This window comes from Ambystoma mexicanum, chromosome 5p (assembly GCF_040938575.1).
Source record: "Ambystoma mexicanum isolate Mex_15411 chromosome 5p, UKY_AmexF1_1, whole genome shotgun sequence".
In the NCBI taxonomy this organism is placed as follows: Eukaryota; Metazoa; Chordata; class Amphibia; order Caudata; family Ambystomatidae; genus Ambystoma; species Ambystoma mexicanum.
In genome coordinates, this window is record NC_090930.1 from 962,481,278 (window position 1) to 962,769,635 (window position 288,358).

Genomic DNA, 288,358 nt, shown 5'->3' on the forward strand with positions numbered 1-288,358 from the left:
GTATTTAAGACCAATTCTGAAAGATGCTGCCATTCGCTCAATTATCTCTGCAGCACTTTTTTTGATATATTGTCCATTTCACCATGCTGTATTTGCAATATACTGTCTGGTATAATTGTGCAGATGTGCAGAAGTGATCATAATTAGCTAAGAGGGTGACCTGCAGCTAGAGGGTGACAGTATCTATGTCTATTTTGGTACCCACTTTTGTATCAAAAAACCCTGAGGGTTATAGAGGAGGCCTTACTGCAGAGATACATAATCCTACATAAACATGTCAACTCAGAATTGTATCTCTGTGTAATGCTCCAAGGCAGGAGAGAGAAGTTCATGTAATACTTCCCTCTTTTGGGCTATTAATGAGTCATGAGATAAAGTCTCTGTAGTTAGAGATCATTGAGTGGGCTCTAGGGGTATCCGTCACTTCAGACAATTCAGGAACAATTCAAGAAATGAAATACATAGAGAGAACAATTACATTCATCAATTAATGTGTATTATTTCATACAACATGGTTTAAATTGAAGAAGACTTAAATAATGATCACAGTTACATAAATAGTTATTACACCGTGATAAAGCTCTGATTTAGGTAACTTCTTGAAGAGTTTACTTCAGTTCTTAAGTTACAAGTTACAAGTTCTAGATATCAGGTATAAGACATATTCACCGGCACCCATCACCCAGGAAGGGAGGGACCAAATCCTGACATAGAACACTCACCACAGAATTCTCCCACTCATACATCAACATTCCACATGCACTCACATGACATCACCAATCACATGACAAGCCACATCAAAATCAAAGAAGTACTTCACAACACATCTCCCTCCTTACCGAACACACTCACAAACAAGTACTTCACAACACATCTCCCTCTTTACCGAACACACACACAAGTACTTCACACAGCAGGTAATAACAAACACCTACACGCATCACACCAAGTCCAAACTACCGTGCATGTTCTACAAGAAAATTCCACAGCTATGCAATTTCAAAACTACCCCTCAACCTCTCCACACACAATCATTAAAAACACAAATCTCCTTCCATCTGCCCCTGCCACGGACAAACTGTAGACTCCCACTCTAGACACATACCAGCCCAGATCCAAGGCTATACCTGCCCACCAATCCAATGACCAACAAAAAAACATTTATCCTTCCGCCCGCCCCTGCCACGGGCAAGCCTTCAGGCTGCCACCCTGAAGAACCAACTTGCCATCCTGAGGCAATACTAGTCATCCAGGAAGACAACAGAATCAGCATAACCAGACAGAAACATCCGTAAAACACTACAAGCGCCACTAGAAAATACCCATCAATATACAGAAATACAGAAATGGACTACGCCAATCGAGCAAAACCCAACCACGCCATGGTATACAGATCATCCAACAATTGGAAAATGCTGGCCAGTCATCTTCAAGACCACCTACAAAACATATGGTTTACCCAATCACTCATCTCAATGGCAGAACTATCCAGTCCCATAATCGAACCCTGGCCAGAAGACCAATAGCCAGGATTAACAGATAACATATAAAGATAAACAAATCACCATGCAACTCTTCATCTTGAACAGCATCTTTAACTTTCACCATTGTATTTACCAGAGGGCATCCCTTACCAGCAACACACTTCATTTAATTGAACAACTGTCCATAAGGATAAGAGTCAACTTCTCCTGACAGTGCACTACTACCACTCCTAAATTCACCAGTCATACAACTCCCATTCTCCTTAGTGCACAGCTCAAATACCACTCACTAGTAGACCTGACAGGGGTGCTACCCCTAGCACTTACCTCACTCACCACTATAACCATAAAAGAGGTGCTAACTACAATGGTTAACTCATACAGAGGCGCTACCACCATAACTTAAGTGGAGCATGTCACACTTACCAACAACTACTATAGGAGGCTACCATCCATCAACATTTATCCAGCATAACGGAGGCACTACCTCTAGTTAGTTTTAACAGAGGCGCTACCACCTTACCAGCAGTGGTGCCTATCACCCACTGTAACCAGACAACCCCCCCCCAAAAAAACTGCAATTCAAAACGTTCCCTCACAACTCTAATACCACGGAGGCGCTACCTCCCTAACAGCAGTGGTACCTATCATCCATTGCAACCAGACAATACTAACACTTCAAACTTAACCAGAGTACCTACTCCCTTCACAGGCAAACCTAACTTCAACATGAACTCACTTCCACACGTGACGACATAACAGTTCAAAGCGTCTCTCATACGTGTCAAACATGTTGTGCGTCAGATTCATTCCTATGCTTCTTAAACTAATTAAATACATGAGACGTTACACCAGAATTCAAAATTTGTCAGTGTTGCCACATCCATAGTACGTCCATTTGCCTGTGCATTTACGATTTGTGATCTCAATGCTTAAAATGAGATCAAAATGCCTAAAAGTTCATGTTGTTATTCAACAACCTAACACCTGAAAATCCTCAAATGGTTACGTTTTTTTTCTTTTTACATGCATGACTCCTTAAATAATCTTTTTACATGCATGGCTCCTTAAATAACTGTATGCCTTGCTCATGCTTATGCATGCACAAGTTTGCCGCGCACACACACATCTCACTACCCAAACTCACGCATACCACTTCCCATTTTCTTTTTTTACATTTCGACTTCAATACTCATCTGAAGTCCTATGTGCATCGCATTCTGTATCATAATAACCACTGTTAATTAACATCAATACCACTTAACACTTAGCAATGAAAGCATCATTAAAGTCTCCTTTCCATAAACCTGCAATTATGTGTACACGTATGACTTGCACCAACAAGACGTAAAGGTTCTAAACTAATATGCTCCTAAAATTGAAAAATTACCAACACCATACTTTTCCATTTTCTTGGCACAAGCGTTTAAACAAAAAAGATACACTAATATGCTTTTCTTCTTGTTTTTCATGGCTTTCCACCATCTCGCCCACCTGCGAAAAGCACTTTAAGACCTCTGTATCAACGTCCGCGATGGGCATCTTTTACCCCGCGATATTTTGACACATAACTATGAATCACACAAACTTCCATGCTGACAGTACCCAGGACCCCCTTTTTTTATGGAAATCTGTAATTGCAAACGGACAGACCAAACAAACGCCTCTCTCATCCTGGCAGTGCTGAATCAGCGTGATGACACTGACGTGCTGACGACACGACTGTTATATAATATACTCACGACAAGCTCATGGAGCCCTGCATTCCACGAGCCCAGTGTTCCACTCCTGATCCCTTAACCCAACATTCCAGATTCCCTGTTCTTTTCCGTTGACACTGGTCCGACCTCTGGGCGCCGCACAATAAAGCTCCTGAACCTCACCTTGTGCCTCGCCTTATTTACTTCAATTGGCGACGAGGAGGTGAACCGGCCCCCGGAGCGCATCGGACTGCTTCAGCGGCCAGCCTCATCTCACGGCAACGAGTGAACATCATCCCCGCCTGCCGCCGCTGTATACATGCTGCCGCACCCCTCCCTTATTCCGGGTAAGAAGCACAGCGCGGCTGCAGCGTAGGTGCCCCGTGCAGTGCGACTGGCCCCAGTAAACCGAGGTACTATTTTGAATTATTTGGGGTTTCGGGCACCTTCGCCACGCGCCATCACGCCCACGCGCAGCCCATACCAAGCAACGGCGATAGAAAAAAAGGACCTTCAAACGTGCCATTGCGTGCGGCCATCTTTGTTTTCTATCTCTTTTGCCATGGTAACGACGCTATCGGGCACTTCCTGATCCTCTAGAGCCGTGAAACAAATCCATTGCCTGGATTAAGGGCCCTGTCACGTTGTCGCTGATTCCATCTGCTCTAAATGAGCACCAAGACACTTAAACCAAACGCTTTCTCTACACAAGGACAGTGACCCATGAAGTAATGTAACACATTTTCATACTCTGTGACTTCCGCATTCCAGAGACACTAACAAAAAAAAAAATATTGTGGCCTGCCTCATAACGCATCAAATTTTCAGCACAATTTCATCCACAGTCTCCACTCTTCTGTCGACCATCCCAAGACCGCCCCACATCTTCCACCATGCAAAACATCCCCCATCCGGCCAAATTTCTCCCTTGCCCTGGGACACCAGCCTCTCCCTGGGAACAATGGATTGATGGGTTCCACATCTACCTGAGGGCCATCGGGGGCAACAAATTCAATGATGACCTCAAAGAAGCAACCCTCTGGAATTGCATTGGAGCCAAAGCCCTAAGACTGTTTAAGGCATTGCCAGAACCGGATGATGTTGGGGGTGATGGCAACAACAACCACAAATTTGACACGGCTTTAACTAAGCTCACCAAGCATTTTGGTAACAAGACAAACATTGTGCTGGAGAGGTACAAGTTCTTTACCAGGAAGCAGCAAAAGGGTGAGTCGATCGACTCTTACATCGCATCTTTGAGAGTACTAATGTCAACGTGCGAATTCACTGGGGTCAGCGATGAGTACCTGAGGGACCAGCTTGTCCTCAATGTGGCTGACCCTCGTGTTCAGCAGAAACTGTGGCAGATTAGGAATCCTTCCCTTGACTAAGCCATTGAGACAGCAAGGAGCCTGGAGTTTGGTGACCACTGTCTGAAGGAGAGACTCGCTCAAAGGGATTGTGTTGAGGTGACATCTGTTGAGACCAATTCAGAAGCCGACAACATTGAGGGTTTGCTCGCCTTAGTCAGGAGGGCTCCAGCCTTCCGGGGCTCAAGATTTAATTCCCGGAGAGGCAAGGGTTCAACCAATGACTACAGGGACCCTGCCCATTGCTAGTGATGTAGATGGTTTAAACACGAAGATCCCGAGAAGACGTGTCCCGCAAATAATGCTGAGTGTTATAAGTGTGGCCGCCGTGGACACTTCGCCAAGGTTTGCAACAGTACTAGGGGTAGAACAACCAGACCCCCCGGATACAACAGAGGTTCGTCCATCCGATCCGGCTCTGTAAGATCTATAGAGAATGATTACAGTTACGACAACATGCTGCTCATCGACCGAGCCTCCCCTCCGATACAGATACTCACCATCACCTCCTCACACGACACCAAGGGCCCGTGGGTCAACATGTACATAGATGGGACGCTTCTTCAAGTAATGGTAGATACGGGTTCCCCTTATACAATGGTGGATGTCCAAACATTCTTGGGAACTCTCTCCAGGAATATACAAGATCTACGCTGCATGCCGATAAAGGCCACAGGCTATGGTAAGACTCCTATCGAAATAATTGGTTACACCTGGGTAAACTCAAATTTTGCGAGAGAGAGACATATTGTAAACTCTTCGTGGCCAAAAATGGCTCTTCAGTTGTTGGTTGGGAGGAACAAGCTGCCTTACAAATAAAGATCCACCCTGGAGAAGAAATTCCTGTCTTGAGTGTGCTGAGTGACACCGATGTCACTGATGGTATGGAGCCCACCAACATAAAGTCTACTTTGGCCAAGTTGTTTCCCAAGGTATTCAACAACAAAGTGGGACTCCTCCGAGGTTCAACATAAGATAGTCTTGAAGAAAGAAACTGTTTCTGTAGCCCATCGTGTTCGAGGAATTCCCTTTGGCACCAAAGACGCTTTAAGGAAAGTGCTCATCCGCCTTTGTGAGGAAAACATCATCCAACCCATTGAGAGTTCTGAGTGGCTCGTTCCCATTGTCCTTGTGGGCAAACCTGACAATTCGATAAGAATGTGTGTTGATCTACGTGACTTGAATAAGAACATATGGGTGGACAGACACCCTCTCCCCAACATATCAGAACTTCTTTCAACCATGAAACCGGCCAAATACTTCAGCACTCTTGACCTCTCGTCGGCGTATCATCAGATCGCGTTGGAGGAGACCTCAAAGAACCTCACTTCCTTTGTAACACCTCTGGAGGCGTTCATGTTTAACAGGATGCCTTTTGGCCTCGCATCGGCCGCAGCTGTATTTCAGAGGTTAATGACACACCTGTTTGCAGGTCTCGATGGTGTGCACTGTTTTCAGGATGACATACTCATATCTGCTGAAACCGAAAGTGAACATGATGCCAAACTCATGAGTGTCCTCCAAGAGATCCAGAAAAGTGGACTCACCCTCAAATTGGAAAAATGCAACATAAAATGTAGTCAAGTATCCTATCTTGGCCACTCCATCGACGCCAAGGGAATCAGCCCCAAGAAAAAATTCATGGACGTCATATTAAACATCGCCGAACCTGAAAACAAGGACCAGCTCAGGAGTTTTCTCAGCATGACCGAGTATTATTCAAAGTTTATAAACAATTATGCCAACAAGACGAAACACATGAGGAACCTCATGAAGAAAACCACCAAATTTGTATGGTCCTCGGAGTGTAAGAAGGGGTTTGAGGAGGTCAAGTTCGACATTAATAAGGCTCCTGCTATAGCAATGTTCGACTGTAAGGCAAAGACCATCATCTCTTTTGATGCTAGCAAATATGGACTTGGCGGTGTCCTGGAACAACAACAAAAATGGGGCATTGTGACCATCGCCTTTGCCTCAAGGGTCTTGCGAGGTGCAGAACTAAATTATTCAACCATTGAGCGAGAAGCCTTGGGGGTGAAGTGGATTTTACAACATTTTAGGAATTTAATATGGGGCTTACCTATAGTACTCAAATCCGATCACAAACCTTTAGTAAACATCCTTCAATCAAAAATACCACACCTCATTTCACCAAGAATTAGGCATTGGTTTCTTGATATCATGCAGTACAATCTTCAAGTTTGCTACACTCCCGGTCTCTCAAACGGAGTAGCCGATTGTCTCTCCAGGCTTTCCACCAACCAGGAAGATGAGATTGATCAACCCCATGAAGACATTATAGCTACTATCAATCCTGCTGTTTCTAAAGACGATTGGCTCAACATCACCAACAACGACACTGAGCAACAAGAAATGAGAAAAGCTATAATCAATGACTGGATCGAACCAAATCGTATCTTAGCAGATTTCATACCGTTCAAGGATGAAATAACTATGAACGAAAAACACATATTCAGAGGCGATAAACTAATTCTGCCCGTATTACTCAGAGAGAAACTCCTTGAGCTAGCTCATGATGGCCATTTGGGGAGAAGCCTGACGAAGAATAGACTGAGGAGGAATTACTGGTGGCTGCACATGTGGAGAGAAGCAGAAGAGACTGTAAAAAACTGTGTCGCCTGTGCCTCGAGCGATAAATCCAAAATCGTAAGGAAGACCCCTCTCCAGACCATAGAACCACCCAAAGATGTGTGGTCAAAATTTGCTATAGACATTATGGGTCCCTTCGAGAAAATTGAAGTTAAAAAAATATACATACTAGTCCTTGTAGATTATACCTCGAAATAGACTGAATGGGGAATAGCTGAAACAAACATCACCACCAAGAAAGTCATAGAATTCCTGAAAGAAATATTCAACAGGGAAGGAGATCCCAAGGAACTGGTCTCAGACAATGGATTCCAGTTTATATCATCTGAGTTCCAGGAATTCCTCAAGCACAGATACATCAAACACATGACCATGTCCCTATACCACCCAATATCCAACGGATTGGTAGAAAGGATGAATAGGCTCGTAAAAAGCATAATACAGCTGGCTATTGCCAACACTCTTCCATGGAGAGATACCCTCAAAGAGGCCTTGTGTACGTACAGAACAACACCACACACCACCACCAACATCGAGCCATTTACCCTGATGCGAGGTAGAGCTGCAACCAATCGTCTAAGACCAGCTTGGATATTCATGAATGGTGGAGAAGCTAAGCTTAACATGGAACAAATCCGGAAGAGAATATCTGAAAAACAGGCAAAATACAAAACATACTACGACTCAAAAAACGCAGTAAAAGAAATGTGAGTGCAAGAAGGAGACTGGGTCTGCGTCAAAGAACCAAAAAAGACACTCAAGGGCGAAACCAAGTTCAGACCCCCACAAAAAGTCATCCAATGTCATGGTAAATCAGTCACACTCTATGACGGAAAGAAGTGGTCAGTAGATGACCTAGTAAAGATAACAACAGACGTTCACAGACCTAGCACATCCAAGCACGCACCACATGAGACTCCGTCAGAGTCAATTCCTCCTTCCACGGGAGCACCTCAACACAGTCAATGTGAAGATAATGGCTCCCACAGGGACACTGAGAAAACCTTCAACAGTAGACTGTCGAGGAGGAATCGGAAGATCATCCAAAACTTCAAGCAAGATTTCTTATATTATTGACAGTTCTAATATGTAATGGTTACTAACCCCACCCTCATGTTTCCTTCACCCCCTACTCCTTTCCCCTGTTTTTCTCCCCCCCCCCTTCCTCCAGTTTTTCCTAGTAGCGGAGATGTTATATAATATACTCACGACGAGCTCATGGAGCCCTGCATTCCACGAGCCCAGTGTTCCACCCCTGATCCCTTAACCCAACATTCCAGATTCCCTGTTCTTTTTCGTTGACACTGGTCCGACCTCTGGGGGCCGCACAATAAAGCTCCTGAACCTCACCTTGTGCCTCGCCTTATTTACTTCAACGCCCCCATTCTTTTGGGTCCGTTTCTTGCATTCTCATGCTCTACGTCAGTCACCTTCCCGGAACACTGTTGTCATAGCGCTCCATTACCTTGCCGACTCCCTCAGTACCTGAACTGACGTCATTATTATCAACATGAAGCGCAGGGCAGACACACTCTCCTGCTCTGACCAATGGACCAACGGTCAGCTCACGGCCACTTCAGCTCCAACAGGCCACTCATTAGCATAATCCATGTCACGGCCGCAAACATTTCCATCATTCGTGGTGCGTAGCCTTGAGCCAGCTTATACTTCAACACAGGGTACAACCCCTCATGTTCCTTAAGAGAAACAACACTTATTGTCCTCGTTTCCTTGTTTTTGAAGTAAAATCAGGTTTTCTTCATAAGACTCACACACCCAGTTCCGCTGCTCACAGGTTTCTTGAACCTTAATGCCCACTCTTTTCATAAGTCTTACGGCTCAGTTCCAGAGTCATGGGACACATCCACCTTACGGCCCAGCTAAACTCCTGAGCCTCCCTGATGCCCCCCACGGACCAGCACTCCCAAGGAGTGGGCTGCTGATCCACTCTGATGTGGGGCTCTCAGCTTCCTCCCTAATCCACCCTGGGTGATGGGTATGCTTACATGGGGGCGGTGTTGTCTTTTTCTTCTCACCTGCACCTGATATGTACTGCACCCCCCCGCAGCAGTCCTCTAAGTCTCTAGTTCTCTCCTCTTTTTCACCTTCCTCTGCAGCAGGGCTCTAGTCTCTCGAGATCCTCGTCGCCAATGTAATAAAGCTCTGTCCACTCTGCTTTAGGTTACTTCTTGAAGAGTTTACTTCAGTTCTTAAGTTACAAGTTACAAGTTCTAGATATCAGGTATAAGACATATTTACCGGCACCCATCACCCAGGAAGGGAGGGACCAACTCCTGACATAGAACACTCACCACAGCATTTTCCCACTCATACATCAACATTCCACAGGCACTGTCATGCATGCTGGACGTGGTCCTACCTCCTACGCCCGTAGAACAGCTAGACCGTTCTATTCCAAATGGCGGTTATTCGACACGTTGCCGGGAAAACGACGTTTGCTCTTTTCACGTCGCTAACTCACGTGTATTCTGCTTTGTCACGTGAACTACGGCATTGCGTATTTAAGCAGCGTGGAAACTTCACTCGCTGCTTCTGATCGAATCATTTGGCGTTGTGTAGCTGAACCTCCGGTCTGCATCCTTGCTGATTACTACAGCTACCTTTTGGCCTTCTATAGCGTGTTTTCCGCCACACGCTGATTCCCGGAGCTGTTTGGTTGCGTGTAAATCCACACGTTGTCTTCAAAACGCGGCCGGCCGGGCTGCGTGAATCCTGTTCGCGTGTAAATCCACACGCGCACGCTATCTTCAAACGCGGCTGGCCTGGGCTGCGTGAATCCTGTTCGCGTGTAATTCCGCACGCGCACGCTATCTTCAAACGCGGCTGGCCTGGGCTGCGTGAATCCTGTTCGCGTGTAAATCCACACGCGCACGCTATCTTCAAGTACTGCTGGCCTGGACTGCGTGAATCCTGCTCGCGTGTAAATCCACACGCGCACGCTATCTTCAAGCGCTGCTGGCCTGGACTGCGTGAATCCTGCTCGCGTGTAAATCCGCACGCGCACGCTATCTTCAAGCGCTGCTGGCCTGGACTGCGTGAATCCTGCTCGCGTGTAAATCCACACGCGCACGCTATCTTCAAGCGCTGCTGGCCTGGACTGCGTGAATCCTGCTCGCGTGTAATTCCGCACGCGCACGCTATCTTCAAGTACGACTGGCCTGGACTGCGTGAATCCTGCTCGCGTGTAAATCCACACGCGTATGCTATCTTCAAGCGCTGCTGGCCTGGACTGCGTGGATCCTGCTCGCGTGTAACTCCACACGCAAATGTTGTCTTCAAGCGCTGCTGGCCTGGACTGCCTGAATCCTAATCGCGTGTGAATCCACACGCACACGCTCCTTTCGTCGCGGCTGTCCAGAACCGCGTGTACTTTGTTTATACCCTAAAAGGAGTGCTATTTCCAACTCCTGCACCTGTGTTATTAACAGGGGGATTGATTCACTTCTATACTTTACACTACGTGGGAAGGAAACTTTCAAGGATAAGTGGAAGGTGACAGTGAACAGTACTTTGGACGCTATCCTGTGGTGCATCAACCCGGTATCTAGCGTGAGCCTCGTTCCGTTCGGGATAAGTCTCCCTTACTAACCTTCCCTTCCTTGTCGTTTGTTCTACCTTGGATTCCGCAAGAGACTCTGCTGGATTCATCTGCCCTAGACTCAAGGTCAGTGTGTGCATCCATAACATTTCCTATTCCATCATACCCAGGTTGGGACAGTTATTCATGATACTTTATTTTGTTCTAGGCTGACTTCTTATACCTTACCCACGCCCTTTCCAGTGATCCATCGCTCTGCCTGTTTTACCAGTCAGAGAGTTGTATCATTTGGAAGGTCTTAACTTGACTTCACAACTATCAAAACGAGTGAACAGGGATCCGGAAGACCCTACCACCTGTATCCTTTTAAGTACCGTATCCTTTTCAGTTAATACTTTGGTGCTTTCTGACAGAATCAGAAGCCATGGAGGGTACGGATCCTTTAGCTGTTTTGACTCAGTTGATCAGCGATTTGAGAAATGAAATGGTTACGGCACAGGACATGTTACGGCACCGTATGGACGTTATGCAAGACGCCATGCACGGTACTCCTCAGGGAGCACAGGTTCCAATGGCCACTGCATCTGGATCTGGGACCATGACACCCCCACAGGAAACTATTAATGTGGTTATGCCCACTCAGGTTCCCTTGGCCCCTCCGGAACGGTTCACTGGTGATCCCAAAACCTATAGAACCTTTGTTAACCAGTGCCGACTCCATTTTCTTTGCCGTCCTACATCTTTTCCTGACCTAACCACAAAAGCAGCATTCGTGCTTTCCCATTTAGGGGGCACAGCTGCTGCTTGGGCTAACCCTTTGTTGGAAACAAATAGCCCTTTGTTGTACGACTGTGACGATCTCTTGGCTGCTATGAGTAAAGTTTTTGACATGCGTTATGCTACTCAAGCCATGGATCTGGAGTTGCTTAATCTACAACAAGGCAATCAACCTCTTTTGCCTTACATTGCCCGGTTCAATCAACTAACGGCCGAAACTCAATGGCCTGACGGCAAGAAAACGGCTGTTTTCTACAAGGGTCTTTCAGAAGAACTGAAAGATGCCTTATCTACAGTTCCGGTGGTTCCTATGGGATTCACAGAGCTGCTCGATTTAGTTTTACAAATCGATGCCCGAAGGAATGCTCGGAAAGGAGAGAAAAAGCCCTTCATGCAAGCCTCGGGGCGTTCAGAGACATCGGCAGTCCTCTCGAACGACCCCGAACCCATGCAGATTGGCGTCGTGAGAGGCCGTTTGTCCAATGCAGAACGAGAGAACCGAAGAAAGAACCATTTATGTATGTATTGCGGTTCATCCGAGCATTTATTGGCGACATGTCCTAAAAAACCCATCAAGCGTTCGGGAAACGCCAAAACTCGACAATAGCAGGAGTCCCTATGTCCAGTGTTTCATCGGACTCCAGTACCATTCCTAAACACGCACCCGTAATTGTTGAGGTGACGTTACGTTGTGGGGAACGAGAATTGGTTTCCAAGGCCATGGTTGATTCCGGAGCCACCAACAATTACATAGACATCACATATGCCAAGAACTGTTCCATACCCCTTGTAAACAAAAACAAACCTGAAACGGTTAATACCGTGGACGGATCTGTTTTGACTTCGGGTATGGTAACCCAGGAGACGGTATCTGTTCAGATGACATTATCGAAAAACCATTCGGAAGAAATCATCTTCGATGTCATAGCTGCTCCGCAGTACGAGATCATACTTGGTCTTGCATGGTTAACCCTTCATAATCCCGCCGTTGACTGGGTTTCGGGATTGCTCCAGTATCCTTCGAATCATTGCAATGAACATTGCTTCACCAGTCAAGAGGTGTCAATCAAGCAACACATATTGGCCTCTCTGGTGGGAGCTTCAACTATCAGCGTGGTACATCAAAGCGACGCTACCATACCATGCGAATACGCTGAGTATGCTGATGTCTTTGACAAGGGCCAGGCAGAACAATTGCCTCCCCATCGACAGTACGACTGTCCTATTGAACTAATTCCTGGTGCCAAAATCCCTACAGGTCGTTTATATTCACTGACCCCAAAAGAAGACGTTGTGTTGAAAGAATACATTGACAAAGCTTTAGCGATGGGTTTCATACGGCCATCACATTCACCTGCTGCGTCTCCTCTATTCTTTGTTCCGAAGAAAGAGGGTGATCTAAGGCCTTGTATTGACTACAGGGCACTTAACGACATTACCATAAAAAACCAATATCCTTTACCACTGATAAACGTTCTATTGGATCAATTAGGTACCTCCAGTTACTTCACCAAATTGGACTTGCGAGGAGCATACAATTTAGTTCGCATTCGTGAAGGCGACGAATGGAAGACCGCTTTCAAGACGCGGTATGGTCTTTACGAGTATTTAGTGATGCCTTTTGGTCTGTGCAACGCTCCCGCCACTTTTCAATTCTTCATGAATGATATATTCAGGGACATAATGGACCAGTTTGTGGTGATTTATCTGGATGACATCCTGATCTATTCATCATCTTTTTCGGAACACGTCAAACACGTTTCTACAGTCCTACAAAGACTCAGGGAGAACCATCTTTATGTGAAAGCCGAGAAATGCGTCTTTCATTCACAGGAAGTGGAATTCCTGGGCTATGACATTACCAATCTAGGTGCTCGAATGAGCCGTTCCAAGGTGAAGGCCATATTGAATTGGCCGGTTCCGCACAATGTCAAGTCATTACAATCTTTCTTAGGCTTTGCGAATTTTTATCGCAGATTTATTCATTCCTTCTCCAAAACAGTAGCCCCTTTGACGGCCTTAACTAGTTCTAAAGTTCCTTTCTGTTGGAACCCAAATGCCCAAACATCATTCGAAAAGTTGAAAGAGGCATTTACCACTGCACCCGTGCTTCAACATCCAGATCCAGATCGCCAGTTTATCGTTGAAGCGGATGCATCCAGTGTCGCTACTGGAGCGGTACTCTCACAAGTTTGCACAGAAACCAAGGAGGAGCACCCAGTGGCTTTCTTCTCTCGCAAACTTACCCCATATGAACGGAACTACACCGTCACTGAGCGGGAACTGCTGGCTATCAAGGATGCCTTCCGAGAATGGCGTCACCATCTTCTTGGGGCCAAACATCAGGTGTTAGTGTACTCTGACCATAGAAATCTTCAAGCATTTAAATCCATGAAATGCCTTACGGCCCGACAGGCCAGATGGCATGTCTTTTTTGCCCCATACGATTTCCAGGTCACATATCGTCCTGCCCGAGAACACGTTAAGTCGGACGCATTGTCCCGTATGAGTGAAGAGGCGAAGGAAGAAGCACAAGTACAGAATCAGTTGTTGGCAGATCATGTAATATGTAGTTGTTCTGTTCAACCATCCTTAAAAACCGAAGTACAAGAGTGGGTGAAAAGTCATCCACAAGTTATCCAGGATATGAATCTGGACGTACATAACGGTTTACCATTCACACAAGGAGTGCTCTACCTACCGACGTCTTCAACACGGAATAAAGCCCTCAAGTGGAATCATGATTCCTTGATCGCAGCCCATCCTGGACGGAAGAAGACACTAGAACTACTCAAAAGATGGTGCTGGTGGCCATCCATGTCAAAAGATGTCATAGATCATGTATCTACTTGTTCTGTATGCATCCAATGTAAAAGCACTCCTGGTAAACCAGTGGGTTTACTCCAGTCCCTACCTGTCCCTAACAAACCATGGGACATGATATCTATGGACTTTGTGGTAGAACTCCCACCAAACCTGGAGTTCGATACCATATGGGTTGTAGTGGATTATTTCACTAAATTGGCTCTTTTTGTTCCCTGTAATGGTTTACCAACCGCTGCTGTTCTGGCTGACCTATTCATCCACCATATATTTCGTTTCTTTGGTCTACCGTCAGTAATCATTACAGACAGGGGCTCACAGTTTGCGTCACGCTTTTGGAGAGCACTAACCTCTGCATTACTGATTGATGATAGGATGTCCAGTGCTTATCACCCTCAAACTGATGGACAGACCGAAAGAGTCAACTGCACTATGGAACAATATCTGCGGTGTCTGTGTCTGCAGTACCAATCGGATTGGCTCACGGTCCTGCCGGCAGCTGAATTCGCCTATAACAACTCCTATCATAGTGCCATAGGCACTTCACCGTTCTATGTGCTTTATGGACAGCACCCTCGATCAATACCTTTGTATTCCAGCTTGTCTTTGGATACTCCTGCTGCAGGCCGTACCTTTCATGATCTGAAGAAATTACAGAGGAAGGTGAAGCAGCAATTGGAGCAGGCTAAAAGACGCGACAAGTTCTATGCCGATGCTCATAGAATACCCGCACCCGTCTACAAGGCTGGTATGAAAGTATGGCTGTCCTCTAAGCACTTGAGAATTCCGGGCAAAAAGAAATTATTGCCTAAATACATTGGTCCGTATATAGTGCTCCAAGTAATTAATCCGGCTGCTGTCCGTCTGGCTTTACCACAACGATGGCGAGTGCATCCCGTATTCCACGTGTCACTCATTAAACCATGTTCTGAAGCTACTAGATTGCCTGTGCGGCCTGTTGCTATTTCTGTGCGGGGTTCGGATGAATACGAGGTACAGGACATACTGGATATGAGACTACGTTCTGGTAGGCCGTTTTATCTGGTGGACTGGAAGGGCTATGGTCCCGAAGATAGATCCTGGGAACCTCTTTCTAATATTCATGCTCCTGCTTTATTGAAGCGTTTTCACACGAGAAGGGGAGAGGTTGCCCCTTTGGGGGATGGCACTGTCATGCATGCTGGACGTGGTCCTACCTCCTACGCCCGTAGAACAGCTAGACCGTTCTATTCCAAATGGCGGTTGTTCGACACGTTGCCGGGAAAACGACGTTTGCACTTTTCACGTCGCTAACTCACGTGTATTCTGCTTTGTCACGTGAACTACGGCATTGCGTATTTAAGCAGCGTGGAAACTTCACTCGCTGCTTCTGATCGAATCATTTGGCGTTGTGTAGCTGAACCTCCGGTCTGCATCCTTGCTGATTACTACAGCTACCTTTTGGCCTTCTATAGCGTGTTTTCCGCCACACGCTGATTCCTGGAGCTGTTTGGTTGCGTGTAAATCCACACGTTGTCTTCAAAACGCGGCCGGCCTGGGCTGCGTGAATCCTGTTCGCGTGTAAATCCACACGCGCACGCTATCTTCAAACGCGGCTGGCCTGGGCTGCGTGAATCCTGTTCGCGTGTAATTCCGCACGCGCAGGCTATCTTCAAACGCGGCTGGCCTGGGCTGCGTGAATCCTGTTCGCGTGTAAATCCACACGCGCACGCTATCTTCAAGTACTGCTGGCCTGGACTGCGTGAATCCTGCTCGCGTGTAAATCCACACGCGCACGCTATCTTCAAGCGCTGCTGGCCTGGACTGCGTGAATCCTGCTCGCGTGTAAATCCGCACGCGCACGCTATCTTCAAGCGCTGCTGGCCTGGACTGCGTGAATCCTGCTCGCGTGTAAATCCACACACGCACGCTATCTTCAAGCGCTGCTGGCCTGGACTGCGTGAATCCTGCTCGCGTGTAATTCCGCACGCGCACGCTATCTTCAAGTACGACTGGCCTGGACTGCGTGAATCCTGCTCGCGTGTAAATCCACACGCGTATGCTATCTTCAAGCGCTGCTGGCCTGGACTGCGTGGATCCTGCTCGCGTGTAACTCCACACGCATATGTTGTCTTCAAGCGCTGCTGGCCTGGACTGCCTGAATCCTAATCGCGTGTGAATCCACACGCACACGCTCCTTTCGTCGCGGCTGTCCAGAACCGCATGTACTTTGTTTATACCCTAAAAGGAGCGCTATTTCCAACTCCTGCACCTGTGTTATTAACAGGGGGATTGATTCACTTCTATACTTTACACTACGTGGGAAGGAAACTTTCAAGGATAAGTGGAAGGTGACAGTGAACAGTACTTTGGACGCTATCCTGTGGTGCATCAACCCGGTATCTAGCGTGAGCCTCGTTCCATTCGGGATAAGTCTCCCTTACTAACCTTCCCTTCCTTGTCGTTTGTTCTACCTTGGATTCCGCAAGAGACTCTGCTGGATTCATCTGCCCTAGACTCAAGGTCAGTGTGTGCATCCATAACATTTCCTATTCCATCATACCCAGGTTGGGACAGTTATTCATGATACTTTATTTTGTTCTAGGCTGACTTCTTATACCTTACCCACGCCCTTTCCAGTGATCCATCGCTCTGCCTGTTTTACCAGTCAGAGAGTTGTATCATTTGGAAGGTCTTAACTTGACTTCACAACTATCAAAACGAGTGAACAGGGATCCGGAAGACCCTACCACCTGTATCCTTTTAAGTACCGTATCCTTTTCAGTTAATACTTTGGTGCTTTCTGACAGGCACTCACATGGCATCACCAATCACATGACAAGCCACTTCATACTCAAACAAGTACTTCACAACACACACTAACATGGAAAATAACAATACTAAGTGAGGAACAGTCAAACATCTTATTCAATATACAGGAAACATAGTTACAAATATGGTGCTCCGTGACGGCTCCTATGGCCACGAAGAAAGTAGTATTCTAACTATGAACCAATTTCTTTTACAAAGACAGTGTGGAGATAGGTAAGTTGAGAAAAAAACACATTTTTATGAATACCTATTGATAAATGGGGTCTAAGATTTCATCATCATTTTCGGCCATGAAATATCGAGTACACATACTCTAAAGCATTAAGGAATTAAACAATAAAGATAATTGAAGGAAAGTTTAAAGAGCAATTAATTAAATTCTGTTGTAATCGACCTAATTATTTTTGTGTCCCATGTTCCTTGTTAACATTGGGAAAGTACGGGTCTTACTAGTACCCGTTAGAACTTTAATGTTATGTCAGGGTCTGTTTTCGGTCCAAGCCAACGTGGAAGGATCTAGTTAGACTAGATCTCAAAAGCGGGAATTAATAAGGTTTTGATAGTTCCCTTTGGACTTCACGTTTCGGCGGTCTCGGGTTACTCAATTGCTGCCTTCATCAAGGCTCCATCACGGACCCTCCCAGTGCTCAATCCCAATTTCTGAGTGCCAGAACACCTAAGGAGCAACACATCTGGTACTGGTGGTCCCGTTATGAACTTGGTAGGGGGGTATTTATTTTGGTTGGTCTAGTAGTTTATTCCTATCAGGACCTGTACTTCATCATCGGTTGCATATTATAATGTTGCTGTTGCACTATGGCTAGCGTTCACTTAGTTCTGTCTGTAGGTCAATTACTCCATCCTTAGTTGTATGGCTCTGGGTGTAAATGCGTTCGGCGTTCTAACTGTTGGGCAAATGCGTAAATGATGTTGCGGGTAATGGCGGGGCATGTATATGCCTGGTTGTCAGGGAAGCAACATCTGTAGTGTAGTTCGCCTGTTGTGTATTGTAACCATGGTCAGTTGCCATGGTTACAACACATAACAGGTCCCAGCAAACATGCGCAAACTTCTCAGGTCAAGGTTGCTGTTACATCACAGGGAAAGAGAAGTCGAGAAGAGAGTTGGGTCCTATATCACTATGACAGCAGATTTGTCAGTATATCCTGAATGCAATGATGGTCCTATAGGTAGGCCTTTGTGCTACTTTAGGTAAATCCATCCTAATATCCATAATACTAATTTTGAGTTATCCAGAAATGTTTCCAAAAGTCAGGGAATTACATTAAAGGGAGGACCCTATCCTGCTACAAGATTCTCACAAATGTTGAATTATCCTTCGTGACAATTTGTGGTATTGTTTTTCCACTTGTGTTTTAGTTGAAACCCTGGTTGCTATAGGCGTTCGTCTACATCCACCCTGTTATGTGTGAATATAGGTGTTGAACAATACATTTCTGACTCTTTTGTTCCGTTCATCCTGCATCATATTTGGCAAAACAAGAAGGATGGTTAAAATAAGAATAATTCAACACAGTAGTTACATTAGAAAAATGAACACGATTTCTCATTTAATGCAAAACTTTGAAAAGGTGACAAATATTTGTAGATTTCACATGGGCTGTATTTCAGAAAATAAAGAAAAACAAAACAGGTCATCTGAAGAGAGCAGTAACACATTTTTGTACAGAGCAATTTAAGAGAATTGAATGAAAATGTAGATTGGCGTAAGTTTACCCCAAGAGGAAAATAAGTTGGAAAAGGCTCCTTTCATGCCGAGTTGTTCCTAGTTGGGCTTTAATGACAATCATTCCAAGTCTAAAACTTTAAGTGTGAATAGAGTTTTATCTTAACACTATAACATCAACATTGAATTTGTGCTACACTATCAAGTACATTCAATTGTATTCACATACACTGTCTTAACAAAATAACATACAAGGTGTTTGCATTTTCCAATTTGCCATCAATGTTGATGAGTTCCTCTATTTTCGAAGAGGGATTACACATTTATTTGGGTGCATGAAGAATCTTGAAGAAAATATGAAGTATCAAGTACGTTTAAGCTACCATGATAATGTTAACATTTGAATTCACATTTTTGGCAACCCAGTGTATAAAAAGTTGAGTGAACAATTGTTGTGGTGCAGATTTATGCTACATGTATCAGATTATATCTTTTAATTGGTAAGTGGATGTGCTCAAACTGAATGGTGACAAGACCGAGGTGTTGGTGTTGGGCCCCTCTTTGGCAACGGCTCTGTGGACGCCTCTCTTTTGGCCTTGTTTTTTGGGTACTTTTCCCACTCCGGTATTGGTTGTAAACGACCTCAGGGATTACGATTTCTGCTTCTCTTTCTGTCGAAACTCAAATCTCTGCTGTGTGTCAGAGAGGCTACTTCCAGTTAAAAATCTTGCAGATGGTTCTTCAATTATTGACCAGTTTAGGATCCCGGTGGTTGCCTCCCTAGTTTTGTCCCATCTGCAATATTGTAGCTCCTTCTATTTGTGCTCATTTGATTCAGTGGCCCTCATTAGGACCCTGGCGCTAAGGGGTTTGCGCCAGCGTTAGCTGCGCCGACCCCTTACCGCCAACTACGAGTTCCCATAGCGCCATGGTCATTTTTCCACCCGCTTTTTGCGGGCGTAAAAATCCATGGCGCTATGGGACCTCGGTGTTAATTACGCCACCGTAGTGTACGGTGGCGTAATTAACACCTTCCCCACTCCCATTGAGCCCTATGGGGCCGAAATGGGAATGGGGAAGGGTAAATGGGTCAATGGGGACTTACCGCCCCGCCGACCTCGGAATGGGGCGGTAAGTCCGCCATCCGCCATGGCGTAAAGGGACTTTGCGCCATGGCGGAAAAGTCCGCCGATGGCGGAAAAAATCCGCCAGGGTCGTAATGAGGGCCAGTGTCTTTAGATCTATGGCCAGAGTTGCCATGGTGACACATAGGCATGCCCATATCGCTCCCATACTGCATAATGTTTCTGGCTTGGAATGCTGGAGAGGGTGTAAAGGGAGAGGGGATTGGAGGCACGTTTGGTGGGACTTCCCAATCTTGTGTCCATTTTGGGGGGAGATCACAGGTCAAATGCAGAAGATGATGGGTGGGCCCCCTCCTAATCCCCCAGGGAGCGGATGCGTGGTCTCTTCAACCCGGAATTCCAACTGCCTCTGAAGTCCCAGCAGAAAGTATTCATTATTCTAGTAATAGCAGTATGGCTAGTTTTAGCGACAAACTGGAAGCAGAAAACACCACCCTCAAACATAGAATGGCTTCACAAAATATGGATTATGGTAGCAATGAGGTGGGTGACTTATGGGATACAAGGAGAAATTGAAGATACTAGATATAATGTAGAGGGCGGAACATCCCTTGCATGACAGACTAAAGATCTCACAACTGGAATTGATCTCAAGGGGATTGACAGTGGCGGGAAGGGGTGGGGAAAGGGGCAAAGAGGGGTAGTGCAGTGCAATTTTGTTGTTGTGTTGTATTCACCAGAAATGCCAGTCAAAATAAGTTAAATAAAATAAAAATAAGTAGGTATAGGTATATTGAAAACAAGGGCACATTTTTATTGTCCACCAACACACAGTATTCAACGGTCTAGTGTGTCATGTCAAATGCAAAACTGCTTAGGGATTGTCATTGGTTTTGCCATAGAAGTACATACTCAGTTATGCTCCCATGAGACAGATTAAGCAAATATTTATGCTCTAAGCATCATGTTGCAAGAAACACTGTGAGGTGGTTCAAATGCAGAACTCCATATACAGCGCTGTCACTGAAAGTAATGTCATGTGTGTTGTCTTGTATAGCGCCTGTCTGTCACTATTGTTGGCCTCTCTGTGCTTGGCTCTGTAATAGAAAAGTGGGGTGTTCATCAATGGGACAGTGGGAAAGGCAAATGCAGGAGGCTGTGGTGTTAATGGCTGCAGGCCACACGTACCCGGTTCCTCAGTGCCAATCTTCTTTAAATTGGCTTAGTGGAAGAAACTTGGGACTAAGTTATCCATAGAGAGGAGCCCAAGATCTGATAGACCACACCGTTTTGGGTATGTTTAGCTGCTGATCCGGGAGTGTGTGACAAGGCTAAAGAAGAGGGTTTAGTTGTTGCTCGATTAGTGTTACTGTGCTAAAGTCTAAGCAGTGGCGTTGCTGGTGGGGGCTGGGTTAGAAGCTCAAGGACTACTACCAAAAGGCTAGCTAGCCCTGAGGGCCGACAGTGGCGACATTAGTGTAGCCTCAAAGCTTTTGCAAAACTATCAGCACCCCTGCAGCTAAGTCTGTCATGGCCCTCTGTGGGGGGGGGGTTTGTGCGTGTAGTGAAAGGCGGCAGGAGATCTTTGAGGGGAGTTGGGAAGTCAGGATATGGCGGGAGTAGGCCTTACAAGGCAAAACAACCTGTTACCCAGACCGCCTATCCCTGACATTTGCAGACAGGCACCATGTCTCTTGCTCCCAATGCCACCTCTCTCTCTCTCTCTCTCTCTCTCTCTCTCTCTCGCTCTCTCTCTGTGTCTCCCTCTTTGTCATATAGAAGCACAAAATTGCTGTTTTTGGCCTACTTCCCATTAATTTTCCCATAGTGGAAAAAAACAACTTAAATCAAGCCAAAGCGCAAAAACTGTAGGACCGAATTGGACCAAATAAGAAACAACTTGGGCACAAAGCGTTGACTTCATTTCTGGGACAGGTTTGAGGTTATTCAGTGCAGTAGTTTTGAAAGTACTTGACTGGGAATGCAGTGCCCCCATGCTCTCAAAATTACAGCTATATCTCCCATGGTGATTTGCAGCTGAGAGGGTTTTCAGAAATGAAACAGTCACGCTTTTTCTGTTCAATGCGAGTGATAACTGCAGTTATACTGGGATTATGCAAAAATAAAAAGTGCAACAAAATATTTTAGAGGAAGAAAATGCTAGAGGTGGGGAGGGGAAAAGAGGATACCATGTGAAATTGGGGATTTGGGGGGGTCTAGTAACCGAGTTACAGTTCAAATCTACAATGATCACATCTATTAGGAAGGGTCCTCTGTGCCACTGCCGGAGGCTAGAAACCTATTGGTGCAACATATCCAGTGGGTACGGCAGAAGGCAATCTATTGCTGCGACATGTATTGTCCACTGCCGAATGCCAGCGCCAATGGCCATGACCATGAATAGCAGCCAGCTTTAAGAAATCTATTGGTTCAGCATAGCCACTGCTGAAAGTTTAAAGAAACAAGGGCAGACTACAATGTTCTGTGTAATTATGAAATATGCACACATATGGTAGTCAAGTATGAGGGTCTTAGTGATGACATCAGTGATCTCATCAGTGATGTCATGTATGATGTTATTAGTGATGTCACCAGTGATGTAATCTTGATGCCATCATTATGGCAATACGCTGCACAACAGGGGATGCATAGTTCTTGTGGACTTCCTCAAAATGTGATTGCTGAATTTTAGGGGGTTTGTTGCATTAAATCTGATCACATTAACTGTCCCTTAACTAAAGTTTGTTCTGTGACTATATACATAGGCACCCCCATATGTTTATTTTCTTCATGTGTCAGTGATCACCTAAAAGACCTAAAAGTGCCAATGCCATGTGCCCTCGGGTATAGCATGCATGGGCAGATAGACATCATAGCCCCCCCCCACACCAGTGCAAACCATCCATTCATCTGACCCTGTGCCTCTCCTCCTGCCCCCAACATTGCAATCGTGGTTGCTCTCCTGTCCACCCTGCAGCTTCTTCCCCTTGACTTGGCCACCCCTTTGTGAGTCTAGGCCGTTCATCCAGGCAGGGGTGTTGCTAGGTCTGGAAAAGATCTGGGGCTGCTCTAATGTCAGGACAATCAGCACTCTGGGCTAGCCAGTCTTTTGGATGTAGCCCCTAGCTTCTATCTGGGGCTACAACCAAAGGTCCCGGGGTTACAGCCCCCTCAGACGCCCCTTAGCAACGCCTCTGCATCCAGGCATGAGGTAGGCAGGAAAGAAAAGGCGCTGCATGAATCCAGGGCCACAGTGGTCTCTAGCCACTTGCAACTTTGCTGCTGAAGAACGTGTCGCACATAGTTTCCTGTGTGCCATTAATTGCATCGAAACTTCCCCTCAAGTTGGCTATGAAAATCTTCATTAGTATGTCATACTTGTAATGCTTGATTACATTTTGCGCTGCATTTTATAGAACTGCCTGAGTCATGGCATATGATTTGTAGTACATTAGGAGCCTTATGTAAATAACTGGAAATTGAAAATTAATGAGGCCATTGCGACACTAATTGAATAGAATTTCTTTTTCGGCACGGCATGGCCTTCTTTCACTTAACTGTTATGACAGGAGGAATCTGACGTGGCTAGCTATCTCCCAGCTGCCATCAGGGAAGTAAAGCTTTTATGCAACGCGGTCACATTGAGCCAAGCTTTGGCAATTTTCTTGTCATGTAACTTTATTCAAATCCCTTCATCCTGCTTAACATGTCACCGCCATTCTTCTTTAATCTTTACCTTTCCAGCTTGCGCCGTTAGATCCAATTTTTCGGGCATGTGGAATCGCTTCCGCATGCTATTAGCGTTCAGCAAATATCAATATTCACTCATTTGAAGAATAACCAGCAAAATGGACTCTGAAAAATAAGCTCTTCGCATTTTTTAATCACATTAAAGAAATATGTTGAACACATCAGGATTTCTCTGTCGCTTGCGAGATGGTACGGTTCTGTGTGCATTCCGTAAATCGGAGCTGCTTAATATTTCAAGATGTCCAATTTGTGAAAAAAGAAAATATCGAGGCCATAAAAAAGCATTGGCTCTTTCAAATGCAGCTCAGTTAATCTGCAGACATTCATTGGCGGAGAGGGCTGCTATTATGAAGCAATCACAGTACTCGATAGTGCTATGTGACCTTCTTTCGTCGTCTGTGCACGCACACAGCAGCCACAACCCACGTGTCATGAATCAGAAAAAGAGTGAACACACACTGCCCAGACTTCAGGTTAACTCATTAGCAGATGTCTGAATTTCCAAAGAAACTGATTGCATGCCCCTTACTAAGAGCACTTGACCATGGCAAGCCAATCAGGTTTTTAGAATCTGTACAATCTACCAAAACAAGAAAGAACACGGTGTAGCCCTGTGTACCGAGCAAAACAGTATGACCGAGGCAGGAACGTTGCATACCTGGCATAGGGCAATGCTCTAATGGCATAGCACCTACAAAACACCAGAAACACATTTTTGAGTCAAGAAAAAAAAAATATGGTCAGTTGCCATACATTATCATGTTAATACAAATTTGAAATCGTTATCCCAGGCGGGAATGTGACAGTAGCAGGCGCAATAGTCTTTTCTTTGCGGAGCTGTGTCCATGGTGGGTCATACAATATGCTACCTTACATCTAGGGTGACCAGATTTAAAAAGTAAAACAACTGGGACGGGCAACTAACATAAAAGAAGGACTAACTCTTGGAAATGGATGTCAAGGCACTACACTTCAGTAGTGTTTGGAGGAGAAGGGGGTGTATAAGTGTTACTGTACAAAGAAGCACATATTACAATTCATTTAGCACGAACTAACAGTATCTTAACATGTAAAAGACAGCATTTCTTCTGTGCGAGATTGTGCATTTCTGCCTGCCAGCTATAAAGACCTACTACAAAAAACCGGGACCACTGCAGTTTCCAATGGGAACATGATCTTGAGAAAGGGGGACAGAGCACCGAATAGCGGGACAGCCCCTGGAAAACCGGGACGTCTGGTCACCCTAAAGTCACATCATTCAGGTCTCCCAAAAGACCAGCTGCGGGCCGCTCACAGCAGCTAAGAGATGTCTGCTCTCCTCCAGTGTAAGGGAAAAAGATGCAGGCATCGCTTCGCATTGCTTGTAAGCTCTCCACCCAGAAATAACGAATGCATTGACTTTCCACTGACAGCTTTTTATAGAGTTTGTGGATGTAGTGGCCCGTGTTTTCAAAGTAGGAATGGCTCACTGTGCATTTCCCCATGTACACATAGTAAATGAACTGCCTCTAGTAGTATGTGGTGCTCAGACAGTCAATGCCGGTGTACCATGCATTTTGGAGCATGTCATGTAATGTGGTCTAGTACAACGCCCTTCTGCTACTACTGGGGGCCTTCCTGCACCTGGCTCTGGAGATAAAAAAAGGTGGGTGTGGAGGAATAATCGATGGTGTTCTTTGAACGCTCCTGGGGCAGACCTTCACTCAGTGTCAGAAAGGCGCACCCCTTCAAGAATACAGAAAATAACAAAAGTAAGCGATCAATCAGTTGTTCGCGTTCTAATACAAGTTCCTGACTCACAGGTACTGTCAGAACAGGTAGGGAGTCAGTGGGTAGAAACAACATATCTCTGTTATTAAACTTTGTACAGGATTCCAGTTACTCTTGAGTTACCTTGAAGGAAGGAGGGCACTCAGACATACCAGGGCAGGTCCCATTGAACACTTTCAGAGCAATCAGAAATCATCATCCACCCAAGCGTCACTGAGCTGTCATTCACTCACAGTCTTCAATATTCTAACATGATGTAGTAATGACCGCCAACTGGACACATGCACAGCACACACAGCAGAATTCAGCAAATCTCCTTTCCATTATCTCGGAGAAAGGCTAACACCAAAGTCAACCTGAACACAAAGTCTAAACTTTGTCGGGTACATGTAGAACTAAGGCAGGGCTCAAGTCGAGGGTACACGTGGGGGGACGGAGTCCACCCACTTTTTTCAGAGGGTGGGCTCAGTCCCCCCCAGCTTAAATGATAAACAGTAAATGTCCTCTTTGAATTTATGCATTAAAGACGACCACGGGGATCGAACCACAGTGGTCAGGTTTGTAGGCCAGACACTTCACAACTGCATTATATAACCTGATGAAAATAACAAACAACTAAAGGTAAAATGTCTCATTTCGGTACTGCAATTCCCAGGGAAAACACTTGTATTGGTTCTTGGAGTTTAAAACATGCACATCTTTTAACGTTTTCAAAAACACTGTTGTTTTTTATGAAAGGCAAATGATATTCGTCCTGTGCAATTTGGGAGGTTATGCAAAGCAAATGTAATGAAATGTGCATATTTCACCTTGATATGCCAATTTCTGGTGACGTCACATCCCATTGCATTTGTTATTTATTTATTTATTTATTTATTTATTTATTCGGATTTATTTAAAGCGCACGTCAGCCCGGGGGCATCGTGGCGCTGTTACATGAGGACATACATAATCTGGTTACCGTGGAAGGAAGATGGTTACAAAGCAGTTTTCATTACAAGGCACATTTCGTATCAGACACATTTCGTAACAGACGTATGCGAGCTGGTGTGGGTGAAGGAAGGATGGAGTTAGTTGAATAGAGTGGTTTTGAGAGATTTGCGAAAGGAATACAGAGAAGGTTCTGCTCTGAGTGAGTTAGGGAGGGCATTCCAGAGCTTAGGAGCTATGTGTGGGAAGCCAATGCCGCCGGCTTTGGCTCTTTTTACAGTGGGTACTCGGAGTTGGTTGGCGTGATGGCTTCTTCTGGGACGGATGGAAGAGTTCTTAGTTATAGTTTCAGATAGGTAGGGGGGTGCTGTGTGATTGATGCACTTGTGTGTGAGAGTGAGGATTTTAAAGTTGATTCTTTCCTTGACTGGGAGCCAGTGGACAAGTCTTCTGGCCTGTGAAATATGGTCAGTTTTGGGGATGTGTAGTGCAGCGCGGAGGGTAATGTTTTGCACTATTTGCAGTCTGCTTAGGTTTTTTGACGATGTACCTGCCAGGGGGGCGTTGCAGTAGTCCAATCTGGCTCCTACAGTAGCTCTGGCTATGGAGAGGCAGTTAGGCGTGGTGAGGTAGGGTTTTATGGCGTAAATGAGTTTGGTGGTCAGAGCAGAAGCTGAGGCGATGGCGCTGGTTTGTCTAGTCATTGAGAGTGTGGCGTCAATGTAGACTCCTAAGGTCTTGACGGCAGAGGAGACAGGTATGCTAATACTGTCGATGATCATGTGAGAATAGTTGGGAAAATGTTCATGTGAGAAATGTTGACGTGTCCCCCCACTTTAATTTTTAGGACTTGACCCCTGACTAAAGGTGCACCCTACACCCACATTCGGGGATGACCAAGCCCAAATGGAGAGATCTGTAACTACATCTCCCATAGGTGAGATGCCCCTGGAACAATCCCAGGGACTAAAAGCACATGGAAGAAGAGCAAAAGCCAAAGGATGGAAAAACACAGTGTATGCAACCATTGATATATTGCCTTGGAGGCAGTGGCAATTCTCTGGTTCCAAGTAGCCAAGGGAAGCCCATAATGGAGAACTGATGGTTACCTGGATAGGCAGCAATAATGAACACTTGCATGAGGTGCAGACAGGAGGACGCACTGGAGTACCAGCCGCCCAAATAGCTAAGAAACCCACCTTTGAGTACTTGATTCTTTTCACGAAATACCCTTGATATAGCAGCAATTAGAGATGTCAGTATGGCAGGTGGAGCTACCATGGAGGGGGTACCAGTGGATTCTGGTGTCAAAATAGCAATGGGAGTCCTGCCAGTTCCCCATAAGCAAGGGAAACCGGATTTGGAGTATTGGCAGTTTCCTCTAAAAACAGCATCAACAAGCACCTCCAAGAGGATTAGGCCGGAAGTCACCTTGGAGGAATAGTACCCCCACCAAAATCAATAAACATAACAGATTCTGCACAAGTTTCACCAGGGAATTCAAGGATGACATCCACAAACAAGAGATTGCCTGCCCATAGGAAGACCAAAATACAGCACAAAGCAGATAAATGCAGACAGTAAAGCTCTCTCACAAAAGCTTCCGGCATTTTAAAGCAATGTATGGGTGCAATGCATATGAACAGCACAGGATTGAGGCTTGGGATGGGAATGCCCAGGAATCTTTGACAGTTCCTGTTGACATGTACATTAAACATTGGACCAAGAAGAAAATGGTTAAGAGCACATTTTTTAAAGAATAACGTCGGAAACTGTGCAGAAGCTATGTTTTTAATAATGCACTCGATAGATGAGAATGTTATGTTTGATATTGTATCGTATGTGAAAGAAAATTTAGAGGGGCAAATGTGAACTTTTTGTTTCTTTGAATCGTATTTATAATTGCATGTTGATAGTATGTTTTTATTCATTTTATGCAGGATGTTAATGGTGTACACCAAATAAACATTGATTGACTGACAAGACTTTCAATTTAAAGCATGTGTAGCTTTTTTTTTTTTTAATTAATATGTTTAGTGGAAGGCAAACATAATGAGATATTATACACATTGCTTCCATTGTGATGAACCGGAAACAAATAGGTCATAATGCATACTCAGGCCACCAATGGGTACAGCGGCCCAGACAAGTGCAGGGCATACCCTCCATGACTTAATCATCACCTGCCAGATCGAGGAAGCACCATGAGAATGAGACAGGGCCTCCACATCGCAAGCACACTCTCTCAAAGGCAGCAGAGGCTCCTCAGCACCGAACGGAGAGCCTAGCCTATCCCACTATGAACACGAGTCATTGGGAGCACGAGAAGCTGCAATGTAGGAGTGTACTATTAACCAGCATGTACTAGTTTTAAACATAGCATTCAACAGGTCTTAAGAACAGGTGTTTGTGCCAGTGCCGTCCCCAAAACGGACCAGTACATCTATGCAGCCAAGGATCCAAAACCTTTTAAATATTGCACATTCACCCATGAAGAAGACTGTATTCTGAAGACACAGGGCCTCATCACGACTTTGGCGGTAACCCTTAAATCCGGCAGTAGCGCTATTACCGCCGGATTTAAGGGTTCGCCAAATCAGGACTTCGGTGGATTTCCCCCCCAGCCCTTAGCTGGGGGGAAATCCGCCGAAGATTCGCGCTATTACCGCCGGCGGGAAATCCGCTGGCGGTAAGAGCGCGAATTTTCCCCATTGAGCCCAATGGGGAATGGGGCATTCCCGAATGGGCTCAATGAGGAATGGGGACTCCCAAGTCCGCCAAAGTCGTGATCCCGCGCTATTAGCGCCTGGGGCTATGGCGGTCGCGCTAATAGCCCCCGCGCTAATAGCGTTACCGTTACCGCCCAAGTCGTGATGAGGCCCACAGTCTGGATAATGTTCACATAGCCACAGCACTCGGTATACAGTCTTTTATAACGAAAAACGAATAACGAATGAATATAAAACGAAAATTATATAACAAAAAAATGAACGAAAATGGGGTGGGGTAAAGGGTTAAATCTTGTGCGGAAATGGTTGGGTGGGTTTTTAACTGGCGGGAATGGAGGTTTGGGGGACCTCCCTTCCCCCCCCAAAAAGAAAACAAAAGTTTATGTTTTGTCGTAATAATTCGTTATAAAGACATGTCACCACAGAACTCATCACCTCCTGTTGTCCCAAGGTTCTGGGGCCAGTAAAACATGACAGCTTCCATAATACTTCATTCTGCCCGAGAAAAGCACTAGGGTGAAAATATATCCTGAGCATGTACTTCCATGTCATGGGCGGTCTCTTCTTTGCATGCTGTTGGTCTGATAAGGGCTATTTTCCGCCGCACCTAGGCCCTGACGTGGGTCATGTGGGTGGGGGATGGTGCCACACATTCTCCCATATCATCATTAAGACTGCTGTCACAGTAGGGAATGGTGCCCTGTAGCTGGACGTAAGCAGGCAAGACCAGCTTCAGCAGCTTGAGACCCTGGGAGTGCACTTCTGCTTCGCACAGCAGCTCACCTCATTTATTTATTTATTTATTTATTTATTTATTTATTTGCGTAGGCACTTGCAAAACGCCTTAAGCCCTTAGGTGAGCGGGCACTGATAATAAATACACCAACACTAAGATACACAAAAAAAGCAAATCAAACACACAATAAAAGTGAAGGCAAGCGTCCCCAAACAGCACGATCCTCCCCACAATGAGAGACAATGAAGGACGCTCCCAAAATGGGAATAAGGCCAAGACAGAGTGCGGGTGAGCGTAAATGGGAGTTTATCAATCAGAATAGGGCATGCAAAGGACTCTGCAAACTCCGAGAGCGCTCTGTCTGACAATAGCAAAGACAGGCGTATATATTTACAAAAAACATCATAAGAACCTACACACTATAGGGGGCAGAAGTTCATGGGGATTGGGTGGCGACGACTAACTATAGGTGCTGCTGTGATGTGGTTGGCTTTGGCTGGAAGACGTCACTGGGCAGCCTCGTGGGTTGGGCTGGGCCTGGCAGGGTGGCAGAGTTCATCCAGGCGGTGTTGTGGGGCCATCGCGGCCAGTGGCAGAGATGAATGTCTTCTCCTGACTTATTAGCCCTAGGCCATGCACACCGCAGTCATTCAGGCATTTTGGTATTATCTTCTTTAGTAAATCTTTCAATAGGTTATACAACAGGTTAATGCAACACAGGAGGAATGCACCTTGTGAGGGGACTGGTGGTAATACGTCAGGGCATGGTTACCAGTGTCCTGTTGACCGGGGCCATAGGTCGAGGGGCTAAGCTTCAGGGCCTGGGACGGGCGGTACATGTCTTTCTGCCTTGTTAGAAGTTGTTATGGATGTTCCGCTGTGTGTTGTCAAAGTGTTGGGTGTCTTGATTGCACAGGGCCATAAGTCTGAGATGGTCCGGTGGGTTGTGAGGTTTACGAGGGGGCGCGTGTGTTCAGGCAGAGGTTTACTGCTGTGCTGTAAATAATGCATGTGGCAGGTGGTGGCCTTGGGTGCTACAGAGGGGGTTACAAATCTTTGAAGCGACTCCAGTCTGGTTGGGGGAGGTAACGCAGCGTGGCGCGGTCTCTGCTCTCATGCCTTGGCAGCCTTCGTAGGGTGGGAGGGGGAATGGCCTTGCACGTATTTCACAAAGGTATCTCCCTCGTGTGTTGCCGATTTAGGTAAAGACATCACAAACATTTGAACACTCTATAATACTTATTCAAGACATTACAAAACATGCATTTAAACTTTGCTGGATGTGTCTTGATTATACCCAGTCTGAGTACCTTATTCATACATTATGTTTTAACAAGTACAGTATTTAGTTATATGCATATATATTTGCAGTAAGTGAGGTAGAGTTAGGATTGGTGGAGAACATAGAAAGTAACCCGCCACTTGTTCGTGACGGTGGTGGCGCATGTGGGGCCTAGACATGCACACATGACATGCGCCTTCTCGTGCATTCTTCACATGGGCCCTTTGTATGGTTACATTCGTTTTCTTGTGTCCTCTAGCAGCATTAGTTCAGTTATGGCGCGAGCCCATGGGGTGTAAGTTTTCCAGTCATACACGTAACAAACAGATTCCTGGTGCGTTCCGTTATTATTAGTACCCAACTGCAATGGTATATGCTCACCATCGCTTATATCATGGGAGCATGATCTCTTGTAATTATACATCTTACAGGCTTTTGTAATATAAGGGATTTTATGGAAGAAAAGCATCCCTTGCAAGTAGTCTCAACATTAATATACAAAGATTGTCTGTCATCTAACGATCATTTTACTGTTCTTTTCATTTGCCTAGGCCTGTTGGCCGGGTCATGCTGGGAGCGATGATACTGCGGGAGGTGAACTGTTACAATGTTAGTGTATTACACTAGCTCATGTCCGTCTTGTTCGTGGGAACGTGCTCGCAGCGGATCTGCCAGGGTGCTGCGGCAACAAGGACGACTGAAACCCTCCAAGGGTGGGGGCTGCGCTACAGTGCGCTGAGCTCACACCATCTTTTCCAGACAAAATGGTTTCTGGGCCTAGCTAAATTTTAATACATGTGGGCAATTAATACGTGCGGGCAATGTCTCCAGTGGGTGAACCCTCCACCACCTGGGCCCGGGTGGCATGAGGGGACGCCCAAAAGAGCCCTAGTCCTCACCTGGGGAGAAAGCGTAGGCGAGGGGGGGTTCGTCTTGGACCAGTCCTCCCCTACATTTCCCCCCTTTCGTTACTAAAGTAACGAATTCTTTAAATCTTCTATCCTCCTGCATTCTGCCTCGTCCATCACCGCCTCATCCCATGCAGGAGTTCCTTTGATGGGCATCCATGCTCTGCACACCCCCCTTAAGCTCTCACCTCTCCGGGCGTATTCATCTGGGGTACACATTAGATATATGCACCCACCATCTCCTTCCAAATCTACCCAAACTTCCTCATACCATTCTAGTATACGGGGTTCTTTGATGGTGGTGTACCACAACTTATCTACAATGTCTTTATCGTGGTATATAGGCACCAGTTGATACCTGGGCGAGTTATCTATCCCTCTTTGCACTTGTGCTTCTTGCATCGTTTTTATTGTACCATGTGAGTTGCCCATTGTCACCATCATCATTGCACCATTTGGTACTGCGTTAGCACAAACTCGAAGACCCACCTGGCACAGGCAAAAAAGTAGAAGGAGGAACACAACAGCTGGTATTAAAAATTTCACAGTTGTTCCAAGCCATGAGGGAACCCAGGAGAAGATGTTGTCGAACCATGTACTCGCTTCTGCTCCACCTTCCATTTTCATTTTTTCTCCTAGGTTGTGGACTGCTTCGATCACATGGGACAGGGAGCCATTCTCTGCGTCTTCAGAAGGTACGAAAGTGCAGCAGGCACTTCCTATTTTTCGGCAAACACCACCGTCCATCGCCGTCAACAGGTCCAGGACATACCTGTTTTGCATGGTCATTAGTCGTAAAGCTCTTAGTTCCACTTTGATTATATTGAATCCTTCTTCAGTGTCGTTTGCCAGCTGAATCAATTCCCAGCGTGTTATCTGGAGCCATTTTGCGTTTGCCCTTGCTTGGACACTTGAGACGAGTGAGGCAAAAAATGTTTCTGCTGAGCTGAATAATCGATACTTGTCTGGGATCTGAGCCAATAGTTCTGATGATGCCTTTGATATGTAATTTGATGCTCGTCTGTTACGGGTCAGCACTTCTCCCTTGCTTCCAGAAGACAGGACATATATTTGTGTCTCTGCAGTTGGTTGAGCCACACTCTGCATGCGTTCCTGTGTCCCATCGACGTGGCTTTCTGGTATCACCATTAGGGCTGAGTGCAGAGTGGCCATTGAGCAGCTGCCACTCCATGACTGGGGGAGGTGTAGGTATGCCTGTTTGCCGCACACCCAGTACGTGTCCATCAGGGCCGCTGTCCCTTTCCTTAGGTCTGGGATGGTGAGGGTCTTGTTGCAGTTCTTGTTTGTTCCCATGGGGGTTCTCCCTTCTCCTTTAAAGCACAGTTTATAGTCCATTTCGCTCTGCAGTTTGAACGGCTTTTCAATGGCAGTTACCCAAGTTAGTTTTGAAATGTATTCTCTCCATACTGGTGTACATGTTTCCTCTATCCACTGCAATTTATCCGGTGCCACACCTCTTAGTGCTTCCGCTTTGCACAGTACTTCTTCATCCTTCCGCTTGTTGTCAGAAAAAAGTGTCCCTTCTATCACAAAAAATGGTTCTTTCAAACATACCACTCCTGCCGTTTTTGGGTAACACGTTTTCTCGTTCTGCAGCATTTGAAAAGTCACATCGTGTGCCTGGAAGGTGTTCTTAATCCTGCACAGCGTGAGATGAAGGAGACATTGGGCATCCACAATAGGCAACTCTTTGGGTAACAACACTTTGGGTGTACCTGATGCATGGGGGATGAGGGAACAGACATAACAGCTCTCGTTTGTTGTCTGTTTAGCTGTGGCACTCATGTCTGCATACCACTTATTTGTTTGATGGGGGTGTCGTGGGTCTTCCATCTTATCTAGACCTAGCCCATAGTATTCATCATACTTCCTCCTCCCTGCTTCTCTCTTTCGTCTGTTGTTCTTGTTACTCATGTACTTCCCAACCCCCTGGGCAGTGGACAAACTAGACCCCCCTTTCTCATTCCCGCCCCCCTTGGCCCATTCATCATATAATATTTCGTGCATTGCTAGTAGCTTTTCGTCTTCTTTCCTGACGTTATCTGGCAGATTGTTTTTTGGGATGGGGGCAAGCTGGCTGGTGGGGGTGTTATACAACCATGATATGGCAGACGGGTTTCGGTCATTGAGACTGTGGGCATTGTAATTGGATACCCCTGGTGGAGACGCTGTGTTGCTCTGCATTTCACCTTGTGGCTTTTCTCTTTGTGAGGCCACAACACTGGATGGTGTGGTATGATACCCCCACACAAGTTTAGTTCCGTCCCATATTAAAAAATCACCTTCCCTGGTATTGACACCTGCAGTTGCATTGGGCCCGGTGGTACTGTTAATTGGTCCAGTAGTGTTGTTACTCCCTCCCCCCTCGTACATCTCGATAGAGATGAACGCTATAAACCAATATGTAACCAAGCCAAACATTATCATAAAAAACAATGTGATGCATACTGATAATCCACACTCATACGAATATCTACATCTCTCATATACTAATTCTCTCATTCTACTAATTCTATCCGTTGCAGGCTGCCCGTTAGATGCCATGGAAGCTCCTGTTTGAGATATAAAAGTGCATTAAGTGCATGCATGTAAACGTTTTGCTGGCACCATCTGTGCCAATACATTTGACGGGGAATGGAAGCGGGTGGGGATGCGGGGGAGGGGTATTCACAGACAAGGGTATATACAAGCTATAATATTATTATTTCATTAATTACATACCACTCAACAAGATAAAAAAAGAAAGCACACACACACATTTTTTTTTTTTTTTTTTTGGAATATCCTTGTCAGTCATTATTCCATTCAAGTCCAGTGCTGACACACACACACACACGCAAGTTGATATTTAGACATCCTACTCATTTGCATTGTTTGCTGTTGTCTGTGCCTCCTCATCTATCTCCTCTTGTACATTGCTGTATGCTTTTCGTACGTCGGTCAAATGCACCCAGTACCTCAAGCCCTTCACCTTCACTGCCGTGGGTGTGCAGAATATTACTTCGTATGGGCCATGGAATCGTGGTGCATTCCACCGACGCACAAAGCTTCTAACATAAATTGAGTCACCTGGCATCAGCTGTAGCTGTTGCTCTGGCTCCGTGACAGATCCTGTTACGTTTCCCTCTTCTCTAGTGAAGGGTGGGGAGAGTTGTTTTGATATGGCGCGCGCTGCTCTTGTCAATTTTCGTAAATAGTCTGTAAACTCCTCTCCCAATATTGCGGCACTTCTGTGAGCATCTGAGTGTTTGTGCAGTGGAGAGTGTGCTGTATTCATTCTCCTTCCAGTCACGATTTCGTGCGGGGACAAATGGTGGTCTTTGCTTGGCTGATTTCTTAATTCAAATAGCGCCAGGGGTAGACAGTAAATCCAATTTTTCTTCAATGAGAAGCATAGTTTTGATAACCTGCCCTTTAACAGGCCGTTCATCTTTTCCACTACGCCATTACTTTGGGGATGATAAATCGAACACAATTTATGTTTTATACCCAGTAATGTGGTCACTTCCTTGAAAAGTTCATTCACAAAGTGAGAGCCGTTGTCTGAACGAATCACGTCACAAATTCCCCAGCGCGGGAACACTTCCCTTACTAGGAACTTGGCGGCGCTTTTGGCATCAGGTCGCGCACATGGTCCCGCTTCCACCCACCTTGAAAATGGGCACACAACCACGATCATATACCGCGCGCCATTACACCTTTCCCCCATGTCTGCATAATCTATATGCAGTTCTTTGAAGGGGCCAATGGGTTTTGGAATTGTTCCCCGGAGTGTGCGTAATGTCATTCCTGAGTTGTATATTTGGCATGTTGTACATTCCAGTGCTAATCGAGACACATGCTCCTGGAGACAGGGCACAAACCATTCTTCCTGTATTTCTGCTGCGATGTGTTGTTTGGTATTATGTGCAGGGAAGTGTAGCTGTTGAAATGCTACTTCTAGTAACTGTAGTGGCATTACCACTTTCCCTGAGTTATTTTGCCGCCATAATAGGTCTGTTCCTGATTGGCTGCATCCCCGTTTTGTCCACGTTAGTTTTTCTTCTGCACTAGCTCCTTCCTGCAATTCTAGTATTTGTGATAAGGACATCATGTTGTACCCTTCTCACAGTTCTTCGGTTGTTGTGTTCTTGATCATGAACTCACCTGTGTCGTATTTCTGAAAATAGGAAGCCTCTTTGGCGGCAGCGTCCGCTGCCGCGTTCCCTAAAGACACAACGTCTGTGTTGGATGTATGGGCCTGGCACTTCACTATTGCTATAGCAGTAGGGATTTGTAGGGCCTCAATTAATTCTTTTAACAATTCTGCATGCTGCACTGGTGTTCCATCTGCCCTTCTGAATCCCCTACGGCCCCATCTTGCTAGACCTCCATGTACTGTCGTCGTCATGTAAGCTGAGTCTGTGTATATTGTTACTGCACAGCCCTTTGCTGCGTGTAGTGCTTCTATGAGCGCAATCAGTTCTGCTGCCTGTGCAGAGTAATGCGACGGGAGGCGGTACTGTACTAGTGTTTCAAACTCACCTTCCTCTAATCTCACTACCGCCATGCCAACGTGTTTTTCTCCCGTGTCCATATCAATTGATGCGGACCCATCCACAAAGTACACTTCCCCCTCGCTGAGAGCGTTTTCACACACCACTGTGTCCTCCCCTCCTTCTCCTGTGTGGGTTGCGCAGTCGTGATTTTGCATATCCTCTAATGTGCACGCTTCTGTAATGAATGTGGCGGGGTTCACTGTTTTACATCTCACTATATGGATGTTGGCGCTGGACAATATAATCTCGTATGCTGTTGCCCGCTGTGTGGTCAGTGTGCTTTTTGATCTTTCAAGTATTGCAAATAATGAGTGTTCCACAAACAATGTCACAGGGCACCCCATTACTATTGTGGCACTTTTCTCAATCGCGAATGCGGCTGCTGCGAGCGATTGTTCGCACGCGAAATGACCCTGCATCACGGCATCCAAAGTACCACTATAGTAAGCCAGGGGCTTGTGTCCTAAGGATGTTTTTTGTGTCAGTACCGCTGTCATAAGTGTTCCTTTGCAATGGGAAAATAGGTAAAATTCGCGTCCATAATCAGGGTTTGCTAGTACTGGAGCGCTTGAAATTAGCTCTTTCAGTGATTGAAACGATATGCTCATTTCTTCTGACCATTTTATTTTTTCATTCTCCTGTTGTGCTTCTTTGAGTGCTTGTAGGAGGGGCCTGGTGTATGCTGCATAGTCTAGTATCCATGCTCGGCAATAATTGCACATCCCCAAAAATGTCTGCATATCTTTCACTGTCGCGGGCTCTCCTACTGACCTTATTGCCTCCACCCTGTCAGGAATTATTCTCTTTCCGTCTTTTGATATGAGCTGTCCCAGGTATAGGACCTCAGTCAGGCAATACTGTAGCTTCTCCTTGTCTACCTTGTATCCTTTGTTGGCTAGTAAAGTCAGGAGCGTTGTTGAATCTTTTCTACATGTTGCTTCGTCTTGTGCACACACCAATAAATCATCCACGTACTGAATAATCGTACTCTCTACTGATAGGTTTCCCAAGTCTTCATGCAATATGCGGTTGAATATGCTCGGGCTCTCACAGTATCCCTGTGGCAGTCTGCAGTGTTCATATCTTTTTCCCCCCAGTGTGAACGCTGTAAGGTATCTACTCTCTTCAGCCAGGGTTATTGAGAAAAATGCGTTTTTCAAGTCCACTACTGTAAAATGTGATGCTGCTTTTGGGATACTGCATAGTATTGATGCAGGGTTCGGGACTAGAGGGAACTCTTTCTGGATTACATCATTGAGGGGGCGTAAGTCCTGTATCATCCTCCAAGATCCCCCTTTCGCTTTTTTGATTGGATAAATACATGTGTTACATGGGGAGTTTGAAGGCACTATTATCCCTTGTACTAGTAGTGCATTTATCGTTTCTTTTATCCCTTCTTCAGCCTCACGGGACAATGGATACTGTTTGACTCGGGGTAAGATAGCTCCTTGTTTTAGTTTTATTATCACAGGTTGTACTCCATGCAACAGCCCTACATCATGGGGGCCTGTTGTCCATAAATTGTTTGGTACTAGCCTCATGTCGTCATCAAAAAATGACGGTGGTGTTCCTACCACTGCCATCAATTGGACGGGGATCTCTCTGGCTTGGATCAAAATGTCACAGGGCATCGCTATTTCCATTACTATCTCACCATCTGCTTCTGTGTCTGAAAAGAGATCCTCATCTGTTACCTCGCGTAGGGCGAGGTTGGCGTTTGTACACAGCACTGTGCGCCACTCACATCCTTCTCTGTCCATTCCAATCACAGCGATCCGTTTCGTTGATACCTGCACAGCGTGCAAATCCAACGACACCACTGATCCTGGTGCTGCATTTGGACACACTATGGGGCGGAAGAGGAACTCTGCTGGAATCCTCAAATCCATGCTTTTTAGCTCTGGAACTATAAGGGCCAAAGTCTTTAGCCCTTCAATAAACATCTCTTCATTTTGTGGCAGCCCTCGTATTTCCTGTGTGGTTGTGTAGGCTTGCACTACCAACATTGCACGCAAGGGGCATATCCCGGGTGTAGAACACACTATTCCTCCTTCGGTAAATGATATGGTCATGTTAAGTTTACTCATAAGGTCCCTCCCCAGCAAATTTATCGGGGACTGTTCATAATACAGTAAGGGTGCCTTTACAGTCTTGCCCCCTACGGTTACATCCAAAACTTCTGTGTAAGGAACTTCAATTACAGCCCCAGAGAACCCCTGCGTCTCTAACTTCCTGTTAGATAACGGGAACCGGCCCTCCCTGACACATGATTTCTCCGCTCCCGAATCAACCATGAATACAAACTGCCTGTCTCCTATCTGCGCCCCTACCAATGGTTCCTCTGCTGCACTGTGGGTGGTAGATAGAACTGGACACGCAAGTGTTCTCTGTGGGCTGTCCTATGCGGGGTGTCTCATCGCCCCTCCTTCATTGAATACGTTACCTGAGACCACTGACATGCCGTTGTAAGGTGCTGGTGTGGGGGCCCCGTTTGCTGCTGTCGCGAAAGGGTTGCCTGGTGTATATTGCATACTGTCTTTGTTTTGCATGTTTTGTGGGTGGTTCTGTGTTCTATACTGGGGTCCCCGTTGCTGGCCGGCATTACCTTGGCTTGGGTTTCTTAGTTGTTGTTGTCCCATTGGGAGGCCATATGGGCTTCCCGGGTGGGGATGGCCATATTGTTCTACCTCTTGGAACCCGTTATTGGGTCTGCTTCTGCACTCTCTAGAATAGTGCCCCCATCGCCCGCAGTTCCAGCAACTTCCTTGTGCACCTCTAGGGCCCTGCCATCCATTTCCTCCCATTCCCCCATACCCCGTTCCGCCTCCTCTTCGGCCCCTGTACCCACCTCGTCCCCCTCGAGGGGTCCACTCTTGCCACTGCGGACCTCCACCTTGCTCTTGCTCATTCCACTGCCGCTGTCCTGCTCCCGCCCAATTAGCTGCCATCCTTCCTTGTATTGCTATCAGCCCCTCCTCCTCATCGTCTCCCTCCCTGCTGTGTGGGAGTGCGGCTACTGCCGCTGCGACCTTCACCAATTTTGTCTGTACTAACTTTGCTTCGTCTGCCAATCTTTTCTGAGCTACCTCCCTCTCCCTTTCCTTTATTCGTTTACAATGGTGTACTATTATGCTCTGAATTTCTGGCCATCCCTTTGCTTCAATACCTGCTATCTTGTCGAGCGCTTTCTGCACTTCCTTTGGGAGCCCTCTTTTTATAATGAAGTAAAATAAAGAGGTCGATTGATACCAAGGTGTGCCCGTTTCCGCTCTCCACATCTCTTGGACCCGAAAAATGTAATCCATAGCCTCCTCCCCGTCATTCATTGTACACTGCATCACGGACTGTAAGTCAGGTGTATCTGGAAATGTTTCGCGTAAGGCGTCCCACACCCTAGCCCGCACTGTGTTAAAGGAGGCCCCATCATGGCGGTCACAATCTAACGTAACTCCTGGGAAACCGGCTTTAACCCATACTCTTTCAGCCTGATCGCCCACCGCTGATACAAGCAGACTTTTCACATCTCCTACAGCTAGGGGTACCCCAGCAGTATGTTTTTCAAAGGCGTATATCCACTTACTTGCCCCTCCTGATAACGGGGGCAATAGCTTTAATAAGTTGGCTTTGTCCATTTGTGCCCATGGGATATAGTTAGGTCTCCCTCCTCCTCTGTGTATCAACGGGAGCTGTAGCTTTCCTTTCGTTATGGCACCCGGACCCGATGTGGGTGCTGATGTCTCTAGTGATGCCATTTTCCCCACTCTGTTCCTTAGTCGTCCCGACCACTCATCGTCCAGTGTTCTCACTGAACATGTGCCATCCCCCCCTTCGCTTCCCCCTCCCATAGCCATGCTCAACCTGTCACTTTCTTCTAACTCGTCCCTTATATCGCATAGTAATTCCTCTCTATCCCCCATAGGCCTTTCATCATTGTCAGGATCTCCCTCACGTGTCTCTATTTCAATTATTCGGGTTGGTTCTTCCTCAATTCTGAACAGTACCTCACCTTTCTTCCACCCCTCTTCAGGTCTTCTTGTCTCGCCTGGCGCTCTAGACGTGCGCCCTGATCTAGTCGCATTAAGTGCTATTTGTCCGCACATGTCTTTTATCCTTGAGAGCTCATCTTTTGCTATTGAGAGTCTTGACTGTAAATCATCTGTGAGTTTCTCTATGTCCACCCTTTGTGTACTCGCCTGGCCTCGCTCCCTTGTACTTTCATATGGTGGGGGTGCAGTGGGCCGGTGGGGTGTAGTAGTTGTTGGGGGAGGTACATACGTTGGATCACTGTATCCTTCTGCGGGTACAGGCTTTTTTAATATCGGGTACAAACTTATTACCTCTATTGGTGGCGCTACACTTGACAATTCTTTGATATCTTTCTGTATCATCAGTGGATTGTCTGTAGTGGATGGGAGATCAGGATTTAATGCTGGTGCTTTAGGCGGTGGTATCTCTTCAAACAAACTCCAGAGATCTATTATTTCCCTCCTATTTTGCAACTGTTTTCCTTTATACTTCAAGAAAATGCATGTGACCACCATATCCAGAACGCTTTTATCAAATGACCCTCCCTCTGGCCATATCTGGGGCAGCCCCTCTCCCTTCAACTCAGTTACCCATTGGTCGTGATATTTCTTAATCCGTTCCGCGTACCCTGGAAGACTTTTACAAATATGTGATAAGGGTGTTTCAGCCCCCATCTCTGTGCCCTCCTAGTGCTTATGTGTCTCTGTGTGTCTGCAACTACAATGTGAATGTAGTATCAATATTATTTTTCGTATTCTACTTCACATTCAATGTTATGCTCGGTTGGGCTCTCCCTCCCTTGACTGCACAATACAAAACTGACTGTACACAATTTCTACTTTGTTCTCTTTGGGGGACACATACAAGAGCAACCCATCATTTATTTTGACAATATCAACCCGGAAATGAAAAGGCACCCACTCACGTCACTGTATCAACGTTGCCTTCAAAAGTTTTATCCGGTCACACTTACCATGACCATTTAACAATTATACATTTATAGCCGTTTTACACATTCGCAACATCAAAGTCGTCCTCTGACAAATACGAGGTGCACACACCTCTTGGTAGCATTCAATTCACCATTCGAGCTGCCCTCCCTTTCCTCCCTAGCCGGCTGTCCCTGTCTGTCTTACTTAGATAAATGGATGCGCATATACATATATTTGTGGTTTTTTAACCTACTCTCCCCCTTCTAGTAGGACCCTTTTTCCCTTACTTTTCTCCCAAGTCCGTGCTAATTCCGTTTTTTTTTTTTTTTTTTATTCTCCCCCTACCCCTAAAGAAAAAGAAAAGAAAGAAGTAATAGTGATCACTAATATATTCTCAGTGCCCCCTTTTGCTGAACACTTTTATCTTGTATTTCACTTTGTCATATATTCCCAGTACTAGTCAATATAGCACTATGCGGCGCCGCCTTCCTCCCCCTTTCGGAGCTAGGTTCCCGTCATTTCTATCTCTTATTCACCTCGTAATCCTAATGGCCATATGCAAAGAAAAAGAAAGGAAATTTTAGAATAATCTTTAGTATATCTTCATACCCCCTTTTCGTTCCCTGTCCTACACTTCTCTCCCCGCTCCCTTTACAATCGCTCACACTCAGTACTCACGTGCCCGTCTTGAACCGATAGTCTCCGAAACTGGGTCCGTCCAGGCAGTGTCGCCGTCAGCTCAACAGTCAGCCCCGACTCCGGCGAGCGGTACTCAAAGGGGATTTTTCAACCGGGATCCCGTACCCTTTCTCTATTGAGTGCGCACTTCTTAGTGTACCGGTCGCCGTTGGCGGGCAGCCTCCCGGAGCCGGCTCACCGTGCGTATCCCTTTTCGACCGGAGATTCTCGTGCCAAAAGGGGACGGTTATAACGAGTTTAGGAAGAAATAATATCACGCTATCGGGGTCACCACTGAAGGCAAGCGTCCCCAAACAGCACGATCCTCCCCGCAATGAGAGACAATGAAGGACTCTCCCAAAATGGGAATAAGGCCAAGACAGAGTGCGGGTGAGCGTAAATGGGAGTTTATCAATCAGAATAGGGCATGCAAAGGACTCTGCAAACTCCGAGAGCGCTCTGTCTGACAATAGCAAAGACAGGCGTATATATTTACAAAAAACGTCATAAGAACCTACACACTATAGGGGGCACAAGTTCATGGGGATTGGGTGGCGACGACTAACTATAGGTGCTGCTGTGATGTGGTTGGCTTTGGCTGGAAGACGTCACTGGGCAGCCTCGTGGGTTGGGCTGGGCCTGGCAGGGTGGCAGAGTTCATCCAGGCGGTGTTGTGGGGCCATCGCGGCCAGTGGCAGAGATGAATGTCTTCTCCTGACTTATTAGCCCTAGGCCATGCACACCGCAGTCATTCAGGCATTTTGGTATTATCCTCTTTAGTAAATCTTTCAATAGGTTATACAACAGGTTAATGCAACACAGGAGGAATGCACCTTGTGAGGGGACTGGAGGTAATACGTCAGGGCATGGTTACCAGTGTCCTGTTGACCGGGGCCATAGGTCGAGGGGCTAAGCTTCAGGGCCTGGGACGGGCGGTACATGTCTTTCTGCCTTGTTAGAAGTTGTTATGGATGTTCCGCTGTGTGTTGTCAAAGTGTTGGGTGTCTTGATTGCACAGGGCCATAAGTCTGAGATGGTCCGGTGGGTTGTGAGGTTTACGAGGGGGCGCGTGTGTTCAGGCAGAGGTTTACTGCTGTGCTGTAAATAATGCATGTGGCAGGTGGTGGCCTTGGGTGCTACAGAGGGGGTTACAAATCTTTGAAGCGACTCCAGTCTGGTTGGGGGAGGTAACGCAGCGCGGCGCGGTCTCTGCTCTCATGCCTTGGCAGCCTTCGTAGGGTGGGAGGGGGAATGGCCTTGCACGTATTTCACAAAGGTATCTCCCTCGTGTGTTGCCGATTTAGGTAAAGACATCACAAACATTTGAACACTCTATAATACTTATTCAAGACATTACAAAACATGCATTTAAACTTTGCTGGATGTGTCTTGATTATACCCAGTCTGAGTACCTTATTCATACATTATGTTTTAACAAGTACAGTATTTAGTTATATGCATATATATTTGCAGTAAGTGAGGTAGAGTTAGGATTGGTGGAGAACATAGAAAGTAACCCGCCACTTGTTCGTGACGGTGGTGGCGCATGTGGGGCCTAGACATGCACACATGACATGCGCCTTCTCGTGCATTCTTCACATGGGCCCTTTGTATGGTTACATTCGTTTTCTTGTGTCCTCTAGCAGCATTAGTTCAGTTATGGCGCGAGCCCATGGGGTGTAAGTTTTCCAGTCATACACGTAACAAACAGATTCCTGGTGCGTTCCGTTATTATTAGTACCCAACTGCAATGGTATATGCTCACCATCGCTTATATCATGGGAGCATGATCTCTTGTAATTATACATCTTACAGGCTTTTGTAATATAAGGGATTTTATGGAAGAAAAGCATCCCTTGCAAGTAGTCTCAACATTAATATACAAAGATTGTCTGTCATCTAACGATCATTTTACTGTTCTTTTCATTTGCCTAGGCCTGTTGGCCGGGTCATGCTGGGAGCGATGATACTGCGGGAGGTGAACTGTTACAATGTTAGTGTATTACACTAGCTCATGTCCGTCTTGTTCGTGGGAACGTGCTTGCAGCGGATCTGCCAGGGTGCTGCGGCAACAAGGACGACTGAAACCCTCCAAGGGTGGGGGCCGCGCTACAGTGCGCTGAGCTCACACCATCTTTTCCAGACAAAATGGTTTCTGGGCCTAGCTAAATTTTAATACATGTGGGCAATTAATACGTGCGGGCAATGTCTCCAGTGGGTGAACCCTCCACCACCTGGGCCCGGGTGGCATGAGGGGACGCCGAAAAGAGCCCTAGTCCTCACCTGGGGAGAAAGCGTAGGCGAGGGGGGGGTCGTCTTGGACCAGTCCTCCCCTACAAAAGACAGATTCATAGTTTGAGAGGGAAGGCTACAGTCACTCTGATCGCTTTGGATTTACATGCTACTTAACAGACTGTATCATTTATTTCGCGTTTGATAGTTGCTACTAAGTATTTCTGGCCTTCTTCTGTGTACTTCAATCACTTCTCAAGCGTAAAGCAATTAGAGAGCCAGGCAGTTGGGAAGGGTTTCCTTACACACCATTTAGGCAACCATTTGTCGTCACTTATGCGGATGGGGCACATCATTACATTGGCCACATCCAACTCAGCAAGTCATTTTAAATCTCACTTGAGGATGGATGGAAGATGTTTGGTGGGAAGTGGGTGTACTTTATTAACTGTGTTTCCCTTCACAGCATGCTTAGAGTTTGTTTCCGGATCAGATCATCACCAGTGATGTAATGCAAGTTGAGGACTCACAAGTCAGTTACAGCAGGAACAGGCAGGGAGCCAGTAGATGGAAAAGACATATCTTTATTCGTATACGTTGGTAAAGGATTCCACTTACATTCACGACAGGAGTACGCTTACTGGCCATCCTCAGGCATACTATCTCAGGTCCCAACTGACTTACTCAAAACACTCAGGAATCATCACCTAGCCAACATTGACTAAGAAGTCATTCACTCACAGTCTCCAACATTCTATTATTATCCAGAGATGAGGAACAGGGCATCTCCACAGGACCACATGACAAATACACTGCAGAAACAACAGGATACAATACTGTGTCATGTAATGGGGCGTCGTTCGTTCTGCGTTCCAGTGTATATATTGATCATGTTTTGTTCTTCATGTCTATATGATGCAGGTAATATTCTTCATGTATAAATGCATATTTGACCTAGTGTCCATGTTTCTTCATGGTGAGTGCATATCTGCTTCATGTCTTTTGTATCTTTGTATGTCAGTTTGGCAGTGAGGTCACTTGCACTCATCATCTTCAGTTACAACATGTTAATTTCTTCTTGAGCTTGAAGGGTCATATGTGCTATATCATATCATGAATATTTAATGAATATAGCTTAAGTCTTGTAAAGGTAAACCAACTCCTTTAATCATCACAACATAACTGACTTACTAAGATTCTAACTCGTCTTTTACCTTCTACATTCTACTATTGACATCTAATCATTCCATGTTCTAATAGCCATTTACAATACAACAATCCCCCCTTACTTAACATTTATATACATGTAGTATTATTTATTCTGTTCTTACAGTTTGTTGTTGGCTTGACTAACCACCTACATTTGCTCAATAAGTCTATCTGGCTTACGCACTATTCAACAAGGACGACTCCTTCCTTTTTCCATACAAACATCAGGATCCAGAGTTTCAGGTCCAATTTCCTCACTATTACCCCTAACATTTCCAACAACAGAGCTCAACCCACTATGATCCTGAACACCTCCTGCACCTTCAGTCGCATCCTCACTACCCTGAAGATCTCCTGAGTTCACAGAAAATCCATCCCACGTCGAATTGTCAATCATTTTGTCATTACCACTCCTTGCTTTGCTTGACTCATCATCAACCTGATCCTCTTGAAATAATCTCCTGAAAAACGACATATTTCGTGTGATCTCATGACTGTCCTCATCAACTGCAGTGATCATAGGTCCTTTTACCTCCTTCACTTTCCAAATCATAGGCTTATATCTCAAATCTAGCTTAGAACGTACTCTCTGTCGAACAAGTACCTTTTCCCCTACCTCAATGTTGTTATTCTTGGCCCTTCTTTTGTTATCAGACCATTCTTTGATTTTTGTTTCTCTTTATGTCATCCCGTCTCCTTATTTCATCATCCTCTTCCGGAGTATAATAATTTATCTGTGGGATACGTGTTTGAGGTTTATACCGAATCATTAAATAAGACAGCCGTCAAATGAGAAATTATATTGTAAATCCTATTGCAACAAATATATGTACATTGGCTCACGCCAAGCTGCTTGTAAGCCACTTACGAAGAAATCTCTGTTGCAAGGTCCTGACCTTAGAATCAATGTAAGCCGCTATTTTAGGTCAATCTGCCATTTTAGGTTCTCTCTGTAAAGTCACCCTGTGAGTTAAAATGGTGGACGATGTCATTCCGAAATACAACATGGCCGTCTTGACCTCTGTGTGTAATTAATATGTAACTTGCCTGCAGGCCACTTGTTGGGGTTGTGAACTGAGACTGTGTCCTTCGCTCACCTGTGTGTAAAGGATTACTCGCGCCAATGAAACTAATCCGTGAGTAAATATTAAGAACAATGTATTCAAATACTGAACTGAGAACACTTGTTTAACTACATTGTATTAATGTTTGAGAAGACCTGTATGAGAAATCCCAAAATACACAGTTGCCGTGTAGGCTTGTTGACGTATGTATTAAAGGCAAACTAGTTGCATGTGGATATGCGAACTCAGCATGAACCCTAGATCAGTAATGTATTAGAGGAATATTAACCCGAAGTAGGGTTGGACATCATGTTTGCAGATGGTATAAAAGAGCGACAAATTGTAATGTACAGCGTCTCTCACTGAACACACTGAACCACGCTGGAGTTTGTTGTGTTGTACTGAAGGCCGATAGCTATCTGTTACTTTTCTTGGAAAACTGTTCAGTATAAAATAAAGTTCTTTGTATGTTCCTTTGTAACCCGTGTTCGGTGTATTTCCTTTTGGGGTACTCAGCCTCGATATTTTGATTTTTGTTTTCACACGGCGAGCACCCTGTTATTTCAATTGGAGTATATCGAGAACATTGAGAATGATCGAGAATATATCGATAGCTCCTAAGCATTTGTGATACTGCCTGAGTCATTGCCATATTGTCCTCCATTGCCTTCTGCCTTGTCTTTTTCAGATTAAGCATGAACTTCTCAACCATACCGTTGGCTTGTGGCCACAGTGGCAGATTCTTCTGATGTTTAAACCCTAGGTGTGCTGCACATTTCTCATATTGATGTCCTTGAAATGGAGAGCCATTGTCTGTCTTAACTATTTTGGGAATTCCCCACTCACTGAAAACGTCATCTAGAACTCCCACAACATGATGAAAAGCTGTTGAAGCTACATGTTTCACCAATGGAAACCGTGAATATTCATCTATTATAACCAGTAAATATCCCTCTTCTTTCAACAGCCCATAGAAATCCATAGCTATTCGACTCCAAGGCGCTTCAGGCAAAGGAACAATATGAAGTGGACAGGCATTGTTATCTGATGCAGTTACTTGACATGCAAAACACTTCTCCACAAAGTCTTCAACCATTGTATCCATCCATGCAAACCATACATGATTTCTCAACATTTTCTTTGTGTTTGTTATTCTTCTATGCCCTTCATGTGCTAGCATTAACAGTACCTTCCTTAAACCCTTAGGCGCCACCAGTTTGTTACCCCTGCACAGCATGCCATCATTTGTTGATGTTAATTCTCCACTGATCTTTGACATCTTATGTAATTCTTTTATATCCACCTCCTTATCAAACTCTTGTTTTGTTGACACTTTTTTCCACTGATCAGTTCTTGTTAACATTATTGCTGTTTGAAGTGTTGGGTCACTTTTGCTCTTCTCAACAAACATTGCTCTTGATATTGTTGGTGGCAAAGCATTAGTGGATAAATACGACACATAATTTTCTGCATCAACTTGCATTTTGTCCTCCTTTCCTGCTGTCGGATGTCACGATAAGTAATCAGCTGGGTTTGCTTCTTTACCTGGTTTGTGCACAATAATGTAATCATATTCTTGTAGTTGTATCCCCCACCTTTCAATTCTTGGAGGCATCTTTGTTCTTGGATTTCCAAATAAAGATATCAAGGCTTGGTGATCCGTAATAAGTACAAAAGGTCTTCCTACTATGAAGTGATGAAACATCTCACAAGCCCATACAGCAGCCAAGCTTTCCTTTTCTGCCTGTGAGTACCTCTGCTCAATTTCGTTCAATGCTCGACTAGCATACATTATAATATGTCTTTCTGGGTTTTGCGGTTCAACTTGTGCCAGTACTGCTCCCAACCCTACGGGGCTTGCATCCACTGTTTCCTCTGTTTCCCAATCTGGGTTGTAGTAAGCCAGCTGCCAGCCATCAACAAGCTATTTCTTTATTAATTCAAAACTATTCTTACACCTTTCATCCCACACAAATACTGCTTCCTTTTTTAACAGTTGTCGTAGCAGATTTGTTATCATTGTAAAATTAGGCACATAACAGGCACAATATCCTGTCATTCCCAAAAATGACCTCACTTCAGTTACATTACTTGGTGGCTTTAGATCAAGAATGGTGCTGACTTTGCTTAAATCTGCTCTTATCCCTTTTGAAGAGAACACATGTCCAAAAAACCATAGACTCTTCTTATTTACATCACATTTAGATTCATTTAGATTGAGTCCACTATTTTGCAATGCCATGCATACTCCTTCCAATGCTTCATCATGTTCCTTTTGAGAAGTACCATTTACTAATATATCATCACTGTAGTTGAATGTATTTTTCACAGGAGCAATGACTTTTCTACGATTTAATCTTATAATCATATCCTCAATGCTAGGTCATGGGTGTCTTTCTCTCTGTATTGCCACATTGGGAATCCTCATTTCTACACATAAGCGGATACGTCCATCAGCTTTTGGAACCACTACCAGCGGCGACACCCATGGTGTGGGACCACTTTCTACCTTTTCAATTATATTGTCGTCAATTAATTGTCTTAGTTCCCTAAACACTCTTTCTTGGAGATGAAACCCTATTTTCCTTGGGTGTTGTGGCATTGGTTGAACTCGTGAGTCAATATGGAGATGGATTGCATCTCCTTTTAACTTTCCTACTCCTTCAAACAATTTAGGAAATGTCTTCTTCATCCTCTCTATGTCTGTTTCATCTTCTACTATATTCTGTATGTCTTGTTTCTGAGGTGGAATACCCTATATCATCTCACTTTTGCTATAGTTTACATTACTGATTTTTAGACATGTTGCAGTCTTGCAACTGATGAGGCATCTTCCTTCCAAGGGGCTTTCAATGACAAATATTTCAGTGGGCATGTGATTATCCTTGTGTATTAAGTCACACATGAACTTCCCTTTCACAGTTAAAAGTCGTGTAGCTCCCCACTGAAATATGTTAGCTCTTGATGTCTGTAATGGATACAATTGCGCTATTCCTTCATATATTCTGTTGCTCATCACGTTCACCGTGGCTCCAGTGTCCACTAGGGAAGTTATGTTTTGATTTCCCAGGTTTATAGTTACTTTTATGGCTCTACTTTCAGCAGATGTTCTGTATATTAATTTTACATATTCTTTGCCATACATGTCATAATCTACATATTCCTTATTTGTCTCAAGATCCACGTTCCTTCTATTCTCTATCAGAGGATCTTCATAAGGATCATTGTATCTTTCATTGATACAACTTTGACTTTTCTTAATTTGTGATAACAGCATTTATTCTGACTCTGTTTGTCCCATTTGCTCGGTCTCGCCAATTTCCAGAGCATCCATGGTTCTCACAAATCCTGGCCGAATATTTGTTTGATTTGTTCGGATATTTAGTTGACCTAATCTTGATTTTACTTCTTCCCCTCCTTATGTATTTGTTCTCACATTGAATTGTCTCTGATTTTCATATCTTCGGTTCTGGATTATTTGACCATTTGATTTTTGTTTAGGTGTCCATGGCATTCGCTCTCTGCACATATTATGAAAATGATTTTCCTGACCACAACGCAGGCACGAGTGACCTAGAGCTGGAAATTGACCTTTGTGTGGAAATTCGAATCCACATATGTAACATTGCCTTTCTCCATAGCTTTTACGATTGTTATACCAATGAGGTTCACTTAAGTTTCTCCTCTGCCACTGTGTGTTTTGCCTCTGACCCATGACAGCAACTGTGTCTATTCCTTTAGGATTTTCTGTTAGCTGCCTGTGTATCCACCCTTTCATATATCCGTGCTAGTTCAAGTACCTCTTTCAATGGAAGTGTTTTCTTTAGTAATTGCTTTCTGAATTGTGAAGACAAACAACCCTCAATTATTCTCAATCTAATTGCCCCATCATCATTAAAATGTGAAAAGTCACAATATATGGCCTTTCTTTGTAGACGTAAGGCAAATTGTGCAATCATCTCACTTGGGCTTTGAGTACATTGATTAAAGATTTACCGTTCATAATCTCTGTTGGGTGGGACAATGACCCTTGCATTTATTGCTGTTATTAATAATTGATATGTTGATTTATCTTCTGGAGGTATTGTTTTAATAATATTTTTCATTTCCCTCCCTACTAGGTTCGTGAATATGTCCAATTTGTTGACAGCATTTTGATTCCCTACTGCTCTCAAGAACTCTTCAAAATCCTTAATCCACTCTTGCCATCTCTGTCCCTGATTTTCTTGAGGTTCCAGATTAAAGGGATAAGGTTTCCTTAAGAAATTTGTCAGATCTGTTGATATAATTGATGGCCCTGAAGTAATTTGCGATACAGCACTTGTAGATGCATTGTTCACATCTCCATCTGCATTTTCAGAAGACATTTTTATGTCACTGTGCTTCTGTTTTCCTTTTCACAAGTTATTTGTTAATTATATTATTTTCCTCGTTTTCTCATTTGTTGAAACAGTCTGTGTCTTAATTTTATTGTTGGCTGGATACACTCTATACAATGTCGTCTCTTTGGTATTGTTCATTTATTTGTTTGCACTTCAACTGTGGCTCTATTTTCCTTTTCTGCATATTCATAACATTTTTTCTTTCGATTTCCCTGTTCCATGTACTCATTATAAGGAAATCTCTTTGTAAAGCTCGTGAAATCTGTTCGTTTCCAGCTAATGCGTGTGTATGTATGCTCCGTATCTTGGTTGCCAGGGTTACTTATTCGTATCTATCAATGCCCCCCAAAATGGCTGCCACATTGCAGCACGCTATTAGGTGCTTTTCTCTAATCACTTCAACAGTTGATCATTCGTAGGACGTTAAAAGTCGTGTAGCTCCCCACTGAAATATGTTAGCTCTTGATGTCTGTAATGGATACAATTGTGCTATTCCTTCATATATTCTGTTGCTCATCACGTTCACCGTGGCTCCAGTGTCCACTAGGGAAGGTATGTTTTGATTTCCCAGGTTTATAGTTACTTTTATGGCTCTACTTTCACCAGATGTTCTGTATATTAATTTTACATATTCTTTGCCATACATGTCATAATCTACATATTCCTTATTTGTCTCAAGATCCACGTTCCTTCTATTCTCTATCAGAGGATCTTCATAAGGATCATTGTATCTTTCATTGATACAACTTTGACTTTTCTTAATTTGTGATAACAGCATTTATTCTGACTCTGTTTGTCCCATTTGCTCGGTCTCGCCAATTTCCAGAGCATCCATGGTTTTCACAAATCCTGGCCGAATATTTGTTCGATTTGTTCGGATATTTAGTTGACCTAATCTTGATTTTACTTCTTCCCCTCCTTATGTATTTGTTCTCACGTTTGAATTGTCTCTGATTTTCATATCTTCGGTTCTGGATTATTTGACCATTTGATTTTTGTTTAGGTGTCCATGGCATTCTCTCTCTGCACATATTATGAAAATGATTTTCCTGACCACAACGCAGGCACGAGTGACCTAGAGCTGGAAATTGACCTTTGTGTGGAAATTCGAATCCACATCTGTAACATTGCCTTTCTCCATAGCTTTTACGATTGTTATACCAATGAGGTTCACTTAAGTTTCTCCTCTGCCACTGTGTGTTTTGCCTCTGACCCATGACAGCAACTGTGTCTATTCCTTTAGGATTTTCTGTTAGCTGCCTGTGTATCCACCCTTTCATATATCCGTGCTAGTTCAAGTACCTCTTTCAATGGAAGTGTTTTCTTTAGTAATTGCTTTCTGAATTGTGAAGACAAACAACCCTCAATTATTCTCAATCTAATTGCCCCATCGTCATTAAAATGTGAAAAGTCACAATATATGGCCTTTCTTTGTAGACGTAAGGCAAATTGTGCAATCATCTCACTTGGGCTTTGAGTACATTGATTAAAGATTTACCGTTCATAATCTCTGTTGGGTGGGACAATGACCCTTGCATTTATTAAAGGGATAAGGTTTCCTTAAGAAATTTGTCAGATCTGTTGATATAATTGATGGCCCTGAAGTAATTTGCGATACAGCACTTGTAGATGCATTGTTCACATCTCCATCTGCATTTTCAGAAGACATGTGTCTTAATTTTATTGTTGGCTGGATACACTCTATACAATGTCGTCTCTTTGGTATTGTTCATTTATTTGTTTGCACTTCAAGTGTGGCTCTATTTTCCTTTTCTGTATATTCATAACATTTTTTCTTTCGATTTCCCTGTTCCATGTACTCATTATAAGGAAATCTCTTTGTAAAGCTCGTGAAATCTGTTCGTTTCCAGCTAATGCGTGTGTATGTATGCTCCGTATCTTGGTTGCCAGGGTTACTTATTCGTATCTATCAATGCCCCCCCAAAATGGCTGCCACATTGCAGCACGCTATTAGGTGCTTTCCTCTAATCACTTCAACAGTTGATCCTTCGTAGGACGCCACGGGCTCGCGCCATTAGAATCTGCACTGTTATGTGGATTTCTGCTCATTTATCTTCATTTTCCGTTTATGTAAAAAGTCTACACTGGAGCACCACTCGACAGGCACACAAGACAGCCTCGATAGTCTCCTCCACCCCCCACGCAGTCAGATCACAATGCTGGACACTCTCCGGGTGCTTAATCCATACAGGTATGCAGCCCATTTCAATGTTATCACGTTGAACCTAACGCTGTCTTGAATTCACTTATGTGGGGTAGCAATTTGCTTATGTGCAGCAGTAAATCGTCCTACCGTTCTTGTTTCTTCTCTTGTGCTCCTTTTAATGGAATTAATGCAGGCCTTTTTGCCGCCTCAATTTCTGCATTATTAGTTCTCCATCTGGTTCATCCTCATCCTCAAATGTTATATTGTATCATGAATATTTAATTAAGATAGCTTAAGTCTTGTAAAGGTAAACCAACTCCTTTAATCATCACAACATAACTGACTTACTAAGATTCTAATTCTTCTTTTACCTTCTACATTCTACTATTGACATCTAATCATTCCATGTTCTAAGGTCCATTTACAATACAACAATATGTCTTCTATTGTTCTAGGATAAGGTCGGTAGGATTGCCTTAGTGCATAGCATTTCTCATATTTGCGTTATAGAGGTGGGGGGGCCATAGACGCCATGAATGACGTTCTCTACTAATTTTTACAATATAGAAGTGGGGGAAGAGCTGGCACTGTGAATGATGTATTCATATGCCTCTTGACAGTACCCCCTCTTGTCGAGTCCTCATCACATCTCTTTTAGGGCACTCCCCCAGTAAGGTACCTTGGGGGTTCATATCTAGGTCACCCCCTTCAGGTCATCTGAATTCTTGAACTCTTTATCCCCTCCAGGACATATAGCAGCACTCTACATCTGGTCTGCAGAATACCCAAAGTCCAACGTAATTACTAGGGTCTCTGGGATTACAACATTTTGATCCTGAAGGGACAATAGGACTTTGTTTTATGTTAGTATGAGGTAAATCATCAGTTTGTGTGCATTCATGGATTTTAGTGTCCAAGTGTATTTCTGTTTGCATTCCTACTGCTTTTTAGCAGTCTTTTTACATTGGCTTTTGGCTATTCTCAGGATCCATAATCCCAATGGCACGAATACTAGTATGGCTATTAGTATTTTGAATGTGGTTAGCCAGCCAGGAGGGAGGATAGTAGATATGAAAGGCAGTCATAATTTAGAATTTCTTCCACCTCCTCTTTCATTTTAGTTTGTAGATCTGTTAACAAGGTTATGGCCCCTGTGAGGTTCCCATTTTTCTCATCGTGGGCAGGCATGTATGTGGAGGAAGATGGACCAATTTTTGCACACACGCCACCATAAATGGCCATTATCAGATCAAGGACATAGCTGTCTTGGACGGACATGAGTCGTATTGCTTTTATCTCATGCCTTTTGGTTTTAACACCCTTCACTTTTGTGTTAATCATTTGTAACAGCTACCATCTCGCAATTTGGAGCCATCTCACGTTTGCAGCAGTCTGTATTGCTGGGATGAAAATAACAGAGAAAATCAGCACTATTTTGCTAAACAATTCATGCTCATCTGGTATGTCCTAGCAAGTATTCTCTGAATTTGCTGAGAAATAATACTCCCTTTTCTGGCAGGTAGGGTGATGTACCTGTGTAAATCGTTTTGGGGTAAAACCAGAGTGGGTATTTTTTTAGCACTATGGAACATAACCCTACTCCATTTGGGGACACCTTGATGTATGCTTTGGACCAACAATCCCAATAGTGGTCCTCTGGAGTGCATACACAGCCCCAGAGTGACAGAGATTGAGAGGCCATTCAAGGCCCCATTGTGATAATGAAACTGGCTGATGGGGATACCCATTGGAATATGCATGCCAGTCCAAAACACTTCTCTTTTCCAACATGAGGCCTAGTGAATGATCAAAAATGGGCCTCCCTCAGCTTTGTTAAAATGGAAAGGCACTCAGCTGAAGGGGAGTGTGCCTCAGAACTGTAATATTGCTAACTGTGTCCAATGGATTCCAAAATGCCATGTGGTGCTGCAGATGCTGACTTCATGCAAACTGGGAAAAAGGCACATTTTGACAGATTCAAAACTGCAGCAGTGAACATGGAAAAGATACATTGAAATGCTGTGCATTTAAAAAGGCGGAATTGTGCCTTACATTTAAAAAGTGAATCCAACTGACATATTTCATGTGACAAAGGAGAAAAACACTTACTTTCCACAAATAAAATTACATTTAAATTCAAAGGACTACTTTGTTAAAAAAATAGCCTATGTGTTGCTAAGTCAAGAGGAACACTCATATCTTTTCAACCATCAGATTAAAGAAATATATTAACACATGGACAGAAGCCCCATGGGCAGTGTAAAATGCTACATGTAAACACATCTTTTCAATTTAAAATGCCATCTTTCTCAGAATTATTTATGTAACTGGCTGCTGCTGCTTCCCCAACTGAACTGCTGTGTATCTGGAACTGTGACCTCCAGACCTTTGGCTGAGGCCCACTAGGAGGACAGGCCTGGTTTTCAGTTCAAAATATAAAGAAATATAAAGAATTAGATCATAATTGTGGAGGTTGCAGACAATTGGCCAACAGAGACCTTTTAGGGCTTACATGACCCCAGTAAATGGCATCTCAGAGCCTTAATGAATCTTCAAACACTATGTAGTAACAGGCATCTACAGGTAAACAGATGTACCGGTCACAGATGAAACTCATGAGGGACTTTGTTGGGAATAAGAAACCACAACTTTTTCATATGAATGGATGGCCATTTCATTAACATGGGACTCATTTTTCCTTAATAACAGGAGAACCATGCATTCCGGTGGGCTCATCCATGACTCATATTAAAGGGTATAACAAGCCCATTAGTTCTATGTAATTTTATGTGATGTATAGCATTTCAGTTAGGAAGAAAACCATGATCCTGTCCTACCCATAATTCTGAGGAACTGGAAAGTTGCTAAAAGTTATTGTGAAATTAATGTTTGGATTGTGAAGTGGCATGTTTTTCACTGTTTCGCCTTAGGATGAAAATGTGAAAAACAATAGCTCCTCCCAGGAAGGTGGTGTCAAAATAAAAGTAGTATTCCCGGAATCACTATAAAATGTAGAATTCAAGAATATATATGTTTAAGCAGTCATCTGAAAAGAGAAGGTTTTTAGGAAAACACAAAATAAAAAACATGTCATTTGAAATGATGCACATTCCTTCTCCCCTATTATCCATAATACAGACCTCTAAACTCCTTGCCCTATCAGCTGGCAGTGGACGGAATAATGGGGAGGACAGATGTCCAATCCATAGCGTGGGAATATTCATAATATGTAAGTGTCATCAGCACTATATAATATCAGTTTTCAATCTAAAGCTAATGGGAGGCAAAAAAAGAAGAGAGCAGACTGACAACAACAGAGAGCTGCCAAAAGGAAGGCTGACACACAGGAGAGCAGATAGACAGGAAACCCTGGGACACTTGCTGGAGACTCTTGCCTGGAAGCTGGGAGCCCTAAATAAGAGAGAGAGAGAGAGGCCTAACATTTGCTTGAAGGGACCTTGCTGTGAATAGCGAACAGAGGTGTGCATTGCCTACCTATTCCTGAAAGAGGGTTTACATTCTGGCTGGCCTTCTGAGCTAAGAACAGCAATCTTTAAAGTAGCTATATCTCAAAGCTATCAATTGTGTGGGGAGCTACCTTCCTTCATCCGTTTTCATTAGTGGGTGGGGGGGGGCAAAATTGTGTGGACCCTGACCATATTTGACTAAAAATATCTCTTAATAAATTACCTTAGAGAAAAATACCACATCCATTTTAACCGGAAGTGTGAGGGGAACCTGTCTGTTTTAACCCATTCTTTTTCATTAGTGGGTGCACTGGGTAAAGGCATTATACCCTCAGCTTATTTAACTAAAAATATAATGTAATTAATTCCCATAGGGTCAGCTAACATGGGGTGATTTTGTTTAATCAAAATTCGAAATTGACAAAGATTATCCGAGTGCACAGTAAATGACTCTAGTCTTTGATGTAATTGGTTAACCCACCTGTTCATTTGAATTTGCTAGTGTCCCCAAAATGAAAATCCCAACACCCTGCATTCCCTGTGCGGGGAGCCCCACATTACGGAGCAACATTCACCCGCTTCAGATTGGCTATCCAGCCCACCAGTACGGAGCAACATTCGCCCGCTTCAGATTGGCTATCCAGCCCACCACCCAGGAAATTTGGGAGGCAACCACCAGGAGATGCAATCCTATACAGGACCAGCTATCATTGTTCTGCCTTGATAAAGACTATGGTCGAAACGCGTGTTGGCTTCCCTCTCACCTGTACCTACCCTATTGCTAGGTTGTTGATTTCATGTGTATTACAACATTAAAACCTTCACTGTTGACAACAAGTCAGGACTTTTGCTCCATAATTTCAACATCTAAGATCTAAACAACGCATGGCTACAATAATTGATTAAAAACCACCCGCCAGTGCCATTAACTAACAAGGTTTGTCAAATCATCTGACTCTCTCAATACTAATCGTCCTGAAAAAATTGACCTAGTATCCATAACAATATGTAGAATGTATAACAATTCAATTTATTCATTCATTCATCACATAAATTCATTGGAAACCTATAGAATCACAAAGCGAGTTGTCACTTGATACAAACACACTTCAACAAGATACAATTGTATCAAAATTGAAACAATACAATAGACACAATGACAATAATATAAACTACAGCACTCATAACGTGTCTCTACACTAGATTCCCAACATGTTTCTGTTCTTTAATACCACACTGGTCGAACATTCATCATAGGATGTTCATTGTATTTCAATTTCTTCAACACTTTGTGCATAGGGTAGTATGCATCACTCATGCAATACAAATTAAAACCTGAAAGAGAGAGACAAAGACAACCTCCATCATCCACTTGAGCTCAAAGCACAGAATCCACATAATATCCCTCCACCTTTGTTTGTACAGATAGAGGAAATGTAGAGCGTGTGACTAAAGCATGACCTCTTGCATTCTATAAAAAAGTACCTGCAAATGACACTTTTTTCACAGCGTCAACCAAATACGTTTCTTCGCCCAGTTCCAAATTAATAGGGACTGTTCACTCAATAAGTTGCTCTATCATAGCACGTAAACTCTTTAAACACTATAATGACATTAGAACATGCATGAAAAAACCATCAAACTCATGGTATCATTGGTACCATCGCACTATTCATAATGAATTAGTCTTGCTCACACCAACTCAAGAGAAAGTACAGCCACAACATACCTTGCATGGCCTTCTCAGAGGACATAAGTGTCTTAAACTTAATTAAAAAATGCAGCACTAAGCAGATGATGATAACCATCTGTAGGGGAACAAATGTAATGAGGGCTCAAACCTATATCTGTACTCCTGATGTTCACTGTAGCCCACAATTCAAAAGTGATTCAAACACTTGCTTTACCTTAATTGCTCTAAAAACGCCCATCAGGTTCACTCAGTGTATCAAATAACAGAGTCTGTGCCACAAATCATATTTCTTAGTTTCTACTGTCCTCCGGAGCCAGCCTAATCCACAAAGGTAAAAAAACACACGCTCCCATTAGCCCATCAAAATGTAGCCAATTCAGAGGTCTATGAGCGCGCAGAATTGCAAAGAACTTATAGTTCACTACACATCTAAAGCAACACATTCCTGGCATAATAGTCGTGCACTAACCTTCAATGATTTAAGAAATACCATCCGTATTGTCACCCTATATTTCAGCATAAACCGAGGGCTCCATGGAGATTCACCGACCTTAAACAAAAGCAATGCGCCTCCCCATTCCTCAAAAACGGAGTCTCTCCTTACCTATGCAGTGCCACTGAGTGGCGAACCAAACTCCAGAATCTTCCAAAGAGGGAAGTGTACAACGTTCACGTAATGTTATGTGGTTAAGTTAGACACATACAACGGATTACTGTGTCTCATAGCATCATACTCTTAAGCACATAAAACTGACTAAAGCCGTCAGGTTTTAGACGTGGCACCATGATGGGAAATATTCTATGAACATGTCATGAATGTACAGCGATCAATGAAATGAAACAAGATATCTGCAAACGTAGCCATTCAACATACTGGGAAAAAAAGCTGAAACATTAAAGCCATGAAGACTCAATTGATAGAATGCCAAATAACTGAACCTGACACCACAAACCTCCACCACAAGTGCACCACAGGTGCCAGTATAATACAGAATGGCAATATTAAAACGATGGAATCAATTGACACCGGTTCGGAAACAATGCAGAAAATAGCAAAATTAGTAGAGATTCAAAGTGTTGAGGAAACCACTATTTTTAAGTGTCCAAACTTGATTACAAACATTATTATGAACATCTTGATGTAACACCATTAACAGTACTATAGAAAGTAATGCATCTCAGCACATCTCATGGGGACATGAATGACACTTTTTCTTGTATTAGACAGACAGGTAATTTCAAAATATACCATTCTCAAATCATGCATCAAAATGTGAACAATTTAAACATGTCTCTCAACCAGTTGATAAGTACACAGCGCAGCTATATATAACACATAGGCCCTCATTACGACCCTGGCGGAAAGTGACTGACCGGACCGCCACAGCGTAAATAGCGTTTCCGCCATTGCACGAAGGAGCAAAGTGCGGCCCATTCCGACCCATCGGGCACGAGCACCACGGCATGGCGGAAGTGCAAAGTCCGCGATGGCGGAAATGACCCCAAAACGGCCCACACCGCCGCCGTACGGCGCCCTAGGTGCAATACCGCCACCCATCACAGCGGACACCGCAGTGTGCGCCTACCGGAAAGTACGGTGACCGGAAATATACGGAAACGGAAGTTAAAACATGGGCCCGGAACGGGAAACATCCCGCCGTACACCTATAAAACCACTAAAACCACACAACCACTAAAATCACTACCCTGAGACACACCCCAACCCGTCATCCACCCTAGCGAAACCAAGAAAAATGGGAAAAGTAGCGAAGAAAGCGTGCGACCGCAAGCGGCAGGTCCACTTCTCCCGTGAGGAACTCACCGTGCTAACAGAGACCCTCCAGGAGAATGCTGCCGTCGTCTTCTGCACGCAAATGACCAGGACGGCACTTGCAAACAAGAAGGCCATATGGGCTCTGGTGGCACAGCGGGTAAGTGCGGTGGGGACCGCACCCCGCACCCCACAGCAATGCCGTAAGCGATGGGACGACCTGCGGATACGCGTCCGCAGCATACTCTCTGCCAACCGCAACATTGCCACAGCCACCGGGGGAGGTCCTGAATCACCCATCAAGTTGACCCCCTGGGAAGAAATCTGTGCCTCCACCATCGGAATGGAGAGCATAGAGGGAGTCGGAGGGATGGAGAAAGGAGTGCAGACATCCGAAGATTCAGGTAGGTGGCCCAAATAAAACAATGCCAAATCCACAAAGTCCATCCATGTGAAGTACCATGCGTCCACATAGTGCAACAGAAACACATGTCCAGGAGAACGGCCACACACATCGGCCTGATAGCGCACGTTAAAACCCACAATAAATACATAAATAATTAAAAACCCCTAAAACACGCACTACACGTGCAGCAGGCACACCCTAACTGCAGGCTGCCAAACAACTGCACCCTCACTCCACACACAAATGAAAGCACCTCCAAGGCCCCGACCCAAATCACCCGAAGGTACCACCCCAATGCATGTGATACAATGCCATTCCAATTCCCACAGACCCATCAATAACCCTCGCCCTCCTTTACTCCACCACAGGGTCCGATCCAAACGACGAGCTTCAGGACACCCCTACCAGCACACCTGCAAAGAGGGCCAAGACCAACGGCCAAAGACCCTCCACCTCAGCTGCACGCATCAAGACACGGCAGCAGCACAAATCAGGTGGCAGCACAGAGGAGGGAACATCAACAGGCACCCCAGCAGCCAGCATGCCCACAACACCACCACCACAGGTCCCCCCAACGGATGCCACAGAAGGCACTGCCTCCGGTGGCAGCAGCACCATAGGTGACACCCCATTGATGGCAGCATGCTCCGACACAGAAGACGGGGATGTCGAAGTCAGATCCATCCATGACCTGTCCCAATCCCCCTGTCTGTCCCATCCCGTACAACATGAGGATACCACGCAGGGGCACCCACAAGACGACGACTGGCCATCCCCCACAAGCCCTGTGGCAAGGCAACATGAGGACAACAGCCCCTCTGTGACACCCCCGCAAATGGCCATGGCCCAGCAGAGGCAACAGTCCCTCGACCAGTTAATCGTGCAACAGCAGCAACTGGCCACGCTCCTCAAGGACCATGCCGATGAATGTGGGGGCACTAAGGCAGACATAGAAACATCAACTGAGACACTTAGGGCAGAAATGGAGAGGAGTACAGAGACACTAAGGGCACAAATGGAGAGTAGCACCGAGAGCTTGAGAGTCCAAATGGAGAGAAGCACCGAGAGCCTGAGGGGGGAACTGCATGCGACATCCAAGGACGTATGTGCCGAACTTGCCGCAGTGCGCCGTGTGCTCACTGAGCTCTCACAAACCCTTAGGGACATGCATGGACGTGAGCAGGCAGAGACATCATCCGTTGCAAGTTCCGTCCAGGGCAGCCCCCAACGTAGATCTGGGAGGAACCTGCGCTCCACAGGCAGGGGTGCCCCTGATACCCGCAGAGGGGGCTTGCAATAGCGACTGCCCACTGACAATGAGCATCTTTGGACACTGGTGTTCGGGGGGGAGGTAGGAGGGTGGAGGGGGTGTGTTGGGCTCACTTGGGTGGCGGGTCGATAGGGTGTACAACATGATATCACATATGCCATAAAAAGTGCACGATCAACCAATGAGATGTGTGGACATTGATCTTTGTGTACTAGGCCATCATAGGCGTACAGTCCATATTGTGCATGTCCCAGACACACACAGTGCCACGAGTCCCGTGTCCATGTATCAGCCACCAGGCGTGAGTGCTAGAAGCATACATCAATGAGATGCTGACGAATGTCACGGCCCTCCGGTGCCTCGCAGACTCCTTGAGGTGCTGCCACATCCCCACCCTCATCATGACCATCATCAGGTGCTTGCAGTTCTGCGTCAGGGGGCATGGGCACATTTCTACGTACGCACATGTTGTGGAGCATGACACATGCCATCACCATCTTTGCAACCTTCTCATGGCGGTACAGGAGTGCCCCGCCAGACCTGCTGAGGCAGCGGAAACGACCCTTCAGTAGGCCGAATGCCTGTTCAATGACTACACGGGTACGTGAGTGGGCATGGTTGTAGTCCTCCTCATGCTGGTCCCGTGGGTTCCGGACTGGTGTGAGGAGCCATCTCTTCAGTGGATATCCAGCATCACCTGTATGTGGACGAGAAACGTATGATGTGGAATGCCATTGCTACGTACGCACACCCCCCCCCCCTTCCTGCCAGGTCATTGCCGAATCACATACCCCACATTATCATGCATGTAATGAGACTCACCGAGTAGCCAGGATCTGTTCCCTGCGTGTCGCTCCATGTAGCGTGGTATTGTAGAGTTCCTCAAGACCATTGAATCATGGGTTGATCCAGGGAATCGGGCACAACAATGTGTAATGATCCTGTTGGAGTCACACACCATTGGTACATTCAGAGAATGAAATTGTTTTCGGTTGCGGTACTGGGCCTCCATGGCATGTGGGACGACCAATTCCACATGGGTGCAGTCGATGGCACCAATGCAACCAGGTATGCCGGCAAGTGCATGGAATCCCACTTTTGTGTTGGTAATTTCCTGCTCCGAGCGTGGTAGGGAGATGTAGTCGTCTGCGTGCTGCAGGAGGGCATCGAGCACTTGCAATAGTGTCCGTGAGAACAGTGGCTGAGAAATGCCATGCAACTGTCCGACTGTGTGCTGGTAGGTGCCTGTGGCCAGGAAGTGGAGTACAGACACCACCTTCAGTAGGGGTGGGATGGCGGTTGGGCTGTCTATCATGCTGACAAGGTCAGCCTGTGTCATGTCCACAATGGCGGCTATGGTGTCCCGGTCCAGACGGTAGAGGGTGTGGATCTGCTCATCAGTGAGGTTGAACGGATGTGCTCGGAGGCGTGGGATTGCGGGCTGCCTGCGTGGTGGTAGTGGCTGTGCTGGCGGCCCTTGCTGGCCCTGCCTTGGCCTCCTCCTCCTCCTGCGTCTCCTCCGTGCGGCCGGTTGTAGTTGGTGTTCGTCTTCTTCTTGGAGTTGGAGTACTTGCAGTGCTATCAGGTCCCCCAGGGCCAACATCGCGAGTCCTGCCGGTAGCATTTCGGTGTGGTTGTGGGAGGAGACTGGCTGTGCAATTTATGTGTTTTCAGGCTGAATGGCCTCCACCTGTGGTGATTCATTCCACCTGTGCAAACTGCTCTCCCCTTTGGCCGAGCACGTCCCGCGCACAACGCTGCAATTCGTGGAATGGCATCTTGCTATTGCAATCATGTATTTGTACCCGATGGCCGTGTAACATTGGTTGATATGTTCATTCTGCTGTGGTCCCATTGTTTCACATACTATCTGTGCAGTCGCGAACAGAGTTGTGAAGGGTCAGTGGAACGTAGTAATCGAGTAACGGTGGACCCTCATGCATCACTGTACCGAGGTTCACCGACGGGCGGGGCGTGCCATTTGTGAGTGAAGGCAGTTGCCATTTTCACACACAGCCGCACTAGATGGATTAATTTGTGATTTCAAGCGGCCACAGATGCCTTTTCGACGTGATGTTGCAAATGAGGAATTCGGAGGGCGGCGCTTTCGGTTTTCAGCTAGCGGCGAGGAAATGCCCACAGGTCTGACTGCAAATATAACGTACTATTGTACAATGTCCTTGAGACAGGGGCCATGGCGAGAATGCAATGATTGATATGAATGGTTTGGGATGCGCAATAGCGACGTGGCCGATGAGGCCGGACGTTCCCAAATACATGTTACTTCACTACACTGGAATTACGGGCTGGGGCACTGTGGATTTTGCAGGCTGCATAACGCACAGACTCAATGGATATTTCTAATGTTATGTGAGTAAATATTCAGGCATTTTTATACCGGGATGAGGGAATGATGAATGGATGCATGGGCAGATGATTTGATACAGAGTTTGCCATGTACAGGGCTTCTTGGAATCTGTCCGCCTCCCCTGCGCTATGTGATGCAGGGCTGCCATAGTGGGACCATCGTCTATCTGGCCTTGTTGAGCCCTCCCTGTCTCGACGCGCCTTCAGACACTTGTGTCCATGCACGTTAACAATCCCATCAGATGGATTCTGTATTCACAGACGCATGCACAGGTACACTCGTTTGTGATGGTGTTTACACCTCGATATAGATAGTTATGAGTCGCAAGTGGTTTTGGGGTGGTGATGATCCTTTGGAGTGGGCTAGCATGCATATGGCTGTGGATTTAGTGTGATCATTGCAGTGAGTTGTTGGAATGTAGTACTGATGGCCATTCTGTTCTTTTTCTTTTCTTTTGGTTGACAGGTATCTCCTCCCCTTTTGCCACTGCCATCTGTATGCCACTCCTGCAGATGGGTTTTACTCCCGACACCTGCTGCTTCGTGTTAATCAGTGGAGCAGCATTCCGATCTTATGGGACGATCGCCAATGGGCCACATGCCCTTACGCAGTACTAGTGGCTCGGAGCAACATTTCGGCCTTTCAGCTGGACTAGTGCCTCCCCATTGGGACGACCCTGCGGTTCTGTGCGCTTCCATGTTGCCTTTTCGTACGTGAATGTGGCTCTGTGTACCATGAGGGAACAGGGCGTCACACAAGTAGTGGCTGGTCATTTCTTGCGGATGCAGCCCACAATGGTGAAATGTGTTTTGGAGTTCATGGCCTGATGGCTGTATGGGCTTGGTGATTTTGATGTGCATTAAATTTCTATTCTGATTTGGCCCGTGTAGCGTTCTTCTTTGCAAGTGATGTGGCATATGCCTATTTGGGGGGCGATGTATTGTGAGGAGATCTGCACTGGGTTCCAGCTTCGGAGTTTAGTTGCGTGGTACTGTACTGGGCGCGTTTGCCTACGAAGCCCGTGAGGTCAGGGATGGGGGCTGCCAATATGACAGTTTGAATGTTGTCATGCTCAGGGGCGGGGGATTGGGTTTTGTGTAACAGATGCCGGTCAGCCAGGTGGACTGGTGGAATGATGTGATTTTCGGAATATTGCTGGTCACAGGTGCCTGTGTTTGCGTGCGTTTCTTGGTGGGGGACTGTGGTCATGTCCATTGGGATGGCTTCTGTATTCGTGCCATCTGTGCCCTGCAGCTCCCATTGGCCCCTGTTGTGTTTCTTTTGTTCGTTGGCATGCATGGGTGACTTGTACATTTCAATGGTTGCATTGTGACTTCATTGCACCTACGGGGAGTTGTACTTTGTGGGCAGGGAGCGGTGTACGGGCACTCAGTGGGGCCGTTTACGGTTGATTCGCGATGCCGTACTTCTCACCATGGCGGAATGGTGCATTCCGCCATGCTTGATGGCGTTAGGTACATGTCCGCTAGGGTCGGAATTGGCGTACCCTTGCGCCATGGTGGTGTTTACGGTTTGGCATGGCGCGCGCGCGCGTGCTTGGTGCAGTTGGCGTTGGCGTTCACTACGGTGTCGCTAATGGCATCGTACTTTGCGGTGACGGGTCATAGTCGCACCGAGCGCTATTCGATGGCGGTATTGCATTTCCGCCATCGTTTTCCGGATTCCGCCAGGGTCGTAATGAGGGCCATAGTGTGGGAGACAAATTAATTTAAGGATACCAACTGCCTATCGATCCATTCATTAAATCCTGTCAGATGACTTTGCAATGTAAAAATCATCTTTTGTTCAGTGCCTTACACATTTTTTTTAGATTCTTGTTAACTGGATACAGGACATTTTTGTTTAGTGAAGTCTGCAAAACAACTTGTTTGCTGTCTTCCTCATTCTTCTTTGACCTCCCTTGCCGGGCTCGAAGCTGTTGAGACATAAAAGCAACACTCACTGCCATGGCAGCCAAATAATCATGTATTTCAGAACCAAGTACATCAGCAGCATTATGGGCATCAGTTCATGCTCGAGTGGGTGGAGCAAGAGGTATATGCATATGATGTCCCATCACCAGCTTGTGGCAAGTCAGGTGATGGTCTGAGCTGAGCAGACTGCATAATGCAAATAGGGCTAAGGGTAGGCAATGGTGCAATCCTTTTTCATGGTTACTTTTAACTTAGCAATCCATCCTTTGAGAAGGCCATATAGGTGCTCACAAATTCTGTTTGCCTGCAGGTGAAAAGCAGAAGACAGTGGGGGTCATTACGACCCTGGCAGTAGCCGTGCCGGTAAACAACAGCACAGCTACCACCAGAGTCATGAATTTATCAGCACTCGGAAATGGGCAACCACCAGGGCATTACAGCCCCGGCAGACCCGGTAATTGCCGATTCCTGGGTGCCAGTAAATATTACTCCCCATTCTCATTTGAGTCCCATTGGACTCAATGGGAATGGGGAGGACAGATGCACCGGCACCATTCATGAATGCTGCTGGTGCATCCGTCAAGGTCTGCAAGTGGGTGCCAGTCCGCCTGTCAGGTCAGACCTGGCGGGAAGAAAGGCACCCACTCGCAGACCTCATGGCGTGCCGGTCAGGTAACAACAGTGCCAGTAGCTTACTGGCACCATTGTTACCGGACCGGCAAACTTGTAATGAGGCCCAATTTATACCTAATGCCCAATAGGATTGTGATGTGCTCAAAGACTTAATTTACAAAATGCGGTCCATTATCAGAGTGAAGCACTTCACACATTCCTCTCCTTGGCAAGACCTTGCGTATGAGGAACTTCACAGCATATGATGCATGAGAATGTGTGCATTGACCGGTTTTGATCCAATGAGAGAAAGGACACACAACTACTATCATATATCTAGCTGTTACAAACTTGGAGCATTTCAACATAATCTCTATGCAAATGCTGGAAGGGTCCAGTAGGATGGGTTATTGCTCCTCACACTGTTCACTGTATGTGCCCTGCAGTGAAGTTCTGTCAAATTAGGCACTTTGTGACGCAAGCAGTAACATGCTGTCAGGTTAGGCAAAAACTACTCTTCCGATATCAGGACTGCAAGACTCTCTCTTGTTGTGTGCACTGGGTAGTGCAGTTGGTCTAATGATACATTAAGTAACCCAAGTGGCATGAATGGTTTCCCGGTGCTGTCCTGCCACCACAGTGCATCTATGGGAGACAATGAACACCACCTACACTTCCATAAATCATGCTCTTCTGGTGGATTGTGTCCCTGTGATTCAATTATCTGTGCTATGGCCAATGTATTAAATCCTCCTTTCATTAACATGATGCGTGTATGTATGTATTTAGTAGGTGCTTTGCCAAATTCAGATACTTTGGGAAAATATGCAGCTTTTTTGGTCTCTATGTTGGTGGTTTCGTTACCACAGGAAATTCAATCTGCCCCTTTAGTGTGGGCTGTGTACTTCACCACAGCGATGTAGTGCGTTTTTGAGCCTGTCCAATAATGGTCATGTTGCACTGGTGTGCCGTCTGTGCATAGGAAGCCAGCCTCTTCCATCGTGACAGTCCTGCGCACAATGTTGGCATCACATAGGCAGAGTCTGAATACCCTGTTATTTCCTCATCATCATGTGTTTCAAGTACCTCAATAAGCATTACTAATTCTACTGCTTGTGCTGAAAAATGTAAAGGCGATGTCAAAGTTGCCATTCAGCTTTAATTTGACCACTGTGGTCCGTGTGTGTCTTTATCCTGAGTACTCATCGATCATCAAAGAACCATCAATAAAGAGGACATCCTGCCCTCCTAGGGCATTTTCATGGCATGGGGTATATCGTCATAGTATTCAGTATACTTGTTGCAGTCATGCACGTAATCTCCTTCCTCCAGTGGCTCTTCTATGAATGTTTCTGGATTCACTTCTCTGCATCTGACAATTTTGATTGCCGGGTTTGAGTTGAGCACCTCGTAACCAGATGCTCTCTGTGTGGTCAATGTGCTTTTGGGTTTCTCAAGAATGGCGAGCATGGCATGCTCTGCGTATAACGTTACTGAACAGCCCATCGTACTACTAGTAGATTTCTCAATTGCTGCCACCAATGATTGTTTACAGGAATTACCTTTCATCATTGGATCTAGAATCCCACAGTAGTATTCTAGTGGTTTGTGTCCTAGGTGGTCTTCTGTGTGAGAACTGCTGTCATTACCACTCCATTTGAATGGGTGAATAGAAAGAATACTGCACTGTAATCAGGAACCCCTAGAACGGGTGCTGCGCATCTTGCCTTTTTTAACTCATCAAAGGCTTCTGTCATTTCCCCTGTCCAAGCTATGCCACTGTCATCTTTCCAAGCTTCCTTGAGTCCAGGGGTCTGACATATGTACTGCAATCAAAGACCCATGAGAAGCAATATTTGCAAAGTGTTAAAGACTCCAATCAAGCATTCCCACTAGGTCAGTGCCTTGTCTGGGATTGCTCAAGGGAAGCCCTTATTTATATATTTTTATGACAAGTTATAATCTGGATGATGAACCCTTGTATCACGCCCATCTCTGAGAATCCCCCTGACCCCACTGAGCCAAGAAGTAGGTTTGTTTTGCAAATTGAAAAGGTTTATTTGAAAAATTAAACAATATATATATATATATCACACTTTTATAATAAATTAATATTTGATACCACACTTAGACATATGACAGTGATCAACAATGGATGATGTTATACTAGCACACTGGTTTAATCCTTAGGAGTAGTATAGAGGATAAGGTAGCTGAGAATGCTTTATATGGTACAAGGAAATGCAAGGAGGAAAAGAAGCAACACAGGAATAAACTTGATATGATTTCAGCAAAAGGTAATAGAATCACTTTTCCCCTTTTGGCAACTCACCCCCCCCCCCCTTATGCAATAGAAGATGGAAGGAAGAGCACACAATTCTCAGGAATACAATCACAGTACAATACGAATTCAGTTCCCCCCTAGCAAGCTTAGAGAAACAGGGATGATTTTAAACACAGGCAAAGTACTTTAAAGGTGGTATGCAAAGAAGGGAAACATACGCTAAAATGATTTAAATTCCCTCTAGAGGTTCAGGGTGAGTGATAGCTACTTTAAATTAGTTCAGGGTCACTTTATCAATGCTCTATGAATGATTGTCAGATTGCAAACGAATTTCAGCAAAGGAAAGAAATGACCAATATTTTTACCCGTGGCTGAAATGAAGCAAAATGTCAAATTGCGGCTATTTAGTCGCGTGCGTCGAGCGCAATTACGGAGGAAGTATAAGGAGTAGGTTTAGAGCTTGTTGGAAAGCTTAGAATCTCAGCTTTAAAATAAAAGTTAAATCTTGCTTCTATCACAAACGGTTCAAGAGATATGGACAATTTTGTGGAGGTAGATTTTCATAAATGAAATGTTTAAAGTTTCAGAATGACAGATGACAGTTTTGCAGCTTTAAAGTCACAGAAGGACACACAATGCTATGGTGTAGTTCTAGATAGGTTAAAATAGTTTGAATTAGATTATTTTAAACTAAGAGATTGGTTTTGCACAGTTCTGGCTGAGTACTCACACTATATTTTGGACCGGAATGCGACTTCGTCACGGATCGGGTCAGGATTGGCTGCGGTTCTCTCGCCACTGGGTACTGGTTCTGCGCACAGCGATTTGGGTCAGCTCTCAGCAATCTGGTCTGGGTCTGGTCTCTCTGGATCTCTGGTCTGCCTTCTGGGTCAGCTACCGGTTCTGGCAAAAGTTCTTGGCAAAATTCAAACAGCTTGCCCGGCTGTTGAATAGTTTGCAAATAATTTGGAGGCCTGCTGGAAAATGATTCAGCTTGTGGATTCAGGCCTCTCTGCTACAAGTTCTGGAGTTAAGTTCTGGTCTCTGGAGATTGATGGATTTGAAGTCTGGAGTCTCCCGGCAAAGCGTCCCACAAGACAGTGGAAAGTGAATGTCCCGGCCTGGCTTCCAGTGGCTCTTTTTATGTGTTTAGAAAGTGGGTGGGTTGGCTCATTCTGCATGCCCAACCCTCTCAACTTATCATTGGCCCAGTTCTCCTCTCTCCCTTGATTGGGGGAACTGAGTTGTGAGTCAGAGTGATGAGGTAGGTTTATGGTCAGAGGATCCTCCCCTTGTCAAATTGCACACAAATCTATTTCTGATCCAAATACATATTTCCCAGATACACAAGTGGTTGACATTACATGTACATATTACAGATTACTTATGGTACATTCTTTTTCAACTCTGATGTTTCTAAGAGCTTGCATTAAAAAATGACAACTTATTTTCGTTTTTAGTTGGTTTACCAATATCGGACGTTTACCAAAAATGGCACACATATACACCGCCTTTCTACACATATTCCAGTAACTTTTCATTTTTCTAGCGTGAACCCTGTGTCTGCAATCTCCATAATTCATGGGGTTTTGCCTCAGAACATGGTACAGAGTTCTAACACCTCTTAAAATGTGCACAGAAAAATCACAAGAATGATGATGTTATTTATATAATTTTTACAAGTCCGCACTATGAATCATCCATCCGAGGGGTGTAGTTTTCCAAAGCACATGGTGGAATTTCTGGTTTGTCCACTTCCCCTAAGCTCACCTTACTCACAGATGCAGTGTCGCTTCTTGAAACACTTGTGTATAGGCACGTTACAAATGCCATATCATATCATATCAGTGCCTCTCCCCGTTTCCTTCCAAGAGGAAAGCCATTTACGACCCCCCTAATTTAACATTTGCCTGGGCCAAGGACAGTGCTTTGTTTAGTTTCCTGCAGTCCCCAGGTGCCACTCCCCTAATTCAATTAGAGAGGTGTCATCTCCTTTTGGCAGGGGCAGCAGAATGCAGCCAGGCCTGGGAACACAGCTGCTGATCAAGTTTCAACTCCTGTCGGGGGTAGTTGTCAGGCAGAATTCAATCTCTTTCAGCCGAGCTTGAGCTAAATGTCACTTTGGTTCCCAGTTTTCTACATTCAAACCAAACATGCAATTTTTACACATGCAGCTACAACTCTGATTCTAAGTTCAAAACTATGACATTTAACAGTTGCAAACTATGTGACACTCCACAGTAGGTCACTCATTTATTTTAAACATTTATATTTTAGCGTCTTTCAGTCCAATTTAACTTAGGCTGCTGACATCCACAGCTCAGCCAGTTCCATTATGAACATTATTTTAGGATCTTTCTCTTTCCAGATTTTGTATGCACACAAGTCTACCTTCTGCCAAATGTCTGCTGGTGTTCAGTGAGATTTTTGAATATCTTGCAATGTTTAAAATAGGCATTTTTAGCTTGCATTTAAGAGAAACAAAGGTGATTTCAAAGCGCTTTCTGAGCTAACAGGCACTGCTGTTTTTCCTTTGGCACTACATTTCACTGGTGGGTGGCAGGTCAGGCGACCATTTTGGTGTGTGCAAAACTGCGCGGTTTTCCTGGATTATGGCGCAATTGTGGGCTTTTCTGCCCTCTTGGATTTCCTACGCCCACAGCACCAAGTGTTGCAGCATAATATTCCAAACGTGGGTCATGACACCCAGCAAAAGGCTCAGAAATTGTTGAATCTCCCTCACTGTCTTTGGTGGAGGGGTTTTAATGATTGTGTCTGCCCTCTCTAGGGTCACTTTTCTTCTTCATCAACTGTATTCAGTCTTTTATGCACCGCTCTTCTATCTCACTGCACACAAGAATGTTATCTACGTACTGGACCACTGTAAGGGGAAGGTTTACAATCCTGAGGTCCAACTGCAGCACTTGATTGAATATTGAAGGAGACTCACAGTACCCTTGAGGTAAACAAGTATGTTTCCACTTTTGATTTCTATACAAAAACAAAGTGAAGTCTCTTAACTCCTCATGAAGGGAAATCGAAAAGAAGGATTTTTTTAAATCGATCATTTTAAAATATTTGGACAGAATATTGCACAATATTGTGGCTGGATTCGGAACCAATGGAAATTCTGCTTCAGCGATATTGTTTAGGTAACGTACGTCCTGAATAAATCTTCATGACCCGCCTGTTGATTTCTTCACTGGGTACACCGCTGTTTTACATGGGGATTCTGATGGCACTAGTATTCTCTCATGCACTAAAGTTGAAATGGTGTGATAAATGCCCTTATCTGCTTCTTTTGACATTCACTCACTCAAGGCAAAATTGCTGCTGGGTTTAGTTTGATTTTAACTGCACCTACTCCATTCAATAGGTGAATGTCATTTGGACTGCTGGTCCACAGTATGCTCAGCACTTGTGCCAAATCTTCTTAAATAAAACAATGTTGTCTTTTTTATCAATGCCATCTCTGTTGCACTTCTCTGCTCTAAACGTTCACCCAATAAGTGAGGCGTATGAAGAACACTTCCTCATCATCTGAATTCTCATCTCTAAACAGATGCTCATCTGTCAAATCAGTCAGTCTGTGTCCTTCGTCAAGAGATATCACTTCTGTCCATGCATTTCCCCAGTCATCAGTTCTGTAAATAATCACTCTCTCCTCTCTCACTTTTACTGCTTCTAACGCTATAGGAATTACCCGTCCTTCCTCCTCATCCATAGGTACTTCTGTTCTAAACATACATTCTGCAGGTAGTCGCAATATGTTGCCCTTATTCCAGGAAGCTAACAAGATGTGTATTCCATAAAGAAATACTTCTGGGTCTGGTGGTATGCCCCGCTGAGCTTTCTGGCCAAAAAAACCTCATATGAATTCTCGTGCATTTATATAGTTAATCCTTGGAGTGGAGCATACTATTTGTTGGTAAGTGAAGTATATGGTCATGTTCAGCTTACTCATTAAGTCCCTTCCCAATATGTTAACTGGTGTGTTGTGGGAGTACAGTAGTTGCATAGAATGGTCATGTTCTCCTATAGTGATAGGTAAGTCATCCGTAAATGGAACCAAACTTGTAGCCCCATAAAATCCCTGTGCATTCATGGCAATGCCTGACATTGGGTACTTTCCCTCCCTAAAACAGAACCTAGTCACCCCTATAAGAAAGAACATGTCGTGTCACCTATGGACACCCCAACCTGGGGGTCCTCTTGTGGGTTTAGTGTAACAGATAGGATTGAACACATAAAGTCACTCTCTGGGCTGTCCTATTGTGGGTATAGGTTAATTCCTGTGCAAGTAAAACAGTTTCCTCCCACCACAGTCACACTCCCTATCCTGGGTGTAGGTGACTGTGAGCCTGCATTTGCGTTCCATGTTGCCATGGTGTACTGTTGTAAAGGTGATTGTAGTTGCATCTGTGTCTGCTGTGTCTAAATGGGGTCCTGCTGTGTTCGTATTGGTGCCTGTTGTGCTTGCATTGGTGCCTGCTGTACAGGTTGTATTTGCAGCACTTATGACTGACACTGGGTTCGATCTTGGGCATAATATTCAGGTGCTGTGCACTGTATGGTGGAGGATATGCTCTCCCCCCTCTTGGATGCTTCCAATTTTATTGCATCCTTCCCTTGCTTCTACATGCTCAGGGAAAGTCCAGCACTGTTGAGGCTGTCCTCCAAATTTGGGCTGTCCCCATTAAACCCTGCTCCTTGTCAATCTTGAAATTCAACCCCTCTTCCTCTGGGTGCACCCCCTCTTCCGAGTGGCCAGTAATTGTATTCTCCCCTTCCTGCAAAATTCCCTCCAGCCATTGGCTGTGCCTGTGTGTCTTGTGTAACCACTCCACCTCCACTCGTCAACACGGCTCCTTCCGCTGAAAACTTTGATGGCTTTTTGTGAACTAATTTTGCTTCCTCCAATGTTCTTTCCTTTAGTTTATTTCTGTCTTTCTCCTGCATTAATCCACAGTAGTGAACTAAAGTTAATTGAATCGCTGGCCATGGTTTCCCCACTATTTTTTTCAATTGTCTCTGCACTAGCTCAGGTAACTTTGACACAATATGTGATAAAGAAAATAGCTATGATTTGGTCCCACGATTCCCTCATCTGAAGATTCCATGTCTCTTGACACTCTTGAATGTAAGCAACTGGGTCTTCATCATCATGCATTTTTTGTGTCATGATTGCACTCATATCTGATGAATCAGAATATTGTGCTCAGAGTGCTCTCCACACATCTGCCCTACAATTGTGAAACGGTGCACCATTATGAGTCATATTCTGAGCTGTCACCCCAGGATACCCTGCTCATTTCCAAATGTCATCAGCTCTCTCCCCAATAGTGGCTGCAAGCAAGCTTATCATGTCTCCCACTGTTAACATCATCCCTGCCATCATTCTTTCTAATTCATAAATCCACTTACCCCCTCCCGGTGTCAGCATTGGCAACTTACACCTTAAATTGTCGTTATCCATTTGTGGCCATTGTATATATTGGGGCCGTCCTCCCCCCATTTTCTAACAATGGAAATTGAGTAGCATGTTCCCTCTCAGGTGGCCCCTGTTGCTTAGGTATGGCACCTATGGCATCAGCTTTCATCCGTCCCAGTACATTTCTCAACTGATTCACACAAGGCATATTGATTGCATTTTCAGAGCCCAGAAGCCTTTAGTGCACTCGGGCATCCAGTGTTCTCCTTCAACCCTAACCACGTTCTCTCTTCCCCTGTTATTAAGCCTGTTAAAGGGGCTTGTGTGCCTTCATCCTCTTCCTCATTTGAACCTTCATTTCTTTCCTCACCTGAACGCATTGAGCCACAATTTCCATCGCTTACTTTGTCTTCTCTGGCTTCAAACTCGAATTTGATCAAGGGGAGTATTCTATCCAGTCTGCTTATTCCTCCCTCCAATACCCTCCCTTTTCCCCTTTGTGGAGACCCTGTTACACTCCTCTTTACAAGGTGAGCACCACTGTCTATCCTGCTAGTGTACAAATTACCAATCCTCCTTTGCATGGCCTCGCCCCTATCTTCATCTGGAAGGGAACAGTTTCTAAGCATGTCCTCCACTTCCTTATTGCGTCTCCCGTTCCTGATCTCTCTTTTCCTCTTGGAGCATGCCCCTTGGAGGATCTCATCAATTCCTTTTTATTGCCTTTCCCTTCTTAATCTCATCTCTCTTTCTATTTCCTTGTCTCTTTCTTCCTCAATTTTCGTTTGTCATTCTCTCTTCTCTTAGTTTTCTCATTCTTTCCCTTTCTCTGTTTTACTTCCTCACTATTTTCCTTTCTTCTCTCTCTCACTCTCTTTGTCCTTCCTCTCGCTCCCTTCTCTTCTTGTCCTCTCCTTTTCTCTATCTGCTTCACGTTTCCTTTCCCGTTCCTCCTTTTCCTCAATTATTCTATCCTATACTCTTTCTTCCTTTTCTTGCTCTCTTCTCTGTCATACCCTTTCTTCTTGTTTTCTTTCCTCTTACTCTTCTTTGTCTTGTATTTCTTTAACTTCATTTTCACTCTCTTTAGAATCATCCATATTTCTTCCATCTAATTTGAGCAATATTTGTCCTCACTTACACTCATTTGGAGTGTTTGCTGTTTCTTCCTCATTACCCTTCTTCCTTTTCTGTCTCTGGCACTCACCCCCAGACTCTATCAGCCTCGCCTGGAGCTCGCAGTGCTCGTTATACTCATTGTGCATGGTCACTAGCTATTGTCTATTTAACTAAGCTCCATTTATAGCATCTTCAATACTGTAAGCTGGGGGCACGTTTACAGGGTTAGTGTACCCTGCTGCGTCTTTCAATTCTTTCAATGGGTAATATAGCACCCTTCATCTGCCAGATCAATTTCATGGGGAGTGTTAAGGGGAGCTGAGGGAGATGTGTCCTCCCCTTCATGCTGATTAAGCATCCACTCCCTCGGTTTATAGTGACTATTTCGAATTACATAGTTTCGAATGCCAAAATGTTGAAAAAATTATACCTAAAAAAAAAATTAGAATGTCTTTTTAAACATTTTTTTGTTTGAAATGGGGGGTTCCCCCCCAAATACCCTTTTTGTTTGTTTTTAAAAATGATTTAATCCTTTTTTTACTCGTGAAACAACAAAAAACATGTAAATTAAAAAATAAAACATTAAAAAAAAAATGTTGGTATTATTTTTTTGACATTTTTGTCATTCGAAAGAATTTTTTTTACATATTAACTGGATACCCACTCCCTCACGGGTGGATCCTCTGGCTCTTCCCCATACATCTTTCACAATTCTAGGATGGCTAATAATTTTTGCAATTTCTTCCCTTTATATGCAGAGTGTAAATATGTTGTCATGTGTTGCAACACTGGTTTTGAAAGGGTCTCCTCTTGGGGCCAAGGCATAAACATTTTGCCTGATGTCCCTTTAACTCATTCGGAATGGCATTTATGTATTTGTTGCTTATATCTAAGCACTGATTTCAATAAGTGCATAAGGGTAGTGTCTCCCATGATGGCACGTCTCACTCTTGACTGCCAATACTTACCAGATCTTAATAAAGCTTCAAACTTATTATCTCTTATCTCCTCCTTCACAATACTATTTTTAACTATTTTGCCCTCTATTTCCACCACTTCTACATCGCTTCCCAACCCTCCTGGCTACAACAACTCTTCAGGCAAGCACAGGAAATGCTGCCCATGCTCAGGACCCCATCCTTTGGGACCAAACCTCAGCTCCACAGGCTCTATAATGCAAACCAATATACACTAAACCTTACTTTTCACAATTCAAGCCACTTCTCATCCTCTCACTGCTGGTGCCAGCAATCACTACACATATAGGTGCACCTTCAATATGACAAAACAAAAACTCAAACCTCCATGGCCGTTTTACTGCCCTCTTGACAAGGTATTCTCATCTCTTAATGTTTACCCTAGAAGTGGGTGTGTGATGCCTCTTTATCCTGAACATTTATACCACGAGGTTTAGTGTGTCACTATCCATAACCCTTGTTACAGATATCCTCTAATAAACCTATCCTTTATCATCTCACAATTCTGCAAAATACACAGACAAATCCCTCCCTCCTTGTTTGCCAAGTTGATGCTCTAGATTTACATGCGTAGATCGGCTCAGGCCTTCGGTATTGATCCTCTCTCAATCAGCCACTCCACCCTCACTCTGCGGGGTGCCCGTAGGGACCGAGCAGGATTTTCACCAAGGGGGCTCCTATCGACAGTCTTGGTGCATGCGTGATTCACTGTTCTCCCCAGGTTACTCCGCAGTCCTCAGGCTTGTAGTGGGGAATTCGAGAGCTCTGGACTGAACCAACCGAACCACTACCATATGTAATGGGGTGCCCAAGAGACTCTAGTGCAAGCGTAACAGACAGGCCAGGAAATGTTGCACTCAATAACTTAAATAGTCAAAGTAAATGGCAAAGTCTGCTTTATTAACAAATATACACACAAAATTGGATCATAGCTATGAGTTTCGAAAGAGGCTTCCTTACACAATTCTCACAAAAATATAGTTATATTAAAATATAGGAGACGCCCGAGATCAGTGAACATTCAGTATGAGATGGAAGCTACGACTATGAAGCGGGATAGTTGACAACACGTGAGTCCAAGGAGACTGGTATCCCACGTGCAATAGTTGCAACAAAGAAGTTCTATGCAACTACAGGCTTTGAGCTACTACGGCAGTATGAATTGAAAGTGCTGTGCGGCATCGGCTACAGGCAGTTTTACTCTGAAGACTGCAAGCCCTGTTGAGAACGAGTTTTATCATTGGAGCACGTTGGATTGGTTCCCTTTTCTGCACTAACCCCATGAGTGATATTGGAGATGTCATCTTCCACTCCATATTTCTAAGGGTGAGGCATTATTTGAGCCCCACTATCGTCCTGAAGAAGGTTGGGCAATTAAGGGCAACATCAGAAGCCCGAAAAAACCACTGAAAAACGTGTCGACAAGTTGACAAGCTGCATTTTCTGTTTAACAAATAGACACATTTGTAATCAAGAAGGAATAGTTGGATAGACTTTTTTGGTTTGAAGGTTATATAGACTTTGTAACCTAGGCAACATATGGGTGTTATGTGAAAGTAAGAGAATATGTATGTATGGTGGAGTGAAATAAGTGGTATTGTATTTGTGCTCCAATAGAAATGTGCATTGGTTTGTTTTTATGATAATGCAGTACCATTAATATGAACATTATATGTTGTAATAAAAGTATATTTTTGTGAGAATTGAGTAAGTAAACCTCTATCCAACCTCAGAGCTATGGTCCAATGTTGTGTGTTTATTTGATTCTTACCTGGAGGACCAGTAGCATTACAGGTACCCTTATTTTATATAATTCTTTATTAACAAACCATATAAAGCAGGGACAGCAATAATCACACAAGTACGCAAGTCTCAAAGCTCTCTGTCAATCCAATACATAACATCAAGTTTTAACTGAAAGAAATGTTATAATTGACATAACATTACAGACTTAGTTGCAAAAACATACAGGTTTGAGGGATTGGTTAAGGGAATTGTCTACATATAGCTTGTATACAGTTTAGTCTTTTGATTTTCTTTGATGGCCCCACCTTGGACCGGCCCAAAATTGATAAAGGTAAGAAAAAAAGAATCTTAGCAACAGGTAATTGGTTACTGCAACAGTTACAGTGCAGCATAATTTGAGAGCAGTGATTGGTTGGCAACTTGGAATTGGTCTTACCAACCTTGAACACTTGGCAGGTCATCAGCACATGAGCAAAACATTGTGATGAGGGGAGTGACATCAATGAACTGCTTCTTCCAATTAAATGAGACACCATCCCTTATTTCCTAGGCCACAGGCCAGGGCACCTCGCTATGAACTTGGCCTTGTCCGGCACCTCTGTTCTGAGAAATTGTGGGGAGTGAAGGCAGGTGTCTGTATATGGAGTATAGGTCATATGTAAGGAGACCACATTTTGAATGATTCTACTCAGATTTTACTAGGGTTTTAGCGCATATCAATACAGGTGTTATACTCTTTTTGGCCACTGCATACTTGGTTGATCCATTCCTCATGCAGTATTAAGCTTTTAATTAGCTGACACCTGACTTTCAAAGGTTGTTTGCTCCCTACTTAATCTAAGAAAAATATGTCTTACGGTTGGGAATTCTTATGTTCTCTTAGAAGCCATGCAAACCTCCCTTTTCCACAGTGACTTTGGAAGGGGGCCACACAGCAACTATGGAGCCTGCGCATATCTGCATTTCAGCCAATTCAGCAGGTCAAATCTCCCGGCAGCTTCAAGGCTTCCCATTTACTCTGATGCGGCTTCTTGATTTAATTCAAGATGGCCCTTTATTACTGTTGTGTTTCGACACTTGGCAAGCTATATATGTATGTTGTTCATGTTGCATTCCACCGTATAAATGATGTTATGTTATGTTCTTCATGTCTGTATGGGGCAGCTTATATTATACATGCATGTATGACCTAGTGTCCGTGTTTCTTCATGGTGAATGCATATCTGCTTCATGTCTATTGAATCTTTGTATGTCAGTTTGGCAGTGAGGTCACTTGCTCTCGTCATCGTCAATTAGAGCATGTTCATTTTGTCTTGAGCTAGCAGGTTCATTTCTTCTTGTATTGTTCAAGGTTGGTAGGGTTGCTTTAGCACATAAGGTTTCTCATATTTGTGGTATAGAGGCGGTGAGGGGCGGACTCCAAAAATGACATTCTGTTTACGTGTTTACTATATAGAGGCAGGTAGTGTCTGACTCTGTGAATTAGATATACATCTGCCTCACGGAAAACAGATAAAGGCTGCAATTCTCAGCATAAACCTAGTAACACACTGTAGTCGACTTCTCAAGGTGGTCCGTTAAAGTTTGAAAAGTCCATTGGTCATTTGCTTTGTAAATGTTATCATCAATAGTATGTTTCATTTGTAGCCAGTTTTGAGAATGTGTGGGCAGAAATTAGCCATCTTGCAAAATAATAATTAAAGTCATCCAGACACAAACCACTGCGTTTGTTGTAAAAAGAATTTGCTACATTTTCAACAGGTCCTTCAAGAATTTTGAGCTGTTGGACTTACTCTGGATGTAGAAATGCCCTCAGTGCAGTGTTGCTTCTGAATCTAGTGTGTTGAACGAACGGTTTGCATATTTATTTATTTATTTAGTCATTTGTAGAGCGTGCTACATTTTTATTTATTTTATTTTATTGTTATTTGGTTAAAATGATAACCTTTATTAATTTTTTACTTGGAAAAACACTTTAAAATGGAACATTAAATCACATACATTCAGGATCAAGAGGAATCAAGAAAAGAAAAGAAGAACATAAAATAAAAGAAATTAGCATAATAAATCACATTAAGTTTAATATACTTCAAAATCCTTTTGTGTGCGTGTCATATGCATGCTTAATCAAAATCATAATCTCAAACATACCTTAATAATAGCTCCAACACTATATCTCCCAACATATCAACATTCCTCAAATCACTACTAGGAGTTAACATATCCGCTAAATACATTCATCAGTTATAATTATTTCAATACAATTACTGATTTAAAGTGCACTGTGCATCAAGGGGTGCATCCAATCTAAGTGAATTCCGAAAGCCTGCCACTACCATTTCAGGGGTATGACCTGACAGGCAACATTGCCACGCAGTCTGTTTTCCACCGATTAAAAGTAAATCCAAATATTTTCTCAAAAATTGTTCCACCTTTTCCCGCAGTACAGTTCGTAATCAGATATTTTAGTGTTTCCTTATGCTGTTTATCTGTACAGAATTGACAATCTCCCCGAACATGCCCCAACAGCCCATATCTTATCAATACATCCTTTGTTAAACTAAGATTCCAACAATATCCTTATGCCTCAAGCGCTGGTAACACAGAAAAAAGGTACAACATAGGAACACGAAAATGCTTAAAATGAGCTTCTTTCAGGAGAAATGATCAGACATTAGGTGAAAGTCTTACTGGAGGTTATCTCTAGTGTCGCGATCTTGTGAGAATAGACATCTGTTAAGTTGCTTGCCGAAGGTACAGTAGGAGTGTTCTCATCTTAGTGATGGTGGGAGGGCATTAGAATTCTTGGCCGCAATCACTGGGAAGCTAAGGCCATCTGATCTTTGAATTTTGAATCTTGGAGTGGTGAGGAGGTGCATGTAGGTAAAACAGTTGGGTCTGGTAGATTGAATTTTGTATGTTTCAATACCCAATTTCAAATGTCTTCCATTTGACAGTTATTTTTCAAAGCTATTCCAAACATGACATGTTGTAGATGCCAGTGTGATATTGTGCCACTTTACAACAGTCTAAAGGTGATTTTTAGAGTGACTTGTTTCATGGCACAAATAGCAATTGTGATCATTGGATCCACATTTATCAATGTAATCATGCTGGAATGATTAATGGAATTTCACAGCTATTAATAGACAGGTTTTAGATGGCACCAATGTAAAGACACACCCATTAACTTTTAACAAAGGCCCAAAGCAAGTCATAAGACTTTCCCTGTGGCAGTGGGGAGGACATCACTACACTGTGCATTGTAATCAAGCTCTAGAATCCTAGGGACTGGGCTGCCATTGCAAGATTCAACTCTAGTCAAGCCCCAGATGAAGCAATAGGTTATGGCAAGGCCAAGGTAAAAGGCAAAGCAGTACCTGAGGCAAATCATGATTGGATTTGAATGCTTGCATGCCTGCACACGTCCTGCAAGGTACAACATGCCAATGCAATTGTATGTATTAAATTAATCATTTTTAGTGCTGTTCCCAGGTGAGCAGAGATTGGCCACTGCCAAGGGTGATTAGGAGATCTGTGGTGGAGCTTGCAACCGTCTTTGCATCGTTTCAATCCTCACCAAACGTTCTGTGCCAGAATGTGATTCACTGTGAATGTATTGTACTATGAACTATGCCCAGCATTGCGTTTGTGGGAAGAGCTTGGTGCTTCCTCGCGGTGACCAGGCCTCCATCGATGGAGCCTGAAACCCTCCTGGAATACCGCTGCATACCGTACTCAGATTCAAAACCACGTTTAGCCCTTTTAATTAAGCTCCTGTGCCTGTATACATACAAAGCTGCAATTAAAATTTGGACTAAGTACTAACTCAAACTTCTAAATATAAATGTAACACACGTAATAACTGTGAGTTATGATTTTGTTGCAATTTTGGCCTTTTTGTATTTTGTGTCTTTTCAGGTTGTTTGTTGGACTTAGGATCTGCTCAAGAAAGCCGTAAAAGTATGGAGGCTTTCACCAGATTTGTTTGTAAGAAACAATACCTGCGTGAAGGGAGAGCACTAGATTTTCCAAGCCAGCTGACAGATGGGACATTGTCAAGATGTGGGCATCTATAGATGTATGCTTGGGCAGATCATGGGGTAAGTTGGAAGGAGAAGAGGAGAGAAGAGATGGTGGACTCATGCCGAGTAATATTATGTTATGTAAGCTATGAGCTAGGTATAATTCACAGTAAATTATTAAAATAACACTCATTACAAAATATCGCAAGTGGCCAGCTAGCCACGTTAGGAAGACAATTACAATCCCAATCAGAACCTTTATCACCTTTTACAGGATGAACTCCAACACACACTAGATGCCCCAGATCACCAGCATCCATATGAGACAGGAAGCAACCACAGGGTGAGCTGCCTTCTCATTTATGCTCATCCCATGTCCAAATGACAACAACATCTAATAACTACTCCTTTAGGGCAACACATGTTTGCTCTTTGTTTTACCCAATTAATTTAGTCAACCTGACCAGCAAGAAGAGAGGCAGCATCACCCTCATAAACACATAAACAAGATAACCTTGACAATGACATACCCAAGAAAACCCAGATGGCAAAGCCCTTCTACTTTCTAAGTAGGCCCTCGAAAACATATGGAAGAGATTGTATGACAGAAATGTAAATTCTCAATGTGTGATACTCCATCCCTGATTGTATTTTTGGTTTGCTCATTTATGTCATGGTTACCAAACAAATATTATGCTTGACCAATATCTCGGCTCGTGCATCTGGGCAAAGTGCTTAAGGACACACATTCTCTCTTTGGCTCAGCAGTGGTTCAGGCCTTTGAGCATTCTACTGTGTCACGGTATCACAGAAGGTAGAGACTTTCTACGTACCTCCCTATGGGCCCAGCAACATTTGGAGGGGTCTGTATGTCAAAAATGCTAATTTGTCATATTTCTAAATCCAACCCGGAAAAGTGAGCAAAACAATTTTGTGTAAGTCATGGTCACCACACGGATATTACGGGTTTTGCAAGCTCTAATCTTCTAATACAGATTAAGCAAAATATTTCGCCATTACCAATATGACTGATTATTTCCCAAAGGAAGCTCTGGTCATAATGGGCCTGGTTATTAATTGATGAAGCACAATGTGCACATTTGAAGAACAGACCAAAATAAGATTCCCTCAGGTAAGCAAAATGCACCCAGGTTCAGACCAATTAGAAGTACCCGATTCAGTGCCTCTGTAATTCCACCGCCTTGTAAAGGATGGGTCCCTAGGCTCGCTTTGAGAAACAGAGGCTGTGGATCAGTCGGGTGTTCAGAAAATCAACATAGTAGTCAAATGAATTGCAAGTTATTTAAGTAGCCCGCTGACTATGACAGGCAGAGTGCGCTGTCTGCTGTAGATAACAATGACCTTGTGTCCATAAAACAAAGAGTAAATACATATATCGCCTGAGCAGTATATTGTGATGTGATAGTAAACAATCTAGAGGCGGCAGCAGAAGACAGGACATGGCATGCTACTACATTGTAGGATTGGCAGAACGTTAATGGGAAGCTCAGATCCAAGAGGCTTACAAATTGGCTGTGGTGTTAGATCAATTGAAGGTCTATATTTAGGGAACCTCAATCAAGGAAAGATCTTGCTGAGCGTCAGCAACGTGAGAATAACACAGGTGGAGGCACTGATACTAATGGTGCAGCTCCTATGTTAGAAAGGAACCCCAGTTACTCTACCTTAATCTACCTTAATCACAGCAGTGAACATTGTCACTAAATTACAAACATCGAGTTCAGAACCTACCCCACAGGCCTAGTAGCAATAGCATTAGTAACACTACTCCTATTTAAGGCTGACCCCATAGCCAGGGTACTCTTGCTTCTGGGTCAGTGGAGCACAAACAAGGCCTGTAGTTATTGAGCCGAGTGTCCCGGTCCGGGACTACTCCAGTCAGCCTTAGCTCTGAATTTGAAGGGAATTTCCCCTCCTCCCAGTTTGACAGAGTAAATTGTAGCGCTCGAGAATGACACAGTGAAGCTAACAGACAGTGAATTATAATCCCAGGGAACATCTTCCCTCGCTTTGGTTCAGTACTGAATGTGCTCTCGCTACGATTTATATTTACGATTTATATTTATGTTCATGTAACCCTCCCAACGTCATTAGTTACTTGTTGAAGCACTGGTCAGATAGCAAACCTTTTCATCTGTAACAGTGTTAAGCTAACTTCCAACCTACCAACCAACCTACCTGTTTACATATGAGCTTTTGAACTCTGCACACCCATTTATAAAGCTGTGCCTAACGTAACGCATACAACCGATGGATAGATAATATGATGTGATAAGTCATTTATAACGCACCTGTACACAAGTGTTTCTAGGCGCGACAAGATAAGGGAGGGAAGACAGAGGGAGGACAAGACAGACAATCTAACGAGGCCTTGTTTCATTCAGATCATGCAAGTGCGAGAATGAGAAGTGCAAGGGGAAAGGGAGGGGGAAGTGCAAGGGAGAGGGGATGGGAACACAGGGCAGCAACGCTCTGAGTAAGTGCAGTCAGGGCAGTGTGGCTTTGGGTAGTGCAAGGGACTGTAGGGTTACAGTTACAGCCCTTAGTTGCATGGTAGGCCCAGAGGCAGTGCAAGGTGGACTGATCAAGAAAGAGCCTGGTACCCAGTGATACTATACCATGTGGGGAGGGAAGAAAGCATTGGATGTATTGTCAGCTCCTGCCCCAGGATGCCTTGTGGACAATGCAAAGGGTCTTGAACTTGATCCTTGCAGTAACCGGGAGCCAGTGGAGAGATTTCAGGGCTGGAGAGATACGGTCCCTGGGCTTGAGGTAAAGGATAAGTCTTGCAGTCCTGTTCTGGATTAGTTGCAGAGGGTGGAGAGTAGAGGAAGGCAGATTGAGAAAGAGGCAATTGCAGGAGTCCAGCCTAGAAATAACCAGGGCTCTGGAGACAGTGAGCTTCTGGGGGAAAGTCAATAAGGGAAGAGTCCCTTTGAGGAGGTGCAGCTGGTAGTGGGACTTCTTAGCAATGCTCGATATGTGAGGAGACAAAGAGAGAGTGGAGTCGAAGATGACACCAGGTTTTTTTTTTGCCTCACAGGAAGGTGAAGGAAGAGAGCACAAGGTGGGCGGTGTAAGGATATTTGGCGTGTTACAGCACAGAGTACAGCACTACTGCACAGGTAGCAATTTTCTTTTTTTGTAGCAATTTTCTTTTTTGATGCAGCACCACCACATGGGTGTGGTGCATTGCTATATGTGTTGCCAGATTAACATGGACATATAAGTAAAGACAGGCTATTCAGTCAAAAACGATTTTAACATATAAGATGCAAATCTATTTTTACAGTTAAAAGCACATTCACCTGAAATGCCTATGGTGCAAGAGACACATTTGAAAATTAATAACTAACCTTATTAATAACTAACCTGACTAATAAAACTGCATTTAACATAACCCACTAATAAAAATGTGTCTCCACTGCAGAATTAGGCCTACTCTGAAAGTGAACTTTTAAACGCACATTCATTTTTTTTCTTTTTCTCTGCTGCTCTGTCCACATAACTACAGGAGGCAAAGGACTCGAAGGAACAGGAAATCAGTTGGTTACAAATGGTTACTGTAGAAATGAGCCATTGTGTAGTGAGGGAGGAAATGGCATGATTGATTCTGTTTGGAGCAGCATCATAGCAAGTATCATGCTAGAGGCAGTGATTAGAGTTTTGCTGGGGGAGCTTGAGGAGAGGGGGAGGACAATCGAGATTTGGCAGAGCTGGGAGAAGGACCTGTTTCCTGGCTGAAGATTTCCTGCTGCAAAAGCTGAGAATTCCAGGCAATAACCCCGGTTTGAGAACGAAAGACGCTTGTTTTCACTGGGGTTTATCTTCAAGGGAGCCAAATTCAGAAAGAGAACAGCTGGAGAAAACTCATGCTGAACAGATAAGGTAATTACAGAAGTGTGGGGGCTGAGTGTGTATGAGAATATTCAGTCAGTGTAGGAAAAGAGATTCCTGTGCTTTACTCACATGTTTAATGTTGCAAATTGAGTTCTTGTCTCCGCCACTCTCTTTTCAGTGTATCACAGACAATGCTGTTACTGTGCTATTTTATTTATTTCTGTAAAGAGTGAGATCGTGTTTAAATGCAACTTTTATAATACACAAAAATATTTGAAAGCAGACGGGTGGTGTGTTTTATATTTACCAATACAGTGCTGATGATGTGGGGAGATGTTTAGACAGTGCAATTGTCATTTTCAAGGTAGCTAAACATCAAATTTGGTTGCAGCCGTGTGCACAATGTAATTCAGTATGAGCAATTATAACTAACTGTGTGTGTTGTAGTTTGTCGGAGGTCTATGAGTCGGCAAAAAGGGAGGCCCCGGACTTATACTATATAAGATAGTGAAAATACCACATGATAGCTTGCTGCCGTAGATAAGACAGAGAGAAATTGCCCATGGTGGCACATTAAAATTGAAAATGTGGTGTTCTTGAAATGCAAGCCTGAGGTCTCTCTGGTGATTGCACGAAAAATCTAAACAAAAATAAGGGGTTACCCTTAATTATGCTCACCAAAATACCACCAACCACGCATACCAACCACGCATACCAAATACGCATGTCTGTGTGCTGAAATAATGCATGTCCACTGTATTATTGTTGTACATGGCCCAATCTGAATACAAGGAGTGATTGTTGCTAAGTTATTTTTCGGCGGTAAGAAAATACCGTCAGGCCCCAAATCTCCACAAAATACCCTACATATTTATGGTGCGTTGCAGGCCGGGAAAGTGATCATAGAGTACCTACTGGCCGTGGCAAGCGTGTCTCACACTGCCATTCGCACATTAAAGGGAACCCATTTTTTATATAGCAGTGTGCCACTAAAAACGAATTTCAGAATGTCACAAAGGGAAACCACATTCTCAGACCTAGTGCAATATTTAGAGGCAAAGTTGTTTGCACATGGGACTTGGTCGTCGAACAGCACGTTTGAATGGCGTGAACGCATTCAGGGTGAGGTGCAGAAAGAAAAACTAGACAATATTTTTGCGGAAGGCAGCATAACTCAGGTCTGCCTTACAAGATTATTGAATGCAGCCGATAAAAGTGCAGAGAAAGACTGTTTAATACGGCTATGCGGCAAAATATGGTTTATTTTGAATAAGTGCCTGCGAATGCAGGAGAATGATACTCAGCTAATTAACAGGTTAAAGACTGAATTAGATGGGGCAGTAAAAATCAGGAAATGTTAAGAGCAGAATTGGATGTATGCCAAAAAGACATGCAATTAAAATGCAGAGACATTGATGCTCAGTTATCCAAAAGCAAGAAACAATTTGAGGATAGTGAGCAAGAATTGGTACACTTAAAAGCCTTAGTGGACCACATTAGACAAGATAAAGATGAGGTTGTTTCAGAAATGCAGATTTTACAAAAAGAACATTGTGAAAAAGAATGTGATCTCCAGAGTGCAGAACAAGAAATTATTAAAATGATTCAAGAAAGAGACAAGAGAAATAAAGAGATCAATGAATGCCAAATGCAAATGTGCGACATGCAGGAGGTGATTAATAAGATGGGTGATGAAAACAACTATTTGCAAAATGAAGCAAACAGACTCCTTAAAAAGTGTAAGGACTTAGAACAGCAAATGTGCATTCCCAGGTCCCAGGAGAGGCGGCAGGGTACCACATTCAATGTAGAGCATGTGAATTCTAGCTCTGCCCAAAGAGCTAGTGCTCCAGTGACTGGGCTGGTGACTGAACTTGGTTGCAGCGCCCTTGGGGGATTTGATACTCCCATTGGGGGCAGCCACCAATCTCATACACCTGAAAACAGGATTGAATCACAAAATAGTGCAATTCCATGCATTGCAACAAGTAGCCCCATAAAAATAATGAAATCCATTAAAGCCCTGATCAAACCATTTAAAAAGGGAGGTGAATGCTGCATTGAGGATCACTTAGAAGCGGTGCATGACATTTTTAAAGCACTCCATATACCTAAGGAACAGTTCAGACAATATTTTCATTTAACTTTAGATGCCCCGACGGCCAGCATCATAAGGGGATTAAATGAACAGCAGAATATGACCTGGTTGGAGTTTGAAAAAGAAATTAGGCATCATTTTTCTCCTTTTCAGTCATTGCAGGAGGCAAAGAAAGTCGCTTACACAATTACTGCTGGACCTAATACATCCCCTCGCCAATTTTTACAAGACTTAAAAAGAGCATTTTCTCGCTTTGATGTATCTTTTGACTCAAATTCCAATGAGTTTAAAACTGCATACTTCTATGGGCTACAGAAAGACATCATATCCCAATTGGTCCGTGAATTTGACCGTGACAAGTCCCTTGAATGGATTGTACATCAAAGCACAAAACTATATGAGGTACTCTATTGTCAGGGTAGAGAAAGTGATAAAATGAAAGATACTAGACCTAATTCTAAAGAACCCTCAGCCACAGTAATGGAAATCAGGTCAGCCAAAATGTCCCTTGAGTCTGCTCAAAGCCAAGGTAAAAATAATGTGACACCTGAACAAAGGGGTAATCAGCAAAGATCGCCATTTCCTGTACCAATGTTCCAATCACATGATCCTAGTAATAGAGAGAGCTACATCAGCCCTAGGTATTTAGGGGACAGACCCCGGGTAGGATATCGGCCTGATATGGCAGGTATGAACAATAACCAGAGACAAAATCAAGATCAAAGAAATGATGGTCCCTACCATTCATTGGGGACACAGAGCAGATTTGATCCCAACACCATGATATATGGTAATCAGGATAGGCCTCGATATGTGGATCGATTTACTGATAATGGAAATCAACCTAAGGGCCAGTACCCACAATCTGAGAGACAGGACATGAGGCAAAACGTGAACTACAATCCACGTCAATACAATGATTCCCCACAAGGGGACTATTATCAAAGGATGGGTGCAACCCGCTCCCCTCCACAAATGAATCAAGAGTTCAGAAACCATCCCAACCGACATCAATCACCTGAGAGGTATCAGAATAGATCCAATCAGGGGGAAAACAACCAATATCGACCCAGGCCACAGAAAGAGGATCCTAGAGAGAAGGAAAGGTTACAGTGCCTTGAGGCCCAAGTGAAAATGTTAGCTGAGCAAATAGGAAAGCTCTGTACAGCGCAAAAACAACCTTCCAAAGAGGGGGCTGATGGCCATAGCAATGACCGGGGGGCTTCCGAAAAGTGACTAAGTACTCATGATAACTGCAGTGCCAAAATGACAGATTGCTCTGATATAATTTTGCATAACGACTCTGAGATGCCTAATGGATTAAATGTGAAAGTGCCAGTAAATGAACTTGTGACAGAAAGTGCAAATACTTCTAAAAAAGAGGTACGGTTTAACCTAGAGCTAAATAAAACAGTAAAGATTTGTACAAATGAAAAAGAAACATTAGGAATTCCAAAAGAACAAAGGGACAGATTTAAGAAAAATGACTCATGCATGGGAATACCAGTGAACAGGGAGTAAGTGGGGATACTATAGTTCCTTCCCTGGGCAAGCAAAACAATGACCAAACACAGACAGAAAAAGGAAATACTCAAAAGGAGGGTACAAGTCAATCACCTGAAGAATTCTTTGAGCCACATATTTTTGAAGAGGCTGAAAGGGCTGGTATCACACTAAATGATCACAAATGCACAGAATTAAAAAATGACAAATTGCTGAATGATGTTGTTACACATGTTCAGTTGGAAGGTTGTAATGTGGTCTCTGATGTTACCCAGATGGATGGGCGAACAGTGGCCACACTCCAAAAAACCTCTGATCATGGAGAAATAAATAAAGTCTCTCGCGCAGAAATGGGTAAAAAGGAGGGAAAAATGTCTTTCCATTTACCAATGTGTTTAGCCAAAAGTGAAAAAGACCTGAGAAAGGTGAGCCCTGAAATCAGTAAGAATTCACATTTCTTATGTGTATTAGAGGAAGTTGAGGACAGATATTATGCACCCATCACTGTAGAAGAAAAATGCCACACCTTTGCTATGATTGACACTGGCGCACAGGCCACAATTATGTCCAAGGAGCTGGTAAAGAGTATCAATGAAGGGAGACCCCCACAGAGTCAGATCACAGTGAAGGAAAATCAAGGTCCAGTGCATAACTTTAATAGGGAGGAGGTGCCCATCATAGGTGTAACTGAGGTTGACATAAAAATAGGAAAGCACAGAATGAAACAAGAGGTATTGATCACATCTATTTGTGAAATTCCATTTCTGATGGGGACAGATTGCCTGAAAAGATTGTCTCCTCTCATAGATGGGGTGAATGGAGTGCTGTGGTCCTTAACCAAAAAACCATTGAGGCCTAAGAAACTAAAATCACAAAACAGCAATATAAATGAATGTCACACCGTTGCCAAAACAAATGATGCTGTGGAGGTATATCTCCAGAATAGCTGCATACCTAGTGTCACTTTTATATTAATGTGTCAAGACAAAATGCAGAGCGACAATGAAAAACTACCTGTACAAATATACTTGGACCCAAGGAAAAATTGGCAGACTGCCATAGATGAGCACACAATACGTTTTTATTTAAAAGAGAAAACATGCAAACAGAATATTGCTCCTAAAACAGATTCAGAAAAACACATTACCACTCTGGCAGAAATACACATGGAAGATGAGCAACCATGGGTTCATGTTGGTATAAATGACTATTTTAAAACAATAAAAGCCACTTTAGCGCTTGGACATGAAAGGAGTTTCATTAATGAGAAATTGTTGCAAAAAATAATGGAGAGGGAAGAAATCCCGAGATTTAGGATTAAAAACCAATATGTTTCTGGGTTGGACAGTCCAGACTTTGAAAACCGAATTGCAGGCAGATGCATGCTTAAAATTAGCATTGGGCAGAAAACAATTTACCATAATGTATGGATAGTGAGTGGAGCACAAAATGAATTTTACATGGGCAATGACATCATGCACAGAATGTGTATGGTGTTAGATTTCCTTAATCAAAAAATATGGTCACGCCTGGGTGGTCCAGCACCTGAATTTGAAGACAAAAGAAGGGCTTATCATTGTGCACAACTGGTTCCTTATGCAATCGAATTACAAATGAGGAAAGATACTATTATTCCTGCATTTACAAAACAGTTTGCAATAACACTGAAATGCAAAAATGGACAGCAGATGAAAGGCTCTGATGCATTTGTATGCCTGAATGAATCCATAAAACAGCAAGGCCTGGATTATGAATACATTCCATTGGTAGATATTGGTGAAGGATCTGTAAAAATTATGGTAAATAATAAAGGTTGTCAGGATATTCATTTAGAGGAAAACTCCCCATTAGGAATGGCCATACAAAAATCACATTATACGGCAGATTTAAATAACATGGTGATTGGAAATATTCCTGAAAAGTATGTAGATGCCAAGGGTGAGTTGCCAGAACACCTGGACTCTCAGCCCAAAGGAATATTTAAAATTCATTCTGTGTATCCTTATGATTCAAATGAGACAGTGTGCTGCCATCAAGAGGATTGCATAATATTTTATTTAAATGAAAATGAAACAGAAAATCAGCCCATTGAAGTGGAAGCTGATATGCCAAAATATTTAAAAGTGGCAGCTTTACAAAAAGACACAGCCACACAGTTAGAGGAAAGCGCCAAGATTCCCTTACCAGAAGATTTTCCAGAATTTTCCAAAATGGTAGAAGAGCAGATCTCCTTAGCGGATGCGTGTGAAAGCAATGAGGATAGGGACAATCTGAGGGAGATATTTATGGAGTTTAAGGATGTATTTGCAAAAGATGCTTATGATTGTGGTTTAACTGATTTACATGTGGCCACACTACCAGAAGGGTGTAGCAGAAATCCAGTGTTTGTACGCCAGTATAGACTACCGCTGGCATGTTTAGAATCATTGGCAGAGATTATTAAAAATTTGGAATCACAGGGAATCATCAGGCCCATTCATAGCACATCCAATACACCTATTTTAGGTGTGTTACAGCCAAATGGTCAATGGCGGCTGTGTGCAGACTTGAGAGAGTTAAATAAAAGAGTACCAGTATCTAGATGGCCACTGCCATTCATTGATCAGGGCCTAGCTCAGGTACATGGTTCAAATGTATTTACCACATTAGATCTCACCTCTGGATATTGGTGCGTGCCATTGGCAGAGGAGATACAACATTTATTTTCCTTTACATTTGACAGGACTCAATATGCCTGGCTTAGAGCTCCGTTCGGGTACATCAATAGTGGGAGTGAATTTGGCATATTTTTGAGAAAGGCCATGCCGGATGCAGCGGAAAGAGGAACAATAGTTTATGTGGACGATGTCCTGATAAAAAATGAAAGCCTGAAAAGCCATTTTGATGAAATAAGACATGTACTTGGCCAATTGCAGAAAGCAGGCGCCAAAGTATCTTTGCAAAAAGCACAATGGTGCAAGAAAAAAGTGAACTTTCTAGGGCATGAAGTGACTGAACATGGGCTAAATCCACAAAAGAAGAAAATAGAGGCCATACAAAGATTAAAAGATCCTAAAAATGTGAAAAGGAGTAAAAAGTTTATTAGGGATGACAGGCTATAACAGAAAGTTCATTGAAAATTATGCAGAAATCACTCAACCATTGACTAAACTGCTTAAACTGAATACTCCCTGGAAATGGGAAAAAGAGCAGTCTGATGCAGTGGCTAAATTAAAGGAATGTCTTGTAAAGGCACCATGTTTAGCATACCCCATAAAGGACAGGGATTTCTTTATAGAAATAGGTTTTTCTGAACATTGTATGTCAGCAGTGTTATCACAAAAACACGATTTGAATCACAAAACCATTGCCTATGCAAGTAAGGCATTTTCCCAAGTTGAAATGAAATTTAATGAATGTGAAAAGGCCCTATTAACCACTGTGTGGGCGCTACAACATTTCAGCCCCATTGTTCAGGGAGAAAAGGTGATTATTGAAACAAATCATCAACCTTTGCAATTTTTAGAGAGTAAAAGAATTAGATCAGGTAATCTAGCGCAATCCAGAATCACTTCATGGACGCTGGCATTACAAGGTTTTCCCGTAGAAGTGAGATATGGACAAAATAAAAAGAACCCAATTGCTCAAGGGTTATCTGACTTACATGACTGTGCAGCTGAACAAATACCAAATGAAATGGAAGTGGAAACTAGTTTGCAGGAATTTGAACAATCACCACACAAAGCTTTTGATGAAAAAACATGCAAGGATTTGCCAACAGTATATGTGGATGGTTGTGCTTTTCACATTGAAAATGACAGTAATAAACAATTAGTGGCAGGAATAGGAAATGTCTGGTTGAAATGTGAAGGCGTCCCCAGTATAGGGATGAGGATTGGAGATAGGAGCAGTCAGGTGGCGGAATTGGCAGCCATTTATAAATCAATTGCTACTGCAGTTGATAAAAAGTTCAGTGAAATTGTCCTGGTGACTGATTCTGACTATGCACGGAATAGCTTTGTGGAGTATTTGCCTGGTTGGAAAGCAAGAGGCATGGTTACATACAACAAAAAGCCACTTAAACATGGAAAAATGATACAAGCCATAGACAAATTGGTGTCAGAGAATAATTTAACAATATACTGGAGAAAAATTTGTGGGCATTTAAAAACACCAGGAGAGGATAAGGAGGGAAATGATAAGGCAGACCACCTGGCTAAGATTGGGGCTGTGATGGGAGAATTGCTACCTATTGATTATTTAATGGGTGAAATACAAATTGATGCAGTGACACGTTCTAAAGCACCAAAGGAGGTAGATCAACCGGTGGTGCAGTGGAGTCATGACACGCCAGACCAAGATTTGATTGAGGCACAAAAGAATGATCGAATTTTGGGAATCTATTATAATCATTTGATAGATCCTGAACAAAATTCTTTAACAGAAAATGATTGTATGGGAAAAGAAGAGTTGAGGGTGCTATTAAAGAACAAACCACGAATTAGATTACAGGATGGACTCATGATTAGAGAGTCCATAACAGGACAAATACAGTGGGTAGTACCCCTTTCATTCAGAGGACTAATGCTACACCATGCACATGATGCCATAACTGCAGGCCATAGAGGTTCACAAAAAACATTAGAAATACTAAAAGATTATGCTTACTGGCCACATATGTCCCAAGATGTGGAATTATATACTAGAGGATGTCTAGTATGCGCCCAATTTAAACCTGCTTCACCAATGCATAGAGCACCATTGATGAAAAGAGGCCTAACTCTCCCATGGTCAGATTTGCAAATAGACTATGTAGGTCCTTTAAAAAGGTCGAGCAGGGGAAACCGTTATATTTTGAGTGTGGTATGTTTGATGTCGAAGTGGATTGAATGCATTCCTGCACCAGATTGTAGTGCGCAAACAGCAGCCACATTGCTGGTGAACCATGTGTTCTCAAGGTTTGGGTTGCCACAAAGAATTGAGTCAGACAGAGGAAGTCATTTCACAAGTACTCAAATGAGTAAGGTATGGCAAATACTAGGTGTGAAAAGGAAACTACATATTGCATATCGGGCAGCGTCTTCAGGTACAGTTGAAAGAAGCAATAGGTCTGTTGTGGAGATTTTAAAGAAATTTGTAGCAGAAGCAGGTTCCAGCTGGGATTTACATTTACCATTGGTTTTGATGGCAATCAGATCAACTCCTGCCAAAGCAACAGGTGTTAGCCCCCATTAGGTCTTGACAGGTAGGAAAATGGTGTTACCACAACACCTACTATACAGAACACATGAGCAGACACTTGTGAGTGCATCCACAGTTCATGAATATATTGATGAACTGAGGAGGCATTTGCAACATGCATTTGCTTTTGTGCAGAGAAATCTGGAAAGAGCTGCTGACAGTGCAAAGTCTTATTATGACAAAAAGACATCAGTAAAGGAATACAGTGTAGGGGATCAGGTGTACAAGTTTCATTTTGGAAAAAGTAAACAGAAAAATTCTAGATTTCTAGCAGCCTGCAGGGGCCATTTCGAATTATAGATAAGGTCTCTCCTGTAGTTTATAAAATTTTGAAAAATGAAGGTGAAACGGCAATAGAGCAGTTTGACCATGTAAATCAAATCAAACATGCCATCCCAGACATGAGATCAGGCAGCTTGAGCATGTAAAAACAGATAAAGTCCCTTGAACACAAAAAGAGAAAATAAATGGGTACAATCAGGAGGCAGTGACAAAGAAGTTAAAAAGTTGATTGTTATAATGGCACATAAACACTGTAATATATAAAAATATATGATATAAAATAAATAAATAAATATATATAATGGAAGCTCATGGTTGGTGTGCAGAGAGAAAATGTATTAAATATTGAATGCTTCTTTTATATGTGCTTGTTTTTTTTAACTTGTGTTTAATTTCAGGAAAAAAAAAAAAAAAAAAAAAACGAAATATTTTTACCAAGCATGTTTTATTTTTGGCAAAAGGGTGAAGTTAGTATTGTGCTATGTACTTAATTTGTTTATTTTCTATTTGATTTAGAAAATTAACATTATTTGGTCAGAGGTTCCGGGATCAGAGCCCACGGGAGACGATGGAGTCCTGGAGCCCACGTGGACGGATTCCGGGAAAGCCCCAAAGAGGGGTGAAGACCAAGGCTGCAAAGCGATCAGCATTGAAGATGATACCGATGATATGGTTAATGATGATGATATTTGGAGGGATCTTCAAGAATTCAAAAGCACAGGTTGTCATTGAACCTGGACCAGCATTTGGTATCGCGGTGGAAGAGGCACCAGGATTCATCATGAGTGATAGAAGGATGATTTTCCAAAATATATACATACCATTGAATCCTGAGATTTTTGGTTGAAAAACACTTGAACAATACCGGAATTAAGATTGAACAGACTAAAGAGTGGCTGGAAATAAGAAAAGAGGACACTAAACAGTCAATAAGAGATATATTAATGCAATTGGAAAAAACATTTGTGAATTCAGCAGACATTAAGAAGAGGAGAGGAAGAGAGGTGCGGTGATGCTCGCGATATCATTGGTTATGTCTATAGTTGGAGTCATAATAGGTACCACAATATCAACAGCCAATTCTATTTCGGTAGGAACACTGAGTACTAAAGCGCAACAACTGAGTATTGACCTAGAAATAATGCAAAAAACATTAGATGGAATTAGAGGGGGACTGGATGAACAAGTAAGATTCATAAATGAAACTGCAATCATTCTAAATGAACAAGCGGATGTAATGCAACGGGCGACTAAAATAATACTTAATCATGACAGAACTTTAAATGAAATATTGAACATAATGAGTCATGTTGATAGACTATTAACGAATTATATGAGAGAAGTTCAAACTGCAGTTTCACAATTGATTCAAGGACATATCCCCTTGTATTTTGTTTCGCAGGATATTATTCGTCAAATGATAGAAAGATTGACCAGAAGGGAAATTGATATAATACAGGTAAAAATTGCATTCGAAATGGGTAATGCAATGCCGTTATATGTGGACTTGGAAAGACTAGAGATCGGATTTTTGCTATGCATCCCATATGTAGCCCCTGAACTTATTTATCAAACGAAGTGGGTACACAACGTGGGATTTTGGCAAGAGGACACATTTATTAAGATTAAGACTCCAGAAGTGGTGGCATTTCAGTCATGGGAACCTGAAGTTTATTTAATACCAAACCTGGAAACATGTGTAAAATTTAAAGAACAAAATTATATGTGTCCAGGTAAACCGTTTGTCCCTGATGCCACAAATGCTATCTGTGGTTTGAAATCTGACCCAAGTATATCAGAAGGATGTGAAGTGATTATTAGCAATATGGGGAGTGAAAAAATGGCACAGGCTAAGATGGTCAGAGGTAAATGGTTGGTCTGCACCTGTTTAAAGAACATGACGGTAGTACATTTAAACCATGGAACATACGTGGTTAAACAGGTGAAATATAATGTTTTTTATTTACAGGTTCCAAAGGATACAATTGTGTCAATTGGGGGGGTTAACATTGTTTCATGTAACAAATGATGTTTGGGAAAGCCAAGTGGAAAATATCGATTTTTTTCAAAGGGATACTTTTCCAATAGATCCGGATGTGGAATATTTATTGAATCACAAAGAAAGACATGTTATAAAAATGAATTTGAGAAAAAACTATATTACAATTAGTAATCTGGGGATAATAGAAGTGGAAAGATTTAATTGGGGAACCTGGGGGGAACGCTCAATAGTGGGTGTGGCTGTCCTGGTGCTAATCATGGGTGGATGGTTGATTGTGCTATCAGTAAAAATGAAAATGTTACTGATTTTACTAGCTACGTCAGGAAGAGAAAGATATCCCAATACACATGCATTTTAAAAGAAAAAAAAGAACAAGTTGTTTTTAGGAATTGGCTTGGATCGTAGCCAAGTTCAAAAAACAAAAGGAGGATATGTAAGGATATTTGGCGTGTTACAGCACAGAGTACAGCACTACTGCACAGGTAGCAATTTTTTTTTTGATGCAGCACCACCACATGGGTGTGGTGCATTGCTATATGTGTTGCCAGATTAACATGGACATATAAGTAAAGACAGGCTATTCAGTCAAAAACGATTTTAACATATAAGATGCAAATCTATTTTTACAGTTAAAAGCACACGTGCACATTCAAAAATGCACACTATTTTTCACCTGAAATGCCTATGGTGCAAGAGACACATTTGAAAATTAATAACTAACCTTATTAATAACTAACCTGACTAATAAAACTGCATTTAACATAACCCACTAATAAAAATGTGTCTCCACTGCAGAATTAGGCCTACTCTGAAAGTGAACTTTAAACGCACATTCATTTTTTTTCTTTTTCTCTGCTGCTCTGTCCACATAATTACAGGAGGCAAAGGACTCGAAGGAACAGGAAATCAGTTGGTTACAAATGGTTACTGTAGAAATGAGCCATTGTGTAGTGAGGGAGGAAATGGCATGATTGATTCTGATTGGAGCAGCGTCATAGCAAGTATCATGCTAGAGGCAGTGATTAGAGTTTTGCTGGGGGAGCTTGAGGAGAGGGGGAGGACAATCGAGATTTGGCAGAGCTGGGAGAAGGACCTGTTTCCTGGCTGAAGATTTCCTGCTGCAAAAGCTGAGAATTCCAGGCAATAACCTCGGTTTGAGAACGAAAGACGCTTGTTTTCACTGGGGTTAATCTTCAAGGGAGCCAAATTCAGAAAGAGAACAGCTGGAGAAAACTCATGCTGAACAGATAAGGTAATTACAGAAGTGTGGGGGCTGAGTGTGTATGAGAATATTCAGTCAGTGTAGGAAAAGAGATTCCTGTGCTTTACTCACATGTTTAATGTTGCAAATTGAGTTCTTGTCTCCACCACTCTCTTTTCAGTGTATCACAGACAATGCTGTTACTGTGCTATTTTATTTATTTCTGTAAAGAGTGAGATCGTGTTTAAATGCAACTTTTATAATACACAAAAATATTTGAAAGCAGACAGGTGGTGTGTTTTATATTTACCAATACAGTGCTGATGATGTGGGGAGATGTTTAGACAGTGCAATTGTCATTTTCAAGGTAGCTAAACATCAAATTTGGTTGCAGCCATGTGCACAATGTAATTCAGTATGAGCAATTATAACTAACTGTGTGTGTTGTAGTTTGTCGGAGGTCTATGAGTCGGCAAAAAGGGAGGCCCGGGACATAGTTCACTACCATATATAAGATAGTGAAAATACCACATGATAGCTCGCTGCCGTAGATAAGACAGAGAGAAATTGCCCATGGTGGCACACTAAAAATGAAAATGTGGTGTTCTTGAAATGCAAGCCTGAGGTCTCTCGGGTGATTACACGAAAAATCTAAACAAAAATAAGGGGTTCTGGATATTGGGGCCACAAATAAAACAAGGGAATTATGCTCACCAAAATACCACCAACCACGCATACCAACCACACATACCAAATACGCATGTCTGTGTGCTGAAATAATGCATGTCCACTGTATTATTGTTGTACATGGCCCAATCTGAATACAAGGAGTGATTGTTGCTAAGTTATTTTTCGGCGGTAAGAAAATACCGTCAGGCCCCAAATCTCCACAAAATACCCTACAGCGGCAAGAGTGAGAGGGGGAAAGCAGTGGCAGGGGTCCTAATGAGAAGGATCTCTGTCTTGATGGCATTAAGGCAGAGATCGTTGGAGGTGCACCAATCCTGAATCACTGATAGATAGTCAGAAATGAGCAAGAGATGAGAGGAGTCTGTGGGGAGCCTGAAGGAAAGCTGAGTGTCATCTGGCTAAAACTGAAATTTTGAGGAGAATGTAGAGATCAGGTGGGACAAAAGGGCCAAGTAGAGATTGAAAAACCAGGGTGAGAGGCTAGAGCCCTGGGGAATGCCACAGCTAGAGAGAGAGGTGGTGGAGAGAAAGGGACCAAGTATGGACCTGCGAGGGGAGGTCCAAGAGGAAAGAGGTCAGCCACTACAGGGCCTGATGCGTGATGCCCAGGTTCTCACAGAGTCGATTGATCAGGATGGCATGGTTGATCATGTCGAAAGCAGAGGAAATATCAAGGAGGATGAGGACAGAAGGAATGCTGGAATCAAGGTTAGAGAGCAGATCTTCACGGGGGTTCAGGAGAGAAGTTTCCATACCTCTGACAGCTCTGAAGCCAGACTGATGGTCATGAAGACAACCAACAGATTAATTGTGTGGAGTAAAGAAAGAGTGATTACAGAGATTAGACAAGGCTGGAGTGAGGGTGTCAATATGGAGAGAGAAAAATGTAGACAAGCATAATCTCCATCACATAATTCTTGATGGTTATTTTGTCATTTTATCAATATACTGGAGTCACAAAACACCACGTTATAAAAAAGAAAAAAGTATTGTTTACATATCCATTACTCCAAAGTTCTCTCTATTTGCACATAAATTCAATAACATTTGGTTAAGGATGAAAAGTCACATAACTATATTTGAATCAATCCACAGTGTGCCAAACATGGGTGTCAAACCATATGAGCATTACAACACAAAGAGTGCAGTGTAGCCCCATCATGGGCTCAATGACACAAAATCCCTTTTATCCAGTCCAAAGACCCTGCTCACTTTAAATCACAATTCACAGTAATACTGTGAAAAACATTTCCAAGTCTTCTCTGTGGTTACCCAACTAAACCTAAAGTTTATATCCATACAGTAATTAACATACGTCAATATATATATAATTGGTTATTTAAGCACATGATATATACCTTCATCAGATATAATGCAAGCACATTTATACTGCATTAAAATAAAAGAAGACAACACCCCCTGTAATTAGGCCTCAGGTCCCCATAATCTCTGGATACAGCAAGTCCCCCAGCCGGCCTCCATATTTGGGTTTCAGGCGTATAGGGTAAAAGTAGAAAGTCTATAAGTAGAAAACCTACTTGTCACTTGATTGACAGTCTCCCTGGATCTAATGCAAATCTAAGTAGCAGGGACGTTAACCCGCCCTAAAATGTGAGGTTTATCAATAATCTAATTAGTACACCCCTTCAGCTGGCTTAAACAATTGTCAATGTTCCATGATTCATCTGTCACACGCAAAATGCTTGCATTGTCTGTCTGTGTCTGGTTAACAATCCACAGCATAAAGTGTCAGAAGTGTCTAAGACCACGTTTATCTGTGTCCAGTATAAAGTTGCTGGGGCAGGGAGCTCCAAAGCAATTTTGCTGTATCAGTCCACAACTTTATACTTCTGGCGACTAGTGTCGTAGTCCTGGTATCATAGCACTAGATGTGGGAATGTACAAAGTGCAAGGTCATTTGCACAGTGCATCCACAGAGGACAGCTGTTCTAATCTTTTTTGTGTGGAATTAAAATTGCATGGCTTGCTGGTTCAGTGTGTAAGCCTATATAGACTATGCAGAATTGAATATGTACATATGGCTGCGTGCGTCTATGTATATCTTAACTACCAAGCATTGTACTAAAATGAATGGATTGTACGCAGATTGGCTTCATCTACAAAATGTGTCTTGTATAGGCCACTTCAGGCCTATAGCGCATTGAGTGCTTCTTGCTGAATTAAGCACTATATTGCTATGCAGCATACATTTGCCATTTTTCTAGATGCTATATTCTAACTATATCATTTTGTGTTGCCCCTACTCACATAGCACGTTGCTTGTTTACTTGCTTTAAGGCCCTATATGAGGGGAATTCTGACATGAAATGGTATCTCCTGTGCTATTTCACCCCCTGCGGGGCAGAATGGGTCCTACCACATGGCATCTCCCGCAGATGCCACGAAATGGAAAGATTATCCAAATCATATCTCTAAATCTACATCTATTAGAGTTTTCAGACGTCACTGTCTTGTCATTCTCTCCTTGCATTGTCTAACCTCCTTTTTATGCGGTTTGAGATCCAAAAAGAAACATCTCTTTGGGGTATTCAGCAATTCTCACACTGGTCACTAATTCGTGCTTAGACTCCTATTAAGCGTTAGACAGCCCATCTAGTGCATATTTCTTACTTCTAAAAGCATTACTTGTCTCTGCCTGACATATTTATTGCAGACATGTTTTAACCATTACCCATCAGATATGTACAGGACAAGGATATTTTCCAGGACCCAGGGTACACCCACACCATTATTATCTGTACATCTGGATACACCTTAGGTGTCCACAATCGCATTTAAAGTATTAACATTGTTAGATGTATCAGCTTCAGTATCTTCTGTGTCAGGAAACATGCAATTTTTTACTTTGAGATAGTGTAATTTTCTCCTGCATCTATTACTTTACTTAATTTCATTTTATTTCTTTTTATCACACGTTGAAAACCTGACACACATCAGGGCTTGGGGACACGAAACACACAAAAAACATACGGACAGACAAAAACCTGGCTCAACGGGGTCCGCTATGGAAGGAGATGGATGTACCTACTCAAATAGATACGTTGTCAGACCTTTTCGGAAGGAAACACGTTTCTTTTCAAGTGCATATTGGGGGAGGGGCGTTCCATGCAACAGATGCTATGTAAGGAACACATTTTCCATTCGCTTTTACTCGTTTAGGGCATGGGCAGCTTAGTAGCATAGAGTTACTTGAACTAAGCGTTCTAGCTGGTTGACATATATTTAATCTTTTCTTTAGGTAATCTGGGGCTGTGCCATAGGCTTCCTTATGAACAGCGGTGGACATTTTAAATTGAATGCTGGCTGAGGGACTTGTTGTCGCGTCTAGTAATATGCTCGCCTCATGGAATGTGTTTTATGATCCAAAACACATTATTTTGCACAACTTGCAATGTATGCATATTCTTTTCAGAAGCACCCCCCAACAGAGCATTGCAATAATCCATTCTTGATAGGACAGTAGCCCTAGCCAAAGTTTCACAATTCTTCTACTTGTATTTGATGTTCAAGTCCACTATGTCTATTCTGACTCAGTTCATTATCAGCAGACTGGCGATTAGCTGGTTCACCAGCCGCTTCCCTTGGTTCTTCTGCTTCCTCTCGTTCGAGGACCTTTAGGGTAATAAGGAAGCCCTGACAACAATGGTTGTTTGTAGGGCACAAATCGCAAAGCACTATGTCTCCAAGACGCCTTTTTCTTCCATGCAGTAGTGCCATTGTGTAATGTTGTTTGATGCTCTTGATCAAACCGCCACCCAGTTCAGCAGGAAATCTGTTACAAGCCACAGTTTTAACGGCTGCCGTGGAAGGATTCGGCGCAGCAGCTCTACGCATATTTGAAGCTGTGGTGCATGAAAGGAGAAAGAGGATGAGGCATTGTTACTCTCTTGGTGTACACACAGAGTAGGCCCCAAAGCATGCAGAGTGTCCTTGGTGATGTGCAACAATGCAGAGGCCTCTGCGGTAGGCCTCGGATCACATTAATGTTCTTTTTCATGTGCTTACACCAAGCCTAGACTGGTATCATATGATATGATATGGCATTTGTAACGTGCCTATACACAAGTGTTTCAAGGCGTGACGAGGCAAGGGGCGGGGACACATGGAAGACAGAGACAACGATCTTACTAGGCCAGGTGCCATTGGACCGGAGGATGGGTGCACCGAGTCAGGAATGCTGTTTTCTGCTTCAGCAGAAATGCTGAAAACGCTAGGGTTCCTCTGGCAGTTTATAGCAAGGTAGATGTCAAAGTGTACATAGCCCTATTCTTTTTGTGTGAAACGAAGGACAGTTCAGTTGCATTTTGCTTGGCACGAATCTATGATGCTCTCCAGCTGCCAGTGCAAGGACGAAGCCTTCCCACCTATAGGCAGGTTTCACACTGTACTGGTCCAAGGCTGCTGTGAAGAAGGATGCTCTCCCCTTCACCGATGCTCATTCTTGCAGTGGTGGCAAAGCATGGCACACAATGGCTTCAAGATGAAAGCAGGTGCCGGCGCTGAGTAGCTGCAGCCAATGGCAATTCTTTCCTTCCCACAATGCCTTCGGTTTCTTTCCGCTGTGCTCAGTCTGAAGCAGCAGACGCGTTTCTTTTCATCACTTGTCTGGTCTGGGGACATTCAGGCAGGGTTTCCTCTGACGATACTGCAAGGCCCTGTTTCTTCCCTGCCAGTGGTATGGGCATGAATGAGAAGCGTGCATGCAGCTGTTGCGTTTCTGGAATCGATGCAGAACACAAAAACATACGTTATCTACTCTTGCCGGTAATTCTCTAAATAATATCTCTGTTATTTTAAAACGGTACTGTTTCATGCATTTCTGAACATGAAATGGTCTTGCTCCAAGATCACACGTGGTGTTAGTAGATTCATCTAAACTACGAGCTTTGCTGTAAGAGATTGTCTGCACAATGTTTATCTGCCACTATAATGGTGAACATTGTACTTTTTAGTGAATCCTGTTCAGTGTGTGTGTGGATAGGTTTGACACGTTTTCATCGTGCTGTTCCTGCGAACATACCTATTCAATAGTCCACTTTTCATATGGGGACTGTTATTTGTAATGTTGATTGCATTCATTTTACAATCCAGAAATATTAATTGTGCCAGGTGGGTCTGTCTTACCTCCTCTGTAGTTGAGCTGTCCAATACTTACAGAAAGTACTTTTGGAAAGTATGTATTTCAGCTCGGATCTGCATTGCAGATGTCTCTGTCTATCTCCCCTTGCTCTGGCAAGTCATAAAGATTGGAATATAATATGCCCATGTTACATGCATCTTAAGACCATTGCTTTAATAGCACTTTACCATGGATTCTCTTGAGTGAATCACACAATTGCAAAGTAAAAAACAGGGGAGCTAAGATACGTCAGACACTTTGCACAATACATACTTTGCACAGTATACTTTGTATTTCTCCCACAAAGGACTGTGTACTATGCATGTTTCAGCATTCTCATGAAATGCACAATTTAGCATGGAATTATGAACTTGTAGTATGACACTTACAGTGACATCAGCGTCGTGTGACGGGGAAGTTGCGCCGTGGAGGTGTGCTCGAGGTTTGAGACGGGGCACGAGCGAGTTGCGGCAGTTGGAGTTGGCGAGTGAAGGGGGACACCAGCAGGGCTCTATATAGATATATTATACTTAATTCAACTTATGAAATAAATGCCTAATTATTCTCCACAACGTCTCTGCGTGTACCTCGTAGCCACCCCGCTACAATGACGATGCAGATGGAATGGGCCTGAAGGTCGAGCCCTGCGACCGCCCACCTCCAGTTCACCTGATACCGCAGCCGAAGCAACAACGGTAAGCAGACCGCAGAGTTACGTTTCTCTCCGGCTGCGGAGTTACTATCCCAGAACACGCCTTGGACAGCTCCCAGGCTTCAAGCTTTTGCAGCCCCAGCAAGCGCCTTCACAGAAATCCCTACATGCTCCACAACAAGACCAGCCCCGCCAGTGCCACCATACTGTATGATAAGGTATAGGACCCCCACGCACGCAAGCATTTCCTGCTGTACCGTATAACACGGTATGCAATAGCAACATATTCAGCCCCAAAAGAATGTGTGCAAGATTGTTTTCATTTTTACAGTGTAACAAGGTACACAACGGCAGTTATCATCCACTTGCAAAGAAAGAATGTAAATGTACATGACGGCATGACAAAACAACTGCAAAACATTTTTATTTTTTAAAAAGAACAAGGGTTGAAGAGGAAAGGAGAGTATATTCGCTTTTAAGAGTGCTGATATGCTTGGCCACACCCAAGCGTTCACCCAAACTTATCCAAAACAACAATTCACCTTTACGATTGCTGACTAGCCAGGCCACACTCAATCTTTCACTCAAATTCATCCAAAACAACTCCATACAACACAAGAAAAATAATCAATTCATACACCTGAACCCTGACAATGGCATTTAGCAGTGTACCCCCACCAGTCTTCTTCCTACCTGATGTAGGAAAACCCACAGTCCCCTGGAAGAGGTGGATAAAGTCTTTTGAACACTATGCCAGTGTAATTTGTGGAACCAATTACAGCGTTGAGAGGAGGAGGTCTCTCCTGTTATATTGCCTAGGCCCTGCCGGTCTAGAAAAAATGTGAAGATCTACCATATCTCCCAGAAAATGAAGACGAAGACCTAAATGTATATGGAAAATCTGTAAATAAAATCAGTAAAAATGTATGAACAAAAGTTGAGCACAATACTAGAGCGCTATAAATTTGGAAAGAGAGTGCAAGAAGAGGGCAAAAGTGTGGAGCAGTATGCCACAAGCCAGAGAAAATTGGTCAGAACGTGCAACTTCAACAATAAACTAGATGAATGTTTAAGAGATTCATTTATGTTAGAGTGCAATAGTGCAAAAGTCAGAGAAAAATGAAGTCCAGAAGAAGACCCTCCATTGGATATTGTTCTAAGAGTAGCTACAGAAGTAGAGCACACAGAGAAATGTGTCATAATATTAGAAAACAGAATGAAGGACACAAACTTAAAGACAGAAGTCACACCACAACCAATGAACATTCCCAAGGTGAATGATGCCATATCAACCGTCAATGATGATTCTGTTAAAAGGAACACCGTAGAGAGAATACAGAAATGCACACGGAGAGATAACAGGAGAAGCAGAATGTCTTTTCGCACAAGGAGAAGCAGCCAGAGGAGGAGAAGCCCTGGGAGATGTTTCAGGTGCAATTGCATGAATCATTGGGCGGACAACTCAGAATGCCCAGCCTTAGAAATCATCTGTCGAAAATGCAAAGGCAAGGGCCACCTCTCAAGATGCTTCATGGCCAAGAAGCATACACTAATTGGATCGGAAGAGACCACAGCGAATAAGAGGGGGAAGAATGCATATCCATGGTAGTCTACAAAGATGAAGAAGAAATAGACAGCCCCAAGGCACCAGTATTTGAAGACAACACAGTAATGTCCATGATGATTGATTTGGTTGTCAAGTACACACTATTATCGAAGATCCTTTAACCTCCTCGAGAATATCGGGGATGAGAGGCATTGGATATTTGTCCTGTACCGTAATCTTGTTTAAACATCTGAAGTCGATACATGGCCTGAGTTCGGAAGTATTCTTCTTTGGTATAAAAAACAAGGAGGCGGCTGCCGGTGAGGTAGATTCAGACATCAAGCCAATCTTCAGATGGGTGTGTAGAACTCAATTAATGTGTAGTTCCAGAGAGGCACCCACTACCCAACATACAGGAACTCACTCATAACAACAATAGTCCCAGCTAAATACTTCTCAACTCTGGACCTCACATACGCTTATCATTAAGTTACAGAATGAATGCAAGTGCCTGACAGCATTTATCACACCTAAAGGACTGTTTCAATGCAGGTGAATGCCTTTCGGCCTAGTATCCACTGCCTCAGTATTCCAAAAGTCATGCACAAATTATTCAGCGGAGATGAGGGAATACTCTGCTTTCAAGATGACATCTTAGTTTATGGAGACAGTTTGAAACCTCACCATGAAAGATCAGAGAGTGTCTTTAAGAAATTATATGCTGCAGGAATTACCTTAATTCAGAGACGATTGAAAACATGCCTAGACCAGTTTCTCGCAAAGAAGTTCAAACATTTCTGGGTATGGCGGAGTACTACTCCAAATTGATTTGATACTTTGTGAAACGCAGGACATCCATGTGTGAACTTACCAAGGGGAAGACAGTATTTAGCTGGAGCAGTATGTGTGATGAAGAATTAGAATTCATCAAAGAGGCCCTGGCGAGAGCTCCCGCATTACAGAACTTCAGGAGCAACAGGAAGACAACCATAACAACTGATGCCAGCAACGTTGCTCTAGGCACGGTAGTAACACAGGAAGAAACGGTAAAGAATTTCTCATAGCGTTTGCCTAGCGTTTGCCTCTAGACTGCTGAAGGGAGCAGAGAAGTCGTATGACACTACCGAAAAAGAAGCATTGGCAATCAAATGGGCTTCAGACAAAGACACTTGCTAGTACCTGAGTCACTTGGAGCTGGTCTTGATGGTCAGCACGGGTAAGGAGGAACAAGCCTCTGAGGTTGTAAATGGTTCCTGCTAAGGTGGGGAAGCCAGGACCATTGACATACCCCGGTTTGCCTGCCTGATAGATATGTGGGTTGGACAGACATGTCTTGAAGGCACGATGTTGTGAAAAGACTTTGTGGATATGTTTTGTTAGAGATGATGAGAGGAAGTCAAGGAAGGATGCCAGGCTAGTGAAATAAAAGAAAGTAATTATGGTAAGGGGGATGTCACATAGGGCAGAATCAATATGGAAAACAAGGTATGGTTTTACCATGAGTGAGGCAGACTGGGGCAGTGAAGATCAAGGCAACAACATTAGAATGGTAGTGTGGAGTATTGTAAGGATTCAAAAATACTACACTATCCTGTGGGGCGAGAAGATGGAAAAGCACTTCTCCTTGTAGGCAAGCAAAAGTAATCAGTCTGAAGTACTGATATTCTGCTTAAGACTGTGAATGAACACCTAACTCTGAAGACCTAAAATCATCCTAAATTGTCCTAAACTATTAATAACTTACTTGTTACTGGTAGCAGTAGTCTCTGGAAGTCTAAGCGCACCTCCTGGTGTGATCGCCCTTGCAAAGATGGGTGTCTTTTGTGTTTTTATTGCCGCAAACTGGAAGTAGTCCCAATACTTCTGGTTCGCCTTGAAGTGCTTGCCTGATTTCAAATGCATCTCAATGCTGTTAAATAACAGTAACAGCAGATTGCTTTTGCTTTCTTCTTGGAAAAAATGCAATTTTAAGCAGGGGAAGTTTGGGGAGGCAGTGCAAATTACACAGTAAATATTGAACCTGTATGCATAGTGGAAATTGCACAGTAAATATTGAACCTATATGCAGTTTCAGATTGCTCCTTTCAAAGGCTGAACATCTAAACATTCTAGGTTTTACACGCAGTTACGAAAATGCATGGTGGGTTACACCTGCATGGCTCTGGAGCTCTTTACAAAGGTTCACTGTCCTGCTTCACATGTGTCTGTGTGGAATAATCATGACTAATTACACATGTAATTATGTTCTCTACTCATCAGAGAACCCTGCTTATATGCCCTTATTTGTGTATTTGTAACAATTGTTTTGTTAACGGCCCTTCATTGAAGGAGATGAATCCCTTTGTTCCTGGAAAGTGAATTCAATCAAATTGACAAACATTTATATAGCGCCCACCAACAATGAGTGGTTGTCTAGCAATTAGCATCCAAGAGCTGTGTAATTGTCATGATTGTTTCTCTCTGTCCACATATACAATGTCCAGTGTGGCTGGTGGTTGTCTATTTACTTAGTCATCCATTAGTATTGATCAGAAAAATTGCTAATTCAAAATGACAATTACAAAAACGGTTTTTCAGAATGAGTTTTGTTGTGTCAATTGTTCTGTATATGTGACAGCTACTTGCTCACGTGAATAAAAATGTTCTCTGGCCTGTGTCCCTACAAACACAAAGGAGCATTTACAAACAAGTTTATCTAATCAACGTCTTAACACTGAGCTACCCACAAACTTCAAATGGATTAGGATTCATTTGAGCCATTCTTGCTGAATCAGCTACATGCAAATGCACGCATCCCAGCGAGGCGTGGCCTGTTGCCTATACAATCATATTGAAATTAGTCCCACAATGCAAAGCTACTTCCCACCATCTGATCGTAGATGGGTCACTTATTGAACCACCAATCCTATATTCCCTTTCTAGGTATCCAAATGTCCAAGCACATCAATGCAATTCACTTGCTTCACTATTACCAGTGTGTAATTCTTCACTAGGATTTACAAATTGTCACGCCTTCTTGGCAACACATTCACCTAGGAGCTTCTAGGAGTTATATCCTCCATATGTAAGAGCTATGCTCTTCACATAACACATGACCCTTCCATTGCCATCTCACATGGGATATCAACTGTGTGCAAAGAATGTCCTGCCCCATCTCCTCTCTGGATCCATGCCTAGCGAATGCTTTGTCTGGGGAAGTGTGCTTTCACCGTGGCTGTCACTGGAGGCCTCTCTGGAATGTATCACTCTCAGCGCCAAAGACGTGATCATGCTAACAATGGCTGAATCTCTGTGTTTGCAGGAACACATGCGCTTAAAATAATTAAATCCCGCTCGTTATGCATTGTAACTCTGTTTGGAAGCACGCGTTCTCTCTAGCAAGCCTCGCTGTTTAAATCTGAGTGTTGACCCTGCCACGTGCTTTTCATGGTTGACTCGCATTTCTAGCCCCCGTTTAAGCACCATTTTAAAAGTGCTACATGTGTTAAAGAACGCACCCAGGGCCTGATTCTCATGGAGACGCAGTGAGCATGCTAAATAGCCTGTTTCACGGTGCCTTTGCCTAACTCCTAGGCCCTGCGCTTATGGGCATCAGCGCAGTGCACGGCAGCGCACTGTCTGCAATCCGCCTTTTTTCAGAGAAAAGGGGCAGATTGCAAGTCTTGGCAGAAAAATCGTAATTTAACGAAAGTGCAGCTGAGAACACCTGCTGGCATCACTTAGCTCTCTCCTTCGTAACTGGAAATCACCAGACCACTGTGAGAATGCCTGTCCCCCTACCCTTCCTATCACTCCCCTGGAATCAAGTACCAAACCCACATCTGCATTTCAATTGCCTGAAAATGAATAGAAGTGCTAACAATGAAATGCCTTACGTCACCAGGCACACGTTACTTGCACATGAAGCAGCACATATCCCTACTTTCTTCTGCACTAGTTCAGTGCCATTTGTCGTCCACAGCACTACATTTTCAAGAGTGCCGTCCCGTTCTGGTAGCACTCCCCGACAATAGCGAAACTGCAGAAAGCGGACAGCCACCAAGGAGGTACCGTATTTCTACAATAATTCTACAGTGTCGCTAATGTGGAGGAGTGACGCCAGAATAACCATGCTAAATTGCAGTCTCCCAAGTTGCTGATTGGCAGGCTGGTTTCCAGCCAGTCCCAGCAACTGGCGCACAGGATCCAAAAGTGCCGCGTTCGGAAAAATCCAACAACATGAGAATAGGTGTTAAATTACAGAAAGTGTAGTTAAGCCTCAAAATGACTTTTTAGGTAATTAACACCTGGTTCAGAATCAGGCCCTAAGATGCCATTGTATTTCGGAAGCTAAGCTTCTTGTTTCAAAAGGTAGTGTTTACAAACTTGCCAGTGAGGTTTGTGTGGTGGCTGTCTGCCTATTGCTTAATACAGCGTTATACTGTTTACCGCGGTTAAAATGGCTTTCTAGAACATCATTTAATGAACTTGGAATGTACATGTCACAGGTTTTTGTTATCGGTTTGGTTTGATATCTGCCATGCATTTTTGAAGTTCTCTTACAAGCGAACAACGTTGCAGTTCTTCCCTGTTTTATTCGTATTATTAAACAAGCCTATGTTTTCAGCACATATCTGCAGTTTCTTAAAATGTGCTGTGCTCATTAATAGAGAAGTCTGGAATACCATTTCTTTTGCCATGTTGGAAGCTAAGCTCCAACTTTTAAAGGTGGTGTTTGTAGACTTTGGCGGTCATTACGAGTTAGGAGGTAACCATGCTGCAATTAGCGGCATGGTTACCCCCTTACCGGGTACCGGGTCTGGGTTCCTTGAATGAGGAATTAACGGGTCATTCCGACCTTTGAGGACCCGGTAATTCCTCATTCAAGGAAGCCATCCCCATTCCCATTTGAGCCCCCATAAGGCTCAGTGGGAATCGGGAGGGTGATAACAACAGGCCCATTAGTAAAGGGCACGTTGTTAGCACCCTGGACTGCTCGCGGGACCCGCTAAGGGCACCTGGTAAAACCAGGCATCCTTAGTGGGTTCCCGCAAGCAGACTCGTAATGCGGTGGTAAAATGTTGACGGCTCTGGCACCTTTACCGGCGCCATTAACCCCTTGCCACCACACTCGTAATGACCCCCTTTCTCTTCTGTGATATGGAAAGCCCCCATATCCATTGCAATATTCATCCTACTAAGGCCTAACTGTCTAAACCTGGAATGGTATTACTGCAAGTATCACCTTCTGTTGCACTGAAGGCACTGACGATACTTCATTATTGTATTGTATTGTATTTGGTTATTTAGAGAGCGCTCTTTCCCCATTTGTATGGCCTCAATGCGCTTTTTCCTGGGCGGAACGCCCTCAGTGACCGTAGTCATTGTGTCAAAGAAAGTTCTAGAAGTTTTTAGTTTTAGGAGATGCGTTTGTGCATTTTTGCCAGTCTAGGGCTTGGGTGGCTGGCTAGGCTCGACTGAGCAGCCAGGCACATGGGAGGGTGCTGTTGGAAGTTGTGATAGAGAGCTATTGTTGAGAGATTCGATGTGTGGCCGGCTATACCAAATTACTTTTCATTGGTAGTCGCTGTATGCTAGTGGCAGAGGTGTTGAGGTACGTCTGGTGTTTCAGTGTGGACGGTTATGTGTGCTGCTAGACTGGAAAGCATAGCCGTAGCTGCATTCTACGGTGCATGCGTGCTTGGTCGTGCCTGCGACCTGTGTCATCAGATGCAGTGTAGGTATGCGTACCAGAGGTCTTCAGAGATTATATGTACCGTGGTCTTTGGAGTTGTTTGGCTGGTGCGATCTCCGTTCCAAGCTGATGGGCTGGCCTGATCATTCATGGTCTCTCTTGTAAAAAGGGGCCTAGTATGCACCTGGCATGGGTGGGCATATTGCGTTGTGCCTTAGTGATGGGTGTGAGCTACCCATCTCATTATTCGTGGTCTCTCTTCTGGACAGGTCTGGTGGGCAGGGGGTGCGGTGAGAATGTTTCAGGTGTGCCAAAAAAGGCTGCTGGCATACCTGGAGTATTAGTCTGGTGGGAGTGTTGTTGTGCATGTGGTGTGGTGTGTCAGGAGAAACCGCTGCGAGTGCTGCAGCCCCTGTGTTGTGATCGATTCAGGGAGTTTGTTCAGTGGTGTATTCTTGGGGTGCCATGCATCAGGTGAGTATTGGGAAAAGCCAGGTTTTAAAGTGGTTTTCAGTGTTGCGGATGTGCAGCGGTAGGGAATTCCAGCTGATTGGTGCTTGGACGGAGCAGGAGGAGCCGCCAAGCGTTGTGGAGCTGCGGGTTGGGATCACTAGGTGAAATGCTGTGCGAGATCTAAGGTTCCAGGAGTGTTGATAGGGGACATCCACTATTTTGATTTGCACTTCAGCCCTTAGGTTGTTAGCCTTCACCATCCCTGTCGGCGCAGAACCACACTATTGCCGACCTGCCAGAAACCGGTATCAGGGATGTCCACCACAACCGAGATGGTATTGTCGAATGTGGCCTATCCTTGTGGAAGAAATTTAAACTCCTACTCTTGCTTGTCGTCTGGCAAGAAATCCAGAATATGACCCATCTTGAACCAGTTTCCCATTAAGACAAGACTGGGGGTCATGGGGAACACCACAAATACCTTTTGGACTTGAAAGAATAGAATGCGTAGTGACAGTCGACTTGAGAATCAACAGAGAGGTGATGTGGTCCTGCAGTGGTCCTGCCGCAGTGAGCAAATCAGATTGTGTTAAGAATAGGCAGGTGATCTCAAAGGGGTTAAGTTGGTTCAACTGGGTCCAACTGGGTCCAACAACGTGATGCAGCTCTTCAGTGGCAATCAGCTTGAAAATGACAGGTTTGTAGGCAGGTGATAGTTGAATCGGATCAAGACGTAGCTCTCAGTGTTTGAAAGCAGATTGAAGCTGGAAAACAGTGCTCAGAGCCGTTTAACTTCTGGTTGCTTCGGAGGCGGGTGGTGGAGCCAGACCAGGATCTTCAGAGGACAAGGTGGGTCCTTGGTCTGCACTTGCCAGCCAGAAAGATTGCCATGGAGCACTTCCAGTGATTAGTATCCTGGGTGCCAGTTATCTCAGCTACATGAAGGCTTTGTCAAGCCAGCAGGTCTCCCAAAATGTTCCTGTTGGATGAGCGAGGTATGGGTCAATATCTCTTCTTGGAGTATTTATCTTCACATCTATGGCAGAGAACTTTAGGAAGAATACACCCAGATAGAGGTCCAGGCAAATGCCTTCTTCTGAAGTCCAAAGATGATTGAGCAAAAAGGGTAAGGGGAGGTTTCACCCCTTTCTAAAGTCAATCTCTTTCAGCAGATTAGCCCATTTTAAGACTGATGATAAGAGTGCAATCATGGCTGGTGTTATCAGAGTCTTTGCCTACTGATGTCCGTCCCAGAGTGCTTTCTCAGCAGGAAGAGGGGAGAGGGAACAGGATGTTTGTAACACTCAAGACATTCCAGGCTATTTGTACCCTTCTCTGGCCTGTGACTCCTCGTCTGGCTACTCCAAGAGCCCCGTAACCCCCCAGTCTGTCCTGCACCAAAGAGTCTCCAGTTGTTACCATCCTGGTGAGACCTCCCTGTTGTCCTCCCTGGTTTTTCCTTGTCCTACTTAAAGGCTGATGCCAAATGGTGTTTTCTGGATAAAACTATGTCCCACACGGCTAATACACAAAAGGCCCTGTCAGTGGAATAGATCACAAGAAACTAGGCTGACAATACCATAACTGAATATTCCAACAAGCCACCATCCCAAACTTGATATAGCTTATATTGATAATCAACTGCAACCAGGCCCTGGGGTTACACAATACAGAATTAAAATCAGTTAAAAAGGGCCATCCTTGGTTGTTGGAAATTAGGGGGTTCCAACTGGCTGTTTTGTAGGACTGCACATGTAACTGACTGCCACGTTGTCACGCTACAAGGCAACTGCTGTGGCTGTCAGACAGTCTCTGCAGTGTTATATGTTTGCATTATGCTTTTCAGCACAGACCATTATGACCAGGGATTGTCTGGACATTTACACCGTTTGAAATGGTCCCTGCAGATCTGGAGGGCACGAGCAGCTGCCCCATGTTGGCAGTCTTACGAAACAGAAACGTATTCCTTTTATTCAGGACATTAAACGTATGAATCATGCATGTTGCAGGGTGGATTTCGCTAGAGCCCCCAGGCCATCACCTCCCTTTTATCAACTAATTGATTTCCCCCGCCCTGCCCCTCCTGACATCGGCATCCTGCTGTCAAAGAGCAATGAATAGCTTTTCAGCAGACATTTAGTGTTTCAGCTCCCTGTTGGCTCCCTTGATAATCTGTAGTTCTTCTTTGGAGTTAACTCTAACGTAAGCACTCCACGAATGCACTTTGCTGTTTTGGCCCAATTCAAATGGGCTCCAACCAGCCCTGACATCTTCAGCCAGCTCAGATTAGGACAGTGAGGTCCGATTTGCAAATCTCACTTTCAGACATGGAATCGCCAACATCACTTATACTCACACTGCATTTTTAGTTAGCAAGGAAATGTATTGTTGGAACTGCAATGCTACACAGTGTTTTAAAATGGGTCAGGTCTAGCCAGCCCTCATACCTGCACTTCTCATTTTTCGCAACATTGGGGACCAGAAGTTCTCCAACATTAAGGAGAGTAAAGGTCCTTCATAAGGTGAAGAGGTGGAAATCTTTGCAGGGAAGTTATGCCTGTTCCCTTTTGTCTCTCTCCCCCACTTGCAGAGTCCAAAGGTCTGGTCTCCTTCCCGCCCCTCCCAGCCTATTGAACCTGAGGCACTCGGAATTACTTTAACCATTTTTTGTCTGCAGGGCCTTTTCTAATGCAGAACAGTTTTAAGTGATAGGAACTGTACTATGGCATTTCACACGGAAAGCCCAGATACAAAGTCCCAGTTAATAGAATGCTGCCTTCTTTGAAGACAATGCAAGTGAGCATACAATAAAATAAAAACCTCCTTTTAAACTTCGTTTATGGCCATGATGTGGGCCAGTTGTATATACAAAAAAGAAAGGGTATGTCTTTATGTTAATGTCTACCTTTGCAAAATATCATGCATTATGCCAACATTATCCATTCAGGAGAACTAGTCCAATCCTGGTTTTAACTTAGCATTCTGGAGCATGCAGTCCTGGATTTCACCATTATAAACCCAGGACTACTAGGAATGGGGATTTGCCTCCCAAATGGAATGGATAATATTGTCATGTATAATCCTTAACAACCGACTAGAAATTTGTATCAAACAAGTACTTTTGGCAGGTGCCCTTAGCACACAACTTCTTTTATTGAGTGTCGTTAAGAACTAAACATATAACTAACATTTTTCAGGTTATTTTGCATTTTGGGAATGTAAGTCTTCCATTAGGATATGGAAAATAAAGCTATAATGGTACTCGTTTGCCTTCACATGTTTCTGTAAAGAGGCATATATTGTCAGATTTCTCTACAATGTAATTTGTGTACTTTGCAAGTGATCTCTAAAAGTGTAGCTCTTGTGAGCCAACACCTAAACATTTATACCAACTAGAGCTTGGAAGCTAAATTGCACGGTGGGTTTAAATACTGTCTTGACCCTGGCCAAATAATTTAATCTCACTGTTTTATCTGCAAAAATTGCGAGTCCAGAGAAGAAAAAACAAAAGCCTCCCTAACAATGGGGCAGGTATAGAGGGCAATTCTCCATTCTCGCCTAGACGACGTGTACAAAGATTAATGCTTGTTATTTTAACCCTATTACTCACTCCAGGGGATATATCCATGTATGACAGGCTTGGGAGGGGGCGCAAAACATCATTTTCATTCCCGCCACCACCATTCACTCCACTTTTAGGCAGCTATGCCTTGGATTCTTATGGAATCCTCCAGCTTTTATCAACTGGTAAAAGCTTGGCAGATTCCATAAGAAAACATAGAAATATCTCCGGACCTACACTTACATGGCAGGAGACATTGCCAATTGCATTATGGAGTGCAAAGGAACATGGATCCTCACTAATGTCCATGCATTGCTTGCACTTTGTAGTGCAAACATTCAAAATTACAGGGAGGAATGCTAACACGCAAATGTTAAGTTAAGCAGTCCTCTCCATGGAATAAGCAGAGGAAAGAGAATGCCCCCTTCCCATCAAAGCATAGCCATGTAATGTTGACCTCGGTAAAAACTGCTGAGCAACGCAGTAGGATGATCAGGTTTGAAGTCAAGTTATGCCCCTACATGCTCACGGTTTCCATCACTGTTACACTGTGATCCTCTGCAGGTTTCAACAGGGATTGTAAACGTTTATGGGTGGCTTTTCCTTTCAGCACCTTTGCTTGCCCACAGATCATAGTAATTAATGTAATTTTCCCTGCAGAGGTCAGGGGACCTACAAGAAGCATCCAGGATCGATCTAGGACTGCTCACGTGACCTCTTGACTCCATAACCGCCATCTTTGAAATGTCTTTCCACCTGAAAAAGGGGATTCCACTGGGCTGAGAACAACAAGGAGCTTTTCACAGCAGCACCAGATGCACTCAGTCCATCTTCCTCAGGCTGCCTGCAGAGGTGACCTGGCTCCCGCTGCTAATCTGATCGCTGCCATCTCACTCCCCTCAGCCACCTGCACCACCATCAAGCGAAAACAGGGTCCCCAGGCCAGGACTCCAGTTCCCGGACTGCCCTGCAGCTGCAGACTGGTGGTCCAGCCTCCCCTTTCCGCCACTGAATGCTCTTCACCACTTCCAGTACTTGACTCCTTGACGTGTGGAGAAATAGCTAAGGGCACAGCGTGAAGGGCCAACCTCTAGTCTCTTTGCCTTCGAGCTATTGCTTTTCTCTGTCCTGCTACTTGCTTGCCACTTTCAATTATGTCTTTGCTTCACCCAACCCTCACCATGCACTGCTCTTACCATCTTTTCTGCTTCTTTCTTTATTCTGATCTGCTCAAAACCATTCTCTTCCTATCATCTTTTCCTCTATTCCACCCCTCTTTTCACTCACCTTCTCTCTCTATTTGCAAAACCTCAAACCCTAACTTCATCACACTTCCTCTTCTCGCATCTACCCCCAGCGCCTGTACTTCGCAGGCTCAACATCAGTATGCTTCTACAGCTCACTCTCTTTGTAATGCACTGTCTGGAAGAAGACTTGCTTTACCTCAGACTTCCTTCTTTCCCATTCTCCCTCTTGACCTCACTACCCTTAAAGACACCTGGATTCCTCCTTCAGACTGTGACCCTTCCTGCCTTTCACATCCCTGCCTCCACCTTCACCCACTCTCCTCGCCCAACTTTTAGGGGTGATGGTGTAGGACTGTTCGCATGTTGCAAACTTCCCATCTCTCCGCTCCCACCATTTCTCCCCTTTCAAATACAACATCTCAACAATCACTGCTCCCTGTGGCAATCATCTCTCTTCCTCTCTAGTGGCCACCTAGTCCCACTGGTCAATTTACTGACCACCTCTTCCAACTGATTGACTTCCTTCTTCCCCATCATCATCTCATGGTCACTGGTGACTTTAACCTTCCCTCTCTCTCCACCCCTCTATCCACTGACTTTAGCTCTTCTCATACAACACTCGCTCTCTTCTGTCCACTATCTCTGCCCGTCCTCCTCCCTCTCATCATTCCATCGTCTTTGTCTCAATTGCACTTGTACCCCCTCTCGCTTCATCTACTAATCCTTTTACCAAGTGCAAGTCTCCCTTCTCCAGATTCCCCACCTATCTCTGACCTACACCAGCCGTCTCCTCCAATGCAAAATTCATCATTTCATCCACTGAAAACCGTCACTAACTTAACACTGGTCCCAATGCCGCCTTCTCACTTCCCTCTACATTCACTCCTAAAACCTCCCTGGCCTTGAATTACACCTACAGTCCTCATCCTAAAAGAAATACTAGGGGAAAAAACGTTGCACTTCAGAAGGGGCTAGACACTCCTCGGATCGTCATCTCTACCCAAATGCTCTTCAAAACTATTCCTCTGCTCTAGATTCTGCCAAACAGGACTTTTATCTCACTCTCATTTCCTCTTAAACCGCTCAACCTAGGAGTCTCCAGAAATATCTCCCTTCTCTCACCTTCTAAACCCTCCTCCATCTCTTCTATCTTTCTGCTAATGAAGTAGCCCTCTACTTTGATCCAGAAATTTCCAACATTCAAAATACCTTCTAACCCCACCACCTGCTCACTTTTCGTCTTCCTCTGCCAACATTAACCCAGATGAGATTATTGACCATCTCATCAGGGCTAACCTTTAATGTGCCCACATCGACCCTCTAGCCCCACACATAGTGAAACTCATAGCTCCCAGTGTGGCTCCATTGCTTACTTCCCCCTCTCAAAAAGCAGGTGTTAAAGTGTGAATCGGCGTTAAGGGTTTAACGGCGCCGCAGCCTTTTACGGCACCGTTAACCCCTTAACGCCAGGGTTGTTATGAGGCCCTATGTCTTCCGCCTGTCATGCTACTATTCACCTATTCTTTTCAACCTCTCTGCTGCCTTTAATACAGACAACCATTCTAGCCTTCTCTCAATACAATCTATCATGGACATCAGGGTTGGCTTGCTTCTTTTCTCGTACCCAGAAACTTCCAGGTGTTCTGGAACTGCCTTGCATTCCCACTCACCCCCCGTAAATATTGGGTGTTCACTTCTCCTCACCCTCTATAACTCTGCTCTCTGATCTCCTCCCATGGCCTCCCCATCAACTCTTCGCTGATGACACACAGATCTTCTCCTTTCACTTATCTGACAAGCTACACAATGTCTAACTGACTCTCTGCCATCAAAAACTAGATGGCATCTCACTTGTTCATGTTCAACTAAGAGTTAAGTTCTCTACTTCTCAAACAAACAGGCCATCTCTTACTCTCCCCTCTTCTATTCTTCTCTCCTGACTACTTTCCCTACTCTGCATCTGCTCGCAACCTTGGTTTCATCTTCGGCCCATCTCAACTTCTCACTCTTCATCTCCAAATCTGCCAGTGCAGCCAGACTTGATCTCCTCAACATCAGAAAAATAAGACATCTTCCCTTCAATACTGCTAAGCACCTAATAATCTCTTTATTACTCTCTCATTCTCACTACTGTGACATTCTACTCTATGGCCTAAGCCGCTATGCGCTTTCAATGCTCGACAAAGTTCTGAACTTTGCTGTCCATTTAATATTGAACCTTCCTCACTTCACCTCCACCTCCCCAGCCCGCCATCAGTTATGCTGGTTATCTATGAGGGCAAAGTGTAAACTCATTCTCATCTTCAAAACTATGCACAGACTTGCCCGGCCAAACCCATGAGCCCACCTCTCTACAATCCCTACTCTCCGCCTTGCTCCCTCCAATCCTCTTTGGCTCACCTCCTGTGTCCCTTGTGCTCCCTCTCAGTTCTGCTCTTTTCCTCTCTTCATTCCCTTACTCTGCAATTCCCCTACTTGCGGCACTGCTCCCTCTCTATCTCTATTTAAATCCAACATCCTAGCCCTCTTCCTTTCGGAAGAACAACTTGCATAGCATTCTACTCCACCATATCTTTCTGCTCTCCTCCCCTCCTCTATGAAAACCCCACAGCGTTTATCCCTGTTAGGAAAGATTCCATAATTGTATGTAATTTTCCCTCCATGTGTCAACCCCCAAACTTTTTGCTGCTGTTTAGACACCACTGACTTTGCCAGGGAAGCAAAGCTTTCAGCTGCACTCCTCTGGGCATTCGCTCACTTTTTATGGGGAAACTGACAAGCCCTTAAGACAGTCAGTACTGGGAGACTTTGTTTCCCTTAGTCCTTTCCTCATGTTGCAACTTTTGTGCAACATGTAACAAGTGTGCAATGTATCTTACCATACAGCACACTTGGGTCTATAGTCATTTCCAAAGGCACTAGATACTCTCGCTGGACTTTTTATGAACTGAGCAGATGTGTCATGGACAGGACTGGTGACAGCTATCGTTTCGCATTATTTTTAACCCTTTCCTGCTATGTTAATCGCGTTAACCGTGTTTGGCACGAATAGGTGGCCTGGCTCCAAAATGGCCATGCCACGAGGTTCTTTGTCCTGTCCTTTGGCCATCTTGCCCCTTCACCTTCCCCATGTTGAGTTGACCCAGGCCAGTCCTTATTTGGTCATGCACTTTCCCGCGAATCCAAATGTTTTCGCGGGCTTCTGCATGCCTTGTGTGTGTGCCTCCAGGATGTGGGCTGGGATGTCTGGTCCCAATAAACATCCTGGGTGCCAGAGAGTCTGGAGTGTCCTGAAAGCCTGAGACCACTGTGGTTTGTGATTGGTCCACGTATGGAGTGTGTGTTTGTGAGCAGATCTCCCATTGGGTCCTCTCCATTTTGGCGCAAAGGGAACTTTGGATAAGAGGAGGCTGAAAACACCACTACCATGTCGGTCTCCTGAGTTCTCACTGAACAAAGGATAGGATCCAAGTATCCTGCAACTACGAAGTTGAGTCGAGGAACCGCTGGTGACCCGTTTGGCACCCTGAGCCCACTGTCGTCCCGTGGGACCCCTCTGTATCTGGTCGTCGTAGAAGGTCTGCGAAGACGCTTCGACCCATTGGAATAGTGGGACTAACTACTCTCGGCACCTTCACCAAAACCTGCAAGTAAACCTTCTCGGAAGTGTCCCTGGGCCAACCAGTGGGCTGACCAGCTTACGCAGGACCTTTGCTCTGTCTCCGCCGACGTTTCAAGGAGGCCCTCGAAACTTGGTATACTGCTAGCTCTGTGTCCACGGCACCCTCACACTGAATTTCGTACACTTGGCATTCCCAGGTCTGAAGTGAGACGGGTGCGCCCGGACCGGAGTAAACGTGGTTACTGTGTTGCCCTGCTGTGGCAACGTCCTTTGCAAGTCTGCTGCATTTGTGACCCTCTTACCCCTGAAGCCTGCTGGTGAAGCTGGGACGATTCATCCACCCACAGCGGAGAAATCACCACTGTCCCGTTTGGGAATCCTCGCTGGATCTCAGGAACTAAAAGGTGGCAAGACGTCCTTTTTGCCGCATTCGAACCTGCAACCGAATTGGACTAACCTACCAAAGTTTCGGTCTCCTTGCATCAGGGACCGGTGAGTAATCAATAACCCAACCAGTGGCCCCCAGCGCAAGAACCCATTTTTATGCACAAGTGGCCTCTGGGGGCCCCTCTACTGTCCACTGCTATTGTGAAATAGCGACTCCATCCCGAACTCTCAAACTGCCTCTGCCTTCAAGTGGAGGTCCTTCTAGAATAGTGAGAACTTATTCTTCACCGCCTTATCCACCTTCCCGAGCTGCTAGAGACCCCTGAAGAGACCCTGTTTTGCCCATTGGAACAACCGCGTGCGCTTGCACTACATGTACTATTGAGCACAATGCTCCTCTCTTCTTAGGGCTTGGACTGCCTCTTAGTTAGGTGAATAACTAATGTTGAACTGGGTCTAAAGATTAACTGCACTGCCTGTTTCCTTCCCATCTAGGTTGTCGACATATTTCGTGCAGCCACCCTTTTAGACCCCCCTGGTCTTGTATATATATTGTATTGAGCGTGATGTATTGGTTTACCTAGTGTTACTGTGATTCTTTGCTATGGTCTATGTTACAAAGGCCTTGTAATAAATGTGTCTATTTTTAATATAACACCTGTCTGGAGTAATTTGCAAGTGTCCTTGCTCAGTGTGCTCATTGAGGTCCTTCAGTCACCTTCACCCCTCCTGAGACTTAGTCTTGACCGCCTGCCATAGCTACCCTGATTGGTCTGGCTTGTCCAGAGGGTACCCTGTTCCATGAAACTAGGCTGGCCTTCTGAACCTCTGCCCCTCCAGGTCAGAGTTCAGAAATCCTTCTTATCAATCCCTCACCCCATCCTTCTAAAATGTAGCACTGCCCCCACTATCCTATTCCTATATCCTACTCTACCATCTTGTCACTGGTTCATGTTTCTACCCCCCTAGCGTCATCTGATCTTTTGTCCACATTCTCTCACCCATTGTGGTCCCCCGCTCTGTATATCAAGGTTAAAAACCTTTCGCACCAAAAATGCATTGTTTTCCCTGTAATGTTCATTACATAAATCAAATTAATTCGTCTTTCATCCTCTTTTCTCTCCTTCTCCCAACATTTGTACCTCACAATAGCACCAACAGGACAAAATCAGTTTGTGATTGATGGTCGTCTTTGAGAGATAGATTAAATATGATACTGGACTTTTGGTTGGAATCTCATGTTTCAGCCTGCCATGCCCCATGTTAGGAAAAAAGAGACTTCTATTTAGACTGAAACAAAAAAGATAATTGGTGGTCAGAGGGGTATGTGGGTTGGGTAGTAAAAGCTGACAAACAGAGTGGGACATGAAGAACGGACACGTCGAAAATGAGAGAGAGATCTATGCAAATGGAGGGGGGGACACAAAGTAAGAGTAACACAGCTTTTTGAGTTTTGCCCTGTGTGTTGAGCAGACATCAGTAGAAACTCTAGTTTATCGAGTGAACAGAAACATATACTTAAGAACTGACCTACAAATAGCGAACAGTACAAATGGTCAATCCAACCATCTGAAAACAGACATAAGACAATTCGCGTGGAGCAAGTAGCACTGTATGAACGCGCTGTGTGAGCTGATCTGCAGTGATGGTGCTGCTGAGGAAAAGGGAATCACTTGCAGTGCAACAGACCATGTCAAGTTCACACATGACGAGGGAGGAATATTCCCGAGCGTGCAGCACATGCTTTAATATCCATTGGTTGCCCAACACTTGGGGTTCATGAAGGAGGCAGGAAAGGCAGGTACACGAAGACAAACTGTACAGTCACAGACTCTGGATCCCCCACCCCCACGCAGCCAGCCCCCATTCAGTAATCTGACAACGGTCACTCTCGGAACCCAGAAGGACTCACATTCCACACATTTCCCAGAAGCCCCATCATCCAGAACCTGCACACAGAATCTCATTACTACACTTCTCCCTCCGTTAAAAAATACACACACACACACACACAACAGGAACGGAATGTAAGCAATGACCAGCACAACTAGACACCTCGTTTCTTGAACACCATACACACCCCAGAGGTTTCCCCACCAGGCGGTCAACATGGCAGGAAAGTACACCGAAGCCAATAGGAGAGAACACAAATAGGCAACATAACCAACTCCGAACCACTAAAAAAATGCCAGGACCCAACACCCCATAACAAAGGGTGCACCCATCATTGGTCGCAATAAATCTAATGCTGTCAACAAAATCCCAGACCAGAACCAACACCCCACTCCCCTCCTTACACACGCAGAACTGGACGAAATGCCCACTGAAGTAGAAAACTGCACTCCGCCCGCCCTGAACCTCAAGCCTGCCACACCGAGCACAAACCATGCTCAGGAAGAGCACATTAACTACCCTACCAACCTGCCCCTCAAAAAAATTAAAAAAATTAAAAATAAAATAAATAAATAAAAAACAACTCCTTCCACTCCGGGCTGCCCCCCAGAGCCACAGGGCTGACACACCTGAGCACCGGCTAAGCTTGCATAATACGAACAAACATCATAACAATCAAATCCCGTCGGACATTCAACCATACCATAACTCCACACGATTGACTAAAAACCTGCATTGCCAGCATTAATACAATACTGACCCCAACAGTCACTGGCACTTTGCAACTGTCAAACACAACTGGGACAAGCTAAATATATCCCACAAGACACCCTAGATGAGATCCTCTCAGCGTCCATCACTAACATGTACACAACAGGCACGGACAGAACCCGCCTGTCAATTCTGTCACGCCACAAACCCAACACAACGCTTGTGCCACATATCTATGCCCTAGAAAACTCCTCAACACCACCTACATGCTCTAACTGTAAATTAAACATCGTCATGCCAATGCTACAGAACCCGGCCGGTATTCTGTAGCAGATCATACGAAACGCGGTAAAGACGCTCGACTGTAACCAACAGCTGCAAAAACTACAAACCACACACCCTGTATGCCATAGCTGAACACAACTGCAACCAGCACTAATGATACTGAATTATCCCCAAAAGCGGTACTCAGGTTATCAGCCACCAATGGTGAACACGCTGAGCTGCCCTGACAATTGCAAAACCGCTGCCACAGTTTGCTTAAAGTTGTGGAGCAAATCTCAATGCACCGTCTTTGCGCAAGCATGAAGATGCATGCTGTAAATGAATGGCATTTATTTTGCACGGATTCACATTAAAAGGATGATACCTTTATTTCGTATGTACACATAGTATTTGCCTAATATAGGGGAGTCTTATATGTGGTTACTGCCTCTTGCTTGGGAGCTTGAGCCAAAAGCACACTACACTATAATGCTCTGTACTTATTTGCAGTTGCTCTGCTAGGCTATGCACACTGTAATTACACCTTAGCGGATTTAACTCTTGGCTTAAAGGATTAGCCCTGTGCAAAGCTAACCTATCACTTCCTACAAGAACGTTTTTTTCTCACTGGAACCGTATTAGATTAATCATTTTCCTGCTTTAACTGACCCCTCTGCTTTTGAGTGGCTTGCCTGTGTCTACTTTTCTTTTTACATTTTGTTTAATTTAAATGCCTACGGCTTGAACATGCAAGCCTTGTGCACTAGTACAAAATTCAAAATCATGACAAGAGAATGTGATCCATTATAAGATGCACAATTACAGTGTGAATATCAAAATAGTGCACTGCGTTCAGTTCAGAATGGTACATACACACATGTTGCAACATACTCTTACGTTTACCATTGAACAGAACATTAGCTGATACTAATAGAAGTCACTGGCAAGGAACTATACGTTTAATTGCTTAGAGACCCGTTCCCACACATGGTCCCCAGTGGCGGTAAATTACCAGGGGTTCTGCGCAATAGATGGTGGCCCAAAACTGGTCAGAGGCAAGGCAACAGGGAGAGCCCAAAATTGGCCCATAAGCCTTCATGTAATGATCAGCCAGCAGTGGGCAATTAGTAAGTATATGTCTGGATATCTCAATACTACTCCCACAAATACGACCCAATGTACCAGCCGAAGGAGTACCTTTCCAGGCACCTGTGTATTCCAATACCGGGAGAATGTTACGATGCAAGTAAAGAATGACGCGTATCAAAGCTGGGTTATGTGTTTTGATGAGATAACCAAGGGAAGATTCGAAGAAAAGCCCTACGTGACGTTTTGAGCATATCTCCTCTTTACAAGCAATTTAGATGAAGACTGGGAACGATCCCTTTGTCTTTCAATTTAGTTAGAAAGGTACATGTACGCCATTCTCAATGGGCAAGGCCAAGCTTAAGGCTCCAAGGTGCTCCTTCAAAGTGGTTATCAAAGCCCCATAAGCATGGCTTCCATGCCTAAGGCAGTCATGCACAGCATAGAGATTGTGCAGTCCCAGCAGACCAGGCAATTGTAGTGAGCAGTTTACATCTCACCATTTTCCATATCGACAAAAGAGAAGGTAGCCCAAGCTCCAGCCTCAGTGCTTCCACTGGGACCGCTGTAGGTAAACTCAGCAGGGAGCGCAACAGTTCCCCTCCACTTGGTAGAGCCAGCTTATATGGCAAGCAGGAAGTACCTCTAAATCATACAGAATACCAGGAATGACACGTTTTTTGGAGACCTCAAGCAGTCCCTCGATGGAATGGCCCCCTCTCTTACACACAAAGCTCTTGTTAACCTTCCACTTCCGGATTGTCTTGGGTGGTAACACCTCCATATAAAAAGCAAGAGAGAGAGTTTCTCGTTGCTACCCCGAAATAGGTGTAAGTTTTAACAATCTCAAGAGATTCTCTGCCCATATTCCAAAAGAATTAGTTTTTAGCACCTGCTCTCTTACGAATAACCATGATTTTAGTTTTCCTCAGGTTTATTCTAAACGCATTAGCTGCCGCATATAGATAAAGAGCTTCCAAGGTTCGCTGGAGGCCGATAAGGGTTTGATCGAGCAACACTGTATCGTCAGCATATGATAGCCATGGTACTCTCTCATTGCCAAGCTTGGGTGGAAAGTTACGGCCGGTCTGCAGCGTGTCATCCATGTTGGCAACGTATAAGTTAAATAGGAGAGACACCAGCAGCGGCGTAGCCAGGATTGTCTAATAAGTGAGGCCTGAAGCTCATGTAGTTGGGCCCACTGCAGTGACATGAACATCTGTAAATGCCCACACGGTGCAGGTGAGTGGGAATTTACAGATTTTGGTGGGTATTGCCCGCTCAGACCCTACCCTGTCTACGCCTGTCTATGCGTCTGACACCAGTACGCATCCTTTTTTAAGTCCGACTTTACTGCCAAATGATTTGGATGTGTGGCCCTCCTGAGTCAACCTAATATTAACGCTGTTGTCGGTGTAAAGTAGCTTAATCAAAATGTAATAAGAGGGAATCCATCCCCCAGTGCTCCAACTTGCCCCAGAGTCTCGACCGGGACACACTGTTAAACGCTGCTTTATATACCACAAAATAGAGATAGAAATGTCAGTCTGCGTCTGACATCAAGAGCTGCAAGGCCCATATACTTTGAATTGTGCTGCAGCCTTTTCTGAAGCCAGTCTGCTGGCGTTTGATTAAGTTAGCTGACTCCGCCCACTGATTCAGTTGATTCAGTAATATGGTGGCAAATATCTTCCCTGTTAGCATAGCATAGCAGATTAAAATTATTTGGATCAGAGGGCCATCCCTTTTTGTCCAAAGGGACAAGTATGTATTCATGCCAACTCCTGGGGGTTTCGCTGATTTTAATAACTTGATCCAACAGCCCATAAAGGAGATGGGCCCAAAAGCAGGGGGTTCTTTTAATCACAGTGTTGGTGATGCTGCGTGGGCCTGGAGCTCTAGAGGTCTTGATCTTACTAATAATGAGGAAAGTAACTTCTTAAGGCGCACACCAAAGGAACACCAGCCTCGGGCATAGAAGATGCAGAGGGTTCCATAGTTACCAATTGCTCATCCCAATACATGGTCTTAATATGGGAGGCCCGCATCTGCTCTGATATGCTACATACCTCTTTGGGAGCCTCATCAGCCAAAAATGTGCTGAATAGGTAACACAATGTCCTGGTAGTCAATAGCCCATATATTATGTTCGAATTAGAACTGTTAAGGCTGTGCTTGTGCCCAGATACCCAATTTTTGCAGCGAGTGCACACAGCAGAAATACGTTACTTTGAACATTAAGTCAGTAATGGTCTTATATTTGTTCAGCTTCTATAGGGCTGAGTGCAAGAGTTTTTTCTCCCTATGTATAACAAAATCAAATAAGGACAAATTAGTCTTACAGGGTTGAAAACAACCAAATCCCGGCAACTGACGGGGCCAGAAGTTGTTCAGCATCGTCTTTAAATCCCACTGATTCAGATACATCAAGTCATCAGGAGAGGTCCCACAGGTAGCCAGTGATTGATTAACTCGCGTAATATGGGCTTCGGTCCAAATGATCACCATGCGCATTTATGGACATGTTCAAAGAGGGATCACTTTCTACAGTTTAGTTTATTTGGCTGGAGGGCCAGGAAAAGCATGGCATCACCACTCAGCGCTATACAAGTGCTTGTAAATTCTAAGAAGGTCTTGCCATTGCTCCAAGGGGCCGAAGATTGAATCGAGGTTACCTTATACTAATGGGTGTCCAATCAAATTCAGTTGGGATTGCTAGCCACAGGTGACCTTAAGTAGGTGTGCACCTGCACGCTCATCATTGTAGGTTAAGGCATATCCATGGGGGCCACACATACTTACATTATCTTTTCAGTCCTCACAATGATATGATATGGCATGTATAACGTGCATAGGCATGTGTATAGAGTCACGTGTTTCAAGGCGCGACGAGGCAAGGGAGGGGGAACAGAGGGACAATGATCTTACTAGTTCAGGTGAAATTGAGATTGTGTCACAATGGACATTAAAATCACCATTCACAATAATTCCACCACTAGGCGATTGCAATCTCCATTCATACAGACTCTCGCCAACTGCTCAGTGAATGCACCATCAGGGGGTTCATATATGGTAATTACCAGGCCATCAGACCCAGTTACCGGAAAATCTTCCACCACCACACAAAGATAGTAAGAGTGCGTGCCTCCATCGTGGAACTCTCTTAAATTAAGGTGGGACATGACATTCTAATTCGAAACTGCCATGCAGGAAATGACAGTATAGCCATCTAAGGCAAATTCACTCAATAACCAGGTCTCTTATTAAGAACAAATCAGCTGTACTCAGGGCCTTAAGGCAAACAGAGTTACTCAGAAAAGAGCAGAAGCCACGTGTGTTCCAAGAAAGAATGAGAGTAGAATCAACAGTACCCCCTTGTCAAGGCTGGGGTGTGGTTCCATACATGGGAACTCAAGCCCCCCGCATATTCCAAGGTGTTTTGCACTACTAATAGATTTTAAGGGTGTGGGTTTCCGATAAACAGAAGGAATATCAGAGTACCTGTGGGGCTCAGCATTGTCTCTTTTACCATTTAAGATATACAAAGGCAAGAAAGTGGATGCAGGCCGCTGAAAGGAGCTGCCAGCATAAGCGTCAGAACCCAAATTATACAAGGAAAGAGAATAGAAGCTAATCCTTTCAAGAATGACCAGGGACACAAACGTAGGAATCCCCCAATTAGTATTACTATGCAGATCAGGAAGTTCGATACTTTCAATGTCCCTTGAGGTAAGCATTCTTAGAGCAGGTATTTGGTGCATCAGTTCCAATATTTGGGAGCGATTGAGAAATGGGCTCTCGTCCGTTGGTAGCCGCCCTACTAGTGTAAGCATCATGCCTATGGGCTGACTTGGCTTCCCTTGTAACATGTTGAAAAAGAAACTGCTTGTGGGCCAGGGCGCGAGCTTAGCTCAGGTGCCACAAGAGAACCACTTGTAGGTAGACCAGAAGGGAAGGAACTCGTCCCTTGAAGACAAGAGAGGGTGTCCCATTGTGTGCCTACACAGAGTAAGGCAGTCTTCTGACTGCCATCAAGCCCATTTACAGCAAGTTGAATGTCATTACAAAGATCAGGGGATTGTGGAGCTGGAGGTTGACTGTCCTTCTGGCTTCTCTATGGGATTTGCAGCCATGTATCCAGCAATCCTCTGTCTGAGCATTGTAAACCTCTTTTCCTCCTCCTTCCCTTCTTCTCTCCTCTTCTAATCGCACAGTTGCTGAATAGTTGTCCTTGGCTCTTATGCATCCTCGGTGCCCTGGCCTCCCACACCAATTCTTCCCAGCTCCTGTCTCTCCACAGCACTTTGCATCTGCATACCATCCGCGCTGAAGGTTCGCACTTACACCTCCTGTGGCTCAGTCTGTGTAACACTCAACATAACTAGCAATTCATCTGTGGCTCGCCCAAGAGCTCGGGCTCCCTAGCACTTACCGCCTCTCCCATCTTCCTTTCTGCACTTGCACGTTCTGAACACTCACAAGGCATAGTAGGTTTGTCCCTCTCCCTCGTCCCCCTTCACTCTTAACCCTCTCCCTCGTCCCCCTTCACTCTTAAATATTGTGTTTTAATGTATTTCCCACCATTGCTCTGTGGGCACTTTGAAACAGTATTTTCTTAATGTATAAGTGCTGAACAAGCAAACAATAAATGAATAAATACATAAATAAACCTGTGAGAGGCTGATTCCCCATAAAAAATATTCCTGGCTGATACAAATAATGTCTGTGGCACCAGTGTCCACTAAGGCCACACAGTTCATCTTGATTGTAGGCTTAGACGGAGGCATGACAGGCAGCAGAGGCTTCTTTTTCTTGGTGCCTTTGTGGCACTTGGGCTTTCCCACACATCTAGTATTCACAATGGTGTTCAGAGTTGGATTGAAAGGCTCGCCAACAGAGATGAAGTGATCCAAGTGTTTGGACAAGTTGGAAACATTGTACTGAGACTCAGATGATGCCGCCATGTCCTTGATAATGCGCAAAAGGTCAGCGGAGCCTGATAGGTTAGTACACATGATGTTATCCACGTCTACAGCACCCACCGGGAGGTGTGCAGACACGCCTCCCCAACAACTCCCATTGTAGGTTTAAACAAAGATTTAACAGTGAGTTGTTATTATCATAACAGAGAACGTATGGTTCGCTAGAGAGAAGCAAAATGGATCAATATAATGGACACGTGTTTTAGGATTAAACCATGACAATGAACTATATAATTATCTATAAGCCACTCTATGATATATCTTGAAAAATATGTTAAAATGTTAATGATGCATTGAAAATACTTTATGTTTATAATCTCTAGTGAATTAAGATTACTGTTTATGTAATCAACCCTAATGAATATATCAGCTCGTGTTATAATGGCTTTTATTGAAGCCTTCTTAATCACTGCACCGCAAACATTATTTTAGAGTGAGGACAGCCATATATTGTGGAACGCAATGGGTGCACACTTACAATCAACATATATTTGCTTACAATGATTGAAATGGAAGGAAAGATGGCCCTTGCACGCAGAAACGTCATGTGTTCACTGAGACGACCAATGTGATGATGTCATATGCCCGATATAAATAAGTGGCCATTTTGAAAAATGCTGCACAACGTGTTGTGCATCGTTTGAAGGTGAAACTGCTGGACTATCATATTGAGCACCCTACTCCTTAGGTAAATTGGTCAGCCCACTCTCTACATTTGCTAATCTCTAGAAGTTGACAATGCCGTATTTCAGCCAGCGGCATACAATTCAGATAGAAATATTAAGAGAGAGGAAATGTACTATATTTTTTTCAGATAATGAAATCACTTTGAATAGTGATGGAAAACATCAAGAAGTATAATGAATAGCAACAACTAGGGTGGGTAATATAGCAGAATGCTCTAGAAACACAATGTTATATTGAATACTAATGTATCATATTGTTGATTACAAATCTACTAGAGTTTCCCATTACATTTACTGTATACATCCTTGTTGCAGATGCAAAAAAGTCTAACCAAAATATTCTCCTGAAGATCCAAATCCAAGGGTGTGGTGAAACACGTCTTGAGGACTATAATAGTGATGCGAGGACTACAATAGTGACAGGAACAAAAAAAAAAAAAAAAAAATAGTGACAGGAACAGTAAACAGGCACAAGGAAAATATTAACACTCATTGATATCTTGAATATTGAAAGGACCTTAATAAAGACTTATAAATGAGACAATAGGAGTCAGATTTAATGTTAGAAGACACTAGATGTACAGAACACATCGTATGGCAATCAAAGATTCAAGGAATGTGTGGAGCAACATATGACAAAATACATTACTTGGAACCTTTGTTGAGCCTCCCTTGACCCGTACACTCAACCTTAAAAGTTAAACCGAGTGCAGAAACATTACCCCATGCTGACTTTAAACCCCCGTCGCTCTTCACTGACGGAAGGATGCAGGCTTAATTAATGATGCCAAACTTAACATGGTGGCACATTATCTTCTGTGACTTAATGAGAGGTCAGGGGGAGCCCCCAAGTCCCATCTGGGTTGACAAAACCTTTGCATTTCCTGGTTCGTGACGACTACAGCTCGGAATTTGAAGGGGAATTTCCTCTCCTCCCAGTTCAACTGAGGGCCAATTCTAGCATCTGGAACAACACAGTGAAGCTAACAGACACTGAATTAGAATGCCAGGGAACATCTTCCTTCGCCTTGGTTCAGTACTGAATGTGCTCTTACTACGATTTGCATTTTTTTTACATGGGCTCAGAGGTGTAACCTCACTAGTCACTTGTTGCAGCACTTTTCTGATAACAAAACTTTTAATGTGTAACAGGCTCTGCTTGCTTACAATCTACCAACCAACCTAGCTGCTTACATATGCGCTCCCGAACTCTGTACACCCATATATGAGGCTGTACCTAGATGGATAGATGGAGAGAGAGAGAAGGGTAGAGAAGCATAATCTGCATCACGTAACACTTGATGGTTATTTTGTCATTTTATGAATTTACTGGAGTCACAAATGGCCATGTTATAATAACAAAGACATTTTTTATTACATATCAAATACTCAATGAATTCTCACTTCACTAAACTATACACATATTGTTATAACACATTATTTCATCATCAGACAACCCTACAAAGTTCTCTCAAAATGCACATAAAGTCAATCACATTTGGTTAAGGACGACAAGTAACATAATGACTTGAATCAATCTACAATACCCCAAATATGGGCGTCAAACCATATGAGTGTTTCAACAAAAAGGGGCTCATTACAAGTGCCCCTGTATCCCACCGGTAATTCCAATGGGATACCGGGGGACTACTGTACCGTCTCGGCTGCCTGATATCCCTGTATTACCGGCATATTCTGGGTGGCAGAGGAGCTGGTAAATCTCCATTCCCATGGAGTCCTGTAGGACTCTATGGGATGGGGATGCCGCAATCACCAGCACCAGTAATTATGGTGCCTGGCCTGCCGGTAGATCACAGTCTCTACCAGCAGACTTGGACTTTGCCAGTCCAAAAAGGTGCCGGTACACGTTGTTACCGGCACTTTATTTCCCGACCAGCAAACTCATAATGAGCCCCAAAGCGTCCGCTCCAGCCCAGTCATGGCTCAATGGCAAAACATATCATTTTTCCAGTCCAAAGACTCTACTCAATTTATATCACAGTAATTCTATGAGAAACCTTTCAAAACATACTCTGCGGTTACCCCACTAAACCTAAAGTTTAGATCAATACCGTAATCAACATAAATCAAAATACCTTCATAACATATAATGCAAACACATTTATACTGCATTCAAATAAAAGACCACACTTTAAAGTACAGTATTCAAGCCAGCAAAACCCATTGCAAATAAGGTGTAGCCCAAAGGCAACCGCCCCATGTAATTAGGCCCTGGGCAACAGGACAGCAGGACCTTTGGACACAGCGAGACCCCCAACCAGCCAGCCCCCATATGTGGGCATCAGGCATTTATATAGGGTAAATGTGGAAAGTCCCTTATTATGAAACCTGCATGTCACTTGATTGGCAGTCTCCCAGGTTCTAATACAAATCTATGTAGCAGGGAGGTTAATGCCCTGCCCTAAAGTGTGAGTTGTGCCAACAATCTGATTAGTTTGTCAATCTGGAAAAGTGAATACCCTTCATTTGAATGACAGACGTAACTTGATGGCCGTAGGTCAACCGTTTTATGCACCGAATTATAGAAATATAGACTGCTATGCGTGACCAACAAGCGGCCATTTTAAACGTAGCAAGAATCACCATTTTGCTTGTTAACCAGTGCTCATTGCTTTCTGTCTACAACTGCTTTGCAGCTTGCAATTCTTGCGGATTCTGCTTACTCTGCTCAACTGTTAACATTGTTGTCTGAATATGAAAGGGCAAGGTCGTGGGACTGAGGAGTTTGTTGAAAACTCCTCATGAGTAGCCCAGAAAGGAATGCCCACGCTCCCTCTCTGTAGCCTTGAGGGAGAGCCGCAGGGCATTTAATCACTTCACAGCTGCCAGCCAGTCTTGTACGATGGTAGAATATGTTAGAATAAAACAGCTAAAGGCTTGAATTATGCTCTTCCTACGGCCCCTCTTCACAAAACCCTGTAGAACGTGTCGGCTCCCAGGACACGAATAGCACCTCATAGATAGCAAAGCCTGGAATGTGGCTCTTCCCCCGTGTGCAGTTAGCTTCCAAGAACAGAACCACCGTGTTCTGTTCAACAACTAAAAGATGCCTCCGCACTTTCTAAATTGCACATTGTTACTAGAATAGATATCGAAAGTGTCATAATTTTCATACCCGTCGGAAATGTCCATCGTCATCCCGAGTTCAAAGAAACTTAATAAAGGAGGGTGTTAAACATGACATAGCTGATTGTATGATATGCATTTTGTATATATGTAACTGATGTACGTAATTCGCTCTTTTGTGTCCCTTGAGGTCTAGGAAACTCACGTCGCGGGGCGTGCGACCAGAATTGGCCAATTGGGACTATTTTTGCTTGCAATAAACCCTAGCATTGGGAATTTGAACCTCGTGTCTGGCGCATCTTTTCGTGTATGATTATTGCCTTGTTTCCATATCACGAGGGACCCCTAGGGGCCCCTTTCAAGATGGCACCCGAATAGGGACCCTCCCCCACTTGCCTCATCGTATATGTTGTAACGGAGTAAAGGCGGAAGAACGGCGAGGACGGGACGATCGAGCCAGGATCAAGAGGTGTACGGGTGCCCTGTAAAAGTGAGGAGAGATTCCTTCGCAGATCTGCACACATCTGATCCCTGATCGACGTACCGGGCCAGAGGGCAAAGGAGGCGAGGGTCCCGAGACGAGGCAGAAGCCAGAGAAGCACAGACACGACGCTGGGAGAGATTGCATTAGGACAGGCGACTTGTTTTATCAGGTGAGTCATTCGCCGATTCAAATAAAAACCTGATTTTTGGTAGAGTGTTGATTTTGCAAATTCAAACGTCCAGGTAAAGGTTAGCTAACCAAAGGGGAAGGTTAAAAAAAACATGCCTGGAGTACTGTCCACTTTAGCGGGGCTTTTCTGCTGCGGTAGACAGTCCTTGGAATATGGCCAAAGTGCACCGCCTGGGGGAACGCCAGCTTATGACATGTATGCAAAATATGGTGTGGGTGCGATAATATTTTGTGAAATTTGGCATAGGCAAACTAGAAAGCAACCCGATCCATCAGTGGCCGATTAATGGTAGCTTTGAGATTGCGAGGATAGATAACCTAGAAAGGGTGCTGATTAGGAAAAAAGCGCGACCCGCAGCTTTTGAGACTGTCAAAGATTGGAGGAGGGAAGCAATGCTCTGATTTAGGAGTAGAGAGAAGCATGTGCATAGGCACAAATCGAAGCTTGAGGTAGCAGAAGAAAAGGAGGAGGAGGAGTGGACGGCAAGTCTAAGACGAGAAGGGAGACGTGAGCAAATGAACATAGAAGGAGTATACCCGCAGCGGGAACTACACATAGCAGACAAATTAATGGAACATTTGTTAACTAATACGGGTCGAGGCCCAAAACCAGAATCAAAACCAAACACGCCAGTAGTGACTGCACAGCCCAACCAGTAGCTCTTGTACCCCCTCCCATAGCCCAAGCACTTCCCATCACGCAAGCATTAACCCAAGCCCCACCCACAGCTCGAGCCCTCCCACAAGCACAGACCGCAGACACACAATTTCCCAGCACCCAGGAAGGCCCTTCACAGATGCCACCTGTGTCACTTGTCCCATCCGCACCTCCCGCTCCAGAGACAGATTCAGCACCATCCGCCCCACCCGAAGTCGAAATTGAGACCGGGGAGGCGAGAGGCGGGGCTGAAGGAACAGGATTTGGACGGGTAACTCGAAGCGCGATCAGCAAAGAAAGAAAGATTGAATTACGGCAAGAGGCAGAAATGTACATAGAAGGAAACGATGGGACGGCAGCATTGGCCTCATTGTATGGGTACCGAAGAAGCAACGAGAGACAGGTAGTATTGGAATGCATGGGGGAAATTTTGGTGGGAGAATGGAAAAAGATACTTGGGAATTTACTGCCACACCGATTGTTAGATTTGAATAAGTTAGCAGGCAGTGAGCAAAGAGATGAGGATGTAAGAAAACATGTGTACAAACTCATTGAACTGAAAAATGAAATCGAAGACAGATATGCTGAGATGTTTGTTACACCTGAATATAGTAGTGAGTGTATTAAGAAAGGTAGGAAGGAGGCGTCGAGGTTGTATATGAAAAAATCGTGGCCAAGAGTTTTTTCAGGTGGTGCAAAGCATTTGCCAGTACTGGGACAAATAGGTGATAAACAAAGATTGCAGGTATGGGTGGGGGAAACAATGCGATGGATGTCGAACAAAAGAACGTCAATGAAGGAAGTAAGTGAGATATGTAATGGGTACCCATTGGAGATGAGAAAAGAAGCAATGCGAACGATAGTAGGAGTGTTACTGCAGCAGGTCATTGGATACAATAGAGGTAGAGGAAATGCACAAGGCAGAGGAAATTTGAATAATATGCATGGGGTGTCATTGGGAGTAAATCAATGTGCGTACTGTAAGGAGGAAGGATACTGGCGAGCGCAATGCCCGCACCTACAGAATAGAGGTGGTTTTGGTCAGAGAAGGCTGCATAAAGGACATTAGGGGTCAAATGACCCAAGCAGAAATAGCATGCAGCAGCAGCAGGAATATACCAATGGAGGTACTCAAAACCAATCCTATGGTCAAAACCAAGCGCAACAGAACTAGGCATTGAACCAAAGTGTTTCGAACCAAAATCAGGGCGGGCAGGGCCAACAGAGAAATGATCAGAGTGGAGGACACCGAGGGGGAAATGGGAATATTTTTGATACACAGCCAAACACGTATTATAGCATCAGCAGTGACTACACATCGGACGATGTGTTATTTTTCACAATAGGACAGCCCACGGCAGGGGTCGGAACCAGTGTCTATTCCCGTGAATCAGAGAGGACCCTACGTAGAAATGAGAGTCGGGAATAAGGAGCACCATTTCCTTGTAGATACAGGGGCACAGAAGTGTTCAATAGACCATCACTTGGTTCCGGAGATCCCACTGTCGGGGCAAAAGAATGTTTCTGTAGGATTCGCAGGTACACCAGTAATTAACCCCATGTCCGAAGCTGTCCCAATTACAATTGGACCATTTACGGAACAATGTCCATTTCTTCTGACAGAAAATTGTGGGGAGAACTTGCTAGGATTAAATTTGTTGAGAAAATTGGGGGCAGTTATACATTGTACGGCAGATGGGGTGTTCCTCACGATGTGGCCTCACGATGCACCGGTGACGGAATTTATGTCAAAAGCATTACCAGAAGAGCTAAGTAGAGTACCAACCTGTCTGGGGGCAATGCATGATAACGATGTAGGATGCTTGAAAATAGAGCCAGCAAAAATAACTTTGAAAGAAGGTGTTACATTACCACAAATTCTCCAGTATAAAATTGAGAAGGGATTAAAAAGTATTGTTACTGACCTGGTGAGATTGGGGGTGGTTGAAGAAATTGCAGGTAGCACGTGAAACAGCCCGATTCTTCCAGTTTACAAGAAAGGAGGCAATGAAGTACCCTATCGTTTCATAATTGATCTGCGCACATTGAACAAAGTGGTGGACCCGAAGGTTGCGTACTCTTGCAGTACATAGATGACTTGTTATTAGCTGCTGACACAAAAGAGATCTGCAAAGAAAGTACTATATTACTATTGACACACTTAGCGACCCAAGGTCACAAGGCAAGTTTGAAGAAATTCCAGTATAATCAGAAGGAGGTGTCTTATTTGGGTTACCTACTTTCGAAAGAAGGGAGAAGATTAACATCAGAATGCATAGAAAATATTTCTAGTATGCCTATTCCAAAAACTCAAAAAGGAGTGAGAGCTGTAATAGGCATGGCCTCTTATTGTCGTCACTGGATCAGTAATTTTGCGTTGATTGTGAAGCCGATGATAAAGTTAACTAAAAAGGATGCAGTGATGCCTTTACAGTGGGATGAGGAATGTCAGAAAGCGTTTGAGCACTTGAAAGCTGCATTGTGTGCTGCGCCAGTTTTAGGCACTCCTAACTATGAAAAGATCTTTAGACTATTTGTGAGTGAGAGTGAAGGATGTGCATTGGCGGTTTTGACACAGGAACAAGGTGGAAGAAATAGGCCGTGCGGCTATTATTCTTCCGCGCTGGACCCTGTAGCGTGCGCACTACCACGATGTTTGCGATCTGTCGCAGCAGCTGCTGCGTCAGTGAAACAAACGGAAGGAATGGTATTGGGGCACACTTTAATTCTGATGGTACCACATGCTATGGACGTACTATTAAATAGGACACAGACGCAACACCTCACCTCAGCTAGACTAACAAGATATGAGCTCATCTTGTTTGCACCCCACATCCAAATTATGAGGTGTAGCGCATTGAATCCTGCAGAATTAATGCCACTACCCATAGCAGAAATTGGTGATAACGAATCACCACCCCATGATTGTTTAATGGTCACTGAAGAAGAAACAAAGGGAAGAATTGACTTGAGCGACATCCCACAGAAAGAGCCAGATGGGGAGTTATTTTGTGACGGCTCTTGTTTTAAATTACCTGATGGCACATCAACGGCCGCATATGCAATTACTACCCTAGAGAGTGTTGTAAAAAGCAGAAGAATCCCCTACAATTCGGCACAAACCACAGAAATAATAGCACTGACCCGAGCCTGTGAACTCTCTGAGAATTTGAATGTGAATATTTATACTGACAGCCAGTATGCCTTTGGCGTGGTTCATAACTTTGGCCGACTCTGGGCTGAGAGGGGTTTCTTGACATCACATGGGGCCAGGATTCAGCATGGCCCTTTGATTGTGCGATTGTTGTCTGCACTCACGTTTCCAAAGCGCCTAGCTATAGTGAAATGCGAGGCGCATAAAAAAGTAACATGTAAAGTGGGAGAGGGAAACGCATTTGCAGACAGGATTGCGAAGCAAACAGCCACAGATTTGGGAAATAAAATGATGACAGTACAGACTGAGGAAGTATCTTGTATGATAGAGAATGGAGTTGCCACAGTCAAAGAAATGCAGGCTGAGGCCACGACCGAAGAGATTCAGGGGTGGGCTGAGGGCTCTGCTGAGTTAGATTTGGAGGGATGTTGGATGGACAAAGAGACCAAGAACTGGATGTTGCCAAATTGTTACATAACCGCAATGGTTACAATGGCGCATAGCCCTACCCACATTTGCGTGAAGAAGATGGTACAGCATTTATCCACAGTATGGAAAAATGAGCACATAAAAAAGAATGCAGAAAGGCTAGTGCAGAATTGTATTACGTGCCTGCAACGCAATGTAGGGAAAGGAACCGTGACTCCAGTAGGTAGTTTTGGCCCACCCTCTATGCCATTTGAGGTGATCCATTTTGATTTCATAGAAATGGAAAGGTGCCAGAACTACAAATATGTGTTAGTGGTGATTTGTGCATTCAGCAAGTGGGTGGAGGCATATCCTTTAAAAGTCTGTACTGCCATGTCAACGGCAAAAGTAATGTTGAAGGAGTATTTCTCCCGGTTTGGGTTGCTCTGTGTCCTGTGGTCAGACAACGGCCCACACTTTGTGGGCGCAGTAGTACTACAGATCTGTGCAGGTCTGCAGATACAGAAACGATTCCACAGTTCCAGGCATCCCAGTTCTGCCGGGCTTGTTGAGAGACATAACGGCATCTTAAAGTCAAAGATAGCTAAAATCTGTGCTGGGAGCAAGTTGAGTTGGGTGGATGCATTACCCGTAGCACTATTGTGCATGCGCACGTCTGTGCAGGCTGAAACTGGGCTCTCCCCCTATGAAATTATAATGGGGAGACCGGCAAATGTATGGTGCGCACCGCAGCCCAAAAGATTATGTGAGGTCGAGCATCCTATGTTAAGCACGTACTGTGGCCTTTTAATGCAAAATTTGCGTTTAATTCATCAGCAGGTGCAGAAGGCGTTACCAGTGCGATACACCGGACCGGGGCACTCGCTGGAGCCTGGAAGCTGGGTTTTAATAAAGAATTTTGAGCGGAAGACAGCATTAGCACCCAGGTGGCGCGGCCCCTACCAAATACTTTTGGCAACGCAAACGGTCATTCGAGTGGACGGACGGAAGGCATGGATCCATGCGACACATGCCAAAAGATTCCCAGGACTGCTGACAACTTCCGACGACCAGAGAAAGGAAACGGTCTCGGAAACAAAAGAAACTGTTGCCAGTCCACTACCACAGCATCAGCCTGAGAGAGAAGTGAAAGTTGAAACAAAGTCCAAGCGAGAAGTGAAACTCGAAACAGAGCATGAGGAGGCTGCCAGTAAGGGGAAAGGGCGAAAAGTGCCCCAACGTTTCTCAGCAGAAACAACATCACTGCCGAGCGACACAAACCCTGCATTGCAAACACGAGCAGAAACAACACGTGTACCCCTTTGAGCCCCACCAGTTTCTGCAAATGCACCAAAGCCAAAGAAAGAAACTACATCATTGACACGGCGCTCATCGCTACCCATCATTGTGCCGCAGGCTGACACTGAGCCTGATACTGGAAGTGCAACGGCACTATTCACGGATCATACAATACCAGGAGTGAAACGGTATAATTTGCGGCCTCGACAGGCAAAGTAATCCACAGATCTTTGATGCTTTTCTTTTGCCTTTGGTTCCACTCACGGACGGAGTAGGAGCCAGGGGCGTAGAGGAGAGAAGTGCGAGAGTTGTGCAAGTCGGACAATTAAAGACTCACGGCTCCTCAGTGCGCTTATAAAAGTACATGTGTCAGGAGCCAGAGCAGGACAAGCTGGACGCACATAAGTACTAAGGCTGATAGAGTGCATGTGTCCTAAGCCAGAGCAGGACAAGCTGGATTCACATGGTACTCTATCAATAAAGAACTGTTCAGAAATCGTCTGAGCAGTGGGAGAAAAAGAAAACACAACTAATCTTGCTCGGAGTGGATAGGTGATCTAGGCTGTGAAAGGGCTGGCAGAATTGAACTGTGACATTTTTGTTGAACTTTTCTGGCATCAAGAACGAGAGACATTTTTGCGACGAACTTTGCCAGCAAGAAGAAGGACGATGAAGAACAAATCAAGACCGGTTACAGCCTCCTCCTGCACCCCTGCTGAAAAGATGATAGATTAAGAGACTGTAAATTTAGGAAAAAAGCATGGTAAAAGGAATAAGGTACTGATTTGGACATTAGTCCTGTGTTTCTTAAGTATGGTAGTACCAACAATAACAGCTATTACACTATGGTTCCTGGAGTCCGTGCACCCATTAGAAACACTTTTTCCAAAAGCAGCTACTGAAAGCCCAGTTCATGTAATCACTGGTACTTTGCCCCCAATGGAAGAAAGACATAGAGAAGGATACAGCAACAATACATTGTTGCTCATCATGAACATGACCCATGCGGTTTCAAAGAAAAAAGATTGCTGGGTTTGTGCCCATTTACCACAGCACGGTGGGAAAGGGATAGGCTGCTATGTACAACCGTTACCATTGGTTTATTCATGTGAAGTATCATTGAGTGCAATGTTCTTTGGGAAATGGAACAAGAGTAATACGGGTCAGCTAGATGAGACCAATATGAATGAATTTGAGGAAGTGATCATGAGACCTGTGGGTTGTTCCATATTCCACAAAGCTTGCGTGTTTTCACCAGATCCCATGAGGAAGAATACACGAAAGACAACAAGACTAGATAGATTACATGGGCAGAATAGACCAACCCCACCAGCAGAAGAAACATCAGTAATGACATTTCGAATGAGGGATGAGTGGAATAAAGCTGCTGTGCCCCCTGCCTATACAGTGGATCACAGCCCCGAAACTGCTCCCCTATGTTTACAGAAAAAGGGTTCCTATAAAGTAGGAACGTTTAGCAACTGCCTGAACACAGTGGTTTTAAAGCACGAAATAGAACCCGTGTACGTAGGGGACCCTGTTTACTTTATATGTGGAAAAAAAACATATCCATGGTTACCTAGGAACTGGGGAGGTATATGCTACCTAGGTCTACTGTTTCCAGGAGCGTTCCTCTTGGAGACAGCAGAAGTAGCCAGACGAACAAAAGGTAGAACTCAAAGGAGTAGCGAGGATGGAATGATAGCAATAGATATAGCCAAATCATTTATACCATTCTTGTCCCAAATAGAAAATTCCTACAATATAAGAAAACTGTCTAGAATATTAAAAAATAAAATAGATTCAACAACGGATATTTTATTGAATATGACGTTAGAAGAAAAAGGAATAAGACTAATGGCACTCCAAAACAGGATGGCTCTCGATATAATATTAGTTGATCGTGGGGGAGTTTGCAAACTCGTAAAAACTGCATGCTGTGTGTATATAGATGATTACTCCCCTACGATATTTAAAGCAATCTGGAAATTACATGTCCTAAGTTCCACACTCTCTACTGAAGAAGGGGGTTGGGGGATAGGATCCTGGTTTTGGGGATTATTGCGGTCTTGGGGATGGAAGTTAATTTCGATACTAATGGTGGTACTTGGTATATTCAGAACATGTTTCTGTTGCATACAATGCTTACCACTAGTTTGCACTGAAATAACTGATGGATGTACTAAGGGATGTATGCACATGGTGATGAGAGGAAAACAAATGGATGGCCGGAATAACAGAGACACTGATGAAACAAAAACAGTAAAACAATTCATGGCTATAGACATTAATGATGAAGATTATGCTCAGGATAGCATGAAAGGTTCAGACATAGATACGCCAGACTTATCCTCATCGGAGGAGGATACAATGAATGAATAAGACGTTTGGCATACAGCCCAAAGGAGGGTTTGTCAATCTGGAAAAGTGAATACCCTTCATTTGAATGACAGACGTAACTTAATGGCCGTAGGTCAACCGTCTTATGGACCGAATTATAGAAATATAGACTGCTATGCTTGACCAACAAGCGGCCATTTTAAACGTAGCAAGAATCGCCATTTTGCTTGTTAAGCAGTGCTCATTGCTTTCTGTCTAAAACTGCTTTGCAGCTTGCAATTCTTGCGGATTCTGCTTACTCTGCTCAACTGTTAACATTGTTATCTGAATATGAAAGGGCAAGGTCGCGGGACTGAGGAGTTTGTTGAAAACTCCTCATGAGTAGCCCAGAAAGGAATGCCCACGCTCCCTCTCTGTAGCCTTGAGGGAGAGCCGCAGGGCATTTAATCACTTCACAGCTACCAGCCAGTCTTGTACGATGGTAGAATATGTTAGAATAAAACAGCTAAAGGCTTGAATTATGCTCTTCCTACGGCCCCCCTTCACAAAACCCTGTAGAGCGTGTCGGCTCCCAGGACACGAATAGCACCTCATAGATAGCAAAGCATGGAATGTGGCTCTTCCCCCGTGTGCAGTTAGCTTCCAAGAACAGAACCACCGTGTTCTGTTCAACAACTAAAAGATGCCTCCGCACTTTCTAAATTGCACATTGTTACTAGAATAGACATCGAAAGTGTCATAATTGTCATAACCGTCGGAAATGTCCATCGTCATCCCGAGTTCAAAGAAACTTAATAAAGGAGGGTGTTAAACATGACATAGCTGATTGCATGATATGCATTTTGTATATATGTAACTGATGTACGTAATTCGCTCTCTTGCGTCCCTCGAGGTCTAGGAAACTCAAGTCGCGGGGCGTGAGACCAGAATTGGCCAATTGGGACTATTTTTGCTTGCAATAAACCCTAGCATTGGGAATTTGAACCTCGTGTCTGGCGCATCTTTTCGTGTATGGTTATTGCCTTGTTTCCATATCACGAGGGACCCCTAGGGGCCCCTTTCAAGTTCACCCCTTCAGTTTTAAGATGGGGTAAAAAAATGTCAATGCTCAGTGACGTATCTGTTGTACGCAAAATGTGTGCATTGTCTGTCTGTGTCTGGTTATCCATCCGCCGAAAAAATTATCCAACGTGTCTAAGGCATCGTGTGTCTGTTCACAGTATGAAGTTGCTGGGGCAGGGAGCTGCAGAGCAATTTTGCTATATCAGTCCCCAATGTTATTCTTCTGGAGACTAGTGTCATAGTCCTGTTATCATAGCACACATGTTTGTATGCACAAAGTGCAGGGTTCTTGGCACAGTGCATCCAGAGAGGACTGTTGTTTTAATCTTTTTTATAGAGATTTAAAAAACGAATCCACTTGCATGTCTTGTTGGTGCAGTGCGTACGTTTATGCAGAATCGAATATGTACACATGGCTCGCATCTATATATATCTTAACTACCAAGTGTTGTACTAAAATGAACGGATTATATGTAGATTATATATAGAAAAGAATGTAAACACATTGCATGGCTTCATATACAAAATGTGGCTTACATAGGCGACTATAGGCCTTTGGCACATTGAGTGCTTCCTGCTGAATAAAGGGATATATTGCTATGCAGTATATGTTTCCCTTTTGTCTCGATGCTATATTCTAACTTTGTCATTTTGTGCTGTCCCTTATCCGTATAGCACATTGCTTGCTCACTTGCTTTAAGGAACTATATGAGGGGAAAGCTGACATGAAATGTTATCTCATGTGCTATTTTACCCCTGGTGGAGCTATTTTCCCCCTCTGGGGTAGCATGGGTCCTACCACATGACAATTCAATGGATGCACCTGGTTTATCTGATTGATGTACGCATACTTGCCCATGGAAAAAAGAGAGGCGGGTGACCACCTCCTATATAGAAATACTTCGATTGGGTTCAGCACAGAAAAGTGTTCTGTGCCATTATCCATGATATTATTGAATGCACAGGTTTGGATGTCACAGAATGCCAAACATATGACTCAATCTGTAGTCACCAAATATGTGACTGCCTGATGGAAGGCCTTTCCAGGTAGAACATCACATGTTGTACCTGTCTGGTTCTTGCTGACAGATCAAAGCTGCCCCGCCAACACTAAACCACTGTAACCTAAATGAAGGAAATCTGGAAGTGACAGTGAATTTTAATTTTCATCAGTGGGACTCAGTGAACTCCTTACCCACAGACACTGATAGAACTTTAAGTCCAAAGAGGGAACAACTTCAGAGACAGCAAATGATTTAGTACCTAAAGATTATAACTGTGCGGGAGTAGGCTGGATTTTAACAACAATTGACAGTCTGTAGCAATCATTGGCGTGAGACATCCTTAGAACAACATGTCAGATAGTTATAAAGAAAGGTACAGCATTTCTCAATAAACTGCACTTCTCAGCTCAAGCTTCCGCTGTAGCCTTGACAGGTGTCCCACATTTTGCAATACACCTGTACCTTAAATGCTTCAGAAACTAACCGGCAATTCCTGTCACAACGGTATGTCCACATTATTGGGGACTTTACACAGTTTAGTCTTGGCCTTGATCTATTGAGCATCAAACACAACACGCAATAAAGCTTGTCAGCCTCCGGCAGCGGCCTCGCGGCCACAGGAAAGCCAATATGAGGCAGCCAGTCAAGTCATAAACGGAGAGATTTATATGCACTGTCCATTTCTACATTGAACGCTATGAAGATTGGAAATCTATTGAGCCATTTTCTCCAAAGCTAATGGATAAATTATGATTGACTCTGGTTAAAGCAATTGCTTTCAGATAAATTAATTGTAAGGAGATAATCAGTGCTGTCACTTTGGTTTTATCTGTAAGAATCAATTGAATGTCTGGTGCTGTTTTCATGTAATTGCTGTATGTATCGACTCAAGTGAGAGATAAAAATAAAACTATGTGCCTTGGCTTCATAATTAATTTCCGCCTTATTCAACATGGCTGTCCGTCTTCCTTTCACGACCACTCACGCGCTGTAAAGCGCACAATTCATTTTGGATTTGGAACAAAGTGGCAACCTTCTGGATGTTTTGTTTTGCTATAAAGTGCTTGCACTCGTTCAAAATATTGAGAAATTGTGAACTAAGATGCATTCCCACTTTACATGTGTTTATCAGTCAGACCTCACACCAAATCTTCATGTACACGTCTTCGGCTTGGCAGAGTAATGTTGCTGTTTTCTAAACCCAATGCATACGATTGATCACATGGATTATGCCGTCAATCAAGACAGATGCATAACATAATTTCTTTTTTTAAATATACACAATTTGAGTACAGATGATAGGGAAGATTTGGCGCTTGCTACAACATTTGTGGTAGGTATGTATGTTGGCATTGTGGCTATGGAAGTACCTGGCATGTACAGTATGTGCAGCACTCGATAGCTAAAAGTAACTGAGAACGAGATTCCTGACTCAAACACAGGGGGTAATTCATAGAATTAGCGCAGAAGCAGAGCACGCAGGCAGCGCAGAGAGGGAACGTGCGCCAGCGTGCGCCAGCCGTGTGCGCTAAACAGCATTCTGGAGCATTATTCACAGATTTTCCAAGCCATTTTGAGCCTTGGTGCAGTGAACATCCCGCAGCGCCAGTTACGCCCCCAAGAACGCCCCTTGCGCAAGGAAAAGCCATTGAAATCCCCAATATGGTGCAAAGGGCCGCGCTAACCCTGGACCAGCTCACAGGCCTGCTACACTGTAATCGCATGAAAAACTACGCGTACCCCGCTCACGGCAGCCAAAACGCATGAAAATGTACTCACGCGCCCCCTTCAATACGGGTACCCAGCTCGCGGCAGCCAAAACGTGTGAAAATCTCCCCGCGCACCCCCTTCGATAAGCATACCCCACTCGTTGCAGCCAAAACGTGTGGAAATCAACTTGCGCACCCCCTTGAATACGCGTACTCCGCCTGCGACAGGCAAATTGCATTGAAAATGTCCCCACTGTGGTGTGGGCTGCCTGTGGGTCATGGTCAGGGATGATGGGCTGCCTGTGGGTCATGGTCTGTGCTGATGGGCTGCCTGCGGGGCATGCCTAGGGGTGTAAGGTGCTTCCCTGTGGTGTAGGCTGCCTGCGGGTCATGGTCAGGGTGGATGGCCTGTCTGCGGGGCATGCCCAGGGATGTAGGGTGGTCCCCTGTGGTGTGGGCTGCCTGTGGGGCATAGTCAGGGTTGATGGGCTGCCTGCGAGGCATGCCCAGGGGTTTACCGGGGTCCCCTGTGGTGTGGGCTGCCTGCATGCATGCCCAGGGGTGTAGGGTGGTCCCCTGTGGTGTGGGCTGCCAGCGGGGCATGGTCAACGTGGATGGGCTGCCTGCGGGGCATGGGGAGGGTGGATTGGCTGCCTGTGCGTATTACGGGGGTGCACGTGCAGTTTCACACGTGATTGGCCTGGCATGAGAAGGGTACACGTATTCCAGGGGTGCGCAGGGAGTCTCACACGCCATTGGGCTGGCGTGAGTGGGGTACGCGTATTCCGGGGATGCATGGGGAGTTTCACAAGTGATTGGGCTGGCGCGAGCGGGTTACACGTATTGCGGGTTCCCTGTGGAGTTTCACACGTGAATGGCCTGGCGTGAGCATGGTACGCATATTCTGGGGGTGCGTGTGGAGTTTCACACGTTAATGGCCTGGCGCGAGCAGGGTACGGGTATTCTGGGGGTGTGCATGGAGTTTCACACGCCATTGGGCTGGCGCGAGCTGCGTTCGCGTATTCCGGGGGTGCGCAGGGAGTTTCATACGCGATTGGGCTGGTGCGAGCGGCGAACGCGTATTCAGGGGGTACGCATATTGAAAACACCACACTGAACCACAAAAAAAGGTAAAGAAACGCAGACTCATTAAGGCCAGACGCCCTCAACAACAATAGCCTGCATATACTTCGGAAAGGGGATAAAAAGAAAACCAAGCCCTGTAACCAGAGCCACAAAACAAAAATTCAACCAGTAATTGGAAACAAAAAACAAAACCCCAAGGGGGAAACGGGGGCAATAGAGTTCCTGACGGGCATAGCAACCTAAGGAACTTCTTCAACCTCAGACCCCAGGTGAAAAACAGCTATAGAGAGGAACTAACGGACAGAGAAATCCTGGAGGCCCTGAACGTCTGCACATCTCAAATGTTGCAGTGTCCACACTGAAGGATATGGAAAAAAATACCCAGAACACTAACACATTGAAGCCCTCAGGAGACTGCACACCTAATAGCCCTGGTCCTTCCACTGGAACGACAGGTCTAATGGAGCCGCACTAACCCCAAGTTGAGCCGAGAGAGTTGGAGAGACGCAGCTGAGTACAAATCCTATCCCAAAGGACTCAACGGTCATAAACACGCCATCACAAACACGGACCATCGACAGGGCTCAGGATGCCGTCCGGTCCGAAGGTGCACCGAGGCAAGAGAAGCCTCAGTCGCAGGGAGGCCGGGGCATACCAGCATACGCCCAAGGGGAAAGGACAGGTACACCAATTGACCAGGGAGAAACAGGACGAGTTGCAGCAAGCGAGCCTCTGCAGAATACCAGACCTCAAAGAAGTGATAACTCACTTCCTAGAAAAACTATTACACAGAGGGAACATAGCCAATCAGCTCTTTGGGACCCCTTAAAAGTGGCAGCCAGTCGAAGAAACTCACTGGAACCACAAAGAACTAGCCTCCAACGCCCAGCACTGTGTTCTCTCTGGGTGGATTCTCCCCCAAAAGGGAGACACTGCCACACCCTAGATCAAAACCAGGGGGCCACGCCATCAAAGAAACCGGACATGCTATCTATAATGTCGGCTGTAACAATAGCACTAGCTCCCTTCATGAAATTGTACAAAGGGATCAGCGACTCCCTAAAGGACCATACATCGATTCAGGCTACAATGTCTGATAAGATAACTTTTCTGGAAGCCTACATTATGGCCCTAGACAACAAGGAAAAGACTCGGCCGAAGGCACAAGAACGACTATCTCAACCAACGTTGGCAGCACAGAACCATCGGCCTAACTTGGCGGCTACAAAAGAAACTGAGAGACAAACATTGATCACAATCAACTTAACATAGACCTTCAAAGAGAAACTACCCTCAAGGCATGAGAAGCTACCTTCGGTGAGAATAGACGAGCTTATAAACTTGAAGACACTGGAACCAGTCTTCATTCTAAATCATCTCCAAAAGGTCCCATTTAAAGGTCAAAGAGAAGCGGCAAATGGCGCAAAGCCAAAACAACAGATATGTGTACAAGAAGAAACGATTCCAGCGCAGCTAACTTCATTGGATTCTCACTCACCGAAAACAATCGAAGACTTCTTGGAGAGGGATGAGTTGATGAACATTAGTGTGCACCTCGATGAACCTCAGTCCTCAGTGCAAAGGGCAACAAACGACCAACGGTCATGGAAAGCACAAGTAAGGTCGATCGACAGCCCAACCCGGGCTAATGAAAGAAACAAGGCAAAAACAAATGAATCACATGAAATAACGACAAACGAATTAAAAAAGGACCAGGCCAAGTAAAACCTCACCAGGATGGGACATGGAACTACAAACGACAATGACATCATCTTAAATCGAAGTACGGTCTTAGCCCTTTTCAGTTACATTCCGAACCTCAACAAATAAGAACAGAGGACCTACTCATTGTGGATCCCAGCCAAAGGAAACAAAAAGCAATAGCTCACTTGTAGATTAGCTCATCGACAGTACAGCGACAGCTAAGAAACGAAATTAGAAGCTAGCTGAAAATGGGCTACGATTTGATCAAATCAACTAGGTGAATGGACCTACATCAGCGAGTGGCACAGCGCAAACACCTCAACCGTATGCTACCACTGATAATTGGCACGGCAATGAGAAGAGCCGAAGGGACCTTCGCAGCAAACCAAGACAAGCAGAGCCCCAGAACTTACAACAGAACTCTGTAAAAATAAAGACACAAGATCTCAATCAAAAGGATGGCGCAGATGGGCTAAACCAGTTTTTGACAATAATAGGCAGGCCACGGAAAAAAATGCTAACAGGGTACCCCTTAAAAGCCAGCGAAAAAAAAACAGAACATCGCCCCCAAGCTACCAGGGCGAAACTCTCCACCAGGGACAACAGTGGCAAGAAATCCTCAATACAAAGTCTGTGGTCTTGGCTCCCAAAAGTCTTATCAACACAACAGAAAAAATAGCAATCTCTGATTACCGAGCACAGCAAGCTAGCAAACATTACTCCTGAGAAAAAAACGAAACAAATAAAGCTATGCTCGTGGAATACAAGGGGTCACGGTCACCTGACATCCACTAGCGACATAAACCCCGGGAACTACGATGTCCTTTGTCTTCAAGAGACTTGGCTGACTGAACCTCCGCCGCTAGAAGGCTACAAAACTTTCTTATCACTAGCAAAAAAGGGCTCTCTGGGTCATCCCTCATCCGGAATCTTGACTGCTATACGTCACGGCTGTGGAATTTCATCAGCGAAAGTCTTAACCTGCAATCAACCTCTACTGATGATTAAGGCAGATTGGTCACATCCAGAGAAAGTTAACAACAAAGACACAAAGGCAGTGATAGTTGTTATGAACATTTATTGGAACCCAGCAACAAGGGAAACTAATCAATTTCTGGACATGGTCGAAAATGCCATCGACGAAGCGACAGCTGTACATCTGGTTCCATGAGTGCTCATATGCGGTGACCTTAATTTAATTTGCAAAAGGAAAGCCGAAACTCTGTCGCCAGCTAAAAAGGTTTCGGCGGCAGACATAAGAGGAACAGCTTGGTCTAATTTAATGTCATCATAAGAGCTTCTCAAAATGGATGAGGTACTACCAAACGTAAAGACCCTGCCGACGTGGGAGCGAAAGTCATCAGCAGCCACGATCGACTACATCTTTGCAACATGCAAGCTAGCACAAACAATAACCACATTCGAGGTGACACAATCGGCTGCCAGTGATTACAACGTATGATGTATTTCTTGGCCAACAAAGCTCGGCACACCAATAAAATCCATTGCGCACCTGGAGACAAACAACCAGGGATCCAGATTGAAAATGTCAATGGAAGCAATAAGTTACCTGAAGTCTAAATACCTGGCTCAAAACCATTCGGAAAGTGCAAGACAGATCGATTACTTACCGCTCCTTTCGATATACAAAAAGAAGCAGGCCAAACTCAATCGAGGAGGTACTCGAAAACATGCATATGACAAAGCCTTGGTGGAAAAAAGAAAAGAACTAAGGAAAATAAAAAGAGAAGCAAAAAATTCAGGCTCTGTAAAGACAAACCCCCTTGTCAAAGAAGCCCTGCAGAGGTACAAGTCACGGCTCAGAACCCATCGTATGGCGTTATACCAGCACGACGCAGAAACTATCCAAAGAGCCATAAGTGGGAACAAAAGCAGAGAATTTTGGTCCCTCTTGAATTCAACTACTCCATCAGAAGAAGTTTCAATCCTAAACAACATAGGTGAAACTATCTGGGTAAACTTCTTCAGTGCGCTGTTTCAGTGCCCAGGGACCACTCTACATTTGAACCAGTACCCAACTGTGGTCGAGTGAGCTCGCCTTGACAACATAGCCGAGATCATCCGGACGATTAAGTCCCTCAAGAACTCCAGGGCCCCCGGGCCCGACAGAATCACAAACATGGACCTAAAGGCAATCCGGAAGAATGGGCAGATCTTTTAAGCAAAATATTTCAAAGATGTGCTGAGCTAAAATCGATCCCACCATCATGGAAAGCAGCCACAGTAGTTCCGATCTACAAAAAAGGAAATAAGAGCGACCCGGCCATTACAGGCCAATCGCATTATTAGACTGCGTCGGTAAGGTTTTTGGAACTATGCTCCTAAACAACTTCAAGGTCTGGGCAAAAGGGGCGTCGTGCGAGGACTTCCTACAAACAGGGTTTAAGAAAAATACAGGAACAGCAGCCAACTTCCTGACGCTAAACATCTTAAAAAACAAGGTCCTTGAAGGTGTTCCGCGAACACTAATCGTCTTTGTGGACCTTACACAAGCATTTGACCGTGTAGACAGGTCCCTGTTCTGGAACAAACTAGAGAGGTTGAACTGTCCTGCCTCAATACTGGCACCAACCAAAGCCTTATACTAAGGCACTAACAATCGGGTGCGACTGGATCAACAAGGCTTACTATCAGCAGAAATGTCCCCCCATAGAGGAGTTAAGCAGGGGTGCCCGTTGGCGCCGGCATTGTTTTTGGCCTTTATAGGAGATATCAAAGACACAGACAGATAGGTACGTTGTTTTCTTCCCAAGATGGGCGGAACCCCCATAAATAGACTCTTATACGCCGACTACTTGATTCTCCTCAACTACACATCAATAGGTTTGCAACACCAGCTCAGCAGCCTACAGAACTACATCTCAGCAAACAACTTGGAGATCAACAAAGACAAAACTAAATTTATGATTTTGTCTAAAGGCATGAAAAGAAAGGAAAACTTTACATTGAGCCTTGATGGGAAAGCAATTGAAAAAGTACGTTAGTTTAAATACCTGGGAGTCACACTCGACAACACCAAAAACGAGCAAGCTATGCAAAAGTTTTTTTATGAAATAACTGGAAATCTAGTGGCACAAGGATGTGCTATCGACCAAAAATGTGGCCGTTTTTCATTGATCCCTGTGTTAAACTTTTATAAGATGAAAGTAGTGCCAACATTGACCTACGGGGCCGAGGCGATGCCAGACATCCCTAAGACGCTGTGGCCTAGATTGGAGGCCAAATTCTGGAGAAAGGTGCTGGGCCTGCCAAACAGCACTGCGATATCCTGAATCAGGAAAGAACTAAGCCTCTTATCACTCGCAGTCACTGTTAAATGCAACACCCTGATGCAGTTCAGAAAATGTCATCTCTCGGAAGAACCCTCAATCTACAACCTTATCTTACAAGAAACCTTGGGTGCAAGATGTAAGATGTTGAACCAGTGGACAAAACAAAACCTGGAGACTTTACAAGAGGTGGGGATGGACGAAGAAACCCTGAAAACAAACCCGGTAAAAGTTCTGAACAAGATCAAACAGCTTGACTGGATCGTGACAGGAGAATTAGCTGCTGCAAATAAGATAACGCGTCACCTACCACAAAATCCGAGGAAACTGAACGAGACTCAACCTTTTTTAAAGCAGTTTCCATCAAAACAGGCAAGGAATCTTCTATTGAGAGCAAGATTCAACTTATTATACACAAATGAATGTTGACCATCCGAGGGCAGGTGACTTTCATAGGATGCAGATTCTGCAACTCGCCAGAACCGGTGGAGTCGATCCACCATCTCCTTCTTTATTGTTCAGGCACTTCAAACATGAGAGCTCACTAGATGAAACACCTATTCTCAGACTTTGTATTGAGTGATGAACACCTATGTTGGTCTCCCATGATGATGGGAGACAAAACTTTGTGGTTGGTGGCCACCTACAAACTCTTGCAACATATAGAAAAGTCTCTCCTCCTAATAAACCAGTCGGCAGATGCTCAGGGAGCACAGACAACACATTTCCGTGCCTGAACTTCGTTTGAATGTCTTTAGAATTTCTTCTGAACTCTTCTCACTTTTCGTAAGACTTCTTTCTCAAGACATGGAAAGATCTTAGAAACTGAACAACTGATTTGTAACTTCTTTTAAAAATCAAATTTGATTAATATACAAAATAAATTAAAAAATATATATATATATTATTGTGATATATAAATTTTGATTCGATCTGCATTTTGCATGTTATATTTTGAACACCTATGTTGGTCTCCCATGATGATGGGAGACAAAACTTTGTGGTTGGTGGCCACCTACAAACTCTTGCAACATATAGAAAAGTCTCTCCTCCTAATAAACCAGTCGGCAGATGCTCAGGGAGCACAGACAACACATTTCCGTGCCTGAACTTCGTTTGAATGTCTTTAGAATTTCTTCTGAACTCTTCTCACTTTTCGTAAGACTTCTTTCTCAAGACATGGAAAGATCTTAGAAACTGAACAACTGATTTGTAACTTCTTTTAAAAATCAAATTTGATTAATATACAAAATAAATTTAAAAATATATATATATATATTATTGTGATATATACATTTTGATTCGATCTGCATTTTGCATGTTATATTTTATGGGCCTTTGAGTCAGAAATAAAGAATATGTATTATTGTTTTGCTAATGTAAAGGAGTTTGCTGTTACACCCTGGTTCTGGGATCAGTTAGAATTACCTAATACACTAGACCATTTTCAGATACTTGCCCACCCCTCTAGAGGCATGGAATCTATCTTAGTAGCCACCCTCAATGACCTTTGCCTCACAGCAGATGGCTGCAGTGTGTCTACTCTGATTAGATTTGATCGGATCTGACAGTGGGGTTTGACCCTGTTAACGATTCCATTCTCCTGTCATAACTGGAGTACATAGCAGTTGGCAAGGCTGACCTTGGAAGGTTTCGCTCCTTTTTGTAGAACCAGATCCAGCTTGTGGCCATGGCATCTTCTCCTTCTTCTCTAGTGACCCACCACTGGTGTTTCTCAGTGCTCTGCCGTTTGTCCCCCTGTTATTTAATGTCTTCCTTCAACCCCTGGATATGCGTGTCCTTTACCAAGGATTCCATTATTAGTCTTATGGGGATGATAACCAGATCCCGGTCCAATTGGACACGATATGGGGGCTGACCCAGCATTATTTTTCTGATTGTCTGTAGATCATAGGATGATCATAGAATGGGTGGTTAGTAACTCAAGTGCAATGCTCAGAAGACACAGGTAATGATATTGGGGGTAGAAAGAGAGCTTTGTGGTCCTCGGTTCTGGCCTCAATAGATGGGCCCTCTCTCTTGGCTGGTATCTGTGGTAAGGAGGTTTGGTTTCCAGTTGGACCAGTCTCTCTCTCTCTCACTCTCTCTCTCTCTCTCTCTCTCTCTCTCTCTCTCTCTCTCTCTCTCTCTCGATAGATTAGTGTGGTATCCTGATGCTTCTTCATTGTAATATAAACTCTTGGAAAAGCCTTTCCTGTCCTCCTAATTCAGCTATTTTACTGTATCTGCCCTTGTCTCTGCAACCTGGACTGTGGGAACTCCCCCATTTATGCTTACCTAAAGATCCTGTTCCTCATTTCTAGATACCGAATAAACATGTTATAATAAAATACCAAATAGTATCTCTCACTTTTATTGAACCCATTTAGTAACTTTGTAGTAACTTATAATAAGTTGAGCCTCAAGTTGGCAGAACGTCTTTTCCTAAATACCTCTCTTTTGGTTGTTAGGAAATCAGGTGGTATGACTCACAGCATTCATGGCTTCAATATTACAATTACCAATGCTTCGCTGGCAGTGGATGTTAATCTACCGATCTGGAGAGATTCATTTAGCAAACATTAACAGCAAGTAAGGGGTCACTTCATCGCGAAAAAGGCTTATACTATCTGAGTGAAACACTGTCAGGTGCCGACGCTATACTAGCTGGCCACTCATCCAAAGCACGCTTGATCTCAGCCTCCGTATCACTCCTTTCAATGCCTCACTCTCATGTGCGTGAAGACACATTAATGTGGCACGATCCAGGAACAACATTGTTTTCCTTCAAGAGCAATGCATACACCAGGAAAATAAGGAATTATAGTAAGAAGCAAAGGCCTCATTCATACAGATATGACTCAAAGAGAATATCTCATTGTGATCACATGGGCACCAGTGCAACAACCCTCACACCATTCACAACACACCAGCCCAAACTAGGACTGAGGCTTCAGTTGCTAAAAATGACTCGGATGTAGAAACAGCCTCAATAATGCATAAGGGCCCCTACATAAAGATGTCAGATTTAACTAGTAATGATATGATTGTTGTCTAGACACTTATTAAACAGGGAAAATTCACTTTTTATTCTTTAATTAGGATAGCTCAGGAAAGCTAGCAGTGCACATACAGTTGCAGAGGTCCAGGGGTGCCCCTAGCCCACCGTGCTTCCCTTGATAAAGGCCTCTTGTTGCAGAAAGGCCAGCTCACTCTCTCTCTCTTGGTATCAGCAAGGCAGCAGAAGGCCCCCAGCAATGGCCACATATGCAGGCCACCCTGTGGAGCCCTAAACCAGCCTCTGACACTGATACAGGCAAGCACCTCTATCCTCCTCTCAGGTCCCCAGCTGCTACTCCTCGCACAGTGGGGAGGTATCCACCAACATGGTTAGTACAGGAAAATCAGCTGCTGGAGACAGCAACGGGGGACAAGCGCTGCACTCAGCTTTGGTTGCCTGGGTGAACTCCACCATGCAGTCTCACCACTGGACCCTGTTGTTGGTGGGCCTACTTGAGACGTGAGGAAGCCAAATCCCCACCATACCTGAGGCCCTCAATTCGCTCACCAACCATACTGACCTAGCCGGGGTGGGACCAGCGGACACCCAGTGCTCACAGCAGCTGGAGGCCACACAAAATTCCACTTTTAAGGATGATTGAACACATCATCAATTAAAGAATCATGCCCTCTCAGCGGAGCCGACAGAAAGGTCACTATCTACAAGTGAGTACCACAAGCCCCTTCCGTCATTGGTCTGGGATATTTTAACGATTGATAAGAATGATGATCACATTGGAATCTGGGTATTTTACAAAAAAGCTTCTGTATCGTGGGAAGCCGGGCACACATTATGGCAACTGAGGACGGTAGAGTGGAGACACTTGGAAGATAAACATCAAGGATAACTGTGTGCTCATCAGATATAGGGTAAACTTTCATCAGCTCTTAGAACGTCTTCTGAAAGAATGGTGTTCATTGTTAAGGAAGATGTTAACGGCTCAGGAGCTGTTGGAACACATCCTTATTCAGAAATGAGAAAAATGCATCAAGCCCAGGGGCCCTAACCTCTCCAGTTGTAACAATTTGTGACACACAATTTTTTAAGATTTCTCTTTTTGGTTCAGGTTGTTAAGTTATTTTCTGTGTATGTTCATTCTCAAAATTTCTGTAAGCGAATCTGATTTCGTTTTTTTTCTTATTCTACTGGCTCTGATACAATCCTATTTGTAATAATTAATTCAGGAAAATCCTCTTTTGGTAGAAGTAAGTCATTTTTATCTGTTTATTTAATGGACACAGTCATGGTTATTTTCTTATTGAGGATGAGCAATTGTTCATTCGCATATGTAATTGTAAGAAACATGTATTTACCTGTGAGGGACATTTAAAAAAAAAAACAAAAAAAAAAACGTTCACCTATTCAATGCACAACAGGTAGCCTTGAACTTAGATGTGGTTAGATAGCTAAGGAAATTAGAAATGTTAACGAAGTAACACGAAAGGTAATGATCTAAGCCATGTGTGTATTTTAATGTGTTGTCCTGCAGGCAGACGATTGTAATTGGAATAAATGTGGAGTATTATTGGTTGATTTTTAGAAATGTATATCTTAGTGTTGTATGTTATTTGATAATACGGATTTATATATGAAGGAATTTGAAAAAGTTGTATTACAACTGAAACAAATAAAAACATAATAATAATAATAATAATAATAATAATAATAATAATAATAATAATAATAATAATAATTGGATATTTGTTTGAGTTTGGAGGATGCGCGTCATCAAGATGTGGCAACATCTCTAGCGTGGGTACAATACATACTGAGATGGATTGGGGTCATCGTGTGACGGTTGCTGCTAGCACGCCCCTTCATCTCGTGGGCCTCTTCCTGGCTTGGCTGATTCCTGCTCACTGCGGCCACTGCCCAGTGTATGGTCTCTCTGGGTCCGGCTCCACCACCTCCTCTTTGTTTCTTTATCAGACCCTTCCTGCTGGCCTGTTTTTTGCATTTATTGTCCCTGGAGTAACTTGGTTTAGAGCGGGTGCCTGTACAGAGGAAGTACCCTATACCCTCTTTCCACTGCACGTTACATTTTGACCACCCTTGTTTGCACAGGGTGCACTTCAGTGCAACCCCATGTTTCTCTTGTTTTCCTTACATCGGGGAACCTCCATGAACCCTGTCTCTCCCTACACACCTCTCTATTTGCTGTTATTTTTAGCTGCTGCCCCCTGCTGCACTGACAGGAAGATCAGACACATGTCCCGTGGTGGTTTCGTTGCCATGACAACTTGATCTTATCTTCTCCCACAGAAACTGTTCTCCCAGTTTGGTTGCTCCTACTTCTTACTTTGAAAAGCCTGATATCTGTCTAAGGAGGAAAGACATCCGAATCATACATCAATCCATTACAAAGAGGCAATTTGATAACATGAGACATTTAAATTCCACAACAGTTTACCTTCCATTTAAATCCGAATTTGCCTGTGAACACTAAATGGAAAATGTAAAGGAACCAGACAATAGTAGGCTGATAACCTTGGCTAGATTTGGTCAGATGGAGACAGACAATCAAAGGACTACATGGTTTGGAACTCTCCTGCTTACTGCTTTTGGCCACTGTGATGCAAAGGCATTACAGACTGAGGTGCTTTTCAGGGAACTATGGCACTGAACTGTCACTGCTGCATTAAAGAGGTTTGGATGTAAACACGCATTTGTTGCTTCTAGCTTCCTTCTAAGTGCCTGTGATCCAGGATTCAAAAGGTGCTTGGGATCGTCAACAAACAGGATTGGAAAGAAATGCATATTTTTGAGGACTAGCAGTAGATAAAGGGACCGATTCATGGAAAAGTGCACATTTCCCCTGCAAATGCCACTTGCCGAGAACGACACTGGACTAGCCTTCGTGCAGAATAAAAAACATGTCCCCATGCAAAGCATAAACAGCCAGAACAGCTATTTGCATGCTGACCTGAGCACGATTACCTGCACCCTTCAAACAGTGTGTGAGGTCCCCCTCAATCAGACCTGCATCTCGTAACTGTTGCTGGCACCCCAACAACATGCATATGATACTTCGTAACTCGGGTAAAACTTGGAAAATCTGCATGCAAACCCTCCTAAACTGTTCCTGCACCCTGCTACACTACATAAGTGCATCCCCAATCTAGAACGGATCCCCGTCTTTGTGCACCCACACTTAAATCCAACATGCAATCCCACCTCTGCGCAGTAATTCCTATGCACAAGTGTTTGTATGCCTGCCTTCAAATGGTGTAGAGATTGTGGGATTCGCATGGCCATTTCTGTGCTGAGAGGCTGCGTGGGTGGTTCTGTGAATACATGTCGTTTGGTGAAATTGTGGGCATCCGAGGGACTGCCTGCGGGCCATCCCTCTTAGCGCCTACTTTTTCGCATGTACTTCCCCACTTTCCGGTCGAGCGCAAAACTCGCAGAGAAGTGCCAACCTGCGCATACTCCACGCAAGTCCTGGAAAAGTACCACGCATTTGATTCCATAAATCGATGAATGGGATTATGCACGCAGTTTGGCGCGCAAGTCCCTATTTCCCATGGAAATAATTCCATGATTTGGGCTCTATATGTTTTTTGTTTAATCCTTTTTAGCAAAAACAAAGATGTGATTCCTGGAAGGTTTAGAATGAATTTTAACCTCTGGCATTACTCCGAACAACCCTCCAGACCATCATTCTTCACCTGCCAAGCCATTACAGAAGGGGAAAGACCATATGCAAATCAGGCTTGGTACCACCCCAAAGAGAGTATGCCCAGACGTGGGACCCTTGCTCGCTGTGCCATAGGGAAACAAGCTTTATCTCACTGATGAGGCCCAATAAAGCCGAAACATGTCTGGGGTTGCTCGTTTTTCCGTAAAGAGGGGACCTGGCCTAGCAGTTCGGGCAGGGCTGCTCCCATTGGTGGCAGTACCTGGGTGATTTGCACATGGCTGGACCACTTTTGCAATGGCGCAGACAAGCTAAAAAAAGGTGGTGTGGAAGGAAGGTTGTCATGAGCAGCGCCAGTGGTTCAGATTCATTTAAAACCTTCCACCCATCATGTCATTTTTTTGGTTATAATTATTTTTTAGGAAATTATTGTTTTATATCTTTATGTTATATGTATTGTAATGAATGTTAAGGTGTATACGTTTGTTTATTTATTTTTAATAATTAGAAAGAGCAGTATTCTTGGCGCTGAAGGCCGCAAAATGACAGAGGGTGATAACGTTACTTTTGATGGAAGAGGCAGGATTCCGGGCTGGGCAGAAGAAGAGACAATGGTCAGATATATATTAATAGTAGGTTGTTCCAGAGTCAAGAAGCAAGAGCAACAAAGGCTCTTCCACCAAGTCGGGATTTGTTTAATGTGGGGGTGGTGCCGAACGATTTGGATGATGAGCCGAAATTTGTGCCGAGATTTGTGGCTGTTACGTACTGGGCAAATTTTGAGACGAGGAAGCAGGGGGTTCTACCTTGTTGAACACACAGTATGTGATGGTGGGTATATAAAGTTGTACGTTTTATTTGCAACTGAAAAAACGTATTGTTGATTACTTGATTTTTGAGAACGTGTGCCTGCATGAAGTCAAGTGATCCCACCGCCACTTTAAAAACATATGTACAATGCTCCTATTCTCCCCCTTCGAAAGTGATAGCTTTATGCGGCCCGGAAGTAGAACACCCATTTTCCCACCCAGCACACTTCTCATATCTTCGCTATGGCCACAAGGCTCAAAGTGCATTGAAGCGGAAACCTGGTGACATTTGGAGCTCTAGAGAAGCATTACATCACCACACCTACTAGCAGGAAGCAGTCGCCCCAATGCAGGCTTCAGCTTCTAGACATGTAGAAAGGATGGCCGAATCCAAGCTGTGGGTGTCCTGAATGATCACAATATTGCAGAAGCGACTCTAAAAAAAAGAGGTTATCAAAAAATAATCTTTCTGAAAAGCCGGGCATTATGTCAGTCACATCTTATTAGTTTCATTAGCAGGGCAAAATGACTAACTAAATATGACAAGTCACAGTGGGACATGTCAGCACTGACATTTCGAAAAGAAAAACAATTATAGGGCCTCTAATAAGACATGAATGCTTTCGAATCGCTTAGCCGGCAGATCAGCATTAAGCCTGGTTTCTGTACAAAATCCCTGATGGTTATGCTTCATCTGAGCAGCAAAGGTTTTGCATACAGTAAACACATTATGCATCTAAGAGCAACGTAATTATGCCAATTCGCTGGTAAGCAGGGTCCTAGGTGATGGCCAATCAAGGACACACCTTTTCGGGCCAGGCTGATCTAGTAAATTATAACATAAATTACAATAAAATGATCCTATAGGGTAGATGCTCAAAGCATCTTGGCCGCAAATGATACAATGCGCCATCGCATCTCTTAATTGACACCCAAAAAAAGGTGTCCTATTTTTTAAAGATCGTTTTGATGGGCGCCCTCTTCTACTCCCTTTGTGCTTTTTCACAAAAAAACACACTGTGCGTTTGCTGCACGTTTTAAAGAGCATCCCGTAACCGGAAGCGAGATGCGCTTTATAATGAACACGAAAATAAAGACGCCCCCCTGTGCCTTATTATGTCCTTTGTTTCTGTGGAATAGCAGTGGTATGAATTGCTGCTTTTCACAGTGACAGGCAATGAAATGTGCTCCCAGCAGCCCTTGAGTCCTGGGAGCCTGTCACGCATTAATGTCGGGTGAGGGCTCCCAAAACTAATGTAAACAATGGAGCTGGCCAGAGCATCTTTTGCACTGACGCACTGCACCCAGGAAATCTGCAGGCCACCCTGTGGGTAAGGTGATCAGCACATTTGAGTTCATTATTGAGAATCGACCCTTATCTGTTTTGTGCTCACCTGCTAGAGACCTGTATGAATTATGCAATCTTAAGCCAAAAGGTGTAAAGCCTCCAGATCCGATTCATGGAATATTTGCCCGGTTCAAAGTAAATTTGCACTGCTGAAAAGTGACTTTGCACTGCTGACACAAACCCTGACTCATGGAAACTGTATTTTTGCCGGCAAAGTCATTTTGTACTCACTCAAGCGTAAAATTGCAAAAAAAGCAAGATAATCCAATGTGTGATGCTTTGTGATAGTGCAAGGTTTATGGATTACATTGATTTATTGTCAACTGCCCGAAGCCTGTGTCAAGGGAGACTTATCGTTCACTTCTTGCACTTACCTATCTCACCCAGGTCCTGATTGCCACTGCTCATGAGCAGAGTATGTGCCCAGCCCACATGAAACAATTGAGGCACTGAAAGATCAAAGGTGTCTCGAGGGGCCACCAGGAATGGTTTGACAATCGAGCATTGTTCAAAATGTTGAGTACTGCTGGCTCGGATTGATGAGAGAGACGTTGATTCATCGGCTTGAGTCGAGCTACAATACGAGGTCCTGGTGGTTTCATGCTTGATTCGATGGTGCAGTGGTTCAAAGTTGTCTGCACAGTTTGTTGGTTCTCAAGCCAGGTGGGTGACGAGGCTAAGCAGGACGGAAGTAGCATCAATCTCGTTCAATGGATGCAAATAGGCTCAGTTGGTTCAAAGGTGTTGAATGTGGTTAAAAGGTGACTCTTATCAGCTTGAACATCTGGGATTCTGGCTGTTCTTGCTCTCAAGATGCTGTGAGACCCAATGCAGGGTGATTCAGGACAAGGTGAGTCCCTTTCAGGATCTGAATGGCAGGCCTGGTTCCTCAGCAAGAGTCACCACAATGTGCATTGCGAGTGGACAGGGAGCAGAGCGTGCCTCTGCCTTGGAGCGCTTTTTCTTCATGTCAGTGGGTAAGGCCTTTGGAAAGATCAACTTTCTGAAAGGAAATCCAAATGCATTGTTCTTCATGGTCAGGAATGAATCAAAGAAGGAGTGGGAGTCTTTTATAGGTAAAAGTCCACAGGGTATTGCAGGGGATCAATCCTGCTTGAAGGAATCCAATCATCATCCTTGGGGAAAAGTGACACTAACCTCCTGATGTCATATCCAAGTTCCTTATTCCAGAGGAAGAGGAGGGAACACGAAGGAAAGAAAAGCCCACAGAAAACTCAGATGGAAGAATACTTCCTTAAACCCATGTGCGCTACCTCACATACCTAACTCCCCAGTCTGCAACTTCAAAGGTTCTCTGATGTGCAACAACCTGGTATGAGGCAGGCCTTTGCTATGGAATTGTCTCTTTGAGGCCAGCCTTTCCGGAAATCTCCAGCTGGGAGATCCCATGACCAGCAAGGCAAGCGTTACCTTTCCTCCCAAGAGGTCAACAAGAGGCCTGCATCCTGCTTTTTGTCCCATTCACTGGAATGCAGACTGGCAGGTGCCTGTAACCTACATAGCCTCCTATAGCTTGGGCTGAGCGCACAGGGAAGACACTGTTAGGCTACTAATCAGATGTGCCTTTAATTATTTTGTGAACTATTAACTACCATACCAAAACCTAGATATGGGTTATTTTTTCAAGATTATCATGTCACCAGGTTGGTTGTTTATCATAATTATGATGGTTTTGGAACAGAGGTGTAGACTGAAATGCAACCTCTGCACTGTGGTGACTTGGGTGTCACATCAGCTGTCAAACAGGGAACCAGAGACCTTTGAATCCACTCTGTGCCACTGGAGAACAGGAGCTACAGCTCAAGATTCTGATGAAGAGCACATGTGCACACTATGCTTTTGGCATGTAGCTTCATGAAAGGAGGATCTCCTTAGCAGACTACATTGTTTTATCATTAATACAAATCAAAAAGGTTAGGGCTTTCACATTCTTGCCAGATGACAATCCTTCACACTGGGTCCCCTTGTTCTTGTAAACAGCAGTTAAAGAAAGCTGTTCTAGTCTGTGGGTGTGTTACAGATAGGAATTCCTACAGGTAGTTTGGTAGGTAGTGAGATGGTAGACAAGGCAACCACCCCTCTGCTCCCCCCCAGCTTTGCCGCTGCCAGGCACGCAGAAAAGCCATGGATGACTTCCCTCCTTGTAAAATGAAGCCAAACAGTCCCTCTCACCCCTTTTATTTGCTCAGATGATTCCTATCCAGCAGAGTCAATGGTGAAGGATCATGAGAGTTATAGTCCAAAGCATTTATAAGACCACGTGATGAGTATCCATGCTCTAGGCAGTACCTTTCCTGTATGGAGTGGCACCATGCTACTCCATATTGTCTATTCCATGTATCATGCCCTGTCAGTTTGCTGACATCATACCTTTCTATGGATTTACCTTCTATGCATCACTAGCCAGTTTACTCCCCTGTTACGTCTCAGTTTACAAGCAGTTTGTCAATGCACGTAACTAAACACAGCTAAATCGTTCAAAACTGAATTACATTTTATAGAGCAATAGTACATTTAGAAACGGGCCTTCCTTCAGTCAGTTCATCCATGAATGGGCTCAGCCTTGTGATAAAAACAGGCCCTTTATCTTGAGCCATAGTCAGATTCATAGTTGCAACCTACTTTTCCTGGCTTGATATTGTGTAGTTTTTGGCAATTCCTATTGTTCCCAACAAGATTTCAACCGTTGTAGCAGTGTGTATCCAGATTTCCTCTTAGCTGATACACCTAAAAAAGTGCAGAATGCTTCTACGTGTCACCCTACTAATGAGGGTAGTTGTGCTCATGTTACTCTTATTAGCTGTTTAAACATAAACACAGATGCTAGGCCCTCTGCACTGTTCACTAAACATTTGCAAGTAGATGAGTCAGGGGTATCTCAGTGCTGGAAGCTCCCCTCTGGAACTCCCTCACACTGCCACTGGATTAGATGTGCATTCGCCTTCTATTCAGAGAAAAAGACTATTAACCCAATAACTTCCTTAGTTCCGATGGGCCGCAGCAAAGTTTCAGAGGTGTCCCTGGTCACAAGTCTGAACCATGTAATTTGTAATACTTTGTGCAAAAGAGATGCACTAATGTTTGATGAGGCAGACCGTTGACCTGTCGGCCTTCATTGGTCAGTGCTGGGTGGAGGGCTGCATCTTGCCTGGGCGTTGGAGGTGTTGCCTTTACTGCTTGGAGCCTGTGGCAGCTTGGACGCAGCAATGACTTTTGGCATCAGATATTGTGACTATGGTGGACTGTATAGCTGTATTGTACTCTGGAGACTGGCGGTCAGTCCGGAACTGCTGGACATAGGTCATCCTGGGGGAGTGACCCTCCTTTCTTCATCCTGACTTTTCACTGTTTGCCATCTGCCATTCGTCTCCTGCCATTGTTGCTATGATGTTGTTTCCCTCTTTGTCTCCCATGTCACCTCATGTCCTCCATTTTCTCTATTTTAATTTAAAGTTATTGGGCCTCATTACACGGTATGCGGTAAGGGTTTACCGGTACCGGTAAGGGCACCGGTAAACCCTTACCGCCTTACTACGAGGTCCCTTTGCCGGACCCGACCTCAATGGCTGGTTTTACCAGCCGTTAAGGAACGGGCCCGCAAAGGGAATGTGGTGCTAATTACGGTACCGCAATTTGCGGTACCGTAATTACCTCCTTCCCCATTGAGCCCTATGGGAGCAAAAATGGGAATGGGGAAGTGCCTTGGTGAATGGGGAATTACCGGCCCACTCACCTTGGAGTAGGCCGGTAATTCCGCCCACCACCAAGGCGGACACGGTAAAATATGGGCGGCAACCATGGCGCTAATAGCGCCATGGTTACAGCATACCGTGTAATGAGGCCCATTGTCTGGTAAATTTTCTTTATTTGCTAGGCCATCATATTTACAGCTAACTGGACGGTATTTACATTTAATATTTTATGATTGATCACTGTCTTTTTTCCATTCTTGCTTTTGTGTTCTGTTTTTGAATTGCCATTTCTTCTCCTGGTTCACAAATCTATTCACGATAAAGCACCACTGTATGTATCATCTTCTATCCAACTTTACAAGCTTTCTCGTAATCTCTGCTGTTCCTCCTAGACTACCCTTATGGCAGCCTGACATCCCTGTGCTTCCTCTCACTTCCGCTCTTTCTCTCTTCATGCTCCACTTGCATGGAATTCTCTTTCTCTGGACATCTGAGAAACAGTTCAAAACCTAACTAAGAGCCTACCTCTCGCTTCAGAGTTACTATCTTAAATTACCTCTCACTTGCCTTCTAGCTAACATCTTTCCCTCTCCTCTAACCTGCCTCTGCCCTCCTTCTTTCTCCCCCTGCACTCTAGCACTTCATCCATCTTGGTCACATCCCTAACACAGTTTGCCATACTACCTACCTGCACTTAAACATGTTTAATGTTGGTTGCCCGTGATCTATGTAGGTCCACCCATGTATTGTTGCAAGTGACTGTTCCATTTACTCCCCTCAACAACCTGGTCAGAATGTCACTCAAACTCATCCCACTGTAAGAAGCTCACTGCTCACTGCTTTTAGGTCAAATCTAATTACAAATCTATTGTAAGTTCTTTTGTGATTAAAAGAGCATTGTTCCTTCCTGTATATAAAATAAATAAAATAAAATTAAAATCAAATCTCACTAATTATGTACCACATGGAGGTGTAAAACACTTTAGAAATATAATAAAATACAAATACAAAAATAGTGTACAGTGATGGCTAGTGAGGTTATTGCCACTCCACTGAAATCCAAACGCTTTGTTCCTTTATATGTGTGTCTGGACCAGCAGAGGTGAATTCAGGCACGGCTCCAGAAAGGGGGTGGGTGGTAGGCCATTCCAAGGCCAACCCCTGACTCCCTCACCCCAGGAAAGGAGGTCCTGCCAGAAGTATTAAACACCACTCGGACCAAAGGGAGTGAGGGTGTGGGGGGGAGGCATTTCACTCTAAACGTGCCACAGCAACCTCAGAGAGATTAGCATGCTGGGAGGCTGCACTGCAGGAGGTAGCCCCTGTAAAGATTTGTTTGCTTGCCCTGGACAACTATTTATACTCCACAGCCATGAAATCACAAATCGCTAGGGAACTGAAGGCCCATTACAACCTCTACATGAGGTAGCACACTTACACAAGCAGGCTGTCTGCAACTATTTTCTCAAACCAAATTTGGTTTCTGTAATTTAAAGTATGTTTATTTTTTGTAGGAATATAGTGTTTTTTCACACTATGCTTAATAAAATGGTTAACCATATCAAACAATAAATGACAAGTGATGTTGCTTGCACACAGACTTCTACAGAAGGTGCATCAAACCACGGGGAGCCCTTACAAATTACATTTGAAGTATATATTCTGCTGCATTAACTAGTGAGTATAAGTGAAAGATAAGGTTGGAAGTAACAAAATAGTAATTTTGGAGGGAGAGTAGTACAATCAAAAAGTGACAGATGCAAGACTTTGAATTAAACATTACCACTATCATTGCACTGCAAAACATTTCATGCCATAATTCTTTAGTATGTCTGTGCAATTACAGAAGGGGATAAGACATTAGCAAATGATTCTTGGATCTGCCACCAAAAGGTGCAGTTCAGTCTCAAGTGCTAGTCCATGTCCCCTCTGCACTAAAACACTATTAACCACAGGCATGGCTAGGCCTTGTGGTCTAGCAGTACAGTGGTTTGGGCGGGGCTGCTCACATTAGTGGCAGGGCCAAGGTTGATTTCCAAACAATGGTAAAGAAGGCAGACCAGAGCAATGCTGGTTGTTGTGATTGATTCAGAGACTCAAATCAATCCTTTTTTAGTTTTACCTATTTGAAATAAGGCAGAACTCTTGCAGTGAAACACAGATAGGAGGGAGATGGTATGTAAGGACGGACGCACATCCTAGGGGCGTTTTGTTCATTTACCCACCCATTGACTACCCATGGCCTCATTAATCCCTATAGCATTACCACCAGCTACTGCCCCCCCCACCAAAACATAACCACTTGGGAACCTTTTAAAAAAGCTCTATCACAAAGTAACACCAACCTTTGTGCTGTATAGGACTTGACAGTATTATATCTAAGCTTTCTTTTGAGTGTTTAATTACTTAATTGCCTCTGTAAATGAGCTCCTGTTGTAATCAAAATTTCTTAACAATGTGTGTTTTCAACCAGTTAATTTTATAAGCTATATCTGTGTTAAAGCCTCTTTTTCTTGCACTGGAATCCTGTCTAATGCAAGCAAAAACAAAACCAATAGTTTTGGCTTGCTTATATATATTAGCCAGACCTATGCCAGGCAGTGACATCATATACCCAGCTACTCGCACCATTTCCCAGCTGTTCCCATTTTATGGCCAGGTAGTACCGCTATAGCAGTGCCTGGTAAATGCCTATCAATGCCTAAACAACAGCCCAAGCTGTCGGCTTTGCCGATGTGTGTTGGTTTTAGTTTATCTCCCTAAATGAAGGTGTATACGCCCAGATGTGGGTGCCTTTTTTGCTATGCATAGGGAAACAAGCTGCACCTCACTTAGTTGGTCCAACAAGGCTCTACTTGAGAATGACAAGTCTGGGATGGCAAGTATGGACCAGTTTCAGATCTTCTTGTGCATACATGCCAGTAGAATGTATAGAAGCCTAGCTTGCTCTGCCAGAACGTTTCATGATTCAAACTGATAAGTCCTGAATTGATAACTTCAAACTATTTCAGTCATTTATCAGAATGTGCATGCAAACAGAATACATCATGTGTATTGCTGGACTTGTTTGGGAAGTATGATGTAAATCCTAGGTGCTGGGTGTTTAGGCAGTGCTGGAAATGGTAATTATTTGCTGTGAGACCCCACCAGTAAAGAGGGGGGAGGAGGATTGTTCCCACTCACCACAATAAACATTTGAAGAAGATTAATCATGAACACCTGGACAATAACACAAGAGAAGAATGTTTCATTTAATGTTGAGGGCAAAGTATAAAACGTGCACATCTTTTAAAACTAAAAAAACGTATTTCAATATTTCGGAAGAAGTGCAATAAGAGGTGGATTTAACATTTGGACAAGGGACAAGCCCATGCCCACCCTGCTCCGCCCCTCTCCCCTCAAAGACAAGTATCCAGTGCTGCCCAGGCCCTACCAGTGAGGTCTTATCTTTTTAAGATGTCTCAGAGGCAGATTATTTACAGCAGGAAGTGATTAGATATGCAAAAAGGTAACTCGCAATGACCATTGCTGTGGCACCTTTTTCTTTAAATTATATTAGGTGTGATTGTTGGGTGATTGAAAATTAAGGGGATACAAAACAAGCTGTGCATAACAATTACCCTGTCATGTATTGCATTTCACTTTGGGTCTGTATGAGATGTTGTGTAAGTTCTCATTCATTTGCATGTTGGAGCTTGTAGTCTTCCATCCAGGTTGTGGAAAATAAAGCTATAATCATAGGTGGACATGTTCCAAGTCAATCAAAGTAGAAAAAAAGTGGCACTAAAAGCATTTATCAACACGTTTGTATGATATGGCAGGTGAAGTTGGAAAGCTGATGAAACTTAACAAGTCCCCCTGCCAAATCAGATCCGTATTCCACCATCACGTATTTTTCTTATGGAGTCTGCCTGGATTTAAGACCCTGGTAAAAGCATGCATATTCTGAAGTAATACCTTGCGGATGGCTACCACAATCATTAATTGTGGGAGGGATTTACACTTTTTCCAGACACGTAGTGGAAAAGTGAAGAGCAAAAGTGATATTTGCCAGTGTTTTACTCTTTACTTTTCCTGTACATGGTGGAAACAATTAAAATTGCATGGAGATTCTTTTTTCAAAAAAAGTGCAAACAGATGTGCTCCCCTCTCTTCCCCATTTAGGATTCCAAACAAAATTACCCTTGTGACTTTTTAGGTAATCTGTATAAAATTGAGTACTATTTTAGGTATTCAAAATCAAACTTCAACACATACTTGTACCAACTTGAGCATGGAAGATGCGTGGCCAAGGGTCTAAATTTCAGGTTAGGCTGAAATTCTGGCTTTGCCACTTAGCCAAAGTATGTGCCCCTGTGCAAATCATTAAATCTCACTGTGCCATACCTGCCAGCATTCTGTGCCCCTAGGAGTGATTCAGTTTGCAGTATAAGCTATTCCAAAGAAGATCTACACATAGGTGCCAGGACCCCACAAAACACACACACACAGACATCTTTCTTTGAAAATATCAGACCACATTTATGGAACACAATTTTGACATTTAATAACAAATCAAACAAAAAGTAATCATGGACAATTGCATATTATAACCAGTATGTACCAGGCAAGGATGTCCAGGGGCATGGCAGGGGAGCAAGGGCCCCTCCTCCCTTCCAAGCCCCACTGGGAGCAATTACAGGAAGACGGAAACCCCTCAACATGCACTGTCTGCCTCCTGATCCCGCTCCCCACCCTGCCTCTCTCTCCTGCATGCTAGCATCGCTCATGCCCTCAGCTAAATTAAAATGTGTTCCAAAAAGTGCACCCAGAAATATAATCTGCCTTCAAAATGCCATTTTGTAAGAAGCTAAATGTACTATTCCTTGCTTTGGTATTATGGAGGGGGGTCTGTCTTTCACAACAAGATGGCACCACAAACAGCTCATCCGGGGCCTGCTGGGAGTAGCTACAGTGTTCAGGGAGGCATTGTTGGGTGCACACCATCTGAGATGGAACAAAGACTGGGGGCATTGCTACTCTGCTCTCACAGAGGAGGAGGCCTCACCATTGATTCTCCACCGCCAAGCCAAGAAAGACGTGGTGGGGGTAGGCGGGAGTCGAGGTAAATGGGAATGGCTGTGAGGTCTAGCTGATGGAAGGTAACTGGGGGTGAAAGATAAGTGGAAATAAAAGGAAAGGGAGAGCAGATGGGAAGGGAAGATAGGTAGATTGATGTTGCAAAACTATTTTCTGTGCTTCTCTTTTGATATGTACTGTTTTTTTTATAGAGGGGTGCAAATGAATTTATGCAGATCCAGGAAGACATTTTTGCTGCATCACGGATATGGGAAATCTGGATCAATGACCAGCAGTTTGTTTAGGGTACTCCTACACCCACACCCAATGGAAATGAGGCCCCACTGATCACAAACCTGGCCCACCCAAATGCAAATTCCCGCACCCGGCCTGGTTGAATTACTGCTCTCCAGAGCATGATTAACCGAGTTCTGTGCACGGGAAAAGGCTGCTAACATTCCACAATCGCAATGTGGCCTTCCTGGATATTACACAGTTTCTTGGATGTTTCATGTCCTCGGGTGCAGTGCCCATTTCATCATCTCTATTATTCTAAAAATAAAACCTATTTATTTTATGAATTTTTAATGCAATCTGCAAACACATTTCTCACTCTATCACATTGGATCATAGATCATATATAATCATAAGGCTTAATTTGACAACCCTGATTCATTACAAATGAATTATGTTCTCAAGAGAAAATTTCACTGCGATAAAGATAGATTTAAATTAAGCAACAGAGTTATCTAAGGATACGCTTGGTACTCAAGAGACAAAGCCGAAGTAACATGGTCACAGTCTTTGTGCAAAGCCGTCAGTAGATTCTCAAGTGTATTGATCATTTCCTATGTTAGGTCAGTCACAGATGAGAACGGGGCAGCTATCACTGGCGCCCCTTATTTTTAAAATTGAATCAAGCTCTAACATAAGAAGTTATTTATTTATGTATGTATGGTGTTCTAAATGCACCGGCATGAATACAAGCTACTTGAGTGCAGAAGTACAGGGAGAGGGATTAGAAACCAGGCATGGAAAGGGATAGGGATGATGGTTAAAGAAATATGTCTTCCTAGATGTTAAACATTTTTGAGTAAACATTGTACTCCCCTATTGAAACAACAAAGATTTAATAATTTGCATTGGTGAACTAAATAAATAGTTAATAATACTTCAAGTGAAGTTATGCTTTAGGATGGTAGGCCAAGCAGAAGGTCGCCGAGGTAAGAGTTTAAGATGAAAATACTGTTGTTTCATAACCTTCCATCTCGTTATCCTGGCAGAAATTTCTTTCGGAGAGAGCATGTGCTTTGTGGAACAATACACGTCAGGAACAGAGGAATACGATGGCATTAAATCCACCTAGGGTGCTTTCATCCAGCAAGCCATAAACCAGGGTTCTCCGGGGAAGTGTAACAAAAGCTTACAAGACAGACCTTGGAATACGTCCCTGCCCTTGTAAACTGGTCTGAAGCGGCCAATGTGGAGCATTAAGGAAAGAAACTCATGCAATGTTCAGACAGGTTCAAGGTGGGTAAATGTTCATAGTGGTTTGGGACCCTGGGTACGTAAGTAATAATCCCTGATGAGTGCCGCCTTTACTGGGCCAGCTAATGCCCTGGGGCCGAATTAGAAGCCCAAGTTAAGTAAGGGCTTTAATGTTAGAGCCGGGCTTTACCTGCCCTGTTAAAGCACCGGAGCGGAGACGCTTATTGTTATTAGCATCCCGGATCGTTGTATCGAGATGCTAAGAGTTAATTTTTTCAGGTTGAGAAATGGCATGTTTGCCATTTCTCACCTTGAAAAAAAACTGCAATGCATGATGGCCGTCATGGATTAGGGAGAAGGGAACTATACGTAGTCCCTTCCCCTTTTCCATGGTGGCCATTACTGCAATGGATATGCACCGGGAACACTAGTGTTCGCGGCACTGAAGAGGCACAGAGGAGGGCAGGATAGGTGGGTAAGTGGAGCAGGGTGTATGGAGCATATGGAATTTGGGGTTTGGAGCCGAGGGAGGCAGGATCATTGGACCTGTGTGCAAATGATTCTGAGGGAGTAAACGAGGACATCAAGCAGGAACATGAGAAGGTATTACAGGTGGCCTTACTAACTCCCAGACTACAAAGTGTGGCTGAAAGGTTTTTATTGAAAATGAAATATGTTGTTGAAACTTGCAGTTGTTAGAGTCGGAACAGGAGCACAATAATGAGTGTGCCTCTCGACTTCCAGGGGCTTCTCACCTCCCTCGCCCAGAAGGTCCCTAAACCCCAAAGTGATAGCTAGTGAAAGGTAACCCCTACTATCAAAGGACTAGTTAAAGTGAGAGCCTAAAGACTGTAGCCTTATCTGTCTGGCTCCCACTGGTCTTCCCTATCCTAGCACTCTCCTTGTCTAGATTGTGCTACAATGGGTTTCCAATAGTGTGCATTAACAAGGGCCTGGCTCCTCTCTTTCTTCTTTTCTTTATTTCTTTATTCGGAGTGTGGAGTAACCCATACCACTTAAAACAATCGATTCAAACTGGGTCCAATGCAGTCAAAAAACAAAAAAAAAACATTAAAATTCCAATTTCAGAATGAAAACTCTCCCCTTATTTTCCTTGATTTGCATAAAGAAGATCCAAGTGGGCAACACACAATAGGGTTATTGCAAGATATTAAAAAGAAGAGAGCTGATCGATGGCACTTTAAAATCAAGCAGATTGAACTCTGCCGTATGGATTTGTACAATGGACAAAAAAAACATGAAATTAACCACATCTTCCACTACCCTTGAGTCCCACTTGCATCCAGACGTCTCAGTGCTTTTGCTCCATTTGCTAGTTTCACTCTATACTGGCAAAATATTGGATCTGAGTTTTGCTATCAAACATCGAGCATGCTTTTGAGTGACGGAGCAAAGGTAGGGCTCACAGCCTTCGCTCCACTATAGAGAAGCATGGGTTCGCACCCTCTGTTTCACAGCTCAGAATATTTTCTGTGGCTTTGCAGCTTCACCACTATTACCAATTACTTTCCCTCATGTTCCTGTTCCTATTCTCCACTCTGCTTTTACCCTTGCCCTTCTCCCTCCCAGGCTTTACCCCTCCTTCTCCTATTTCCAAATCCCTTCTTATCTGTCCCTCTGATGTTAACACCCTCTTCTCTTTCCTTACTTCTTCCATTTTACTCTCCATTCTCCTGCTTTTCACCTCTCTCCTCTTCCTTACCTCCTCCCTCCTCTCTGTTCTCCCCTATCTTATCTACTTCCTCTCCCTCTCTCTTCGCATTTCTCTACTCTCCCATCTCCCCTCTTCCCTATCTCCTGTCTCCTCTCCCCTGTTCTCTATCATATCCCCACAATTTCACAAGTTCCCCTCTCACTCACCCCTCTCTCTCTTTAGATGAGACTTTCATAGACCGTACTTGTCTAGAAACATTGTCAGGTGCTACAGGAGAGAAGGAGGAGAGAAGGTGAGGTAGGGGGTGCCGATCAGGGCCTGAGAGAGGTAGAAGGAGAGAGAAGAGAGGAGGAGGAGAGTGCAGACAGGATGTCCTCGGTTTTAGTAGTTAAATGAGAAGCCAGTGCCATGCAGCGGGCCTGGGAACGTTCAGAAGAGGTAGATACTACAGTAGGATTGGCCAGCTCCTTGGCGATTTTGAACAGTTCGGCCATGTCGTTAGAGGCTGCACAGATGCAGGCTTGAATATGGACCCTCTTCTTGGAGGAAATGGATAGTCTCTATCGCCTTTGGAGCATGCGGCAGGCCAGTTTGTCAGATAGTGCACCCAAAGCTCCCCACGTCCGTTCAGCTACTCTGCACTTGCATTTCAGATCGGCCAGATCGGAATCATACCAAGAGTTGTACTTGGTGGCAGGCTTCAGGCGGATCCTCATGACAGGCGCAAGGATATCCTGAGTTTTAGAGATGGAAAGGTGAAGGTTGGAAAGGGCTGTGTCAGGACAGGAGTCAGTTGCAGGACTAGGAAGGTGCTAGATGGGCATTTTCCAAGAGGGCAGGAAGCTTCAACTGAGGCAAGAAAGAAAGAAAATGGTCGGTGCAGGAGAGAAGAGTAGTGAGAGGATTATTAAGGGGGATGTCTGAAGAGATGAGAACATCCAAGGCATGTCCGGCAGAGTGTGTCAGACCTGAGGGTAAAATGGAGAGGGAAAGAGTGTTGCATAGGATTTGGAAAGGCCCAGAGGAGTCTGGGGAGTCCAGGTGTATGTTGCAATCCCCAAGTAGGAGAGGTTGGGAGGTAGAGGAAGCGAAAGAGGAAGTGAGGTCAACCCATTCAGAGAGGAAGAGTGTGACCTGGCCACCTGGCCTGTAGATGGTGGCCATGGTCAGTGTGAGGCCAGGAGAGATTAAGAGCCTGATGACCAGGAATTCTAAGGACTGATTGGGGATGATGGAAGCAGGGATCTACTCAGGAAAGATCAGGGCAACTTTGCCTCCAACCTATTGGGCCTGGGCTCAGAGAAGTTCTTGTAGCCCTCAGGGAGGAGTGTGTCAAAACCTGTGACAGAGATGGCCTTGAACCATGTCTCGGTAAGAGCGAGAACGTCCAAGTCCAGGAATTCAAGGAGGTGGCAGATGTCAGAGGAATGTTCGACAGCAGAGCGACAGTTGAGAGTGGCCATGAAGAGCAGCTTGATACTTTTGAATGACTTCCAGGGAAGGATACAGGGGAATGGAGTACCCATTGGAAGTGGCATATGAGCCAGGGAAGTAGTAGATGGCAGGGGAGACAGAGAGGTGGAGGAGGGAGGTGGCAAGGGAGTCAGGGTAGAGATAGCTGTAAAGAAAGCCAGAGAGGTGAAGGATGGAGGAGGCTGGGGGGGGGGCAGAGAGGTAGTAGATGACGTAGGAGCCAAAGCAGTAGATGAAGGGGGTGGAAGAGGAGCCAGAGAAGTGGTAGAAGGAGTAGCAAGAGAGGGAAGGAAATTGATGAGGCGAGGCAGGTACCTATCAAATAGTAGGAGATTGGGCTGAGGACCCTGTACCATGACAGTGCCATTTAGATAGAGATTAATGATGACTCTGGAGGACTGGAAAGAGGCAAAGAGGACCTCTCACCTGGTGCCACCATTAATGGAAGAAAAGGAGGAAGGAGAGAGAAGTGCAACTATGTGAAGGGTCCATAGGTTGGGAAAAGGAATGATAAAAAGGATGTCTGTGAGAGTCTGTCTGGAGCTGGCACTGACATAGGTGTGTAGAGGAGGTCCCAGATAGGGCCCGCACCCCTGCCCCCCATTGCGAGTTGCCCGTAAAATACTCGCCAAGGTATGTGACATATGAGGAGCAACTGAACCAACAGAGAGCCGCATTGGGCCTCTGCCCTGTGTACATTAGAGGAACAGTACCTGTTGAAATGCCAATAAGCAGACAGCCCTGGGCAGCACGTACCCAATCAGACAGCCATACCAGCCGCTGATATGAAACGATGAGTATTTACAGACTGTTCATGAGGAGACACAAAGAGCCCTGATGGAAGGCAAATGATGATGAGAAGAGGGCCTGGACATACTAACGCATGAGAAAAGGCAACACACGAACGCGTGTATCTACGAAAACAGGTGAAAGAGACACGAAGGACAACACAATGTTAAAATGTAAGAAACGTCATAGCGAAAGAACCAAGAAGAAGGAATCAAACCAGCTAATGTGTGTAAATAGGCTTGAAACACAAGAAGCTAAGAAATCAACACTGCTTGCATGCTTAGTAGAAGAATAGAGCTGCAAGCGCCAACCATATATCTACCTCAATAAAGCACAATGTACATGTGCGACTCCATTTTGTAAAAGCAGAAGAACGCCCAGGCGGCCAAGGCCTAACTGGTAGAGTTTCTTATCCAAGCCCAAGCCAGGGGAAAGAGCAGAATTGAAACTCAACAAAGGATGGCCCACGCCTGGGAAATAGAGTTCAACCCAAGAGAGGGAGGCGAGCTTCAGCTAAGGAGAATCGAAACTTCAGAGCATACCAGCCTGCCCTGTGAAGGTCAAGATAAGGAGGCCCCGGCAGGTGGTGGAGCTACATGGAGAATTAAATACACGCAAAGCTGGAAACTGAAGCAGATTTACGGTGAACCAACACGTGACCAGCCAGGTGCGAAGATGTACCACCGTCTGATGTCACCCAGATCCAAGGGGTGCCATAACTTTTCCTGATAAGAGACTACAGTTTCGAAGCCTTCCTTAGCCAACTAATTGACACATCACCCTACAACCACTGATTGATGGAAGGGAGGCAGGGTGAATCTTCAGACACTAGGCACCTGGGTGTCCCTGCTGCATGCTGCTAATTAAAGTTGAGATTTATGTTTAGGGGTGTAACTTGCCCAATCACAATGGACCTTGTAATCTAGGGTCCTATAGACACTGTAACCAATAGGACGTTGTACTTATAGTGACGTCCATCAGGTGTGATGTAGAGGGATGGGCGTAGACGCCCACCAGATAATAGTTAAACAATCCACATGTTCTATTGTCATATACAGATATAACACCTATACTTAAGTTACCTTTCCCAACCAATTATATTGCGTGATGATTTTTTGTAGTATTAGACGTCAATGATGATGAGTTTAGCCTATAAAAACGGCTGTTGGACTAAAGTTCGGGGAAGTCGGAGCGAGACAGGTGTTCGTGATACTGCTGATTTCCATATGCTGATGTAAGTATCATTAAACGGACTTCCCTTTGCCAACTTATTGAGTCCTGATTTTTTAGATGTGCTGGAGTATGAGAATCCTGCACCCTGTCCTCACATGGTGCAGCTATCTAGTATTACAAGTTCTCAGGGGTTGAGTACTGACCAATGGGCCCGTCAGTAATTTCCTCTCCCCATGAACACTTGGTAGCGTGAGGATGCTTTCGGCCTTCGATTATTGATAATCGATTGATATAGTTATAAGACACCCTTAGACCGATGGCACGAAGTAACTCTGGGCCTTCGGTTACATCATGAGTCCTTTCGCCATTCCGGCTGAGTAGGCCGAGAAGCTCCCCGTGGACAATGATAGAGTAAAATTTAAAAAAAAAATCTTCAGTGGGTCTGAAGTAACCCGCTTTTCCAAGCATAACCCTTCTCATTCCCACGGGCAGCGGATCGGACGAAAACATTAAAAGCGGGAAGAGGAAGGGGCGGTGATCCTGAAGTTCCAGAGAGGAAAAGAGGCGATCGGTGAGTGAAACAACGAAACTCGTTACCTTGGCAAATGTCTCATAGGCATTAGAGCAAGTAGGGGAAAGGTAACGGAGGGTGGCGGAGAAAAATAAAGTAGCTAGAGGTAGAGAAGACGGTATATATTTAAATGGTTAATGACTCGAGTATAAAAAGAAAAACATATATAAAGAGGAATACCAGGGGAGCACCTGAGCCTAAACATAAAGAGGAATACCAGGGGGGCACCTGAGCTAAAACATAAAAGAATACCAGGGGGGCACCTGATCTAAAACGTAAAAGAATACCAGGGGGGCACCTGAGCTAAAACGTAAAAGAATACCAGGGGGGCACCTGATCTAAAACGTAAAAGAATACCAGGGGGGCACCTGAGCTAAAACGTAAAAGAATACCAGGGGGGCACCTGGAAGAAAACGCAAGAATACCGGGGGGGACACCCGAGAAGAAAACGAGATTTTGCCTTGTTCCTGCGCTTTAAAGAGTGGTCAGAAGGAACGTGAACCCAGAGTCGACAGAGGGGGGACAATTTAGGCTACGATTACGTTTAAAGATGGAATTAACGGGGTTGATTCAAATCCCATGGTGGAGTATTAATTAGAAGGCAGGTACATGTATGACCAGCTGGTGTCTGTCTAGTCTGTCAAGTGTCCGTCATATGTGTCTTACTGCATGTTAAATGTACAACAATTGTATTGGTGACTGATTGAAATGCATTTTGGCCTTACGCGATTCTGTAACTAAGAGGGAATCGCCAGTGAATTGATGGTTTCTTTTGAGTAAATTGACAGTATAAATTTTGGCGGGAAAAGTTGGATTGGAGCTTGCGGTTGTGGTGCTCGCTCATACCAATGGGAAGATTAAAAGATTGTTTAAGCATTGTTGGTGTCAAAATTAAGAATGGAGGAAGTTACCCCACTTGCGCATCTGTGTAAGCAATTGCCTAAGCATGCAGTAAAATTGAAGAAATATAGCCAGGAGTGTGTTAAGGGTACCACCAATAAGATGTTTATGCCGTGGCCCCAAAAACGGGTCATTGTCTAAGGCTGTTTTACAGCACATGACAACATACCTGCATGCCACGTATGCCAGCAAAAAGCTCGAGAAACGCCTTGCTGTTCTCGAACTTTGGAAACTGTTCGTGCAAACAAAGGAGGAAGAACCACCTGCAGACTGGATATTAAATGTATGCACGGAGGGGGGGTGAGGCGCCTACCACTCCACCAGCCCCGCCGGAACCAGTCATTGAGGGAAGCAAGTCAGAGGGTCTTTACCCGCTATGAGGACTTAAAGCACCCACAGGGTACAGTAACCCCGCATATGAGTCACCTACATGTAGTAGTGACGAAACTAAAGAACAGTAGCAGGAAATTGATTTGGCCTCCACAGTCCCGAGGGACAAGGAGAGGCGCGGCGATAGTAGTAAGGATCAGGCACAGGTTAGTGAACCTCTCGATAAAGAGAGAGAGGGAAAGAAGCGGAAAGGAAGTGATGAGACAGCATTCGCGAAAGTGGAATGGATGGGAGGACAGATACTATTAAAGCTAAATGGAAAGGGAAGTGATGATGTAAGGACGAGAGGAAGGCACGATGAAGAGCAAAGAAAGGAGAAAGAAGCAAGGGATGAAAGGGCAAGAAAGAAGGATAGATTAAGGCGAGAACAACTATATCGCGAAGAGCAAGGAATACTGCTCAGTCGCACACAGTATGCAGCCTATGAAAAATACAGGCTGAACATGTTAAAGTTGCAGGAACAAAGGAGAGTGCACGAATGGAAGGTAAAAAAGCGGGAAGACGAGGAGAGTAGAAGGACAAAAGAACGTAGAAATGAACGAATGAGAGAAGTAGATAAGGCTAGAGAAGAAGCGAAAAAGCGAAAGGAGATAGATGAGGAATTGGAACGAAAACGCAGACAAAGGGCACGAGATCTTGAGTATTTGGAGCGGGTAGTCGTTAAACCCAATCCATGGGAAGACATAGAAGAATTCTTTCCTGCAAGCGATGAGGTACCAGGTACAAGCGGGATAAATATTGACAATGACTTCGATACCAGAAGCATCGAGGAAATGATTGACAAAATATATGATGAGATGGGACTAGAGGTAGCCTACCAAGGGGGAAGGGAAGATGAGCGCTTAGAAAGCACACAACTATATGACACTGAGGATACCACCCAAGGTAGTGGGAGCAGGGGACTGTCCCTTGATAGACTGGAGATTAGGCAGAACGAAGAGGATGCAAGGAGTTGCATAAACTGGGATCACTCAGGATCTGACTCCGGTGGGGATATGGAGGACGAGGCATAGGAGGAAGGGAGGCGATGTGAAAATCCGCTCCCTCGAAGCCAAGGGGTACGATGGTCCGACGCCAGTGAATCTGAACCTAGGACATCGAAGCCTGCCAAGGCACATGGGGGAGCCAGCATCCACCTGTAAAGCCAGATTAAGGGCATTGCCGGGTAGACGGCAAGGTGGTAATACTGCCCCGCCAGTAGACGGGAGGAGTGGGGGAAAAGAAAAGGAAGATTGTGCCTTTCAATTCCCGCTGCTAGAAAAAGGGGGAGTGAGGCCACAATACATTCCATGGCCACACATGGACCGAGAAAACTTAAAAAATAAGCTTCCAATGCTGACATCGGGGGCTGGGAAATGGATACAAAAGTTAGAAAAGATGACCGGGGGAGTCACCTTAGCTATAGGGGACATCAAGGGCCTCCTGATCGCCATACTTGGTGAAAGGGCTGACGATGTGTGGAAATGGGCTGGGTATCCAGGGGTAACTATAACTAATACTACCCATGATGGAGCACCGTTTAATAATTTTAGAGCAGCAGTGTGGAAAGCGCTGCAAACGCTATACCCAGAAACATCAGACATGGGAGCTATAATGACTCCGAAAATGAAGTCAGAGGATCCGTTGATTTATATCCAAAATTTTCAAGACGCGTGGGTGCTCGAAACGCATGAGTCTTGGTCAAAGTCTATCCCTGTCTTCTACCACATACTGTGTCAAGGATTTCCTGAACCGGTGCAAAAACAGCCCAAAAAATTGGTAGGGATCAAAGCCAAACCGTGGGCCAAAATCCAATTGACAATTGCACACTACTGCAGATTGTTACAAGAAAAGAACCGAAAAAAGGAAGCAACTCGTAAGGGGGAGGAAGAGAAACTGGTTCAAAAGATGCTCTCGAAGTATGCTCTCGAGGGAGCCATGTTGACCAGCCCAGCTGAGCCCAGCATGCAGCAAGTAAATAACCAGGCTAATACGGATATTACCCGAGGGGTAGAGGATTTAGAGGAAGAGGATGGCAATGTGGCCAGGGAGGTTTCCATGATAATCAGGGAGGTTTTCAAAATAACCAAGGTGGATTTCAGAATGAACAGATGAGCGGTCAAGCCATGCCGGATGGGCGGATGGTCCGACCACCGCCAGTATGCTGGCTGTGCAGAATGACAGGACATGTGGCGCGCATGTGCAGAAACCAAGGCATGTTTCAAAATGGCCAAGGAATGGGGGCAGGTATGGTGAATCAGCCTGCCACCCACAACAAGGCAGTGCACAGGGCCACATAGTACAGCAGCAGGCAGCAAGCTTGCAGCAAGGTGCACAACAAGGGTTTCAACCCTCAAACATGGGGAACTTGCAACAGGGGCAGCCCCAACAGGCACCACCGCCAGTGCCACAAGGAATGAACAATGGAGGGGGAACCAACCCCGGGGAAGGGGGTATTCCACAAACTTACAGTGGGCCGAACCTATACATAAAATAGGACAGCTCACAGGAAACTCTGATGTGCTCTATCCTATCGTGACACCAGACCCTAATAGGGAACCGAGGGTAAATGTCACCATAGGGGGTAAAGAATATTCCTTCTTAGTTGACACGGGTGTGACACGTTCGTGCTTACGAGAAGGCACGTTTTCCTTGTCCGGCGAGGCTATAGATACTCAGAGTTTCACTGGAGCTCATAGCAGAGTTACCTTTACAGACACACTCCCAGTCTCAGTGGGAGAGCGTGAAATGAATGTACCCTTATTGTATTTACGTCAGTCCCCAGTAAACATCATGGGTCGAGATTTGATGACAAAGTTGAATATGATAATCTCGTTTACTGAGGATGGTATAGTGTGCACCATGCTAGGAATGCATTATTCTAATGTGTGTGAAATGATCAGAGCATACTGTAACGCTCACCTGATTCCCACAGAGGCGCTGGTCTTGGCAGGAAGGTGTCTGTGACTCGAAAAGTGATGTGCATGACTCGATTGGCTTCTGGGGTCGAACCTCTTCTCACTGTGTGTCGAACCCGAAGGGTGAGGTTTCTGTAGGTGAAAGAATATGGGGGTTAAGGGTCTGGGCTGTTGAATGTTCCTCTCCCTCTAGCTCTCTTCCTAGCTTCTCCGTAGAGCCCCCCCCCCAGGTCACGTGCCCACCTTAGATAGGTGAATGCTGGACTCTCCATCTGCGTCTGGTGCAGGGTGCCGTTGCCAGTTCCTTCACTGGTGAAACATAGGCCTCTTGAACTCAGAGGATCGTTACCGTCGTTAACTGCACGAGCGGTGAGTTTCCGGGCACCTTTTTAGTCTTTATAGTCTTTAGGTGCGTGGCACGTTAATATTGTACAGGACTCTGTATAATGCTTTTCCCTTTTTGTATTGCACGACTCTGGAGATGGAAGATGGAGTGAAGCGCCTGGAAATGAGTAAGTAAATGCAAGCGCTCAAACTGTCTTTTTCCCTTGCTGCTTAGTCCGTGCTGAAGAGACGCCGGAGTATTTGCAGGCGTTCTATTGACGAGCGCGATGGGCGTAAGTAAATACCTGTCTAATGTCTCTTCTTTTGTTTTCACAGGCGGCGATGCAGCGTGAAGAAATCCGGAATTCGCGGAGTGCCGGTGAGTAATAACAATGCTTTTGTCTTCACAGGCGGAGGTGCAGCGTGAAGAAATCCGGAATTCGCGGAGTGCCGGTAAGTAATAACAATGCTTTTGTCTTCACAGGCGGAGGTGCAGCGTGAAGAAATGGCCGCAGCTGATGGATCAGGTGAGTAAGCACTGCGTGTAAAGGTTGCCTTGCTAACCTGTTGTTTCTTGTCCTTGCAGGTGCTGTTGTCGACTGGATACAGGAATGGTAAGTATAATTCTTGCAGGTTCAGGATCGAAAGAAGAAAGGCCGGAACAGACTCGGTGAGTGTTCTGCTGCAGATGCAGAATAACGCGAAGCACGTTTCATCTATCGGGTGTGGTTTAAATAGCCTTGGAGTGATGAGGCGTCTTCCTCCACGGCCCCGCCTAGGTAAGAAAAGAGTTCCAGTTCCAGAAGTGTTCCATTGCTGTATCCAGGGAGTGGAGCTTGCCCCACCCAGGTAAGAAAGTAGTTCCTGTTCACAGAGGACTTCTAAGTGGCTGGTAAGTAAGCAGCATGGTCTGCTGCAGGTAAGTCCACCCAAGCATCTTCATACATAATATGAGACCGGCGCTTCCAGTGCCGGGACCGATGACTTTGATGAGCCTGGTGCCACCGGTGCCAGGACAAGGCCCAAAAGGTCCCAGTGGGGACCGGCTGGTGCCTAAGATAACGATTAGGGGCCTGCTTCCAAGGATGTTGGGCTGTTCCTGACTCCTTGGAAGCAGTGATCATGACAGCACCCCCCCTCAAGGCCCCTCCCAAGCGTGTCTTCTCCGGGGGTTTTGGCTTGTCGGGGAGATTCAAATGGAATTTCTTGACCAGACGAGGTGCGTGGACATGTTCTGAGGGTTCCCAAGACCTTTCCTGGGGGCTGTATCCTTTCCAATCAACCAGATAATATAATTTAGATTTGGAGATTTTGGAGTCTAGGATGTTCTTTACTTCGAACTCAATTTCTCCATCTACTAAAACAGGTTCTGGGAGTTCGGTCAATCGGGTTCCTGGTTGTACTGGTTTTAGTAAGGAAACATGGAATACTGGATGTATTTTCATTTGCGAAGGCAATTCCAATTTAACAGCCACTGGATTAATCATGGCAGAGATAAGATAGGGTCCAAGGTATCTCGGGATAAAAGTGCGGGGTCCTTTTAGAGGTAGGTGCTTAGTGGATAACCAGACCTGCTCTCCCACTGCGTAGTGAGGGGCCTCTTTACGGTGCTGATCTGCTCCTTTCTTGAATTGAGCTTTAGCTCTTTGCAAGATGGTCAGTGGCTTCCTTAAAAGCACGAGTGATCTCCGAGTGCAAGTGATCCACAGCAGGTGCCTCGAATTCTTGGGGAGGATCCAGGTTAGAGGTTCTAGGATGGTGTCCGTATAATAAGAAGAAGGGAGTCTTTCCGGTTCCAGAATGAGTCGAATTGTTATAAGCGTATTCAGCAATCCAAAGAATGTCCTTTCAAGGGTTTTCAGTTTGTTGGAGCATGCAACGTAGATATTGCTCTAGAGTTTGATTTGTCCTCTCGGTTTGTCCGTCAGTCTGGGGATGATGACTGGTAGAAAGTCTCACATCTATTTGGGCTAAACAACAGCAACTTCGCCAAAAGTGGGAGATGAATTGACTTCCCCTATCGGAAACCAAAACCGAGGGAAAACCGTGTAACCGAACAATGTTTTCTAAGAATTCTCGGGCCAATACTGAAGCTGAAGGTAGGCCCTTCAGGGGAATGAAGTGAGCCATCTTGGAGAATAGATCCACGACTACTAATATGGTATTATACCCTGAGCATGGAGGTAAGTCTGTGATGAAATCCATGGAAAGGGTATGCCATGGACAGGGTGGGATGTCTAGTGGGTGTAAGAGGCCGGCTGGTTTCTCCTTCAGACTTTTATTTTGGGCGCATACACTGCAAGAGATTACAAAGTCTCTAATATCCTTTTTCCATGATGGCCACCAGAAATGTCTTTTGACCTTTTCCATGGTTTTGGTTATGCCAGGGTGACCCTCCATTAGTGAATCGTGATAACAGGAGATTACCTGTCTTTGTATCTTCTCACTGGGCAAGTACAATCGTCCTCGGAAAAAAGGTAGATCTTGATCCACTGAAAATTCTTTTCCCCTTAATTGCCAGTTCTGTAAGTCAACCGGAGTTAGAAGTGATTTGACTGTGGTCTTGATGTCTTCAAAGGATTGAGCGCTGACCAAACCCAAAATCCTTTGTTCAGGGATTATGGATATTGGTTCTGGATTGGTCAAATGTTCATCTATTCCCATCCGGGAAAGGGCATCTGCTTTTCCATTTTTACTGCCAGGTCGATAAGTAATTATAAAGTCAAATTCCGCCAAAAACAGAGCCCAGCGAAGCTGCCTGGAAGACTGAGCTTTGGCCATTTTCAGATACTGTAAGTTGCGGTGATCAGTCATTACGGTGACTGTGTGTCTGGCTCCCAAAAGATAATGCCGCCAGGCTTTAAAGGCCGATCTGATAGCTAAAAGTTCCTTGTCTGTAATTGAATAGTTGATCTCGGGAGCTGAGAATTTGCTGGACCAAAAGGCTATAGGATGTAACTGATGTGTGACCGGATCTCTTTGTGATAAAACTGCCCCCATAGCAAGACTTGAAGCATCTGTTTCTACGATGTAGGGGAGTTCTGGACGAGGATGTTTTAGAACAGGTGCCGAAATGAATTTAGTTTTTATGTCCCGAAAAGCTTGTTCCGCCTCAGTAGACCACTCAAAACGTTTGTTTTTCTTTAACAGAGCAGTGATGGGCTGGACTATTCGAGAGAATTCAGGAATGAATCTGCGGTAAAAATTAGCAAAGCCTAGCATGCTTTGGACTCCCTTTAAAGAGGTTGGTGAAGGCCACTTGATAATTGCATCGACTTTCTTTGAATCCATATGGACTCCATTGGGTGACAATATGAATCCCAGGAACTCAACTTCAGTTACGTTAAAAACGCATTTTTCGAGTTTAGCAAAAAGGTTATGTTGACGTAGTCTTTTGAGGACCTCTCTAACATGTTTCCGATGTTCTTCTTTAGATGATGAATAGACGAGGATGTCATCAATGTAGACAACAACACACACATCTATGAATTCTCTAAGGACATCATTCATTAAATACTGGAAGGCGGCAGGAGCGTTGCAAAGTCCAAAGGGCATAACTTGATATTCAAACAGCCCATACTTGGTGCGGAAGGCCGTCTTCCATTCATCGCCCTCTTTTATTCGTACCAAGTGGTAGGCTCCTCTGAGATCCAACTTTGTATATACACATGCGTCTTTGACTTGATCCAGGAGTTCAGGGATCAAAGGTAACGGGTATCTGTTTTTAACAGTGATTTGATTCAGGGCGCGGTAATCTATACAAGTCCTAAGGTCTCCTTCCTTTTTCGGAACGAAGAACAAAGCCGAGGAAGCTGGAGATTTTGAAGGACGGATAAACCCGTTGGCTAGGTATTGGTCCAGATATTGTCTGAGGTGAAGATTCTCTGGCTCGGTGAGGGCATAAATCCTACTGCAAGGAGGAGTTGTTCCGGGTATCAGATCTATTTGACAGTCGTACGACCTATGAGGAGGCAGGGTGTTAGCTTGATCCTTCCGAAAGACGTCTTGGAATTCCTGGTATTCGGGAGGTAATTTGGGAACCTCAGAAGAGATTGCCGCCAGTGAAACATCAGGCCGAGGATACAAGTGTTAAAACATTCTGGAAACTGAACCGTCTTTGCTCGCCAATCGATCTGAGGATTGTGCTTCTCTAACCAATGAATTCCCAGAATGATCTGGAACTGAGGGGCCTTGATCACATCGAACACGATTTTCTCCCGGTGTCCATCTTGGCTCACTAGCGTCACTTCTTGGGTGGCGTGCGTTACTGGTCCGGAGGCTATCTCCGTGCCATCCACTGTAGTAATGACGTATTTTACTGCCTTAGGGACAAGGGGTAGGTTCATCCTTGATACCATTTCACGGTCCACATAATTACTGATTGCACCGCTGTCGATGTAAGCTTCAATTGCATGCAAACGATCCGGACGATCAGGACTAATGAGGACCATGGGCACCACGAAATGCGAGGTCACGGGACAGATCTTAACGCTCGGCAAGAGGACCTCTACACTTGTCGGGCTAGGTCGTTTCCCTGCTCAGAATTTGTGGTACAGGTATCTGCGGCTCCTACAGCCTTCTTAGCTGGTTTCACTGGACAGTCTCGAAGAAAGTGCCCTGAGTTTCCGCAATAGAGGCATAATTGCAGCTGTCTTCTTCTTTCGCGCTCCTTTTGGGTTAAAGGTCCTTTCATGCCCCCTATTTGCATGGGTTCCACAGTGTCAGCTCCCCAAGTAGAGGTCTGTGGTTTAGAAAAGACTTGGGTATCAAATTTGGAACGATCAGCCTTCCTGTTCTGTAATCTGTGGTCCAATTGGACAACTAAGTCAATATAGTCTGAGCATTCTTGTGGAGGATTCACAACTTGAGCTAACACATCCTTGAGCTCTCCACGCAAGCCTCGGTAGAAAAGCGTTATTCTCTTATCCTCCGGCCATTGAGTTTCCACTATAAGTCTGTTAAATGAGGCTATATAAGTCAAGAGGTCTTGATTACCCTGTCGTAATGAAAGAAGTTCATTGTCCAAGGCCTGCACTTGCGTATGTCTTGCGAACAGTTTCTCCATGCTGGACTGGAAGGCATGGAAATCATGTAAAACCGGATCATCCTGGGTGACTAAAGGGATCGACCAATCTGCTGCGCTGCCACTGAGATAACAAAGCACGAAAGCCACCTTGGTCTGATCTGTTGGGAATGCAGCTGGTCGACATAAGAAGTGTAGGCGGCACTGGTTGATGAACACTGCAAATTTCTTTGGGTCACCAGAAAAGCGCTCGGGCGGAGCCAATGGCACATTACCGGGTAGATTGATTTGCACTGGATTTAAAGATGATGCAGAAGGATAACTACCTCCTGGAGCGGGCAAAGGTGTCTGTCCTGCCTGTGTTTGTAGCAATTGCCTAGCGAGGTCCTCTGTTCGCTCCTTGGAAATTATCAGCTCTCTTCTTAGAGAGTTTGTTTCTTGACGAGCAGCATGTACTTCTGCTCTTAATTCTCCGAGCAACTGGGCTGATTGATCAGTGTCTGAGGTTTCCATTGCGCCTGGGTAGGAGTTTTGCGGTGGGCTTCGCGTTCTGTAACACTCACCTGATTCCCACAGAGGCGCTGGTCTTGGCAGGAAGGTGTCTGTGACTCGAAAAGTGATGTGCAGGACTCGATTGGCTTCTGGGGTCGAACCTCTTCTCACTGTGTGTCGAACTCGAAGGGTGAGGTTTCTGTAGGTGAAAGAATATGGGGGTTAAGGGTCTGGGCTGTTGAATGTTCCTCTCCCTCTCCCTCTCTTCCTAGCTTCTCCGTAGAGCCCCCCCCCAGGTCACGTGCTCACCTTAGATAGGTGAATGCTGGACTCTCCATCTGCGTCTGGTGCAGGGTGCCGTTGCCAGTTCCTTCACTGGTGAAACATAGGCCTCTTGAACTCAGAGGATCGTTACCGTCGTTAACTGCACGAGCGGTGAGTTTCCGGGCACCTTTTTAGTCTTTATAGTCTTTAGGTGCGTGGCACGTTAATATTGTACAGGACTCTGTATAATGCTTTTCCCTTTTTGTATTGCAGGACTCTGGAGATGGAAGATGGAGTGAAGCGCCTGGAAATGAGTAAGTAAATGCAAGCGCTCAAACTGTCTTTTTCCCTTGCTGCTTAGTCCGTGCTGAAGAGACGCCGGAGTATTTGCAGGCGTTCTATTGACGAGCGCGATGGGCGTAAGTAAATATCTGTCTAATGTCTCTTCTTTTGTTTTCACAGGCGGCGATGCAGCATGAAGAAATCCGGAATTCGCGGAGTGCCGGTGAGTAATAACAATGCTTTTGTCTTCACAGGCGGAGGTGCAGCGTGAAGAAATCCGGAATTCGCGGAGTGCCGGTAAGTAATAACAATGCTTTTGTCTTCACAGGCGGAGGTGCAGCGTGAAGAAATGGCCGCAGCTGATGGATCAGGTGAGTAAGCACTGCGTGTAAAGGTTGCCTTGCTAACCTGTTGTTTCTTGTCCTTGCAGGTGCTGTTGTCGACTGGATACAGGAATGGTAAGTATAATTCTTGCAGGTTCAGGATCGAAAGAAGAAAGGCCGGAACAGACTCGGTGAGCGTTCTGCTGCAGATGCAGAATAACGCGAAGCACGTTTCATCTATCGGGTGTGGTTTAAATAGCCTTGGAGTGATGAGGCGTCTTCCTCCACGGCCCCGCCTAGGTAAGAAAAGAGTTCCAGTTCCAGAAGTGTTCCAGTGCTGTATCCAGGGAGTGGAGCTTGCCCCACCCAGGTAAGAAAGTAGTTCCTGTTCACAGAGGACTTCTAAGTGGCTGGTAAGTAAGCAGCATGGTCTGCTGCAGGTAAGTCCACCCAAGCATCTTCATACATAATATGAGCCCGGCGCTTCCAGTGCCGGGACCGATGACTTTGATGAGCCTGGTGCCACCGGTGCCAGGACAAGGCCCAAAAGGTCCCAGTGGGGACCGGCTGGTGCCTAAGATAACGGTTAGGGGCCTGCTTCCAAGGATGTTGGGCTGTTCCTGACTCCTTGGAAGCAGTGATCATGACAGCACCCCCCCTCAAGGCCCCTCCCAAGCGTGTCTTCTCCGGGGGTTTTGGCTTGTCAGGGAGATTCAAATGGAATTTCTTGACCAGACGAGGTGCGTGGACATGTTCTGAGGGTTCCCAAGACCTTTCCTGGGGGCCGTATCCTTTCCAATCAACCAGATAATATAATTTAGATTTGGAGATTTTGGAGTCTAGGATGTTCTTTACTTCGAACTCAATTTCTCCATCTACTAAAACAGGTTCTGGGAGTTCCGTCAATCGGGTTCCTGGTTGTACTGGTTTTAGTAAGGAAACATGGAATACTGGATGTATTTTCATTTGCGAAGGCAATTCCAATTTAACAGCCACTGGATTAATTATGGCAGAGATAAGATAGGGTCCAAGGTATCTCGGGATAAAAGTGCGGGGTCCTTTTAGAGGTAGGTGCTTAGTGGATAACCAGACCTGCTCTCCCACTGCGTAGTGAGGGGCCTCTTTACGGTGCTGATCTGCTCCTTTCTTGAATTGAGCTTTAGCTCTTTGCAGATGGTCAGTGGCTTCCTTAAAAGCACGAGTGATCTCCGAGTGCAAGTGATCCACAGCAGGTGCCTCGAATTCTTGGGGAGGATCCAGGTTAGAGGTTCTAGGATGGTGTCCGTATAATAAGAAGAAGGGAGTCTTTCCGGTTCCAGAATGAGTCGAATTGTTATAAGCGTATTCAGCAATCCAAAGAATGTCCTTTCAAGGGTTTTCAGTTTGTTGGAGCATGCAACATAGATATTGCTCTAGAGTTTGATTTGTCCTCTCGGTTTGTCCGTCAGTCTGGTATTGATGATGACTGGTAGAAAGTCTCACATCTATTTGGGCTAAACGACAGCAACTTCGCCAAAAGTGGGAGATGAATTGACTTCCCCTATCGGAAACCAAAACCGAGGGAAAACCGTGTAACCGAACAATGTTTTCTAAGAATTCTCGGGCCAATACTGAAGCTGAAGGTAGGCCCTTCAGGGGAATGAAGTGAGCCATCTTGGAGAATAGATCCACGACTACTAATATGGTATTATACCCTGAGCATGGAGGTAAGTCTGTGATGAAATCCATGGACAGGGTATGCCATGGACAGGGTGGGATGTCTAGTGGGTGTAAGAGGCCGGCTGGTTTCTCCTTCAGACTTTTATTTTGGGCGCATACACTGCAAGAGATTACAAAGTCTCTAATATCCTTTTTCCATGATGGCCACCAGAAATGTCTTTTGACCTTTTCCATGGTTTTGGTTATGCCAGGGTGACCCTCCATTAGTGAATCGTGATAACAGGAGATTACCTGTCTTTGTATCTTCTCACTGGGCAAGTACAATCGTCCTCGGAAAAAAGGTAGATCTTGATCCACTGAACATTCTTTTCCCCTTAATTGCCAGTTCTGTAAGTCAACCGGAGTTAGAAGTGATTTGACTGTGGTCTTGATGTCTTCAAAGGATTGAGCACTGACCAAACCCAAAATCCTTTGTTCAGGGATTATGGATATTGGTTCTGGATTGGTCAAATGTTCATCTATTCCCATCCGGGAAAGGGCATCTGCTTTTCCATTTTTACTGCCAGGTCGATAAGTAATTATAAAGTCAAATTCCGCCAAAAACAGAGCCCAGCGAAGCTGCCTGGAAGACTGAGCTTTGGCCGTCTTCAGATACTGTAAGTTGCGGTGATCAGTCATTACGGTGACTGTGTGTCTGGCTCCCAAAAGATAATGCCGCCAGGCTTTAAAGGCCGATCTGATAGCTAAAAGTTCCTTGTCTGTAATTGAATAGTTGATCTCGGGAGCTGAGAATTTGCTGGACCAAAAGGCTATAGGATGTAACTGATGTGTGACCGGATCTCTTTGTGATAAAACTGCCCCCATAGCAAGACTTGAAGCATCTGTTTCTACGATGTAGGGGAGTTCTGGACGAGGATGTTTTAGAACAGGTGCCGAAATGAATTTAGTTTTAATGTCCCGAAAAGCTTGTTCCGCCTCAGTAGACCACTCAAAACGTTTGTTTTTCTTTAACAGAGCAGTGATGGGCTGGACTATTCGAGAGAATTCAGGAATGAATCTGCGGTAAAAATTAGCAAAGCCTAGCATGCTTTGGACTCCCTTTAAAGAGGTTGGTGAAGGCCACTTGATAATTGCATCGACTTTCTTTGAATCCATATGGACTCCATTGGGTGACAATATGAATCCCAGGAACTCAACTTCAGTTACGTTAAAAACGCATTTTTCGAGTTTAGCAAAAAGGTTATGTTGACGTAGTCTTTTGAGGACCTCTCTAACATGTTTCCGATGTTCTTCTTTAGATGATGAATAGACGAGGATGTCATCAATGTAGACAACAACACACACATCTATGAGTTCTCTAAGGACATCATTCATTAAATACTGGAAGGCGGCAGGAGCGTTGCAAAGTCCAAAGGGCATAACTTGATATTCAAACAGCCCATACTTGGTGCGGAAGGCCGTCTTCCATTCATCGCCCTCTTTTATTCGTACCAAGTGGTAGGCTCCTCTGAGATCCAACTTTGTATATACACATGCGTCTTTGACTTGATCCAGGAGTTCAGGGATCAAAGGTAACGGGTATCTGTTTTTAACGGTGATTTGATTCAGGGCGCGGTAATCTATACAAGTCCTAAGGTCTCCTTCCTTTTTCGGAACGAAGAACAAAGCCGAGGAAGCTGGAGATTTTGAAGGACGGATAAACCCGTTGGCTAGGTATTGGTCCAGATATTGTCTGAGGTGAAGATTCTCTGGCTCGGTGAGGGCATAAATCCTACTGCAAGGAGGAGTTGTTCCGGGTATCAGATCTATTTGACAGTCGTACGACCTATGAGGAGGCAGGGTGTTAGCTTGATCCTTCCGAAAGACGTCTTAGAATTCCTGGTATTCGGGAGGTAATTTGGGAACCTCAGAAGAGATTGCCGCCAGTGAAACATCAGGCCGAGGATAACAAGTGTTAAAACATTCTGGAAACTGAACCGTCTTTGCTCGCCAATCGATCTGAGGATTGTGCTTCTCTAACCAATGAATTCCCAGAATGATCTGGAACTGAGGGGCCTTGATCACATCGAACACGATTTTCTCCCGGTGTCCATCTTGGCTCACTAGCGTCACTTCTTGGGTGGCATGCGTTACTGGTCCGGAGGCTATCTCCGTGCCATCCACTGTAGTAATGACGTCTTTTACTGCCTTAGGGACAAGGGGTAGGATCATCCTTGATACCATTTCACGGTCCACATAATTACTGATTGCACCGCTGTCGATGTAAGCTTCAATTGCATGCAAACGATCCGGACGATCAGGACTAATGAGGACCATGGGCACCACGAAATGCGAGGTCACGGGACAGATCTTAACGCTCGGCAAGAGGACCTCTACACTTGTCGGGCTAGGTCGTTTCCCTGCTCAGAATTTGTGGTACAGGTATCTGCGGCTCCTACAGCCTTCTTAGCTGGTTTCACTGGACAGTCTCGAAGAAAGTGCCCTGAGTTTCCGCAATAGAGGCATAATTGCAGCTGTCTTCTTCTTTCCCGCTCCTTTTGGGTTAAAGGTCCTTTCATGCCCCCTATTTGCATGGGTTCCACAGTGTCAGCTCCCCTAGTAGAGGTCTGTGGTTTAGAAAAGACTCGGGTATCAAATTTGGAACGATCAGCCTTCCTGTTCTGTAATCTGTGGTCCAATTGGACAACTAAGTCAATATAGTCTGAGCATTCTTGTGGAGGATTCACAACTTGAGCTAACACATCCTTGAGCTCTCCACGCAAGCCTCGGTAGAAAAGCGTTATTCTCTTATCCTCGGGCCATTGAGTTTCCACTATAAGTCTGTTAAATGAGGCTATATAAGTCAAGAGGTCTTGATTACCCTGTCGTAATGAAAGAAGTTCATTGTCCAAGGCCTGCACTTGCGTCTGTCTTGCGAACAGTTTCTCCATGCTGGACTGGAAGGCCTGGAAATCATGTAAAACCGGATCATCCTGGGTGACTAAAGGGATCGACCAATCTGCTGCGCTGCCACTGAGATAAGAAAGCACGAAAGCCACCTTGGTCTGATCTGTTGGGAATGCAGCTGGTCGACATAAGAAGTGTAGGCGGCACTGGTTGATGAACACTGCAAATTTCTTTGGGTCACCAGAAAAGCGCTCGGGCGGAGCCAATGGCACATTACCGGGTAGATTGATTTGCACTGGATTTAAAGATGATGCAGAAGGATAACTACCTCCTGGAGCGGGCAAAGGTGTCTGTCCTGCCTGTGTTTGTAGCAATTGCCTAGCGAGGTCCTCTGTTCGCTCCTTGGAAATTATCAGCTCTCTTCTTAGAGAGTTTGTTTCTTGACGAGCAGCATGTACTTCTGCTCTTAATTCTCCGAGCAACTGGGCTGATTGATCAGTGTCTGAGGTTTCCATTGCGCCTGGGTAGGAGTTTTGCGGTGGGCTTCGCGTTCTGTAGCACTCACCTGATTCCCACAGAGGCGCTGGTCTTGGCAGGAAGGTGTCTGTGACTCGAAAAGTGATGTGCAGGACTCGATTGGCTTCTGGGGTCGAACCTCTTCTCACTGTGTGTCGAACTCGAAGGGTGAGGTTTCTGTAGGTGAAAGAATATGGGGGTTAAGGGTCTGGGCTGTTGAATGTTCCTCTCCCTCTCCCTCTCTTCCTAGCTTCTCCGTAGAGCCCCCCCCCAGGTCACGTGCTCACCTTAGATAGGTGAATGCTGGACTCTCCATCTGCGTCTGGTGCAGGGTGCCGTTGCCAGTTCCTTCACTGGTGAAACATAGGCCTCTTGAACTCAGAGGATCGTTACCGTTGTTAACTGCACGAGCGGTGAGTTTCCGGGCACCTTTTTAGTCTTTATAGTCTTTAGGTGCGTGGCACGTTAATATTGTACAGGACTCTGTATAATGCTTTTCCCTTTTTGTATTGCAGGACTCTGGAGATGGAAGATGGAGTGAAGCGCCTGGAAATGAGTAAGTAAATGCAAGCGCTCAAACTGTCTTTTTCCCTTGCTGCTTAGTCCGTGCTGAAGAGACGCCGGAGTATTTGCAGGCGTTCTATTGACGAGCGCGATGGGCGTAAGTAAATACCTGTCTAATGTCTCTTCTTTTGTTTTCACAGGCGGCGATGCAGCGTGAAGAAATCCGGAATTCGCCGAGTGCCGGTGAGTAATAACAATGCTTTTGTCTTCACAGGCGGAGGTGCAGCGTGAAGAAATCCGGATTTCGCGGAGTGCCGGTAAGTAATAACAATGCTTTTGTCTTCACAGGCGGAGGTGCAGCATGAAGAAATGGCCGCAGCTGATGGATCAGGTGAGTAAGCACTGCGTGTAAAGGTTGCCTTGCTAACCTGTTGTTTCTTGTCCTTGCAGGTGCTGTTGTCGACTGGATACAGGAATGGTAAGTATAATTCTTGCAGGTTCAGGATCGAAAGAAGAAAGGCCGTAACAGACTCGGTGAGCGTTCTGCTGCAGATGCAGAATAACGCGAAGCACGTTTCATCTATCGGGTGTGGTTTAAATAGCCTTGGAGTGATGAGGCGTCTTCCTCCACGGCCCCGCCTAGGTAAGAAAAGAGTACCAGTTCCAGAAGTGTTCCAGTGCTGTATCCAGGGAGTGGAGCTTGCCCCACCCAGGTAAGAAAGTAGTTCCTGTTCACAGAGGACTTCTAAGTGGCTGGTGAGTAAGCAGCATGGTCTGCTGCAGGTAAGTCCACCCAAGCATCTTCATACATAATATGAGCCCGGCGCTTCCAGTGCCGGGACCGATGACTTTGATGAGCCCGGTGCCACCGGCGCCAGGACAAGACCCAAAAGGTCCCAGTGGGGACCGGCTGGTGCCTAAGATAACGGCTAGGGGCCTGCTTCCAAGGATGTTGGGCTGTTCCTGACTCCTTGGAAGTAGTGATCATGACACATACTATGGATGTTCAGCCATGAGAGCTATACCGCTGGAGCCAGAAGTTTTCGCATATGGTGTACAAGTGCTTATGGCGGGATTGCCAGGCCTCGTAGACAAACTTATGAGAACCCAGACGAATTTCTGTTAGGACCAAGAATACCCATGCATGAAGAAGAAGGACAAATATTTCCCTTGGAAATACAATCTGCCGCAGTAAAGGGGAAGGTGGTCCTGGTAGAAGGATATGATGACGAAGGAAGGCAATGGTGCACTACTATCGCCATTGAAGAAGGGTATCGAGTGACTGACATCACGGATGATGATCTGTTCGAAGAACACCCTGACTTAGAAGAGACAAGAGTGGAAGTAAGTCTCATATTCTGGGTCAAAATGATCAAACGAGAAGTGCCACAGAGAATGTTGTTGGCGATGGTACGTCCAGAATACTTCGAGGAGGACATGGCCCAGGTGCCTGTCACAGTATGGACAACAGGGCCTTATGATGTAGGAATCCTGAAGGGGGCAGGAGAGGTGAAAATCAAACTAAAGCCGGGAGCGATCCTACCAAGAGTGCGACAATATCCCATGTCTAGAGAAGCGGATGAGGGGATCGCGAAGACAATTTCCGCCATTATGGAACAGGGCATCCTAGTGATGACAGAATCACCCTGTAACACAGTGGTCTATTCTGTCAAGAAATCGAAGGGCGGGTCTTGGTGTTTAATCCAGGATTTAAGGGCATTAAATGACATTGTTGAAGCCGAGTTCCCTCTAGTCCCTAACCCGTCTACAGTTTTGTGTAACATACCCACTGAGGCAAAATACTTCACGGTGATCGATTTGAAAAATGCATTTTTCTCAATTCCGTTGCACCGTGACTCGCAAGACTTGACATCGTTTACGTTCAGGCAAATGCGCCAGAAAAGCACAAAGCTGCCACAGGGGTATTGTGAGTCCCCATCCATTTTTAACAGAGTCCTGCAAATGGACCTAAGCAATATTGCGGTAGACAGTGTTGTTTTGCAGTATGTAGATGACATTCTGATCTGCAGCACCACTGAGGAGCAATGCAGGAGTGACTCTGTCCAGCTACTAACGATACTAGCTGAGAAGGGGTACAAAGTTGATAAAGAAAGGTTGCAATACTGTCAGCAGGAAGTGCTGTACATAGGGCAACTCATCTCTCATGAAGGGAAAAAGATAACCCCAGACAGGGCTGAAGCCATCATGAACACGGCCAAGCCACGCACGATCAAGCAAATGCAAAGCTTTTTAGGCCTGTGCAATTATGTCCGAGCCTTGATCTTTGACTACAGCTCGTACACCAAGCCCTTGCTTCAGGCCCTAAAGAAGGCCCAAGCGACATAAGAAGAAATCGAGTGGACTGAGGCAATGGAAAAGGGTTTTACAGAACTAAAGGGGGCAATTTGTAAGGCCCCAGTTCTCAGGATCCCTAATTATGTGGAAGAATTCTATCTGTTCTCACATACCGATGGCAATTTTATGACGGCAGTACTCGCTCAACGAACATCGCTGGGGTGCAGACCTGTAGCGTAATACAGCGGGAGTCTGGACCCAGTTATGAGGGGCCACTTCCCAATGCGAACAAAATCTGGCCGCCGCCTCGTTTGCCATCGAGAAGGCGTCTTCCATTGTGATGGGGTGCTCCATGACATTGTATGTCGAGCACTCACTGTTCACCATATTGGAGAAGCCAAAAGGCACATTTTTTTTTTTTTATTGTAATTTTTAGTTTAATTTACAAAGAAACAAACTTTTTATTACACAATTCCCTCTGTCTTATTCTTAACAGTCTATCATGTTGTAGCACATTTTACTCCGGTCAAAGTCGCATTAAATTATTGGCAGGATTAAGTCCATGTAATTTATCACTGCACATGTTAATTGTGTGTTTGTTCCAGTGATTATATAGTTCCACCATTGTTCTAGATCGTCATCTATTGGAGCGAATCTTGCGAGGTGCAATGACCTTTCATCCTTGATGGCAGACATTCAATTATCAGGTGTTTTGCTGATTCGGCTGCATTGTTGCAGTATCTGCAAAGAGAGTCCGTGATGTCAGGGTCCCGATTCATCATTCGAACTACTTTGGTCTTAAGTAGGTTGAGACGAAGTCTCATGAATTGATTGCGATGGTATCGCGAAGGAAATTTACATAAGTATTTCGGAATTTCACCGAGACCATGCAATGAAATTCCCAGGTCTTGTATAGACTTCAACTTTTTTCGCTTCGCTTCATTTTGGATCCAATTCCAACGGCTCAATTTTGTTTTTGCCCTTTGTGGCATATTTATCACTAGCTCTTCTGTCAACTCTGCAGATCGCATAATTGCATTCAGTTTTCGTTCCCACACGCAGATTAGATCCGACTTATTGGAATTGGTGTTTTTTTGCAATATTTCATAGGGACCGGCTACTTGAGCCATTCTCATTTTCTGCCATGCCGAGATAGACTTCCATAGCACTGTGGCATATAAAGGCTCTAAGCCTAGTTCGTAGCGGATCGCTACTATTGAAAGATTCTGTGGTAGACGTAGTGCTTTTCGCCAGAACTTGCCCTCTAGCTTACACCAGAAATCTGCGGGTATATTCCAACCTCCCTCGCTGCCAAACGTTAGGGCTGGCACAACTTTTTGCAGGTAGAAGGAGAGTAATGGTTTTAGCGTAAATTTGCCATGTGCAGCATGGAGTTTCAACCCTTGCAAGGCAAACATTGTAGTTCGCGTTAATAGGTCTTGGGTCCAATTCCATTCACGAATTGAAACATTGAATTGCACTCCAAGGTATCGAATAGAGTTTGTGACCTCTATTTTCTCTTTATTGAGAAACCAACTAAACATTTTTTTACTCCCTTTGTGTCTGCTATTGATTGCCATGATCTTTGATTTCTTGGTATTTATTAGCAGGTCATTGTTGTTGCAGTACTTTTGAAAAGCATCTAAAGAACGTTGAAGTCCAATTTGTGTGGTACCTAAGAGGACTATGTCGTCAGCATATATGACCCAGGATACATGATGGTTGTTTATCTTCGGGGGGAATGTCCTTGGTTCAGTTAGGGCGATAGGTAGAGCCGAAATAAAAAGTTTGAACAGTAAAGCTGCAAGAGGGCAGCCTTGTTTTACTCCTCTCTTTGTAAAGATTGTATCAGAGAGGTCTCCTTTTGCATTCAGTCTAACCAGGAAGGAAGTATTTGTGTACAATGCCATGATAGGTAACAGTATCTCAAGAGGGCAAGACCATGATAGTAATTTTCCCCATAACTTCTGACGGTTGATGGTATCGAAAGCTTGTTTCAAGTCTATGAAGGCGAGGAACACATTTTTGCCGCTCTTGATGGCTTCCAGTTTTATGGTATTTAGAATGATTAGATTCACTTCTACGCCGACTCCCTTGGTGAATCCTGTTTGGCGTTTGTCAATTACCTTTGCTTGGTCGGCCCAGAGTGCTAGTTTCTTTTGGAGGAAAGCAGCAAATATTTTTCCGATAGTATCAAGCAATGTGATAGGGCGATAGTTTGTCGGATCGCTGCGGTCTCCTTTTTTGAAAATTGGCACAACTATTGCTGTATTCCAGGATTCAGGTAGGGTTTTACATGCAGCGATCCTCTCAAACAATGTGGAGATAAATATTACCCACAAAGGACTATTTGTTTTCAGCATCACGTTGGAAATACCATCTGGGCCAGCGGCTCTGGAATTATTTAATTTTTGAATGGCACGTTTTATGTCCTCCGATGTTTCAGGAGTGGGCCAGTTACAAGTGTTCCCAATTGCTGGTTTTGTGCATTCAATATTTTGTGCATCAAAAACTGCTGTGTAATGGGAGACCCATCTTGCGTCATTTACCCCATTTGCCATATCATAGGCTGGTTTAACTGATCCAGTATTTATTATTTCCCATAACTGACGTGTATCTTTTCGCAAAATGGTCTTCAGCATGATTTCCGCTTGCTCCTGATCGCGCTGTGTGCTGAATGCTTTTAGCCAATTTCTATAGTGCAGCCGCCGTTTTTTCATTTGGTCGGCACTTTCTTTGCCTTTTCCTTTCTTTATCTTTGTTAGATCGCTGCGCAGTTGTTTCTTGGCTGAGCACAGGATTTCGCTGAAAGGATGTCTATTGATTGCATGATGGGTCTTTTGATTAGCGATGTCTGCTCTAAACTGCATCAGGAGCGGGCTATAGTTGATATTTGAAATCGCTGTAGCGGTTGTCACATAATTATCAGTAAACGCGGACAGTTGTTTGGCGTTAATTTTCAGCCTTGATCCTGAATTGTTTATCATAATCGGCTCCGTATATTTGGCTTCTAGTCGCGGCACCGCCATATCGTGCCATGTCATCATTAATGCATCATGGTCGCTTATTGTCGATCTTACTGTTGTCAGGTGAATTATTTTGCTTAATAGATTTCTCGATGTCCAAATATAATCTAGAGTTTTGTTACTCGATCCACGGTGCCATGTCGGTGCAGCAGGGATGTCTCCATTTGTGCATCCATTTAGCATCGAGCAATTTCTTGACGTCATCTCGTTCATCCAGCGAGCGCCTCTGTCAATTGAATCGTCAGCTGACGGGATGTTTGTTTTTTGATGTAATTTGCGTTCCGTGAACCAAGAGTAGTTTAAATCACCGCAAATGATTATTCTTGGTTCATTGTAAGTGATTAGACAATCATCGATCAATGCAGCGACAGTAGTTATGAATTTGATTTGGGAGATCATCGCTGGATTCCAATACACGTTGATAATTAACATGTGGTCTCCCGGCCCCTCGTTGATCATCGGTAGTTTTACCGTTGTCGCTTGAATGAAGAGGTTCGGGTTTATGGCTTTTATAATGGACCAGTTTAAATTGTTTTTGATCATCGTGATGAGCCCAGCGAATGGTCGACCAGACTCATTCTTGCCCGCGGCGTTAAACAGTATTGTGTATCCATCGCGTGATGGTTTAAGCCTGAGCCACGTTTCTTGTAGGCATATAAGTGTACAATCATCAAATTGTGAACATTTCTCTTGGAATAAATGGGTAAATCCTCTTGTATTCCAAGAGACCAATCGGTGAATGACAATCTTTCCGGCGATCATTTCCTAGTGGTCCCTTCTCATCAGAGCTTTGGAATTCCAGCGTGGGTTTGAAGAGACTGTTTGAGCCGACGTGGGTGACGATCTTAACTGGTCTCGTAGATCTGTGCGTTTTCGCTCATCATTCTGTTGGGCGAGCAGACTTGAATTTAGGTCTCGTTGATGGGGGGAACCTTCATCTGAGAACTGTACATCAAAGCCAAAAAATAGCAGATCCTCTTTTGTGTCAAGTAGTTGTCTGGCAATTAATTTTGACTTAAGGTGTAGAGTAACCCAGTCTAATCTTGCCTCTGACATGTATTCCACGACTACAATGTCGTTGGAATCAATTGTGCGTAGAGTAGGTATTGTATGCAATAGTTTGATGATATTGCGGCGATTGAGGTTTACCTCATTTTGGTCACTTAAGACGTTTTCGAGTTGTAATTTCCAGCTGTTGCACTTTACTGATTTAACAAATTGATGGGAGCTTGTTTTGTTTTGCCCATCCCATATGGCTTTTTGAGCTCTTGTCTGTTTAGGATTTGGATTTCCTGGTAAAGGGGAAGTGTATCGCCGATTTTGTTCTTTACGGTGTTTTTCTGTACTAGCTGCCTTAGCAGGCTCGGCTACGACCTGGGAATTACTGCTTATTCCCTTCATCGCTGCGTTAGTTGGCAGAGGGTTTTGTGCTCTCTTATCAGCTGTTGTCTCAATTAATGTGGCCGCATCCTTTTTTCTGTTTTTGTTATCCCAAATTTTTGCCATGGGTTCCTCGGATCTGTCGTCCACGGAGTAGGTCGATAGATCGCAGAGATCTATCGACTGCTCACCCTTAGTCTCTTCTTTACACTTATTTCTTCTCTCGCTCTCTTATGGGCCGCATTTACCTGCGTATTCGATTTGTTTTCCTCTTCTCTTTTTTTTTTTCTCCATTTAGCAGGTTTCCCTTCTTCGTCGCTTGATTGAACATACTGAGGGGCGGAGGAGTTGTGATATTCCTTATGAATCTTTTTGCCTCATTGGTTCGTGGTCTCTTTGCTTTTGGTTCAGGTCTTGCTTTAGGACATTTAGCTGTTGACTTGGATTCGGCTTGGGATTTTTTTCCGTCTAGTACCTTTATCGTTTTTGCTTGCCCTGAAAAAATGCCAAAGGACAATTTGGTAGTCAGGTCGTGCACGTCTGGGTTAGTAGGAACTTGAGCATCGAACATACTTGGTAGTATAGTATCTTTTAACGGTACTTTCTCAGTCTCTTCTAACAATTTGACATTCGCTGTCTTGCTCGTTGAAGTTGGATCGAGGGTTTCCTTCTCATCACCTGCAGGACTCGATCCCATTGATGCGGACGGTGCCGTCTTTGAAGACATATGCTTTGTAACGGTTGTATTCAATGCGAGCGACTGTATTGCAGTTTCCATTTCAATGTGTTCAATGATCGAGGACTCTTTAGGGGTATGCATAGGCCCATTTGGATTAGGCGCTGGCTTCATTATCGATCTTAGTTCGGTCAAACTACACGCCTTTTCCACCCTAGGATCATGTTTAGATGTCGTATTATGTCGCATCCATTTTGTGCATTCTATGACAGCCTGCATCAAATCGGCTTTATCATTTGATTCTTGTCTAGCAATGTCGCTTAAGCGCGATTGCCAGCACCGTGAGGCATCGGCTTCATAATCGAGTCTCTTGGTAATATTTTGTGCGAGCGTTTCCAGCGTACACATTTTGGTATTTAGTGTAGCCAGCACTGAAAGATGGTCTTTTAGAGAGTGGTGCAGGGCTTCGTATAACTTCATAAATGGAATCATGGCGATCGACGTTGCTGCTAATACGTTGTTGTGAATTTGTACGCCAGCAGCAGTAGACAAATGAGCTTTGTTCTTAGCATCAGAGTCTGTTTCACTATCAAGGGTGGACGATGCATCTAAAGATTGTAAACACGCTTTGGAAGTCTCGTTTATTTTAACAAAAGCGTTAGATTTCCTTCTGTCGTCATTGGCCATTCTGCATCCTGCAGGAGTTTTCGTATGGGGTGTACTTGTGTTTGAGAGCGGGGGATTCAAGCTTGCTCTGCTTCCGCCGTTGATATTATCACAAGGTATTCCATATTTTTGAATGAAGCTGTCTTCTAATCTCTCACGCATCGTTAGGAAGTCGGCTTTCAGTCTTTCAGTTAGGCGCGCTTCTCTCGCGGCCAACTCTGATGCGGACAACTCCTTATACCTTGGAGTTGTATTCGCATGGGTGGCCGCATTACCAGGGCCCCCTCCGACTTTTTTAGTCGAATCGCTATTTGGGTCAAGCTTTGCTTGTTTTTTTGCCGGGGAGTCTTTGTGCTTTATTTCGTCGACATACGTTCGTTTTAGGGGTCTTGGGTCGCTTAATAGGTCTACGTTAGTTCTCCAGCTATCAGAGGTGTGTAAGCAGTTGTTCCTGTTAGCTGAACTGCTTTGTATCAAGGGAATCGGGATACTTAATCCACGGGCTTGAGAAAATGTAGACACGTCAGGCTCACGGTTTTGGCCTGCCTTATGGGCTTCCCGCACCCCCGCGGCTTGTACATTAGTTGAGCAGCCAGGGTCAAAGGAGAGTCTGGCTGATTGTGCCGCGTTGGTAAACGTGGCCGAAAGATCTTCAGTGCTGTTCTCGCTCGTCATTCTTAGCGCTAGCAATTCGGAGTCAGTTACATCAAAGGGTGATTCGCTCGCGTCAATGTAAACTGACGGCGACGGTAGAACTGGATCTGGAGCTGTTGATGTTTTGTTCGTTTTAGTGGTTTCCGATAGCTCGCACTGTGTGATGGTTCCGGCTGATTTCCCTGTTTCAGGTAAGCGATTGTCGTGACATTGTTGTGCTTCGCGCACCTGTACTATCTGGAAGTCCTGGAATGCAGTGGGGTCTGCCTTGTTTGCTGCCACTGTTGCCAGTAATTGTAATGACCGTATTACTGAATTGTCTTTTTTACGTGGGACAGCATGTGAATTGGAGTTTGCAACATTGCTTGCCTCTAACTCCAATCCATTAGTCAAGTTTCGGCGCAGCTGTAATACTTTGAGGCGCGTTTGAGGGCCAGAAGGCAAAGGTCGGGATGGTGGCGGGGGCATAGACTGATTTTGAGGTGCCCCGCCTAAATTAACAATCGAAGCGCCACGTGTCATTTTGGTCAGAGCGTGGGCCCGGGAGCTACGGCAGACCACTAAGGCTTTTCCAGTGACTCACAATCACTGTTTACAATGGGCGGCAGCTCCAACAATAGATAGCCGTGAATTTAAAATTAGTGTGAAGACGGGGTAAAGCAGGGGTAAAGCAGCTGAAAAGAGTGCCTTATAAATGCTTTTTGCGTGTAATATAAGTGGCAGGGAGACAGGGAGAGTGGGGAGGGGGTCGATAGAGTGGATAGAATGGCAAGCATGCGGATCTTACCCACTCTGCCTCTGCTGTGAGCCGCACAGACTGTGTAGGCGATTCAGCGATTCCGACACCACTCCTAAACCGCTCCGTGACCGCTCCAAAACCACTCGTTGCAGTCGAGCTCGTAGCGAGCAGAACCAGGCGAACTCAGACGGCCCCTCGGCACCGGTATCAAATGCGAATGCCAACGCCAACGCCGCGGTCTTCAACACCGCGATTCCCCTTCCTCGTCAGTTAGAGGAACGGACCCTCGCCAACGCTCGTCAGCACTTTTCTCTGTCAAGCCGCACTGAATCGTGAAGCAATGAGACAGCCGTTTCCGACAGAAAAATCTTCCAATACCAAACCCCAGGCACATTGACATCACAGAGAGCATCCGCCTATGAGGTGATCATCTCTAATCCATCGATCACAATAGTTCGATGTAAAACGGTGAACCCTGCAACGTTCATAATAGAAGCAGTAACCGAGGGTGAACCTGTTCATGACTGTGCAAACTATTAAGAATTCTACGATGAAATCCGAAGGGTAAAGGAAAACGCCCTGCCAAGTGGGGAGGTCGTCTTCATTGACGGGCCTTCTAGAATCGACCAAGAAGACGGACAAAGGTATACAGGGGTAGCCATGGTAAAACACCTGGCGAATGGAGAGTTTCAGGTACTCGTCAGTGCGCGAATACCCTCCCACTATTCAGCCCAAGCTGCATAACTGGTGGCACTGATACTCGCCATCGGAAATCATGCAGATCAGGAAGTGACAGTGTACAGTGATTCCGCCTTTGTGACTTCCACCGTGCATGCAGGCTTAGCACAATGGAAAAGGAGGGGTTACCTCCGAGCAGACGGCACGCCAGTGCAACATGCAGCCTTACTGGATATGCTGATAAAAGCACTACAGCTCCCAGTGTGCATAGCGATCGTGAAATGCGCCGCTCACACCAAGGGGACAGATTTAATGTCACGTGGAAACCATGAAGTGGACACGGAAGCCAAGCGCATGGCATTCAAGAATGAACCAATCAAGGACGTGGAGGTGGCACGTACCCATGAACGAATGATGGTAGCGCGAGCCACACCAGAAGCCTATAGCAATATGGGGCAGACTCAGCTAATGGAGCTCCAATGGGAGGCACCTCAGGAGGAGAAAAATGTATGGAAGCATCAAGGGTGTTCTTTAAACCCCTCTGACGGATTGTGGAGGCAAGACAGCACTGGTAAACCAGTAATGCCTGTCACCCTTCTAACGGTAGCGTTAGAACAGCCCCACTACCCCTTACACATGTCAAAAGAAAAACTTGTTGCCGTGCTCGGAGAAGACTGGTTCACGCTGAATTTAGCAGAGCATGTTACATTTTCTATGGTCAACTGCATAATTTCTCAGCAATTCACTTCTGGGCACACATTAAAAGTAGTGAGAGGAATCATTCCCAGGCCTAATGGACATTTCCAGCACCTACATATCGATTATGTCGATATGATTCAGGTGTGTAATGGGTACAGGTATTTAATTGTGGTGGTGTGTCCGTTCTCAAGATGGATAGAAGCAGGTCTCTGTACACACCCCGATGCAGCCTGTGCCACAACATTTCTGGTGAGGGAAGTGATCCCTAGGTGGGGGGGTGTGCGAGTTAATGAGATCAGATAATGGGCCCCATTTTGTAAACACAGTGTTTGAGCAGATTAGCTTGTTGCTTGGTATAAAGCACAAGTTCTTGTTGGCGGATCACCCAGTGGGAAATGGGATATGTGAGCGGCTCAACGGCCTGTTAAAAGAGAGAATAGCCAAGTTGAAGCTCACATTAAAGAAGGGATGGTTGCACTGTCTACCACTGGCATTGTATGCTCTTCGGAACCAACCAGGCTCCGACCATCATTTTATGCCGCACAAAATTGTTACTGGTAGAAGGATGAGGACCCCTCTTATGCCCCGAGACAGGGCTAGATGTGATGGCCAACCTGCTAGGGAGGTTCTGGGAGCACAGATAAAGGATTACCTTGACTGTCTCACATCCAGCGCCTCTGTCATTTCAGACCAGCGGCAGCAACAGCGTAAAGGGAACAGCACAGCACAAACCACAACAGACAGTGCTGATGCAGGCTCAGCTCACAGCCTTCATGCGCCCCTTGTCTTCCCTGGCGACAGCGTCCTCGTAAGGAATTTTACAAGGAAAAACTGGGATGAGCCAAGGTTTAATAGCCCTTTCATCGTAGAGGACTGCACCCCGTCCGCTGTCAAACTCGAGGGCAGAAGAGCCTGGATCTTCCTAAACGACATCAGACCGGTTATAGGAGAGAGCACACCTACTGCATCCACCTCCGAGGAATCTACAGACAACGGGGAAGGACCTCAGCACGTGCAGACAAGATCTATGGTGAGGAAGAAGGACGAATGAGCAGAGAAGAAAAGAAAAGAGCCCGTTTGTGAAAATCGTGTCCACACTGAACTTTTCCTTTATGCACAGAAAGAGACAAAAACAAGCAAACGAACACTCTCTGCAGCCAAAAGTGCAGGGTAAAGAAGAGAATCATACATTCTGAAACCGCAGTGACACTGGTAACTCGAACACGTTGAATCACCCAAAGCATTGACCATGAACTCTAAGACTCTGATAAGTAGTAAAATAAGACATTTCTGAGAACCAAAAAACTTTATCCTAAAGCATCCAGTACCAAGACTTTGTGCACAGAATTTATGGTACATCCCGGCAGAAGTCTCAAGTGGGATGTAATCACCTACTTTCAGCTTGTGCTCCTAACATATCCGTCACTCATAGGGAGAGGAACAAGTGTCACAGAATACATTCAAGATCCAGAAAATAAGGAGGTAATCAGGCACTACTGACTGTCATCACAGAGGTCTTCGCCGAGCTGCCCGAGCACATTGAACAAGAGACTAATGCTCCCACCTCAAGTGATCATTGATGAACTAACGTACACATTATTCTTCCGAAACATGGAGGAGTGCCCAGGACTTGTCAGGAGAACCACAGATAAACTGACTTTCATCAGAGATCCCCGAAACAATAACTTTTTGAACCAAGTGTGGTATAAACTGAACCATGTGGTAGCAATCCATGCAGCAGGAAAGTGCAAAAACTGCTCACGACAAAAGAAAGACTTGTGATTGGGACCCAGCAAAACAAAGCAAATGTCCCTGTCCCCTGCAGACAAGCAGCTAGCCCACAATGTCCTGATTAGACTAGTCACAGACTATCCAGAAATGGTGGGAAGGCCTGCTGATGTTGACGTTGTCACTTTCCTAAGAGATCCAGTCAATTTTCTACACATGAAGACTCTTATCCACGGGATTATGCTCCAAGTGGAACTGTCCAACTTCCAGCAAGAATTCCTAAGGAGATTCCTGTGAGACGGTTCGCCGAGGGACAGATCGAGGGAAGTACAAAGACTGTTCATGGCACAAAAAAGGGCCTGTGATCTAGAGGCCAGAAAGTAAGAGCGAATGTCGTTGACACCAGGACACAGCAGATACGCATTCCGAGTCTTCTTCCACCTCATTGAGAACTTTCCAGAACTAGTGGGTAGACCCATCACTGTCGACGTGCCCACCTTCCTCAGTGACCCAGCAAAGAACGCACAACTCACCAGGATCCTGAGAGCTATCATCTCGCAGCTGAGAAGCAATTACGGACATCCATTGCTGAGGAGAGCCTTAGGGGGGGGGAGATCCACAATAAAACTCTTCGTCATCCTTCCGCCGAGGACAGAGTAAGAAAACAAGGACAAAGTTCTCCATTCTGCTAACATAGGACAGATTGAGAAGAGCGGAAACAAGGATAACCACATCGTGTTCGTATTTTATTTTTTATTTTTATTTTTATTTCTGTATTTTTCTTCTATTTTTCATCATCTTTCTGCCGTGGCACAGATGGAGGAGAGAGACACTATTCTTCAACGTGTCAATGAACGACCAATTGGAAGGAACGGACATAAGAATTTCACCATCTTGTTTTCCATTTTCAACATCTTTCTTATTTTCGCCTACCTTCTCATATGTTCACTGTTATTTTTATTTTTATTTTTTCAACATTTTATTTTTGCGTGATTTGTAGCGAATCCATCTCTTCATGTTGTCATTGCGAACAGATTCCTGCATGTCCTCAGGGCCAAGGTGAATTGGAGGGGTGCCTTGGGACTGTGTTTATTATAGAAATGCAAAATGAAAATGATATGATAAAGACAGTAATCTAACCTTTCTCCATAGTCTAGCTAAAGGGTACTGTGCCGCATATCCAGAGACTACTGTTTACACCCATAAAGGGGACATTTGAATAATACTCGTCACTTTAGCATTTGCTGAACCTTTTGAGCAACGAGATCAAAGTAAGAAAGGAAATAAACTATTGACTATGGACTTGATCAGCATGGGGGCCCAGAACAGTAACCTAGTTTTGCCACCTGCGGAGGGGTGCCCTCGCTTTCCTGGAAGGAGATGCTGCAAGCTATCGTTTAAAGCCATTATATGTATATGCATAGTGATTACTATTGTGTTTTTGTCTCTAACTATCAGAACTGCATTTTTTATTGGTGCACAGAGCTTCCCATTGTCTGTGCATCCACCAGATAACGAATTTCTGGGTCCCACAAAAGCACCCATACCATATATCGTCATCCCTGTTCCTAGAAAAGCTGGTGGTCAAGCAAACAAACTGAAATTGAATATAATAAATAGTGACAGCTACACGGTTGAGGTTATGAATGATGAGAAAAGCTGGAGACAGGGTCAGCTCGGAATGAATGATAACATAGCACTGTCCACGGCACGCACCCACACACTGAGTGCACACGAACAAGGGCAAGTGTCAATGGCTACGGGACCTCAGACCAAATCAACAGTAAAATAAAAACTGCCTAAGGAACGACCGGCTCCAGAAAATAGTGGAAGTAAACAAGAGGAGCCAGGTTAGTACCTAAGCAGAGGGGGCATGACAGAAGCCCTCAAAGAACCGGAAGAAGCCACGAAAGAACTTACTGAGACAACACATGCGTCGGTTGAGTATGTGTTCTCGCTCATACTTAGAGCAAAGAAGCTACAATAGGAGCTAAGCAAGAAAACCACAGAAACTGTAATAACGAGCACACCTGCTCCAACGCCAGAAATAAGCATCAGGCCTACAATGCCGCCACACGTTAGGAAGATGACGAGCCAATGGTAGTGGGAGGAGGTCTACAAAAGAATGCATGAGGGAAGGAAAAGAAACGCAAAACATCCCCCTATTACTTCAGGGCAGGAAATGAAACCTGCCCCACCAAGGATAGTACCCGAGAGCCTACCCGAATGGAAGAGCAGTACAGACGCATTCAAAGACATAATGATAGCCAATTACAGAAAAACGTTAAGAATCAAGAGAAGCCCATATGAAATCAACAATAAACTAAACGATTACTTGGACAGCACAGCCCATGTAGGAAACAACATTTGGTACCAACTCATGAAGGAAGTTGGAAGGAGACAATCAGAAGGGGAATGTTTCGTCTGTGCACTCCTGCCATACAGCATGGGCAAGTCCAAAATCTTTGTGGCGATAGAATTTGATGTCCCCACTGCACACTGCATGTCACACGTAGCAATGTGCAACACCAGAGGGCAATTTATGGGGAGAGACGCCTCCCTGATATGGGCCAATGAAAAGGATTTCCCTGATGAAGACGGTTTTGTTCAGGACATCAAAACAAGAAACAGGGCGCACACCAAGAATCATGTGATTAGATATGAGAACCCGGACGTCAAAGGATCAGGAATAAGATGGGAAATAAACCCGAGGCTGAATGTCCAAGGGAGAACAGCTCAAGATGCTCAAATCTGCCGAGCCTGGATGGTCCTTGGAGCATGCCAAGAAGCAATAGAAAATTCACAAAGACTATGCAAACCATTGTGGCCAAGATTGGTAAAGCTTCTAACATGGGTCGAAGACAGAGGAGGACCCCTGCAAATAGTACCACTGGAAAACCCGAAACTGTGCTTCAGAAGTAATGGCACGAGGAAAATGGGGGAGAATCAAAACTGCGGACGAATATATGAAGCCCCGGGATGTTGCAAGGAACCGCAGTCCTGATGGACCATTACTGGGCATGTGGATCCAAGGCATACATAAGGCTACCAAGGAACTGGGGAGGCATATGCACACTGGTGAATATCCACGTTCCGGCACTGGTGATTCCAAAAAATGAACTGAATTTTTGACAGCTTCCCAAAAGCAGATGCTCACCGGAGGAAAGGGTCTGTGAAGTTAACGTCAAGGATGAAGAGAGAAAATTACTTCTCCACCAAATCAGAAGACGCATTTCATGCCATTCCATATGAACACAGGCTGTTTAGCCTAACATCATCCATATTCACAACAATACTCTTGCCGCATATCCAAGTTAGTGCAAATACTAAATGGTTGCAGATAACCATATGTCTATTACTGCAGACCATCAATACCACCATAAAAGGATTCAACGCGATTAAAGAAGAACTAAGAGCAGTCCACCTGATGACTCTCCAGAACAGATATGTGCTTGACATGATTACTGCGATGGATGGAGGTGTTTGTGCAAAAATTGGAGAATCGTGTTGCACATTTATACCATCGCACAATGAGGAAAATGGAACCGTCACCGGGGCCATAGACATGCTGATAAGCCTAAAGAACCAGATGACCGAGGAAACAGATGAAGTGGACGATGACAGCTGGTTTGGGAACTTATTCTCCTGGGTTCCGCAATGGATGGCTGACATATTCAAGTTTCTGGGAGCCTTACTAGCTATGGATAATCATCACACAGTGCCAGAAAACTTCAAAGAAGGGCATTGGGATGAAAATTATGGTCGATGTCGAGCCAGGTTGGAAGCCCAGAGACCTGACAGACAAAGAGATAAAGGACTTTGTGAAGGCCAGTGAATTTGCACCAGAGGGAACAAAATGTGCTTATCCCAAGAAACGAAGAAGGTATGACGGAAAATGGATTTATTGCAGTCCAAATGGACAATGCCAGCTGATGACCTGGAACAAAGATGAGCATGTGAAAACAGCAGGAAGCTTGAAAGGGGTGATAAAGATATGGACACCAAAATTGCATGCATTCACGCCATCTTGTGTAAACCCGGAAGACGATGAACAAGACATTGAAGAAACAAAGAAACTAAATATAAAGGAGGAAGCAGAAGTGGTCGATGAACCAACCAGAAGGGGGAGTGTAGAGGAGGTGCCAGATAGGGCCTGCACCCCTGCCCCCCATTGCAAGTTGCCAGTAAAATACTCGCCAAGGTATGTGTAGAGGAGCAACTGAACCAACAGTGAGCCGCATTGGGCCTCTGCCCTGTGTACTTTAGAAGATCAGTACCTGTTGAAATGCCAATAAGCAGACAGCCCTGGGCAGCATGGTACCCAATCAGACAACCATACCAGCCGCTGATAAAAAACGATGAGTATTTACAGACTGTCCATGAGGAGAAACAAAGAGCCCTGATGGAAGGCAAACGATGTTGAGAAGAGGGCCTGGACAGACTAACGCATGAGAAAAGGCAACACGCAAACGCGTGTATCCACGAAAACAGATGCAAGAGACACGTGTAAGCGACTTCAATTCAGCACTACAGCTAAGTCAATGCCTAGTCTGCTGGGATGCTGAGGGAAACCCTTTTTGATATATTTTTATGTCCAGTTCATTTACTCTGGATGACAACCCTTATATAACACCCCTCTCTTAGAATCTCCCTGCCCCCACTGAGCCAAGAAGTAGGTTTGTTTTGCAAATTAAAAGGTTTATTTCAAAATTAAACAAAATATATATATATATATATATATATAAATATATATATATATCACACTTTTATAATAAATGAATGTGTGATAGCACACTTGTGAAGATGAGAGTGATCAACAATGGATAATGTTACAATGGTACACTCTTTTTGATGGCTTAGAAGTGATATAGAGAGGATAAAGTAGCTGAGAATGCTTTTATGGCTCCAAGGACAATGCAATGATGAATGAAAATGCAGTACAGATAATAAACTTGATATGACTTCAACAAAAGACAATGCAATCACTTTTCTTTGACAAGTCACCCCCCCTCTATGCAAGGTAAAGAGATGGGAGCAAAGCACACAGTTCTCAGGAATGCAATCAAATATAATTCAGTTCCCCCCTAGCGAGCTGAGAGGAAAACAGGTAGGAGTTTTAAACACAGGCAATATACTTTTAAATGTGGTGGCAATGAAGTGAGAGATGTGCTAAAATTGCTTTTAATTCCCTCTAGAGGTTGAGGGTGTGTGACAGCTACTTGGTATTAGTTCAGGATCACTTTAGCAATGATCTATGAATGATTGTCAGGTTGCACACGAATTTCAGCAAGGAAAGCAAGGACAAATATTTTTACACGTGGCTGAAATTGAGCAAAATGTCAAATCGCTGCAAATTTAGTCGTGTGCGTCGATCGCAATTACAGAGGCACTATAAGGAGTAGGAAGTCGGCCGATTTAGTAAAGGTCGTTTTTCGGATTTGAAATTTTAAAGCTCAGAATAACAGATGACAGTTTTCAGTTTTAAAAATGACAGAATGACACGATTCTAGGAGGCAGTTATAATAGGCTAAAATAGTTTGGATTAGATTATTTTAAACTAAGAGATTGGTTTTGGCACAGTGCTAGCTGGGTACTCACACTAGACTTTGGACAGGAATGCAACTTCGTCACCGATCGGGTCAGGATTGGCTGGACTTCTGCTAGCATTTCTTCACAGCGATCTGGTCTCTGGTTCTCTCTGGTTCCGGATACAGCACTGCTTTCTGGATACTGCTACAGGTTCTTGCAAAAGTTCTTGGCAAAGATTTAAAACAGCTCGCCCGGCTGTTGAATAGTTTGGTTGGTTTTGAGGCCTGCTGAAGAGGATTCAGCTTGCGGATTCAGGCCTCTCTGCTACAAATTCTGGAGTTAATTTCTGGTCTCTGGAGATTGATGGATTTGAAGTCTGGATCTCTGGATGTGAAGTCTGAAGTCTCCCGGCAAAGCGTCCCGCAAGAAAGTGGAAAGTGAATGTCTCTACCTGGGTTTCAATGGCTCTTTTTATGTGTTTAGAAAATGGGTGTGTGCCTGGGCCTAGCTAAGCCTGCCCCTCTCACTTATCATTGGCCAAGCTTTCCTCTCTCCCTTGATTGGGGGAAAGAAATGGAGTGTCAGAGTGATGCTGTAGGTTTTATGGTCAGAGGAACCTCCCTTTGTCAAATTGCACACAAATCTATTTCTAATCCAAACACATATTTATCTATGTACCATTTTTCTAATATTATAGGTCCAGTTAACATATTTTCTGTAGCACTAAACCATCCGATCCCTGTCTTTGTACGATGTCGTGTCCACTTATGACAGAATTCTCCCCTTTTCATCCAGATAACGACCTCTAAACCTTTCCAGATTTTACACACATGTGCACCAGGGATATGGGTTTCAGATGATAAAGTGTCAGATTTTTAACATGCATACATTTGGAGTAACAACCTTTTTTTCCGCTACTATCCCCCAGAACATACCACAGGGTCCTAACACCTCTTAAAATGTGCACAGAAAAATCACACGAATGATGATGTTATTTATATAATTTTGACAAGTCCGCACTGTGAATTATCCATCTTTTTAAAATCATGCTCTGGCCCCAAAGGGGTGTGGTTTTCCAAAGCACATGGTGGAATTTCTGGTTTATCCACTTCCCCAAGCTCAGCTGGCTCTCACAGGCACTGCCCCTCCCAGTTTCTCCCAAGAGGATGCCATTTTACGACAACCCTAATATAACATTTGCCTGAGTCCAGGACAGGGCTTTGTTCAACTTCCTGCAGTCTGCAGGTACCACTCCCCTAATTCAATCAGAGAGGCGTCACCTCCTTTTGGTGGGGGCAGCAGGATGCAGCCAGGCCTGGGAAGAGTGGTTGAGCCAGTTCAACTCCTGTCGGGGGTAGTTGTCAGGCAGAATTCAGCTAAATGTCACTTTAGTTCCCAGTTTTCTACATTCAAATCCACCTTACAATTTTTGCACATGCAGCTAAAATGCTGATTCTAAGTTCAAAACTATGACATTTAAACAATTGCAACCTATGTGACACTCACAAGTAGGTCACTCATTTATTCTAAACATTTCGATTTTAGTGGCTTTAAACCCAAATTCACTTAAGCTGCTGACATCCCCAGCTATTTTTTTATATATACATTAAATAATTACTTCCTTCAAGTCATTTCAGAATATAGTTTTACATTGTATCCACCTCTTAGCAAGTCTTTCCTTGGCCTTATTTGGGTTCATTTGTTCAGTTTTACACAAAAGTCTGGTGGTTTTAAAACGCCGGCTTTCTGTTAGTGGTGAGCACCGGTATTGCATTCATTTTTGACATTAAGAAAATTAATTCCCCACAGTTCTGGGTTGCTTTTGGCAATCAGCATTGCCATGCCCAATGGTTTCAGGCTACTGTGTGTGTAGCCCAATGGTGGTTTTAGGCAGTGCCCTCCTGTGCTCACAACATAGGCAAAAATGGGTGGCAGCCTATTCTTCATGTTTTCCCTGTGCACTCTCTGGGGAGTTCTGGCCATCATGATGTTTTCAATGCCAGTAATGCACAGTTTTATGGTAGGGCTTGGATGCATGGGTAAAAACATCCCACACACGAAGGAAAACAGAATGTTAAAATGTAAGAAACATCATAGCGAAAGAACCAAGATGAATGAATCGAACCAGCTAATGTGTGTAAATAGGCTTGAAACACAAGAAGCTAAGAAATTGACACTGCTTGCATGCTTAGTAGAAGAATAGAGCAGCAAGCGCCAACCATATATCTACCTCAATAAAGCACAATGTACACGTGTGACTCCATTTTGTAAAAGCAGAAGTACGCCCAGGTGGCCAAGGCCTAACTGGTCGGGTTTCATATCCAAGCCCAAGCCAGGGAAAAGAGAGGAATCGAAACTCAACAAAGGACGGCTCAGGCCTGGGAAATCGAGGTCAACCCAAGAGAGGGAGGTGAGCTTCAGCTAAGGAGAATCGAAACTTCACAGCATACCAGCCTGCCCTGTGAAGGTCAAGATAAGTAGGCCCGGGCAGGTGGTGGAGCTACATGGAGAATTAAATACACAAAAAGCTGGAAACTGAAGCATATTCACGGTGAACCAACAGGTGACCAGCCAGGCGCAAAGATGTACCACCGTCTGATGTCACCCAGATCCAAGGGGTGCCATAACTTTTCCTGATAAGAGACTACAGTTTCGAGGCCTTCCTTAGCCAACTAATTGACACAGCGCCCTAAAACCACTGATTGATGGAAGGGAGGCAGGGTGAATCTTGGGACACTAGGCACCTGGGTGACCATTCTGCATGCTGCTAATTAAAGTGGAGATTTATGTTTAGGGGTGTAACTTGCCCAATCACAATGGACCATGTAATCTAGGGTCCTATAGACACTGTAACCAATAGGACGTCGTACTTATAGTGACGTCCATCACGTGTGATGTAGAGGGATGGGCGTAGAGGCCCACCAGATAAGAGTTAACCAATCCACATGCTCTATTGTTATATACAGATATAACACCTATACTTAAGTTACCTTTCCCAACCAATTATATTGCGTGATGATTTTTTGTAGAATTAGACGTCAATGATGACGAGTTTAGCCTATAAAAATGGCTGTATACTAAAGTTCAGGGAAGTTGGAGCGAGACAGGTGTTCGCGATGCTGCTGATTTCCATATGCTGATGTATGTATCATTAAACGGACTTCCATTTGCCAACTTATTGAGTCCTGATTTTTGAGATGTGCTGGAGTATGTGAATCCTGCACCCTGTCCTCACATGGTGCAGCTATCTAGTATTACAAGTTCTCGGGGGTTGAGTACTGACCAATGGGCCCATCAGTAATTTCCTCTCCCCGTGAACAGGTGTCAGAGATGGGGAGGCCAGGGTGTCCTTCTGGAGCTTATTTCTTCCAGTCTTCGTGAGAACTGTAGGATAGGAGATAGAAAAGCAGTTAGAGAAGATGGGGGGAATTGAGAGCACCATAGTGGGTGTAATAGAGAAAAGAGAAAGGGAAGGTAAGAGATGGAGAAGAGAGGGAGACACTGCACAGAGCTACACCACACAGGTGCACAAGGAGGGGATTGAGAACAAGGGGGGGTAAACAGAGGGAACAAGAGGCAACCACAGAGCACAGACGGAGAAAAGTACACAAGAGCAGCAGAGTCAATGAGTGGAGCAGCGGTGGGAGCTGTCCAGGCTCAGCTCAACCTAAGAGGAAATGGCTGGGAGGGCAACAGTAGTGATCACAGAGAAGCCAGAGCCTAGAGAAGAGGAGAAAATCATAGTGGACACAGCAAGCCATGTGCAGGCACAACCAGGAACACTTGCCTAGAGGGGAAATGCAAAGAATGCAGGATAAATGCAGAGAACAGTAATAGCGGCCAATACATTCACCTAGCAGGGACAAATGCAGGGGATTGCAGAGAAACAGTGATGGGAAAAAATCTGAAATATGCAAGTGAAATGCAGAAACACAGTTCCAGAGATTCATAAAACAAAGTACGGCTATCTGGGAGAGGGTCAGCCTAATGGTTGCGTAGAGACGGTGCAGGGTGAGAATCGCATTGAAATGAAAGTAATTTGATCTAAAATCTTGATTAGCCCGTGGCCGCTTATTTTGCACAACATCAGAATGCCTTTTTGGGGTTAGGATACTTCTGTGCTAGTTCTGCTCTTCCTTCATCACATGACATAGTACTTGTATTTGGTTCAGCCCGAGTCTTTGGGAGGACTGCGGTTTTCTCTCTTCAAATCGAGGTGGTCTCTGGCAGTGCAAGGCATGCTGGTCTTTGCATTTCTGAAACAAGAACCAGAATGGTATGGCATAATTGACCGTGGCACCATAGTCATTCAACAAGGCACAAGCAGGGGAGCAGAGACTGGGGCTTGCCCAACTTCCTCACCTCACCTCTGTGTGAGTACCCTGTTCCCCCCTGATGGGGTCAAACCCATGACCCTGTCACAAATTATAGTCAGAATTCACAGCGTCTCTAAGTGGTGAATGTTGGCCAGGCTGATTGGCCTTTGCCATCAATGATTCAAACAGAACCAGAGCTGTGTATTTCCACCCAGCAAGCCCAAATGCACTCCAGAAGGACTATTGTCCTTATTCAAAAGTAAGTGTTTTTCATAAAGGTTTTCGCCAAATTGGTGGATATTTGAGCTCAAACGTATTTGCAACTAAAATAACTGTTAAAGACACAACATTCAAATTTAAACTCAGATTCAACATCAAAACGTCACATATCAATATTAAATAGGCAAATAAACCAAAACTTAGGTCATAGAACTGACTATTGAATTTTTTAATCATTCAAGACCCACAGTTATTTGAAGTGAGGAAATCAGATTTGCAAAGTGTCCTCTATTTACACATAGACCATGCTTAGCCAATGTTATATACAAGGCACAGGGCATTTTGAACACAAAAGATGCCTTACAACCATAGGCATTATGCAAATCATTAACAGATCTCGACAAGTGTTGTCACTTCATGCATCAATTAATCTAAACAACATAAATTTCCAGGCAAAAGTCCCTTTTGAATATCAAAAGATAACCGACGCGTTTCGGTTCATAGAACCATCTTCAGGGTATGGACTGCACTGTTCCTATTCAGAGTAGTGTTCGTGTAACAAAGCCTATAGGGTAAAAACAGAAACCTAATTAAGTAGTGTATTTCGATAAAGACTCTAAGTTACTATATTCGAATCTATTAGCAAATAATCTATAGTTCAAGAAAATCCACTAACCTCGCTGAAAACGAAAGAAGGACGGGGGTCCAGTGAGGAACCTAAAAGGTAATACAGGAATGAAGAAGGCGGGGATGTCAGGACTCAGGGAAAAAAATTCCCACAGTCCCCAAAATAAATACAGCAGACTTAAAACATAGATATAATCCATCGCTCCACTTACCCAGTCTTCTAGTAGAAGTACCAACGGGCTGGGCTAGGGTAGAGTGCGGTCGATTGTAGTTCTAAAATAAACAGAGAAGGTCTGTATATGATACTCAACCTACAAGGTATACAGACAAGATAATCTGGGCAGGGAGTCGAGCTATATAAATTAAATGCTTCCACCGACAGGAAGGTTATCAGAAATATCATGTAAATCTGCATTGTAATGCAACTCAAAAATATCAAGCAGGATGCTTGAACGATGCTAAAATAAAAAATAAAAAATAAAAAAAAAAGAGAGGCGGGTATGCTGGATGCGATTGTACAGAGACAGCTCCATACAGGAACTGGCGGAAAAAAATAAAATTTCAACTACAATTTAAATTGCAGGATCCAACATAATATACATCCTAAATGACATAACTGTTTAGGTCTCTATCCCTCAAGCCTGGGGCACACACTAGCTTAAATGGAGCCGTGTGCTCCACTTACCTCGGTGCGCAAGCACTACAGGTTGGTCTGACCGCAACGAAGTGTGCTGTCTGACTGAACTGTGGTATTATGCGTCGTCCTGGCAACATCGCGCATGCGCTCGGTCCGCCAGGATGACGGCCATCTTGGTGTGGGCGCTGTGCTTGGTTGTCAAGACAACGCAGCACACACGCCGAGTGTAGCTCTTGGCAGGCAGGCGCCAGATGGCATTCGGATAACCTTGAAAATTACAGGGAACCACTGCTGGGATATTCTGGGAAGGTAAGGCGATCTCACACGTGCATGGGGGCACAACTGCAGCTCCTATAGGGACCGCGGGGTGCCCCCATGACGCGGAGGATAAATCCGGTTTGCCAAAGAGGCAACCGATACCAGTGAATAACACGTAGAGTTAAGGGGACTCTATAGGCAAACACGGATTATCATGGGCGGAATCCGCGAACCCCATACGGTAGCGGGAAGCCCTTATGGTGTCCAATGATTCAAGCAATATTTCCAGGGATAATTCATTACATCACCTTTCGATGGGATTGAGATGCGTGGATTTGATAGTGTTATCAGATGAAATAGCTAATAAGACAGGCTGGAGACTCACACACATGAAAGCATGGATTGAATCTGCAAGGGTTTGGAACATTCCCATGATAGCGATAGAGTCAGATACAATTTTATTGGGTGCTGGAGCATGATGCAATGTGTGGTGGCCGTAGGATAGTGGTTGGTAGAGTTGATGAAGCTGTATCAAATGTCTAGAACTTTTGGATAGGTAGTTTGCTATGAAGAGGTTTAGAACACATAGAACTGCATGATGCATGATGTTGTGGACAGCGTGTCAGATGTGCAATACATACACATGTTAGGTGGTCTATGGTAAAAGAGTTTACAGATATAGCCAGCATTTGGATTTTGAAAAAAAACTTTTTTCCAGAGCATTCTGGATTTCTGGGGATAGCTTGATGTATATCTTTTTGGCAAACAGATTGAGAGCTGAATTTCATTTGGAGCCTGAATTCTAGCGACACCGGGGAATGATGTATATATACAGGATTGGTGAGTTCAGAGACTTTATGTCTTCCCCTCCTTCATATTGCATTGCTCACTGGAAAGGAGGGTTTTGGACGAGACATTGATGAACCTAACCCCTCTATGGAGGTCAAAGGGTTGATATCCAACTTTATGGGAGATGTTGGTTGCATGTCTTATTTGGTCATTCTTATTTCCAGAGTTGCTGACAGGTGCAGCGGGAGCGTACCACAAGCTGTTGCTTCGTGGCCATCTCAGTGTGGTATCCTAGGATTTCAGGGGAAGTTTGTTGGAGCCAGGCCTTTTGACTGGAATGTGTTGCCCCATTGAGAGGGGATAGGCAATAGGAAAAGATAGAGGTCAAAGTGTTGTAGAGATAATTCAATTGCTGTAATGTTTAATGGAAAGTTTATCCCTATTCATCATCTGTAGGTGAAATAGTACATTATCTGATGCGGTCATTAGGTGCCAACTTGTCCAATTATTAAAGTATGCAGGCAGCTATGTTTGTTGGCTATTAGATGTTTGAAGGTTCTACTTACAGTAATTTCAAGACAATCTAGATCCCAGGGCAGGCTCTCAAGTTCACTCCCTCGAATCCCCAATATTATCATTCAGCAAATATGTTTACCTTTCTATATTCTCATTCTCTTCTCAGTATTCCACTCTCACCGTATTTGTCACTCCTGATGATATTTCTTCTAACTCCATATTTTCTTGCCTTCCACTGCCTACCCCTTTTGTGCCTTTTGCATTTCCGTCTCACCAACCTGGTCTCTATGTCCTGTGGTTCTACTCACTCCTACCCAATCACTCTCTCTTCCATTCTCATTTTGCTCTCCCTTGTCAGACTCCTGTGTCTTTTCTTTCCTTCCACTCTATTTATCACCTTTGACATCTCAAGCATGCATATTTTCCCATTCCAACGTCGCCACAACCTTCTCTATTACACCCTTTCATTTCTCTCTCTCACATACCGATTTTCTTTTCTTTATCCTCCCCCTCACTCACACAATCTCTCACCTGCACCAACAATTGGCTCTCCCTCCTCTTTCCCAACCTCCTTTAGCCCATTCATCTTTCTCTCTACTCCATCTCTTTTCTTAGATCACATTTCTCTCCTCCACTACCTCTGACCCCATCCATATTTCTACCCACTTCTCACTTCAAGTGCTCCCACTTTTTATGAGCGCCACCCCAGTCCACCTCACCTTACCTCTCACTGTCTACTTACCTCTGCCACTTCCTCACATGACTCTCTCATCCGTCTCTGTCCTAGTGTTACCTTTTTCAGTGACTGGTCAATTTCACCATGATCCGTCTCTGAAATGCACTGCTCTTATTCTCATGCTCCAGACAGATTTTCTTTTAACTCTACTTCTAATTCTCTCAGATTCACCTACCCATCACCATTGCACCTCCAACTCTATCAGTTTAGATTCTCTGTGACCTCTGCCTTTCCTCTCACACCCTTATCACAATCTCGTTCCACCTTACCCCTGTCTCAGTTTAGCTTCATTCTCTGGTGTTCCTTCTTCTAACCCCTCCTTTCATACTCTCTCTTGCTGTTTTTCTTGTAGCTCATCCAGTGCTCTCAAATGAATATAATTAATATGCGCCCTGGTAATAACAATTAACTGAGAAGGATTCTGAGTTCATCGCAGATACGTCTGGAGACCTGGGTTCGTAATGATCACATGCTCAGATGACTTCTCTTTTATCTAAAATATACTGGAGTACCCTAGCTTTCACAGACTTCAAAACAATGCAAGGCCTAACATGTGTCATAAAGAAACATTGAGCAACGTCCACTGCCACCAGTGTGGCTTTTGAAGCCTAAGCCAGGGGATCTTCAAATGGGGGTCCCTGGGCACCAGATATTTAATTAGCTCATGAGTCAGAAAAGCTTTTTCTGTTCCCCCAAACTCTGAGCCAATGTCTTACATTCTGGGCTGCAACAAGATCACTAATAAACCTTCAGCCAAATTCCTGATGCACAGTGAAGTTTGGGGCCAATCGAGGAAGCCCCAATATTCTTTTGAAAGAGGTGTTCTCTACCACTTGGATAGGCTCAATCTTACCATATCCCCTCCACTCCATGCCATGCCTAGCAACAGATGTAGCTTTCCTATTATAAACTTTGAGCACCAGCGTGCCCGACTTTTCTTTGAACATGCCATGGGTCTCCCCCTCACCCCAATAGCCTGTTTAAATCTTGCAATCTGCTTATTAACAAGGGCTTCACAACTAAAGTTCAAAGAAAATCTGCCCCCCCCACACCCGGTAGTCAAAACTATACACTGTAGGGATCAGTACACCAGTGGTGGCTGGGGAATTTGTTAACTGGAGGGGCATAAATATTTGTCCCAGATATGCGACAGCGACTGAGCATAATGATGGAGCCCGCAACAATTAAGGGGACTTGGGGGGTTCTCCCCCAAAAATTCTTTTAAAAATGGGTTAATATGGTGTATTTTAGAGCACAATGTTTAGTAAAATTGGGTAAAAACCCTGTTTGCAATTGACCTTCTAGGGTAACGCATGAAAAAATCAAATAGATGCAAGTCACCAACAGTGCACATGAGCATTTCTCCAACACACTTTTCATGATGCCTTTTCCCACGTTATTTGCCAGTAGAAAACATTTTCACACTGTCTGTACCCATACATTTCCATGCTTACTGCACCATTATACCCTAGTATTCCCATAAAAGAACATACTGATGTTTGCATTGTGCATAATGCCAGTAATGATACTATAAAATAACATGTCCATGTTTCTTCTGACAATATATGGCAGTATACCCACATTCAGACTCATTGGTTTTACCATTAGAAATGCATGCCCAAGTATGAAAACATATCCAAACTGGCTGCACTAAAATGCTAGTCGAGCTACGTAATAACGCTTATGTTATATTATGTTATTTGGCATTTAAATAGCGCCTTATGTATCATTGTTATGATCTCAAAGTGCTGGTAGAGGAACCGTAGTTCTAGTCAGTAAAGAGAGATAGAGAGAGAGTCTTATGGTGTGTTGGAGCACCGGATCTGTGTGCAGCTGGTGTAGTTGTTGGATGGTAGCTGCTTCTTAGCGATAGGCGTGGTGCTGAGGAAATCACTTGGATGTGTTCAGTCTGGTAGGTGGACACCCAGACTGGTTTCTGGCTGTTTTAGGCCTGAGGATGCTTAAGCTAGCCGGAATGTTCTTTAGCTAGCCATGTTTTATTAGGGTGATGAGGGGATCATGGAGTTGTGTTTGTATGTGAACAGATAGGCTGCATTATCAGGGGTATACCTGTGTTCAGGTTGAATGATCGTGTATAGTAGAGAGTAGGAATAGTGGTGTGATATGGTGGCTATCAGTATAAGCGCCTGAGACCAGGCACGTAAGCAGAACAGTGGGGACGTACATAGTGACATACATATATATAGCGACAGGATTCCGTCTAAGTGTGGCATATGCTATCTTTCACAATTCTGTATAAGTGTGGCATATGCTATCTTTCACAATTCCATCCTTGTGTGGCACAGGCTATCTTTCACAATTCTGTCTAAGTATGGCACATGCTATCTTTCACAATTCCATCCTTGTGTGGCACATGCTATCTTTCACAATTCCATCTAAGTGTGGCACGTTATCTTTCACAATTCCATCTAAGTGTGGCATATGCTATCTTTCACAATTCTATCCAAGTGTGTCACATGCTATCTTTCACAATTCTGTCTAGATGTGGCACATGCTATCTTTCACAATTCCATCCGTGCTTGGCACATGCTATCTTTCACAATTCCAAGTGTGCCACATGCTATCTTTCACAATTCCGTCTTAGTGTGGCACATGCTATTTTTCACAATTCCACCTAACTGTGGTACATGCTAATATTGGCAATCCGTCTAAGTGTGGCACATGCTATCTTTCACAATTCCATCTAATTGTGGCTCATGCTATCTTTCAAAATTCCATCTAAGTGTGGCACATTGACAAATCTGTCTAAGTGTGGCACATACTATGTTTCACAATTCCATCTAAGTGTGGCTCATGCTATATTTCACAATTCTGTTGGTTGTTGGCAGTTTATGTTATGTGAAGGTAAGGTAGATTGGCGGGGGCTTCCTGGAGTTGAGTAATTGCTGTACACACCACCCATGCCACACTTACAGTTTTTGTTGGTGTATGTTTGCTGCTGGCTTCACTGGCTTCCCCTGCGGACACCTGCAGACACAGTCTGGAGCTGCCTCTGTTGGAGCCACCCTTTGCCTCGGGGTCCTTAGCCGATAGGGGCTGCACGGGCAGTGGGCTGCCCTGCAGTGCTCAGTGATGTACTCGTTGGAGGGCCAATCGGCTCCCGGGGTGTGCTCGGGAGGTGGGCTTTATAGACGATCTGGAAGCGGGGAGCGAGGGGATGCGGGCGGCAAGGGGGAGATTAAACTATTTTTTTAGCAGAATTGGGGGCTAAGCAGGACGCTGCACTCACCTGGGTGAAAACACTGGAAAGGGGGCCTGGGAAGGCAAGCTACGGGCCTAAGCAGACACTGGGGGCAAGGAGGGCCAATCGGGTTGTGGAGTGGGCTCGGGAGGCGGGCCTTATGGACAATCAGGAAATTAGGAAGCGGGGAGCGAGGGGATGCGGACGGCAGCCAGTGGGAGATTAAACTATTTTTTTAAACAGAATTGGGGACTAAGCAGGACGCTGCACTCACCTGGGTGAGCATGCATGCTTCATCAAAGATTCCCAATACAAAATGTCATGCCTCAGTAAGAAATGGCTAGACTGGTTGCATACAAAATGTCAGTCTTGCTTAATAATAACACTTGTCATGCTTGCTTTACCAAAGATGCCCAATACAAAATGTCATGGCTCAGGAAGAAATGGCTAGACTGGCTGCAATGAAATGCCAGTCTAGCTTCATATTAACACTTATCATGCTTGCTTTATCAAAGATGTTCAATACCAAATGTAATGCCACAGAAAGAATAATACCACTCATCATGCTTGCTTTATCAAGGATACCTGATATAAAATGTCATACCACAATAAGGAATGGATAGATTGACTGCATTGCAATGCCTGTCTAGCTACATAATCACACTTCTAATGCTTGCTTTATCAACCACACCCAGTGCACAATGGCCTGCTTGCTCCATGGTGTTCCAGCGCCTTGCACTGAGCCAGAATCACATTAATGAATGATGCATCTCAGGAGCTGGGGTCCCAGGGTACAGCCATGGCATTTTTGGTACCCAGTCAATATATCTAAAACATTACAGAGTGGTACTTTTCAGAGTGGACCATAATACCGAAAAAACAGCAAACGTTAATTAAACAAATAAAGGGAAGTGGTGTAAAGGGGTTAAAATGGGTAGGGATGGGGTTGGGGTGACATTATAAGGGTAAACAAACAGGGGCCTGTGGCGGGGACCCCCCCGAATTGAACAAAAAAGATAAATCCATTCCTGCCCCCTGAAGCCCTGAGTGCCTCTCAGGCACACATTCATTGTGTGCATGTGAGGTGCTGGTAAACCCAGTCATGGTATTTTTTACTGGCCATCTTTTAGATGCCAATTGATAAATAGCATTCCTTCCCCCATTGCGCTCCAGCTGCTCACATGCACAGATAATCCATTATGTGTACATGCAAGGTGCTCGGGGGCTTAGGGGCCAGGCATGACATTGCATGTGAGATGCTAGGAATCCCAGTGGACTGGATGAGCATTATTTACTGGGCATAACCAGTAAAAATGCCATGCCTGCCCCCTGAGCCCCAATGCTTTACATACAGACAATTAATATGATTGTGAGTAAGTGAAGCAATAAGGGGCATATGGGTCAGGCATGGTATTTTTTACTGTAAATCTATCATAGATGCCCAGTAGAACAAATGACATGCCTGTCCCCTGAGCACCTCAGCGACAAACCCATGCACACAATCAAAGGTATTATGTGTGTATGCAAGGTGCTGGGAGGCCAAGGGGGGCAGATATGGTATTTCTTACTAGTCATCTCTCATAGATGTCCAATAAAATAGCATGCCTGTCCCTTGGACTCCAAAGGGCCGAACACATGCACACAATTAACGTAATTTGTTGTACAAACCTTCTCCCCCCACTTGCCAAAATCGCCTCACGGACCTACACACACACTGTGTGTGTGTGTGGTTGTGCTGGTACACACACACATTAACATAACATAACATTCACATAAGCACCCATCATCATGCACTCACTCATAACACAGGCATATACACATCTATACACACATTAAATAATATATAAATGCACAAACAAACACAAACATTTCCAGGACATACACACAGAAAGCACCCTCTCATTCACACCAGCATCCATCATCATACATTCATCTAACAACACAAGCATGCACAAATCCACCCAGACAATTTCAACTAAAAAAACATGAACATATATAAATCTACTTTCTGCTGTGGGTCCGGAAGTTTCTGCTCCAGCATTCCAGCCCCTGCTAGCATGAACAGGAATAAGGAAGGTTCCTGGTTCCTGCACATGCATCCAGGGGCCTGTGCATGGGTGAGCAGATGCCCCGATTCAGCCTGCCCTGTATGTATGTGCAAGCAGACAAGCAGTTGCCCAGCAAGCATTTCCAATGAGTCATGCAAGGGTGGGGAAGCAAAACGCCCCCAGTCTTGCACGGCTCATTGAGCTTGTGTGGCTGGGGAACTGTAAATGTCAAAGGGAAACAATGTTTCCCTTTGACAGTTCAGAGTACTCCATCAATAAACAGAAAATAAACAGCTGATGGAGCGCTCAGTATTTCACTGGGCTTGCTACTCCATAATGGGTGAGAGGGGGCCAAGACCTGGTGGGTAGATGCTCCCTCACCCATTACGGAGGAGCCGCCCCTGCTGCACACCCTTAGTAAGCATGGCCTGGAATTTGGGTAGACACTTCCCCCCATGACAGACCATGACAGACAATATTTGGGCTTTGAGTTTTAGGTGCAAAGAGTCCATGAATAAGGAACAATCATTAATAAGACACAGCAAGGCTCTGGGAGTGTGGGCCAGCAAGACTGCATCGTCTGTATAAACCAAGAGTGGCAGGAGCCTATTAACCAGGCTAGTGATATTCAGAGTAGGTTTGAGTAAAAGGTCATATAGACCCTGAATATGCAAGCAAAAGAGCAGGGGTGGCAGCACACAGCCCTGATGCACCCTACACTCCACCTGAAAAAGGGCAGTGCACTGTCAATGTACCCCGCGCCTCACACAGGCCGCCGTTGAAAGATGCAGTCCCTCCAGAAGATCTATCAATCCGCCTAGGCAGTTCATGGATCTGAGCACTCAGCGGAGCTTATCACGATTCACCTTGTCAAAGGTGGTGCTCAGATCCATGAAAGCAAGAAAGAAGGGCTCTTTTCTTGATGTACTGTGAGTGGGCCACCACCAAATAGAGCGTTGAAGCCTGCTCTGCAGTTTCAAAACCTGGTCTAAACCCAAGCTGGATGGCGGAAAGAATGTTCCTACACTCCACTCAAGACTCCAATCTCCCCAGAATAGCCTGCCCCATAATTTTAAACACGGAATCAAAAAAGGGAAATTGGTTTAGACAATGCTGGTAACGCTCTCAGCCCCTTTTTATAAATTGGCTGAATCACTGCACGTGACCAAGAAACATGATGCATACCCCCTGTAAAAATAGCATTAAACCCCAAAGTCATGATGGGGGCCCAGAGGTCCGGTTCTGACATAAGCAAATCAGCTGCAAAAGTTTAATTGTGTCAGACCTAAGTGCATTATCTTGGTCATGGTCATGATATTTCGTCAGAAAGAGACACCTGTCTAAAGATTGAATTAATGTGATTTGGCAAGTGCCGAACCTCAAAACTGAAAGCAATTGAGAGGTGTTCTTAGAGCAGCTGATTACTGCTGCAGATGGATAATAGGATAGGCTTCAATTATAAATAAAACTACTTCAAAACCTCACTCTTGGTTCAACTGCTGAACCCCTTCTATGGTTTCCCAAAGCTGTCAGAGGCTCAGGCGTAAGAGCTATTATTCTCTGTATTGTGATGAACATGTAGGCATTGCTCTTAGAGTGCTGACTGAAAGGCATGTGATAAGCACCACTCTATTGCCTATTATAGTGCCACATTCAATCCTGTTGCTGGAGATTTAGTGCCTTGTATATGTGCATTTTTAGTAGAGAAAGCAGACACCTTAGTTCAGAGCCATCTGGTTACTGTAGTGGCTCCTCACGCTGTCCTACTATTGCTTTAGAAAGGAAAGACACAACACATTACCAACTCACCTTTAACCTAATATGAAAGGTTACTGGGATCTGCTGCTAATGTAAATTTAACCCATTGTTCTAGTCTGAACTCTACTTCTCCACTGCTGACACCCTCTCATGACGAGATGCATGAATACTTATTGATGACCAAAATCCTCTTAATGCCCAAAATTATTTTAAAAGATATGCCATGCAGAAGCCCAAGGTGATTTTGTTTATTGATGGGATTTTTTAAAATAAAATACTGTGGGAAAGATTTCTTTGGGTTACACAGTTTGTACATAATTTGAGGTTCTAGAAGCCTATTAGCTACCAAATGTTCATTCTGCTCAGGTTGCTGAACTGATTGCTCTCACTCATGCTTGAATGTTGGTCATGGGTAAATCCGCCCTCATCATACTGATTCCCAGTGAGTGCTTGGTGTTGTTCTCATATTGAGGAAGCAGTATGTTTGGTACTCCCAATGCACTTAATGTTTCTGATTTTCTGGCAGCCTTATTGGTGCACTCTGCACTTGAAGCAGTGAAGTGAATGTTGCATGTGTTATCTGGATCAGTGGTAGTGTCAGGAAACACATACACTGATAATTTAGCAAAATATGGCCTTAGAAGGCCTCCAAGCTCCTAAGTATGTCATTATCTGTGTTTCAGTGGAACAATCACTGGTTTCAGCTCTTTCTAGTCTGCCTTTACTCCAGGATATAGCATACACACAAGAAAAGGAACATTGGTCCTGGAAAAACTGTAAGATATACCCCAATACTTTGTGGCACTTCTAGACTTCCGCCTCTTTGCACCTATGTTGCTGTTTCCTTATCAGTGTGCAATTCCCGTAAAAGTGCTATGCTTGCCATAATGAACAGGGAGTGGTTTGCAATGTATTTTCCGATAATTGAACAGAATTATTGGAGGCTTGCCTGGCATTTCAGTGCTGGACTGTCCTTGTGGACGGGACAAAGACTGATATGCAAACAGTCATTCCTCTTTTGTGAAAAATACAGTGAGCAAAAAGCAATGGCTGGGGACTCTCAAAGCGGGAAAAACCACAGAACAGGTTATCATGCCATGTTCTTTCTAGAGAGGGGTGTCTGCTAGCTTTTTTGTAAAATTATTGTAGCACCTCTCTGGGGTGCCTGCCACAATATTAGAGAGGCTGGAAAGAATTCACCTTCCACCGCTTTTCTACATGATACCAGGCTATGTGCCTTCATCCAGAATGTGACCAATTGTTTGTTCTGGGACAATTGTTCACGGTACATAAAGTCAGACTCCCACTGTGACACTGTTTTTTTATTTTTTTAATGGGAAGATATTTGTGGTGATTTAAGACTAATTTCTGGCTACAATGTCTCTCAACCATGCTCTGGTCCTTATTCCAAATGGATTCATTTGGGGGTACCAAATGCTCCTCCTGTTGATCAGCTTTCCAAGGAACCTTCTGCAATGTGTTTATCTTCTCATGCCACTGGCCTTATTTGCTACATTAATGGAGGTTTCATATTTATGGGTATCAGCACATGCAAATATTTTCTTATCACCAAAACAGTGTTACTATAAATAATGTTTTCTTTGCTTTTGATAAAGGATTTTCTTCACTTAATCTGGGTAGCAGAGTGGGGTCTATTGTATATATGTAGATGCTCAGCCTACAGGCTGTCCTATGGATTGGGATTGAAGCTGTTAAACGGGACATGTGTTACCTGCTAATAGACACTTTCCCAAACTTCCATCACCTTCAAGAGATGAGAGAATCCGGGTAGGAGACCTTTGCTGAAGGTATGACTACTTAATCTCAGAAGTAGAGAAGGGAAGGACATCGAGGTAGGAAGGTATTAAACAAACTTGGGACAAGATTCTTAAATTGTCCCTGCTAAAAGAGAAATAAAAAATGCCACTTCATTGCACATCTGACTAATTACTTATGATCAAGTGGTTCTGCGTACAATGGTACTACAGATTCAACTGCATGTTGATACTATTCTCACCTCAAATGATGTGCTTGTGCCCTAATTGGGTCTGAATGCGCCCCATTTTTCCCAAACTTTCAAGACAACCATACAGACCTATTAATCACATTGGAAACTCAGTGGTTATATTACAGAGAGAGCATTTATATACTGTATGGTCCCTTTCCACCTGGCTAACCCATGTTATCCTGCTGATTTCTGCTATCTTTTTAGGAATGTATTGCTACTATTTTCTATTCAGTTGTGTTTTCAATTGTTTCAAGGTTCAATAGTGGATCATGCTGAGAAAAGCAACCAAACAGATGTTTGCGTAGGAACTTGGTTTTCGGGAGTTGATTATTCAAAGTGTTTAACAATGTGAGGCAAGTGGTATTTAATCTTAGAGGGGGGAAATCTGTGTAGGAAGAAATCGATATATGGAAATGAATGCCTAAAAGACCTTTGATGGGAAATGCAGTTGTATGTGAGTTGAAATGTATATGGAAGATGTATAATATTTTGGGCAAGGCAACGTCTCTATGTTCACTGTTAAGGTTCCTGTAATTTAGACGGACTCCATTTTGTACTATGTGCTTGATGTCAGAATGAAGAGATGTAAGTTGACAATTCATGTTTTTACTCGTGTTTGTATCCTAAAGGCTCAACAAAGCTATTTAGAAACATGCTTACAATGATTAAAAAATGATAGCCCTGTTTCATAAGCAGGAGATCAAATGTTCAAATGAATATGGAGAGAGGAGTGTGAGCCTTTATTGTATAGAATACTTATCTATGTTGGTTATGTCGTCAAGACTGAAGAAGTGACCTTGAAGATCTAAGTTGGCTCGGTTCCTTGTAGAGGACAGTTGTATTAATTGGGAAGACTGACACGCTGCTTAGTTAGGTAATAGAATCTTGTTTTCATTGCATTGCAGTCACTGTACTTAGAATGATAAGGGGGCAGAGTAACACATTGTTGGGCTTGCTTGGGGATTTTATTCTGTCTGCTCCTGTGTTCACCCTGAAGCTCATCCATTGAAGATTTACCAAACCTCCCTCACTCAAAACTCTCAAGGAATTGGTTAGGAGAGCATGACAAACTCAAAAACAGTGCACATGGATAACAACCAGTTACTGTGATGACTTGACAGAGAAATAATACAAATATGAAGTGTGTCACTAAAATACTGTAAAGAAAATTTTCGGTATGCAAGCTGGAAACACGGAACAAAAGGTGCAAATATCTTTCCAACGATTGTTGGTGGTTTGGAGTAAAGGAAGGCACGAATGATTCATATGGATGTATGATGGTGGTCACTTAAAGCCAAAGTGCCCTCAAAAGTCCTACAGAGGTACAGAGAGGCTAGGAGGTACAGGCAACCTGTGGTAGTGGATTAGCTCACCCCTATGTTTTTGGGCGGGTTTAGTTAGAGTTAAGGACAGGTATGATTTGAACATAACTGTTCATTATATGTATCTCTGAGATCGCAGTGCAGTTGGAAGAGGTTGGAGATTAATGTTTGAGTTAAAGAGTAACAAGTATTTAATTTGATATAAACAGATCGAAATATAGTGCTTAGAAGAGTAGACGTTATGCACTGGCCAGTACTGAAGATGTGAACAGGTGGGAACAGAAACTACTTGATTATGAAGGGGAAGTGTGCACACTGTCAGACAATTATCTATTATCGACCAGTGCAGCTGGTGCAGTTAGTATTGCGAACTGCTGAGTAGCTAAACATAAGGTGTAGGCCAAAGTAAACCCAAGATATGGAATGCTTGTTATGTCATTCTCTAGTCGAGGTGCGGGTGATCAGGTTACACCCAGAGCCTAGCAGAAACCATGAAATGCTGCAATTATTAATTAAAGTGGTGATGTAGAACGTGTATGTCCTTCATACAAAGATGAACACTGGAAAAGTAATTGCAATGTTTAAGACGTACAATATGTACAGCATTATGTTTCAAAGCAAACAGTCGGATGATGGGTATGACAATCACCTAGTGTTGAGTAGAGGTGCATTTGAAAAATGTGGAAATCTACTGTTATGTTTATGCTATGTTAATCGGATTAGTGTAGTGCACCGCTGCCATGTTCATGGTCTGCAGGCACCCCATGCACTAGTGGCTTGCAGGAAAATGATTGCACAATTCTCCTGGACTGTGCTCTTTGATGTGACAGACCCTCAAGACTTATGCAAGAAAATTAGGTAGAGTGCACAGTATCCCCTGAGTTGATTATGATAATCCTGTGTGCTCAGAAATGTCAAGCCCCACATGTCTTTAATGGCTTTGTACCTTTATGCCATAGTTGTACAATAATGCTATTGTAGCTGGTGAGCTGAACATGGTGTGTAATGACTGTCGGCCCCCAAGTATGGACTCATGAGCTGGGAATAGACATAGTCACGCTGGTTCCAGATCATGATATCATATGATATGGCATTTATAACGCGCCTATACACAAGTGTTTCGACGCGCAACGAGGCAAGGGAGAGGGAACCAAGGGAAGACAGAACAATGATCCTACTAGGCCAGGTATCATTCAGATTGCGCAAGTGCATGGGGAGGGGGAAAGGGAAAAGTGTGTGGGGAAGGGAGAGGGGAAAGTGCAGTACATGGGATAGTAGAATAAAAATAGATAAATAAAAGGCCACTGGTGGCAAGTGCAAGGAAGTGCAGACATAAGTGCTAGTAGGGGGACAGTAGGGATACAGAAAACAGTCCCCAGTGCAGGGGTTCCCAGGGAGGCAGTGCAGGTGGGCAACTGGTGGGGCCTGGGCCCGAGAGTCAGAGGGGTGGCCAGATAACCAGTGCTGTTTCAGCCAAGAATTTTGCAGCGGACAGGGGGGGAGAAAGCAGAGGCAAAGAGGAAGGGTTTGAGGTGCTTCCGGAACCGGAGATGGTTCTCCTCAAGTTTCAGGGAGGCAGGAAGGCTGTGCCAGAGGAAGGCCCCAGCCGATGAGAGAGATCTTCCACCAACTCGTTGCTTGGAGAAGCGACTGACCCTGAGGGAGTTGGATGCGGATGAGTGGAGAGCTCGAGAAGGAAGATATTTAGGAAGAGATAGTTGAAGGTATTGCGGCCCCAAGAGCCAGAGGGCCTTGTGGACAATACAGAGGGTTTTGAACTTAATCATTTCAGTCCTGGAGAGATACGATCCCTGGGCTTGAGGCCAAGGACAAGTCTCACAGTTCTGTTCTGGATCAGTTGCAGAGGCAGGCAGATTTAGATAGAGGCTGTTACAATAGTCCAGCTTTGAAAGAACCAGGGCTCTGGAGACAGTGAGCTTTTGGGGGAAGGAGAGGAAAGGAAGTATACCTCCGAGGAGGTGCAGCTGGTAGTGTGACTTCTTAGAGACGTCACAGATGTGAGGAGAGAAGGAGAGTGTGGAGTTGAAGATGACTCTGAGGTTTTTTGCTTTGCAGGTGGGAGAAGTAAGAGGGCCAAGAGAGGCCAGCCAGAGAGCTGCAGGGAAGGAGGGAGCGGGAGTGCCGATGAGTAGAAATTCAGTCTTACTAGCATTAAGGCAGAGGTCATTGGCGGCACAACACTCATGGATGGCATACAGACAAACAGAGATGAGGGAAGGAGAGGAGGAGGCCGAGGGTAGCCTGAAAATGAGCTGGGTGTCATCCGCATAGCACTGAAAGTTGGGGCAAAGAGCGGCAATATGGTGGTCAAGGAGTGCCAGGTATTGGTTGAAAAGCCAGGGAGAGAGGTTAGACACCTGGGGGACACTACAGTAGAGATAAAGATATCAGAGAGGAAGGACCCAAGTTGGACCTGGGAGGGTCAGTTGGAGAGGAAAGAAATCAGCCACGCCAGAGCCTGACCAGTAATACCCAGGTTATCACGGAGATGGTTGAGCTGGATGGCATGATTGACGGTGTCAAAGGCAGAAGAGAGATCAAGCAGGATGAGAACGCAAGGGGTGTTGAAGTCAAGGTTGGAGAGAAGGTATTCACGGATGTTCAGGAGAGCAGTTTCCGTGCTTCTGGCGGCTCTGAAGGCAACCAACAGATTCACTGTGGAGATTAAGCTAGGTGATGGCCAGTTTCTACAGGAGCTTGCCCAGAAAGGGAGTGATGGAGATTGGGCGATAGTTAGCCGGGCAGGAGGGGTCGGCAGAGGGTTTCTTAAGAAGAGGGTACACAAGGGAGTGTTTCAGGGGGGATGGGAAGACTCCAGTGGCGAAGGAGTGATTGCAGAAATCAGCCAGGGCAGGAGCAAGGGAGTCGATGTGGTTCTTGATAGTTTTGGAGAAACAGGGGTGAACCTGTTTTGACGAGACTTTCATAGAACGGACTTGTCTAGAAACCTCGTCTGCAGAATAAAGGGGAAAGGCAGAGAATGACAGAGGGGGCATGGCTGCAGAAGGGCCAGCAGAAGAGCAGGGAATGGAGGGAGGGAGGGAGGCGATAGGAGGAGAGTGAGGACAGGATGTCCTGGGTTTTAGAAATGAAGTGAGAAGCCAGTGCTGTGCAGAGGGCCTGGGAAGGGACAGGAGAGGTAGAGACTGCGGCAGGGTTGGCCAGTTCCTTGCAGATTTTAAAGAGTTCGGCCGAGTTGTTAGATACCGCAGAGACGTGGGCTTGGATATGAGCTCTCTTCTTGGTGAGGATGGAGAGCCGTTATTGCCTTTGCAGCAGGTCAGTTTGTCAGAGGATAAACATAAAGCACGCCATTTCCTTTCGGCCACCCTGCATTTGCGTTTTAGGGTGACAAGGTCTGAATCATACCAGGAGTTACACTTGGCTTTGGGCTTCAGGTGAATTCTCATGGCAGGGGCAAGGATACAAAGAGTATCAGATATAGAAGAGTGGAGAGGGCTGTGTCAGGGTGAGAGTCAGCCAAAGGGGGAGGAGGAGGAGAGAAGGTGGCGGCGAAAGCCTCAACTGACACGCGTTTCATGGGTTGGATGACCGAGAAGGTGGGTGGCAGTGATGGAGGTGGCTTGGTCTTAGGGGTATGGAGTGTGAGGTGGGAAGATAGGAGAAAGTGATCACTCCAGGAGAGAGGAGTGAAGAGAGGGACTGCAGAGTGAGTCGGGCCAGAGGGGAGAATAGTGAGTGAGAGAGAGTCACAGAGGTCGCGGAAGAGTCCAGAGGGAGGACAGGAGGCATCCAGGTGGATGTTGAAGTCTCCAAGAAGGAGGAGTTGAGTGGTCGAGGCCAGGAGTGAGGAGGAGAGGTCTGCCCACTCAGAGAGGAAGGAAGAAATCTGACCAGGTGGTCGATAGATAGTAGCCACAGTAAGGGAATGGCTGGGGGAGAGAGAGAGCCTGCAGACGAGGCATTCAAACGAGGAGTAGGAGTGACAGTGGTAGGAATCCACTCAGGGAAGATCAGGGCTACACCACCACCCGAGCGGTTGGACCTGGCCATGGAGAGGATCTTGTAGCCGTCAGGGGGGAGAGTGTCGAAGCTAGTGACAGAGCCGGCAGTGAACCATGTTTCAGTGAGACCGAGGACATCAAGGTCAAGTTCTTCCAGAAGGCGGCAGATATCAGAGGCATGTTTGACAGCAGAGCGAGAGCTTAGAGTGGCAATATGGAGAAGGTTGCCATCATTGAAGGGCTTCCGGGGAGGGTTACAGATCATAAGTAAGCCCTTCGGAGGTATAGCGGGAGCAGAGAGGGAGGCGGAAGGCAAGGTAGCCAAGGAAGAGGCAGAAGGGGAGGCAAGGTAGTAGGGGAAAGGAGTGAGGGGACAGCAGGATAAGAAAAGAAGTTGATGAGGTGCAGAAATCGTCTATCAAAGAGAAGCAGGTTGGCCTGGGGGACTTGGACTAAGACGGTCCTGTTGGAGTAGACATTAATGATGACCTAAGAAGAGTGAAAGGAGGCCAGGAGGGCGACCTAATCGGTGCCACATTAATGGGAGAGGAGGAGAAAGGAGAGAGCACAGAGACCATGTGAGGGGTCCATAGGTCAGGTGAAGGGACGACAAAGAGGATGTCGGTGAGAGTTTCCTTGGAGGAGGCACTGGTGTAGGTGTCAGCGATAGGGAGGCCTGAGTTGGAGACCAGGATGTCCTTTTTAAACTTCTTCCTACCAGACTTAGTGAGGAGAGCAGGATAGTCAACAGAGAAGCAGTTTGAAAAGATAGGGCAGACAGAGAGCACCATAGAGTAGGTGGGAGGGAGAGGGGTGGGGCCCTAGGATAAACAGACAAGACAAGACAGTGAGAGGCAAGTGTGAGGAGCTATGGGACAGAAGAGTGGCACTTGGGATGAAAGCTCAGAAAATAGACATCCTAAGACAAGAGAGAAGAAACACCCAGGTTTGAGAGTCCTAAAGAGGGGGAAACCCTAGCTTTCACACTGCAATAAAGGTGGTGCTGCTGCAGGCAATTTAAACAATTTGGAACATCAGGGGAAACTGCCGGTAAGTGGGAGGAGGGGGGGTTGCAGTGCGGTTGGAGGGAGGTGACTGACAGCTGCCATCCTCTGCAGACACCTGCAGACACCAACAGGGAGCCCCCAAGCAGGAGCCACCCTTGGCCTAGGGCCCTTAGTCGTGGGGCTGCCGGGCAGGGGCTACCCAAGGAAGGCCAGTGAAAGGGTAGGATGAGCTAATCAGGAGGGGGTGTGGGCGGGATGGGAGCAGGAAAACAATGGGAAGAGGAAGCAGGAGGGCAGGGGACACGGGCAGGGACAAAAATAAAAACACAAATGCAGGTACAACGGAGCAATTTCAAGCCCAGGAGGGCAACAATGGAGATCTTTCAATGCAGCGCTGCACTCACCCGCTCAGCTTGAACAAATGGCGAGCGTGGCGAGCAGCGCTGCTCACCCAGGCAAACACACGGCCCCAGAGAGCCAATCAGGGGGGGTGTGGGTGGGATGGGAGGCGGGCAGGGGAGGAGGAGAACAACGGGAAGGGGAAGCGGGAGAGCCGGGGACACGGGCAGGGACAAAATAAACAGAACACAAATGCAGGTACAACGGAGCAATATCAAGCCCAGGAGGGCAATAATGGAGATCTTTCAATGCAGCGCTGCACTCACCCGCTCAGCTTGAACAAATCTATTTAATCATGGCTTAAATATTTTGTCAGTTACTGTGGCATGATTGAGACTTGATGGGAAGCCCAAAAAACTAGGAAGAAGTACTCTTCTTATTCACCTGATCATTATACTGACTCATGTGTCAAAGTTTAAGTTGCCGCAGAGACCTACACAATATGCTTCAAAGAATGTAGATTGCAATTCCCGTTTTATTCATGCACAGTCTATTTGCTTGGGGGAAGAACTCACACTTTCAGCTGAAGGATGTGTCTGTTTGGGTACTGTGTACCACACTGTGCAATGAAATATCCAGGAAGTTTTGGAAAAAATATGGTTCAGCTGGCACCAGGGGATTGGAATGTGAACTAATTAAGGTATTTGCAAGAGATTTCTTTTTCTTAACAGAGAGGGGTGTCTTCATAGATTTTGAGTAAGGTCTGGCCCAGTTGGAGATGGAGATCAAAGGCAACAACATGCGATATAAAGTTAGACCTTCAAAAACTGCACAGCTGTAGTTTGATTCCACCAGCAAGTAAGCTAAGTTGATTGTTGGGAAGTATGGTTAGAGGGTGAAGGCTTGGTACGTACCTAGCCTAGATGGTAAGGTGAAAGTGACAAAATAAAATGATATGGTATGTCATAGCTACTGATGGCATCTGTATTTTCCACTAAACTAGGATAAAGGACACACTAACAACAATTCATGAAGCATTGTGTCTTGTCTCTTCGTGTGCGGAAGAGAACATAATAAATGGCTGCCTACCCCATACATAATGCAGTTTGGACACGTCATATCTAAGCTTCCGTATGTCATATCCATACATGAGGAGATTGTGTGGTTCCTATGTACAAATGTTTAAAAGTTAAAAAATGTATGTTTGAAACTACTAAACACATGTACTTACATGTAAAAGTTGCTGTACTTACCTTTGTTCCTCTTTGGGTCTTGGAGCTGCTATGGTGCTTAGTGCTTTTGTTCTACTTTTCTGCTATTTTCTCAGGATGTGTGCATGGAAAATCATTGCAATTCACTGGGCCTCATTACAAGTGAGGCGGAACGGGTAAACGGGAACCCGCTAAAGGAGGCGAACCCGTTAAACCCGTTCCACCTCATTACAAGCTTCCCTCGCGGGACCCGGTAAGTGACGCCTGGTCAAACCTGGCATACTTATTGGGTCGTGTGAGGGGAAGAGGGAGAAAACAACGGGCTGCTCGTAATTGGCCCGTTGTTTGCTCCCTCCCCCATTCCCATTCAGCCCTATGGGGGCTCAAATGGGAATGGGGAAGGTCCGGACCTGGGTTCCTGGGGGGGGGAATTACCGGGCCCTCCGAACTCGGAATGGCCCGGTAATTCCCCATTCTGGGAACCCAGACCCGGACCCAGTTTTGGCGGCAGCTATGCCGCCAATAGCGGCACGGCTACCACCAAAATCGTAGTGCGGCCCACAGTTTGTTTGTTTAAAACATTTTATTGTCAAATATAATGGTATACAAGGCTGATTTGAACATACAGGTACCAATTCATTATAAGTATTCCATCGTGATAGCAAACGATCATATAAAAATTGATGATGTAATAAAGGCCTTACATGCAGAACTCAACAAGTTAATTATGAATGCATAAATGAAACATTTATACAAAGTTTCAAGTTAAACTAATAGGTGTGTATTATACATATTGTGTTAATTAAGAACAGCAAGGACAGACATAACAAACAGGACAGACTGGAATGAATGGGAGAAAAGAAGGGGGGCATTGTTAAATTGCTGATACAGTTTAAGGGCTAGATATTGTATGTTATAAATATTCAGTAAACAACCTCAATTTCAATGTATGTTTACATAGTAAGAGTGGGCATGATGCATTACATGTCTCCATTCTGTGAATATTGCAAATAGAGTTCCACCATATTTTACAGTGTCATTTTTTGAGGTAATGGTCAGAGTAGCTATTGAAATAACGAGATCGAACAAAAATCCTTTGCTTTTGTAAATTGTTGGCTCAATGGCTATACTTCCCAGATATAGAAATGAAATGCAGAATTCTTGACGAAAGTGAAAGATGGATTTTAACACATTCCACACAGCTTTCCAAAATATTTTCACATATATACAGACAAATACTAGATGTCTAAAAGATTCCTTTGTATCTAGGCAGCTCCAGAAATTTGCGTCTTGTGAGAAGCCCCTTTTGAATAATATGGATGGAGTTATAAAGGCCCTCTGATGGAAAAAGTATAGAGTATGAAGTAACCTTGCTGATACAATAACTTTAGACATTTCTTTCCAGATTGGAGGATATTCTGACACAGATATAAGAACTTTGTAAGACATTGAGGCACTGAAATGTTTATTAAGCATATGTTGCAACTTGTTATCTTGATATATATTATTACAATGTATTAACAAATCATAGTGAACTACAATGCATCAACTAAGTTCAAGTATTCACGCATGAAGGTTTTGGGAATATGATATTTGATTACCATCTCATCAAATGTACATGGTGCTCCTTTAATGAAATGTTGTTCCACAAATTTAATGTCAAGAGAGAGCCATGGCCTCCAGCATATGGTCTTTTCGTTAGTTTTGATTAGTCAGTTTAACCAAATATATGGGGATACAAATTGGGAAGTTTTAGAGATATGTGGTAGTAAGTAGCTCTAATGTAACAAATGGTAGTATTAATACTGCTATTGGTTATAAATCTATTGGATCTGTTGATGTAAGGGGAGTCCGCCAGGATATGGGGGAAACCATCACTCTTTCAATAAGAAGCCAATTAGGTGGATTCAACAATGTGGGTACAAACCATAACTGAGCGTGACGTAAAATGAACGCTATGTTATATTTTTAAAATCTGGGAGACCAACTCCACCATTCACTCCACCATTCACTGTAGGGTTTTTCAAGTTTACATGCTGAGATTCTGTGTTTCTTTTTTCCCCAAAGAACTTAAGAATATATGTGTCCAAGGATTTAAAAAACATGGCAGGAAGGAAGATAGGGAGCATGTATAGTAAGTAAAAAACTATTGGAGCAATCAACATTTTAATAGATTCCAGCCTTCCCCACCAGGACAAAAATAGAGGAGGCCATGAACTTGTGAGATCTTTAACTCTATTAAGTATGTTTGTGGTATTATGTTTTATGGTATCCTTAATGGAGGGAGTTATCATAACACCTATATATTTAATTCCTGTGGGAAACCATTTCATTCCTAAGCTAGGCAGTGGTGTTTGGTACAGTGTATATTTCTGATTTTTCGGTATTAAGTTTATAACCGGATGCTGAAGAAAATTGTGAGATGGTGTTGAGAAAGTGATCAAGACAAGGCTTTGTGATCTGTAATAAGAGTAGAACATCATCTGCATAAGCAGCCATTTTTTACATGGATGTGATCATGTTGAATTCCAATAACATTCTCATTTTGTCTAATTGCTTGTAGAAATGGTTCAATAGCTAAGATGAAGACAAGGGGGGATAGTGGGCAGCCTTGACGGGTTCCTCTACTAAGGGAAATGAGGGAAGATGTATGTCCATTTACAAAAACTGCCGTTTTGGGGTTGGAATACAGTATTTTCACTATTGAGATAAAGGGATCTGGAATACCATGCCATTGAAGAGTTTTGAAGATAAAATTCCATTGCAATCTATCAAACACTTTCTCAGCATCAAGTGCAAAGGGATAAGTGGATGACTTAATTATATTGATAACATTTGTGAAACGTCTAATATTGGACATAACCTACCTGGTCATTTTTTATCAAATTCGGAAGAAAGGGATTTAATCTATTAGCTAATATTTTGGCTAAGATTTTACAGTCAGTATTGATTAGGCAAATAGGTGTGTAATTTTGGATTAATTCGGGATCTTTATTTGGTTTGGGAAGGACAATTAACATTGCTTCTGAAAAAGAACCCATGGCTTTTCCATTGGAGATGACGGAGGAGTAGAGTTCATGGAGTTTTCGGAGTCAGGAGATCTTTGAAGTGAGCAAAACAAATCTATTGGGAATACATCTGGTCCTAGGGCTTTTCTTTTTTAGGATCTTTTATAGCTTTATAGACTTCAGTAGTTTGTATAGGTTCATTTAAGGTTTGGAAATTAATGGTGGTGTATGAATCACGAAGTACATTTCCGAGAAAATCATCTGCATCAGTGCTATTAGGTAGAGAGTCTGAAGAATATTGTTTTTGATAACAGTTGGAGAATGCTTGTAGGTTTTCTTCATCTTTCAGAACTCTATTTCCATTTTGATATTTTATGGCCATAATTGTGGCTCTATCTTTTTTCAATTTAAGAGATGAAGCTAATGATTTACTAGATTTATTGGAGAATTGGTAAATTTTTTACTTATATTTTAGGAGATTAGCACAACAGTATTGTGTAATCAAATTATTATATTGGATTTTTAATTTGGCTATATGCAAAAGGATTGATGTAGAATTAGTGTGAATGTAGTTTGCTACATAAGAGATAATTTGGCCTCTTAATACAGCTGTATAGCAGTGCCCATAAAGAAGTTGTTGTTGGATGAATTCCGTAAAGAACCTATCTTTTAAAAGGAGTTAAATCTCCACCTATTTTGTTGATGTTTATAATGCAAAATAGCTAATTGAACATGGACAAGGGCATGGTCAGACAACATTATAGGTTCTATTGTTGCGTCCAACAATTGATTTGTCATAGATTTGGATATGAAAACAAAGTCAATTATTGAAAAAGAGCTGTGTGGTGGGGACTAAAATGTGTATTCTAGATCTGTAGGGTGAACTAAGTATCTGTAAGCCCTAATTCCGATACAAAATTAGAGAATTGTGTGTGAGCATTTGCATTCTTAAAACATACATTTTATTTTTTATCGAGAAGAGGGTCTATAATCTCGTTACAGTCTCCACATACTATGCGGTTGATTGGGTTAGATCTAAATGTATGGTTTTGTAATTGAATCTAAAAAGTGGGGTCAGTGTTAGTATGGCCATACACATTTAGAATTGATTATTCAACAGATTGAATAAGGAGCTTAATCATCATCCATCTACCTACATCATAAGATTCTGTCGATATAACTTTGCATTGAAGATGTTTGCTAATGAGTGTAATGACCCCGTTTTTCTTTCCACATGCTGCACTCGCAAAGACTTGCCCTATCCATAAACATTGCAATTTTGCAGCTTTTGATTGAGAGAGATGTGACTCCTGTATACATGCTATGGCTGGTTTAGTTCTGTTAAGATGGGAGATAATTGTTTGCCTTTTAATTGGGTTATGAAGGCCTTTAACATTCCACAAATTTATATTAAGAGACATAGGAGGCATTCAGATGAATGTAAGTACTTATATATCGCGAAATTAATATAGTATTGTACACATAGGGTATAGAAACACTAGGGAAGGGAGTAGACAAACAAAAGAACATGGAATTTGCAGTTTACATACTACCAAACACATATGTGAGTGAGTAGTGGCTAACTGGATACAGCCACTCCAAACCATGTTCTTAAACAGTCAATAGTAAGTAGGGGGTGGAGAGCCAGATACAAATGGGCCGTTCCGTGCCCCATTTTGGCATGACTGTTTTTTATAAAACACAAACATTCTGTGTAAGAGTTTTAATTCATGTATGCAGTTTGGTCATGTCCATCTCTTCTCTCCTATGACCTTGAATACAGCTACATAAGTCTTTTGGGTCTTGAAAAGTATACATATGACCATTGAGGGTAACTTTTAGAGATGCTGGATGTATAATTCCATATCTAGCATTAAGTTATCTCAATGCCGGTCTAAATTCCAAGAGTCCTTTCCTTCTCGCTGCTTTGATGTTGGAGACATCTTGAGTTATGAAGATTCTAGTATCTTCCAATTCAAGAGTTTTCTTCTGTTTAGCTTTGTCTAAAATTAACATAATGTGAGTATAATACAGTAGAGCAAAGATCATAGTTCTTGGATTGTTATGGAAGGGTTTTTAGGACGTATCCGATGGGCTCTTTGGATATTAAGCACTGGAGGCGGAGTGAGATCCATTTGAGTGGTGAGCATGTGATAAAGAAGTTGAGTAGGCTTATCTTTATTAATATTCTCAGGCAGACCCACCACATGTATGTTATTCCTCCTATTCCTGTTTTCTAAGTTTTCTGTCTGTTTCTGCAAGGATACAACTGTATTTTCCAAAGATTGTACTCTATCTACAACATCCTCCCCATTACTCTTCTTTCCACCTCAGTTATCCTTGATTCAAATTTGGACCATTTATCATCAAGCATCTGCAGCTTGGCAGTTGCGGCTTCCATTATTGGTTTGAGGGATTTAATCTCCATTAGAATTGCATGCATAACTGGATCTTGAGTGTCTTCTTTGGGCGTGGGAGATTCACTTTTTTTTCTTTTGGGGGTGTTACTAATGGGTGCACCCGATATGTCTTTGGGTTGCCTTTTTTTTTTAAGACATGTTGAGACAAGATGAATACCACTGGATAGATATAAAAGCCAAATGTTTTTTTATGCACTCTTATTTCTGAATAAATAGCTTCTCTTCACACAATTTAGATGTGATGGGCGCATATTGAAGTTACTTTGGATTTTCATAATATTGGTAAAGAAAATTCCTCAACACCACAGTGGATATTTTTCATTTTCTCGCAGCATTAGCATAAGCAAATCAGGATGAGGCATTCATTCTTCTGTGAGTTAATAATAATAATCATAGATATTCCAGGTTTATTAGTCTCTTTGTAGACAGTATGCTCTCTAAGATTTGATTGATTACAAAGTTACCCAACAATTTAATTATCAATGAAGGATCATCAATTATATTTAAAAAATGTATCATATGAGTCAAAATCCTCCAATAGTGACTTTCTTAAATTTCCAAGTAACTTTATCTTGAATAGAATTATTTATAGTCATGTGTATGCTTGTTTAGCATAAATTGATAGAGAAAAATAATTAAGGCATATCATTTCTTGTCAGAGCCTTAATATATTGTTAATATTTGTCTAAAAGTCATTTATGTTAATAGCATTTTAACGTTGTGCTTAAAAAGCATGCTATTTAGTTTCCCTGGTACTTGCGTGTGAATTATATCCTGTGTCGTGAAGCAAACATGCTTCCCAACAACTCCGGGATCTGCTGCCTACTCTTGCCGAACAGCTGACAGAGTGTGGCGGCTTTACATCAGCACAGCCTCAGCTGATCAGCAGGCCGCACCTCCTCACAAATGCAGCTCGCTCCGACTCCTTGTACTCTACAACACACGTTTTGTCTCATAAACGTTCGCCCATAGCGCAGGGCACATTTACTAAGTGATTTTTGTAATGTATATATAAGTTGCAACCCGGAAAGAAGTTTTATATTTATGCCGGTCTGAAGCTCGGAGTTCAGGCAGCCATCTGCTACGACGCTTGGCCACGCCCCCGCAATTCACTGTTTTAAAGCATTGTAAAGGTGTCAAAGCAAAACTAAATTTTACATCTTATCCTACTTTTTAAAATGTTTATTGGGCCTTTTCAAGACACTTTACTGTTTTTATACTACATATGTTTATATAGTTTGACTTCATTTTTATTGCGTGCTTGTCTGTGATTAGATGTACTCTGACCGCTATCCTCCCAAGAGTGCAGGCAGGCTGCTCTGTCAAGTTAGCATTGTGAGAGTGTGTACAAAACTAATGGAAAGCCCTGTACACACAGAGTAAGATTGGTCACCTTGAACCCATCACAGAGGATTTCAGAAAAACTCCTTGACAAATGTTGGCAGATGTGGGCTGCATGATACAAGGACACAGAAAAGGGAAGTACAGTTAAGTGTCAATAACACATATACACAGTGTATTCATTAAAGGTAACTGCTAAAGTGTGTTTTATTTGCCTTTGAAGATATTCCTGTTCACTACCTATGACCTTACTCTCCTTGACATACGGGGCACATTCTCCAGCTGTTATGGGCAAGCGAAAGTTGATGTTCTAAAGTACAATTGTGATTTATGAAAACACATTTGTTTGGAACGCTGCCCAGTTCAATTGCCAGGGTAATGAGTTCCAAAACTCTTCCATCCATTACTCTTTAATGGTGGAAACCCATCCTACATGGCACAGACATTTCCCAATGCAGGACTTGGTTTTGCTATAGCTCACGGATGATGAAGCAATTTGGGCAGGAATGCCAATTTTGGGATGGAGCCAACCCTTCTTTCCATATGGTATTACCCCTTCTGTAATGGCACAGCAGGCTGAAGAGCAATGGTTTTGGAAGACTGTCCAGAGCATTTGCCAGTTGCATCACTCCTCTGAGTTACACAGGTTTCACTGGAGAAAATGGTGATGATGTTTGGTATAGGATGTGGGAGCTGGGTGTGCAAATCAATTGTCAGCAAATAAGATTGTGCGAGGACACATAAGGCTGTGCCTGGGCCCATGAGGCTTTACTGTCCGTATGCCCCCCTCCTGTCGATGTAAGCCCAGCCCCTGTCACTGTGTGTCCGTGTGTCGCTGTGTTCCTTACCGTCCTGTTCTCGTGCATGGTCTCGGGCTTTTTAAAGATCAACCATCATATCACATCACTACGCCTACTCTCTACTATACACCATCACACAACTAGAACACAGCTATACCCCTGATAAATTCGAGATAGCTGTTCACATATGAACACTACCCCATGAACGCCTCATCACCCTAATAAAACGCAGTTATCCCATGACATTCAGGCCTAGTTGCTCACATAAGCGTCCTTCAGGCCTAACGCATCCAGAACCCAGTCTGCGTGTCCACCCACCAGACTGGACACATCCAACTGATATCTTCAGCACCACACCTAATGCTAGGATGCAGCTACCATCCCGCAATTACATCAGCTGCATACATAACTGGTGCACCCACACACCCTATGACACTATCTCTCTCTACTTATGAGAACTGCAGTTCCCGAAGGCGCTCAACCTACCAGTGGTTTGACATCATACCAATAATATATAGAGCGCTATATAAATGGCAAGTAACATAACATAACATACCAATGGGTCATACTTTGGCACAAGTATGTAGCTGGATGAATAAAACTGCAACAAGAAGATGTGGAATGCCTGGGCATACAGGTTTGCTCGGACATTTCAGGCTCTCCTTGGAATGTGGAAAATATGTCACGCTACCTGACATATGATGGCAGAGCATGGGAGGCTATATCAAGCTTACAATTTATTTTTTATTTTTTTATTGATTAAAACATTTTTACACACTTTTTTACAAGTTTTTTGGTCTTTATTCCTTATTTCCCCTATTCACTTCCAATGTCCTTAGTTAGTTTAAATGCTCTTCTTTCTGATTCAAGGTTTTCCAAAATCAATATATTGTAGGAATTGTGTCACTGCAAATATTTCCTTTGTACCGTCCCCCTCCATTAAGCGTTTCCACCATTCCTGTTCTTCATAGAAAGAAGCGCCTTCAAGCAGATGTAACATGTGAGTGGTTCTTAGTTCAGTCAAACCCTTACAGTTCAGGAGGAGATGTCTTAGTGTTTCTTTAAACACTTTTTCCTCACAGAAGCAACAATTATTAGTAGATGTGATTCCTCTGATAGATCTTATTTCATTAGTTGGTAAAATATTGAGGCATGCTCTCATAAATGTTTGGCGATGTTGTCTACTTGGGAAGGTCTTCAGGTAGGGTCTTATGTCATTTAGCTTTCTGCTTATCGGACTTACGTGCGCCGCTAGTTTGTATGACCCCGCTATGTTCTGTGTCTTTATCCAATCTAAGATTTCCAATCTTGCTGTTGCTTTTGTAGGATTGTTCATTAGCTCTTTTTCTGAAGATCGTATACCCTCCAATAAACAAGTTATTTTCTGACGCCAGGCCTTTAAGGTTTTGGAGTTTGTCTCAAAGATTTCTTTGTGGATGATATCTAAGATTTTAGAACGCTCCGGGATAATCACTTTCCTGTACATCATCAGTTTTTTCCTTGAGATGATGCTTTGTAGGGATAGTATGCATAGTTCCTTTGTTATTAAAGGCATAGGTGTAGAAGATGGAAGATTCAGTATCTGTCTCCAGAAGTGACTTTTCAGCTTCATCCATAATGCTCCCGATATGTTAAAGAAGGCCTCCGCCCCATATGTTACTGATGGAAACACTTTTGTTCGATAGAATAGTATAATCGGTTTAAGTGAATATCGGCAAGATTTCCTTTCAATGATCTTTGCTTGTGACGTTAAGTTCTTCATTCTTTCCCAAAGGTAGAGCTGCATGTTTGTTTCTGTTAGATTGTTGCTCATGATCACTCCCAGGTATTTGAATTCTGATACCATTTGAATCTTTACACCTTCCAAGTACCAGGTAAACAGAATATTAGGACTGGTGGTTTTTTGGAGTGTCATGGTCTTAGTTTTGCTCTGGTTGATTTCTAAATTGTTTTTTTCAACGTATCTACTCAGGTTATCTAGTTGTCTTTGTAGACCTATCAGCGTTTGATCTAATAAAATTAGATTGTCTGCATACAATAGGCTAGACAGTGTCACCCAACCCACTTTTGGTGGGTATGATCTTACTTCGGTCTCAGAGTCTTTGAAATCCCACAAGTAGGTGTTAAATAGCGTTGGGGCCATGGGACATCCCTGCTTGACCCCTCTTGCTGTTTGTATGGGAGTTGACAACGTGCCCTGTTGGTTCAAGCGGATGGATAGAGACGTTTCTGAATAAAGTGCTTGAATTTGTTCCAATATATTATCTGGGCACTCTTTGGTTTCTAGTTTCTTCTCGAGAGGTTCCCTATTCGACCTGGTCGAATGCTTGGACCAGGTCAATGAAGGCCATATATATGCCGGGTTTACCTTCTTTAGTCCTGCTCTTCAAGAAGTTTATCAAAAATATCTTGGCCAGAGTTCCTGCGTTCTTTACAAAACCCGTTTGAAATGGGCCCATTAGCGCATTTTCAGATGCCCATTTCTGAAACATTTCCAATAAAGTTGAGCCGTATACTTTACCAGTAACGTCTAAAAACGCTATTGGTCTGTAATTCCTTGGATTTTGCCTTGGTCCGTTTTTATAGACTGGGACTATTATAGCATTTTTCCAGGATCTGGGTATAGATTTTGTTTCTACAATAGTATTGAATACTTTGCTAATAAATAGTGCACAGTCTTGTGGAGATTCTTTTAGATGGGCATTAGTCAGGCCGTCTGGACCAGGTGCCCTAGAGGTGTTCAGCCGTTTGATTTTTGATATAATTGAAGGTTTGTCGTTAGGAAGGTCCCATTTTGTTTCCGTTCTGTAATTAGCAATCTTCGTCTCTTTGTTGGGATTTATGTAGAGCTTAGTGAAATGATCGATCCACTTGCCTTCTCCTATGTTGTTATGGATTGCATTTCGAGGAGTATTCGTTGTTAATTTGATCAGTGACCAAAATTCCCTTGATTTGCGCCCGTTCATTAGACTCAACATATGCTCCGCGTCTGCTTGGAGCATAGAAGCTCTACGCAAACTGAACCAGTTCTTATAGGATTTTTTTGCTTCCAATGCTACTTCCATATCCTTTTTGTCCTTAGTCTTTTTTGCTAGTCTTTGAGCTTTTCTTAGCTTTTCCGTTTATCAACCAAGATTTTGTCATAGTTGTGAGTATGTTCACAGTCTTTATTTTTAGGAATGTTGATTCTATGTTTATAGATGTTTAAACATTGTTCATAGTCAGCTTCTTTCTCTTTTTCGAGAGTGTTTCTTTCCGTGTATTTTTTTAGTTAGCATGATTATATTTTCTGGTTTTACTTTTAATCTTATTCTTCCGCTTGATTATTCAATCTCCATTTCCATTGTTTCACTTATTTCATTTTGGGATTTCCATTCAAACTCAAGCAGGTTATGATCGCTGTTCTTGGTGCGAATGACCCGAAAGTTAGTGATGTAAGTGAGAAATTCCGGACTAACAAAAATATGATCTAAGGTAGCTGAGGAAATGTCCTTTTCCCATGTTGGTATCGGGTTTACATCTTCCTCTATCAGTAAGTGAAGGTTTTGTAAGGACCTTGCTTTCATTAATTTGACCCATTTTGTTCCTCTTTTTTTTGCTGGAGTTTTTGTAGATTGGTTTTGATTTAGCCGTTGCAGTTTTGGATATTCCAAATTCAGGTCTCCGCATATGATCAGATGACTGAGTTGGTATTCTGAGTCTTATCGAAGATACTATTTAGTTGTTTTAGAAACTGATCATCACTTATTGGTAGAGGGTTCCATTAAGTGTTGATTATTAAGATATCCTCTGATTTCGATGCAGATGTTTTCTGGTTTCTTCCTTCCCACTTTAGTAGTAACACCTGGAAGTAAAGTGATGATTCTATTACTTTTGTTACTCGTAGCTCTTTGTTTGAACGCAGCATTGTCAGAAGGCCCGAAGAGGGTCTACCTGAGGGTCCTTTTGCTGCTGGGGAAAGGTATATTTCATAACCATCCATTGTTGGAAGATCTCTTAACCATGTCCCCTGGAGACAGAGAACATCTCCTAGATGTACATCACTTTGTTTTAGCAGATGTGTAAATCCTCTGGTGTTCCAGGAGGCAAACTTCAGGGAGATGATCTTCTTCCTTGTCTCCTTTTTTGGAGTGTCTTCTGGTCCCTTGGTCTTGGTTTGCTAAATGGAATCACTCTGGTTGAGGACTTTGGAGATCCACCTCCACTTCTGACCTTCTTTCAATTTACTCCATTCTTTTTCCAAGTTTGCCGGTGATAGTTCTTCTTCTGCGCCTTCTTCCGGTTTGAATGTGATTTTTATTTTAGATAAAGGGCCTTTGGGAACACGAACTGCCCCCATAGGCTCTTTATAAGTTTCTGTTAATTGATTATGCGGTAGTACAGGTACTTCCCTGTTTCGCTGTGTTTCTTCGGTCTGTCCTTTTTCCCTTCTGCACACGTAGTTAGTGTTAATTGGTTCTGAGAGTTTTTCCCCTGCATGGGACTCTTGACTTCTTTTTCCCTTTGGCGGTGTCCCTGCTACTCCCCTGTTAGAATTTAGGTATTCATGCCCCCTCTGTTCGTCCCTTGTTCTGTGTGGTAATCTTGGTCATGGTCTTTTTTCCCGATTTTGTTTAGGGTCGTTGTAGTTTGTTAGCTCATAGCCCAAAATCAAGAAGTTTTCGATGGCTTGCGCAATCATTGCTCTCACCACAGGTGAGGGGATGTGTAGATACGCACTATCCAGTTTGCCTCTTGTTGCAAATTCTACGATCTTAATATCCGCTGAGATGATTGTTTTTAGAGACGGTATACACTGGAACAATATCAATATGTTCTTCCTGTTCAAGATTGTGCCGTCTGATTTTCCTATACTTTCAAGGCAAACATTTCTGATTTTATTTTTTCCTTGTAAGTTACTCAATCAGCCTTGGTAGATCTATACTTTGAGTTTCTGTTTCTCAAGGATGACGGATGATCCCCATGTGTTCTTGGGTTTTGTCTCTGATTTTCCCTTGAAGATCTCCTGTCTATGCTCTCACTTAAGGGCATTTTTCTTTCTTTACCATCTTGTGTTCTTTGATGTCTATTATTTCTTGAATTTCTTTGGCTACGTTTTTCCTGCGGTTTCATACTGTCTCGTTTTTTCTTTCATCATTGTCGATTTTTTTTCCTTTTATTCTCTAACGAGATGAATGGTGGTGAAATTCCATTTATGTTGACATTTCCAATGTTACTCGAGAACTTTAGGGTTTGCTGAGACTGTTCTTTTGTGTATTGTATCTCGGGATCTGCCTCCTCTGCAGAGTATTGAGATAAATCAGAGAGGTTGATTGTTTCCTCTAGGTCGATAGTCACGGTTCTCTTAGTCGGCAGATTAATACTAGGTTCATCATGTTCCGGTTCAGTTTCCTTGTTTTGAGAAGAGTTATTTATCAATGTCCGTTGTGTTAGCACGATAAGTGCCGCTTCTTCTTCCGATTCTTCCTCGACTGCTGTAAATATCTTAGCCTGGGGTTCTGGCGATTCAAATATTACTCTCCTTCTCTCGGTGGCTTTTTTTCCCTGAACCTGCAAGAACACAGGATATGTATCACCCTTTGAATTTTGTGCTGTCTGTCGAGGTATGTCCTGGGCTTTAGGAGTTGTCTCTATTTCTGATGACGTTTTTACTTTCAGAACGACACATCCATTAGTGATTTTCCTGGTTGTTGCAGTTTGATTTTGTTTTCGTTTGGAGTTTTCTTTATTTTCTGACTCTTTACATTGGTCCCCTTCTTGGAGTGGCATTTGTAATGATGTTTCCATGGGTCGGCTCCCGACCAGTCGCTTTCTCACGTTCTGGTTTTCATGTTTTTTGTAGCGGTTTTCTCCTGTCTCGGACCCTCCAGTGTGTGGAGTTTAGCATTTTGTCCTTCTTTCCCTTGAGTTGTCTGCGTACTTTCATTCCTTGTTTCTATCATCATTGTTTCAGTTATTTGATCTTTTAAATGTGTTGTCCTTTCCAGCCATCACTAGATTTTTGAGGGATATTAAGTTTGTATAGTTCCTTTAAGTTTGGTACTGCCGTGATAAAGCCCTCTAAAAAGATAATTTTAGTGTGCATCATTGCTAATAATGATGTATGATCCTTGAGCCTATCATTGAACAACTCATATAGTTTTGAGAAGGGTGCCAATGCTATTGTAAAAGTAGACATTATAGCCATTAGGTCCGTTTTTTTGTAGGGGGTTTTTTCTGCGTGTATTCTGTGAACCTTGAAGAGGTTCGCCTTCTTGTCGGTGACTTGAAAGGTGGTTGTGTTGGTTTGCTTCCGTTTACATCTCCTGTAATAGAGTCATTTGAGTCATGGTCTGCGGGTGTATTCTTGTTCAGGGGCGCTGGTGTTGACGTTTTTTCACCCGTTGGGCTCTAGGATTCTCATCTTTCTTCTTTCTTAAGGATGTTTGTTCTTTGGGGTGGATTTCCCCTGGACTTATGGGTGGCACTATTTTTTCCTGGGATTCAACTGGTAATGATACCAGCTCGCCACCCTGATTTCCTGCTGTCGGGGTAGTTTCTCCCGTTAACGGTCTGGTTTCAGCCGCTATGGAGATCCCCTTTGGTTGACTTATCAGCTTTGATTTATTCAGTTTCTCATTGTTTCGGGCTTCAGGCAGTCTTGATGGAGTCAGTATACTTTCCTCTTGTGGTTTCGGTGTGTTAATGGCGGTATCCTCTAGTTGTTTTGTGCAGAGGTCTTTGCCTGGTATCTCCTCCACGAGTGGAGGGGAAGGTCCCATTCCTTCAGGGGTCATGTCTTCTATCTGATTAGTGGGGTCTTTTCCAGAGTTTTGTTTTGTTAGTTCGTTTGACAAGCCCGACCATGAGAAAACATGCAAGCCTGGTAATTGTATCTTACGATCTATGTCTGCCCCTTGTAAAATTTCTGCATCTGAAAGCTCGCCCAAGTTTTGGATCTTTGTGTGTTGTTTTTTCAGGAAGAAGTGTGAAACTGTAGGTTGACCTGTCCTAGTTGATTTGCTCGTCGGGTTGATCTTTATATATATCCGTTTTGCTTTCAACTCCGATTCTGTTTTATCCTGTCCTTTCCCTTTTTTCATTGTACAAATCGGTGGGTTTGTTAGGGTACTCTTTGTCCAAAGTTTTATAGGTTTTGAGTCCTTAGGGTTCAGCTTTTTATCATGTTTCTTCAGTGTAGCTTTGTTTTTTAGTTTCTTTGTAGGCTATTGCCAATCCTCTTTGTTCATGGAGCTTAACGGGTTTTCTGTTAGTTGTGATTGGTCCAGTTCCTCCTCCAAGTTCACAATGCTATCTGTTGAAATCCGTGGATTCGATACATCTTGGGGTTTCTCCCACGGCTCTGGGTCCTGATAATAGCTCGTATTACCTACTGCCGGTGGGCTTTGGAGGTTTTCAACCTCGGGTATTGGGTGAATGGTAAACTCTGTTGTACACTTTCCACCCATGACCCCTCGATCGAGTTCACCTGGAGGTTCAGGGGAGCCGTTCTCTTCCGTTTTGTCTGGCTGTAGGTTGACTCCGGTCTTTGCAGAGGGATAAGACGCTATATGAGCGTCTTCCTCCTTTTCCTGGTTCTCAGCCGTCTCCCTCTCTATGTTAGGAGCTGACTCGTCTGTCTGGCTCCTCTCTTCATCCCGAGAGGGGGGGTCCGTAAAACCCACCCTAGACCCGCTCCCAAAGTCTGGGTCTTCTGGTTGGGGAGACTTCTGTTCTTTTTCTCCCCCTGTTGTTCCTTCCCCTCCCCTCTCATCTCCTGGCTCGGGCTCAAGGAGCCTTAAGTCCCCCCCTTCCCAGCACGTCTTACTGGCGGAGTCCGAGACGGGGGTGTGCAAAGAAAAGTTTGCTTTAGAGTGCGCAGGACATTTTTTAGGCTTGCCCACGGGGGAAGGCGGCCGCTGCCCTTGTTTCCCTTGCAACGCTGGGTTATCCTCAAGCGGAGCCTTACGTCTTTTTGAGGCTGCCGGTCTCAAAGGGCTGTGATGGTCCAATTCTGCTTCTTCTGTCCGCTGGGTATAACTTGCAGAGACATATATTCCGGATTCTTCTTCGGGGTTCCACCCCGATGCCATCTCCCGCCTCGGACTGCCACAGACTGCCAAACTCTCCTGCCGAACTCTGCGGCTGCTCCGCGGCTGGAGGCAGGTTTTAAAGGGAAACTCCTCCTCAGATTAGTAGACAGCAAAAACAGACCTCAGCAGGATACAAGGTGTTTTCTGCAGCGTGGACTGCCACAGACTGCCAAACTCTCCTGCCGAACTCCGCGGCCGCTCTGCGGCTGGAGGCAGGTTTTAAAGGGAAACTCCTCCTCAGATTAGTAGACAGCAAAAATAGACCTCAGCAGGATATGAGGTGTTTTCTGCAGCGTGCACTGCCGCAGACTGCCAAACTCTCCTGCCAAACTCTAGCTTACAATGACAGTACTCGAGTGTATGAGCCAGCACTTGAATATGATCACTCTACCAATCACATAAGGTGGAACTTGGCATGTAAGCAATTGTGTAGGCACTTGAGATGCGACTGGGGCATATGAGGCTGGGCCTGGCATTAGAAGACTGTGCTTAGACGTGTGAAGCTGCTCTTTGTACTTAAGACCTTACTTGAGTATATAAGCATTTTCCTTGGTGTGGTAACATATACATCGGCAGAGGAGTATTTTGCAAGACAATGCTATATAAGTAATATATTATAAGTACATTGTAATGGGAAGTATTTCTGTGGAATGTGTGTGCCACGTAGGATGAGTTTCCACCACTAAAGAGTGATGGATGGAAAAGTTTTGGAACTCATTACCCTGGACATTGAACTGGACAACGTTCCAAACAAATGTGTTTTCAGCATGAAAGTTCCATGTCATCAATTTGTCAATTTGAATTTCTGATCATAGTGCTATGATGGAATAGTTACATAAAAGTAAACCACAGCTTTGAAGAAGTACTAGTACACTGTTATGGCTGTTGCTTTGCGCATGTGAAGAAGGAAGGAAGGAAGGAAGGAAGGAAGGAAGGAAGGAAGGAAGGAAGGAAGGAAGGAAGGAAGGAAGGAAGGAAGGAAGGAAGGAAGGAAGGAAGGAAGGAAGGAAGGAAGGAAGGAAGGAAGGAAGGAAGGAAGGAAGGAAGGAAGGAAGGAAGGAAGGAAGGAAGGAAGGAAGGTCAGTGCTGTGCAGTTCTTTCTAAATATCTTATTACAAGTATTGGAAGGTCAGTGCTGTGCAGTTCTTTCTAAATATCGTATAAAAAGTATTGTATTATTATCATAGAATTATAAATTTCAATTTGAATAGAAACATGTATCTGCTGTCTAGTATGATGAGATTTTTATCGAAATGTGCATATTGCATAATGCTCTGAAAGGGTAATATATTGGCCATAGAAATGCAAATATAGAAAGCAAATAGGAACCGGACCCTTCCTCAAAGAGCACTTGCGGAATGCTAAATTCCCGAAGCAGTGCGGCTTGTAATAGCTCTGTATGTGAAATGCAATTCATTGTAATACTGTCAACACAACCAACCACATCATGAAAAAACACTTAAAGGGTTATTCTTAAAACTGATAGCGAATCGGCTGGTCTCTTTAACCGATTCAAATACCTGCCACTCGGCTCCAAGCTTGAACCACCGCAGCTTTGAAACGTAATTTGAGTTTGTGAAATTTAACATCGTTTAATCCTAACTATTTGTGATTGAGTCTCATGATCTGAAGCCAGCCTATTTTAAAGGGAATAGTAGTAAAGGCACATTAAAGAGGCGGCCCTTTTGTGATGGAGTTGTGGGTTGAAAGCATGCATTCGACAGCATCAGCCCGCATCTGGAATTCCCAACGCATGCAGCCGGCGCCCAGAGAGAGCGATTGCGTTTCCTTTCTGGGTGATAAAGCCGCACTCATAACCTGTTAATCTGCACCTCTCTGCGCCCTCTCTCCAGGAGACACCCAAGCACCTGTCACATCAAATGATTTCAATCTGTTTCCTCACACAGAATGATTTCTCTGATCCCCCCACCACACCCCCCCAGCAAATCTGTGTATAAAAGTGAGCACAGGAAGGGGTATTCTTCTGTTCACATTTACAATTTCCATTCTCATTCGTGCTGATAGGAAAAGGGTGATGGAAATCTCTGTGCCTATTGTGCTCGAGTCCTTTCACATTACCAAGACTGAGAGATTGCCACTTGAGGGTTGTGAATGCTGCCTGCGTCTTTGGAATACCCGTTCTCAGAGAAAAGCATTTTCAGAGAGTTTGAACATACTCAAAGCATTTCCAAGCAGACAACAGCAATCGGTTATCAAACTTTCTCTTTGAAACGAAGGTTTAAGTGTTTTAACTGGTATTGTTAAGCCATGTTTAAATCTAGGCAATTTCACATATATGCCTTTAGGGAGAAGCGGCCATGTCTACACATACCGCGCGTGTCTGCGATGAGGGGAGCTGCCACTCTTGCCTTCATACTCCCAAGTTTAAATGGGATACAACAAATGTGGCTGATAATGATGGCAATTAGTAAGAGCTAAAACAAGTGCTGTGAAACTGGAGCTTCCGGTATGACGCGCTGTACAAAGCACCAAGGGCCTGATTCACAGAGTTTTCCTATGGGATTGTGCCATTATAAAAAAAACACTTCTGTGACTCAGGCCACACATATTATTCTGTTTGCCATCGCCCTGACTGTTACTACTTCATGCCCACTGGATGCGATGCAAGAAAAGGAATTTGCGGAAAAAAAACACTGTTCTATTCTGATATATCTCTAAGAAAGGAGACTGCGGGGGGGTCAGGCTATGTTGTTGTCAAACTGCAAGTGCAGCGAGCATGCAAATTATATGCAGTGTCACACATGCAGTAGGCGAGGTGAGGCAGTGGGTCACCATGCTTTGTACCCCTCCTCCCCAATTAGTTGCCACAAGGAATGGCAAAGAGGAATAATGTCCACCACTGAGGTCTCTTCTTTCAGCTTCAGCAGCCCTCCTGCCCATACATTGTTGTGCCATATTTATTTATTTATTTATTTAGTCATGCATTTATAAAGCGCACCTAACCTGAAGATAGTGGGCGCATTTACGGTTGAATTCATGGTTCTGCATTGACAGGTCCCGCAGAATCTCCTCGCCCACTCGCATAGGCGAGGAGATTTTATGAAGGGCGAGTACAGGGATGTAGACATGTTTTATTTGCTATTTACTGCAAAGCATTATGCTTTGCAGTAAAAAGCAAATAAACCGCCACTATGCGCTGTTGGACACTGGGTCGCAGCAGTGAGCCAATGGTGCTATTTATTAATGGTGAAATGCACCATTTAACAACAAGAGTGGATTTTTTTGTCAACATTTTAGGAGGGGCAAGTACAATTGTTTGGGACGAGTAGGGTGAGTAAGTAACTAGCCTGTGAGGGCTAGTGACATTTGTAAGTAATGATGTGTGAGGCCTTCAAACACTTTTATATGTAGGAACCCTCAGTTGGGCCTCATCCAGATTCATAAAGGCTAGACGTCTTTATCAAACTTAAATCCACTTTTATTTCTCACGTCAAACAAAATGAAGTGACGTCAAACTCTTGCAATTACAAAAGCTCAGTGATATCACGGAGTTACAGAAGCATGTTCGTTTATGGGATCACTACACCCGCTTTACACACCTGCTCAAATGGACATGATCAAGATCCTAGTCCCAAATGTTCATGCAGGAGGTCTGTTAGTTTCCAGGTCCTTCATTGTCCATGCAGCACAATAAAGGAGTGGTTTTCTGACATATTCCAGAACAAGTGAGATGCTTGATGGGATTAATTGACAGGATAAGGTAAAGAGATATGTCATGCTATATAGCCTTTAGCTCCTCAAGAGGAAGTTACAGAAGAACCCGAGAGGCTTAAAGAGAAAGGCGTTATTTAAGATTCCTAAGGGTCAGGGTGGGTTAGCCAACTGGAAGGCCATTGGCTCCATCAGATTTTGCATTGATCTCAGAGGACTAAAAAGAGATGTAACAAAAGAGTGGTTTCCTCTTCCCAATAGAAGCAAGATTATCATGGCAGTATGGTATGTAAAAGTATTCTCCACCCTAGACTTCAAATGAGCATACCCTCATGTGAAGATACATTATACTTCAATGAACTTGACAGCATGCCTAACACCCTTTGGTCTTTTCAAGTGCTTGCCATTTGCCTTGACTTCTGATGCTAGTGTTCCAAAGTCTAATGTTCAAGTTCTTTGGTGGTGTAGGTGACATAAGGTGCTATCAGGATGACATTCTAGTGGGATCTAATGGAATACTGCGAATTTAAAATACCGAAAACTAAAATGTCCATTTATTTTTCAGAACATGTCACTGCAATTATATACACATGCAGACCCCCCACTGTTCCCTATGCTCCTTTCATATTTTTTATTACCCTATCCCAACACCCACACATAATTGCGGTGAAACGCACAGTAAAAAGCTCACCATTTTCGTCCTCGGTATTTCCAGCTGCACAGTAATTTAGTGATACCTTCTAATGTACGGGGATGATCTGGTAGAAAATGATGAAAGACTGCCACATGTCATAAAGAATGCAGCCTTCACCATCAGTCCACACAAATGCAAATTCCAGCAGAACATAGTAGATTACCTCAGGAATCAATTGTCTGTGGAAGGAGGGAAGCTCAAACTGAATCTGGTCAAGGATTTAGTGGCAATCCCAGTGGCATGGGAAAATAGTGAAGTTTCCTTTATGTCTAGGAAATAGAATTCTATGAAAAATGTATTTGGCCTGGAACCTGCCTGTTATTGTCACACTTTTCAGAAAAAGGATAAGACATCTCTAACTGGTTGTGATTGTCCAATATCATTACTGAACCCCACATCCCAAACTGTTCAGTAGAGTGATAAAAAGAGATGGTTGTTATGGATAATGGAGAAAGAAATCCTGGCTCTAACTCAGTTGGAATTTAACCACAGAGTTAGCACAAATGATCAGTGCTTTACATTACACCTACTAGTAGCAAAGACAACCCACATTAGAAAGGAAACGTTTTAAACAGCATTAACTGACTTAAACATGCCACTTGATCTTGTAAACAGGAATATGTTGTGGAAAACATTGGCTGACTTAGGCCTTCCTTTTGGCATAGTCCATTTTATTATTGCACTTGAAGCCCGGTTTAGGAATGTCCAGAAAGGCCAATATCCAGATACGTTGACATGATGTGAGGGGTGAGGCAAAGCTGTGTCTTTGCCCCATTCGAGTTTATTTAATGTGCTAATAGCGCGGACTTTATATATAAATAATACTGGCTACATGACATTCAGACACCCCACCTCTATCCCTGGATTTCAGCAAAAGGGAAAATGTGTGTGTGGGTTTGTGGCTTTGCGTATGTTCCCCATACCATTCCACACTGTTTCATCAATCTGCACCAAAGTTTGCACAGTCATCTGTTAGGACCCTCCAGACATTACTGGCTGCATGCCACTTGGACACCTCACCCCTTTCCCTGGATTTCTGCAAAGGTCAAAATGTGTTTGTGGCTTTGCAAAGCGATGTTCCTTATACAATTCCATACCGTTTCACCAATCTGCACCAAATTTTGCTGAGTTGCGTGTATCTATGAGGGAATGAAAGCCCAGTCAACACTGGGTATATCAGCTATTTAGAAATACAAAAGTAAATAAGGATTGGGTCATGAGAGATGCAAAGTCTGATATTTATATCAGCATTGACATTCTAAATCGATTTGCAATCTATTTGGATCTGATTAACACCAAAGTCTGGTCCCAAATCGGGGGAAACCCAATGGACTTCAATGATTTAGAATAGGCATTTCGGTCAGCTCAATTGTTGTCTTATGCTCGTGAAATTAAAGTCAAATAAGACATTACTATTCCTGGAAATACATGATGATGCACACTGCCAGGAAAAATGTGAAAAGGACAAACCTTGTTTAATGAATCTTTTACTAACTTAAATAGTATTCTTCAGCTACAAGGCCTGTCTCTGCATCTGACTTCATTAATAGATTTTAAAGATGACACAATCAGAATTCTGGGATAATAATGACCCCCAAAGTGTCATTTTAATCCAAGATACTACCATTGGAATGGCTATTGATTCTAATTGGATTTTTCCAACCTTTGCCTCGTTGAATCATCTTGAAGGTGAAATCTAGCGGCAAGTTTTAGTTCTACTGCAGGGTGTGTCAGGAGCTGGATTTAACCTCATTGGTGAGTATTGTCTTGCTCAGGTGAGGAATCCTCCATCTGAAAACACTTAAAACTATGGCATGGTCTATGCTTAAAATACTTTGTAATTCTAAGGTGAAATCTGTTGGATCCCCATTACACGAATGCGAATGGCCAATTTCTGACTTTTTCCAAACCATTGGATGGACGCTCAATTGGGAGTTGGATTATAATCTGATGAGATCGAACATTGGGAGAAAATTGAAGTTTTGGGACTGGAATAAAAATTATGAACCTATAACCTTGTTAAAAATGCTAAGAGATTATATAAACATAACGCATACTTATCTGTCCCCACAAATATATTTGCTAATGTATCCTCCCCTTATTTGAGGAGGTTTGGCCTGCTTATGAGGTTAAGTCAACTGCCAAGCCTTGCTGTGTGTGGCCTTCAACTAGGCATCCATAAATCTAATGGAACATTTAGGGTATGCAGATTATGTAAATTGGCACATACTGATGAAACCGACACACATGTTATGACTAGATGCCGGGTGATGGGTAATGATTACATTTGTCACTTGGATTCATTTGTCTATGACTACGACATTATGAAAACAAGTACATTCCGGCAAAGCTGTTTGCTCGGTAACAACAACGCCTTAAATATCGCATTGTTCAGGATGTCACATTAGTTCAAAACCACTAATACACTTTGTATAAACTAAGCGTTGGAGCGGGTGTTTTTGTTAAATCAGATTGAGGAGTAACAGGCAAAGAATTTGAAATTGTCTGGTCGCCACAATCCAATTTAATTGATATATAGGAAATGCCTCTGTGCCAGGATACCACTGTCATTTTAAAATGTAGCAACCATTTGGAGACATGATGAAGAATACATGTTTAGGTTTGATATTGACACCTGTATTGCGATTTTAGGATTTACAAAAATTACATTTTTACTTACCGGTGGTTATATGTTAAGCATGGGAACACCTTGCACAGCAAGGCAGTACTTGTTTTGATGTAATATGTTTTATGTGTACATGGATGTATTTGTATATGTTATTGTACAGATTCAATTTTGATAAAAGTAAATTATATGTTTGTTAATATTAAGTTTGTTGTGAAAAGTTCAGTTTTGAACTGTAACACACTTACAATAAATACAAAAAGAATTATAATAACTGGTCCCATACCAGACGTATGTTATGACAATACTGATGCCCCGGTGGAGCAGAAGATGTTACTTGTGATATGCTAGAGGATGAGCTAGTATTCAAAATGACAGCCAAACTCAATCTTAAGGAATCCACTGCCCAGGTATTTGTTTTACATCGATGGACCCACAAGTGTGTGGGATAGGCTTATCCATAACAAGTTCAGGAATTTACTGAATGTAGCACATATGTAAGATATACAGGAAAGTACATTTTAAATAACAAAACATAGCAAAAGATATCTCTCACAAATGTTTTAGCCTAATTCATCATTTCCAGGATTTAATGTGGATATTTTAGATGAGTTGACAAGCGAGACATCTCTCCGTTGAGGAGAGAAGAATTGTAGATTAGGAGGTGTACATCCTAAAGTTCAAATAATGAGAGTGTCACTCCCTGTTTACTAAAAGAGGACCCTAGTCAACAGGTATAGGTGTGGTTAGAGAAACAGTGTTCTACATTCATACCCAATGGTTCCAATGCATCAAGTTTATGGATCCAGAACATTTCTCTACTTGTGATTAACTGAAGTATGTTACCTCCTCACTGAGGTCTTGTAATTATTTCTAAAATTACAAATCTAAGTTGAGCTATAGTATGTTTGTTTAGTTCAAAATGTCTGGATACCGGTGATTTAGGATTCTTTGTCCTAATGTTGGATTTGTGCTCTGCCATTCTTTCTTTTATTTTCTTGGTGGTTTGGATCACATCGGCCCTCATTACAACACCGGCGCTAAACCATGTCGCTATTAGCACCATGGTTGGTGCCGGTATTGTAACGAGTCCGCCAATGTTCAATGGGGAATTATCACCCCATTCCAAGGTTGTTGGGGTGGTAATTCCCCATTGAACATTGGCCCTTCCCCATTCCCATTTTTGCCCAATAGGGCTCAAAATGGGAATGGGGCAAAAATGGGAATGGGGTGCCGGTATTGTAACGAGTCCGCCAATGTTCAATGGGGAATTACCACCCCATTCCAAGGTTGTTGGGGTGGTAATTCCCCATTGAACATTGGCCCTTCCCCATTCCCATTTTTGCCCCATAGGGCTCAATGGGACTGGGGAAGGCGGTAAGTACGGTCCGCAAATTGCGGTAGGGTACTTACATCGAGAGTCCCTTTGCGGGTCCCTACTTTAACAGCTGGTCTAGACCAGCCGTTCAGGCCGGGTCCCGCAAAGGGACCTCGTAGTAAGGCGGTAAGTGGTTAACAGCGCCTCAGCCTTTTACGGCGCCGTTAACCACTTAGCACCAGGGTTGTAATGAGGCCCATAGTATTTACCAGAAGAGCAAATCAAACCGTGTATTACAAACTTAGTGTCACATGTGGCATATTGACGAAGTTTGATCTTTTATCTTGTACATGGATGTCTGTTTTGCTCGCCCTTTTGTACATTGCTGCAATGGCAGCAGTGAAGACAAGGGAAGCTGTCATATTTGGGTTTTTTCAGGAGGAGTTGTTTGTGGTTTTCGATAATTTTTGCTTTCACCAAATGGTCTCTGATATTAGGTCCTCTTGTGTATGCAGTTAGGGGCGGTTTTGGGAATAACTTACACAGTTGAGGATCTAGTCTAGTGATCTTCCAGTTCTTTTTGAGTATGTGATTAATCTGCATACTTTGATTTGAGAATTTGGTGAGGTATATCAACAGGGTAACCTTATTCTTTTCTTTTATCTTCAATGAGTTGGCTCTGTCCTGTGAGCCATTCTTAGTTGTTCTTGAGATGTTCCGGATGGTAGCTCGTATAGTGGAGGGTGTTATTAGCATCTGTCAGTTTGCAATATATTGAGGTACTCTGGGTGTTATTGGTCGGTATTATATTGACATCTAGAAAGTAGATATTAGGGGTTCCAATTCCTAGGGTAAATTGAATCCTGGGATTGCATCCATTCAATTGCTTCAGAAAGATAGACAATTCTTCTCTGGGTCATTTCCATATGCCAAAAATACAATTGATGTATCTTTTCAATTTTGCCAACTTCATGGACCATATGGGATGTTTCAGTATGTGTTCAGATTCAAAAGCGAACATAACAATGTTGCCATAGGATGGTGCTTTAGCTCAACCCATTGAGGTTCCTGAGATCTGTAGATTAAACTGATCATTGTATCTAAAGAAATTGTTGTAGAAAATCATCTTTGTTAGTTGAATTGCATAAAGTTTATTTGATTGAAAGTACTCTACTTGCAGTAGGAGCCACTCGACTGCCTCTAGTCCTTCTCCATGCGGTATCGAGGTATACAGACTCTGGACATTGAGGGTGAATAATGTCCAGTTATTTTCAACTATAAAGAGTTCACCTAGTGTGTTCAAAAAGTGGGTGGTATCTCTCAAAAATGTAGCTATCTTTTGTATTAATGGTTGTAGCAGTTTGTGTAGACATTTAACTATAGGGTCAAAGATACTCTAAGTAGCTGCAACTATTGGTCTAAATGGTGGATCCATTCATTTTCCATGTATTTTGGGGAGGCCGTAAAATACTTGTGTAATTGGAAATGTGTTGGTCAAAAAGTCCTTGGTTTCACGGTAATATATTCTTCTTTGAATGCCCTATTGAGAACGTGGTCTATCATTAGTTGCCTATTGATGATTGGATCATTCTCCAGTGTTATGTAGGTATTCTGATCGTTCAGTAGCTGTAGACACCATCTTTGGTAAAATTCTGAGTACATAATAACTACGGCTCCCCCCTTGTCGGCAGGTTTGATTTCAATGGTTCTGCCCTCAGATAGTTGCTTCAGTAGATATTAATTGGTGCCTTTTCAGATGTAGGCCATGTATGTCAAAGAATTTAATACATTTTAGATCTTTTATCATTTTTGTTTCAAACAATTCTAGTGCGAAGTTCCGAATAGATGGGCTAAATGTACTCTTTGGTCTCATTTCTAGGGAGTCAAATGTTGTAGATCTTTCTTCCATCGTAGGGATGGAATCAAAGAAGAGTTTTAGGGCCTCATTACACGGTAGGCGGTGAGCCATGGCGCTATTAGCGCCATGGCTTATGCCGGTAAAATACCGGCACTGCCTTGGTGGAAAGGGGATTTACCGCCCCATTCCAAGGTTGGAGGGGCGGTAAATCCCCCTTCCACCATTGCCCTTCCCCATTCCCATTTCTCCCCCATAGGGTTCTATGGGAATGGGGAAGGCGCTAATTACGGCACCGCAATTTTGTGGTGCCGTAATTAGCTCCGAGGTCCCTTTGCGGGTTGGATTTTAACGCCTGAAAAAAGCAGGCCTTAAATCCCCTAACCCGCAAAGGGACCTCGTAGTAAGGCGGTAAGGATTTACCGGTACCGGTATTTTCCCGGTACCAGTAAATCCTTACCGCCATCCGTGTAATGAGGCCCTTAGTCTCATCTTTCTTGTCAACTTGGCTAGATTGATTTGTTCATCAAATAAATTTGAGTTATTCGTGGGAACAAACAACAGACCTAAGTGAAGAAGATCCATTTGTTGATTTGAGAACATTTTGTTTGATCACTAGATTGTTGTTTTATTCTTCCCACTGAGTTTTCTTATTTCCTCGCCTGACCTTCCTCCTTCTAAAAAATGACGTGTTTCATTCCTGTATTTTTGTTGGAATAATCCACAGAACAAACCACCAAGACGGAATAGTAAGAGCACTTACCCAACAAGTGACACCTCAAGCAGAGGCAAAGAATCTACTCCAATGTCAGTAGATACATCGGCAGTGCCCATTCCAGACAGCCAAAGATTGAAACATGTCCTTTTTTAGAAATAAATAAGGCGAGGAAATAAGGAAACTAAGAAATGATTCAATAACTGTTCTGAGTTGAAAAAACAGTAAAATGATAGTAGGTGTTCAAAAAATATGTTTTTAATGCAATTAGCAATTGTCAGTTTGAGCAACTGAGCATGCACATGTTTCGATATATGTTCTTCTTTAGGCCTCTTATACAGTGATCAAAACTTCTAGATTCATAATTATGTATTTATTTTTCATTTAGTATCATACAGTTAGCATAAATTTCATACAAACATTCATAATTAAGATCAATAAAATACATCAAACCATACAACAATACAATCATAAGAAACAGATTATCATACATAAACAAAATCAAATATACACAGATAAATACAAAATAGGAACTCTAGATTCAATAACACAATAAGGAAGGAAGAAAAAAAGAACTTTAGAGAAGTCCATTAAAAATGTCTTAATCAATTTCCAGAATTTCATCAGGAAATAAATCCCACCAAAGTGTATCATCAAGTTCTCTACTAGTCCCAATGCAGCTGAATGGGCATTTCTCAAGCTCACTAATGAAATACAACCCAACAGAAGATGCTTCACAGTTTCAATGCCATTATCACCACATAATTGTCAAAACCTCTCCTGCTAAGATATGCTGAGTTGAACCCTGGCATTTTCAAAGGTGGCAAGTGACTTCAACTTAACTTTTAAGTATTCCCAAATTGAATAATAATCATGGTAGTAGCTTATGTTTCTTGGAACAACATCCCACCCTAAATAGTAGGTCATGTATGCCTCGGCAGAAGATTTAGTCGACTAGTCAATTCATGTTTTATCCATACAATGTGAGAACAAAAGATACCAGGAATAAGGCAGCCTTAGCAAATCCACAGGGACCGGGCTAGCCACATCTCCGTGATATCCCGAAGATTGCAAATGGCACTAGATTTCATAAGAGATTTCTGTGTCAATAAAGTATCCCAGAGAAGCCCCTGCTGTGTACCTGCTGGAACATTAACCAATTTCCAAAAGTTGAGAAGACGGCATAATTGAACCTCGAAAATAATGGTTTTATGTCAAATTTCAACAGAAGAATCTGGGATATTGTGAGCTGAACGTTATAATCTCCTAAGTGTACAATGCTCCCATTTAGCAAGTAAAAGGGCCAGTATTACGGCCCACATTTCAGCCCTGTGTCATATTACAGGAAGGATGTTACTAAGATATTGGGGGGTCATTATGGGTTTGCCAGTATCCCGCTGGTAATTCCGGCAGAATACTGGCAAACTGACCCTACAATTCTGCCACCTGATGTTCCGGTATTACCGGGATATCCCAGGGGGTGGAAACACAGGCCATCCTCTCCATGGAGTTCTATAGCTCTTAGCTGGAGGTAAATCCGTGAACCCCACTGGCAAACTTGTGTTTTGCCAGTGCAGTAAAAGTGCTGTGCTGTAATCACTGCCAATTCTATTGGCATTCTTACCGCACCGGCAAAACTGTAATGACCCCCTATAGTCTAATGGTCACTCCAATAGAATATCCAGCTCCCAAATAAAAAAAAACGATTTAATAGCACCAGCAACTGAAGAAGTTTTAAGTTGAACCTGTTCCATATGCAGTTCACCATTAAGTTTGGAATCCAGGGTGATCCCAAAGTATTTATAGGATACAACCACTGCCATGCCTTCCTGGATGAGCATCCACAAGACTCCTGATTGTTTCGGCTTGATTTTTACATTAGGAGAGAACATCATGATTTTAAACTTAGTAAAGTTGATATTTAGTGAGTTGAGCTGAGCAAATCCATATGGTTTATCCAACAATGACTGCAGACTATTTGGAGTCAGATCAAGCAAGGCAATGTTATCAGCATAAGATTACCGCTGAATACCAGATTTACCCATTTATGGGGGAATGGAGATAGATTTTTCAGTAGTCTCACCCAGGTCCAGCCAAATAAAGATTAAACAAGGTAGGGGTGAGAATACAGCCCTTCTTAAGGCCTGAGTGAGAGTCAGTCCACCTTGCCATCATCCCTTCTTGGTTCATGCAAACTGTAACTCTAGTATCAGAATGTAAGGCAATGATCATGTGCAGTAAAACCATAGTTATATTCCAATTAATCAATTTATTCCACTGCTGATGCCTAGGCTTTACTATGGTCAATGGTAATCGTCCTTCAGATATACCTCCGCAGTACACCTGGACTTCCAGTTCTTATGCTAGTATTATTGATCATTTTTGTTTCTTACCCTCATTCCTTGCTCCTTGATATGAGCATTGTGCAAAGAAATGAGAGTGACCATCTTCCCCTTATTAGTAGTCTTGCTTTGGCCAACACTTCTATCTGCAGTGAAGATCGGGGCAATATTAGGGTTAGCAATCAGTCCAACAACATTATTTGGTCATCTAATGGCTTATAATTAGCCAGTGAATTGTCCATTGGCATATTTATGACTTATCATGCAGAATACACTCAGCTTGTTGAGACTACCCCAGCTAAGGAAGCGGCTAAATTGGAAATTACTAAATACGAGAGATATGTTAAGGTGATTGAAACCAGTGTCTTAAGTCACAATGGCCCTCATTACGACCCTGGCGGAGATCATGGTGCAATATGCACCATGGAGCATGGCGGAAAGCTGCCAATACCGCCATGGGGGTTGGCGGATTTACCGCCCCATTCCGACCTTGGCGGGGCGGTAAATCCCCAATCCCCATTTTACCCTTCCCCATTCCCATTTTTGCCCCATAGGGTATAATGGGAGTGGGGAAGGCGTTAATTAACAACAAGGTCCCGTAGCGCCATGGATTTCTCCGCCCGGAAAAAGCAGGCGAAAAAGGCTCCATGGCGCTACGGAATCTCGTAGTGAGGCGGAAGGGTACGCCATGATTTACGCTGGCGTAAACCCTCTCCGCCAGGGTCGTAATGAGGGCCATTGTTGTGGACTAAAATGTGTTCAAGGACATTCTGTAAATAAAAATCAATAAAAGATATTGCATTTTTAGTATCTTCACAGATGTGCATGAGCCGGATGTCATCACTACCAATCCCATTGAGGTTCCTGAGATCTGAAGAACCGGAAGTCCAGGACATTCTGTAAATAAAAATCAATAACAGATGTGCATTTTAGTATCTTCACAGATGTCCGTGAGCCGGATGTCATCACTACCAATACAATGTAAGAGAATGACGCCAAGCAGCAAGTCAAGAGATCTTGCTCCGTTAATGTAAGAAGCCTCCTATGCACAAAAGCTACATGCCCTGAGTGCCAAAGTATTTGTCAGGAAACTTGCTCTTAGTTTTACAATCACCCAGTACAGTAACCGATATTTGACCAGAGATTTGGGTTTGTGAAGCAGAATCGTTCAATTTAGGTGTAACAGAATTATTGGGAACATGAAACAAGTCCTCTAAATCATTCAACACCTCAGGGTCACATTCTCTTCCCGTCAACTGCTTCTCCATTGCTCTCAGAGAGCAGTTACAAGTTCCCTCTGCAGAGTAATGAGTCCAAAGAAGTACATTTGTTTGATGTCTTCCCTCCGGGAGTCCAAAGACCAATGCTGTGATAACGGGTATTGTGTGTTACTCGTTCAGGTCGTTTACAGGTGTTCTCAAATCCTCAGCCTAATTCTCTTTTTGCTCTTCCTATGTAACATTTGTTACACACACACATGATGCAATACATTACAAATGTCAATTTACAATTCAGGAAACCTTCAATACAAATCATTCTGTTTGTATAGGTGACATATGAATATGGTGGTGAGCATTCATTAGGATCCTTGATGAATCCACTAGACCTAACACCATCACCAGTAGGTTCACTTTGATGCCATGTCTGTTTCAGATTTTCACTTGCCTTGCACAGAAAGCAAAGAAAGAAAGCAATCAACCACACAGGTAACATTCGATGGTAGTTACTCATGGCCCACCTCCACAGCTACATGCTTACAATGACGATACAACTGCCCATCACCAAAGAATAGCCACCCTCTGGCTAATTTGGAACAGCCTGGTACTCAATCCAGTAATGCACCTCAGTTTTCGTACACTGTTATGGGCACAGAGTGATGGTGTTCGATACATGCAGATGTAGTTGTGGCATGACAGTTAATTAAAGAATGACTGAAAAAGCATGACATTATTGGCTTATTATTTAATAACCTTTTTTTTGTCTCTCAGTGTATCCTTTTCTTATTAGTTTTCTGTACTTTTGCTCATGGTAACTTGAATTTCCATAATTCTAGTTTTGATATGATTTTGCTTGTGCTTGATTATTGATTTGATTACTAAATCATGCAATTTGGCATACATTAACTCACATTATTTTTTAATGTTTTCATTTGACCTCTTTGTTTGGGTATGAATATATGGACTATTGGTTTGTTACACTGATTCTTTTTAATTTATACAATTACTAATCTAGACGTTTTGTTTACTGTCTAAGAGCCCTAAAGAAGAGCATATCTCAAAACATGTGTAGGCTCAGTTGCTCAAACTGACTATTGTTAATTGCACTAAAAACATATTTGTTGAGCCCCTTAAAGCTTGTTACTGTTTATCAACATATACCAGTTATTAAATCACTTATTCAATTTCAATGTTTAAAAAAATATTATGTAGAATAATTGTTTAAATATCACAGCAGAATAGGTTGTATCTCTACAGAACTTTGGGAAGGCGCTGTGAAAAAAACAAGACCATTTTAGTATTTCCCTAATGTATTCGAGACATTGGGAAGTGTCTCAAACATACAACTGCTGCAATAAGACACCAAAGACTTCCCACTGCATTCACATGAACATAAATAATGCCTTGCATGTGCAAAACCGAAATTAAGCCTTGCATGGCCATGCACACTCCGATTAATCTGAGCTTTTGATACATTGTGGTTTTGGAAATGGCTCAAAAGTGCCAAAGGGGATGAACTTAAAAACAGGAATACAGCTACATGAATGTATGCCCTACATATACAATATATATAGCAAGGTCAGAAGTCTTCCTTTAAAGACCTAATTGACCTTGGAATGAAAAACTAAATAAACATTTGAAAGCAATTTGGCTGGGATTGTCTTTATCAAGCAAATAATAATTTGCAAACACAGTTAGTGGTGGAAGCTGGTGATGAGTAATGGTGGGATATAGTGCAAAGCTAAGTACTATCGCCTGGTATGATATCACAATGTGATGCAGCCAGTCTAGGCCGTAGTATTTGTCTGGATGTTTGTGTGACAAAATGCATGCTGAAATAATTATATTAATTAAGAACTGTGTGAAGTGCAAACCCTCTGCATTCCCCTGTCTGTTAATGCCTAGGCATAGTCAGGTGTAGAGTGGGGGAGGCGGGAGAGTTTTGTCAACTAAATATATTTTACAGAAGAATAGTACATCTACAGCCCATGAATATAAAGCGACTGAAAGCATTACATACAGGCTGCTTTTAAAACTGTGCATGTTTCAGGATAGAAAGGAATCCATTCATGAGCAAGGAAAACCATACACACACACACACACACACACACACATGCATACCGATAAATGAAAGAACACATTCTGGTTTAATGAAAGTCACATTTACATATCTATATAGAACTGCACCCATACATGCAGGAACCATAGTTAACATGTGGGGTTAAACCAGAAAATATAGACTCCTGAGGACAGTATTTGTGAATTCCCACTTATTTGAGATAATGTATACAAGGAGACTTTTGCATGTTAATGGGTTAATACATAGCCCTAAGTTTGCTGTGTTGCCCTCATTTGTGGGATGGAATTGTATAAATGTGGGTGTTAAATCAGTGTGTTATATCTGAGTGAACTGCTTGCTAAGAATTCAACAAAATACACTACAACAGTAAGAAATATTTAGTGTCTTCACCAAAATGTTTGTCTTGCAACATAATAACACTTATCATGCTTCCCTTGCCATGGATGCCCAGTAAACAATGTCATGCCACAGTAAGAGACAGTAAGAGATAGCTACATTGGCTGCATCCAAATGCCAATCAACCCATGTAATAACATTTATCATGCTTGCCTTATCATAGATGCCCAGTCACAAATGTCTTTGGCTTGGGTGGCTTCACCAAAACTCCAGTCTAGAAATATAATACCACTTATCATGCTTGCTTTATTATAGATGCCCAGTAAAACATGCGATGCCACATTAAGAAATGGATAGACTGGCTGCACCAAAATGCCACTCTAACTATGTAATAACACAGATTATGCTTCTGTTTTCATAGATGCCCAGTATAACATGATATCCTTCCTCCTCTTCCACTCTCTGCTGACAAATTGAGTGTCCTGAGCCAGAACAAACAAAACAAAAGCACAAGCACATTCACTTGGTTATTCACTCTGACATAAAAAAAACATTCACATAGCAATCATTCGTTCATTCTCTAGTGACACCAATACACCATACCCTTGCTCATTCACTTGTGCACCCACCTACTCATATATTATACTCTCTATTACCCACACATGCATATATATACATGCATAAAATAAACATTTATGCATGCAACATTCAGTCTCCCACGCACAAGAACAAAGCAGTTGCAGTGCTCTGCTTGCAATTCCCTATTCAGTCTGACGCTGCATGAAGGCACTGCAGTGCCCCATAGGCACATTCAGACGTGAGGTCGCCCAGTCTGCATCTACAATGGGCCATACATGGATGGGGTGGGGCAAAATGTCCCCCCCCCCTTGCGTGGCCCATTGAAGGTTTAAACGTTTCCCTTTGACGGTTTAAACCATGGCTCCTCCATAAAGAGGGAGGGTACTGGAGGGTCAGCACTCGCTCGCCCATAATGGCTGAGCTCTCCCCTGCATATAAGTAAGGTGAATCTTTCATTCTTTTAGGAGCCTGGTATGAAAACGTGTGTTTTTTTGTTTTTATATTATGTAAGCATGGCCTTTTAATAATTTTAATCTAAGAATGCACAGCATAACTGAGCAACTTAATACACACAATAGCAGAAGGGTATTTTCTAAGACAATAGTTGACTGCTTTAAAGACATCAAAACTGAGTTAAAGTGACACATTCTAGTTAAAGTGACACATTTTCACATATATCAATATACTGCAGCAGACCTTGCAATGCTTTATTACTATCAAGGAAGCAGACCTTGCACTACAGTGTTGAAATCTGAATCTAAGACATTGCCTCCTTTTTTGTGTAAAATGTAATTGAAAAGAGCAACTTGCCTTAGTAGGCCAACAGCACATGCACTCACACCTAAAAATACAGGCTCAAAGATTTGTTTTTACAGACAAAATGCATTTTTATAATTTGGGGTTTTAAATTATTTCTACCGCGGGTACTCGTCTGCTCCCAGCACCCCACGCTCCGTCATCCCCTACCTAATGCAATCCACCATTCCTAACTTAACTTCCTGCCCCTTTTTGCTGCAGAAAACTAGTATGTTTCATTGAGTATTCTGCCTCTTCATATTTGTGATTATTCCACATTTCTGCATCCTGGTTGTTCTGCCCATCAAAGCAAATATGTGATGACGCTCAGCACAATGCGCTCACTTCGACGACTAACTCAATAGATCGACTTCCATCGAATGCGCAGCGCAGAGTGGAATGAAAGCTTCCGCGGATCCCGGATTTTGCATCGAAAGGACAAACTGATGAATGTCCATGCATTTCCGATATGGTTAAAGTGATCATGAGTGAAGAGAACTGTATCTCTCAGGCGGCTTGTGATGAGTCAATGAGGTAAATAATGCCAGGTAAAAGTAGGCCCTTCACCACAGTCCAATACCATACAACTGAGGTATTCTCAATAGGTGATCTATGTTCTCACTACTTACGGTTCCCTAGGGTGCTAATGGCTGATTTTTAGACAGTTAAGGTAGCATAGCCCATCCCATATCAAAAACATCCAGAACATGTTTTCACAATGTCAAGGCTGCATACATTTTGAAGGACACCAGTCCAAAAATATTAGCCAATGACAAGTCTATCCCTTGTTGGAAGAACCTCTCACGGATGACGCTAATAACATGAATCAAAAGACAGGGATGGGCACCTGATTGGACTGGTGTTGATAGGGAGATTATTTTCTGCTTTCAAATGCAGTTGAGCCAGTTGGTAACAGAGAATGTACCATCACATCCATGCCAACATAAAAACTTCATCAATCATTGATGCCTTGAAGTTTAGGGCAAACAGTTGAAAAGTACACAGCAGCATAGTAGGCCAGATAGATAACAAAACATGCACCTCCCCACGATCAGTGCTGGAGGATTTACAACCCGTTCAACATTAGCTACTACTATCTCCCGGGAGAGACACAATTCTTGAGAGGATGTACACATTTTTCTAAAGCGCTCTGCCTGAGAGTTGAGTACTCCAATTATAAGTATGGCTGAGGGAGACCCCACGCACAGACCTACATGAGTCCCACCTCTAGCATGTTCATATACATTTTTATCATAGTATAGTATATAGACCACCACCAGGCCGCTAAGAACTTCTTCAGAACTACAGAGGATCAGACCCACTGCTGTTAGGTTTTTCCCAGTTTAAAGCATGCTCTGCCTCTGAAGAAGAAAATAGTCCCTGGAGGTAAAGAGACTGCAGAGTTGCTCCATCTGCCTTTCAAATCATGAGGACATGAAGAAGGAAGCAAACCTCATTAGTAAAATGTGAGGTATTCATACACCCTTATAAGTCCTTCATGATTGACTCTGAGACTGCATCATCGCATAACAGTAGTGATGACAGCTTAGATACACAGGGTGTAGCAGATGAAGAAATAATACCCTCAAGTGAAGTTTGACCCATTCAATGAGTAAATGATGAGAAATAGGTCATGCATTCGGCCCACATCTTTTTTTAATAAAACAAAATAAGCAATCAATTTACGAGCTCTTATGTCCAAAATAAACTGTGCCCATCTCTGTTATACATCTTCATCATATAAGTCCAGCCCTGAGATGAAGGGAGATGACATTTCTTCAGAATGTATAGCTCCATGTGAGAGAATAATAGGCTGCACTCTTCCACCATATTATGGACTGCCTAGATCCTGGAGGCAGAATGCAAAGGACAGTCATGTAGGAGTTTGCTCATTTTCAAATAATGACAATTCAGAGTTGAGGCCAATAAAAACTGGTAGTCCACAACAGAGAAGCATAGTTACCTCATGTATTTATTTTCAATAACGATCGGAAACCATTTTAACTATGGGTGTCATGAGGTCCTCTTGCATAAATAGGTTAGGGGTAACAAAATGTGTCCACTAGAACTGTATGGTACACAATCTGTATCTTTTATTTAAATTCAAGTCTTAACATTCTATGTAATATATTGATTAGCAAAATAATTCAAGGTTGCGAAGCATATAAGTGCAGATGAGAGAAAATGTTTTAAATGCTCTACACATGAACATGTTATGGTAGGTATGCAGTTTGGTCAAGATTGTTGCCATGCATAGGGGCCCTGGGATTTTAAACATCTCTGGAGCCTTAGGATGAGGGATGAGCAAACTCCCCAAACAATGGCCCGAAGGACTCTTAAATTGTTTCAGAAAAGTTACTAAAGTTTTATGTTTCCCATGGCCCATTCCCAATGCATTTAAATCACCATGAATCTCCATGAAATACTCAAACTTCAGCGAATTTCTGGAAAAAGGTGAGGTGCTAGAAGGCAAGGTAAACAATCACAAATCAGAAAAAAAATATAAAAAAATATAATAAGTGGGACAATGTAAGAATGCTTTGAAGTATGTTTTTGCATAATTAGATACTTGTAAACGATTTACAGAAAAGGATACTTGTCATGCCGCCGTCTTTTGGTGGTCGCTAGCAGCTATGGAAGGCTTGGCGTTGGCGACCCCATTAGACTGTCCCGTGTTTTTTCCTTTCACTTCCTGGTTTGACGCTCTACTCTTTTCTCTTGTTTCCATATTTAGCCACGCCCTTCTCTGGGCTCTGTGCGTTGCAACTTTGTTTCCTTTTGCCTTGTTGCCGTGCTACTTCGTACCTTGCTTCGTACCTGTTGTTTTTCCGCTGTTTCTCACGCGGTTTCTTCCCTCCTAGCTTTCTCCTCCTCCCTTCCCCTTCCCTGTTATCCCGTCCTTACGGTTCCCTTACCGTATTGGGTCTCTCCTCTCCTTCTTTTCTCTCGGACTGCGTCCCTGGTTCCTGCCGGTGCTTCCTTTCAAGTCCTTTGCACTTCTCCTTGCTCAGTACCAGCATCTCCGCAATCCGGACTCTCGAAATTGGTCATCGCTTCCTGAACAGCATCAGTACCAGCTACATCCGTAGAGAGGTTTTTTTAAGCGGCTGCTTTTTTCCTGTCATATTGGTTCCTGCGGGACGGGGGCCGGCTGCTTCCCTGTTTATCAGGGAATCAGGGTGGCTTCTTCCCGCGGACGGCCGTATCTCGTCACAAAGAAGAAAAGACCCAAGAACAAGACCTCTAGACGAGAACTCGTCCCGGAAGAGACAGGTGAGGAGAAAGGGGAGGTGGACATTGATATATCAGACTTAGAAGATAATCCGCCTGCTCCCATAAAACGTGACAGCTTGAAACGCCAAAAGGAGATATCAATGACTACCCCGGAACAGGTCCTAGAGCTGCTTACAGCAATGCAGAATGTGACATTAGAATTACAGGCTGTGAAGGCCGAAAACACTGCTCTGAGACAGCGAGTCGACCGCTTCGAACAGTCCCGGAGTGATCTACCTCCCATGCCTTTAGCCTGCGGTAAATATGATGGTTCACCTACTAGATTTAAAGAATTCATGGAGGCTTGCATAATCTATTTCACCTTCAGACCTCAGACTAATGCCTCAGATACAGCCCGCATAGGTTTTCTGATTTCTAACCTTACGGGCAACGCTCTTTCCTGGGCTACTCCGCTTGTGACCAGTGCCAGCCCGTTACTACACGATTACGCCGGGTTCACCGCCCAGTTCAAATTGGCCTTTGAAAGGCAAGAGACTGCGGTAGTTGCCAGTGAACAGTTACTTGATATTCGACAGGGAAATTCAGATCTTCTGTCCTACATCTCCCGCTTTAAACGGGTGGCTGCAGACGCAGGCTGGCAAGAGAACGCCCAGTACACCATTTTTCGTCGAGGATTGAGGGAAGACCTTAAGGACGAATTGGCAAGGGTAACCAGACCCGCTACTTTAACCGACTTGTGGTCTACAGTGGTACAGCTGGATTTCCGCCTTTCAGAACGGCGGTCTGAACGTCGAAAGCAGCGTGGAATTCCTGCTACGGCTGATCCTGGGATTACCCCTCCCTCTCCTACCTGTCTGTCGAAAGAGGAGCCAATGCAGATTGGGACTACTCGAGGGCCACTTACCTCGGAAGAAAGAAAAAGACGCAGGGAGAACAACCTGTGTATGTATTGTGGATCCAACCAGCACATTCTTAGAGACTGTCCTAATGTACCACCAAGACGATTGCGAAATGCCATTCCTCGGAGCTATTAGGGACAAGTTACCGCGGGGGATTTCCTGGTCCCTTTGTTTCTTTAACAGTAACACCCATGAATACCACAGAAGACAACCGTCTCATGGTAGTTGGAGTTGAGTTATTCATCTCTCAGCAGTCCTATGAGGTTCTGGCGCTACTGGACTGCGGCGCTGCAGGTTGCTTTATGGACTTGGTTTGGGCTGACAAGGTCGGCATTCGCCGTTTGCAGAAAGACGAGGACCAAAAGGTGGAAGGAGTTGATGGTAAACCCCTGAGCTCGGGTCTCATTACCCATACCACGCCTCCTATGCAGATGAAGATCCTCCGTCACAACGAAACCATTCAATTCGACCTGATCCGAGCAGCACATTTTCCAGTGATCCTGGGGGTCTCTTGGCTTCGGAAGCATAACCCGATCATTGATTGGACAAAGAATCAGCTGTCATTTACTTCAACATTTTGTCGTCAGTCATGTTCTTCGCAGACCCTGCATACTTCTGTCCACATTATTCCAGATTTAACCTCCAGATCAGATGTGTTGAAGGTAAATAGCATCCCCAAAGAATATCTCCCCTATCAGGAGGTGTTTACGGACGATGGCCCTCAGGAGTTACCTCCTCATAGACCAGAAGATTGTCAAATCATCCTCCAGCCCAATGCGGTTGTTCCTTTTGGGCAAATGTTTTCTCTTTCCCTCAAGGAAAAGAAGGCTCTCAAGGAATATCTGGATTCTAATTCACATCATGGCCTGATCCGACCTTCATTCTCTCCCGCTGGGGCTTCACTTTTTTTTGTTCCAAAGAAAGGTTCCAATGAACTTCGTCCTTGTATCGATTATATGGGCCTAAACCAAGTCACGCTTAGGGATAGGTATCCCATGCCGCTGATCGGAGACATTCTGGAAGCAGTTCAGGGGGCGAAAATATTTTCTAAGATCGATTTAAGAAGAGCCTACCACCTTTTGCGGATACGATCAGGCGACGAATGGAAAACTGCTTTTCGCACTCCTTTCGGACACTACGAGTATTGTGTCATGCCCTTTGGTCTAGTCAACGCTCCATCGATATTTCAAAGATTCATGGACCGCATCTTTTCTGATCTGCTTTTTCATTGTGCCGTCGTCTACCTTGACGACATCCTGGTTTATTCTAAAGACGCCCAACTCCATTCTAATCACCTTCACCAAGTTCTTCAAAGACTGCAAGACAACCTACTTAAGGTCAATGCTGATAAGTGCGTCTTTCAAGCATCTCAGGTAAGCTATCTTGGCTTCATCCTGTCTTCGGAGGGAATCCGCATGGACCCCGCTAAGATCGACGCCATACTGCAATGGCCTACACCCCATTCCATCAAAGACGTTCAAAGGTTTCTAGGACTAGCTAATTTTTACCGCAAATTCATCCAAGGTTTCTCGGATCGAGTCCTTCCCATTACAAAGCTGTTAAAGAAGTCTTCAATGCCCTTTGTCTGGTCTTCTGAGGCAAGCTTAGCTTTCCAACGACTTAAGGAGGAATTCTGCTCTGCCCCGGTACTTCATCAACCAGATCAAAATCTAAGATTCATTGTGGAAACTGACGCCTCCTCCGCTGCCATTGGTGCAGCTCTTCTACAGGAACATGAAGGTTTGGAATATCCTGTTGCCTACATGTCCAAGACATTGAATGACAGCCAGACACACTATTCGGTAATAGAAAAAGAACTCCTGGCCATGAAATCCGCATGCGAAGAATGGAGACATCTCCTACAAGGGGCTAACCACCCCTTTGAAATCAGAACTGACCACAAGAATCTTAAAATTCTGCAAAAGATGGAATCTGTCAACTCCCGTCAGGCCCGTTGGGCGCATTTTTTCTCCCAATATGATTTCACATTGACCTACTTGCCAGGATCTAAGAACATCCTAGCTGATGCCCTTTCTAGAAGGCCTTATCCAGACATGTCTCAGAAGGAATACCCTAGTCTCATGCTTCCTGAAGTTAAGGTAATCTGTTCGGTGGAGTCTTTCTTGGAAAGGGTTCGCAAGGCCACACAGTCCACCAACATGTGTTCTGGCTCTCCTCTCTCAAAGGACATATCCATTCAAGATGGCTTATGTTTTAAGCAACAGCGATTATTCCTGCCAGACAGATTCACCCGTCATTCGGCTTTAAAGTGGTGTCACGATGATCCAACGGCAGGTCACAGAGGTGTTAAGAACACTCTGGAATTGCTTCATCGCAGGTTTTGGTGGCCCGGTATGGCCAAAGAAGTTTCAACCTATGTCAAGTCATGTCCTATATGCTGTCGATCCAAACATTGCACTCAGAAGTCGATTGGGTTTCTCCAACAGCAGGATCTTCCTAAGAGACCTTGGAGCCTTATTTCCACAGATTTTATTGTGGATCTGCCACCCTCGGAAGGTTGTTCATGCATCATGGTAACTGTCGACTGCTTCACCAAGATGGCACATTTCACTCCCTTGGCTGGTCTTCCTACTGCCGCCGAAATGGCGGCTGTATTTGCCAGAGAAATATTTCGTTTGCATGGTACTCCGGACAAGATTATTTCTGACAGAGGTTCTCAGTATACTTCGAGGTTCTGGAAGGAGCTTTGTGATAGACTGGGAATTGAACGTGCCTTATCGTCTGGCTTCCACCCGCAGACTAACGGGCAGACTGAAAGAACCAATGCCACACTGGAGCAGTATTTTAGGTGCTTCACGAATGCCCAACAGGATAATTGGGTTAGTCTGTTGGTCACTGCGGAATTTGCTTATAACAATGCCGAGCACAGTGCCACTGGTCTCAGTCCTTTTTTTTGTTCCTATGGTTTCCATCCCAGCTTTACTCCTTCTCTCTCCTTTCCCCCTTCCACCACTCCATCTGTGGATGCCCTACTTACCAGTATCTCGGAAGCCCACAAGTCAGCCGCCGGTTGTTTGCAGGCAAGCAGTCTTCGGTATCGATCGTACTGTAATCTTAAGCGCCTGCCCGTTCCAGCATGGCGGAGGGGCACCAAGGTCTGGTTGTCTACTAGGTTTCTGCCTCGCTGGCTTCACCCCTCTAAACTGTCTCCCCGGTACCTGGGTCCTTTTCCTATACTTCGCCGGATCAACCCGGTGGCTTTCTGCCTCCTGTTGCCCAAGCACATGCACCGTCTCCATCCTGTTTTCCACTCCTCTCTCCTGAGGGAATGCAAGGGAGATCCCTATCATCGCCCTTTGCCACGGGATCCGGTCCCCACGGTGATTCCTTCCGATGAGTATGAGGTGGCCTCCGTTCGTGACTCCCGCTATCGGCGGGGTCGCTTGGAGTATTTGATCCACTGGAAAGGGTATCCTCACTCGGAGGACTCCTGGGAACCGGTGTCTCATGTGCACGCTCCGGCGTTGGTTCAGCGATTTCACCATCTGTTCCCGGGTAAGCCGGGGGGGTGTCCCTTGGGGGGGGCATACTGTCATGCCGCCGTCTTTTGGTGGTCGCTGGCTGCTATGGAAGGCTTGGCGTTGGCGGCGCCATTAGACTGTCCCGTGTTTTTTCCTTTACTTCCTGGTTTGACGGTCTAGTCTTTTCTCTTGTTTCCGTATTTAGCCACGCCCTTCTCTGGGCTCTGTGCATTGCAACTTTGTTTCCTTTTGCCTTGTTGCCGTGCTACTTCGTACCTTGCTTCGTACCTGTTCTTTTTCCGCTGTTTCTCACGCGGTTTCTTCCCTCCTAGCTTTCTCTTCCTCCCTTCCCCTTCCCTGTTATCCCGTCCTTACGGTTCCCTTACCGTATTGGGTCTCTCCTCTCCTTCTTTTCTCTCGGACCGGGTCCCTGGTTCCTGCCGGTGCTTCCTTTCCAGTCCTTTGCACTGCTCCTTGCTCAGTACCAGCATCTCCGCAATCCGGACTCTCCGGTTCTCTGTGGCATTGAGAAACTTACCTTCATATCTACTGCTCCTGCTCTTTCCTGCAATTCCGGACGAAATTGGTCATCGCTTCCTGAACAGCATCAGTACCAGCTACATCCGTAGAGAGGTTTTTTTAAGCGACTGCTTTTTTCCTGTCATATTGGTTCCTGCGGGACGGGGGCCGGCTGCTTCCCTATTTATCAGGGAATCAGGGTGGCTTCTTCCCGCGGACGGCCGTATCTCTTCACAAAGAAGAAAAGCCCCAGGAAACAAGACCTCTAGACGAGAACTCGTCCCGGAAGAGACAGGTGAGGAGAAAGGGGAGGTGGACATTGATATATCAGACTTAGAAGATAATCCGCCTGCTCCCATCAAACGTGACAATACTATTAACAGTTTATAATGGAAAATGACACAAAGCACACATAAAGTGTCACAAGATGTATTATATATATTGCATAAACATACACAATCATAATGTATTACAATTTGTTTTTAGAACCTTGTAAATAATATTTAAACATTATATTTATGAACTCATAAAAAAATAGTTACATCAAATTCAAGTGAAATGTCTTTAAAATTGCTAAACATTTTTAAAATGCATAGACATATTATTCATGTCAGAGGGCATTTTATACGAATTTTTCAAAGCTTGTACTATATATTTCAATATATATAAACAAATTTATAAAGAAGGGATATAAAATTCAAATAATATTTTAAACAGCAAAGCAATTACTACGATGCATAGACATATTACTTTTCACTGCTTCAGGCTGTGAGATTATCCCGGACTTCCCAGTCCATGGTGCCTGAAAGAAGTGGTGTCGGAGCACAAAAGATCTAATAAGTAACTACATCGGCCACCAATAAAGCCCGCCTCTGCTCCACTGAATTCCCCCTATTTAGAGAGTGTTAGTCCCCTTTCCGTCTGCTAAATACCGCAAGCATCAAACTATTCCTCTCAAGTAAAGCCAGATGCTAGTACTCACACACACCCTCTCCACTCACAGTGTAGCAACACAGTCTTGTTTCCCCATCAACATCGCCTGAAAACAAGGTAACAAAAGGCATGTCCTAAAGTAAAGTGTGAGACTGTTTTTAAGGAGCTGGCTCTTTCTTAATTAAGCCTGGTAGCACCAGGAAATACTCCAATCAGACCCCAGCCCTAGCTGCCTGGAAGGGACATCCTGGTATCCCATAAGGCCAATCTACCCCTGGCTATTCCAGGCAGTAACCAGTGATGCTGTATACAATGCAATCTCCTCAAACACAACTTACAACCTTTGCTGGTATTGCGATGCAGACATGCATTGTAAGTGATTTCAATCCAGCATACACCTAAGTCAACGCCTAGCATGTAATGCACAACTGAAATCCTTATTTATTTTAAGTTCTTTATTCTGAACGATATAACACTCATATCACGCCCCTCTCCTGGAACCCCCCTCCCCCGGTCACACTGAACCAGGAATCAGGCTGGTTTGCAAACTTAAAATATTTATTTATGTATTTTCAATTTAATCACACTATGTTTTTATGGGTACACAATAATCACCAATGAGGTGATGTAACAGTGAATATTCTCTTTAATACACAAGGATTAATAATGAGCAAAACAATTCAACACCGAAATAATACTTGTGTGTGTGTGTGTGTGTGCAGATCAGATAGCACTGTGGTGAAAGGTTCCCCCTGCACACCCCTCCACCCCCCAATAGGCAATGTAAAGAGAAAAGAGGAGAGAGCAGGTATTCAGGAATGGCAGAATTCAAACAAAATAACAATCCCACTTTCCCCCAGAAAACACAAGAGAAAACTGAATTGACTGTCAAGCTGTCTAAAGGGCTTATAAAGTTATCTTGAGAATGGATTGGGCAAAAACACTAATATGGTCAAAATTGCTTAAATTGCTGTCAATCCTTATGGGAGCTGCTTTGGATGGTTGCACACATACACAAGCAATGATTCAATACCAAGAAACAGTTTGAAATCCTAAAATTCAAGTCAGGAGCAAAAAAAGCTGTTTTATACGTGTCAGAATTTCCCAAAAATGGAATTTGCAGCAAACCTTTTACTGCGCAATAACCGCGATAAGGGGAGATGTGATTTAAACCTGTGGATGTTAGCTAAAAGCAGAAAGTGACATTTCGTTTCTAGCACAAAAACTGAGGAAGTTATGAACGTTTTAGTGGAGGTCGTTTTTTTCGAGATAGGCCCAAGAATGGAAAATGGGAATGTGCTTTTAAAATGACAAATGGGATTTCTAACACTGGAGGATGAATACAAACAAAGCAAATCCCCACAAGAACACAGCTACTTGATCAGAATGACTGCCTGCCCAGGACTCGCCTTCTTCAGATGAGAAAAGATCAGCGCAAAGGTAGTTTTAGCAACACTATTACAGGAGGAAGATAGAAGGGATAGGGTAGAGAGTTTAGACAATTCAAAAATACTCCTAACAATACGGGTGCTGAATACCAGATAGGATGGTTTTAAGATAGTAATTAACTAGACAAGATACATAAGCTAGTGACACAGTTCTATCTATAGATACTCACTAGATATGTTGTTAAATGGAACCATCATGATTCTGGTCCGTCAAGATTCTGGTCAGGGATTGAAATCTGGTTCTGGGACAGACAGCTGAGCACATCGGATTGGTTCTGCAAGGCGCTCTGGTCACAGCACGGCACAGGGTAGGATCTGCAATGCACTCTGGTCACAGCACGGCACAGGACTGGATCGGATCTGTTCTTTTTGGTTCTGATGAAAATTATTTCAGCAGACAAGCAGTACAGCACAGCCCGGCTGTATTTTGATGCTCCCCTTAGGTTTGTGGGGTTGCTTCTGGTTCTGAAAATTGAGGCCTATCTGAAAGTGGTTCAGCTATGCAATGGGTTCTGCTTTGTCAAGTTTCTGGAGTCTGGAGCAAGGAAGATGGAAAGTCTGCAGCAGGGTGCTCCACCAGCATTCGGATGGTAGGTGAATCTGTCTGTCTTTAGCTGCCCTCTGCTGTCTCTATTTATGCTATGATAAAGGGTGTGTGTGTGTTCTGGATCAGCCTAACCTCGCCCCTTTGACAGTGATAGGTCAGAATCTCCTCTCTGCCTTGATAGGAGGAGAGAAACATGGTGACACCTTTATGGTGTGGGTTTATGAGGCTTAGAGTCCACCCCTAGCCTCTTGAACACAACATCTACTTTTGACACAATACATATTTACACATGTGCAACCTCTATAACAACCACATATACAGATTACATATTTTACAAAAAAGGTAGCAGGCGCCCCTCTCTCGAAAGAACACGGCATGATAACCTGTTCAGTGGTTATTAACCACATTGAGAGTTTGCAGCCATTGCTTTTTGCTCACTGTACCTTCACAGATGGGAAATATCCATTTGCATATCAGTCTTTGTCCCGCCCACAAGGGCAGTCCAGCACCGAAATGCTATGGCAGTTCCTCTCTGAACAAGAGTACCATCAGCAACCCCATACACGTGTTTCAGCCTTGTTGGGCATCATCAATGAGGTGAAGCTGAGCCTCTCTAAGGACAGTGAGCAGGGAGTCCACGTCTGGTTGCCCCCAGGTAACCTAGAGTGACCAACCCCAAGTTCCTTTCAAAAATACAAAAAAGGTAGCAGACGCCCCTCTCTCGAAAGAACACGGCATGATAACCTGTTCAGTGGTTATTAACCACATTGAGAGTTCGCAGCCATTGCTTTTTGCTCACTGTACCTTCACAGATGGGAAATACCCATTTGTATATCAGTCTTTTTCCCGCCCACAAGGGCAGCCCAGCACCGAAATGCTATGGCAATTCCTCTCAGAACAAGAGTACCATCAGCAACCCCATCCACGTGTTTCAGCCTTGTTGGGCATCATCAGTGAGGTGAAGCTGAGCCTCTCTAAGCACAGTGAGCAGGGAGTCCACGTCTGGTTGCCCCCAGGTAACCTAGGGTGACCAACCCCAAGTTCCTTTCAAAAATACAAAAAAGGTAGCAGGCGCCCCTCTCTCGAAAGAACACGGCATGATAACCTGTTCAGTGGTTATTAACCACATTGAGAGTTCACAGCCATTGCTTTTTGCTCACTGTACCTTCACAGATGGGAAATATCCATTTGCATATCAGTCTTTGTCCCGCCCACAAGGGCAGTCCAGCACCGAAATGCTATGGCAATTCCTCTCTGAACAAGAGTACCATCAGCAACCCCATACACGTGTTTCAGCCTTGTTGGGCATCATCAGTGAGGTGAAGCTGAGCCTCTCTAAGCACAGTGAGCAGGGAGTCCACGTCTGGTTGCCCCCAGGTAACTTAGGGTAATCAACCCCAAGTTCCTTTCAAAAATACAAAAAAGGTAGCAGTCGCCCCTCTCTCAAAAGAACACGGCATGATAACCTGTTCAGTGGTTATTAACCACATTGAGAGTTCGCAGCCATTGCTTTTTGCTCACTGTACCATCACAGATGGGAAATATCCATTTGAATATCAGTCTTTGTCCCGCCCACAAGGGCAGCCCAGCACCGAAATGCTATGGCAATTCCTCTCAGAACAAGAGTACCATCAGCAACCCCATACACGTGTTTCAGCCTTGTTGGGCATCATCAGTGAGGTGAAGCTGAGCCTCTCTAAGCACAGTGAGCAGGGAGTCCACGTCTGGTTGCCCCCAGGTAACTTAGGGTAATCAACCCCAAGTTCCTTTCAAAAATACAAAAAAGGTAGCAGGCGCCCCTCTCTCAAAAGAACACGGCATGATAACCTGTTCAGTGGTTATTAACCACATTGAGAGTTCGCAGCCATTGCTTTTTGCTCACTGTACCATCACAGATGGGAAATATCCATTTGAATATCAGTCTTTGTCCCGCCCACAAGGGCAGCCCAGCACCGAAATGCTATGGCAATTCCTCTCAGAACAAGAGTACCATCAGCAACCCCATCCATGTGTTTCAGCCTTGTTGGGCATCATCAGTGAGGTGAAGCTGAGCCTCTCTAAGCACAGTGAGCAGGGAGTCCACGTCTGGTTGCCCCCAGGTAACCTAGGGTGACCAACCCCAAGTTCCTTTCAAAAATACAAAAAAGGTAGCAGGCGCCCCTCTCTCAAAAGAACACGGCATGATAACCTGTTCAGTGGTTATTAACCACATTGAGAGTTCGCAGCCATTGCTTTTTGCTCACTGTACCATCACAGATGGGAAATATCCATTTGCATATCAGTCTTTGTCCCGCCCACAAGGGCAGTCCAGCACCGAAATGCTATGGCAATTCCTCGCTGAACAAGAGTACCATCAGCAACCCCATACATGTGTTTCAGCCTTGATGGGCATCATCAGTGAGGTGAAGCTGAGCCTCTCTAAGAACAGTGAGCAGGGAGTCCACGTCTGGTTGCCCCAGGTAACCTAGGGTGACCAACCCCAAGTTGCTTTCAAAAATACAAAGAAGGTAGCAGGCGCCCCTCTCTCGAAAGAACACGGCATGATAACCTGTTCAGTGGTTATTAACCACATTGAGAGTTCGCAGCCATTGGTTTTTGCTCACTGTACCTTCACAGATGGGAAATATCCATTTGCATATCAGTCTTTGTCCCGCCCACAAGGGCAGTCCAGCACCGAAATGCTATGGCAATTCCTCTCTGAACATGACTACCATCAGCAACCCCATACACGTGTTTCAGCCTTGTTGGGCATCATCAATGAGGTGAAGCTGAGCCTCTCTAAGCACAGTGAGCAACCTGGGGGCAACCAGACGTGGACTCCCTGCTCACTGTGCTCAGAGAGACAAAGCTTCACCTCACTGATGAGGCCCAACAAGGCTGAAACACATGTATGGGGTTGCTTTTGGTACTCTTGTTCAGAGAGGAATTGCCATAGCATTTCGGTGCTGGACTGCCCATGTGGGTGGGACAAAGACTGATATGCAAATGGATATTTCCCATCTGTGAAAGGTACAGTGAGCAAAAAGCAATGGCTGCAAACTCTCATCTCAGAACAGGTTGCCATGTTCTTTCTGGAGAGGAGCGCCTGCTACCTTTTTTGAAATATTTGCAAGGAACTTGGGGTTGGTCACCCTGAGTTACCTGGGCGCAACCAGACGTGGACTCCCTGCTCACTGTGCTCAGAGAGACAAAGCTTCACCTCACTGATGAGGCCCAACAAGGCTGAAACTTGTGTATGGGGTTGCTTTTGGTACTCTTGTTCAGAGAGGAATTGCCATAGCATTTCGGTGCTGGACTGCCCAGGTTGGTGGGACAAAGACTGATATGCAAATGGATATTTCCCATCTGTGAAAGGTACAATGAGCAAAAAGCGTGTGCTGCAAACTCTCATCTCAGAACAGGTTATCATGCCATGTTCTTTCTGGAGAGGAGCGCCTGCTACCTTTTTTGAAAGATTACATATTTTGTACAGCAGCTACTCCTCCAAACCCCATAGCTGTGGGATCTTGTGTCTGCTTTTCACAGAATTATGCCCTTTTCATCCGGAACACAATGTCCAATTTATCAGCAAACTTCTACAAGTGCGCGCATCTAACATGGGCATAAGTGTATAAAGTTTCCTACTTCTAGCAGAAATACATTTTGTGTAAAATCACATTTTCTGCCGTTTCCTTCCAAATTATGTCACACGATTTTGCCGCCTTGAAATGTGCAGCCAAAACTTAGATTTACAATTCTGTTACTTTTGTGTTTTTGACAATTTTAAGTGGCAAGTTATATGTATTTAAACAAAATGTTCTTTGTGAATGTTCAGCCACAGATGGCTGTTTGGGTCTGCCTCTTTTTCTCTCCCTTCAATCAAGAAGCATCTCCTCCCTGTTGGCTCTAGACAGAGTCCATTTACGACAGTCCTCACACCTCGTATTTCCTGCTTTGCAGCTGTTCATGTTTTCCTTCCCCACTGCAGACCAGGTTCTTCCCCACCCTATAATTATCGCTTTGGTGTGATTTCCTGGTGGAGGGAGCTGGAGGGAGAGGCCTTGCCTCAGTGAGGAAAGCTGTTATTCTGGTTTGGTAGCTTTAGCCAGCTTATTTTACCTGTTAATTCTGTTGAATTCTCCCTTAACATACAACAAACTTATGGGATCACATCACAGCTAAATACTTATTCAAGATTTTAAACCATGGAATCAAAACTATTACAAGATGGGTTACTCTCAAGAACAGGCCTCTTAGATTGAAAACATTTGATTTTAGTTTATACATGTTTAAAGTTTAATCCTGCAGTCCCTTGCCAGCTGTCACTCAAGCGGCCCACGGTACTGCACCCAGATTTTGACAGATCCACAGACAGGCCACTTTTGCTGTGGAAATCCCTTGATACTTTCAGCTTTTCAGGACATTGTAAGTTCACAATGGTTTCTTATACTAAGTGAATTGTAGCACCCAGCAAGAATTTTGGATGTTTGAGGTAGTTTTGTACCGACATTCTGCAGTTTCAGCATCAAAGAAAAAGAGATTTAAAGCAAGATTTTGGGGTTTCCTTTAGCAAAGCACTGCTTTCCCCTCTGTACTCCATCTTCACATGTTGTGGAGCCCAGTGAAATGTTTCGGGAGTGAGATCTCTGTTCCACCACTGACAACATGCATGGCAGATTGGGCAGCCATCTTTTTGTGCTTTGCAAAGCGTGATTCTCAGAGGATTTGGCACGCACAAGGGTTTTGTGGCCATGTTGATGTTTCTGGCACCATCAGAACACAGTGATGCCGCATGGCAGAGCAGAATTGGGTTAAGAAATCCCACAGCATTTGTTTTATAATGCGGAAAATGCCAGTCATGCCCTCTGTTACTAATTCTACTGTTTTGAAATATAGCCCTAGATACACACCTGCAACACAAGAACAAATGCAGTGTATCTGTTGCAGGGCAGGTAAAGGCGCAAGCAGGAAAGGGCTCTGGAATTCTAGGTAAAGGAACGAAGCATGTCAAAGCTAGTATGGGGAAGTCCTCTGTTGTGTAGGGTCTGACAGACAACAAAGTAAAGAGAATATTGAAGAGCCCCTGCCCCTCCGCCTGATACTGTTGTTGGGGTCACACGATGCATACATAGCCTGACCACAAGTTTTAAGAATTGTCTAATAATAAACTCTGCCAACTCAATCAGCCTAATAAAAAGTATAGAAATAGCACACAGAGAATAACATCCGAGAAATATTTTAACAGCTCAATAGTAAAATAAAGGAATCAATATATATTAAAAAGGTCTAACACCGCAAACAACCTCTACTTAGATGGCATGCCTATGCATTACACTTTCTGGGCACAGTGAAAGCAGCTGCAACGATGAACCAGCAAGTGTTCTGGCCAATTCCCCATTCTTTACTCTATCAAAGGAAGACAAATTGAAATATTGTCTCTCTGGCGCTAGACATGCAAACAGCGATGGAACGACCTGTGGAACCACAAGCGGGGGAGGGCTTTCTCTGGAACTCCATTTGCACAAATTCATATCACCCCTCAGGGGAAGGAGAAGGGATAAGGGAGGGAAAAACGCCATTGCAGCACCAGGTATCAAGAACTGATGGTTCACAGAGATAATCTCTGGGCATCATTAATGTGTTGTTGAGTCAGAAACTTGAAGCAATAAAGCTGGGACTTAGATTAATCAGCTCTGTGTATGCACATCATTCAATATTTCCTCACCTGACTGAATGACAGTGCAACTGGAGATGATGCAATAAGCTGTGCATGCTCATCCACTGTCTGCAGGCTGTTACATCATGGGTGTGCACTCTTTTCCTATCTATGTTCTCCCTTTCCTGTATTGGAGGAGGTGGGTGACACATACGCTGGCCCCTCTGGGGTATATAGGACTCTGTGAACTTGTAAATTGGACATGCTTGTTGTTCTCGGCTGGCTTTAGTTTAGTAAACGGGGCTTTCCCGTCTGATAATCTAACACAATGTACTCAAGTTGTTATTGGCAAAAGTAGTATACTGGACTACATGTTTGTAGCCAATTCTGCCACATTGATAGACGATATGTGTATTTCCCAACGACTTGAGAGTGATCACTACCCGCTTATTGCCCACTTAAACTTACACGCCCAATTTGCCAGCCTTACACCATCTTGGCAATTAACTGTTAATCCTACTCTTAATCGAATTTCCTGGTCTGACCAATCACTAGAAAAAGCTCCTTCTATCTCTCGCGATGTCCTTAAAAAGTATACTGAGTCATATATCTTTGTCTCAGGTACCCTAACCACTGAAACTGCCATGTTAGCTATTACACAATTTGAACTATCTATTGAAAACATTAAGAAAAACTCCATGGTTAAATCTCGACTACTCATAGAGTGGCCACTAGCCCTAATAAGCCCCATTCCCATTGCTATGATAGGGTGATCAGAAGTAGAAAAAGAGCTCATTGCAGAGAATTGCGTGCTTTGGACAAATTGGACGTCAAACATAAGAATGCTAAATGATTAAAAAGGCACAACTATCTACTGATGTTCTCTCG